Below are 254,639 nucleotides of genomic sequence, written 5' to 3' on the forward strand. Positions count from 1 at the left end.
AGGGGATTGTATGCTAAGGACCTAATGAACCACTGAGCTATGTGTCCAGGCCTTCATTTTGTTTTGAATACATAATAATCTTGTGCATATTTATAGGATAGTGTGATGTTTCAGCACTTGTACACAATCTGTAGAAAGTACTCCTCTTGACTATAATGTTGTACTTCTTAGCCCATCTTTCCCAATTATGCCCTGAGCCTTTATGACACCAGCCTTCGGTAATCACTAGTATATGTACTTCTATGTGATCAGATTTTCTAGATTTGACAAAGGAATGAGATCATGCAGAATCTGTCTGTGTCTGACTTATTTCACTTAATGTCCTCTACGTTCTTCCATGTTGTTGAGGTATGCAGGCAGCCTGAGGGAGTTTGTGCCTGACTTTTTTGTGTGTGGAAGTCCTGATGGTTTCAAGCAGAGAAAAGACATGACATGATCTATTATCCAACATAGTTTCTCCTGACCTCATGTACAGCCCAAGGATGCTTCCAGGATGATCTAATTTTCTCTAAATTTAAAACCAGTCTGGGATGACTTTAAGACCCTCTACAGATGACTCTAACTCTGCCCACATTCATTCCATCAAACTCATTTCCTGCTTCCTTCTCCCTCTGCTGAGCTTCCCTGGAGACATGGACTAGAAGCCTGCAGATACACCGAAAACAAAGAATCCAGCATTTCCAGGCCGCCCTGCCCCTGGCTGGAATCAGAGTCATGCATATACCAGAGTTGCATATACCCCCCTCCCACACACACACACACACACACACACACACACACACACACACACACACACACACACACACTACCACCATTGACAACATTGATACTCCCAGCAGGGTCTCCACCTCTGCTGAGGACAATTGCCTGTCTCAGGGAACTGCCACACAGGGTCTAAGTCCTCAGTCACAGAGACTGGGAAGCTGAGAAAGAAGCTGTGTAACAAGAGGCCAGCAGATTTCCCAGGGCCTGGGCCCCCTTCTTGGCCTGTCCTCAGGAGATGAGTTCCAGCTGCTTCTCTTTCTGAAGACTTCCTCCTCTTCCGTCCCTACTTTCCTGTTGGGCCCCCTTCTCCATCCTCCTCTCACCAACCCCCAGCAGACAAGACATAGGGTGGAAGACATCACTGTCCAAAGGAAACATCCGGAGATCTGACACTGAGCAGGGGTTCTGCAGAGTCTGTAGATCTGCCGCCTCTGGGGTGGGGTGAGGAGTTAACTGTGCATTCCTCCAGCCAGTTACCCCTTGCCTCCTTCTGTTCCCCACCTTCCTTTCCCACACTTGTGTCTCCCCTAGCTTGTGGACAGCAGCCAACCAGATTTCTTTTATTTACTTCATGGTTTCTAAAATAGTCGTTTTCAAAGCCTGGGGTAAAGATACTCTTAGGAATGGGAAAAGATGGGACACAGGCATTGGGAGAGAGAAGAAAGGAGCTGCATAGAAAACATGGATCAGAAATTCATAATGGTTGAGGCAAGGACTCGATTCACATTCAACCTGGTTTGGTGTGTATGTGTGTGCATGTGCTGGTCCTAGGACTTGAACTCGGGGACTGGGCTTTCTGTTCCTTAGACAAGGCTAGCAGTATACCACTTGAACCACAGTTAACTTTCAGTTTTTTGTGGTTATTTGGAGATAAGAGTGCCATGGGCTTTCCTGCCTGGGCTGCCTTTAAACCTCCATTCTCAGATCTCAGCCTCCTGAGTAACCAGGATGCCTAGCTTAAGATTTTTTTTTTTCCCTAAGCCTGTTTGTGCTCAAGGCTAGCACTCTATTACTTGAGCCACAGCTCCACTTCCGGCTTTTTCTGTTTATGTGGTACTGAGGAATAGAAATCCAGGGCTTCATGCATGCTAGGCAAGCATTCTACCACTAAGCCACATTCCCAGCCCTAGCTCAAGATCTTAATGAAGGTGTGAAGTATGAAATGATTAGATGATTAGATGGTGTATTCACATTCCACCCATGAAGGTGCACTTTCATGCACTTGGCATGTTTGCAACATAAACCAGGTGCACATACAAACATGCGCATGAGTTTGTTTCTGGGCTTTGTCATTGTACAAGCTGATGAATGATGGGGCAGTCCTCTAGGACTGCATCTCTCAAGAGACTGTCCCATGTTTAGGCAATGAGAAGAAAGACTAAGTTGGGAACCTTGTGGCTCACAGAGGGAAGCATCACCTCAAGACTAGAGGCTGAGAGCTTCAGGGACAGGCTTTGAAAGATCCAATCCAACGTCCTCTTCCAAATTATGTCTGCAGACTACAGTCATAGGCATAACAGATTTTCTTTTCTTTTTTTTTTCTTTTTTTTGGGGTCTGGTCGTGGGGCCTGAACTCAGGGCCTGGGCGCTGTCCCTCAGCTCTTCAGCTCAAGGCTAGCGCTCTACCACTTGAGCCACAGCACCACTTCCGGCTTTTTTCTTTTTGTTTGTGTGGTGCTGAGGAATGGAACCCAGGGCCTCATGCATGCAAGGCAAGTGCTCTACCACTGAGCCAGCTTCCCAGCCCAGGCATAACAGATTTTAAATGGAAGGCAAACATGATTGAAAAACCAAGCCAATAAACAATGGAAATATCTCCCTAATGATAATTCTTTTCAAGGCAAGTAATGCTTAACAAAAGACCATTCTTAACAACATAAAATTAGGGCTCACATTCTAAAATACCGCATAACTTAAGAGTCCCAGCTTGCTTTTCAAACACTGGAAATGATGGCTTGGGTCCTCCCAGCTTGGAAGCAAGTCTCTTCTCCCAGCGGGGTCTCCTTCTCTGCTGAGGACAGCTGGCTGCCTCAGGGAGCTGCTACTTGGGGTCTAAGTCCTTGGTCACAGAGGCTGGGAAGCTGAGAGAGAAGCCTTGTAACAAGAGGCCAGCAGATTTGCAAATAAGAAGGAAGAGAAGCTAGCTGAGTGTGGGTTACTGGCTAAAAACATGCATCTGACTTGAACAGGAAGATGCTGGAGCAACCCAAGCAGCACATCTGGTGCCTTATTCTCTTTGGAAGGCTTCTGAGCAACACACAAAAAAACACTCACCTCTTTTTTTAGTGAATTCGTCTGAGTTTTCTTTGAATAAAACTAAAGCTGATGTTTCCCTTAGGGCTGCTTAGCTATATGGCAAGCCATTTCACACAGCACATCCAGGAATAGGATTGGAATTAATTTGCCATCTCCTCTAGTCAGCAATGCATTCTCACATCCCACCTCAGTCCCCACACCAGAACCCAACTCCCAGTGCTTTCTCCTCATAGCTCCCTGAGTTCTATCACGGTGCATCCCAAACCTTTCTTGTGCCTACTTTACATCTTTGCTCATCTGGTTTGCTAAGTAGTAGCCCACGAAGGCCTCAAACTTGGGTTGTGAAGCCACAGGTAATGTGCAATGGCCCAGCTAAGGCCTTGGTCACCTGCATTGTTCCTGCAGGTTGCTAAAACCCTGGGCAGTACCCAGCTACTCCAGCAGGAACTGCTCCCGGCCCCTGCCCCCAAGATCACACAGCTCAAAAACAGCACAGGAGTTGGGGAGGAAACAAAGGTCATTCCAATGACCCAATGGGTGAGCAGGCAAAGTTGTCCTGCCTGGGAGACTATTTGGCAGCCTCTCATCTCATTGTAATGTAATTGTGTGTGTGTGTGTGTGTGTGTGTGTGTGTGTGTGTGTGTGTGTAGCAATATGGGGCTTGAATTCAAAGCCTTAGCTTTTTTCACTTAAAGCTGGGACTCTACCACTTGTCACAGCTCCACTTCTGGCTTTTTGTGGTTCTTTGGAGAAAAGATTCTGACATACTTTCCTGTCAATGCTGGCTTCCAACAGAAATCCTCAGATCTCAGGCTCTTGAGTAGCTAGGATTACAGACATGAGCCACCAGCTCTCGCTTGCTTTTACTATTATTGGCAAATATATCCCAGAACATAACGTTAGCTCTTCCTTTGTATGAACTGAACACTTCCTAAAGGCTGAGCTCCATGCTAGGTACCTTAAAGCATTTGGAGATAATTAAGACATAGCTCTCATCCTGGGGCCCACTAGAAGACAAGACAGATCCACAAACAGATGACTTGGTCATAAAGCGGATGGTGATTAAGGATAAAAGGGAGACATAACTGCAGCTTTTTTGTTGACACTATCAACTAGAAGATACATCATTATTCTAAGTATTAAGAGTAAAAAGCTAGGCGTGGTAGCACATGCTTCTAATCCCAGCACTCAGGAGTCAGAGATGGAAGAATTGTAAATTTGAGGCCATCTTGGGCAAGCTTGAGGTCAGTTTGGGAAACAGTGAAAAACTGTCACAAAAATGTAATAAAGAACTGGGTGCTGGAGGCTCATGCTGGTAATCCTAGCTACTCAGTGTAAGGTCTGCACAGGGACACCTCCCTACCCCTTGGCTAAGTTTCTGCCCAGTATCTGTTACCTAGGTAACTGGCAGACCTGGAAGCAGTCACCTTCCCCTCTTGCTAGGTCACATCTTGGGCCACCTCTGGTCACATGCCTCCCATCTGACCTTAGGAGGGTCCCAGACCCTGAAGTCATATCCGGATCCAGTGTGGCCATACCTTTCCCCCACCTGGCCACACCTCTTCCGGTCCCTGGCCTAGATAAGTCCTGGCCCAGGGGTGGGTCGCCCCTTTCCTTTTCAGCCATGCCTCTCCACCACGCGTGGCGAGGGCAGCAGTTCGGTAAATAAACTTCTCCTGCCCGAATAGTGCGTGGTGTTCTCTTCATTGGCTACCTAATGAAACCTACCTATTTAATATGTAAGGTATCTTAAATACCTTATACTCAGGAGAGTAAGATTTGAGGATCACTGTTTGAAATTAGTGTAGGCAAAAAACTAAAAGAGCAGCAGCCTTGAACAAAAAAGCTAAAGTTCAATACACAGGCCTTGAGTTTAAGCTCCAGTACCATCATTAAAAAAAAAAAAAAAAAAGACAGAAAGAGAGTGCTACTAATTAAACTACACTATCACTGATTTGAAGATATATCATTATACAATTTCTACAACATAGATAAATTGGTAACATTCTACTAAGTGAAAAAAGCCAGTTACCACCCAGCACGTACCGTATGATTCTCTTTACTGGAACATCTCAGGTAGGTGAATTAACCTACAGAAATGGAGACTAGATTGGTGGTCACTGAGGGATGGGGAAGATGGAAGGATTCATGAGTGACACCTTATGGGTACAAGCCTTCTTCTTAGGGTAATGAAAATATTCTAGAATTGATTGGAAGGATAGTTTTAGAGCTGTGTCTATCCTAAACACCATTGAACTGTTTAAATGGATAACTTGTATCTCAATATAGCTATTGTAAGGTCCATCCTGGGAAGGCAGGGCAGACTCCTCCCACCTCTTGGCTAAGTCTCCGCCCTGTACCTGTGTCACCTAGGTAACTGGCACACCTGTAGGCAGTCACTCCCTCCCCCAAGGTCACATCTTGGGCCACCCCTGGTCACACCTCCCATGGGGGGGGAAAGCAGGTCCCAGGCCCTGAGGTCACATCTGCATTAGGTGTGGCCACACCTTCCTCACCTTCTCCCCCAACCCCCTTCTCTACTTAAACCCAGGCCAGACATCAGCCTGCCCCTTTCAGCCATGTGGTCTTGCAAGGTGCAGGCCAGATAATTCAGAATAAATAATAAACTTCTCTTCCTATCTGAATACCACGTGGTGTTCTCTTTATCAGCTACCTAATTAAACCTTTAATTTACCTTACAGCTATAACCAAAAAGCTGTGCCTCTGAGACTGATGAATATACAAGAATCCCACAATGGCAATGTAGGGGCTGGAAGAGACTGCATCAGGTAGAGACGGATCTGGGATGCATTCAGAGTAGTCTTTGACACTAGGAATAAGGGCCGGAATTGCATCCTACAGAATCAGGCAAGGGAGTAGAAGAAGGGATCCTCCTGACAGAGGTATAAGCTTAGGAAAGAAAGGTCCAGGAGGTGCAGGTAATGGAGAGGTAGAGAGAAAGTTAAAGGAGCACAGTTTTAGTGTGAGAAAAGTCTGGAGAGACCGGCTGGCCACGCAGAGGAGGGCAACACACGCCAGGCTACTAGATGCTGCATAAACTTGACAGTTTCCCTGGGTGCCAGCCTTACCAACTTTGGCAACTCCATACATAAAGGAAATGCATTATTTAGGCTTCCGGGACAGGGCACTGTGTGTTACTGACCTAACCAGAAGTAAAATCCCCAGTGGAACTTGGAGCCAGATGACAAAAAGGTTAAGAAAGCAAAGGGCATTGCCACCGGAAGTGTGGTGTTTAAACAGATGCTGGGAAGGAGTAGAACTTCTGACTGTGAGCCAAGAAATTCCAAAGGTTGGGTCTGCGGAACCAGGAAGCGGGAAGAAAGAAATCACTAGGCGTCACCCAGCGGGAATTAGGATCGCACTCACACTCCTAAGGAATTGAAAACAGAACAAAATGCCACGGAGGGGAAGGGTACCGAGGAAGTGAGGCAGAGGGAGCCCGCCCATGGAGAAAGAGCTGGGGCACTCACCGCCCTGGCGTTTGTAAGCTGCCCTGTGCCAACCAGCGCGAGCCAGGACACAGAGATCACAAATGGAAGGATTCCACAGGCAGATGTGTGGGCCCAAGCGCCCTGAGCCTGAAGAACCATAAAGGGGGCCCAGCTGGGGTCCCTGGGCAGGCCTGGCCCAGTCCAGAGAAGGAAGCTCTGGGCAGCATAGTTAATTCAGAACAGCTCCCTAGTGGAAAGATGGAATGTCTGCATGGTGGAACCCCCAGAACCCCTGCTTGGTGTGCTAGGTCATCAGGAAAGTTACTATCTACACTAAAACCAAGAGAGAAGGAAAGAAAGAACGAAGGAAGGAAAGAAAGAGAGAAAGAGAGGGAGAGGGAGAAAGAAGGAAGGAAAAAAAGAAAGAAGAATGAATTTAAAAAAGAAAGAAATCTATCATGCACTGGTGTCTCACTTGTAATTCTATCTACTTGGGAGACTAAGATCTGGAGGATCATGTTTCAAGGCCAGCCCAGGCAGAAAAATTTTCTATGCTCTCTCCAAAATAATCAGCAAAAGGCAGGGCTGGGCATGTGACTCAAGGAGTAGAGCACCAGCCTATCAAGTGCAAGGTTCTGAGTTCAAACCCCAGCACCACCCACCTCACCCCCTTAAAAAAAAAAAAAAAAGATGCAGACCTTTTAGGGCTATTGGTCCTTTGCTTACCTCTTCGGTGTCTAGTAGAGCTGTAGAAGTTTCAAATCAGCTGATTGCTCAATTTAAATTATACAAACAGAACAGTCCACTGTTCCTCTTTCCAAAAAAATTCTGGCACCATTTCCTGGATGCACAGATAATGGTGTTGCTCTGGAGGGCCTCGCACATGCTCTGTTCTGGAGTAATACTCCAGGCTCCCTAATGCAGAGCCAGTGGCAGGCAGACAACCTCAGCTGTTGACAGTGTGGCCTACATTACATTGAAGGGTTTATTTACCTGAGTGTAAGGCCACCCACTGCTACAAAGGCCCAGAGGCCACCCAGCAGCAGTGTGTGCCTGCAAGTGCTCACTGACTTTGCAAATTAAGGGCTGTGGGAAGTCGTGCAGTCTAGCTTTTCCCAAACAAATTCTCCTCGTGATCTGTACGGATCTACCCATAGAGAGCAGTTATAGGAAGTACAAGTCTCTGATCCTGGAAATCTGATAAGATCTCCAATCACAGATCAAAGGTCTGTAGCTGTGCCCTCTATCCTTCTATGCTAAACCCCAGGCTTCTCAGCTCACAGGCCACAACACTTGGCTGTGGTTCCTGCTCAGGCTGCCACTTCCTGCCAAATTGTGAGACTGGGCTAAAGTAGGCTTGGCTCAGCCCCAGATAAAAAGCATAACAGACACATTCCTCAGAGATCCCAATCCTGTAAAGTCTGGGATCAAGGCAGAAACCTAAATGTCGTACAGTGTCCTGGACTATGGTTTTGGAAACGCTTAAGTAGAAGCCACACAAGGCACCATCACAACTACCTTTACCCTCTGCAGTGGGTACCAATTCTAGTAGACCTTATTCTCTCTCTCTCTCTCTCTCTCTCTCTCTCTCTCTCTGTCTTGAAGTTTGAACTCAGGGCCTTGGTGCTGTCCCTAAGCTTTTTTGCTCATGGCTAGTTCTCTACCACTTGAGCCATATCTCCATTTCTGACTTTTCTTTCTTTCTTTCTTTCTTTCTCTCTCTCTCTCTTTCTTTCTTCCTTCCTTCCTTCCTTCCTTTCTTTCTTTCTCTTTCTCTCTTTCTTTCTTTCTTCCTTCCTTCCCTCCTTCCTTCCTTCCTTCCTTCCTTTTCTTTCTTTCTTTCTGGTTAATTGGAGATAAGAGTCTCCTGGACTTTCCTGCCCTGGCTGGCTTAAAACCCTGATCCTCAAATCTCAGCCTCCTGAGTAGCTAGGAAGACAAGTGTGAGCCACTGATGCCTGGATATTCTTTTTTTTATTTATTAATTTTTTTTTTTTTTTTTTGTCGGTCGTGGGGCTTGAACTCTGGGCCTAGGCGCTGTCCCTCAGCTCTTCAGCTCAAGGCAAGCGCTCTACCACTTGAGCTACAGCGCCACTTCCGGTTTTCTGGTGGTTTATTGGAGATAGGAGTCTCACGGTCTCTCCTGCCCGGGCTGGCTTTGAACCGCGATCCTCAGATCTCAGCCTCCTGAGTAGCTAGGATTACAGGCGTGAGCCACCAGCGCCCAGCTTTATTTATTAATTTTTATTATCTTTAACATGTCCGTTCATCTCTCTTTAATCATAGTGTTTTTGTTTGTCCAGTTCCCTCCCCCTTTATCTGCCCATCAAACCCTATCCTAGCCTTCCAGGTACCAGTGCCAGCTTTTCTATAGATTCCCTCCCTTCGGCCTTTTCAGGCAATGGTGACTCCTTCTTCCTCTGAACTGTGATAAGTCCCATTTTTCCTCCATACTAGTCATATAATACCTGTGTCTTCACATAGTGTTGTTATTTGCATATATGTCTATTCGTGCTCTCAGGCTGAGTTCTTGGATGACATTATCCATACTGACTGGCTTTGAAGATGTCACACAACAGGGCAATAATACTCTTCTCCAAGAACATACACAAGAGACAGAAATCAGGTAGCCTCTCCAGTTTTTCTACCTGGGCTCCATTCATCTTCTCTGGCAACTGTAGCATTACTTCATACTCCCTCAACAATGCACAAAAGCCCAGATCTCATGAATGGTTATAAAATCAGGCTCTACGTAACCCAGGTATCCCATCTCCCTGGACACCACAATTCATTCAGGATGGGCATATGACTCAAGCCACGCCAATGAGACTTCATTGTAGAAGTTTTGTTTTAATTGAACTATTAACTCTTTTTCAACTGGACTTGAAACTGGGAAGGGCTAGCAGGGACCACTCCCTGGTAGTAAAAACAACATCTACCTGAAAATGAAGCCCACACAATACAATATAGGTCCAAAGGACTTGGCCAAGAACATGGAACCTTGGATCTAACTCTGCCAGAAACTTTACAAACTGAGTTAGGTTTTCCATCCTTCATAATTAAAAGAATACTGACTGGTACCAGTGCCTCACAACTGTAATCCTACTAACTCAGAAGGCTGAGATCTGGAGGAACTCAGTTTGAGAGCAGCCTGGATAGGAAAGTTGGCTAGACTCCATTTCCAAAATAAGCAGCAAAAATCAGGGCTAGAAGCATGGCTCAAGAGGCACAGTGCAAGCCTAACAAACACAAAGCCCTGAATTCAAATCCCAGTACTGTAAATAAATAAATAACACTGCCCAACAAACATCCCTGAAATTTCAACTAGTATAATCTAGACACCCAAAGTGAATGGGATAAGCCAACTCTCTCATCAATGGATTAGACTGCACTCCAAACTTCTATCAAAGAAAAGCGGATATTACTAAGGAGTCAGGACCAGAATAACATGAAAATCTGATTTTTTAAAAAAGTAATAAATGAGCCTGGCACTATTGGTCCACTCTTGTAATTCTGCCTACTCAGTAGGCTAGGATCTGAGAACTGTGGTTCAATGTCAGCCCAGGCAGAAAAGTCCTTGAGACTCTTAGCTTTAATTAACCTGTGAGAAGCCAGAAGTGGGGGTGTGGCTCAAGCAGGAGAAGCAGTAGCAAGAAGTCTGAGTTCAAGCCCCAGTCCTGGCATGTATACACACACACACACACACACACACACACACACACACACACACACACGTGTAATAAATGACAGTGGCCCTGAATAGTGACACATTCTCTGAACAGAGGGCCCCCAGAGCATGGAGTTCTAGGCCAGAAGTTGTCAATGGCCATTTATATTCAGATCAGGAGGAAAACACCCCAGTTTATGAACTCAAATACTTGTAATAGATCTATACCTGCTGCAGTCCAGCCACACAGAACCTTGCTTATTCCTATTTTAATGTTCGTGTCCTATGACATGGTATTTTCCCCTTGGATCAGTGTCAGGGAGAAATGTGCTCATCCTTTCCATGTCAAGACTACTGGGAAGTTTGTTTGCAATTTGCCTTTCTGGTTTTTTTTTTTTTTTTTTTTTTGGGTCCGGTCGTGGGGCCTGAACGCTGGGCCTGGGCGCTATCCCTCAGCTCTTCAGCTCAAGGCTAGCACTCTACCACTTGAGCCACAGCGCCACTTCCGGCTTTTTTCTTATGTGGTGCTGAGGAATCGAACCCAGGGCCTCAGGCATGCAAGGCAAGTGCTCTACCACTGAGCCAACTTCCCAGGCCCTGCCTGTCTGGTTTTACAGACCAACCTCCACATGCTTTGCTTTATTGGAGCTTTTCCCCTATGGTGAGAGGACAGAGACACATAGAGCCATCCCAGGAAATGGATGGTCAGATCCCAGCTGGTGCTGAGCTGATACCTGCCCGCTCTTTATGCACAGGTGTTTTGTATACAATTTAGTTTTTAAGAATTTGGCACTTATTATGTGGTAATAACCACATGCTTCTCAGTGAATCCAAAACCCTGGAATTAATCAAGATTGTGAAGCGAGACATCAGGAGGCTCATATCAAACCTGAGCCAGATGGCATTGCCACACATCAGCCAGCAGTTTACACTGCCAGGGGTGGTACTGGAAACCAGCCAGGTTTTAGTAGCGTAATTGACCTTAAAATTGTTTTTCATGCCTATAGCAAAAGGCTGGGAAGTGGTAAAGTGCCAGCTGAGAACGCAAGCTGAGCCAACTTGAGACCTTGCGATCAAGTCCTGGAAGAAAAAGAAGAAGAAGAAGAAGAAGAAGAAGAAGAAGAAGAAGAAGAAGAGGAGGAGGAGGAGGAGGAGGAGGAGGAGGAGGAGGAGGAGGAGGAGGAGGAGGAGGAGGAGGAGGAGGAGGAGGAGGAGGAGGAGGAAGAAGAGGGGGAGGAGGAGCAAGGAGGAAGAGGAGGGAGGAGGAGGAGGAGGGAGGAGGAGGAGGAAGGAAGAAGAGGAGAAAGGAGGAAGGAGGAGGAAGAAGGGAAAAGTAGGAAGAAGGAGGAAGGAAGAGGAGGAGGGGGAAGGGAGCAGGAGGAAGAAGAGGAAGAGGAGGAAGACTAGAAAGAAGATGAGGAGGAAGAAGGGGAGAAAAGGGGGAGAGGAGGAGGAGGAGAAAGAGGGCTTTCCCTGGTGAAATTAAAGGTGTACAAGGTATGTAGAATGGCAGTGACTGCTGTAAAAATAGTCCCTTCCCTCTGATAATTTTCCCACAGCTTCCAGTTGCCTCAACCTCTCCAAAGTTTCAGGCTGTCACGTTCTGCTTATGACCCGCCCCCTTTCTGTCTGCAGGGAACTGGAGTGTTCATTAAATTTGCCTTCCTTCTTGCAGTAACCCAGTTCTTTATGCCTGTTCTCCAGTGCCTGAAGACAGTCGTTTCAATAGCTTGTCCACTTTTCTAGATATTTCATAGTGGAAACTATTCGAGTATTTTATGTTATGACAACTACAGCAGGCACCAGACTTGGACCTTATTAAAATAATGTTTACTGTCCTTAGATGCCATGTTAAAAGCTTTATGTAGATTACTTTTTTAAAGTCTTCATATAAACTTCACAAAGCAGGAATCATCAGTTCATTTTTCTTCTCTTCTCTTTGCTGGTGTGTGTGTGTGTGTGTGTGTGTGTGTGTGTGTGTGTGTGTGTGTGTGTGTGTGTGTGTGTGTGTGTGTGTGCCAGTCCTTGCTACACTCAGGACCTGGATGCTGTACCTGAGCCTTTTTGGCTCAAGGCTAGCACTCTACCACTTGTACCACAGCTCTACATCTTGCTTTTTTGGTGGTTAATCGGAGATAAGAGTCTCATGGACTTTCCTGCCTGGACTGACTTTGAACTATGTCCTCATCTTAGCCTCCTGAGTTGCTAGGAACAGGTGTGAACCACCAGTGCCCAGTTTGAGTCATTGTTGTGCTTTTTTAAAAATACAAGTACATAAACTGAGGGAGTCTTAGGAAGTTTAAGAAGTTTTCCCCAAACCAGGCACCCATGGCTCACACCTATAATTCTAACTCCTTAGGAGGCTGAGATCTGAAGATCAGTTCAAAGCCAGCCTCAGCAGAAAAGTCTGTGAGACTCTCACTGTCAATTGACTAGCCCAAAGCAGCTGCAAGTAGAAGCATGACTCAAGCGTTAGAGCATCATTCAAGGGTAAAGAAGTCAAGCAGTTGTGAAGCCCCTATTTCAAGTACCAGTACTAGTGTGTGCATGCAAGTGTGCACATACATGCACACACACACATACACACAAATACTTGCCCCAGATCCCACACCTGGTATGTCAGGAGTTAGGACTCAGCCTTGTCAGATTTTTTCCCCTTTATGTAAAAGATTTAAAAGACTATCTTCCCATTTAATATTTCTATTTTTGATGACTATAAAAGTAATGCAGCTTATTAATCTTAAAAAATATGAAGAAATGCAAAAAAGAAAACATAAAATTCCCATATCTGAACCACATAGGGATAGCCACTATCAACATACCCTGTTTAAAAATATGAATAGTCACACACACACACACACACACACACACACACACACGTACACAAACACACACACACATACACACAATTACAGAATGATATATATGAGTAAAGCAGCCAAACAATTGTGAAGCCCTTAGTCCCAATACCACATTTCATTATGGGGACTTTCACCTCCTCTGCAGGGCAGAGACAATAGCAACATGAACCATCATGCATTCTCCACTTAAAAATCATTTTCCAGCCTCTGAATGTAACTTTTGATGGCTGCCTCATATTTTAATGCTAATTTAGCCAATTTATGTCAGTGGGCATTTGCGTTGTTCATTACTGGCAATAACACAGAAGAGTAGAGCTTTCTGAATTATTCTTTGTATAAATGTTAAGATGGTTACCTCAGAATAAATTCCTGGACATATTGTTCCTTGATTGAAGTGGATGAATATTCTAAGACTTTTGATACCTGTTGTTGACTGAAAAGTTCCTATCAGCTCCCCATATCTTCTCCAAATAACAGTTTATGGGAGAGATATTTTCCTACCATCTCAAATAACTAGGTATTATTATTATTACTACTATTATTATTATTATTTTGCCAATCCTTGGGCTTGCACTCAGGTCCTAAGCACTGTCCCTGAGCTTCTTTTGCTCATGGATAGCACTCTACCATTTGAGCCACAGCACCACTTCTGGCCTTTTCTGTTTATATGGTACTGAGGAATGGAACCCAGGGCCTCATGCATGCTAGGCAAGCACTCTACCACTAAGCCACATCCCAGGCACCAGGTCTTATTTCTCAAATAGACATTTGCCTATAGAATGGGTTGGTTGACACTTTGGTGGTCTTCTTCCACCCCTACCCCATACCATTTGTCAAATTAGCTCCAAATAGAGAAAGACAGTCTCTCATATCAATAAGATTTCCTCAGGTCTGAGAATTAAAATAAAAATACAGAATAAATTATTTATTCTTTCCATTTTTTCTATCCTTTTCCCCTATCCTATGTGTCTCATACAGGTAACTTGGTACCTGGCACTTGTCCCAGCTTATAAGAACGAAGTTTTTATTTCCGATGATGAGCCACAGATCATGACTAAGTAGCACCAGCCACAAGATCAAAGCATTGCATCCTAGCTAGTGCTACATCCAGATTCGCATGTGTCATCCAGTATCTCCATCTGCTTCCAGACTGGCAAACCCAGGTAGCCATCATGTTTAAATGTGCAGAGACCAGGACACAGAACCACTTCTAAGGGAACTGCAATATCCCTGATGTACATTTCTCCTTATCCCTTTTCCCCTCCCCTGACTTCCCTTCCCCCTCTCTTACCCATTCACACTTGTAAAAATGTAAAACAACAACACTCCTATCATCAAATGGTTTTGAATGCTATGTTTAAATAAAAGGATAAGTAAAAAGGTTAAACATTTCTCCATCTGGTGGCTAGGGATGTAGCTCAATGACAGAGCATGTGCTCAGCACACATAAAGCCCCTATTTCAATCCCTAGCATATAAAAGAAAATAAAGCTTCTCAGGCTGGGGACATGATTTAGCAGTAGAGCACCTCTGTGACAAGAATGAGGCTCTGACTTCAAACCCCAATCCCATCAAATTTTTTTATTTTAATTTGTAATATAGCAAATTTAAAAAGATACGATTCATATTAAAAAAAACAAAAACAAAACCTGTTTGATCTTGGACTTCCCAACCTCCAAAACTGTGAGAAATAATCTCTTGTTTGTAGCTTATGGTAGAAATGGACTAAGCAACCCAAGTGGACTAAGACAAGACTTTTCAGCAGTTGTAAGCAAGCTTCAATGGTTGTAAAGATCAAAGATTCACTCAAGATAGCTCAATAGGTCCGGGAATGTGGCTTAATGGTAGAGTGCTTGCCTAGTATGCATGAAGCCTTGGGTTCCATTCCTCAGTACCACATACACAGAAACAGCCAGAAGTGCTGCTGTGGCTCAAGTGGTAGAGTTAGCCTAGAAGAGCTAGCCTAGAAGCCCAGGTTCTGAGTTCAATCCCCAGAACTGGCACACACACAAAAAAAGATAGCTCAGTAAAATTATACACAAACTCCCACTAAAAACTCAAGTCATGCAACTATCCTCTATTTTCATCTCACACTCCCCTTATTACACAGCTTTCCTGCTTTACTCATATTCAGATTGTCGATTCCATTTTCAGTGAATTAAAAATCATTCCACTCTGAAGATAGACCACATCTTTTTTACTGCCGTTATTATTATTCAAGACCTGCTGACATGACTTTTTACAGTAAAAATGATTCTATTTTATGCCACATGGTCTTACTGTAACTTTTATAGTAGATCCAACTGGACCACAACATTTATGCCATTGAACTATGTTGTGTGTTTTTAGCCAGTTGAATGATGGCTTGATACCTTGTCTTATTTTTAAAACTTATCCTGCTAGACTTTCAGAGCATTTCACTGACTTCTCTGATGATAAAAGAAAAGCAAAACACAGGCATACACAGAGTGATTATTAAATAGGATCCTAGGCTTCTGTTTTGGAGACTGATGGGCCTATGAACCAGTTTGTTTTACAAGTCAGGTCTATCTTGAAATGGGGGCATCAGGAAGTTAGAAGAGCAGGTGCCTTTTTGATGGAGGCTTTGGGAAATTCCAGGTTTGAAGAGAATAGTGTTTGTTAAACTTCAGTGAGCATACCAGTCATTTGGAGCCTCCCAAAAATTCAAATAGATCTGGCCTGAGGCCCAGGACTCACCATGTTATCCTCCCTACCTCCCAACTGACAATATACTCAACTCTCAGAGAAGCTATGATGAGATGACATGGCTTTATTGGTTTCTTTTGATTCTGAGATTCCCTGCCATGAAATAATGGAATGATGAAAAGTGAGTAGTAGACTGAGGACACATTTGGATTGGACTCAATAAGTTGATTATAGGAAAAGGGAGGGCTTGGTGGAACTCAGGGGCAGCTTTCCGTCTGGCTCCCAGCTCCATCAATAGGATGGGACTAGGCTGATTCTCCCATTGAATGTGTTCCCTGAATGATTAGAATCAGCAGTCTCCTCAACCAGGTGACTCCATGCTCCATGCTTGCCTCAAACTTGGTAAAGATTACAAACTACACCTTCAAGTTCCAGTCCCTGAAAATGCCTTGTTAATGTCATGTCACCTTGAAATCAGGATGGTTAGGTGCTTTCAACAGTAAGACACTTCCCTTTACTGTCAGAATATTGTATTGCTCATTTCAGAAGTCCCAATTACATTTCACTTCTTCTTCCTAGAAAGAATAAGATGAATTTGTGTCAGTTTGATGAAGTGTAATAGATGTTTGTTTGGTCACTTCTCAGAATTCATAACAATACTCTACCCATTGGCCCTCTTAGTCTCTGTCACTGCTTTTGGGTCTGAACCTAAAGGTTCCATAAGATAAGCTTTGTCTTCTTTTTCTTTTTCTTTTTTTTGGGGGGAGGGTCCGGTCTTGGGGCCTGAACTCTGGGCCTGGGTGCTATCCCTCAGCTCTTCAGCTCAAGGCTAGCACTCTACCACTTGAGCCACAGTGCCACTTCCGGCTTTTTTCTTTTTGTTTATGTGGTGCTGAGGAATGGAACCCAGGGCCTCATGCATGCAAGGCAAGCGCTCTACCACTGAGCCACCTTCCCAGCCCCTTCTTTTTCTTTTTAAACAAGAAGTTTATTTAAACAACAAGACGCTTGATTTGAAGGGAAAACTATCTAGGATTTTTTTTTAAGAGTAATTTACCCCTACTTAAAGACAGATTACCCTACATGTAACAGCTACGTACAAAAAAGATATAAAATTGTCCTTGGTTTTACAATGATAAATGAAAAAATTTTAAATTCTTCGATCAAAAAAGGATTTTTGTTTTTGTTTTTGTTTTTTTTTTGTTAAAACAGTGAGAGCAAAATAGCTTACTGAAATATAAAGATAAAAGCTGAATGTGCATGCCACGAATGGAGAAGGGGTATATTTTCATAGGACCAGTATTTTTCCCCATCCCATCTCCATTTGATGTCAATCAAAATATACCATTGGCCATTTAGTTTAAAAGAAATAAAAAAGAAAAAGAAAAAAGAAAAGCAATATGCTTGTGCACATATACCAGTTACGTTAAGTACGATAAAGGAATGGAGAAGGGGAAAATAAAAGAATAGAGAAAACTATACTGTAGTAGTCAGGATGTGGCGGACCCAAATTGCAGTTTTCTAATTAAGAATGTAATCTTGGTTTATAAGAACAAAGTTCTGGAGCAAAGTAGCAGGTTCCCTTTTTTAGTAGACGCCTCCTGTCTGCTGCTGGAACACATCAATTGTATCTCCATCCTCCATTTCCAACTGTGCAGGTGTGTCTGCTTCATTGATTGGCTGCCCATTAAATCGGAATCTGACCTGCCTCATTGACAAACCCTGTCGTTCACAATAGGCTTTCATTAGTTTACTAAGTGGTGTGTGCCTCTTCATCTTAAACTGCACCACAGAACCATCCTGCACCGCCACCTTCAAATGAATATGATCGTTGTTCTCAGTCTTGACTCCTTCCTTGGGCTTTTTGTGGGTCATCGCGAGTGAGCGCCAGAGTCTCCTCAGATGCCGCTTCATACAGGCAGCAGCACCACAGCAGCTGGAGGCGGAGGACGCCCTTTATCTTCTTTTCTTTAATACCATCCTATGATTAGCTATCAAATGGTTCTATTTGCTCTGTTCTGTTTTCTATCTACCTGTGCTTCAAGATAAAGTCTATGCGAAGGTATGGTTTTTGTCTGTGTTGTTCCCAGGGCTTAAAACAGTACCTGGTTCTCCATAAATTTTTAATAAATATTTGAGGGGATAAATAAATTAGGTTATTTCATTTCTGACACACTGAGGGACAGCAAGGTAGAATGTCTTCAAGCCAAGAGCTGGAAAAGTAGTAGTTTATAAGGACCAAGGTTAGACAAGAAGCATCATTTAGAGAAACAAGACCAAGCATGTCAAAGAGATCATCTCAATTGGAGTTTAATAGAGAGGAGTCGAGAGCCCTGACCCTGAGATAAACCCATAACCCTAAGACCAGAAAGGACAATGTCAGAACTGTGGTTAAAATCCTAAAGCCTAGAGACTAGATGAAAGGTCAGAGGTTGAGCAGGGAAAGGGGATGAAAATTCTGTTTCCTTCAGTAGCCTTAAAAATTGGGGCTGGGAAGGTGGCTCAGTGGTAGAGTGCTTGCCTTGCATGCATGAGGCTCTGGATTCTATCCCTCAGTACCACATAAGCAGAAAAAGCCAGAAGTGGTGCTGTGGTCAAGTGGTAGAGTGAGTGGTAGCCTTGAGTTGAAAAGTTGAGGGACAGCGCCCAGGCCCAGAGTTCAGGCCTCACTACCGACAAAAAAAAAAAAAAGTAAAATAAAAATTGTTATATTTACCTAATTCACATTGAGTAGTAGCAAGCTTTGATTGACATGTGATACTCATCAGGAAAACCTTTTTTTTTTTTTTTTTTTGGTCAGTTGTGGGGCTTGAACTCTAGGCCTGGCGCTGTCCTTCAGCTCTTCAGCTCAAGGCTAGAGCTCTACCATTTGAGGCACAGTACCACTTCAGGTTTTCTGGTGATTTATTGGAGATAAAAGTTTCATGGACTTTCCTTCCTGGGCTGGCTTTCAACCGCCATCCACAAATCTCAGCCTCCTGAGTAGCTAGGATTACAGGCGTGAGCTACCAGCACCCAGCTTCATCAGGGAAACTTCTAAGTGATAAGAAAATAAAAATACTGGGTAAACTGGTCAAATGTAGCACCTAAAGCAGACACCAGTGGCTCCTCCTGCAATTCTAGATACTTAAGTGGCTGAAATCTAAGGATCAAGGTTCAAGGCAGGCCAGGCAGACAAATCGAAGAGACTCTTAACTCTGTCACCACCAAAAAGAGTCAGAAGTGGAAATGTGGCTCAAGTGCGTAGAATGCCAGCCGCAGCAAAACACAAAACAAACAAACAAAAAAAACACACAAAAAACAAAAACTAATCAAGAAGGTAAGGCCCTGAGTTCAAGCCTCAGTACTGACATAAAAAACAAAAAGCAAAAAACAAAAAAACCCACAGGACTGGGAAGGTGACTCAGTGGTAGAGTGCTTGCCTGCATGCAAGAGGCCCTGGGTTCAATTCCTCAGCACCACATAAGCAGAAAAAGCCAGAAGTGGCACTGTGGCTCAAGTGGTAGAGCTCTAGCCTTCAGCTGAAGAGCTGAGGGACAGTGCCCAGGCCCAGGGTTCAGGCCCCACGATCAACAACAACAACAAAAAAAAACAAAACAAAAACCCACCATAAATAATCCACATACCACTTTGATTTTGGCATGCTTTTTTTTCACACTATAGAACCTGACACATTCATTAACATTGCTAGGCATAATTTGAATCTCTGCATTTTTTTTTTCATATTTTAAAGAATGTCTTCGTATTCTTCTTATTTTCTTGAAGTAGTTGTACAAGGGAATTGCCATTTAACAAAGCAATTTATGAATACAATGAATCTTAATCAATGCCACCTCTTTCAATATTTCCACTTCTGACTCTTTTGGTGGTTAATTAAAGAGTCTCTCTGATTTGTCTGCCTGGCCTGTCTTTGAACCTTGATCCTTAGATTTCAGCCACCTAAGTATTGCAGGAAGAGCCACTGGTGTCTGCTTTAGGTGCTACATTTGACCAGTTTACCCAGTATTTTTATTTTCTTATCACTTAGAAGTTTCTCTTATAAAGCTGGGTGCTGGTGGCTCACACCTGTAATCCTAGTTACTCAGGAGGCTGAGATCTGAGGATCGCGGTTCAAAGCTTGAACTCGGGGCCTGGGTGTTGTCCATGAGCTTTAGTGCTTATGGCACTCTACCACTCTACCACTTGATTTTTTTTGGTAGTTAATTGGAGATAAGAATCTCATGGGCTTTCCTGCTCAGGCTGGTTTTGAACCACGATCATCAGATCTCAGCTTTCTGAGTAGCTAGGATTATAGGCATGAGCCACCAGCACCCAGCTTCATTATATTTTTTACACATTTCACTTTTTTTAGTTGTTGTATGTTGGTTATAGGGCTTGAATTCAGGACCTGGGCACTGTCCCTGAGCTCTTTTACTCAAGGCTAGCACTCTATCACTTTGAGCCACAGTACCAATTCTGATTTTCTGGTGATTAACTTGAGATAAGACTCTGGCAGACTTAACTGCCCAGGCTGGATTTAAACCATAACCTTTAGGTCTCAGTCTCCTGAGTAGCTAGAATTAGAAGCATGAACCACCAGAGCCCAGCATGTTTAACATTTTATTGCGAAACAATTATAGACTTACAGTAAATTGGCAAAAGAAGAATTTCTATATACCTGATTCTCCAAATGTTGGCATTTGCTGTTTTCCTCACCTGTCTGTTCCATTATGATTTTTCTCCAAATCATTTCTGAGTGAGCTGTAGATGCAAGAACGCTTTGTGCCTAAGCAGCTCTGTGTCCTAAAACAGGACCTTATCTTAATAGGACCACAGTTTATCAAAATCTAGACAAGAATCAATTAGCATCTATTCACTACTCTATTGTAATCTGCAGATCTTATTCAAATTTTAGAGATTGTCTAATGTCTTTTGGAGCATCTGGAGACTAGGCCTGCACTTTAATCCCTGCTGTGTTCAGTCACTGGCCTGGAGAGCATGAATGACATGGTGAGTCCAAACAGCTGGGACTGTCCATCATTTCTCCCCACAGTGAGAGGGCTGAGTGGTAAATTTCCATGGCTGTCACAGGCTGCATTCTTGTGACCCAACAAGACAGGCCAAAAGAGTCCCAGAGGTCTGTCCTGAATAGTTGGACTGTTGAGCCTAGGCTGGCAGCTGTCTGACTCTCAATCTCTTCGTAGGTCAGAAATGGGAAACCCATACCCACTTCAGCCACCATAAATCAGGCCTTCTGTTGGTTGTGGCCATGACCATTTATGATATAATCCTCTAAAAGTTGGAACACCAAATTTTATATCCATGTATGCTTGCATGTTCTTTCTTTCTGTCTCTCTGTCTCTCTGTCTGTCTCTTTCTGTCTCTCTGTTTCTCTCTCTCTCTCTCTCTCCCCCCCCCACACACACACACACCCCTGCTTCCCCTAAGCACATTCAACACATTTTCTCACTTCAATTTTTTGGATGAGTTTTAATAGGCATGGTACCTTTCTTTAGCATCTAATCTCACCAGGTCATAGAATTTTGGAGTTAAAAGAAATCTGAGAGGTGGTGATCTCATCTAACTTTTTCACACTGCATATCTTTTAAGATCCTTGTTTACATAATGAAGTGGCTGTGAAAGGTGAAAGGTGATGTCACAGCAGGGGGCGGGAACCGCTGAGCCCAAGTAGAAGGGGGTAAAGAGTCAGTGGCTCATACCTATAATCCTAGCTACTCTAGAGGCTGAGATCTGAGGATTCCAGTGTGAAGGTAGCTGAGGCAGAAAAGAAGTCTGAGACTTTTATTTGCAACTAACCACTAAAAAGCCAGGAGAAGAGCTGTGGCTTCAGTCGAAGAGCACCAGCCTTGAGTAAAAAAGACAAAGGATAGAGTCCAGGCCTAGTACCAGCATGAAAAAAAAATAAGGAAAAGAAAAGAAGGCAGTAAAGCTGCTCCAGTAATCTCATCATTAAACATTTTTGCTATAATGTTCTCTATAGTCAAAATCTCTCTTTGTGGTTTTGTTGTTGTTACTGTTTGATTGAGGGCATGCGCTCTACCACTGAGTTACATCCCCAGCTCCCAAATGCTTCTCTGTCTCTCTGTCTGTGTCTGTGTCTGTTTGTCTGTGTCTGTTTGTCTCTCTCTCTCTCCAGTCAATACAAAAGCAACATTTACACTGCTAAAATTTTGGATGTTGCTGGGTGGAAAGAAGCCTTGATTAGTTCTACTATAAGTTTACCATTAGTTAAGTGAGAAAACTTAGGCAAAATGTTTGCATTCTATGTGTGAGCATATGTGCATGCACGCGTGTGCGCATGCCTGATTGCTGGTCCTAGGGCTTCAATTTGGGGCCTTGGAACTGTCCAAGGCTAGTGCTCTACCACTTGAGCCATAGCTCTACTTCCAGCTTTTTTGGTGATTAATTGGAGATAAGAGTTTCCTGGATTTTCCTACCCAGCTGGCTTTGAACGATGATCCTCAGATCTCAGTCTCCTGAGGAGCTAGGGTTACAGGTATGAGCCCCAGGCAGCCATCTTGTTTGCGATCTTTCTTCATCTCTGATTTGAGTCTGCTGTCATAGTGACTAGTTCCTGAATATTTGCGATGTCTCACATATGTAAACACTTAGAACCTGTGAGCCAGTGTTGCGGTGATGACAGTGTGAAAAGCTGAGTCTGGTACATTGGCTTCACTGTAGAAATAAACGGACTGTAAGTTACCCTGGTACTTACTGGCCTTGGAGTGTGCACTGCATGAGTTAATAAACGCTGCACTGTATCTTCCACAGAGTCTGACTGGGCGGCCAGGCTGCTTGCCTTTCCATTGTTGGCAGGAGGCTAGGCCTCTGATCTTTGTACTTTGGGGACCTTTGAACCTGAAATTGCAACAAAAGAAGGGCAGTTTATTCAAGAGGCTTTACTGTGTTGCCATGGAAATGGATTTTTCCCCCAACCTTCTGTCTACACCTTTCAGTATAAAGTCACCGTGCTTAGAAGATTTTAACCGATGGAAAATGAGTCAATCTAAAGCACTCACTTCCTCTCTGGGCCTCATCTTAGAACTGTCCTTGTTGCACACCCCACGGAACCATCTCCCCTACCTTCCCCTTGAACAAATGAGACCAAGGCCATACCTGATACTGCCACCCCTAACACAGATGCTGTTGAAACCTTGAAACTCCTCAGTCCAAATAACATTGCTCTTCCACCCCACCTGCATTGCACCTTGCTTCCATCTGCCCCCCACATCACACTTTTTGCCTAATATTTAAAGAAAGCCTAGTTGTACAGGAGGTATGCCATTTTCCCTTCAGCAGGGCTGAAGAAACCTTGGTTGCCCTTCCTAGGCTTCACTTCTTTTTTTTTTTTTTTTTTTTTTTAGGGTTCATTTTCTTTTTTTTTTTTTTTTTATTGTAAAGCTACTATACAGAGGGTCACAGTTACATGAGTGAGGTTATGAGTACACTTCCTCTTGAACATTGTTACCCCCTCCATTGTTTTCCCCCTACCATCCCCTCCCTCCCTCCCTTCCCCGAGGTTCTTTTTTTTTTTTTTTTTTTTTTGATTGTGATTAAATGATTACATAATTTCAAAGTCACAAGTTCATTCTAACTTCCCTGGAGCAAATTGTCTACCACAGTCTGTAATATATAACAGTGTTCTAGGCTTCACTTCTGAATAAACTCTGTTGAACTCACTTTCTGCCCTTTCTTTATCCTGATACTCTCATGACTCAGTTTCCTTACATTAACAGAAACCAGCAACTCCCCTCAAAAGCATCTAAACACCTTACCAGGACTGAGGCTTTCTGGGCTGTTCATTCAATAATTCATACAGATCCTTTCCCAGAATCTTGTGAACTGGTGGAAGTACATCTGTGAGGGATCTGTACAGAGCCCAGAAGGTCCTCAGACTATTCCTGAAAAACAAATCTAGGGTCTGAAGGAGAAGCTTTGCAGAGTATATGCATTCCAGAGGCCCTGGGTTCAATCCAATAAACAAATGTATCCTAGGACTATTCAGCAAAGAACAAATAAACTTAATCTCAGAAAAGCTGTGACATAAAAAGGCCTAGTGGTGTACATTGGAATTACGTCTAAGAAAAATCACATTAGTTGGCAAGGTGGCTGTGGATTAACTTTTTTTCAGAGACTTCTCCAAAAAAGAAATAAGAATGGCCAATAGACACATGAAGAGATAGTCAACATCACTGGCCATAAAAGAAATGCAAAATCAAGACAACATTGAGATTCTACCTAGAATGGCCATTATCAAGAAAATGAGCAATAGCAGATGTTGGCAGGGATGTGGCCAAAAGGGAACACTACTACACAGTTGGTGGGAATGTAAACTTGGTCAGCCACTCTGGAAAGCAGTATGGAGGTTCCTCAAAAGAGTAAACATAGAGCTTCCCTATGACCCAGCAATCCCACTCCTGGGCATTCATCCAATAGAACACAGCCACACTAAAGCTACTAGCACAACCATCTTCATTGCAGTATTGTTTACCACGGCCAAGATATGAAATCAACTCAGATGCCCCACGGTGGATAAATAGATCAAGAAAATGTGGTTATATATACATGATGGAGTTCTATGCTTCCATCAGAAAGAGTAGCATTGCTCCATTTGTAAGGAAATGGAAAGACTTGGAAAAAAATATATTAAGTGAAGTAAGCCATACCCAAAGAAACATAAGTTGCATGGTCTCCCTCATTTGTAATAATTAGAATGTGCCTATAAATCTACAAGTAAACACAATGGATAGTAAAAGGTAAAGAATGTTTAATCTTGTTTACAATCTATAGGAAGCTAATCAAACAGGAATGCTCTTACAATCAAAGAAGTTCCTTTCTTGTGTTTAATAAGTAGGGATTACTGATGCTTTGCCCTTAAGTATTATTTTTAACCTTATTATGGTTTGGGGTCAGATTACCATGTTACTCCACTGTGTCTAAAAATAACATAGGATGGAAAATGAATTGTATCAAAAACACTGTTATTCATACTTCCTGGACATTTGGGCTACCAAATGAAGTAGAGAACTAGTGAGGTAGGTATCACCTCTGAACTTTGGACAAATTACTTCCCTGCTCTTCACTTCAAAGTCCTAATTCACCCTTCATTCCTCAGTAAAGAAAAGGAACTTTCCCAACTCTTTAGAGTTTGACTGTAGGGTAAGAAAAAGAAAGCCCAGGATCAGTTCTTCTGTTTCTAGACAACTGCTAGACAACCAAGAATAATAAGATTATATTTCAATATGTTTCAATGTGTTTAGGAAACTTCTTTTGCAGAGAGTGGTGGAGCATGTCTGTAATCCCAGCACTCAAGAGGCTGAAGCAGGAGAATCACAAGCTTGAACTAGCTGGGCTACAATACAAGATCAGGTCTCAAAAACAAATAAATAAACAAAACTTTTGTTGGTAATTGTTTGTACCTTCTTCCCTAGGAATGCTTCTGAGAAAATAAGAAAAAAATGTTTCTGAAAAAAAAAGAGGAAAGGAAGGAAGAAGGAAGGAAGGAAGGAAGGAAGGAAAGAAGGAAGAAAGGAAGGAAGGAAGGAAGGAAGGAAGGAAGGAAGGAAGGAAGGAAGGAAGGAAGGAAGACAGGCATTAAAAAATCTCCCCACCCATGAACCTTGTCTGGTGTATTCTAAACTCAACTATGGAGAAAAGTTCTTCCCTAATTTGCAAGCATGACATGATTTATTTGTTTATTTTAGGTGGTGATGGTACTTTGATTAGAACTCAGGACTTCATGTTTGTGAGGCAGGTGCCCTAATGCCTGAGCAGGCTTTTTTGCTCCAGGTATTTTTTTTGTCAATCCTGAGGCCTGAACCCTGGGCCTGGGTGCTGTCCCTCAGCTCTTCAGCTCAAGGCTAGCGCTCTACCACTTGAGCCATAGCACCACTTCCGGTTTTTTCTGCTTATGTGGTGCTGAGGAATGGAACCAAGGGCCTCATGCATGCAAGGCAAGCACTCTTACCACTGAGCCACCTTCCAGCCCCCTGCTCTGGGTATTTTTAAAATAGGGTCTCACCTTTTTCTTGGACTGTACTTCTCTTATTTAGACTTCCTGCTGTAATTGAAGTAAAGGTGCCATTATCCTACATAGCTTTCTCTGTTGACATGGGGTCTGGTGAATTTTTTGTCTGATCTGGCCTCAAACTACAGTCCTCCTGATCTCAGTTTACAGAGTACCTAGGATTGCAGATATGAGCTACCATGCCTGGCTACATATGATTATTAATATTAATTTTGGAACACACCTGTATATATGTATAATATATGGTTCACCATTTGTTAAGCACCTGAGACAGGATTAAAACAAAGAAAACAATAACTAATAGATAAAGTTTGTTCCATAACTAAAGACCCACCTATGTTTATAAAAATTCTGTGAGTTGGGTGCCAGTGGCTCATACATGTAATCCTAAGTACTTAGGAGGTTGAGATCTGAGGATGGAGGTTTGAAGCCAGCCCTGCCAAAACCACCCAGGAGGAAAGTCTGTGAGACTCTTATCTCCAATTAATTACCAGAAAACCAGAAGTGACTGTGGTTCAAGTGATAGAGTGCTTGCCTGGAGCTGAAGAGCTCAGGGACAGTGCCCAGGCCCAGAGTTCAAGCCCCACCGACTGACAAAAAACAAACAAACAAACCCAAAATGTGTCAGATTCATTGATGAAAGTGAACTATACAACTCGTGGGTGGAGATGGGGGGGAGGGAATGGGAAAGAATGAGGGAACAGATGACACTGTATGGAAGGAAATTTATTACTTGACTCATGTAAATGTAACCCCTTGGTACATCACCTCTATAATAACAATAAAGTAAATTTTTAAAAAAGAACTTGTCAATGTAGACATAACAGAATATATGACATAACAGAAAGTTACTCTGGGAAAAAACATGAGTATTTGCTTCTCTTACATAACCAAAAAAAAAAATTCTGTGATTCTTTGCATTCTATTGGGGAAAAGAGCAATTCTTTTTTGGGGGGGTCCAGTTGTGGGGCCTGAACTCTGGGCCTGGGCCTTGAGCTCTTCAGCTCAAGGCTAGCACTCTACCACTTGAGCCACAGTGCCACTTACGGCTCTTTTTTTCTGCTTATGTGGTGCTGAGGAATCGAACCCAGGGCCTCTTGCGTGCAAGGCAAGCGCTCTACCACTGAGCCACCTTCCCAGCCCAAAAGAGCAATTCTTATATTGCTGTTTTATTTCAAGTGGCAATATATGAAGATGCTAAACTCAGTATATGTGATGGATGCTGTCTCTGTCCCAGGCGTTATGCTAAGCATGGACAGACATGTATGATATATCACACACTATATGTATATGTGTATATATATATGAATATACCTGCATATATGACAAGAACATATTAACCCCTGGCCCGAGGTCTGATGTCTTCTCAGAGAGGCCTTCCCTGACTATTCCATTATGCATTTAAACCTCCCATCTGTCTTGCTCTCTCAGCCACCAACTACTTCAGTAAAAATCTTAGCCTCTCTGTAAGAGAAGCAAATACTCATGTTTATCCCCAGAGTAATTTTCTGTTATGCCATATATTCTGTTATGTCTACACTGACAAGTTCTTTTTAAAATGTACTTTATTGTTATAGAGGTGATGTACAGAGGGGTTACATTTACATGAGTCAAGTAATAAATATATTTCCTTTCATACAGTGTCATCTGTTCCCTCCTTCTCTCCCATTCCCTCCCTCCTATCTCCACCCACGAGTTGTATAGTTCACTTTCATCAATGAATTTGACACATTTCGGGGTTTTTTTTTTTTTTTTTTGGTCAGTTGTGGGGCTTGAACTCTGGGCCTGGGCACTGTCTCTGAGCTCTTCAGCTCAAAGCGAGCACTCTATCACTTGAGCCACAGTACCACTTGTGGTTTTCTGGTGGTTTCCTAGGTGGTTTTGCCAGGGCTGGCTTCAAACCACTATCCTCAGATCTCAGCCTCTTGAGTAGCTAGGATTTTAGGTGTGAGCCACTGGCACCCAGCTGAGTTTGACAAGTTTTATGTTGATAAAAACTGCCAAGTTATATGGGAATACATTTTATTGGTAGGCTTTATAATGCAACAAGTAATAATGTTATTAAGAATTAAATTCTATGGATTATAAAGGATATCTGATTTTCATAGAAGGTTAACTGTAAAGCACAACTAAAAATAACATTGCAATAATGGCTCTAGCAGGAGAGAGACAAGGTCATCATCTGAACAGCCCACTTCTTGTATTGCCTGAAAATATTTCACATCATAGTTCTATAAGATACCAATATCGAGGAAGAATGAGAAGAAAACTTGGATAGTTCACAGATCAAACTTGATGCATGGTATGTTTGAGTCACCAAAAAACACAAAATTAGGGACCTCAGAGAGTTCACGGGGTAGTGGTATAAATGATACCATGCTTAGCTGCTTGCTAATGGTTTTGTTTTTTTAATGTGAAACAGAAGCCAGACACTAGTGGCTCACATCTATAATACTAGCTACTCAGGAGGCTGAGATCTGAGGATTGTAGTTTGGAGCCAGCTCAGACAAGAAAGTCCATGAGAGAACCTGTGGCTCAAGTGGTAGAGTTCCAGCCTTGAGTGGAACATGCCAAGTTGAATGCATGAGGCCCTGAGTTCAAGTCCTAGTACTACCCCCACAACACACACAAAACATATTCAGAGGCTCATTTTGTTAAGGTTATTTTACCAATGTATAATGTCTTAGTTGGGGGTTAATGGTTAAGAAGCTTCTTCCACCTAATCTTCCTGAGCAGTTACAGTTCTGGTCTATAAAATATCTAAGTGTTGTACATTCCAGGTCAGTTTGTAATTGTCCTGAACTGATAGTCAAGAAGGTCAAATAACCTCCCTGTCTTGGTTCCCTTTCTTTGTAGTAAGACCTGCTCTGCAAAGCGAAGGAGAACATCAATCAACTGGTTCCAGACAGCTTGCCACCCCTTCCCCCACAACTGCTGGTGGCTACCATCAGGGGAGGTCTTTGGTCTTGCCAAAATCCAGGCCAGCCTTCCTACAAGTCACTCACCCATGACTAGTGCCCGGGGGAGGGTCTAGGGTCTTGCCAGAACCCAGGCTAGCCTTCTTACAAACCACCCTGCAGGGAAGTGTCTTGGGTCCTGACATAATTCAGGCCAGCCCTCCTGCAATCCACCATCCTGTGGCTATCATCCAGGGGAGGGTCTTCGTTGTTTCAAAAACAAAACAAAAACCAAATTACCATCTGATACATTGCCAAAAGGGAGGGAAAAAAAAGGTAGGGAGGGACAATACCAAACAGCTAGTCCCTGACCACGGGATGGACAGCTGGTTTCCAGGTCTGGCTGCTCATTCTCCTGAGTGGCCTTTACTTTCTCTTTACTAAATAAACTCTTTGCAACTGTGCTCCTGGTTCCCGGTTTTCTTTCTGTATTACCAGAGAACAAGAACCCACAATGCTTGTGCATCAAAACCACACAGTCTAAGGCCAGGCTGCCAGCAAAGGAGTCTCCTCCGAGGCTTCCCTGTGGCCTCAGATAAAGCCAAGTTCCCTAATACAGTTTGATGACCCTTTGAGATCTGGTGGGTTACCTTCTTAGTTCATCCTGGCCACTCCTCATTCGTTCTCTGTGTTTCAGGGTATTTTCCAGCTCTGAGGCTTAGAGACGTTCACAGTTCTATCTCAAAGGTGCTGAACTCTTGCTCTCTCTTTTTTTATTTAAATTTTAATTTTTTCTTAGGCAAAATTAAAGGAAAGATAGGGGAACTGTTAAGTGGATCGGGATACCAAGTGGTGGACATAACACGTGGCAGGTAACATGTAGTTCATCAGGGAGCTTCTCCTGTTCAAATGCTTCTTCCCATAATGCTGTGGGTTTCTGCTCAAACACTTTTTCCCATAATGCCCTGGATGTCCACTCAACCAATGAAAAGAGCCAGGCAGTGCATGCACAAGCCACTGAGCAATCAGAGCAAAGGAGGAGGTATGAGAGGAGCCTTGTACCATAACAATGGCCTTGAAGAGGACTCCTCTAGACTCATTTTTTGAGGCCCCTCTCTTTGGACTCTTTTCACTGCTTTCTTTTCACTTTCATTTTTACTTAGTTATTGTCAGTTGTGGGGCCTGAACTCTGGGCGCTGCCCCTGAGCTCTTCAGCTCAAGGCTGGTGCTTTACCACTTGAGTCACAGCACCACTTGAGGTTTTCTGAGTGGTTTATTGGAGATAAGAGTTTCATGGACATTGCTGCCCAGGCTGGCTTTGAACCATGATCCTCAGATCTCAGCCTCCTGAGTAGCTAGGATTATAGGCATGAGCCACCAGCACCCGGCTCTTTTCACTTTCATATAAACTTGCTTTGTCTTCTCTAAACACTTTCCTGCCTTTTAATTCTTCAATGGGTGAAGAAAATAAGTGGTGGTAGATGATACCAAAGCAAAAAAATGTTATTATGTTGTTAAGAAACCGTGGGCAGCCTATAACAAGGGAAATGTCACTGTATTAATGGGTTGGGGTGTTGAGATAGAATGGAGTTTACTTGGGGTTTCGCTGGTTGGCTGTTTCTTTGTCATGGACCTTGCCTCTTCCCTGCATCATGATTAGAATTTCATATGTGTAGGATTTTCTTTTCCACTAAAACAAATAGAAGGTGCCTGGCATTGGTGGCTCATATCTACAATCCTAGCTATTCAGGAGGCTGAGATCTGAGGATCATAGTTCAAAGACAGCTCAGATGGGTAAGTTCCCATGAGACTCTTATCTCCAAAAACCAGGGGAAAATGGAAGTGTATCTATGGTTCAAAGTGGTAGAGCACTAGCCTTGAGCTAAAAAAGTTCGGAGACAGTACTCTGGCTCTAAGTTCAAGCCCCACAACTTACAAAATTAAAAAAGTAAAAATAAAACAAGGTAAAATGTATCTAACATAAAACTTACTATTTTAACCATTTAAAAGAGAATGATTCATAATCTTGAATAACTATCAACTCTATTCAAGTCTAGAACACTTCTGTCCATCCTCAAAGGAATCCTATGCTCATTAGCAGTACCCCAGTTCCTCCTTTACTCTGTCTCCCAACAACAACTAAACTATCTGTCTCAGTGTACCTGTTCCATAAAATGGAATTATACAATATTTAACTTCTGTCCCTTAGTGTAATGTTTTGGATATTCGTGTATGTTTTTGCATGTATCAGCATTCCATTCCTTTTTATGGCTTAGTAATATTCCATTGTACAGATATACTACATTTTATTTATCCTCTTTTTGGGTGTTACATGTGTGGGGTTCCCCTTTTGGGGTCTTATAAAAACATTTGTTTTTGTGTGAATGTTTTCAGTGGGTTTTTTTTGGTTCTGTGTTATTATGCACTTTTTATCACAGTGACAAATGCCTCAGAAAACCATTGGGGCAGGATTTATTTGGGTTCACAATTTCTGAGGGCTCAGTCCATAGTTTCCATTGTTTCTGGGCCTGGGCATAGGAACACAGAATATTATGTCAGGAAACAGGAGGTAGGCCAAAGTGGCTCACCTCATAGCAAACAGGAGGCAGAAGGAAGGAATAGGGGCTTCAAAGTATGCCCTAGTGACCCACTTCCTCCAACCAGGCCCCACCCCTAATAGCTCATTCCTTATGAACTGATCAGTGGATTGACTCATAGTAGAACCAGTGCCCTCATGATCCAACCGTGCCTTCGACATATGAGTTTGGGGATACATACATACTCAAACCATTTACAGGCTTTATATCTTGAGTGCAATTGTTGGGCCATATGGTAACTATATTTAACTTTTTGAGAAATTGCCCAACTGTTTTCTCTCCAGGATGTTTTTATTGGCTCCTAAGACAGTCTCAGTTTGCCATTTCTTCTCCTGGAATGTACATTCTTTCAGGCTCTAGTTTAGATGTTAAATCCTCAGAGCAGCCTTCTCCAACCACTTCTGTCTAAACCAGATGTGTGAAAGAACTGGAGTATGCAGTGCTAGCCCATCACATTCCATACTGTGCTATACTTATTTGGCGTGTCCTTTTGCCCTTGGACTGTGAGCTCTGTACATATGTCTCATTCTCCAGCACAGTGCCTGGCATCCGAGGCAAATGCTTTGAGAATGAGCAGTGACCGTATATGTTCTAGTCAAAGCAACAAAAGCTTCTACTAAACCAGACATGGTGGTGTACAACTGTAATCCCAGAATCTAGGAGGCAGAGGCAGAGTCAGGATCATGAGTTCCAGGCCAGCCTGGGATACCTAGCAAGACTATTTCAAAACAAAATCATTGCATTAATGCAATAAAAACAATGTACTGTGATTGCCAATATTTTAAAAGGGGTGGCAGATGTCAGCAAGCTATGGTAAGAAATACATCAAAATGCTAATAATGGTATGTGGTAAGACAATGCATAGATTTTTCTTTTTTCCCATTTTCTAAATTTAAGTATGCTTTTATTACCTTTCAAATTTGAAAAGTACAATATACATTGAAACAACATGAAACTTTGTACCAGATGGGATTTGAACTCAGGGCCTTGCACTTGCTTAGTTTACTTGCTCACAATTTAAGTTACACCTCCAGCCTAGCTGGCTATTTTTGGAGATGGAGTCCCATGGATTCCCTACCCCTACTCCACTCAAACTGGCCTCTAAACAAGATCCTTCAGAGCTCTGCTTCCTAGTAGCTAAGGTTATAGGCATGAGCTGGCTAAATAACCTGGCTAAATAACATGGAACTTTTTAAAGGCCTATGTGACTAAAATGGATGTCTGTCTCTAATGAAGGTTTTGTGTAGAAATTCACATTCAAACCATGAAACAAAGGTTGATAATGCTTTAAGAGATGTCATAGAGCCATCAGTAAATCAGAAAATGTGTAGTCCAAAATTAACTGAAAAAAAACTAAAGTCCCTCTAAAACTTACACTATACTGGCATTATTATCCTCCATTACACAATCCACAGGGGATACAGAGCAGATGCCCCTCCTTAGACTTGTGTGAGCAGAGCCACTGGGTTGATGAGGTTCTCAATTCTGCTGCAGAATCAGACTCTTTAAATTGGGGGTACAATTCAGTCACTTGCCATTTTTGATCTACAAAGCAAACTCCGGCTAAGCCATAGACCACACATGAGAAAATATGTTTTCCATCACCCTCCAATATCAGAGGTGACTATTCTAATGAGCTCTGCTGTGGTATGAAATCCTGCAACATTCACCAAACTTCCTTTACAAAGTACTGTACATTCCTTAGATTGTGCATCCAAAAAATGGAAACTAGAAAGTATGTAGTGAGAAAATGCTTATGTGTTTGGTGTGAATGAGTATTTTATGTCTTGTCACCTGGGACAGTAACACAAGAAGTGAACCATCAGCTTTATCATTTCTAACCTGATGACTTTGGGAAGTCTGCTAATGGAACGCAAGCTGAAAACTATTGCAGATGTTCTAACTTCAAGATAATCTTGGATAATCTGTCGCTGTTTGGATTTGGGCTTTAGATAGGATGTGATAATGTCTCCTTGGCACTTTGATGGTAATTTTTATCATTTTCAAATTTGTAGATTGCCATCAGATGGCAGGGATCCATCTCCCAAAGATACCCTAGGGGCATCATGAACCCTGTGTCTGAGCTTGCTGCCCCATACCTGCCAAACACAGGTCTGACTGCTGCTGAAATCTCCCTGGAAAAATAGGAAATCGAGGGGGCATATCAACAGCAAACTCTAAGGGGATTCACTCATTTCATTTGCAGATAATCCTGAGATCTTACTTGTCTATCAGGCATCTGATTAAAATACAAAGAATTCTCTAGAATCTAAGTTAAAAAAAAAAAGAATTAACCAGATGAAGGTGGCTAAGTGGTAGAGTGCTTGCCTTGCATGCATGAGGCCCTGGGTTTGATTCCTCAGTGCCACATAAGCAGAAAAAGCTGGAAGTGGCACTGTGGCTTGAGTGGTAGAGCACTAATCTTGAGCTGAAGAGCTGAGGAACAGTGCCCAGGCCCAGAGTTCAGGCTCCACGACCAATAAAAAAAAAAAGAGAGAGAAAAATTAACCAGACACTGATCCTAGCTACTCAGGAAGCTGAGACCCGAGAATCGAGCTCTTATTTCCAACTAACCTGCAAAAGTTTTAGAAATGGAGGTGTTTCCATGTGGTAAAGCACCAATTACGAGTTGTGAGTTCAAACCCCAACACACACACACACATAAAATACTTCAAGTGGTCTCCTGAACTTCTGAACTCTGGTTGTTAGACTTTACAATAACTTCCTGCCTTCCCTCCCTCCTTTCCTTTCTCCCTCCCTACCTCCTTTCCCTTTTAAGTTTTTCACTCTATGGGAATTAGTGAGGATCCCTGGACCAGAGGGCACTCTAGGAAATTGATGAGAAGGGCAGGAGAGGTTAAGGAAGGAGGCCATGAGCAAGAGATTCTAGAAAAAGTGAAGCCTACCAGAGGGAACAGGCTCAACGTACCCTTTCAAAATTGCAGTGGCTGCCTGGATATGCCAGTTGGATGGCATTTACACCATTTTTTTAAACTACCCTAGAATAGTCTGATCCCCTGTCCATTTACCAGGAGCCCAGCTTCTGCCTAGTAACAGGCCATGTGACGTTCTCATTAGCTGGGATTAAATCTATTTACTAATACTGTCTTTTTAGATTAAACAAGTATCGACTGTGTGGGTTTTTACGTTTTGTTTTGTTTTGTTCGTTGGTTGTGGGGCTTGAACTCTGGGGCCTGGGCACTGTCCCTGAGCTCTTCAGCTCAACGCTAGGGCTCTACCACTTGAGCCACAGTGCCACTTCTGGTTATCTGGGGGTAAATTGGAGATAAGAGTCTCACAGATTTTCCAGCCAGGCTGGCTTTGAACCTCGATCTTCAAATCTCAACTTCCTGAGTACCTAGTATTACAGGCATGAGCCACCAGCACCTGGCATTTGTTTATTATTATTATTTTTTTTTGGGGGGGGGGTCTGGTCGTGGGGCCTGAACTCTGGGCCTGGGCGCTATCCCTCAGCTCTTCAGCTCAAGGCTAGCGCTCTACCACTTGAGCCACTGCGCCACTTCTGGCTTTTTTCTTTTTGCTTATGTAGTGCTGAGGAATCGAACCCAGGGCCTCATGCATGCAAGGCAAGCGCACTACCACTGAGCCACCTTCCCAGCCCCATTATTATTATTTTTTAATGCCAGCACTAAGGCTTGACATGAAGACCTAGGCACTATCCCTTGGCTTTTTTGCTCAAGGCTACCACTCTACCACATAAACCACAGCTACACTTTGGCTTTTTGATGGTTAACTGGAGATAAGAGCCTCATAGACTTTTCTGCCCAGGCTGGCTTCAAACTGTGATTGTCAAATCTCAGCCTCCTGAGTAGCTAGGATTATAGGTATGAGCCACCAGCGCCCAGGTAAGTGTTGATATTTAGATTAGAAGAAGTTCTAGAAATGGATAATTGATCACTTTTATTTCTAGTCTGAAATAACTTCCATGTTTGCAGACCTGAACAAGTACTTCTGCTTACATTTTACTCTGATACTCAGATGTTAAGACCTACCATCCCAGCTGTGTATTGTCCTTCCTGTCTCCTTTATTAATACCTTTACAGAAGTGTTTTAGATTTACAGGAAAATTGAGCAGATAGCCCATAGCATTCAGATACCAACCCTCTCATATGATTATATCTTATATTACTGTACCCTTTACCTATAACTAATGAACCAATATTGACACCTTCCTGTCAACCAAAGCCATAGCTTACTCTGATTTTCCCCCAAAAAAACTGGGGTTTGAACTCAGGGTCTCAAGTGTGCTAATCTTGCTTGCTCACATTTGATTCTCCATCACCTGAGCCATGCATCCAGGCCAGATTTTTGCTGGTTATTTTGGAGACAGGCTCATGAAATTTCCTGCCTTGGCTGGCTTTGAACTTTGATCCTCCAGATTTTAGCTTCTTGAGTAGCTAAGATTATAGATGTGAGCCAGAATTCCTAATGTCCTTTTCCTCTGTCAAGATCCCACCAGGATATTACCTGTAGCTCTTCTATCACCTAAGGTTCCTCTTGGCTCTGCCTTTCATTTCCTTATTTTCAAACAAAACAAGTTTTGAGCAAGTAGATTGTGGAGTACCTCTGTATTGGAATTTGAGGAATGTTTTCTTCAAGATCACACTCCTGATTATGTGTGTTGGGACAGGAGACTGCAGCAGTAAGTGCCATTCTCATGACATCATGTCTAGATATTGACAACTTGACTCCTGTCTGTTGATACTGACAGGGATGGTATAACTAAGGAAGTGTCATCAAACTTCTCTACTGGAAATTTCCTCTTTCCCACTCTTCATACTGCTTACAAAGGCAGTCCCTCTGTGTTGCTCACACTTTTGGAGAAAGGACTTGAGGAATCATTCTCTACCTTCAGGTGAATTATCTGACAAGGTGCTGGTGGCTCACACCATCTACCTAGGAGGCTGAGACGTGGAGAATCATGGCTTAAAGCCAGCCTGAGCAGAAAAGTCCTTGAGACTATTTCCAATTAGCAAGCAAAAGCTAGTCTAGAGGTGTAGCTCAAGTGGTAAAGCACCAGCCCAGGGAGCAAGCTGAGCTAGATTGTGAGGCCCTGAATATAAGCCCCAGTACTGTCTGTCTACATAGTTTGTAGTGAAGTGTCTGTCTACATAGTTTGTAGTTTATTTGAAATTCTCTAAGATATTTGCCTTTCTGCTTTAAATTTACTCAACTAGCGATTTATAGTGATGAAACAATAGCATATTTGTATCTATTTTATGCTTTGGGTTATAATCCAATACTACTTTGGTGCTCAAACTGTCCTAGCTCTGCCCATTGATTTGACACAATTTTTAGTCCATTAAATTACTCCATTAATCTGGATTCTGAGTCAACAATTATTTTCATGGTTATTATCTTGTACAACGGAGTTACCTTTTTATGAAGCAGTATATGGATACCATGTAACTTGATCAATGTCATCTCTTTCAACATTCTCAACTCATCCCTTCCAACCCATCCATCCCCTCACTTCTGAACCAACAATTCTGAAGTGTCAGCCTTAACACCTCTACTCTACCCTGACCTCCTTTCCTTCTGGTCCACCTGAACTCCTAGATCCTCACTGCCTCTGCATACTCCTTTGATTACCTGCCTCCAAAGATCCAATCCAGTTCAGCCTTTTGCGTTCAGATAATAAAAGAATATTTAGATGAATATGCCAACAATATCTTACTTGTTTCTTTTTAATAATACAAATTTACATGTCTGTCAGTCATGAAAGACAGTTTTGCTAGAAAGAAAAAAAAGTATAATTCAATGTAAATGTTGCTCAATTAAAAAAAAAATTGGGACCAGTACTTGGGGTTCATACCTGTAATCCTAGCTACTCAAAAGTCTAAGATTTGGAGGCTCTATGTTCAAATCTGGCCTGGAAGAAAAGTTTGTGAGACTCCATTTCCAATTAACCAGCAATCACCTCCAGGCTGGAAGTGCGACTCATGTGGTAGAGTACCAATCATGTGCAAAGGAGCTGAGCAAGAGCAAGAAGACCTGAATTCAAGTCCTAAGAAACACAGACACACAGACACACAGATACAGACACATACACAGACACACACACACATACACACACATACACACACACACACATACACACGAGAAAAAGAGACAGAGACAGAGAGAGGAAATTAAAGTTGTAAGACTTACTGTTAGATTGCAGGACTTTCTGGGGACACCTGTGCTAGGGACACTCACATGATCCAATTCATATTGAGAAATAACAACTATATGATTGTACCTGGGGAAAAAACAGCCAAGAATAAAAAGACCTTCATCAATATTTTTACCAAGATATTTATTTATATCAGCATTAATGAGATAAAACCTAAAATTCCAAAAGGATAGGGAATGAGGGAGAGGAATGGTGGGGGTGAAGTTGGTGGGTATGGGAAGGTCACAATGAAATCCCCTTTGTAAAACTAATGTTTCTTAATAAAAATGTTAGTCCCACTGCCAGTGGCTCATGCCTATAATCCTAGTTACTCAGGAAGTTGAGATCTGAGGACCATGTTTTGAAGCCAGCCCAGGCTGAAAAGTCCCTATGAGACTCTTACTCCAGTTAACCACCAGAAAACCAGAAGTGGTACTGTGACATTGTGGTTCAGAGTGGTAGAGTGCTAGCCTTGAGCAAAGGTGCTCTGGGACAGTGCACAAACTCTGACTTCAAACCCCACAACAACAACAAAAAAAAAAAAGAAGGAAAAGAGGTAAGAGACTCACTAGGCAAACTGCTACATACAATATATTATATGGCCGGGCACTGGTAGCTCACGCCTGTAATCCTAGCTACTCAGGAGGCTGAGATCTATAAACAAACAGTTGTGAAGAAGGAAATTTGTTTGAATAAATGAGGTATGAGGTAAAAAATAACACAAAGTAAAATCAAATACAACATGCTAGAACTATGCAACTAAAAGTTAAAAGGGGATTTAGTGGCATGGAATGATTAGGTCCTATTTATTATTAGGATATATCTTTTATATGTTTGAACTGTTCGAATGTACTGAAAAACTCTAGCATCAATCTTGAACTTCAGACTATACTTTTTTTTTTTGGGTCCGGGCGTGGGGCCTGAACTCTGGGCCTGGGCGCTGTCCCTGAGCTCTTCAGCTCAAGGCTAGTGCTCTACCACTTGAGCCACAGTGCCACTTCCGGCTTTTTTCTTTTTGCTTATGTGGTGCTGAGGAATTGAACCCAGGGCCTCATGCATGCAAGGCAAGCACTCTACCACTGAGCCACCTTCCTAGCCCCTTCAGACCATACTTTAAGTTGGCTCTCACCTATAATCCTAGCTACTCAGGAGACTGACATCTGAGAATCACGGTTCAAAGCTAGCCTTGGCAGGAAAGTCCATGAGATCCTTATCTCCAATTAACCGCCAAAAAATTGGAAGTGGAGCTGTGGCTCAAGTGGTAGAGTGCTAGCCTTAAACAGAAACAACCCTTGCCGGGCGCTGGTGGCTCACCCCTGTAATCCTAGCTACTCAGGAGACTGAGATCTGAGGATCGCGGTTCAAAGCCAGCCCGGGGCAGGAAAGACCGTGAGACTCCTATCTCCAATAAACCACCAGAAAACCGGAAGTGGCGCTGTAGCTCAAATGGTAGCCTTGAGCTGAAGAGCTGAGGGACAGCACCCAGGCCCGGAGTTCAAGCCCCACGGCCGACAAAAAAAAAAAAAACAGAAACAACCCAGGGACAGTGCCCAGACACTAAGCCCCAGGATTGGGGCGCGTGCACGCGAGCACACCCCCCTCCCCCCCACAGAGTATATGATCAGGAAATATATATGTGTATACACACTCATTAGATTTCTATATTCCCTTTCATATCCTTAAGTTGAATGATGGAAAGCCTGCCCAGTGATACTGGTAGATCTCACCATTTAGAGTTGAAATCTAGCATAGTGAATGTTTATCAGGCCCATCTGACGCACACCTGTTCAATGATATCATGGCCCCAGAGGCAAACTGAAAGGCTGTAGGGGATGGGTGGGTGGGTGGGTGGCCACCAGAGGGAGTTTCCTTATCTTCCTGTCATGGTGGGAGTAGGTAAATAGTCTTTTAGAGGAAGAGTCTCCTTCTTGTACAGTCACATGCTCATTGGCAAAGAAGCTGTTTAAAACAAAAGAAAGGAGGCAGAACTGGGTGGCTCAGGCCTGTAATCCAGCCCCTTAGGAGAAGGAGATTAGGATGATCAAGGCCAACTCAGGCATTAAACTAGCAAGACCCTACCTCAGTCACTAGCTGGGCATGGTGGTGAGTTCTAGGTCATGGCAGCTAAATGGGAAGCATAAATAAGAGAACTGTGGTCTAGGTCCAACCAGGCATAAATTGGTGACCTTATCTCCAAAATAACTAACACAAGGCATTAGTGGCTCATATCTGGAATCCTGGCTACTCAGGAGTCTGAGATCCGAGGATCATAATTTGGAACAAGACTCCCCACCCCAAATAGAAAAGTCCATTATCTCTAGCTAGCAAAAAGGTCGAAGTAGAGCTGTCTCAAGTAGTAAAACACCAACCTTAGTTGAAAATAGGAAAGGGAGCATGTCCAGGCCTAGTTCAAGCCCTAGTAATGGAGTGCTGCATGTGCAATTGCTCACCCTCTCTACTTGCCATGATCTGAAGACAGAGACTTCTTGTATCTGGCTCAACATATAATATCCAGCTCTTACGGAAGATGAAATTAACATACTAAATAATAAGATGAGTTGGCAATTAACAACATAAAGTATGGTTTTATTTTTGTTATAAATAATGGATAGGTACTCCCCAAAGTTTATCATGACTAGCTTGAGCTAAATTGAGAAATTAGGGGCAGTTACTTTCTGCTCTTTTATATGTTGTAGATCTTTCATTATAATAAGCATGTACTATTCTTTATCACTGTTAAAGTCTTTAAAACCTAAAAACATGTAAAGTTGGTCTTGGTGATATATACTTGTAGTCCAAGTTGAGACTGAAGCCAGCAAAACCACTTTGAGAGCACAAATTCAAGATTAGTCTGGGCAATATGGGAAGGCCATATATCTAAATAAATAATTAAACAAATAAGTAAACAAATGGCTCAAGTGGGACAGGATTTAGCTAGGAAGTGTGAGGCTCCTCCATATATAAAATGCAACATCTGGGCTGGGAAGGTGGCTCAGTGGTAGAGTGCTTGCCTTGCATGCCTGAGGCCCTGGGTTCGATTCCTCAGCACCACATAAGCAAAAAGAAAAAAGCCGGACCTGGCGCTGTGGCTCAAGTGGTAGAGCGCTAGCCTTGAGCTGAAGAGCTGAGGGACAGCGCCCAGGCCCAGAGTTCAGAACCACGACCGGAACCCCCCCCCCAAAAAAAAATAATAAAATAAAAATAAAATACAAAATCTTGTCAACCGACTAGCTTTGTTGTTGTTGTCTTATTTTGATTTTGTGCTGGTTATGGGGCCTGAACTCAGGACATGTCCACTGTCCCTTAGCTTTTTCACTCAAAGCTGACACTCTATATTTTTTTTTTTTGGTCCAGTCATGGGGCCTGAACTCTGGGCCTGGGCACTGTCCCTCAGCTCTTCAGCTCAAGGCTAGTGCTCTACCACTTGAGCCACAGCGCCACTTCAGGCTTTTTTCTTACTCTATATTTTAAGCCACAGTTCCACTTCCTGATTTTTGGTGGTTAATTGGAGATAAGAGTCTCATGGATTTTTCTGTGTGGGCTAGTTTTGAACCTCAGTCCTCAGACCTCAGTTTCTTGAGTAGCTAGGATTACAGGTGTAAGCGCCCAGCTCCCAGTTTACTGACTAATGGGCTGTTTTGTTTTGTTTTGTATTTGTGTGTTCTGGTTCTTCCTTGGGCATGAGCTCAGGGTCTGGGCACTGTCCCTGAGCTTCTTTTGTTCAAGCACTCTACCACTTGAGCTACAGCTCCACTTTCAGATTTTTATTTTTTTTATTGTTGGTAGTTTATTGGAGATAAGAGTTTCACCAACTTTCCTGCCCAGGCTGGCTTTGAACCATGATGAGTAGCTAAGATTACAGACATGAGTCTCCATGCCCAGTTTACTGACTCATTTTATGCCTCTAAATACAATGATAAATGATAAGCACAAAGGGCTTAAGGGTCCTGGGCTTCATTTTGAAACACAAAAATTACCTTCCCTTCCATTTGTCACTCTCTGAGAACATGGTCCATTTCCTTTCAGGAACAGATAGCCTCGAACTTCAAGTCCAATGGATATCACAGCAAAAACCTCATGCTGTGGCTTTAAATTTTAAAGGATACAATTTGCTGTTTTTCAACTCAGAGAATGAATAAAAGACATAAGTGTTCAGCATGTGAGAAAATAGCACATAAAGACCTATAACACCACAGTGTTGGAGAAGGAAGAGTCATCAGACCAAGAGTCAGCCTGCATCCAGAGCTCCAGGAGAACCAGGTGATTTTACACACCTGTACTCTTCCAGGTGGCCAGGGCAAGGCTGTTAGCAGATGATTTCTGGACCCAAGAGACCAGGGATTGTAGATAGCACACATATAAGGCAGTAGGGTCATTCTGAGGTGATACCTCTGCTGTGGATGATCTGTCTTTGTCCTGTGTCCACAGAGTTAACCATATTCCCTCCTCAATCAAACTTGGGCTTTTCCTGAGGAATTTCAGCAGTCGTGGAGCCAGCCACCTACCTGCTCTACAAATCTAGGAGACAGCTGAAATAAATACAATAAAGCTCTGAGGTAAGAATATGAACTCAACCTGTTCAGCTTCCATCATCTATGCAGTAGACATGCAGGTAGAATGACAGAGCCACCCATAATTGAAGCATTAAATAATTTAAAATACTAATAAGTATTAGTATTTATACTAATATAAAATACCAATATAAAATACTAAATAAGTATCAGCCTCTTAATTGCAATTATGGAATAAAAATAAAGATGAGAATTGGGAGCAAGTGGTCACACCTGTAATCCCAGCTACTCAGGAGGCTGTGATCTGAGGACTGTAGTTCAAACCAGCCCAGGTAGGAAAGTCCATGAGATTCTTACCTCCAATTAATTACTAAAAAACAAAACAAAATCCTGAAAGTGGAGCTGTGGTTTAAGTAGGAAAGTACTCATCTTGAGGGAAAAAAAACAAAACAAAACTCAGGGACAGTGCTCAGGCCCTGAGATCAAGCCCCAGGACTGCCACGAGAGAGAGAGAGAGAGAGAGACAGACAGAGACAGAGACAGAGACAGAGACAGAGACAGAGAGACAGAGAGAGATAAGGAAAGAAAATGAGAGAAAAGAAGGAAGGAAGGAAGGAAGGAAGAAAGGAAGGAAGGAAGGAAGGAAGGAAGGAAGGAAGGAAGGAAGGGAGGGAGGGAGGGAGGGAGGGAGGGAGGGAGGAAGGAAGGAAGGAAGGAAGGGAGGAAGGGAGGAAGGGAGGGAGGAAGGAAGGAAGGAAGGAAGGAAGGGAGGGAGGGAGGGAGGGAGGGAGGAAGGGAGGGAGGGAGGAAGGGAGGGAGGAAGGAAAGAAGGAAGGAAGGAAGGAAGGAAGGAGAGAGTCAGGGAGGGAGGAAGGGAAGGAAGGAGGGAGAGAAAGAGCAAGAAAAAAGAATAAAGAGAAGAGAAAATTGGAGCCAGGTGTTGGTGACTCATGCCTATAATCCTAGCTACTAAGGAGGCTGAGATCCGAGTATTGCAGTTTGAAGCCAGTTTAGTCAGGAAAGCCATGACTCTTATTTCCATCAGAGAGCCAGAGATGAAGAGATTCAAATGGTACAGTGATGGTTTTGAGCGAAAAAGTTAAAGGTGTACTCCCTGAGCTTAAGTTCTAGTACCAGCACATGAGAGAGAGAAAGAGGAGGAGGGGAGAGAGAGAGAGAACTTTGTGAACTATAATCCACAGTAGAGACACTGCTTCTGAAGGAAATGTGTGGCCCCTACATGTTGAAAGTATTTTGGGAACTCAGTGCTCCTGAGTTTTTAACAACAGGTGTTAGGGATCTTGTTTACATAATCCAAGGCCTTGTCTTATGATCTTTCTTCAATGCCTAGAAGGTGGCAGGGTAATTAGATGTTATGAAATACTACTTAGGGCAGGTGCCCCTTAGGAACAGAGGTAAAGCTTCTATGAGGAGAATTTATAGCTCCAGGTCAAAGCAAGACGAGTCTACTGTTCTATCTTTGTCCCTATTTGCTTCTACACATTGGTAATAGAGTGTGTGTGTGTGTGTGTGTGTGTGTGTGTGTGTGTTAGCAATGTTTAGTGTCCATGTAGCAATCTGACCTTGACTAGATGGCCTTGGTATAATTTTATACTCCCTTCTCCTTTATCCTGTTTCTGGATATTACATATTTGGCATATAATCATTTAGGGCCAAATGAGGTAGAAAACTAAGAACACTTATACTACATGCAACTACAGGGAGAGAGGGAGGGAAAAATAGAGAGGCAGGCAGACAGACAGACAGACAGAAACAGTCAGATGAGTGGCTCATGCCTATAAATCCCACTTAGGAGGATCTTGGTTCAAGACCAGCTGGGCATAAAAATGTTATTGAGATCCTCATCTCAACAAAGAAGCTGGGCATAGGCCCATGCTTGGAATACTAGCGACATAGGATGCATAAAGCAGCCTGAATCCAGCCCAGGTAAAAAGCACAAGACACTAAATGAAAAATAAGCAAAGAACAAAATGCCTAGAGGTGCCGCCCAAGTGCTAGCCTTGAGCAAAAAAAGCTATGGAAGAGTGGCCTGGCCCTGGGTTCAAGCATCAATACTGGTAGGTACACACACACACACACACACACACACAGAGTAGAAAAACATCAAAGATTTTTTAGGGGAGGAACTTCCATAATCCCTGGCTTTTTAGACAAGGTCTATATATTTGACACATGCAATGTGGTGGTAAATGACCTTTCCATTTCCATCTCTTTCCACACAGCCTTACTGCTACCCCAGGAAGTGACTAAGTACCTTCAGACACTTCTCATAGCTTTTCTCATGGTCCTTCCTCTCCTAAGAGATTCTTTCCAACTCTCCTCTTCACATCCTGTCACATCCTGAATTCCCCAGTCAGAACTCCCTCAGAACAGGATGTTTTGATTTATGTTGTGTTTCCCTCACAAGCCTATAGCTTGGGACACAGAAAACACCTAATATACATGCCACTCTCTTTCTCAAGCCTTGATGCTTGAATTCATCACTGTCAAGTTGCCTGGTTATTATTCAGTCAATGAACTCCTGAAGCAGGAAATTAGGTCTTTATTTCAGATTCGATGCTTGATGACTCTCTAGAAAACTTAGCCAGGAGCAACGGCCTATCTGAGTTCTAATTCAATTGGGAGGCTTACCTGAGCCCAGGAGTTTGGAGTCATAGCAACATAGAGAGATCCTGTCTCTTAAAAAAGAAAGGAAGAAAAGCTGGGCTCATGCCTGTAATCCTAGCTACTTGGGTGGTTGAGACCTGAGGATCACAGTTCTAAGTCAGTCCAGCAGTTATAAATCTGAGAGACGCTTAATCTCCAGTTAATCAGCAACATGCCAGAAGTGGAGGTATGTCCTAAGTGGTAGAGTGCCAACTGTGAGAGGAAGACAAGTTAAAGGGGGAAGCCTAGAGCTCAAGTTTCAACATGCACACGAGCATGTGTGAGTGCATGCATGCATGCGTGTGTGTGCACATACACAGAGGAGAAAAGAAAAAGAATAGAGGAAAATGCTATATTTAGAAGAGTTCAAACTATTATTTTCTAATCTTGAGATGTTCAACATCTTAAGAAAGCTAAAACATGCAATTTGCTTTAATGCAATGTGGAAAATTGAAATGTCAGGTACATACAGAATTCTGGGAATGCAAGTGAAGTAGCTGGCATGAATGGTTTGGTGGTATTCAGCTTGGGATCCTAGTTATAGTTTGCCTTTGATCTGTGCTTTGAAGAATATGAGTAAGTTTACCAGAAAAAAAGAACCAAAAATGGTTTCTAAGTAGAAGAAATTAAGCACCACGTCAGACACTGAGTGTGCGACCAAAGCACCTAAGGAGGCTCCGGTGGCTTCTATGTGGGCCTCATTGGTTATGGAGTAGCCCTAAGATTTCCAGATCCAGATCAGACAGGCAGCCCCACTGGCCTGGCCTTTGCAACAGGAACAACAGGTTCAGATCTATTTTGCTCACTGAACAGTGTCTTCTGCCTTGCCCTGACCCAACACGGCATGCCAACCCTATAAGAAAGTAGATCTGGTCCAGTGTGACATGTAGCCAAAGCCCAAAAGAGATGAGAAATGGATCCTGATGAGAACCAACCTGGGACCTAGAACTGTGTCCCAACTGGGGAGCAATTGGCCAACACCAGGGCTGTGTAAAGCATACTCTGAAGCAGAAAGCAAGAATGTGGTAGAACTAACAAATCTGGTTTCATGGGAAGGCCAGTATCATTCACACATAGATTTCCCAGCCTAAGGGTGCTTGGTCTGGAGCTCTCTCTTTCCTTCCCTCCCTGTTCCTATCCTTCCCTCCCTCCCTCCCTCTCTCTCTTTTGCTATCTCTTTCTCTTACTTGCTTTCTTGCTGTCTCTGTCAATCTTCCATGTCACTTAATGTTATATTATGACACTGAATTTTTTTTCCTTCTATTCTATTATACTGTGTATCCTTATTCCTGGTGCCCTCTTTATTCCTCTTCTCTAGTATTTCAAACTTATATCTCATATAATACGGATTTAAAAGACAATCTGGAAGCAAGACAAGGTATAAAGCAATCAAAAAATTGGAGTGACATTGATCTACAAGCATTGTACTCATAATCTGACTTGTGAAACTGGAACCCCTTTGTACAACTACTTAATAAAAAGAACAAATATTGTTAGATTCTCATAAATCCCACAGCACTTGTGAAGTATTTGTTGGGTAAGTTGATAAGTGAGAAAGCCAGTTTAAGAAAAATACCTTCATTAGCTTTTTAAAAGAAGTTGACATTTACTGAGGTGTTTACAAATGTGCTTATCTTGCAATCTTTGCCCCTGTTAACTATGCTCTCATCTGGAATTCTCTCTCTCTCTTTAATTTGCCAATTGTTCATCCTGTATTTCATTTTTTTTTTGAGTGGGGAAAGCCTACAGACTTAATTGTTTTTTAAATTGTATTTTTGTTATCTTTGAATAGCTGTACAAAGGGGTTACCATTGAACAAATCAGGTTATAAGTACAGAGCATCTTGATTGATCTTTCTTCTCCATCTCTCCCAATCCTGTTGTTTATAAAGAGATAGGGGCTAGGGGTGTAGCTCAGTATTAGAGCATTTGCCTACCAAGACCCTGTGTTGAATTCCTAGAGGGGGAGAGAAGGAGGGAGGGAGAGGAGAAGGAGGTGTGTATGTGTGTGAGAGATTCATTTCAGCAAAATTTTAAAGTAAAAACACAAATTTACAAAATATTTGACACTGGGACATAGTTTGTAAAGAAGCAACACTAATCAGCACAAATAAAATATAATAAACATCTTCTGATCTTTTAATGGAAGGAAATAACCAGAAGGAACACACATAACACACACACACACACACACACACACACACACACACACACACGAGCAATTTCAATTTGAACACTTAATTTTCCAGTCCTGTTTGAATTTACATTCAGAAATCTTGGTGATTTACTGTGGTTTGTGCACTGGTCACTTTTGTTTCAGGCATTCAGAGTGATCGGTCGCTTCCCAAGCAATTGAAAGGAACACTTCCTGTTAAACACACAGTACTTACAGGCTAATTTTTAATCTTAATTGGCAAGAAGTTTAGTGCAAATAAAACTATAGTTAGCAGCTGAGAAGAGTTCTGATGGAGAGACATTCTCCTCTTAATACTACTGCTTCCCCAGAGTGAAATCCTTTATTTTCATGAGTAGCAAGGTTGGCCATTCAAACTTATTGAAAACTACTAGTGAGAATTCTGTTTATTCCTCAGGGAGTGTCCCTGAACGATGGTTTCAGTTACCATGCAAATGAGCCACACTGTTTTTGCACTTGGAAAGTTCCTGTTGGGTTGATAATAAAATACAGGGCCTGAATGCCAATCATTTCTCTAGGGAGTGGAGTTGAGGTCACAACCAGATCTTACCAAACTGCTTTTCTGCTCGTAAGATACCTACGGGAGGCACTAATCAGGTCACCCACTAGTCACCACAGGTGACATTCAGAAGGAGATTCGTACACAAGGCTGAAGAATCTCTTTAAATCAAATTCTGCTCTCCAATAATGGTTCTATTTTAGTGAATGCCAAAAAAAAAGCATATAAAGAGAAAGAAAGCACGCCATCTGATTTCAAACCTGGTGCCTTCCACTCCCAGCCAAGATTTATTCTCCAGATGGAGAGAAGCCAGAGAGCTCTGGGCCAGAGAGGAGCTTGTCTGAGCTTTGTGAATCTCTTGCATTGCTTCTTTTTTTTTTTTTTTTTTTTTTTTTTTTATTTTTTTTTATTATTTTTTTTTTTTTTTTTTTTTTTTTTTATTGTAAAGCTACTATACAGAGGGTCACAGTTACATGAGTGAGGTTATGAGTACACTTCCTCTTGAACATTGTTACCCCCTCCATTGTTTTCCCCCTACCATCCCCTCCCTCCCTCCCTTCCCCGAGGTTCTTTTTTTTTTTTTTTTTTTTTTGATTGTGATTAAATGATTACATAATTTCAAAGTCACAAGTTCATTCTAACTTCCCTGGAGCAAATTGTCTACCACAGTCTGTAATATATAACAGTGTTCACATGTTATATACCATATTTGTGATCAGCAGCATGAGGATATTTAGTAGTGGTTCAACCAGATGAGCGGGAGTTCTTTGTTTCTTAAGTCCTGTTAGTTTTGTCGTATCACTAACCTTTTGGATTTAGCATCCACTTATGAGGGAGACCATGTACCGTTTGTCTCTTCGTTCTTGGCTTACCTCGCTCAACATGATTCCTTCTAGCTCCATCCATTTCCCTGCAAATGCCATTATTTTGTCATTTCTAATGGCTGCATAATATTCCATTGTGTATAGATACCACAATTTTTGGATCCATTCATCTGTGGTGGGGCACCTAGGTTGTTTCCATATCCTAGCTATTGCGAACAGTGCTGCAATAAACATGGAGGTGCACGTGTCCTTGTATATTGGTTCCTGTTGTTCAGGGTAGATGCCTAGAAGTGGTATGACTGGGTCGTAAGGGAGGTCAATCTTTAGCTTTCTAAGGACCCTCCAGACTGCTTTCCAAAGTGGTTGTATAAGTGTACATTCCCACCAGCAGTGTAATAGGGTTCCTCTTTCTCCACATCCCCTCCAGCATTTGTCGTTGGCTGATTTGTGGATGTGGGACATTCTGACTGGGGTAAGGTGGTATCTCAGGGTTGTCTTTATTTGCATTTCCTTCACCACCAGGGATGATGAACATTTCCTCATGTGTTTCTTTGCCATTTTTATTTCTTCATTTGAGAAGTCCCTCTTTAGTTCCCTTGCCCATTTAGTAATTGGTTTGTTAGGTTTGGGAGGGATTAGTTTCTTGAGTTCCCTGTATATACAGGATGTTAACCCCTTGTCTGATATATTGCTGGTAAATATTTTTTCCCAATTAGTTGGTTGTCTTTCTAGCTTAGTTGCGATAGATTTAGCTGTGCAGAAGCTTTTTATTTTAAGGTAGTCCCATTTGTCGAGTCTCTCTCCAACTTGTTGTGACCCTGGGACTCTGTTCAGGAAGTTCCTTCCTGTTGCATTGCTTCTTTAGATTGGACATCTGTTCCCTTTCTAGTAAAGACCTGGAATTGCTGATGTAGAGAAACACAGGGCTTGGCTTTGGCCAGATCTTCACTGTCACTGGAGAGGGATGTGCCACTCCTGGGTTTGAAGTGCTTTGTTCTGTCCCTTGACTAAGTTTTGACCAACCCAAGGACAAGTCCATGGGACTGATTGAAATCCAGGAAGGCTATTTCACCTGACCTATCTCTTTACAACTCCCAGCACCTAGTTCCCAGACTCTCTCACTGGTGATTCAAAGATGGGGTGTAGTTCTTGCATGTTGGAGAGGAAACTCCATCAGTCACTGTACTCTTCTCTTTCCTGGGGAGCATGGAACTTCTCATACTGGCTGGCCAATTTCCATTTACTGTGCTGATTTTTGAGTAGTGCAGCCAGGGAAGTTTTTCGGGTGACATTTCTAGATACATCCCTGCTCTTGGCCTTCCTAGTGGGGGAAGAGCTTCGGACCAGGGGGTATACAGGGAAAATCGGCTTGCCCCGAGGAGCTCCTAGGAGCTGCCATATTTCCCCAGAGGTATTACTGGTTAGATACTGCCATGGCTTCTTCCCACTGCTGTCTCGGATGTTCACCCGAGAAGCTAACTTCTGCACTAGCAATTTGATGACCCCCTGGTGGCCATGAATAGCTGCGAGGTGTAGTGGGGTATACCCACAACCAGACCTCACATTTGCATCAAGTGCAATCCCTGCCTTCTGTGCTCCGGAGACCAAGTCCTGCAGGGCCCTGAGGTTGCCATGTTTAGCTATCCAGTGTAAGGCAGTGTACCCGGTCAAGAAATCTTTGTGCAAAACCAACTGGGGATCCTCCCAGAACAAAGTCAACACCCGAACCCAGGAGCCACTGGCAAGTTTCACAATCCATTCATGCTCCCTAGCATCTAAAGGGACCAGGGATGACTTGTGCTCAGATCTTCGGGGTACCAAGGCCGCATGCCCATCCCTGCTGGAGACCCACGTACTGTGTGACAGACCTCTCTCTGCCACAACAGTCTTAACATCTGACAATCTGTGCGTCAAAGCTGCATCCAACCGTGGGCTAGGCATCAGTCCTGCCTTAGAGGGTTTCCTGGATCTCGGTGGGCGCCGATTCCTTTTCAGCAAGCCATCATCGAGGTACTCCTCATCAGAGGAGGACAATTTGGCTCTGCCTGCCCCATAGCTCCTTCTGAGGGACCTCCTTAACCTGGGAGCTGGCCAGGACAGAGGCCCTTGTGGGTATCCCTTAGCCCCCACAGGGGCCTGCTGAGAAGTGTGGCCATCCTCTCTGATCCTGAGCGTCTGAGGGCTCTGGCTGGAACTGCCTTCCTTTGGAGACACAGATAGTCCTGCAAAGGGATTCCTGAGCTTTCCCCAATCTGGGGTTCCCAGGGCAGCAGGCAGTCCCTCTTCTGAACCCCCAGGGGACTCTTTGGGCCCACTGCTGCTCTCCTCACTGCCATGACTCTCCTGGTCCACAAAGTCATCGAGATCTTGGAGGGACAACTGACAACGTATGCTACGAAAAACTTCCGGTGGATGGTTTCCGGACCACGATTCCGAAGACCCTTCGGGAATCCCAGGATGGAGAGAGTGAGAGGAAAGCGGAGACTTGGACAGCGCGGTGTTAGTAGTCTCCAAGACCCAGAAAGCCGGTCCCGAGGGTAGCTGGAGGAAGTTGTCAGGCAGCACCGACCAGGCCCGGATAGGAACTTGCTCCCGGGCCTCGGGCACTTGCGGATGTCTGGCCACCCACTCTTGAGTGCGAAGCTGCTGCAGATGATGGGTGGAATGGTGCAGCGAGCCCGAAGGCATCAGCTCGGGCGGGTCTCCGGAGGGAGTCGGGCACAGCGGGAAAGCAGGCGGCGACGCCCGGCTCCCAGAAGCCTGGATGGTGGCAGGTTCTGAGCGGGGACTTTCAGGTACTGGTGCGCGCTCGGTGGGTGCGTCTTGCTGCGGCTGCCCCCGGGCAGGTGGAGCCCGCGCCGGCTCCTCCCCGGTGACGGCAGAGTCCGGGAGTGCTCGGGCCGTTGGGTCTCCCTGCAACCGCCCCAGGCCGTTCTGCTGGCATTCCCAGCAGCAGCTGCCCCGCGTCTCGACCGCCGCACACCTGCTGCCCACCTGGGCCGCGATCGCCTGAGCCACGGGTGCGGGTGACCTCTGGCTGGGGCTGCCCTTCCGCCTGCGCTCTTCCCGGGCCGCCTCCCGGGCCCTGCTGGCGGGGAGACCATTGCAACCCGCGTCCGGAGCCGGGGCTGCGGCACCTGCTGGCTCCTCCTCTCGCTTCCTCTCGCGGCGCCGCCGGCGGGACTGCGGCGGTGGCGGCTCCCCGCGGCGCGCGCCGGGCGAGGAGCAGGACGCCGCTCCCCCGGCAGGGACGGCGGCCTCCCGAGGCTCACGGGGTCTCTGCAGTCCCTCCTCCCCCAAAAGGTCCCGGTACCTCCTCTTGAGCACCACGTACTTGGTGCCGTCGGGGTCCTGGCGCACTGCGGCGACCGAGTTCACGAAGCCCTTGAAGAGCTCGCGGCGGTGCTGGTGTTGGCTGGGGTCCGCATTGGGGTCTCGGAGAAAGCTCTTGAAGTGGCTCAGCAACGTGGCGTTGGTCACCCGACCCCCAGCCTGGCACAGGAAGTCCAGCAGTGCCTCCTGGCTCAGCTCTCGGGCCATCGCTGCCTGATCCCTGGCCCCCGAGGTGCCTGCGTCGGGTCCTCGGAGCGCTTTCCGCCTCCAGCAGAAACCTGGATCCCGCGGGTGTCACCTGCACCCAGCGCGGCACCCCGCGTCTCCATCAGCCGCCCAGGCGCCGGGAGGGCCGAGGGTCCCCAGAGGGCGGCCCCGGGGCTGAGCCCCCTCGCGCGCAGCCTGGGTGGGAGAGGGCGGGTCCCAGGCCGCCCCGGTGCGACGCTGGCCTCTCGCAGCGAGTCCCCACGGCGAAAGTTCCCAGGATAGGTCGGAGTCGGTTTCACCTGCGCCCTGGCAACGCCTCCTCCCGGGCTCCGCGGGGGAAGGGCCTGGCCCGCCTCCTCCGGTCCCTCCGCCCTCGGAGGTGTCCCCAACCTCCCGCCACCCATCCTAGATGAGTCAGGCAGGTCACAGCCATGGGGCGGGGGGAGCGCGCTAGGTGAGGTCACGGCTGAACCCGGGCCCGCCACGCACCGCTCCGCAGGACGCGCAGCCGCTCGAGCCCGGGAAGCGCCAGGCAGGTAAGGCGACCCGCCGATCCTCGGCGTCCCCGCCAGGCCGTGCAGGAAACAAAAGCAATCGAAGGTCGGTTTCTGTCCTCTCCCGGCGGTCGCGCGCGCGAGGGACGCTCAAGTCAATGCGTGGGGGCGGACAGACTAGCAGGAACTCTGTGGTCTCCCCGAAACGTGCCTTTTTCTTTCTTTCTTCGTGTGTGTGTGTGTGTGTGTGTGTGTGTGTGTGTTGGGGGGGGGGGTGGAGGCGGGAGTTAGTGATACTAGAGGTTGAACTCAGAGCTTTGGCCTGGTTAGGCAAGGTGCTCTACCACTTGAGCCACGCCCCCCGCCTTTTTTGTTGTTGTTTTTGAGATACATTTCCCTTATCTTTGCCTAGGCTGGCGTCAAACTTCTGATCCTCCTTCTGCCTCCAGACGTGTTAGAATCACAGATGTGTTCCACCGCCGTGGCCCAAAAGTTGCCCTCCCTTATCAACACTTGGAGCCATTTCAGGTTTTCCAGCATCAGTACTGAGAACCAGGAGACTCATCTTGGATCCATCCAAATCCTTCTAGATGTGGAGATCCTGAGCAGCCTGTTCCTTGGGCCCTAATTTCCAGGAGTCCGGAGACACTAGTCCAAATTTGAGAGACCCCCCCCCCCCGGAAGTTGGTGTGGGTTTCTCACTTTCTTTTTCCTCCATAATTGTGACTGGAAAAAAACATCACTGTTGGGTAGTTCATTGTCTTGTAAGTCAAAATCGATAGGAATTATGTTTTTACCAGTCAAGGTATTTGATACTCATGTTACTTTGTTTTTATTTAGTCTAAATTTCATGAGTGGAATAGATTTGTACAGAATGTTCTATGTTGGCTTATTGATGTAATTTCTGCATACGGAATGGTTTTCTTCACCGATTAAAAATGTTGAGCCTGCCACCGGTGCCTGTAATCCTAGCTACTCAGGAGGTGAGATCTAAGGACCTGGGTTGGAAGCCAGCCCAGGCAGAAAAGTCTGTGAGACTCTTATCCCAGGAAAACAACTTAGAAAAAGCTACAAGTGGCACTGTGGCTCAAGTAGTAGAGCACAAAGAGGCTCAGGGACAGTGTGCAGGCCCTGAGTTCAAGCCCCAGGACTTGTTTTTTGTTGTTTTTTTTTTTTAAGGAATATGACAGGCTAGCCTAATTTTCTCATTTTCCACTGAAGTGCTATGGACTTCACCCTAATTTATTTACCATTTGTAGAGCAGAGTTGTATTCTTCATTAACCTCGTGAAGAGGTAGAATCACAGCACTGCCACCACCCCCTCCTCACAGCTGCTAACTCCTTTTATTTTCTCTGTCCACATGTTGATCCTTCTAGTCTGAGATCTTAAGAGCCTCTCAGTGTTCTTTACCAGTCCTGCTGATACAACTAAATTACTTGAGTGTTTTTATCTATGCATCTTAGCATCATTCTCTCTCTCTCTCTCTCTCTCTCTCTCTTTCTCTCTCTTATGCTAGTACTGGGTCTTGAACTCAGAACCTGAGCATTGCCCTTAGCTTTTTTGCTGAAGGCTAGCTCTTTATCACTGAGTCACACCTCCGCTTTTGGCTTTGTTTTTTTTGGTGGTTAATTAGATATGAGTTGCATGGACTTTCTTACCCAGGCTGGTTTCAAATCACAATCCTCAGATCTTAGCCTCCTGAGTACTTAGGATTATAGGTGATAACACCTAGCTAGATCATTCTTTAGCTTTGCTTTCCAATTCTTTCTGTTGTAAGACATTCTTGTGTTCCCTCCACACCACCTGCCCCTCTGCCACTTTCCCACCATCTTCTCATCATTCCCCATGACAAATTTGCTATTTTCTCCTCCCCTGTCCTCTGACCCTCTTCTCTCCGGTGCTCATTTCATTGTCCCACATTTTCTGACTTTGTTTCACAATGTCTGAGTTGACATCAGCACCTGTTCTCTATCTTTTTTATTTTTATTTTTTAACCAAGAGAAGGCATTGTAAGTTTGTTGGTGGTACAGCAATACCTATTAGCAGGGACCAATCTTAGAGACTATGTTAGAGGCCACATTTGCTGAGCTTGATTTAAAATCTCCAGCATTACTCTGGTACTTTTCCATGAATGGACTGGAATCCTTGGCTTTAATTTTTCTAGGTCAGAAAAAAAAAAAAGAACTGGAAACATATATACTGGTCTATTTTGATATAGGATACAGAGGGAGATAGGATACAGGATTGAGAGGGAGAAAATGGTTCTATAACATAAAGCCTTTGCTGTAGTTATTTAAAGAAAGTTTTCACAACAAACTCTAGCTTCTCTTTGTGTCTCTTTCCTTGTGTCTCTTGGTGTGATTGTCAGGAAGCTTGGGTGGACATTTCAGTCTGTAAGTGGACAGAATTCCTCTTTGGCACTTTTCAAAATACCTGCTATCAAAAGAAAGGATTTAGTTAAAAAGGGGCCAAAGTATCGAAGGAAGCTTGGATTTAGAACAGTTAAGAAGACAAGAAACAAAGGAAAGAGGTATAATTAGAAGTGTCGTTGCTGTAATCAGGTTATCTTTAATTGAAAGGGGAATTAGTAAGTGTACAGGAGTAGAAAGCAGAGAATATAAGGAAAATAATCAATTGCTTTAGATGTCTGGGTGTCCCGGTAGTTTAGTGGCCAGACCTCTCTTTCTCTTTCATAGCCTCAGAGCAAGGGGATGATTAGCTAGAATATACTACTCCTATATCAGGCAGAATTTCCCCAATTCCTTTGTAGATACTTCATTATTAAAACTGTTTCTGGAGTAATTATGTTGTCCTGGCACTGCTGGAAATGGATATAAAGAAGATAGAACCTAGGTAACAGTGGCTCATACCTACCCAGGAGACTGAGATCTGAGGATCACCACTCAAAACCAGCCCAGATAAGTCTAAGAGACTCTTATCTCCAATTAGCCATCAAAAAGTTGAAAGTGGAAGTGTTGCTTATGTGGCAGCTATGAGTGAAAAAGCTAAGGGACAGTGCCTACGCTCTAGAGCCTAGAAGCTATCCACATAATTAAGCAAGGACAACCACAGAATACAGGAGGTATAAAGAGGTCAGGACAGGGGTCAGGACAATTTTCCCACAGTGGACATACTAAGTTTCAGGTGCCTATGGGCCATAATGACAGAAATATCTAAAGAGCAACTGGCGATATAAATTTGAGGCACTAAGGATACATGGCATTAAAATCAATAGTGATCATTTAAGTCACAGGAGGAGTTTGGTTAGAAAGAGATAGCTGGGCAGTGGAAAAGGAAGAGATGGAGACTAAATCCACATTACCAAAGACAAAGGGTAAAAAGAAGCTGTGAAGGAGACTTAGAAGGGGAGAGAGGGAGCCACAGTGACTAAGTACCATATTGCAGAAATGGAAGGAGAGACAGCCTTCTAGAGTCTCTGTCAAGGTAGATAAGAAGTCAGACAGGACCAGAGCCAGTCAGGTCACTGGAGCAATATGAAACAATGTCAGAATAGAGTGGTGACAGAGGCCAGGTCACAGAGGAGTGAGGGGTGAGTAGAGGTAGAAAGTGGGGTGAGAAAGACTTCACAGTGAAGGGAAGAAGAAAAGGCAGGTCCAGATAAAGACACTATCAAATCATGTAACTTAAGATATTTTTCAAACAGATCCGATCATGTCTATGTGCTGAGGGAAAAGAGCCAAGAACGGATAAGTTGAAGATCTAGGGGAGAGAGTAAATAATTAATGAAATAGAGATTGGGGATGGGGTGGGAGTCTAGAGTTCAGGTAGAAAGCTTCCCTGGGCCAGAGTAGGAGAAAGCTACTTTCTCTACTTTCTCTACAGAGAAGAGAGGGTTGGGGACATAGCTCAGTGGTAGTGCACTTAACCTTAGCACAAATAAGGACCTGGCTTCAATCCCCAGCACCCTGCCAAAAAATATAGATAAATAGAATAAACAAAAGAAAAGTAGATATTGCACTAGTTAGACTATACTGTTGTAAAAAATAGACCCTAACTTGTAGTGGTATTTGGGTCCAAATACCGAAGTTTATTTCTTGTGTCATACTTAGTGCAGTTTTGGCAAGCAGATCACAATGTTCTCTGTAGTTACTCAAGGATTAAGGTAACACACTGGTTTCCATGGCACCCAACAGGTGACATGGAGGAGAAAGACAATGATGATGAGAATGTGGGACATTTTTGTAGACCAGATACAGAAGTAATATAAGCCAATAATACTGAAATTCTACTGGCAAAGAAAATTAGTCACAGGATGATGTGGAACTGCAAGGCAAGGTGTGAGGTAGGACTGTATGTCTAGGAGGAACGAGGGAGGACAGGAAGTCTCTGCCTCAGCTGTGGGGGTATTTCATTTTTATATACAATCATCTCCATTTCCCATGGTATAGAAGAGGCTGCTCTCTGCTAAGCACAAGTACTTAGGAGAGAGAAAGAAGCATTGATAAGGTCTGTGTATCATTTACAGGTATTGGAAAAGGCTAACAGGATTTCCAACCAGACAAGATTACAAGGTGTTTTGTTTTTCTTTTCCACTAGGACACAGAATCATGGCGGGCAGGAGGGTAGACACAGAGAAAGCAGGCACTGGACAGTCCCACGATGGTGGGCTGCTAGCTAGAACATGGACAAACTTGGAAGGAAGGTAATGGGGTGGTTGGATAGTGAGGAAGTCATCCAGATGAAGGGTAAGAGATTTGAGAGTAATGGTTAAAGGAGTCCTGGGATTGAAAACCAAGTATACTGGGAGTGCATGTGAGAGTCAGAAGGTTAACATAATGTAAACAAACATCATATTTTCTTAAGTCATTTTTCCTGAGTACAATAGGTAGAGACGGTGACAAATTGGAGGTAAGCCATTGGAGAGAATAGTACCTACCATGGAGCTGTGTGTGTGTGTGTGTTGGGGTATTAAGTGATGAGTTTTACACAAGGACACTGAAGTCTTCTAACAGGGAGGAATGCCAAGATCTATCTGTGTAAGTCCTTAGTATTGTGACATGAGTAACACAGGTGTCATTCAGCAAACAGTGTAAGGCTGGGGTCACTTGTTCCTGTGTGTCCACACCTTAGAACACTCTTCTTTATTGATCTTCAGAACAAGTGTTGGGGAGTATGGCAAACAGAAATCAATACTATAATGGACTAAGTGTGCTCCCCCATTCATATACTGAAATCTTAACCCCCAATATGATGATCCCAGGAGGGGGGGGTCCTTGGTAAGTGTTACGATTGGGATTTTAAGTGTCCCCCAAAGGCCAGATATTAAAGACTTGGTTACCTTCTGTAGTACTATTGGAGGTGGTAGAACTTTTAGGAAGTGGAGCCTAATGGAAGGAAGCTAAGTTCTTGACATGCCCTTGCAGGGATATTGGACCTCAGTCCTTTCCTCCCACCCATGACAGACTTCATTGATTTCAAAGGAGGGTGCAGTTCACCCACATTCCTTTTTACATGTAGCTATGGTGTGCTTATTAGTAATCTGCTCAATGTGTTATTAAAATTGGATGTTTATATCTGCAATTGGCACATATCTAAAGAGTGCTGAGGAACCAAATTTAGTACTCTATTAAAAAGTCTGGCAGCCAGAAAAATCCTTGGCAAATGCATACATACAGATAGTTGGAATTTCCCCAAATTTCAAAATGTGCTTTCTTATCCTGAATCTCTACTATACCGGGGTAACTGAGATTCAGAGTGTAGTTCTTCTTGTTTTTTAATTGTAAATGACTGGCAATTTAGCTTTTTAGTTTTGAGACAGGGTTTCACTATGTAGCCCAGGTTGGCCTGGAATTCACAATCCTCTTGCTGCAGCCTCTGAAGTTCTGAGACTACAGATGTATGCCACTTGGCCTGGCCAGTTTAGAAGATCATTATCCATTTGTTCTCATTTTCATTAGTTTATTATCTTTGCCAGCAGGGTTACAGACAGACTTTGAAGTTAGTGTCTCCCGACTACAACATGTGTGAACTCAAGCAAGTCATCTAAATTTTCTGAGCTTCAGTTTTTGCATGAGGTAAGGGCTAGGGCTGTAGTTTAGTGTTAGAATGCTAACACATGCATGTTGTCTTACATGCATGGAGCCCTGGGACCTATCCCCAGCATCCTGAAATGACAGAGAAATGGAAAAAGAAGGGAAAGAGAAGGGGAGGGGAAGGAAAGAGAAAGAAAGGGAAGGAAAGGGAAAGGAAGGAAAAAGTTGTACATAACTCTAGCTTAGATTCTAATGGTAGTGTCCTAGTCACATCTTATTTTATTTTATTTTTTTGGTCGGCTGTGGGGCTTGAACTCTGGGCCTGGGCGCTGTCCCTCAGCTCTTCAGCTCAAGGCGAGAGCTCTACCACTTGAGCTACAGCGCCACTTCCGGCTTTCTGGTGGTTTTATTGGAGATAGGAGTCTCACGGTCTCTCCTGCCCGGGCTGGCTTTGAACCTCGATCCTCAGATCTCAGCCTCCTGAGTAGCTAGGATTACAGGCGTGAGCCACCAGCACCCGGCTCACATCTTATTTTAAAAGCTTGGAAATAGAGACTTTGTTTTGAATAGTCATGTTCTCAGTTTAAAAATGGGAGTTTATTATTATAGAAATAAGTTTATTAAGCCAGCACTGATGGCTCACATCTGTAATCCTAGCTACTCAGGAGGCTGAGATCTGAGGATTGCAGTTCAAAGCCAGCCCAGGCAGGAAAGTCTTTGAGACTTTTATCTCCAATTAATCACCAGAAAACTAGAAGTGGCACTCTGGCTCAAGTAGTAGATTGCTTACCTTGAGATGAAGAGCTCAGGGATAGTGCCTAGGCCCACAGTTCAAGCCCCACGACTGATTAAAAAAATAAATAAATAAATGGTTTATCCATGGAAGCACTTTTGGCCTTTGGTTAGGACAAGTCCATTGATGGGATCATCTTGAGCATTTCAGGACATTTATACCTTGAGACTCCTGACAGTGCCTAAAATCTTATAGCATCCTTCCACTCATTGTACCAACCTAGCTGTTCCTGTGTATTTATAATTATCCTTAGGAATTGTACTATCCTAAAAGTTTTGGCTTTGGCAGGCATCATTGTGTGCCTAGATTGTCACTTTTTCTGGAAAATTCTCCTTCTATAGCCATGTATCGGATGGCCACCTTTTTCTTTGTTTCTTCTTTCTTTTTTCCTTCCTTGCTCTCTTTCTTTTAAATTATCTCTAAGTAGTTGTCCAAAGAGTTTCAATTCAGCATATTAGTCTATGAGTACAATGTATCTTGATCAATGTCACCCCTTCCCTCTATTCCAATCTCACCTGGATGGCCATCTTCTTAGTTGACTTGACTTCCATGGCTACACAGATAACAAAACAGATAGCATCTGACTCTTTTCTCCTAAAACTAAATAGGATATGTACCAGTGAATATGTGTGTATATATTATATATGATGTATGAGATATATCATATATATCTCATACATATATATCTTGCTTACTTTCACATATATCATATATATGAAGTGCCATAATTTGACAGCCTAATATTAATGTTGATTTAATGTTAAAGCAAATGTTTCATACATATATATCTCACATATGTCATATATATGATATGCCATAATTTGACGGTTTAATGTTAATTAAATGTTGATTTAGTGTTTAAAGCAAATGTGTATGTTTCTGCCCCATGCACACCTCTCTACCAACCATCACTAATCTTGCATACACAGTGGATCGTCATTGTCATTGCTGGCTATTCTGCTATCCCACAGGAAACCTCAGTCTTTATTATAAGTATTTTATTCTTCATAATGAGCCCTTTCAAACATATTTGAACTTAAGCTACTGACATGGCTTAGGGTAGCCTTTAAGTAGTTTTGCAAGAGGGGCCAGCAAGAGCAAGCCCAGAGCTAGAGGTTAGAGTTAATGCATTAATCAGTTTGCCTATGTAATGAAGCTTGAATGAAAGCTAATGAGGTCCAGCAAAGTCCCTGGTTGATGAATATACAGTATGGGGCAACAGTGGCAGTTTCCTATTGGCACACAGGGAAGGTAGCTGCCATCTCTCATGATTTCATCTAATGCCTCCTTTCCAGGTGGCCATTTCTAAGTTGTATACTTCTTAAAGAAATCTGCAAGGATGGCACTTTCTTGGATGCCTTGAATCCTAGCAAGTACCCAGATCTTCAGGGGTGATGGGGAGCCCTGACTTTGTAGCCATGTTGCCTAGTAAAAAATGTGGGAGATACCTGAGAGTGTAGTTGGTGTCTGAAGTGGAGCAGTCTTCTAGGACGAAGCTGCCAATCATGGGGTTGGCTCCAACTTAGGCAGTGTCAAACTGAATGGAATTGTTGGACATAGACTGGTTTCAGAGAGCCTTGGAATGTGCAGAAGAAGGTTGCATTTGCTGAGTGGACAGTATCTACAAAGTCATAGTACAATAGCTCTACATCTGGAATCTAATACAGAAAGCAGCTTCCTCAATGAGATGCAAGTATTACAGTTTTAAGACCAGTCATTCTTTGAGCACACAAATGTGTATACATACTTTAAAAACAAAGTAAAGTAACTACTTTCTTCCCTTACTATTCTTTATTGATATCAAAAAATGAGTCTTGTTTACCCAACATTATTTGGGCGTGGATCTGTCCAAAGGTTCTCTGTTCTACATGACAATATTTATTTCCATCAAGACAAAGTCTCTGGATATTGGCAAGAATATTTAGGAAACAAAGTAACTACTGCTCTCTAAGCAAGAATGAATGGTATAACAAGTTGTTTCCTTTAATGGATATTTTTGTTACATTGATTGTTTTACAAGAGCTAATCATTTTCATTGTTGCTAGGCTCCCTGGTCTCCTCTATGGCCTCCTTCTTTAAAAACTGCTAAAGAAAAATACACTTCGTCTGGCTCCTATTGTAACATCCAACAGACTGGACTACAAAGCAGAATGGAATTGCTTTTCTTAAAATTGTGTGTCATTAAATTGTTATCAAACCTTTCAAGGACATCAGTAGAGAAAAATTGCAGCCAAATTTCTCAAATAGACCAATTTTAATCGGCCTCCTACTAAAGTTCCCTCTCTTTTTCATTCTCCTTCCTCCCCTAAAAAAAGTTATCTGAAATAACTATATGTTAACAGATCTATTTGTTCTATTCTGTTTTCCTGTTTCTGGTTGAGAGGAAAACAAGTTTAAAATAATCAATCCATATATTTTTTCTTTTTTTCTGCTTTCTCTAGAACTCTGTCTATAAAAACCAAACTCCTTATTCAACTTGTTGGAACACTTGGTTTATTCTTGTTTTTTTTTTTTTGGGGGGGGGGGTCTGGTCATGGGGGCTGAACTCTGGGCCTGGGCACCACTTCCGGCTTTTTTCTTTTTGCTTATGTGGTGCTGAGGAATCGAACCCAGGGCCTCTGGCATGCAAGGCATGCGCTCTACCACTGAGCCACCTTCCCAGCCCCTGGTTTATTCTATAGAATGAGATTTCCTAGAATTTCTGGATTCTAAGATCACAAATAAAACAGTTAAGTTCTTTAAACTAAATTATGTTATTAATAATGTAAACTAAATATTTCCTAAATAATATAAAGATGTTATAGTGTTTTTTTAAAAGAAACAGCTGCATAAATAATGAAGAAAAGAGCTAGTCCAATGTGTGTGAGCTGAAGTCTTCATTTTTTTTTAAGTAAAATAGCTATTTATTCAGCCTCTTGTCATGCCAAAATGCTCTGTGCATATACCACTGTAATTAGCAAACCTTTTGAAACAGGTAAAATTGTACATCAAATTACATTTCTTATTACCTGATTATATAAAAATGTAAAATGAAACAATTTATCAATTCCTTTTAACATTCCTAATAATTCAGCAGAATATCTGAGGCACAAAATCTTAGTAAAATGACACAGAAAGAGAAGTAATGTAATTCTCACTTAAAGTTAACTTACTATATTTTGTTACTAACATACAAAGACAACAAACTTTTTTTTTTTTTTTTTTTTTTGCACACACACACACACACACACACACACACACACACACACACACACACAATGGATTTCTTTCTTAAAAATTTTTAAAAAATTAAGTAGTTGTACAAAGAAGTTTCCATTCTATAAAAAGACAACAAACTTTTAAAATGTATTTACTAAGATTCTGGCAACAGCTTTATGTAACAAGATATAGCATATCAAGCCTGCACTCAACTTGTGTATGGTCTCAGCTTCAATATGAAGCTGTTAAAAAAAGAAATGAAATCCCTGCTTTTTACATGCTAAATATCGTGGCAAATATGCCATTAAACATAGTAATGAATGTAAGACAGCAAGAGTAAGGAGTTAACTAAAGCTAAACATTTCAGCCTAAACAAAATTTATACAAAAAATAAAGGTAACAATCACTGGTTACATAAAATTTTCTTGACTGGTTAAAACTTAACAGTATAAAACATGCATTTTAGAATCTTCAACTATCCATTTCAAAAAGTACCAGTGTCGATCTGAAACTATTCCTCTCCAAAGTCAAAGTGTAGTCAAAATTCAAACAACATAACACATTCTAATGTGAAGTCTTCATTTTAAGGAATAATGTCAAGATTGGACTGAGACTAGATCTTGCTAAACAAGGATCCCCATAAGAGGCACTGATTTGCAAATTAGATTATAATAAAGACTTGTTTCTCCCTCTAGATGCAAGCAGTGGGTTTAGGGTTATTTCAGATGAGGATGTTTAGCTGTATTTTGCTGAATTATTTCAGCACATCATTGAAGTGGGCCCTGAGAGGAGACTTGAGCTGATACAGCTTCTTTCCAGGCTTTGCCTCTGTTTTAGGGATTTTAGGGGGAAAAAAACAAAAACAAAAAAAACCTCTAAACAAGGTTAACTCGACCTTGGCTCCAACCAGCCCAGTTCTTGGAATGGAAAGAATGCCTCTAGGTCCCCCTCCCCTTAACAACCTAACCCACCTTGATTGTTCAATTAAGGACTGACCCATTAAACAGATGGTTCCAACTGGTGAGTCCACCTATTGGCTACTTGTGTGTGGTCTGGTAAGACCATACAATCCTTTGTGTGTGTTATGGGTTACGATCCCATTGGTCACCTGTGTGTGACCAGGCTCAACCTTGTGAATTTTACCTTTAAAAACCTAAGTATGTAGGCTGCTTGCGGTCGCAGTATCAGCTCCCGAGCCTGTGCTGCGGCCCTGGCCGGTCAGTGTAGGAACCTTCTCAATAAAGTTGCTTCTTTATTAACAACTTTGTTGCGGTGGGCTCTGTCACTCCAGATGACTAGGTGGGCTTGCCTGCCTGAGTAGGGGTCTTCCTACTACAATCATAATTGACAGGATATAATATTTTTTTTCTCATTTTAAATGATTAAAGTTATTGTCTTTTTGGAATTATTTTTGCACTAGAGAAAACATCTTATATTACTTTTCTAATATTTTAAAACTATCCCAGTCTCTTCATAACACCATCATGAAATTGCAAACATGAATATTATGCTGCCAATTTCTAGTTTGCTAATTGAATAACACTTTCATTTGCCCAAAGTAGTTTCTAGAGACTGTAACAAGCAGTTCATTTATTTTTAATTGTTAATTTAATTTCAGCAGTAACACTCTTATTTAAGAAATGACTTCATAGAAGACAGCATCAGGCAACAAGAACAGAAAAAAAAATCAACTACATAATCTTAAGGATGATTAAAATTCCATCAGGCTCAGAGTTTTTGATACTATTTAGAAGAAATAAGACCCTTCTGTAACTTTAACTCTCCAATGTAATGTGTGTTAAATTGGCAATAAAAATAAATATGCATCTTTGTTGTTGTTATTCTATTTCTTAATGGGATAAATGTAATTATGTGAAGGAGTTTCTGATTGTGTGGAAATCTGGAGTGTTGGCTCCAGGTTCTGTTCTGCCACTATCCATTTCTGAGATCTGAGACTCAAATTAGTGTAGCATTTCTGGACTTCAGTTCCTTGTCTGAGAGAATTTACTCAGAAAACTCTAAAGTACTTCCTAACTTCTGTGATTGATTCTATGACCTTCAGGGAGTGTCTGCTTATTCATCTGCTTTAGTAGTAATCACTCACAACGCAGCTCAGTTCTACAGCTTATTTGCAAGGTGACCTTGGGCTGGTAACCTTTCCCAGTTCCAGTTTCTTAAACTAAAGCAGGGTTAAAGCACAAGAGACCCTGTTGCTGTGTTGCTCCATAGCGTCTTGGAGCTGCTGGGACAGTTCCCATGGCCTGTCACCTGCAACTTCTGGACCTGCCTTTGTTTCCTGTTATGCCCATGGAGCCATAGGAGCTTGTGTAGCACAGAAGTACCAGTAATTTAATGCACCCAGGTAAAATCCTCCACCAGTCAGTGAGACACAAGTCTTTTAGAGCTTCTATTGGGCAATTTGGAGGCACAATGGGTACAGTTCTTTTCAGTGGGTCCCTAAATGCTGGAGCCCCAGTTGCCTACTATAGCAATCTGTTCATTTACCCAACTATTACTTCTTCATCTTACTTCTCTATGTTCACATCTGTGCTTCCAGAAAACACTTCCCCAATAAACAACTGTATAAAATTCCTTGTCTTATGTTTTGCTTTTGGGAAACCCCTTTTCACTAGGTTAGCTAGAAAACAACTGTATAAGGTATCTACTAGACCTTATCCATAGCAAATGCTATCACTTTATCTGCCAATTGAAACAGTTCTAGGTAGTACTTAAGTTTATGTTTCTACAGTTCAGGAATGTTTAAGTCCCACTAAAGCATATTCACATAACTCTAAGGTATATCAAAGGCAAAGAAAATTTATAAGTAGGGAAAATCAAGGTATGATTAAAACGCTGATATGCAAAAATATTCATAAAGCAATTTTTTTGAGGTACTGAGGATTGAATTCAGGCTTCATGACTGCTAGACAAGTGCTTTACCACTCAAGCCATATACGCCTAGCCCTATCTGCTTTATTTTCATACTTATATCTAGGTCTGTCTGGATCATTCTTCTTCTTTCTTTTTATACCGGTCTTGAAGCTTGAACTCTGGCCCTGGGCACTGTCCCTGAGCTTTTTTGCACAAGGCTAGTGCTCTTCCATTTGCGCCACAGCTCTATTTCCAGCTTTTCTGGTTGTAAATTGGAAATAAGAGCCTCAGGGCCTTTTCTGCCTGGGCTGGCTTCAAACCACAATCCTAAGATCACAGGTGAGCCACTGACGCCCAGCCATGATTCTTTTATTAAGCTTCCCACATAGCCCAGATGACAGGCACAGACAACCACAGCCAGCAATTGGTTTACAGGTACTTTTTTGTTGTTGTTGTTGTTGTTTTTAATTTTTGTCCTATCTACCGTTGAGCCAAGATGCCCTCCTCCTGATCTCTGTCCCTTGGGTAGCTAGGATTATAGATGTGAACACCTCATCTAGCTAAAGAATTTTGGCATTGGGGCTGGGAAGGTGGCTCAGTGGTACAGCGCTTGCCTTGCATGCTCAAGGCCCTGGGTTCGATTCCTCAGCACCACATAAACAAAAAGAAAAAAGCCGGAAGTGGCGCTGTGGCTCAAGTGGTAGAGTGCTAGCCTTGAGCTGAAGAGCTGAGGGACAGTGCCCAGGCCCAGAGTTCAGGCCCCACGACCAGACCCCCCCTCCCCCCCAAAAAAAAGAATTTTGGCATTTTCTCATTTTGCCTTTTTTTTGTTTGTTTCATACTGAAGACCTAATTCTACACAAAATACCATGAATTAAGAACTTTTCTCTTGAAGAAATAATTACAACATTAATAATGTAAAAGATACCCTCAATAAAATATAACTTTTTTGACTATAATTCTGTTTCACAGGAACAGAATTATACACCAGTTCTATAGGAAATGTTAGCTACCCTGAGTTTCCTTCAGTATTTGGATTGAATCCTTTAATCAGTTCTTATGTATACATTTCCTTGGCAAATATATATATATATTTTTGGGTCCGGTCGTGGGGCCTGAACTCTGGGCCTGGGCACTGTCCCTCAGCTCTTCAGCTCAAGGCTAGCACTCTACCACTTGAGCCACAGCGCTACTTCCGGCTTTTTTCTTTTTGCTTATGTGGTGCTGAGGAATCGAACTCAGGGCCTCATGCATGCAAGGCAAGCACTCTACCCACTGAGCCACTTTCCCAGCCCCTGGCAAATATATTTTTTAAATACATTAGCTTGGCATGCTGGCAGGTGAAGAAAAGAAAACACATTCACCATACCAACCCATCAGTATCAGTATCTGTTCATCTACATAGGACTTAGTGAAACAGACAAAATCAACTTGGACTATGATGCTAATGACCTTAGATATCTTAGGAAGAATTAATGGCAAAAGAGAGAATTTGAGGGGGAAATCAACAAGTTATATACATAACCTAATAGATATTGGGGAAAGGAACTTAGGACTGAAATAGTAAAGGAAATATTGTTTTGTTGAGAAGGACCATATCTACAATAAGAAAGATGAGGGCATAGCATAACCCTGTTCATTAGTAGATAATGAATAGGATGAAGCAGAAATGACAGAAGTGATACTGCTGTTAAAATACACAGTTATGTATGGCCCCATTCTTTTGGGGGGGGTAGGTACTAGATTTGAACTCAGGACCTATTCCTTGCCAGGCAGGGGCTTTACCACTTGAGCCCAGTACAGACTTAAGAATTTAATGGCAATAGCTAGTATTCTGAGGGACTTCAACTACATGAATTTTCTAGGCTCATCAAAAGAAATAGTGATGGGTCTGGGAAGGTGGCTCAGTGGTAGAGTGCTTGCCTTGCATGCATGAGGCCCTGGGTTCGATTCCTCAGAACCACATATGCAAAAAGAAAAAAAGCCGGAAGTGGCGCTGTGGCTCAAGTGGTAGAGCGCTAGCCTTGAGCTGAAGAGCTGAGGGACAGCGCCCAGGCTCAGAGTGCAGGCCCCACTACAGGACCCCCCCCCCCCCCAGAAAAAATAGTGATGGTCCCACGATGATGGCTACATAGTTAGAAAAGAACTATGTGAAAATGAGCACTATTAGTTCAGGGAAACTGAGGCAGCCTCTGGACTGGCTGCTACATTGTCAAATTCCAGGGAGTATGCGGGTGCTCAGAAGACAGGACTTTCTGAGACTGGACTTTAAGGAGCATGCATTATCTCTATTTGTCTGTGCTGATACTGGGGCTTAAATTTATGGTCTGGGTGCTGTTCCTGACCTTTTTCACTCAAGGTTGGTTCTCTACTACTGAGCCACAGCTCCCCTTCTGGCTTCTTGGTAGTTACTTGGAGATAAGAGTCTCACAGACGTTTTTGCCCAGGCTGGCTTTGAACTGTGATTCTCAGATCCCAGCCTCCTGAGTAACTAAGGTTACAGGCGTGCATCACTGGTGCCTGGCTAACAGCATGCAAGAAAGAGGAGTACAAACCTTGTAGAAGTGATTCTTTCTTACAGGCTTAGATAATTTCTGCTTTTAAAGAGAATGACAAGAAGTTCATAAATCACTTTTTGTTTTTCAAGATGAGCATGAACAAGAAATGAGGAAAGCCATGAGGACACAATGCCAACAGGTGACAAAAAAGGCAAACTGTTTTTGCACAACTACTTATTGATAATAAAAACAAGAAAAAAACTACTCAACTTCCATTCCTTTATTCTTCCAGAGAATGTTTTAATGAGAAAAAGGCACAGTAGAGGCTGGGAATGTGGCTTAGTGGTAGAGTGCTCAGGGTTCGATTACTCAGCACCACATAAACAGAAAAAGCCAGAAGTGGCACTGTGGTTCAAGTGGTAGAGTGCTAGTCTTGAGCAAAAAGAAGCTCAGGGGCAGCACTCAGGCCCTGAGTTCAAGCCCTATGACCAGAAAAAGAAAAGAAAAGGCAAAGAGCTGGGAATGGGGCTCAGTGGCAGAGCACTTGCCTAGCATGCAAAGCCCTGAGCTCTATCCCTAGCACCAGAAGGAAGAAAACAGGAAATGTTAAAGGCATAATAAACATTATTAAAAGACTTCTGAAGTTCAATATAGGAAACAAGCAACCAAATGTTTGAAATGAATTAAGCTTTCCAGATCTAAATGAATTCTCCATGAAAATCTCTAAGTGATTAGAGAATCAATATTAGTTAACTTTGGAAAGGCAGAAACAATAAGAAATGCCAAAAGACTGCAGAAGGATTAGAGCAGACCCTGAGAATTCTGGTAAATTTAACCTTGCCTAGTAAATTTATATATTGAATTTTAAACTTATTTTTTAACATCAGGGAGCTAATCACTAGTTATACATGACTTCATGAATCACTATTTTCTTTTTCCCTACTGTATCAGTAGAAAAAAAGAAATTACTAGAAAGTTTTAAAAATGAAGCAACTTAAAGATTACTGATAGAACTTTGTAGACCAGCAGCTGCAGCAGCATAGGCAAGGGTTTGATGGGTATGGAAGCATTCTGTACTCTACACCAGACCTGCTGAATCAGAATCAATCAGAATCTGCCTTTGATCACGCCCCCCAAGTGATTCATCACTACTAAAATATCAGAAGCACCCAATGAGGCAAAGTTAGAGGAATAAGGGGTGGTAATGATTCCAAGCAATATTCAACAAGAAATGTACTCATTACTTATGTCACCGTAACACTTCTGTACAGCACCTTTAAAATAAAATAATAAAAATAAAAAGAAGTTAATATCATTCCCATGACTGAAGAAATTGTGACGCTGGAAGTGGTGAACCAATGTATATTTTTTCAATGGGTGAATTATATAGCATGTAAATTGCAGCTCAACAAAGTTCATAAAGAATAAAACAACCACTGTACTCATAGACTAATGATTCAAGGCTGTTAAGATGTTATTCTAATTACTCTAATAATCCTATAGATTTAATACAATTTCAAATAAAATCTCAGCATGAGTTGGTGGTAGAATTTCATAAGCTTAATATAAAATTCATGTGGAGCGGGCTGGGAATGTGGCTTAGTGGTAGAGTGCTTGCCTAGCATGCATACAGCCCTGGGTTTGATTCCTCAGCAGCACATAAAAACAGAAAAAGCTGGAAGTGGCACTGTGGCTCAAGTGGTAGAGTGCTAACCTTGAGTAAAAGAAGCTCAGGGACAGGGCTCAGGCCTGAGTTCAAGTCCTAGGACTGGCAAAAAAAAAAAAAAAAAATTCATGTGGAAGGGAAAAAGAACAAAACGTTGAAAGAGAAGAATGAGTATGAACGAAGGATTCTTTTTTCCTTATTTTAATACTTAACAGAAAGCTATCATAATCAAGGTAGTGGAGTATTGGTAAAATGGTACATATATAAATCAATGAAGTAGAACTGAGAGTTCAGACAAGCACACAAATGATCTATTTGTGTGTGTATGCTGGTATTGGGCTTTGAACTCAGGGGTTGGTTGCTGTCACTGAGCTTTTGGGCTCAAGGCTAGCATTCTACCACTTGAGCTGTACTCTACTCTGGTGTTTTTAGTGTTTATTTGGAGATGAGTCTCACAAACTTTCCTGCTCAGGCTAACTTTAAAACCGAGATCCTCAGCCCTCAGGCTTCTGAGTAGCAAGAATTACAGATGTGAGCCATCTGTGCTCAGCTCATTTTTTTTTCTTTTTTCTTTTTTGTTGGTTCTGGGACTTGAACTTGGGGCCTGGGCTCTGTCCCTGAGCCTGTTTGTGCTTAAGGCTAGCACTCTTACCACTTGAGCCACAGAGCCACTTCTGGCTTTTTCTAAGTGGTTTGTTGGAGGTAGAGTCTCACAAACTTTCCTGCCTAGGCTGGCTTTGAACCATGATCCTCTGATCTCAGCCTCCTGAGTAGGTAGGATTACAGGCCTGAGCTACTCATGCCTGGCTCTCAATTTATTTTTGATAAACATATAAAGAGAATTCAGTCCATAGTGATGTTGGAAAATTGAAAAAGGCCCCAAAATGAACCTCAATCTTTACCTCGCACAATATGCAACAACTAAAGCCAGATGCTGATGGTTCATGCCTATAATATTAGTTACTCAGGTAGCTGAGATCAGAGGATCTTGGTTTGGCACCAGACTGGAAGAAAGTCACTCTTATCTCCAATTAAGTATCAAAAAAGCCAGAACTAGAGCTATGGATTAAGTGGTAGAGTACTAGCCTTGAACAAAAAAGTTTAAGGACAACACCCAAGCCCTGAGTCCCAGTCCTAGGATTTGCAAACTCCCCCTCCCCACACACACCCATTTGGGCACTGGTGGCTAATGTCTATAATCCTAGCTATTCTGGAGGCTGAAATCTGAGAATCACAGTTTGAAGCCAGACCAGGCAGGAAAGTTCATGATACTCTTATCTCTATTTAACCACCATCCAGAAGTAGAGCTGTGGCTCAAAGTGGTAGAGCACTAGCCTTGAGTACAAAAGCTCAGGGACAGTTCCCAAGCTCAGAGTTCAAGCTCCAGGCCCAGCAACAAAACAAAACAAGACAAGAAAACCCAAAGAACAATACCAACAACACAAAAATTCAAATAAATAAAAGTTAATGGTAGACCTACATTCAGAAATCAAAACCAGCCGGGCGCTGGTGGCTCACGCCTGTAATCCTAGCTACTCAGGAGGCTGAGATCTGAGGATCGCGGTTCAAAGCCAGCCCGGGCAGGAGAGACTGTGAGACTCCTATCTCCAATAAACCACCAGAAAACTGAAAGTGGCGCTGTAGCTCAAGTGGTAGAGCGCTCGCCTTGAGCTAAAGTGCTGAGGGACAGCGCCCAGGCCCAGAGTTCAAGCCCCACGACCGACAAAAAAAAAAAGAAATCAAAACCATAGAGAGGCATGATGGCACATTTCTGTAATCTATATGGGAAGCTGATGACAGGAGGACTGAGTTCTAGGCTAGCCTGTGCTACATATCAAGAACTTCTCTCAAAACAGCCAGCCAACAAACAAAAACAAAGCACAAACAACAAAAAACTAAAGAATATGAAACTAGAAGACCATAGATTTAGCATCAACTCCTTATATAGACACCACATTCATATAAGGAAAAACAGTGAATCATATTACATAAAAAACTCTGGTCTTTTAACGACTCTATTAATAAAAAGAGGGAGTGTTTCAAGTGGTAGATTGCTTGCCTAGCAAGTGTAAGGCCCTGAGTTCAAACCTAGTATGAAAAATACCACAAAAGTAACAAACAAAAAGTTACAACTCTTCCTCCTCAATTCTGAGTAGCAATTTACTTTCTGTCTCTAGTAAATACTGGTCACAAAAGTGATATTATAGTGTTAATGTTCTCTTATGATGTTTCCCTTCACAAAGCATGTTTAAAGGGCCCATTCATGCATCAGGCATCAGTACTTAACTCTTTAATAAATGAATAAGTTGTACATGTATTTTATTTATTCGTCAATTGGTAGACATTTCCACACATGGGCTATTATGAGTGTTCTAAGTATTATTAGTAAGGTTTTATGTGAACCTGTTTTCATTTCCCAAAGTGGCTGTACTGTTGTACATTCTTAGGTAGGAGGTTTGATTTCTTTATATCACCAACACTGGTTATTATCTGACTTTTAAAATTATGGCCATTCTCATGAATGTAGTGTTACCTCATTGTGGTTTGGGTTTGCATTTCCATCCAACATTGTGAAGTGCCTTTTTACATATTTATGGTCACTTGCAGTAGCTTCAAGAAATGTTTCTTCAAACCTTTTGACTTTTAATTGGAGTATCTTTTCATTATTAAATTCGTAAGAATTCTTCCTATATTTCAAGTACAAGTCCTTTATCAAATATGATTGAGAAATATTTTCTCCTACCAGGTTGGTTATCATTTTACTGCCTTTTTTTTTCTTTTTTTGTCAGTTGTAGGGTTTGAACTCTGGGCCTGGGTGCTGCCCTTGAGCTCTTCAGCTTAAGGCTAATGCTCTACCACTAAGAGCCAGAGCACCACTTCCAGTTGTCTGGTGGTTAATTGGAGTTAAGAGTCTCAAGAGTTTCCTGTCTGGGCTGGCTTTGAACAGCAACCCTCAGATCTCAGCTTCCTGAGGAGCTAGGCTTACAGATGTGAGCCACCGGTGCCAGGCTATTTTTCTTATTTTATTTTCTTGACAGTGTCTACTGAAGGAAGCAAAGTTTCAAATATTGCGGCTAGATGATACGTTTTTTTTTTTTTCTGTTCTCATTGTGCTTTTGATGTCATATTCATTGACAAATCCTAGGTCATATATATTAACTTTTACTGGCTCGGGTGATGTATGCCTAAAATCCAGCACATAACTTGAGATCCTCCTGCTTCAGCCTCCTGAGCCCTGTGCTGGGATTAAAGGCATATGCCACCTGGCCCAGGCTCCTAGAATGATGTTAAACAACTTCATAATGAGAGCTGACATACTGAAATAGCCACCTTTGGCCAATACTAATTACACTGTATTTTAATTAAATGTTTATGCTTTCTATCTCCGGCCTCCTCAGGAAAAAAAAAGGGGGGGCTGGGGGTGAGGGATTTAAGGCATTTCTCCTAGTCAGTGATAAGATTCAAGTTTGGGTGAAAGTTCAGTGATTGCATCCTAATGGGTTTCTTCAAACAAATGAGATGTTGGAATATGTGTATGGCTTTGTGATTAGAATAAACTGACCTCCTCACCAAGGCCGGAGTTCATGTTCTTATAATTAGTATGCTTTAAAACACAAACACTCACTAACAAGTTCTGCAGCCTAGCTAATGTTACACAAAGTGGAGAGCCCCGTGTGGTTGCCCTTACACTTAGTTGGCAGTGTGTGGAGCCCTCTTTCCATCTGGCTTACCTGTGACCTCCATAGCATCCAGAACATTCTCATCTGGGAAGTAATTCCCTACTTGGAGAAAGAATGAAATACCCATCTAGCAGAGAGGCTGATGAAAGTATTTGTCTTCCGCCTCTCTTTACATAGTACCCATCCCCGTGTAAACTTCATCCAACACTTACTGAGCAACTGTTGTATGTGTGGCATAAAATGGCAGTCCCTAATTTTAAAAGACTTGGTGTCTATAGGACAGAAATTGATCCAAATTGATTAGATTAGTGTTGTGCAGGTCTAAATGGGCCGTATTAGGGTCTATGTCAGTGTCCCTCATCTTTCTTTCTCTCCCCCAGTCTCGTCTGGGGTTGTCCTCACAGCTGAATTCAGTGTAGGAGGCCTCCGCGCCCACCAACCAGAGTAACTTTCACATCAGCCGAGAACCAGCGACCTCTGACTACTCACCTTTAGCTAAAGGCTTCAGGTGTGTGCGGCTCTTGCGGCCTGCAGGAGGCAGGGACGGAAGAAGGGGTAAACTCAAGACCCCTAGAAACCTGGGGTTTGAAAGTCTCAGATCAGACTGAGTCCTCCCAGTCCAAACACTAATTTCCTGGGCCTGGTTTTCTCAGGGCGCAATCCCTGGGCAGGTCCCAGCTTGTCAGTGCCCCTCCACTTTCCCAGATTTTCATACAGCTGGATCCCATCCTACCGCGCCCCCCCCCCCCCAGTTGTCAGGTAGCATCTTCAGTCGTGGGTCCCCCTCTCCTGCCCGAGGAGATCCACAGAACCTGATACACAAAACTGTCCAAATGGTGTCCAGGCGACGCACAACCCTGCACGCCCCAGGAACCGAGACCTTCCGTCCGCCACCCAGACACGCACCAGCGCCCCAACATCTGCTAGGAAATCCTCCCCCGCGGCGCTGGGGTGACCGGAGTCACACCCACTCCCGCCACCCGCCGTCGCCGCTCCCGCCTCCGGGTCTGTCTCCAGCGAAACCGACATTGGCTGAGCCCCCACGCGTGACCTCTCCAGATACACCCGGGGGGGCGGGAGACCCGGTTCCGACGCCCCAGAACCGCCGCCAGCGGGCAGCTCTTTCCTGGTGGGGACCCGCCCAACCCCTCCTCAGTCGCCCACCGCCGTTCCCAGAGTCCGCATCCGTTTCCAAGCCGGTTCCTCCGGGTGGGGCATGCACAGCCAGGGCTGACTTTCCGCGACAAGACACAGCGGCCACATGTCTTCCCCCGGCCTCCCTTCCCCCGCCCCGCAGCTGACCCAGCTGCCCACGGCTCCGAGCGCGCGCGGCGGGACTCGGGGCTGAGACCTCCGCGCCCAGGCTTTTACTTGGACTCCAGCACTTGGTAGCGCAGGGGGTGACAGCAGGGTACAGGCTTAGGGGCATGCAAGAAGCATGGGAGAGGTGACCTTAGAATAGAGGTAATCAATTTAGGAAAGGTGATCAGACCTAGCTGACCCAGGTTTGGAGACCACCCACTGGATTTTCTCAATCGGCCAGGGTCTCGGAGCCGGCTTACACCCCTTCCTCGCGGAAGCAAATGGTTCAGTCCAGGCCGGTGGCCATGTTGCTGGAATAAATCGGGAGGGGCGGCGGCGTGGGGGAAGCAGATGCCGCTGGCCGCGAGCGGGAACCGGGCGCGGGCGCAAGCAGAGCGCAGCCGCGGGGAAGGCGCGGGGGAGGCGAGCCGGAGCCTGGGCGCTAGCAGCAGCCAGTGTCGCCGGAGAGCACCGGGGCGCAGCCAGAGCCGCAGCCGCGATGGCCGTGGCGGTGGGGAGACCGTCTGTGAGTGCAGGGGCCTCGCTTCCTTGGCGCGCTGCTCCGGGGGGGCGCTGGCTGGTCTCTGTTTTGGGGGGCGTTGGCGGGTGGAGATCCGGGGGATCCGGGCGGGGGTTCTGGACCAAGGCTCTTGGAGCTCTGTGTGTGTGTGTGTGTGTGTGTGTGTGTGTGCGTGCGTGAATTTGGGCGCGAGTCCGAGGCGGAGGGCAGGTCGGGGAGCCGGGAGGCTCGGATCCTACCTGATGCAACCGTGGATCGTCTCGTCCCGCCCCGATTCTCGGGGTGTGGACGAAAAAAAAAAAGCCCCCTCTCCATCCTAGCTTTAGCTGGGGTTCTTGTAGCCGCGGCGTTTCTCAATTGCCTCCGTCTGCCCGCGCGCACCGTGTCCCTCGTGACACCCGGGAAAGGCGCGGGGTGCGGGAGGTTTCCTCCCAGCTCTCTCCCGCACCCAGGGGCGATCGGGCTCGGGGGGCCGGGAGCCGTAGCGCTGTCTCGTAGGGTTGGCGAAAGCGGGTCAGAGGTGGGGGTGGGGTGGGTGGGATTTCAGGGGTGGCTTTCCCCGGGCATTGTGAGATTCCGGACACCCGCAGGCTCCCACCCGGGTGTCCCAGCCCTGCCCAGGATGTGGACAAAGCCCTAGATCGACACACAAAAGTTTTCAAAAGGCTCCCTTGTCGGGGTGGGTGGAAGTACTGAAATGCTCGGTGCCTGGAGGGCCAGAGGCGGCGGGCGGAGGAGGCGGGCGCGCGCGCGGGCGGGCGGGCGGGAGGGGTGGGCGCCGGGAGAATCCGGAGCCCCCGGGCCTGGATCGGGAGGGAGGGAAAGAAGGAAGGGAGAGGGAGGGAGGGGACGTGACGGCCCGGAGTTGGTGGACCGCGCCTCTTGGAGTGCTAGACTCAGTTGCCTGCTCTGGAGCCGGCCCGGGGGCCATGGGACTTGGAGGATGTGGTTCCGCGGCGGCTGGACATCCCCTGTGAAAGGCAGACGGGAAGGGTGGTGCAGCCTTTGCTTTTTTTTTCTTTAATTGAAAGAAGCCAAGCCGATTGGCCAGGCGGAGTCCTTTTTCTTTCCCCCTTTCTTTGTGATGTTTAAAGTTGCCTCTCGGGCTCTGGGGGGTGCCTCGGGGTGAGGTCTTTGGCTGGTACCCTATCTACCCCCACCCCACACCTCTTTTTCCTTTTTTGCTGCAGGTGGTGGTGGCCTGAGAGATTTTGTGGGGGGTAGACAAAGGTTTTAGAGAGATCCTGGAACCTCTGAAACTCCAGATTACAAAAAGCTGTGCCCTCAGACCCACGGCCTCTTCGCGCCTCACCGCTGCCCAGGCTCGCTCACCTTTTGCACTTTGCAGGCGCAGCCCGGCTGGAAGTTCGGAAGTTCTGGGGACCCTTGTCTGCAAGGGCTTACCTGGCTTTTGTGCTTGGCTTCCTGAGTGTTTGAAAGACTTTTTTCCACGGCCAGAAAATGGACAATGGTCATAGCGAAGTGCAGCTGTGCTTCTCTTAAACCACTGTTTAATGAGAGAATTCTGGTTTTGTGGGGGTGAAGGGTGGGGTATGGGGGCTGAGGCTCATTCCTATAAGCCTAACTAATTCAAAGCTAGTCTCCCCGTGAGACTCTTGTTACCAGTTAACTTGCAAAATGCCAAAAGCAGAGCTGTGGCTCAAGTGGTAGGAATACCATCCTTGAGCAGAAAAACTTAAAAGCACGACTGTAAGGTCCATTCCTGGGCGGCGAACAGACCTCGCCCAGTATCTGCGTTACCTAGGCAACTGGGACACCTGGAAGAGGTCACATCCGCTTCTGCTGAGGTCACATCTTAACCTGATGTGGCCACACCTTTCTCCCACCTGATCCCACTTCCCTTTACCTGGACACACCCTTCCCCGCCCCCTACCCTATATAAGGCCTAAACCGCGGCCAGACCGCCCTTTTCTTTTGCCAGCCGCGTGGAGTGCCAACCTTGCCTGGTCCCAGCAGGTCTACTGAATAAACCTACCCCTTACCTGAATACCACGTGCGTGGTGCAGTTCTTCTTTTTAAAAACCTAACAACGACCACGCCCCGAATTCAAGACCCCCCCCCAAACCCTCTCCTTCACAGAATTCTGGTTTCCTCTTGCACACAAATTGTGCTCTTGTTAATTATTGAACCTTGACTCTTCTTACCGAGGGAATTTGCGTAGTTTCTGAGAGAATCTTTTAATTTTTCTAGTGAGGAAACTGACACGTATAGAGATCAAGCGTATCTGGTTAAATCTCTCCCTTCCCTCCGTAATTATCAGGGCAAAGAGTCAGAGAACTAGAATAGTAATGTATGCTTTAGATAAACTGTCTGGGAATGCAAATGTTCTGTGTAGGGGTGCCTTTTTCTGTAACACCTATTGTGGGTGCGTTCTTGAGGGCTGGGGGAGGTGGAAGAAATAATTTGCTGCACATTCTCTATAAATTAGTAAGTTAATATGTGTCAGTTAAATAGGAACAATATGTGGATTTAAGATTTAGTTGTGTGATCATAATCGTATCCAACTCCAGGTCTGCTGTCCATATGTGAGCTTAGCTCCCTCAGAATAGTGTAAGACTTCTCTCATTAAGATAATAGAGATTTTTCGAAGTATGTGTCCGAAAGAGGTTTTTTTTTTCCCCTTCATGTTCACTGTTGTCACTAGAATTAAGATCAAATGACTTAAAATTTAAAACCATTAGATTCTTCCTGAGTTGTATAGTGATCAGGAGCTGACTATAAAGTTGAGAAGTCTTTTCATATACTACAGAAAATGTGATCACTTATCCAAGGACTTGTTGAACCACCACTGAGCTTTACTGGTTGGATTCCTCTCTTAAATTACTTCTGCAAAACAACCCCAGTCAGTGCCAAAATGGCTCCAGTCTACAACTGTGGCCTTAAAGCTTGAACTCTGCCTCTCCAATTCCCCTGAGAATGTAATTTGAACACAGGAAAGAAAAGGTTTGGGAGGGAAAGAAGCACTCCCTTGATTTGTATGTGAATGGAAGTGCCCTAGTGATGCTTTAGACTTAATTGATTTTTTTTAAAAGATGGTATAGGAAAGATGGTATAGGAAAGATGGTATATCTCCTTTTCCTACAGACTACCTTTTCTATCAACATGGAAGAAAAATACAATCAGAATAATTTGCCCTCAGCTGGGAAATGGTAGCTCATGCCTGTAATCCTAGCTCCTAGCTACTGAGGAGGCTGAGATATTGAAGATCATGGTTCAAAGCTAGCCCAGCAGAAAAGTCTCTGGGAGCCTCTTAGCTCCAATAAACTACTGTGAAAAAAGCCACATGTGGCGCTGTGGCTCAAGTGGTAGAGTCCATTCCTTGAGCTCAGGCTTGGAGTTCAAGACCTAGGAACAGCAAAAAGAAAAAAGAAAAAAAGAAAGAATAACTTGCCCTCAACTTTACATATCTTAGTGTGGTACTGTATTTGAAGTAAACAAACGACATTTGAAGGGCAGAAATGCTTCTATGTCAGTGCTATTTATTTATTTATCTTGGTGGTGGTATCCCTTTAATCTTGTCTTTTCCCATGAGCTGTTGTCCATTCCCCCTGCTCTCCCACATTGAACCCTCTACCACTGAGCTGCATCCCAGCCAGCCAAATGCTGTATTTTCTATCTTCTGAAGTGGTTACATTCAGCTACAACCATTTAAATCTGAAGGCTAAATTCAAATATATTTCATAGAGGTTTTCTCGTTTGGGAAACAAAAGCTTCAGCTCAATGTGATACTGTTTTTTCCAGTTTTAATCTCCATCCCCAGCTGGTTGTTTCCCCTCCCCACAGAAGACCTGAAGTACACATACCTGATGATTAGCAAGGACTTTTCTCTCCTAGGCCTGTGTCTATATTGTGAATGAGTTAGTACTTTTGCATTCGTGTTCCAAAGAAGCTATTATCTTTGTTTTAAACAGCATACCATCTTTGATCTGCCTGGGTCTTGGGAATCAAATCCACCTTTATGTAGCTAACCCAATCTCCAATTATAGCATCCATCAAGTTACAGATTCCAGGAGCTCAATAGAATGTTATAAGTTATTTGACTCAGTCTCCTTCCCTGTGAAGAAGTAGTTCTTACTTTATTCCTTACAAAGTATATGTTTCAACTCTTCCATTGGTAGACATTTGCCTGTGACATCCTTCAAGACATTTGTTAATTGCTCTTTAAAGCAAAAGAAATGGAAAACCATTTGCTCACTTACATCAACCATTCTCAAGAATCTGTTTGTTAGCCAGCTACTGTTTGTGTGTTGAGTATACAGTGGACAAGAAAGAAATTCTTTCCTTATCTGGAGCTTTTTTTTTTTTTTTTTTTTAGTTTAGGGTCACTATGTTAAAGTGACAAACTGCAGTGGAGTTTGTAAATTAGGGAAGAAAACAGTTACGCATCTAGTGCTGAGTCAACAGTTAAGATTCAGATACAGGATTTTATCTGCCCGGGGACCAATGTAGACAGTTCCTAAAGATAAGTGCCAACTGAGAAATGTTCTTAGTTAGGAAATTAACATTTCTATGACTTGAGGACATGACTTTAGATCTACCTGGAGAAAGATGAACAGAGCTGGCCAAGGCCTGGGGAAGGGCTTTCTAAAAATTAAAGGGACTGACTTATGTGGCTCATGCCTATAACCCTAGCTACTCAGGAGGCTGATTTCTGAGAATCATGGTTTGGAACTGTCCAGGGCAGATAAATCCAAGAGACTTTTATCTTCAGTTTACCAATAAAAAAAAGCTGGTCGGGAGATGTGGTTCCAGTATTAGAGTTCCACTTATGAGTGGAAAAGTTTGAGCTAGAGACCTGTTTTCAAGCCCACGTACTAGAACACACACACACACACACACACACACACACACACACACACACACACAAATTAGAATTAGAACTCTGGTTAATTATGGAAATTATACATATTGAAGACATATAATTATTAAAGAAAGAAGTAGTTGAAGCTCAGTAGTCTTCCATTTAAAAGATTTTAAAACTGTAGATTAATCATTTTATCTTTTAAATGATCATCTTTAAAAATGATGTGTCTAGGGCTGGGAAGTTGACTCAGTGGTAAAGCACTTGCCTTGCATGCCTGAGGCCCTGGGTTCGATTCCTCAGCACCACATAAGCAGAAAAAGCTAGAAGTGGTGCTGTGGCTCAAGTGGTAGAGTGCTAGCCTTGAGCTGAAGAGCTGAGGGACAGCGCCCAGGCCCAGAGTTCAGGCCCCACCACTGAACCCCCCCCCCCCCCAAAAAAAAAAAAAAAAAAGATGTGTCTACACTACAATGAAAATAGACTTAAGGAATTGGTTCAAAGCACTAAAACGATTGCCTGAGCTAAAACTTGGTTAAAAGCACTAAAACTATTGCACATGCCTGTAATCCTAGTTATTCTCAAGGCTGAGTTCTTTGGGATCTGAGGTTGAAAGCCAGCTTGGTCAGAAAAGTTTCTGAGACTCCATTTCCACTGAGGGAAGCTGTATGCATTGGCTGCCACCTATGATCCCAACAAATACCTGGAAGTCTAAAGTAGGCACATCAGGACTCATGTAAAGCCAGACCATATCTCAAAAATAAAGGTGGAAAGTAGGGCTAGACTTGTGGCTTAAGTGGTCGAGCATCAGCCTACGAAATGTGGGGCCCCGAGTTCAAACCTTAGTACCACATCCAGAAGAAAAAAAAAGAAAAAACACAACAATCCATTTCCCACCATTCAGATACAAGATTTTGCTACTGCTTTTTTTGTCAGCTTTTTAAGGTCTACTTGGGTGAGCATAACTCAACTTGTTTAAACTGCTTTTGTGTGCCGGGATGGATGCTGAGTCTTGGGCATTGGCCTTCCACTGTCTGTGCAGATGAAAGGATGAGTCAGGCTCTGGAGCCAGCTTCCGAGGTTTTTCAGCCTGTGTTTTTCTCTGTATAGGACCTGAAAGTGGATTAGGGGTAGTGGCTGCTTCTGGATTTTATCATTTTATTGGGCTATGTCTATCCTGGTTTAGGCTTGACCTGTCTCTACTGGGGTCCGCTGAGCTTAAACAAAGACCAGCAGTCCTGCAGCTTCCCCAAGGAGCTTTCCCCAAGGAGTTCTACTTTACAATATAATTGATACCCCCTTTGTTTGGTTTGCTTTTTGTTTTTAAAATCTAGATTGGCAGAAAACTCCCTTCCAACTAAACAGTCCCTCCCCTGACCCACTCAGTTCTACTGGTAGTCCATCTCTGCAGCTCCTGATGGGAACAGAGAAACAATATTTGGGGTAAGGTGATACTGGCAGGCTCCTGAAAGGAATTTGCTGGGTGCTTTTTATCTGAAATGAAATGTGCATCATCTCAGTCCTGGCCTGAGTTTTATCAGAAGTCTGTTCTCAGAAGTGACTAAAGCCAGGGTACTGCAGTCACCTTGCATTTTTGGGTCAGCACCAGGGCATGTGAATACACTGCATATTGACCGACACAGAAGTCCAGTTGTGCAGACATGTTTCCTCTCTCCACCTGCTGAGCAGTGGGATGACTTGTGATTCCTTGGGAGAGAGAGGGACGGGCTGAATAAAGAAAAGGAGAGACATTCTGCTTCAGGAAGGACAGCTGTGGCACTCAGCAAGTGGACTTCAGCTCTTACATTTTCTCACTGTGTAAAAGGAAATAAAAGTCAACACAACTTAAAGTTTACCTTCTTGTTTTTTGGTAAGTAGCATTCCTTGGGAAGAATTCATAGGATTTGTTGTTGTTGTTGCTGTTTTTTCGATACTGGAACTTGAAGTCAGAGTCTGGGTGCTGCACCTTATTTTTATTGTCGTGGATCCACTTCCTGCTTTTTTTTTTTTTTAAATGTGTGTGTGTGTGTATGTATGTATGTGTGTATGTATGTGCATGTGCACACCCTGGGGCTTAACTCAGGGCCTAGGCTCTGTCCCCGAGCTTTTTTGCTCCAGACTAGCTCTCTATCACTTGAGCCATAGCTCCACTTCCCACTTCCTGCTTTTTGGTGGTTAATTGGAGAGAAGAGTTTCATGGACTTTTCTGCACCGACTGCCTTTGAAATATGATCCTCATATCTCAACCTCCCCAATGGATTATAGATGGGAGACCTCAGCACCAAGCACTGATTTTGGACTAGAGTCACAATGATATATATAGGTTAGAAATTGAGAAACATGAATCATTCTTGACTTTCTAGTGCATCTGACTATGTTATGTGGCGATAGTGATGTGAGGTTGGGATACATAGCTCCTGCTGCTCCCATGAAGTCTCTCTGAAAGATGGATAAACAGCTGGGCTGAGCGAGAAAAGTGAACTAGAAGTGACTGTAGAAAATCAAAGTGGAGAAGGAACATAGGAGGAGGAGTCTAGTTACAATACAACAGTGTGTCTTTCTCTGTCTAGCCTTAGCATTGAGTCCTTCAAGATTGAAAACTGCAAGTTTTTTTTTTTTTTTTAAATTTTATTTTATTTTATTTGAGAACATACTGTACAGAGGGGTTACAATTACATGGGCAGGATAATGCATACATTTCTTACCAAGCATTGCAGCCTCCTCCTTTGTTTACCCTTCACCTCCCTTCCCAGCCTCCCCCCTCCCTCCCAACCAATCATACCCCCCCTCCCCCCCCCCCCCCACCAACATTGTAAAGCTGGTTTTGACATGACATTTTGTACTTCTCATTGTTGCAACAGGTCCACCTGAATCCTTAAACGACTTGTTTGTCCCCATCTCCTCCACATGTTATACTGACATCAAATATAGTGAAAGCGGGGGTTACACTGTGGGGGAGGGACATACAAAGCAACAAAGAAATAATCTTATAAATGCGTTAGAAACACATGCATGAAAGAAACAAAAACATTAAAATACATATTTGAGGTTTTGTTTTCCAACATCACATTATCTGACTTTTTCCGCTTGACTCATACCTATACTAGATATTGCAAATAAGGGAAACCATGGGACCTATGTTTCTTTGGGCCTGGCTTACTTCACTTAATATAATTTTTTCCAAGCCTTTCCATTTCCTAACAAATGGGGCAATGTCATTCTTTCTGATGGAGGCATAGAATTCCATTGTGTATATATACCACATCTTCTTGATCCATTCATCTACTGAGGGGCATCTGGGTTGGTTCCATGTCTTAGCTATGGTAAATAATGCTGCAATAAACATAGTTGTGCTGCTAGCTTTAGTGTGGCCTTGTTTGTGATCATTTGGGTAAATGCCCAAAAGTGGGATTGCTGGGTCGTTGGGGAGCTCTATGTGGAGTCTTTTGAGGAACCTCCATACTGCTTTCCAAAGTGGTTGAACAAGTTTACATTCCCACCAACAATGAAGTAAGGTTCCTTTCTGTCCACATCCCCTCCAGCATCTGTTGTTGTTAGAGTTCTTGATTTTTGCTGTTCTAACTGGAGTGAGGTGATATCTCAATGTTGTTTTGATTTGCATTTCTTTTATGGCTAGGGATGTTGAACATTTCTTCATGTGTCTATTGGCCATCCTTCTTTCTTCTTCAGAGAAGCTTCTCTTTAAGTCTTTCGCCCACTTACTTATTGGGCAGTTGTTTCTTTGAGGATTTGTTGTTGGGTGGTTTAATTTTTTGAGTTCCAAGTATATTTTAGATATGAGACCCTTGTCCGTTGTATGGCTAGTAAAGATCTTCTCCCAGTCCGTGGGCTTTCTATTGATCTTGCTAGCTATGTCATTTGCCCTGCAGAAGCTCTGCAACCTTATACAATCCCATTTGTCCAGCCTTTCTTTGATTTGTTGTGTTTCCGGGTCTCTATTCAGAAAATTTCGGCCTGAGCCAAGGAGACCCAGGGTTTCTCCTATTCCATCCTGTAATGTTTTCAGAGTGTCTGCTTTGAGTTCAAGGTCTTTGATCCATTTGGAGTTGATTCTGGTGCAGGGTGATATATAAGGATCTAGCTTTAGTTTTCTACATGTAGTTAACCAGGAAAACTGCAAGTTTTTATTCTCTGTTCTTCATAACCGAGTCCTGGGAGATGAGGCATGAGGAAGATGGCAGGAATTGGTAGCACCTTGGACCTGAGCTGGCAGTCAGTGTTGTCTAAAATGAAAATTAAAAACCCACCAGATCTTTTGAGCTTAAGAGAAAAATTGGCAGTTTTCTTAAGACTTAAGACCTTTTGTTGATCTCATATCTTTGTGTACTTCTTTCATACTAATATGAACACACACACACAAACACATACACATAGACAAACTGAGAAAGTGTTCTAATAGGGTACCCACTAAATTATTCAGACCTGTTTTTGAAATTATAAAAAGTTTGACCAGCACCTTTGGGTACAGATTGCCTGTTTAACATCATGGTCCCCCATTTTTTGTGATGCTTAGATTTGAATTCAGGGTCTCATACTTGCTAAGCAGCTTCTCTATCACTTGGGCCACAGTCACCCCTTCCTGCTTTATTTACTTTTCAGCTAGGGGAGTATCTTGTTTTTCTTGCCCAAACAGCCTGGACTACAATCCTCCTTCCTGAATAGCTAGGATATCAGATGCTTAGCTTTTTATTGGTTGAAATGATATCTTTTTTTTTTTTTTTTTGCCTGGGTTGGCCTCAAACTGTGACTGATTCTCTCAATCTCTACCTCCTAGACTTACAAGCATGAGCGATCATACCAAGCCCCTTCTTGGCTTTGTTTTTTATTTTTTTATTTTTGGTGGTACTGGGGTTTAACTCAGGATACTTTACCACCCGAGTCATACGTATAGCTCCATCCTTTTAGGTTTCTGAGATAGGGTCTTATTGTGTATCTCAGACTGGCCTTGAACTTGTTTTGTAGCCCAGGCTGGCCTCAAATGCATCTTCTTTCCTTTGACTCCCTCCCAAGTGCTGGGATTACAGGTAGCATCTGGACTTTTAAGTTTATTCTACTTAAATTAGTGTGAAGACAATTCTATCTCAGTCCTTCCATAGTACCTAAGAAGTAATATGGACAAGAAAGTAAGACACAAAGTAGTTGTAACTCAACTAGTCTGATTCAGCTGGTAGTGGAAAAGCCCAGGTTTGGAACTATCTGTATCAGTCAGTTACTCTAAATTATATTGAGGAAACAAACTGGCCCGGAAAGTCTTTTCTATTCCATCCTATGCCACACTCCAGGCTGTATTGACTCCAGCTTGCAAGCCAAGCTTCCCTTTCTGGGAATGGCCATTGAGACTGCAGAAGGGAAAAAGACGTGAGGACCCTGAGCTGACTTCCATGGGTCCCTTCCACATGGATTTCACAGACCAAAGTAAATGATCTTCCTCAATTCAGCAGAATAGAGCTTTGTATGTTACCTGGCAAATGTGAGCCTGGGGACAGGCTGAGGAGGGACAGTCAGTGTTCTCAGTGATAAGCTGATCACCACATTCTATAGCATAAAGCCTGGGTTGGGTGGGGGCAGGTCTTCATTATTAATTACTAATTTTTGTTGTTGTTACAATGCCAGGAATTGAACCTAAGGTCTCAAGAATGCTGGGCATACTGAAATACATCATCAGTCCTATGAATTTAGATATTTATTTTGGGGTTTTAACCCAGGGACTTGTTTACCACCCCCCCCCCCCCTTTTTTTTTTCTTTAGTTTGTCAAGTAGAGTCTTAAACTTTTTACTGGTCCAGCCTTGGGCCACAATCCTTTTACCTCTATCTAGAATAGCTGAGAATACAGATGTGAACTACTGTCCCTGAATTGTGATTGGCTTTAAGCACAATTCTAACTCTGCCATGCATAAATCCAATCTTTTTATTTTCTTTAAATGGTAGAGTACTCGCCTTGAGCTGAAGAGCTGAGGGACAGTACCTAGGCCCAGAGTTCAAGCCCCACGACCGATTGAAAAAAAAAAAAAAAAGTCTGTCTGCAATTTTTTTTCACTTTTTCTTGCCCTATTTCTAATTCCAGCTGAACATGGTAGTTTGATGGTGGTGAGTGTGTGTTTGGGGGGGACTCAGGAGTGTGATTGCTCACATTGTTCATCCCATAATGAGCTTCTGGTGGTATTGTCACTGAGTATGTGATGGGTGACCTTCTGAAAGACCTGCGCTTCTCCATGGTGGCTTAACTTTGGGATTGGACTCTGGGAAATGGTCGTGAGGCCATTAAAACTTCCAGCTGCTTGACAGAACTATTTCTCTTCCTCCCTTGGGATGCTTCCAGATCAGATGGTTCCCAGCATGTCTGTTCTAGTGCACAGATGTCTCAGAGGCTCCCCCCCCCCCCCTTTGCTTTCTCTGCTGGAGGCTGCAATGTGGAGCACCTTGGTGGATAACTCACACTCTGGGCCCTGGCTGCTTGCCTTCCAACGTTTCATCTTTGGGTTTTGGCAAGCTCTTTGGACACAGGCAAGTTACTTCAGCATAGTCTAATTGGACCTCCACAAAGAAGTTATGTGAATTAGTATACTAGTTGCTTATCTTGAGGAAGAAAGGCAAAATGCCAGGTGTAAGGTGGCTTACGCCTGTAAACCTAGCTACTCAGGAGGCTGAGATCTGAGGATCGCAATTCGAAGTCAGCCAGCCCGGGCAGGAAAGTCTGAGACTCTTTTTTTTTTTTTTGGGTCCGGTCGTGGGGCCTGAACTCTGGGCCTGTGCACTGTCCCTCAGCTCTTCAGCTCAAGGCTAGCCCTCTACTACTTGAGCCACAGCGCCACTTCCGGCTTTTTTTCTTTTTGCTTATGTGGTGCTGAGGAATCGAACCCAGGGCCTCATGCATGCAAGGCAAGCACTCTACCACTGAGCCACCTTCCCAGCCTGAGACTCTTATCTCTAATTAACCACCAGAAAATCAGAAGTGGTGTTGTGGCTCAAGTGCTAGAGCGCTAGCCTTGAGCTGAAGAGCTCAGGGACAGTGCCCAGGCCCAGCGTTCAAGCCTCATAACCGACCAAAACAAGAAAGGAAAGAAGGCAGAAGTGTTAACAGTGTCATCCATAAGGAACAGCATTATGCTTCTGTTCCAACTCAGCATGTCGTTGAGTAGCCAGCCTTCTGCCCAGGCTTTACTCTGCCTCCAAGCTTTGGTACTTTTCCTCTTTCAGCAGTAGTGGTTGCCCACCACAGTTCTATGACATACACAGTGTTCTAGAGTTTCACTGTCATTTTAAGTAACTTTTTTTAAATAATGAGGAATTTTAAATAATGCATTGAGAAGTTTGAAAAGCATAGAAACCCTTATTACCCAAAGCATAGGTTCTAGCAGCCCTTAGCCATGTCATGATTCTTAGAGTTTATTTCCAGACTTAAGAGGAGGGGATCTGTTGTACAATTCCTCCAGACATTTGACTGAAAAAGGAAGACTCATTTGGCTAGTTGGCTAAGACTACACTAGAGATCATAAGTTTGGCCTCCACAACCTCACCCTTCACCCTCTGTTCCCCCCCCCCCCCACCCCAGTGCTGGTACTAGGACTAGAACTCAAGGTCTGGCATTCTTCACTTTTTTGCTCAAGGCTGGTACTCTACCACTTGAGCAACACCTCCACTTCTAGCAATACTGCCAATCAGCTTTTTGCTGATTGTCTAGGAGGGCTGGCTTGGAACCATGGTCCTCAGATCTCAGCCTCTGATCAGCCAGGATTACAGGCATGAGCCAACAGTACCAGTCCTTTTACCTTTTATTTCACTGTCTGTTGCTGGGTGAACCTCAGGAAGATGTAGATGGTATGGGTTCCCCAAACTTCCTGCTTCATCTTGTTCATGTCCCTATCCCACAGGGCAAACCTTGACTGATGTTCTGTCATGGAAGCTGGTGGGTAAAGACTTACCCCCTTTTGTCAGAAAGTTGGTTTTGATAGGTTAGTCCATGTTTCCTGCTCCCCTTTTCCCCCCCACCCCCCCATCCCCCGCCCGGTTGTGGGGCTTGAACTCTGGGCCTGGGCCCTGTCCCTCAGCTCTTCAGCTCAAGACTAGCACTCTATCACTTGAGCCACAAGCCATTTCCAGTTTTCTAGTGGTTTATTGGAGATAAGAGTCTCATGGACTTTTCCTCCCAGGCTGGCTTTGAACTGCTGGCCTCAGATCTCAGCCTCCTGAGTAACTAGGATTGGAGTGGGGGAGCCACCAGCACCCAGCTGGTAGATTAGTTTTGATAGGATAGTTTTGATAGTTTTAGATAAGTCCAGGGTCCCTGACTTCTGAGGATCCCACTTGAGCCTCAGCCTACAGTGGTGATTAGCTGTATAATCCTCCTGTCGGTATTTTTTCTTCTTCCTTATTTCACACTCTGGTTCCTACTCCATTTCCCCTGGATTGTTTCACAAAACAATTGCATGCATGCAGGTCCTTGTCTCAAGTCTGCACTTTGGGAAAATCTGGGTGAAGGTATTTATCTCTTGGTTTGGGGCTGTGCTTTTATTTTATACTAATATGGCTCTTTTGTAACATACAAGCTACTTTTGATGTTAAAAATTGCTCAAAAGAAATTGACCATCTAAGCCTTTATTGATATGGGACATCATCAGACTTTTGTAAACATGAGATGCAGAAAAAAAGAAAAAAAGATACATTACCTAAACTTTTCTAGAATTTTTACTTCTAGTTCTTCTGAGTGAAACTCTGACTCTTAGGAGTGTGTAATGTGTACTTTATGATTTGTTTAATTTACTTATTTCTAGTCATATATATATATATATTTTTTTATTTTTTTTATTTTTTATTTTTTGTCAGTCATGGGGCTTGAACTCTGGGCCTGGGCCCTGTCCCTCAGCTCTTCAGCTCAAGGCGAGCACTCTACCACTTGAGCCACAGCACCACTTCTAGTTTTCTGGTGGTTTATTGGAGATAAGAGTCTCATGGACTTTCCTTCCCCGGGCTGGCTTTGAACAGGGATCCTCAGATCTCAGCCTCCTGAGTAGCTAGGATTACAGGCGTGAGCCACCAGCACCTGGCCATATTTTTATATTTGAGGGAACTAGACACTGAATGAATGTGGAAAATCCAATTAGGAACTTGAGCCAAAGCTTAAAAGTGTTGTGGAAAACCTAAGAGAAAAATTTGGGCCTTATGCTGACTGGATAGATTGGAAAAATTAGAGTATGTTAGTTTTTTCTGGCTGTGACAAAATACTTAGGCAAAACAACGTTAGGGAAGAAGGATTTATTTTGGCTCACACTTTGGGAGATTTCAGTTCAAGGTCGTTGGCTGTGTTGATTCTATGATGTTGGTGAGGCCCAGCATTATGGTCTTGGGAGCTCACCTGATAGCAGCCTGAAGAAGAGGCAGACAGGGTCAGAGGACAATGTATAACTTCCAAAGCCAGCCCTGCTCCCTCCTCCCTACCTCCTTCAGCAACTATCCTTCCCCGAGAGGCAATCCTAATGAACTACTCTTCAGCAATTTTAAGGCTCTGGATTAATTGTCTGCCAAGAGCAGGTAGGATAATTGTTCCAGTGATCTCTTTCTTTGCTTTGTATGAGCTTAGCCAAGTTTCTGGAATTACAGCAGAGATTTTAGAAGATGACACAGACCAAACGGATTCATTCTTAGAATCCCCCCAAATTTCACCTTTGCTTCTATCTTTGATATATTCAGTTTGATTTCCTTGTGTGGCCAGTCCAAGATTAGTGCCTTAGACTGTTGCAACAATCTGTTGCACAGTTTATCTGTTACATACTTTGTTTTCAAAGTCTTTCCTCATTCTGAGTCAGCCTCTTAATCATCTCCCCTAGGCAGTTGTTGAAGGGAATGTTGGATAGTCTGAGTTGAAGTAGTTTTTTTATCTCTGAATCCGCTAAAGAATCCTAACTTAGTAGTCATTAGATTTGCTCCATTCTAAAACTAAAGTTCTAGAGTATTTTATGATCTTAAGGTAGGGAATTAAAGTAAGATCTCAGCCTTGGAAATTGAGATTTTAGAGCCCAGGCTCCAAATCCATGAATTCCATACCAGGCCTGGCCATATAACCCTATCTGCCAAATAAAGAGAGATGATAAAGGACAGAGAAAGGAGATTTATTACATGGCCCTGGTATATCATGAGAAAATAGCACTTTTGCCATCATCTTGGATATGTACATGAGCCATTTTCTCAGTGATTGTTTCTGGAAGGTTTTACAGAAGTTATCAGCTGTCATCATTGGTCAGGATGACAAGTCATCATTCCAGAGGAGTGATCTGTCCTGAGGAATCTCTGTTGTTCCTGAGGGATAAATTTGGCTTTTGTCATACAGATGTTATAGATCAGTCTTGGCCTTCCTGGAGCTTGAGGTGATGGCAAAGCAACTATACCAAGATGATGGCTTGGAGCAGAGAGACATGAAAAACAGAGCTGGGGATGCCAAGCTTTCCTTCTGTTTTAATTCATGAGCCCTCTAAAAGCCAAAGTTTAGCTCTTGCCTTTTTCCTAGGTGGTAAATATGGGGAATTTGGGTCAGCATTCAGAAAGGAAGCCCCATTTTTTCTCCTCCTTTCCCCCTTTGTGGTGCTTTGAGGAGCATTTGAAAATGACCTCCAGCTGTCTTTGACTACCATTAGAAATTTATTCTTGGCCAGTACCAATGGCTTACCCCTTTAATCCTAGCTACTCTAGAATCTTAGTTCTGAGGATCATGGCCCTAAGCCAGGCTGAGCAAGGAAGTCCATGAGACTCTTATCTCCAGTTAACCAGGTAAAAGCTAGAAGTCAAGATGTGGGTCAAGTGGTTGAGTGTGAGCCTTGAGTGAAAAAGAGATAGTGCCCAAACCCAGAGTGAGTTCAAGCCTCAGTACCAGCACAAAAAGACAAAAACAAAACCTCAGTCCTTATAGACTTTTAAAAATAACTTTCCTAACTCCAGGTCCTAATAGCTTTGGCTAACGAGATTTGTATTTCCAGAACAACTAGCCCTTTCAGCTTCTGCCCTGTCCTAGCACACATATATGTTCCTGCTTGGGGGTTCCGTGTGTGAGTGTGTATGTGTGTGTATGCACATGCATATGTGTGTTTGTACATGTGTATAGAACTGTTCCCACATGGCTCAGTGGCCATTGTGATTTGTCCTGGTTTGAGATGTAAACTTTCCTGTGTGGCTTATTAAACTTTTTAAGCCCTCCTTCCCCATTCTGATATAAGTGATTGAGTTTTTGTGTTTTTTTTTTTTTTTGCAGTTGTTATTTGTTTGATTCTTTGTATTCTGGCACCAGATCTGAAGATAGAAATGTGATATTTTTAATCCATTTCTGGTTTAATTAACCAGAACGAGGGGAAATAATTCTAGATTCAAATAATGTTCATGTTATTCTCATGATGATCTTTGTAATTCTTTCTGAGGTTCTCTGTTCTCAGAAGGGAAAACTGTCTCATCTGTAGATGAAACTGAGAACGTGAAACTGAGAACGTGGTCTTTGTTATCTTCCTGGGTTTTACATTCACTCAGTTGCATTGAGTGTTTGGCCCATATGAAAAAATCTTCTGTCTTCCATTATTTAATTTTTAATCGTTACTATGAGAGAAATCAAGTACTAAAAATCAAGTAACAAGTTATTTTCTATCCCAAAATAGAGTGTAGGAGGAGAAATCTTAACAAACTTGAAGCTGGAATAGGTGATTTTTCCACTTCTTAAACTAGAACTGGACTCATTTTCAGATACCTGTCTAAATGTTCTGTGGAATGTAATAACCATGGTACTCCTTGGTTTAGCCAATATATTCACTGTACTCAGTAAACTGTTGTCCCAATACTGATTGTGCTATTGCACATGCTTTCCTTGTGAGCAGATTTCAATGGGTAAATGTTGATCTGTACAACATGGTGAGCTATTTTTCTTGGTCTAACACCTTTAGCCTCTGTGTGAAAGATCAGTACTCAGAGGTACTTCAGGTATACAGTTATGATCTTTTAAAATGATTTTTATTGTAAAAATAGTGTCCAGAGGGGTTGCAGTTACAAGAGTAAGATGAGTAAGTTTCCTATCAAGCATTGTTACCTCCTCCTTTGTTTTTCCCCTACCATCCCTTCCCTCCTCACCTCCCCAACTGCTCCCCACCCATCCACCCCCAAGTTGTAAAGTTCGTTTTCAACATAGTGTCTTGTACATCTCATTGTTACAACGGGTAAACCTGTGTCCTTATTTCAGCATTTTGTTATTTCCCCTCCCCTCCCCAAATTAGAAAAATGTATATACAAGATGTAGGGTACCAGCATCAAATACAGTGAAAACAGGGGTTATACCGTGTGGAAAGCACATACAAAGGAAGCAAAAAAATCCCATAGTACATTTTAAATATGTTAAAAACAATAGCAAGAAAGAAAAAAACCAGTTGTGTCCGTATATTGGGATTTATTTCACTTATCATCATTGTATATGGTCATATGTACATAGCTTTTGAACTTTTCTGCTTGTCCTTGACTTATACTAGTTATTGCAAATAAGGGAAACCATGGGACCTATGTTTCTTTGGGTCTGGCTTACTTCACTTAATAAAATTTTTTTCCGAGTCTTTCCATTTCCTAACAACAGTTATGATCTTAAGGTCATGTCTCCTGACTGTTGGTTTCACCCTATTCTTACCATAATGCAGGTGCCAGACTAAGCTCAGAAGAGTGCTCACTGCCAGGTAGAATTTTCTACAGTGATGGAGACTGTTTTTACTGATTGTCCAGTTATTTTTTTTTTTTTGGGTCCGGTCATGGGGCCTGAACTCTGGGCCTGGGCGCTGTCCCTCAGCTCTTCAGCTCAAGGCTAGCGCTCTACCATTTGAGCCACAGCGCCACTTCCAGCTTTTTTCTTTTTGCTTATGTGGTGCTGAGGAATCAAACCCAGGGCCTCATGCATGCAAGGCAAGCACTCTACCACTGAGCCACCTTCCCAGCCCCTGATTGTCCAGTTATATATGGCCATTGCTACTGGTGGAGAGCTGAAATTTTAGTTTAATTTATGCTTAAAACAACCATAGGGAGCTGATGGCTATACCATAGTATATAATAACTTTAGGAATACAGTAGATAATTACTTTTCTTTTTTCAATATTGGGGTTTGAACTCAGGGCTTCATGCTTGCTAAGCAGGAGCTATGCCACTTGAGTCATGTCTCTGACCTAGCAGTTTGTTCCTATGTAATTCAGGAGGGCCTAGAACTCAGCCCAGGCCCAGCCTGTTTTGGCTGGCCTGGAGCTTAGTGATCCTGTTGCTGTTGCCTCCTATGGTGGGATTACAGATGTGTCCTACCATCCTAGGTAGAAAAAAATTCCTTTTATGTGTATGGTTCTGGGTATTGAATTCAGAGTCTTTACCCTTTTAGCTACCTCCCTGTTTTTCTTAACAAAAATTTCAAACATCTACAAGAGTAGAGAGAATGGTATCAATTCTTTTATCATTCAGGCCAAAACAGACTAAGGTGTTTAGATAATGGAAGCTGTGGCTTGACAAAAAGTGGGTACTGAGTATGGATAATGGTCTGTATGGGTGAACTATTTCACTACCATGGAAAGGCAAGCTTGACCGGCATAGCTCAAGTACTAGAGTACTTGCCTTCCAAGAATGAGTTTAAATCTAGAATGACCCTAAAAGAACAAACCAAAAGTCAAAAGTAAAGTTTGAACTTAGATGAAACAGTTACTGGGCCAAGCCTCTTTTACCTGTGCTTATATTGAACTTTGGGCTTATGCATAATTTAAAACACTGAAACATTATTCATATGCAATATTTATCATTGAGCTTATTGAATGCCAGCAGGGAAGCATTATGGAAACTTTACAAGGTAGGGAAAAGCTGAGGATCATTTTTAGTCCACTCTCCTCAGAACATTTAGACCCATCTCTTTTTTTCTTTTTTTGGTCCAGATTTGGGGCCTGAACTCTGGGCCTGGGCACTGTCCCTCAGCTCTTCAGCTCAAGGCTAGCGCTATACCACTTGAGCCACAGTGCCACTTCCGGCTTTTTTCTTATGTGGTGCTGAGGAATCGAACCCAGGGCCTCATGCATGCAAGGCAAGCACTCTACCACTGAGCCACCTTCCCAGCCCTTAGACGCATCTCGATCTGAGTTTCCATCATGTGGTCTAGTGCTTTCTGACACATCACAAGTGCCATGCCCACTGATTCTCTGTGTTAAAGCCTGCAGTGCTAAGTTTCTCCTACCCATATCTCCAAAGATAGAGACACCTCTTAAGCACGTGTTTTGCAATGTTATAGAGACTTGTGCTGGGGAGAAATGTTTTGCTCATTGACAGCATAAGGGATTGGTTTATGACACGTGGGACTGAAATTTAATACCTACTACTGGTTGAGGTTATTATAGGAAATTCTTTTGTTTTCTTTCTGTTTCTAAAAGAAACCCTTGTGGCAAGGACATTTCAGTCATGTGGACACATCGAAGGAAATAATGTTTGCATCAGTGATTCCCCTTAGAGCATAAAGCAGGAATTGTAGTCATGAATTTGTTGTTGAATTTAAGAGCTAATCATGATTTTCTCTTTAGGATGGAATGCCGAATATGGACATTCCTAATTTGGAACCCTATACTTAGAATCTGAGGATGTAAGGGGAATGAACTTGTAATGCTTCAGCATCTGTATCATCAGCAATGCTCCAGGCTTTGGCTAAGCTCTCTTATTGATAAAGATAATATGCTTTAGAAAAAGAGAAATATTGAAAAATTCAGCATATTCTGGACTGCTGCAAGCCTTCAGCTGCAACATGACCCCATTAAAAAAAATTTTTTTTTACACATTTCAAGCAGAGACTGACCTTTGGGTTTTCTTAGCTTTTTACAAACTGTTTCAGAAAGATAGGGAAAATCTCTGTCTATATTATCTATATTGTTGTTTAGTCCAGTGTTTTTAAGTATTTGCTTAGTGGAGATAGTGAATAACTGGGTAGTACCTTATGTGAATCAGCTTTCTGTTACTGTAACAAATATGAGACCATCAAGCTGCTGAAAAGAACAGGCTTACTTTGGCTCACAGGTGAGGCAGGCACTTCATAGTGGAGAGTCTTGTGGTGTAGAGCTACTGACCGCATGGCTCTGGCAAAAGAGAGTCAAGGGAAGGGACTTGGATTCAAATGTCCCCTTCAAGGTCATGCATCCAGTGACTTAAGATTTCCAATGAGGGTATGCCTTTTAAAATTTCACCATGTCCTAATGGTATCAAGTTGGGACTTTCAACAAGGGGACTTTTGGGGAATATTCAGCATTCAAAACTATAGTCAGTCATCTACTACCTCCATTCTGGAGGTACAGGCAGAATAGTCATGAGTTTGAAGCTAGGTATCATAGTGACAGCTTGCTTCATTTCATAGTTCTGGGGTTTGAACTCAGGGTCTTATACTTGCTAAGCAAGTTATCTACCACCAAACTACACCTCTAGCCCTGTTTTCCACTGGTTATTTTTGCGGTAGGGACTTGCTTCTTGACCAGACATGTGCCAGGGAGGTGATCACCTATTTTAAACTTCCCATCTTTCCCCATCATTGCTAGGGTAACAGGAGTTCAGCACTATGCTCAGGTCTAGGTTGTGAAGAGGTCTTATAAACTTTTCTGTCTAAGCTAATCTCAAACTATGATCTTCCTCAATCTCAAGTCTCCCAAGTTGCTAGGATTATAGGTATGAGACACTGGCACCCAGCTTCAAAAAAATTAATTAAAAGATAAAAAGATTCAGCTGGGTGCCGGTGGCTCACACCTGTAATCCTAGCTACCCAGGAGGCTGAGATTTGAGGATCATGGTTCAAAGCCAGCCGAGGCAGGAAAGTCTGTGAGACTCTTATCTCCAATTAACCACTAGAAAACAAGAAGTGGTGTTGTTACTCAGGTGGTACCGCCTTGAGTTGAAGAGCTCAGGGACAGTGTCCAAGCCCAGAGTTCAAGACCCACAACCAACCAAAAAAAAAAAAAAATGATTCAAACCACAGCTTACCCTGTATATTAATACTACCACATTCATCAAGGTCTATACCATTTTTGCAAATAATAATTTCATGAAATGAGTCTTATCTCTAGTTTCATCTGTAATAGAGCTAAGAACAAGATTTATGAAGACATTTCAGCAAATCAGTCACACTGTCCTTTTAAATAGAGTCAAGTAACTGTTAAAGCCTTTCAAATGACAAATGTAGCAATGATTTTCAGCAAAGATGGCTACTGTACATGTCACCTCTTGGCTCTGGCTAGAGAAAAGAGGGCCCTTGGTGTCAGTTTCGGTTTTTTTCGAGAGGAGGCGGACATTTAGAATTCAAAGTAAAATTTTCCCATCTGAAAAATTTGGCAATCTTAGGTAAAATATTTGAAAAATACTGTGTGGGTCACATAAACATGTTTGTGAGTGGAGTCTGCCAATTTGCAATCTGATTTCCATTCGGGAAAATTTTTTGCTGTATTTGAATGAAAAAAAAAACCAATAAATTTTTGGTATGCTGTTTAGAATGCTTTAAAATTTGAACAATTTAAAGCTTTTTTGCATAAAAATATGCTTGTTTTAAATATAGAAGTAAAACAAATTCTTTTATATATATATTTATATATATATTTTTGTCAGTCATGGGGCTTGAACTCTGGGCCTGGGCACTGTCCTTGTGCTCTTCAGCTCAAGGCAAGCGCTCTACTACTTGAGCTACAGTGCCACTTCTGGTTTTCTAGTGGTTTATTGGAGATAGGAGTCTCACAGCCTTTCCTGCCCGGGCTGGCTTTGAACCTTGATCCTCAGCTCTCAGCCTCCTGAGTAGCTAGGATTACAGGCGTGAGCCACCGGCACCTGGCTTTTTTTAAATTTTTGACTTGAACTTTATTTGTGAGTAACTTGTTGGAGGCCTACACTCAAGCCTTGCACGTGTTTCCTTAACAGGAACTTGGAGCAACTCTGGGCTGTTAGACTTGAAATTGGGAGAAAAGACTGAGGTAGGGCAGGGCTGAGCAGAGATGGAGTCTAGAATGTGCTCAAGGCAATCAAATATGCCCAGTAAAATGTGGCATGTGTAGTGAAGGGGTCTCATGTTTTCTTTTTAACTGAGTCCACTAACAGTTAATGACTATTCCCAACAGGCTACTTTATTGAATTTGTCAACAGGAGAATATAAAATGCAAGAAGATATAGGTAGATAGGAGAAGGCTTTTTACTAGATTCGAATAAATTGTTGGCCATAGAGCCAGGAGGGACTTGAAAGGATACCAAATTCAGGGCCTTTCCTTTAAGATGAGGAAAATGGCTGGGTGTGGTAGTACATGCTTGCAATCCCAGATATTTGAGAATTGGAGGTTGGAGGATCTAGAGTTCAAAGGCCAGTCCTAGCAGAGTTAGTGAGACTCTATCTTAAAAACTAAACTAAAAAGGGCTAAAGGGCTTAAGTGGTAGAGCACTGGCCTTGTAAGAGCAAAGGCCTTATGTTTGATCCTCAGCACTGGAAAAATAAAAGACCTGGGAATAAGGCTAAAGTTTACATTTCTCATTGTTGTCCAGCAGGATTCAGAACTGTCCCTTCTTTGCCCCTTTCCTGCCTATAGAAAAATATATCTTCTAGGAATTTGTGGTGACATCTCTGAAATCTTGGGAAAACCTCCAAGACAGATGTTTAGTAAGTAGATGATTTAGAAAACACTCTTAGAATGTTGACTTAGTCCATCATTCTAATTATTATTAGGATATTTCTGATAACATTTGTTGCTTTGTTTGGGTATTAATATTCCCTCTCCAAAGCCTACCTTTTCCTAATTAATGATTCTATCAAGCAAACAACCAGACAGATCACCAGCAGTAAAATATATAGCCACAGCAGGCATGATGTGTCATACCTGTAATCCTAGCACTCAGGAGACTGAAGTAGGAGGATCAACATTTTGAAACCAGCTGAGACTATACAGTGAAACCCTGTTTTAAAAATTAGAACAGAACAAAAACAGTGGCAAAATTGCTCTGAATTCTGTAGCATTTCCCAGTAGTGGGTTGAACCACATGAATAGTTGATACTTTGCCAGTTCTCTCCACTACAAAAATGGTAATTTCATAGGATTCAAGGCGGTAGCCTGAGCAAAACAGCACTGAGGCGTTTTGGGGTATCCATCTTTTCTTAGAGACATCTGGAATATTTTGTGTGTTATTGAGCTCACAGGTCAGGGTTTGTCCTGTGTAAGAGCATGTGCTGGGACCTTTTTTTTTTTTTAATTGAGAAACATGACATGGGGAGTTATGGGTTCTGTGTGCACATGTGGATGTCTCTTCTTTTCACGTGTTATGTTTGGCTGTGGACTCCTCCCTTGCCTCCAAGAAAAGACTGCAACTAGAGCCAGATGCTAGGTTTGTCTCAAAAATTTCAGGCCAACAGAAGTTAAGTTGGAACTGGAAGTGCATCTTGTGTTGGATCTTGCTGTGACTTCTGAAACACTTCCTTGTTCTTGTATCTGTCTTGTGTGTTCTGATTTTTTTTTTTTTTTTTTTTGAGGGTCCGATCTTGGGGCCTGAACTCTGGGCCTGGGCGCTGTTCCTCAGCTCTTCAGCTCAAGGCTAGCGCTCTACCACTTGAGCCACAGTGCCACTTCTGGCTTTTTTCTGCTTATATGGTGCTGAGGAATTGAACCCAGGGCCTCATGCCTGCAAAGCAAGCGCTCTACCACTGAGCCACCTTCTCAGTCCTGTGGTTCTGATTTTGAGGAGGAGATGAATGGGCCCATGGAAAGCAAGAGAATAGACTGGAAATCTATTCTGCAGGTTTTCTCAATTGAGTTCATTGACTATTTGCTTTATAAAAACAATTTTTTCTAGAAGTAACATTTTAGCATTTTGGATCTTAGAAAAATAAAGCGTAAGAATTACAGAAAAATTTAAAATGTTATGACCTCTAGATTGCATTTCAGAACCTTGACCAAATAAAATAAATCTTTGACTTTAGGCATCAAGGGAATTAATAAATCTATGCATGTTCATTTTTCTCAAGAAATTAAAAAAAAGAGAAACCCACTCACATCCAATTAATAGAAGCAAAGCCAAATTCTCTCAGCTTCGTAGTTCATAAAGACCAGAGTGTCCCACAGCTGAATAAACATAACCAAAGAGCCATCACAAACAGCAACTTGGAAATGGGATCTTTCTCTACAGCTTTAAGCCAGAGCATTAGTTAGAAATTCACTGCTGATATTTCCAGGCACTTTCTGAACATTAGTTAAAAATTCAGCATCAGGCACTGGTGGCTCACTCCAGTAATCCTAACTACCCTGGAGGCTGAGATTTGAGTATCCTGGTTCTAAACAAGTCTATTTGCTTTGGTAGTTAATTGGAGACTTTTTTTTTTTTTTGGGTCCAGTTGTGGGGCTTGAACTCTGGGCCTGGGTGCTGTCCCTCAGCTCTTCAGCTCGAAGCTAGCACTTTACCACTTGAGCCACAGTGCCACTTTTGGCTTTTTTCTTTTTGCTTATGTGGTGCTGAGGAATCGAACCCAGGGCCTCATGCATGCAAGGCAAGCGCTCTACCACTGAGCCACCTTCCCAGCCCCTAATTGGAGACTCTTATCTCCAATTAAAGTTGGAAATAGAGGTGTGGCTCCAGTGGTGGAGAACAAGCCTTGAGCAAAATAGTTCAGGTACAGGGCCCAGGCCCAGAGTTCAAGCTACAGTGGTATCACACACACACACACACACACACACACACACACACGCACGCACACACGCACGCATGCACGCACGCACACACGCACGCATGTAGGCACACAGGCACGCACGACTTTCCCCCACTCTTCAGAAAGCTTATCCTGTTTCCTCCTCCCTTCCCCCCCTCACCATAGATAGAAGGGCTAGTCACTGAATTCCCACTCTTAGACTTCTGTAATAAGCAATGCTTTATTATTCTGTAAGTCTTCATTTCTGTATTTTAAACATCATAGAGAGACTGGTACAAAGGAGTTTATCAATAAATGCTTAGGAAGCAATAGACCTTCTTCCTATGTAGAGAAATTTTAGTTGGGAGAGTTCCTGTGTGGTATCATCCTTGGAGAACAAAGCATTTAACAATCTGCAATAATTTCCCCAGGAATTCTCACAGTTATCAGTGTTTGCTTAGTAGCTGAGCATCTGACTGCAGGGGGCTTTGGAGGGCTGAGAAATGAACACATGCACTGGGCTCAAGATTTTCATTTTTCATTCCAGCTGTTTCTGAAAGCTCAGCCTCGTTCTTTTCAGCTCAGGGCTGTGCTTCCTTATCAGTTGGAGATGACATGTGACTTCTGCCTATTAATTAGAAAGTGCTGCAGGGACTAGGGAAGGCATCCTGGCAAAGAGCAGTTAGTTCCTTTGATACCATGCTTAGAGCCTTCCCCTCACTTTATTTTTCCTAATACTTGAAATTATATGTATTGCAGTGTGCCCTGAAGATATTTTCTACAGAAATTAAAAGGTGCTCTTCAGCATTTTCATTTTCATTGTTTAATTGCCTTCCAGAGAACTGGCAACATGCTTGGTGAAAGTTCTAGAAATAGTGTGATAAGAGGTTATTCATACCAGTCTCTACCTTCTGGACCTGAAGATAAGAGGGCACCTGAGAAGAATAAGGATTCACATTTTAAAAGTTCATATGTAATATCTCTTATGTAATATTTCTTAGATAAACATGCTTAGATGTGTAGCAGAGTTGAAGTTGAGTTGATGGAGAAGAATATTTTAAATATTATTTGTTATAGATTTAATATTGGGAAGATTTCTTAGTTTGACATTGTAGCCAGATCTATGATATATGTAGATATTCTCTCCATTTACATTTAAAGAGGCTTAAAATTAACTTGCCCCAAAGTCACCAAGTAAACCATGGGAGAGCTGGAGAATTCACATCTGACTCCCACCCATTGCTACCCTAGGATTCCCTGCTGTCTTCTTTTTTATATTAATCACAGATATTTTTCACGCTTGACTATCACTTATATTTGAATACTGAATTTATGAACTGCATGCAGACTTATTATTTTTATATTTTTAAATTTTTTTTCTTTTTCTTTTTTGTTGGTTGTGGGGCTAGAACTCTGGGCTTGAGCGCTATCCCTCAGGTCTTCAGCTCAAGGCAAGTGCTCTACTGCTTGAGCCACAGTGCCACTTCCAGTTTTCTAGTGGTATTATTGGAGATAAGAGTCTCACAGACTTTCCTGTCCGGGCTGGCTTTGAACCGTGATCCTCAGATATCATCCCCCTGAGTAGCTAGGATTAGAGGCATGAGCCACTGGCACCCAGCTTAATTTTTTGTTGGTCGTGAGGGCTGAACTCTGGGACTGAGCTCTGTCCCTCAGCTCTTCAGTTCAAGGCTAGCACCCTACCTCTTGAGTCATAGCGTCACTTGCGGCTTTTTTTTTTTCTACTTATGTGCTACTGAGGAATCAAACCCAGGGCCTCATGCATGCAAGGCAACCACTCTACCACTAAGCCAACTTCCCAGTCTGCATGCAGGCTTTTTGAAGACTTGTCTGAATGGATATTGGAGGAAAAGGAAACATGGATTATTTTTGAAGTTCACATTTTTTTTTTTTTTTGCATTGTTTTGGGACTGAATGTTGAGGTGGCTGGTTTAGCTAAATATTTCTTAATTATGATCTTTGAGTGTGTGTGTGCGTGTGTGTGTGTGTGTGTGTGTGTGTGTGTGTGTGTGTGTGTGTGTGTGTGTGTGTATGCCAGTATTAGGGCTTGAAGTGAGGGCCTCATGTTCTTCGTTAGTTTTTTAACTTAAGACTGGTCTCTACTTCTTGAGTTGTACCTCCGTTTTTGGCTTTTTATTGGTGAATTGGAGATTAGAATCTGGACAGTTTGTCTGCCTGGGCTGTCTTCAAATCATGGTCTGAGTTCAGTTTTCTGCATAGCTAGTATTACAGACATGAACTACTGACACCCAGCTAATCTTTGAATCTTGTCTGTGTATATGCCACTTAGGCATATGACAGTACTTTTGTGATTTTCTTTGAAGGGTGGTATTTTTTTGGGAAAGAAGAAAGAGAAAAGCATTTTAAAATAAATCCAATTTGGAGTTGTTGAGTGCCACATTGCTAAATGGATGAAGACTAAATGGATGAAAGTCTAGGAATGAGAGACCAAGTTCAGCTGCTCTACAACCCTAGCATGAAGTTACACTTAGAAAGCCCCACTGGAAGGGGTTTTACATGAGGAAATCCTTAAAACACACTTAATACAGGGAACCTACTGAACAGCCTAGTTTAGCAGCACTGTAGGATCGAGTTATCAGTTTCCCTTTGTGATTGCATGGCCCATGGGCACTGAGGCTGCTGTTGCCACCGCTGGAGTCCCAAAGGAGCATCCTACAACTAGCTTGGGAAAAGAAGAATTCAGCATGAGCAGTACAACTTCTCCTGAATGCCCATCACTTTCCCACTGATGGGGGTGGAACCATTGTTGTATTATCATGGTGCCTGTGTCCTCCCTACTCTGCAATATTTTAACATACATACATGCCTTTTATGAGTTGGAAATGAAAATTACTTGTCTAGAGTACTTTATGGAGATGATTACTCTACAATGGCTCCATACACGGGCCACATGATCCTACATGCTCTAGGTGGTTAGGATGCCTACTGCCATGATTTAGTATAGCCGAACTTCTTTTCATATGGACATTTATATTTATTTCTTTGTGCATACCTATTCACATCGCCTTTGTCCCATTCTTTTCCCTTTTCTGGGCTGTTTATTTTGACCATTTTATTGAATGTGCCAATGTCTTCTGGCAGCCCATGTGTCTTTACTTGTTAACACAGAAGCTTTAAATGCGCCATTATTTCTCTCTGGTTTGAACTTTTGGTGTCTTTTAGAAATCTAGATCACTTTTCACTGAAGTTAATTTAGTTCCACTTAACCAGTTGTTCATTGTTTGCTTAGTGGTTTAGAAAGGCAGAGTTCATTTATCTGTGAGATATCCTGAACTAATAAATTAGAAACAACTCAAAAGAAGTGACACACAGGGAAGGCCTGGAATCCAGGCCAGGAAAAGGAAGAGACTCAAGAATCCAGCCTTTTGGGAGGAGGCAGGCATTCATGGTCTGTGATGTGAATGGGCTTTTACAGAGCCCTGTAAGTTAGCTATAGGGTCTTGAAGATCATTTGAAGTTTGCTCTTTGGAGATAAAGATCCATCTGTGTGTGTGTGTGGGTGTGGGTGTGTGTGCGCGCGTGTGCACGAGTGTGCACACACATGTACTCTAGCCCTGAGGGTCGAACTCAAAGCCTGGGCACTGTCTCTGAACTCTTGCTCAAGGCTAGCAGCCAATCACTTGAGCCACAGCTCTTCTTTTGCCTTTTTTGGTAGTTGGAAGCAGTGTCTCACAGACTTTCCTGCTTGGACTGTCTTATCATGATTCTCACATCTCAGCTTCCTGAGTAAACTCAGTTACTCATTACTAGTGTGAGCCACTGGTGCTTGGTAAGAAATCCCATTTTTTTTTTTTTTTTGGGAGGGTCCAGTCATGGGCCTGAACTCTGGGCCTGGGCGCTGTCCCTCAGCTGTTCAGCTCAAGGCTAGCGCTCTACCACTTGAGCTACAGCACCACTTCCGGCTTTTTGCTTATGTGGTGATGAGGAATCAAACCCAGGGCCTCAAGCATGCAAGGCAAGCCCTCTACCACTGAGCCACCTTCCCAGCCCAAGAGATCCCATTTTAATAATTCTCTCAATTGCTTTATTTCTGGTTGTAGTTCAAAGTAAAGTTTTCCTATGAGTAAAAAATAATAAATAATACTGAATGCTTTGTAGCAAGCACCACGTCTAAACATTTCGAGAGAATGATGTAGCTGACATACTTAGGCTTAGATGCCATTTTGCCATTTTACAAATGAGCAAGGCTTAACAATTTGTCGAGTCCATAGCTGTCAAGTGCTATGGTTTGAATTCATTTTTTTTTCTGATATTAGAGCTGCCAAATTTGTTACACATTTTAAAAATAAAAAATGTAGTCATCCTTTGGAACTCTTAGGAAAGATGTGGCGCTAAAATATGCTCAAGTCCCTTTATAAAATAGTATTTATGCATAATCTATAAATATTGTTTTGTTGTTGATGGTAGTGGTCATGGGTCTTGAACTCAGGGCCTGGGTACTGGCTCAGCCTTTTGCTCTCAAGAGTAGTGCTCTACCACTTTGAACCACAGCCCCATTTCCAGTTTTCTGGTGGTTTATTGGAGATAAGAGTCTCACTGACTGGCTTTGAACTATGATCCTCAGATCTCATCCTACTGAGTTATTAAGATTACAGGCATGAGCCACCGACACCTGGCCCTATACATATTCTTCTATACTTATATTTAAATCATGTCTAGATCATATCATCTACTACAGTGTAAATGCGGTGTAGTAATTATATAGTGTGTTCTAGGAATGCCATGTATAGAAAGTCTATACATGTTCAATCTGACACATTCTTTTCCCTCCTTTTTTTTTTTGGTGCCAGTTTCTGGAGTATGTACTCAGGATCCCAAGCTTTTATTTTACTTACTTACTTGCTTGGCTTACATTCTACCATACCTCTGTCCAGGCTCTGTGCTAGCTATTTTGGAGGTGGAATCTCATGGAATTTTCTGCCTGGGTTGGCCTTGAGGCCATGATCCTCTGGATCTCAGCTCCCTGAATACCTCGGGCTACAGGTGTAAGCCACCAGCTTATATAGAGATTCTCTGAAGTGAATCACTGTTAATGTTGACATGGGTTAAAGTCTGGACCTCATTCTGATAACTTGGGCAAATTTCTTTATCTCTGTTACTTAGTTTCCACATCTGTTAAAAATATCTATCTTACAGGTTGTGAGAATGCAAATGAATGTACATCAAATTATAGACCAGTGACTGGCAGATAAATAGGACTTTCTGTTTTATAGATTCAGAGCAATAAGCCACTAAGTCTACACATATTATTATTCTAATCTTTGATCCTTTGGTGAATTGATACCACTTTTACTTCCTTATTATCCATCAAAATGTCTCTGTGGTCTTTTGAGAAGTGGGGTCCACTTTAGCCAGAGAACCCCCTTCTGGGTCTAGTCTGGGTAATCACAGCAATCTTGATCACTCAGATATTGTTGTCTCCTCCTGATTGCTTAAAGGATGGGGACTCTTGCCTCTGGTACTGGTGTTCATAAGTTCTGCTTCCAGCAGCTGAAACCTTGATGCACACATCCTGGATGTCCTGTGTTGACTCTCCCTATTTCCTCTTCCTGTTGTTCTCCTCCTCAACATTACAGTTCAGCTGTGGCCCTTGGTGACTGTGTAAAGGTCAGTTGCTTATGTGACATTGGTGTGCTCAGCATCAGTCACTGCACCTTGGGCTATGGAGGCACAGTGAATGCCCTGCAGGTTTTGTTGCTAGGGGTTTCATAGCGTGGCAGTTCACCCAGTTCTTTTTTGTTTTACAGAGAAGGAAGGTAAGACTCCGGAGAATAGATGACCTGCTTAAGATCCACAGATCCAACCTGTAGCCAGATCCCTTAACTTTTGCTTATACTACAAATACAAGGACACCAGAGTGAAAGCTTCTATATTATAAGATACAGCAGGTTCTCCACTAGTTTCCCAGTGCCCAGTGGAGAATAGTCAGTGTCACTGGCCATGTATTAGGACTCTGGTTATTATTATCTTATTTATGGTGAAAAGAATGTGTCAGTTTTAGGGGAACGGCTGCATATGGGCTCAGTTGAGTGTAGTTGAGTATTAATGGTGAGGCACTCTTTGTTTAAAACAAAAGTGGGACTTGGCAAAAGACTCATGTAAAGACAGCTCAGTGACTGTTGGCGCTGTGTGTGAGTGTGTGTTTGCACCTCCAGCTCAGGGACTGAGTAACATAATGACTTACCAACAACACAAAACACTGAGAATGGAGCCACCCAGGAGTTTACTATGATAGCGTCAGTTAGTAACATTTCTCTTAGTTGCTGTACTTTATGCTGAAACAAAGTACTTCTTTCCCTAGGCACTTTATTACAATTGAAGTTTAAAATGATTAGCTTATGAATTAAAGCAACAGGTTCTAAACACTACATAAGTAACATTGTTTTATGAAAAATAACTTTTTCAAAGGGGAAACTGAATGAAAGGAGCTGTTTCATATGATGTTGCATTTTTGCAAATCTCTTTACTGTCTGACTTAATGGAAGACAGCTGGGTCTCAGGGCCTGCTTTCCATTGGCGGGGATACAGAACATGTATTGTCTTGGCTAAAGTCCATGAAGAAGATGAAGCCTCACGTGACAATGTGGTTGGAAAAGATGGAACTTGGACACCCCTCAAAGTTTCCCCAGGGATCCTCTGCCCACATGTGGAGAGCTTCTAAAAATTAACTCTTGTAGCTTCTCTGCTTCCATTCAGTCCCTTCTAGGTGGGTTCTGGCATTTCTTCCTGGGTGACTTAGAAGGAATTGGGCTGTTTTGTGATTTTGAAGTTAAAGACTTCTAGTGACTTCCAGTGTGCTAAGGTAACAAAACAGAACACAATTTAAGTAAATTCAGGGTAGTGTTTTTCTCTGGTCAGGGCCATGAAGAAGGATGCCAATGATACAGGATACTTGAGGTTCAAAGCTTTCAGTAGTGTTGTGATTTGGGGGCTGGGTATTCTGTATGTAGGTGCTTGTTCTATGTTCCTTACATGGTAAAGAGATATTATAAAAGGTTTTAAATAAAGCTGGATACTGGTGGTTTACATCATAATTTGGGCTACTCAGAAAGATGAGATGTGAGGATCATAGTTGGAAGCAAGTCTGGGCTTCCTTCTTGTGAGACTCTTCAATTCTTCCCCCCTCCCCGCCCCCAACTCAGAAGTGGAAGTGTGACTCAAGTGGTAGAACACTATTGCCTTGAACATAAAAGCTAAGGGATAGTGCCTAGACCCAGTATGGGCACATACACACACACACAAACATTAAAAATATGTGAGAACATATTCATCATATTTGAAGAAAACTTTGTGTTTTAGTACTTGGAGAAACAATGAATATGTTATTTGCTTTTTAAAAATTCCCATTTTAATGTGTTCCACAGTCACAGTGATTTTTTTCACTTCTAGTATTGTGTTTTAATAAGATCTGAGGTTTGAGACTCAAGTTCAAATCTGGTGCTAGAATCATGAGATCTCTTGGATGGTAGGTAATGTCAGGTGTCAGTGGATTCTCACTGCTCTACGCTTTCCATGTCACATTGATCTTGGCTGGTTGTTTTGCTTGCTGCAAGGTTGTAGGCTAGTTTTTTTTTTTCTTCCTTATTTTTATGTCAGGGTTATATTAAAATTGTACTGCTTGGAAAGGGCAAGCCACTGTTTGACTTTTACTTGGATCTACCCTGCTGTCTTGTTTTCTCATTTAGCTTCAGTATTGTGTCTTTTTGGTTTGATCACTGACAGCCACTGGCAATCTTTCATCATTATCTCATAGCCAGTGATAGGATACCATAGTTTAAGAGGTACATAACATGGTAGTGATCAAAATGATAATGGTGGTGGTAGTAATAATGATTTTTGGTGGTGTAGAGGTTTGAATTCAGGGCCTTTGCTTGCTAGGCACATGATTTACCACTTGAGCCATGTCCCTAGCAAAGACCTAGAGATTATTTACCCTTCCTCAGCAACTCTTCTTCCATCCATTTATGTATTTGTATGTGTGCTTATTTGTTTTAAGGTAAGTCTTCCAGCTACGCAATGCAATATTGAATGAGAGAGAGAGACAGAGACAGAGAGAGAAGAGAGAAGAGTACAGTGCTCTAAACAAAGTGTATATTGTAGGAGAGAAATTTAGATTACAGGAAAAGGCTGAAGAAAGCTGACTTGATTTTTATCAGAGAGGGAATGTGGTATTAAATCTTATGTGATTTGAAATTTATGCAAATTTTGATTTTTTTGAATGTTACATTTTGTTAAACTTAGAGAAATATTATTTCCTAACAGGATTCCTGAATTTTTTTTTTTCATATTCATGAGCAACTAGTTGTAATTATGGACTTCTACAAATCAGTGCCTGGGCATTTTGTTGGTGCTGCAGTGGTTGTGGTTTAAATATTTGTTCTAGATCTCAAGGTTTCAGAGAAGTGCATGTTAAGGAATGTGACTATAATTAAAATGCCATCAGAAATGGAAGTTTTAGTAAATATTATTTATTAAGGGAAACAACATTAAGTGTAATTGTGTTAGTGCTCAGCTCAGAGCAGGCTGTGGGATCATAAATGTTTGTATCATGAGGGTAAAAATATGATTAACTTTTAAAGGCTATTTCTTTTAACAAACTCCTCAGTAAACTCAGTTTTTTGTTTTTTGTTTTTTTTTAGTATAATTTAAAAATACTAGAAAAGGTCAGGCTCATGACGGTAATTCTGTACTTAGGAGGCTGAGATCAAAGAATGGCAGTTTGAAGCCAGCCTAGGCAGGAAAGTCTGTGAGACTCTTATCTCCAATTAAATACCTAAAAGCTGGAAGTGGAAGTGTGGCTCAAGTGGTAGAGTGATAGCCTTGAGCAAAAAAGCTTAGGGACAGTGCCCAGGATCTGAGTTCAAGCTCCAGGATTGGCCTCCCCCCCCCCCCCCCCCCCAAATAAAACCCCACAGAATCCCACAAAAAAAAAAAAAAAAACACCTAAATAATCAATTGTTTTTGGCTTCCCCTCTAGACTGGATGAGGGAATGATTCCCCATGGGAGTATCTTCTCATTCCACAAGGTGCATCTTTTAGGATAATTAAGTTTCTTGTGCATCATGGTAGGGGTACAGAGAATATTTCTTCTCCAGCCTTACTATCAAAGGTCTGGTTGTGGTACAACCTCATGCATGTTTGCTTGTCAGTGGTCCCAAGAAGCTGAAGAGGAAGTTATGTGAATTTCTGTTAGGCATGTGGTTTTAATCAGTCTGGATGGCTAACTGCATGCTGTCTGTCTTTTATTTTCTTTGCTTCATCTGTGTATGCTTTTCTGTCCCTAGTTCCTACAGCTTTGTTAGAGAAAAGTAAGAAGGAACCTTGCTCTTCCTGGCCCTTAGATGAGTAAGAGAGTACTAGTGAGTGGTTACTGTAGACTGTTTACCTTTGATCTATGATCTTTAGGTCAGACTTCCTGCTTGTTTTCTGTGAGAAATACATGACATGGATTCCAGCAGTTGTGGTGGATTGTCTCTTTTCTTCCTTCCTGCTCCCATTGCATTTCATATAAATGTGTTTCCACATGGTGGAATAGGGCTTCCATGCTATGACGTGGTACCTTCTGCTGCTCATCTCAGAAGGGCTGCAGCATCCCATGGTGACTAGCACTCATGTATCACTCTGCTACAAGTAGCTTTTCTAGGTTCCCAGACCTTACATGTAAGGGGCCAGGGCCTCAGAGTTGCCTACTTGTCTCTGAATCCTCTTCCTACCACTTAGGCGCTGTACGATGGGCATAGTAATGGATACGTAGCTGTACCTACCTTGTAGGTAGTTAAGTGAGACCCATATAAAGTACCTGGGATGGTACTTGGCACATATATGTGAGCTGAGAGGTTTGTAATGTTAATTTTAATTGTAGCAGAATAATTATCTCCTGAGAACAGGCACCTTACAGAGCATGTGCTCTACAATGTTTAGCCTCTTGTTTTTGAGCAGGAGCAGATAGTACTAGGGTTTAAGTTCAGGACCTTGTGCAAGCGCTTACCACTTGAGCCACTTTACCCTTTTGCTTCGGCTTGTTTATTTGTTTATTTCTGATAGGGTCTAAAGCTTTTGCCCAGGCTGACTTTGGCTTCTACCTATACTTCCCACATAGCTGATCACAAAGGTTTACTCCCATAAGTAGATTGTTTTTTGAGATGGGATCTGGCTTGGGATGGCTTCAGACTATGTTTTCTCCCAGTCTCTATTGCTCAGATAGCTGAGACTACAGCTGTGAACCACTGTACTTGGCTTTCCTGTTCTCCCACAGCTGATTGGGGCTGAGTGTTGAAAGGTTACAGTTGCAGCATTGACATCTCTGCTCGCCATTTTAGCAGGGCCTTCGAACTTCATCACTTTTATCAAACATACCCACTAGGCATGTCGGCCCAGACTGAATGCTTCTGTGTCTTTACTCTCCCACTTAGTGGCTTGTGATTGCCAAAGGCAAGTCACTGACTGTAACAGCTGGGGCACTGTATATATTCATCCCAAACACATAACCCCAGATATGCTGACATCGTAGAGAGTGACGTGCAAAGTTAAATGAGAGACAGAGTTCTTAGCCTTGAGAAGCATTCGTCTGGGGCCCTGACAAGTGAAAAATAACAACAGTGTACCGTGAAGCATGAGACATGAATGACCCAAATGTAATGGACATTTGTAAACCAGAGAACACAGGGGTTTAATTCAAGGAGTCAGAGGAAGCTCATGAAGAAGGTGGCATTTGCCTGCAATTTCAAAGATGGGTCTGTAGGATTTGACATGTCGGATTATGCAGAGGTGGGTGTTTTGCAAGGCTTCAGCTGTCCAGTTTAAAGTGTGGGTGGCAGTAGAATTGGAATCTGGCAAAACTGGTTTTGAACTCTGGTTCTGCTGTTTAATTGAGCTTTGGTTTCTTCATCCGTAAAATGGAGCCAAGAATATCTACTTCACAAGTTTATGAGGGGTAAGTGGGAAGGTTTTTCTTTTAAAGGGCCAGCAATGGTGCTTGGCAAATAAGTACCCATTAAATGCTTTTTCTTCTACTGGTTGTGTTGGTAAAAGACAGAATATGTTGAGAAAATTGGCAGCCTTGGAATGGTATGATAACCCATGCTTCGTTCTGTGCATAGCACACCAATGTCTTTGCTTAATTGATTAAAGGAAATGTTAGACCCTCTCTCTTTGTTTCTCTGGGTAAAAAAGTGGTAGCATTCATTCTTTTTTCCCCTTCTCTGAGTATTCAACCTTCATCCATCTTTTAGGTAGCATCCATCCTTTAGGTAACTTTAACATCATTCTACTTTTATCTACTTTTCTCTCCTGGTGCCAGAATATTAGGTGGAGTGTGAGGCACCTTTATTAGGGCTCAGCTTTCCCACGGAAGGATTATCAATTTTGTTTTTGTCAATATGTCTGGATTTACAATTTCTTTTTCCACCAGGTGTTCATGCATCTGGCTGGAGCCATCACGTATCTCCTGAGTTACTAGAATCTAGCTAAAGAGTGGGTGGGAAGCTGGACTGAGAAGACAGCTTGGGGGATAGCCTTACATTCGTGGTTGCAGCTGCCACACTGAACTAAGCCCACTCCTGGTAGTAACTAACCAATTGTATATATTTGGGGGATTTGTGGCAAAAGGGGGTTTAAGTATGTAGTCATGATTACAATAAGATAATATGGTCTGACCTTTTCTATGTGTGTGGGGATTTGAGGCTTGGATTTTTCTCAAATTCAGATAGCCAGAGTACTTCTTGTTTTTACCAAGGTTGTTAATTATCACTGCTCTTTGCCGGCCTTTCATTTTTTTGCTCCTTGAATAGTAATTATTCTAATGAACCATTTGCCTTTGGAAGAATTTAATGGCAGCACTTGGATCATTGCCTCAGATGTTGGCTGATTCTGGTCTTTCTTTAACCCTGGGTCTCATTTATACTTTGCCAGTTTCTCCTCTCTATAGAATGTATGAATTTCAGCAAGTATCTCCTGCCAAGCTATAATCTTTCAAGGTTTTATTTCAGCTTAATACCTTCCTGTAATCATGCTATCAGAGACACTCAAATTTACATATCTCCTTGCCCCTAATGAATTATTCTAGATGTGGAACTGGACTGGAAATCAGTGAGAGTCTAGTCTACTGAACCAACTCCTAGTATTTTGTGGGAACAATGTGGCTGGAAACAAAACCTCTGCTGTCTTACATATTTAAGCATCTGTTTTTGAGAGAGACAGGATTTTTTTGACTAGTCCTGGGGCTTGAACTCAGGGCCTGGGTACTGTCCCTGAGCTTTATGTGTTTGAGGCTAGTGCTCTGTCACTTGAGCCACAACTTCTGGCTTTTTGGTAGTTAATTTGAGTTGAATCTCATGGATTTTCCTGCCCAGGCTTCCGTTGAACTGCAATCCTCAGATCTCAACACGATGGGACTTCTTTAAAATAAAAGTTTTCCCAGTATACTGCTTAGGCCCCTACTTGATTATTCAGGCATATTACCCAGACAATAATGACAATGAAAAGGCTTTTTTAAGAGACATTTTCAGTGGACAATGGAGGGGTTGGAGGGGACTGTGGGAAAATTCTTATGAGCTACCAGACTGTGAAAAGAAGGTTTGTTTTGTATTAGCTGATCAAGACAAGAAAGCCAACATCTAAAATCACCCATCAATAGGACACTTGAGAGAAGAGGAGAATTGTAATATAACCTCAAAGATCTGCTTTCCTAACTAGTCACCAATATGTATGAGCAAAGCTAAATCAGTACCCAGCTTTCTCTTAGGGCCAGATGTATGCTTCTACCATGTGCAGTTAACCTCTTAAGCAGAAAGTCGTCCTTGTTCTGTAGAGTTAATTGGTCCCAGTTTTTTTTTTTAATCCTTCGGAGAACAGAGCAAGGAAGAAATAATAAAGCATTAGCTTGATTAGTTAGAAAATGGCAGGAATTGTAGCTGTAACTTGTGGAGTTTGACCTATTAGTGTCTCTGCAAGATGGGCATTTTTGTGTGTGTGTGCTCTGAAGAAAGTTTGTATCAAATTGCTTACTATTTGGATGGTTTCCCAGCCTAGTAATCTGGGTAAGAACCTGAGATAGAGGGTGATTCTATACTCAAGTTCCTTTGTTCTTTCAGGAAGTGGGAAGAATGTTCATAAGTACATTGGTGACGGGAAACAGATGTGTCTGCTCAAATTGTTCCTAGACCACTCATACACTCAGCACTTGAATATGTAGCCACAGATCCTGGGCCTGTAAATGTTTATTGTTGGTGTGTGTCTTTATAGTGCTTTACCTGAAGAAATATTTCCAGTTAACTGAAATATGAATTCGAAGTCATATCCTCTTGATTATTCTTTTGTTTTTTATTTTTCAGTTCATTGGTTTCCATGTCCTTCAGACTTCTTTCTTTTCCTGGTATCTTCTTCTATGGACTCAACTTTTTTCTTGCCTTCAGTCTTCAGTTCTTGTGCAACTATCCAGTATATATTTCACCTCCTCATGGTGCAGATCACATCTGACCTCCTTTGAGGAAGACTTACTTTTTGCTGCTGGCCCCTGTGAGCCTTTTGCATATAACCCTGTCACCTTTGAATTATATTTCATCATGAAAGATTTTGAAGGCATTTGTGTTTTATCTCTATGATTTATCTTCCTAATAAGACTAAAATTCCTTTAGGATCTATGCATTTCCTAGAATTCTTATCACATATTAATATGTGATATGTGTGTATGCATGTGTGTATGTGTGCATATGTGCCAGTATTGGGATTTGAATGTACACTTTACACTGATACCCCCATTTCTGTTTTTTTGTTTTTGTTTTTTGCTGGTTTTCTGGAGATTATAGAGTCACCAGGTGTATCTGCTTCAGGAGCCTCAACCTCTTGAGTAGCTAGGATTACAGGCAAGAGCCACTGACTTCCTATAAAGGCAGGCCTTCAGCCAGTCAGTGCCCTTGTCAAGTTCAGATGATGTTTAGATGAACATCATCTGCTTAGACAGAGGAAATGCTCTGATAAGTCTAGAGAGATCCAATTTGCTGTGCCTTTACTAATTTCTCTTTCTCCTCCCCCTGCAAACTTCCTTGAGCTCTGGTTTGACCTATATTAAATTTACACAGAAGAAATTACCTTATACACTCTGGTTGACAGAATTCCAAGATGACCTCAAGATCCCACCTACCTGGAGTATGTATTCTGTATGTCCCAGAATTTGGGACCATCATAAGCTAACCACTCCTGCAATTAGGATGCATCACTGTTAGGAGATTATTCTAGGTATTCATCACCAGATCAGATGATCCCAGAGATCATAGATGAGGGTCACAGGGAAAGTTTCTGTTGCTGGCTTTAGAGATAGAGGTAGCCATGTAACTAGGAGCTGTTGGTGTCCTTTTGGAGCTCAGCACAGTATCTTCTGACTGCCAGTGAGGAGAGGAGGTTCTTAGTTTTGCAGCTGCATGAACTAAGATCTGCCAAGAGAGTCTATTCTTGCTATACTTAGCCTCCTGACCTGTGGAACTGAGACCTAGTAACATGTATGTCTCAAGCCACCAAGTGTGTGATAATATTTTACATAGTAATTGATGTGACTAGTCTTTTGTCTGTCCTAATGGTATTGTATCTAGAACTGAGATTATGACAGAATAAAGCTCTTAGAAAAGCTTAAGAGAGTTTGGGCTATAATTATTCAGTACTATATTTAGAACAAAGTTAAATGTTAATTTGTATGCCTATTTCCTAAGAGCACATTTCCTATGGCTTTGGTTAATTTGGATGTAGCCTCAATTTTTAGTAACTGGAAGTCTTGTGTGAGCTCATGTGTTGTAGGTAGCTGGCTTAGGAGCTAAACATGCATTGAATGTGGAGGTAAAGTGGCCAGGTTGTGACAGGGACAGAGTCCTGGTATTTTGTTTATGACTACTTTAGAACTGACTCGAGTTGTTTGTTTGATTTGAAAAGAAAAACCAAATATATATATATAAGCAAATATAACCCCCCCCAAAAAAAACCACCCCTCAAACAAAAACCCTAGTCATTTTAGAAAGGGACAGAAATAAATACACAGTACCTTTCAGAAAGGAAGTGGCTAATTTATATCCGGTGATTGAAATGGTAGCACATGGAAGGAAGTGCTTCGTCCATCTTTTATTCTTTACTGATTAATATAGTTGATAAATAGAAGTATGTGAATTAAGTCACATTAATTCTCAAGTGGGAAGCACTGAGGACTGAATGCATGTCTGAGAGAGAGAACAGGATATAGAAAGGTGAGGAAAACTTTTTCAGCTGATTTTCTTTAAAAGCTTGTCTGAAAAACAGCCTTGGTAAAGGCAGGGCAGGAAGGATAAAAATGATCCAATGGCCAGGCATGATGATATACACCTAGAATCCCAGTACTCAGGAAGCTAAGTCAGGAAGATGGTGAATTCCAGGCCAGTTTGGAGCTTCATAGTGAGACCCAGGGCTCAAATGAAAACAATGTGATTTTCTCCTTCACAGGAGACTGGATATATCTTAAATGGAGTTATTTGAGATCCTATTGAAAAGCCAGGGGCTGGGGGTTGACATAATTGATTGACCACCATGTTTTATTCATCAACTTTCCTAGGTGACTGTGGGCATGGGGCTTCTCATCATCTCTGTGATGGGGTATGTGGAAACAGTTGCCTTTATAAATACTTCTGGCCAGTTCGTTGGATTGCTTCCCTCCTACCCTGTCTTCCTCTGAGTACTGTGAAATTTGTGAGCAGCCCTGGAATGCACACGTGGACTTTGTCATTCCCAAGCATAAGAGTTTCTGCTGGTCAGCACTCTGTAGGTCTGTGAGGCTCTTAGAGGCATTAGTCACTCAGCTTCCAATAGAAAGACTGGTCTTTTCTTGGAAACCAGAAAATGTCTTTTTTGTTGCTGTTAATTCTTGGCATTCAGTTAGATCGAGCCTCTTGAGTGTAAATGGACTTTTTGAAAAACATTCTGTCCATAGGAAAAATATGTTCCTACTTCATTCAAGTTTTGGATGATCACACTTAGTGGGTATTTTATTAATGACCCTTCCCTCTGTCCTGAATCCAGGGCCATAAAAAGGAACCGGGGCTCAGTTCAGTTTCAGTAATATTGTTATACTTTTCAATACTATCTGGTACTATTTTATTTTTCAATAGTATTTTTCCTAATTGGTCTATGAGAAATGTCACCTGTAATGCAATGAAAATGAAACTGAAGGCATAGTCAGACCAGCCAGATACCTGAGTTCCACAGACAGACATTGCTTGGAGCTGCCTGACCTTGGATGAAGATGGATGGATGATGAGCTCTAGATGATGAAGGAAGCCCAGGAGCCAGGACTGCTCTGTGGGTGTGTGTCATGATTAGGGAACTGGACAAGGATGAGAGCATCCAAGGAAATGGTGTAAAAATGAGCTTAGGATAGAGAATTATGTTCATTAATTCTTTTTTTTTTTTTTTTTGTCGGTCGTGGGGCTTGAACTCTGGGCCTGGGCGCTGTCCTTCAGCTCTTCAGCTCAAGGCAAGCACTCTACCACTTGGGCTACAGCACCACTTCCGGTTTTCTGGTGGTTTATTGGAGATAGGAGTCTCACAGTCTTTCCTCCCTGGGCTGGCTTTGAACCGTGATCCTCAGATCTCAGCCTCCTGAGTAGCTAGGATTACAGGCGTGAGCCACCAGCGCCCGGCATGTTCATTAATTCTTGCAACATGCCTGTAAGATAGTTAAAGTTCACAAAACTGAGTTAAATGACTTCTAGATCACACAGCTAGAAGATAGCAGAAGTGCCCTTGTGAAGGCTTTACTTGTCAAATACTCTCTACTTTCTCCACAGCCTTTGGGCTCTGGCTTGTGTCATTTTCAATTTGTCTTGGCTTTAGAAAAATTATATATTCCTATTTATCCTGTCACCTATTAGCTGTAATAAAAATTGTAGATTTACTTCAAAATAGATCTTTTATTAGCATTTATTATTGCTATTAAAATTCCCTGAATATGAAAACTTTTATTTTCTAGTATAAAAGTAGAAGGGGGCCAGATGCTAGTGTCTCACACCTGTAATCCTAGTTACTCAGGAGGCTGAGATCTGAGGATCACTGTTCAAAACCAGCACAGGCAGGAAAGTCTGTGAGACTCTTATTTCCAATAAACCACTAGAAAACCAGAAGTGACACTGTGGTTCAAGTAGTAGAGAGAGGCGAGCTGAAGAGCTCAGGAGCAATGCCCAAGCCCAGAGTTCAAGCCCCACAACTGATCAAAAAAAAAAAAAAAAAAAAAAAACAACCAGTAGATGGGATTTTTTTTTTCCTTCTGTAATAATTCAAATGTGCAGAAGCATAGTTAGGAAGTAAAATTCCTCTACAATCCTATCATACCCAAAGAAAAGCTTTACATTTCTCTGCTTTTTCATAGGAAGCTGTTGGAGAAAGTTACTTTGAAATAGTGCTTGAAATTAGGACAGTTACCCAGTAATAATCAAGTGATCTACCTGGCTTTGTGACCTGAAGACTGATCTTTGGCCACACCTTCTCTCTGTCCAAGCTTCTGGCTGGACTGCATTGACACTAACATACAGTTTGCTAACTGTTCTTTCCCCTCTGTTTTGCTGCTAGAGTGAGACAATTCCCTTGAGGGTTTTCTTGGCTCCAGCCTTGAGATTTCATGGTATAGATGACAAGCAGAGTAGCAAATGTTGTCTAAATCATCCGTTAGGAATGTGACCCTCACTGGTAATGAGATGCTTTAGACATTTTATATTATGAAAGTTAACCCAGCTGTACTAGCTAGCCTTGAAAGCCTTTCGATTAAGTTCTTGTGATTGTGGTTTGGGTCCATGCTTTGCATTCCACTGTTTTCCCTTTTGCATGGGAGCTAAGGGCCTTTCCCATTTTTCCACCAAGCTTCTTTTCTTTAAACGAAAACGTGAAAGCCATTCAATACTCCTTAGATTGCAGTAGGTTCACAGTATTTGCAGATAGGATCCATCAGGGAATTTGGGTAAAACTTACTTCTTGGTATTTGTTTCCAAATACCAGAAATTCACTTGTGGTTAGTTAAGGGTGCCATGTGAGAGTCAGCACACTCTTCTGTTTGCTGCTCTGTCTCAGTGGCATATGTACCATGGAAAGAGGATCTCAAAGTAATCACTGACCAAGACAAAGAAGGGCTAAGCAACTCTCTCCATGTGAGTATCTTTATGGGAGCAAACAGAGAAGAGTGTGGTCTACACCTCCCCTCTTTTTATCTGCTTCCTCATCCTGTCATCTCAGCCCCATTTAAAGTTAGACATCTGTCCCTTAGTACTTGACTCTTAATCATTCTGCCTCCTTCCATCAGGCAGGGCTGCTAGATAGCTTGTTTCATCTGAGTACATAAATCCTTACATTGACTGTACGTAAGTGCTGTCTACTATACCAGTATCTAACAATGCCTGGACCAGTAAATGCTATATATCCCGTAGGCTGGTGAAGGCCCATGAACACTGAGTTATTACAGGAGTTCCTAGGTTGCATAGTGCCCTGTGCTTTGTGCGGTTTGTGATGGTTTGATGAGTGTGAAGAAGTGCAACCTATGCTAACACTCTATGAGTTTAGGGATGCTGTTTCCTCACCATCAAATAAATAATTTATGCATTTGTGACTTTGCTAACACCTTCTAACACTAGACTAAGTAATCTCCATGCGTCAGGAATGCCTTGTCTTTTTACCAGCCCATTCTTAGCATTTGCCAGGGTACCTAGTACACATTGGTACTCAATAAATAGTTGCTGAAGGAATGAAAGCCCTGAATAAAGATTTACTTTTCTTTTTGAGAATGTGACAAACTTATACAGATGAGCTATTTCTTAGGTTTTGTTCTGGGAACGTAAATCTACCTTTTAAAAAGTCTTTTGAAAGTCTGAGGATTCACCTGAAAGAAGAAAAAAATCAGGAGATTAAAGAATGGGTACTTAACTCTTCCTGTCCCCCCATACCCCAGTGCTGGGGCTCAAACTAAGGACTTCCTGCATGCTATGCAGGCATTCTGCCCACTGGGCTACCCACCTTAGCTCCCTAATCTAAAACAACAGCCACCAAAATACCTAATTCATAATTATTGTAATTGAACAAGCAGAAAGGAAATGTTCAGGTGAATTTTTTTCACCATGTATTGACTTTCTTTAAGCAAAAGAACAGATTTGTATTTATGCATCTCTCATTTCCAGTCTCAAGAAACATGAGAATTGGCATTAGAACCACATACTTTGTTTAGAGGATCATTTGGTTATGTCGCCTTACTTTATAGATGAAGAGACATAAGGCCTGTATTGTCTTGGATCAATATAACATATTATCTATAAACTGGAGCTGTAAGAAAATGCAATCACCATGTCCTTGTAAACAAAAATATCTGTCTATAATGGAATGCCTGAATTAGCTCAAAGTATATATTTTAAATTTGAGTTAAATTGTAATTTCTGACTTCAAAGGCAAAAATTAGGTCTTGTTTTGGAATCTTAAGCATTATTTTTATTTTTGCAGTTCTGGGGCTTGAACTCAAGTCCTTATTCTTGCCTGGTTTGTGTTGTACCACTTGAGCAGTGCCTGGAGCTCTTAATTTGTTTTAATGAAGCAATTAAAACATCACCTTGTGCTCTCTTACCTTAGATAGGCAAAGGCTGTCAGCTATCTACCACATCTAATATCGAAACCCTTTAGTTTTAAAAAAGCAATGGGAGATCACTTTGAGTATAAGGAATAGAATCCATCTTGGCACTTGAAGCTTATTGATTTCAAGAGTCTGGGCTGGATTAAAATAGAAGCAAAAGTGAAGATGGAGAATCCAGCATGGTTTCCAGCCCTGGAGGATGTTGATGCTGTTAAACTGCTGATTTTGCAAACAGGAATGTGATTCTGTAGTTTTTCTTCCAGCTTGGTAAAAGAGTTTCCTGTCTGAAGGTGGATTTTCTTCATGCCCTCCTTTTTTTTTTTTTTAAAATTTATTTTTTTCTCAGTTCTTCCCTTTGTGATTTTTAGTTTCTTGTTTAGTCTAAAGTGCCCAAAGACAATACTGAAACTCCTAATTTATTTCACATTTTGAAGTCATGGTTGTCTTCTGCTTAGTTTAGGGGAAGGCATTAGTAAATGCAACCCTGTCAAGAGCTACTTTTTTTTTTCTTTTTTTAAACTGGTGGCAGAACAAGGAGAAAAAAGCAAGTAGGGAACCAAACCCATAGGCCTGTCAAACGCCAAGATTTTTGCCCTCCTTCTCTAGTTAAAAGTAAGACTGAAGCCAGCGCCGGTGACTCACACCTGTAATCCTAGCTACTCACGAGGCTGAGATCTGAGGATCCAGGTTCAAAGCTAGTCTGGGCAGGAAAGTCTGTGAGACTCTTATTTCCAATTAACCACCAGAAAACCAGAAGTGTCACAGTGGCCCAAGTAGTGGAGTGCTAGCCTTGAGCTGAAGAGCTCAGGGACAGCGCCCAAGCCCAGAGTTCAAGCCCCACAACTGACCAAAAAAAAAAAACAAAAACAAAAAACGAAGACTGTGGGTTGTGGAAGGTATTTTACAAATAGTACTCAGAATGTAGCTGTTGCCATACATTCTTAGATAATTTGGGTTATAATCTTCTCAGTAGCCAAGTCCTCTGGACATTCTGTGACCATAAATTTCAGGTGTCCATTCATAGTGAGGGGACCATTTGAGCATAGATAACTTTTAGCTAGAAGGCTTCTGAGAGATGCGGTCTTGTGCACTGGTAAATTTGAGAGCTCAGCTTACCTACAGGTGCTCCTGCTTTTCTGTAGCCAGGGGCTACTTCTCCTTATGTCTTCTCATAAGTCATGGCATTTATTACTTTTATTTCTATAGTAGTATTACATTTAGTATATCCTGTCTCTCTGTGACGTTGTAAAATGTACTAGGGAGGGGGGCATAGTGTTTAACAAAAACAACATTTTAAATCCCTCAGTGTTTTTGGTAGTATGTTTGTTTTTGTGCCAATACTGGGGCTTAAAGGCAGGGCCTTAATGTTCTTGCTTGGTTTTATCTGCTCAAGGCTGGCGCTCTATCATTTGAGTCTCAGATCCACTTCTGGCTTTTTCCTGGGTTAATTGGAGAAAAGAGTCTCTTGGATTTGTCTTCCTGGGCTGGCTTCAAAACTTGATCCTCAGATCTTTCCCTCCTGAGTACATAGGATTACAAGTATAAGCAACCAGGACCCAGTTTTTCCAGTCCTGGGGCTTGAACTCAGGGCCTGGGCACTGTCCCTAAGCTTCATTGCTCGTGGCTAGCCCTCTACCACTTGAGCCACAGAGCCACTTCTGGCTTTTTTCTGTTTATGTGGTACTGAGAAATCAAACCCAGAGCTTCATGCACTCAGGCCTTAGTAGTATTTTTGAATTAAAAAATAATTATTATATCCATAATGAGAAGTTCTAAAAAGAGAAAAATGAAATGGTCAAATTAAAAATCTTATATCTGAGTTTAGTCATAACTCTTTTGAGATGGAAGTGGGCTATAGCAATCATCTAATAACAAATCCTTACCAGATAGATTAGCATACAGACTGCATTATCAATTATGGTCTTATGCTTACTGACTATGGCTTTGTATTGGCACTTTTGTTTTTAAAGTGGTTAGAACTAAACCTGCTATTACAGGCTTCATGTGCCATCGCTGCAGAAATCAAAGTCTGGTGTCAGTATTACCAGGACTAGTGCATATATCCTTGGATTTCTAATTCTAATTCCTAATTTCCACCTTTTAGTATTGCCCAAGAATTAGGTTTAGAGAATAGTTTCTCCTTCTGTTAACATTGGACTTTTGACTTTTTTTTTTTCTGGTAGTGAGGCTTGAACTCTGGGCCTGGGTGCTGCCACTGAGCTCTTTAGGTCAAGACTAGCACTCTACCACTTGAGCTACAGCACCACTTCTGGTTTTCTGGTAGCTAATTGGAGATAAGAGTCTCACAGACTTTCCTGCTCAGGCTGGCTTTGAACCTCAATCCTCAGATCTCAGCCTCCTGAGTAGCTAGGATTACAGGTATGAGCCACCATTGGACTTTTGTAGCAGCCCAAAGCATTGTTGCTTGTCCTGGACTACCTGATAGCCGCTTAGATCACTGTTTGATAGCAGTGACTAAGAAGACTGGCCTCTGGGTGCTGACTACCTGTATTCACATTTCCCTTCAGCTGAGCAAGTTATTAAACTTCTGTGCCTCTACTTTGCAAGTTGAGTTTGGGTAATAGTAACTACTGCATACAATTGTTAAGTGAGGTAAATTAGTTAATTTATGTTTAATTAATTTAGTATTCTGGGTTATTGGAAATGATCAGTAGCTCTTAGCTATTATTACCATAGAAGACCAAATAGTTTGAGACACTTTTAATCAATCAGGATTTTTTTTTTTCTATTGGCAAGGAGAACGTTCACTGATTTCTTAATAAAGATAAGTTGGGAGGTAAAAATATCAATGGGAACTGGAAGGTTGGGATATAAGGCATTTCCAGTAAGAAAAAATTGTGTGTCATTATTCTGTGATGGGAAGTCACCTGGCTTGTCCCCGGCACAGGAAGTGATTCAATTTAGCTGCGTTGTCAGGTATCAGATGTTCCTTCTGAAGAAGCAGGAAATTTCAAAAGAAATGGAGACATGGATGGTTTCAGAGACCTGAGGTTTCAGGCCAGTGAATTTGGACTGTGTGCAGGGAGGAAGGAATGGAGGCTGTTATGATTAAGGAAGGGAGACTGTTAGAGGAAAGAGGTTAAAGACTGGAGTTGGTGGTGGCAGGAGGGTGATCTCAAGCTTAGGTAAGCATAAACTCCATCCACAGAATAGGGAACTCTAGAGAAGAATGAGTCTGGCATAGAAAGATGTTGATATTAGCTTGCAGTATAGATAAGACAGCCCAGGAAGTCTATGTTCATGGTAGAAATAAAACACTGGAACTCAAACAAAGAATTCAGTATTGGAGGTAAAACTGGGGAGTCATTTCCAGGTGTGTGATGAGTTAGTGATGTAAAATAGTCAGTTCTTTGAATTGGGGCTTTAAATCTAAAAGAGACCCTGCATTCTTTTGGATAGTGACAGCTAAGGCAAGTGTCATAAAATGCTGGGTGTAGAAATTCAGTTCAATTGATGTGTGTGAGTCACCAGGTAAGTTGCTCAGAGCTGCCTTCATTTCCTCCAGTACCGTCTGGTCTTTCAGCTTGCCAATGCACCAGAGGAAACTGCCTATTTCTTTTTTGCCTTCCACGCACTGATGAACAGAGACTCTCATGCATACATCTGGGGCTTGAACTTAGGGCCTCCTGCTAGTGACTCTCCTTTAATCTTGCATAGAAAATTAGGTTCAAATTATGAAATCTAAAAACTGCATTATAAAAAATATTTTATAAGACAGGGACTTCAAAGGCATAACTTTAAATTTCCAAAAATTTCAAGACCGAAATGTTTTATAACCCTTCATTTTGTGTGTGGTTTTCAATGGGTATAAAAATACTCCATGGGTATGTGGGTGGTTTCTCGTGTTTTGGAAAACGGTGAGAATTTGAGATGCTGAGCTGTGGATTCTGGGATGAGAACTATAATTACTTACTGATTCTTTCCTAGGATTGGCTCATGGGTGGATATCTGGTATCTAGAGATCCAGCGATCCAGAATCCACAGCAATAGCCTCGCCTGTTACACCGGAAACTAAAGGAATTATGTGATAGGGAGGGGATGTAGTCAGTAGTATATGGTCCTCCTATGCCTGTTCTCCTTGCCCGTGGCTCTCTAGACTATACTGTGATGCGGCCTAAGTGAAGGTTGGTGCAATGGCTTCTGCTAGCCTGAGACACTGCAGCCACTGTGCAGCTGCGATGGAAACCGTTCTAAATATAACCTAGGGCTCGCTTCAGATCCTCCGCCCCCAAGCTTAGTGATGTGGTATAAACACCCTAAAAATACCTGTTGTCTGAACCTTTGAGGTATCTGAAGAGGAAGGGGGCAGGTGTGAGGGTCTGGACCAGAAGAAATTGGAGGTATTTAGAGGCTTGTCTTCCCACCAGGACTGCTGCTCATTATGCAGCTTCCTGAAGCTGCTCAGTTAGCTGCCCGCCATGCTGTCCTGCTCAAGGAGTCATAGTCACTGTTGGCAGATTTCAAGCAAACTATTCATAGACTTGACATCTGTTGTCTGTCCCATTGACCTCAAACCTACAGCTGTCACCATGGTATTTGGACAGTTGGGTTAGTTTGATTCCACATAAATCGGAATTTTTAGAGTTGGTATAGGCTTTAGGCAATCTATTGTATATAAATTCATTAAAGCCACAACATTTATTATGAGCCTCCTTCCCTCCCTCCCACCTTTTTGTGGACTTGAAGTCCAGGGCCTTGCATTTTTGCTTAGCATTTTTGCTCAAAGCTAGTGCTCTACTACTCTACTACTTGGAGTAGTGGAGCTACACCTCCATGTCTAGCATTTTGCTGGTTAAATGAGGATAAGAATCTTATGGAGTTTTCTGCCTGGGATGGCTTTGAACTATGATCCTTAGATCTCAAGGCCTTCTGAATACTGCAGGCATCAGCCATTAGTGCCTGGCTTAAAGTCAGATTTTTATAGCTATTGTAGCCATCAGAATTTGAAAATGGAGTCTCTTTCATTGATTATTAATCATTCTTAATTTCACAGTATAAAAATAGGATAACAAAAACGCAACCTGTAAAATTATTAACATAAGTGATCTTGTGCAAAATTTTTCTTTTCCATTAAAAAAAAACGGAATTGTGAAGCTTATTTCCACACTAAAAACTTGAGTGTTTTTAATTTCATTGAAATTAGTTGACCACATAGCCGCAGCACCAGGAATCTTCCTGGAGAAGGCATTCAGTGTGTTCTCTGGAACTGCAAACCATCCATGGTATTGTAATATGAGGAGCACAAGTGAGCTCTGTTTTCCCAGGAGAGAAAGGCTTCAGGGAAGAATTCTAACACCAATAAGATATGCTCACAGTTGTTGTGAGCTCAAGCAGTCAGTGCCATTGGATAAAGTGGCAAAGGCCCCAAGTATAAAGTAACTACCTAAGCCCCGCCTCCATGGCTGTTCTGAGAGGGTTCTGTGCATGCAGAGCCTATGCTAGGAGCTGTGCAGATGAAGGCAAAGAAGCCTCACTATCTTCACAGTAAATGGATGAGATGGAGCCAGTTTGTGTGCTGAGAAAGTTTAAATATGTTGCATTATGGTGGTGGCAACATTGCATTAATTGTAAGGAGTATATATGCTCCACTGTGAGCTTCTCAAAGCTCTTTTATGTATCTGGAAGAGTGTTTGCTTGTTTATGTGTTTAAAAAAAACAGTTTTTCCTGAATAATGCAAACTATCAAATTGGTTAGTGTGTGTGTGTGTGTGTGTGTGTGTGTGTGTGTGTGTGTGTGTGTGTGCGCGCGCACGCGCGTGTGTGTTGCTGAATGCATATATGAAGTAGTCACTTCTCAAGTTCATATTTCCTGGGATCAGTATACTTAAGACATGAAATAGAACTGTGGGAGGGAGAGGTGATTTTGTAGGAAGGGTGTGGCTTTGGAGTTGGGAGTACCCTGAGTTGTGAAGAATCTAAGGAGGTATGTGTGGGCACTTAGAGAGTCCATGTCCAGAGGAGAGGAAGAAGCCAAGTGCTAGTGGTACATGCCAACCTGGGCAGGAAAGTCCTTGACTCTTTATCTCCAATTAGTGAGCAAAAGCTGGAAATGGAACTGTGGCTCCAGTGATAAGGCACAGCCTTGAGCAATAAGGCTAAGGGACAACACATATGCCCTGAGTTCAAGACCCATACTGGTACCAACCTCTGCCCCCACAAAAAAGTAAAAAGGAGAGGAAGGGAAAGGTTTCATCTGTAATGTGGTATGACACTGAGCATTCAGACTTCTCACCTCTCAAATGTTTCTCTAAAATTCCAGAATGAAGAGCTTCGAAACTTGTCCCTTTCTGGCCATGTTGGATTTGATAGTCTCCCTGACCAGCTGGTCAACAAGTCCACTTCTCAAGGATTCTGTTTCAACATCCTATGTGTAGGTAAGTGATCTATCTCTGGTTGTCTAGCCTTAGATCAGTGTCTAAGGTAAGTGTCAGATGTGCATATGCAGGGAAATATGGAAATGACATTGTTCCTCTTCAGTGAAGCAAGACAGTAATACTGGCTTTACATATGTGACGGTTTTGTAAAGCATGAGATGGGAGGGTTTTGGTATTATTCAAATTACTACTTTTATTTAGGTTGCCTGGTCAATCAACTGGCCAGTTTAATATTCGTTTTTGGCAAGGAGAAGAACTTGGACCTTACCTAGCCGACAGGAAGTTGAAAGAATCACTGAGATGCCTGTAGCAAGCACTGAAAAGCCTCTTAAGAATTCATTTGTAGGGTCTCTGATTATATAGAACAATAGAAATCTACTAAAACCTTTTCTGAAGGTATATGTCTCCAGTGAGTAAAATCAAAAAAGACTTTGACTACTTAAAAAAAACAACTTATGATATTTAAAACCTTTGTTCTTCTAGGCTGGTGGTGTGGCTTCAGTGGTAGAAGAGTTGCCTAGCAAGTGTGAAGCCTTGAGTTCAATCCTTAGTCCTAGAAGCAAACCCAAAATCAACATTTATGCTTATAGGGCACAAGACAATCTAAAGTTCTTTTTTATGTCTGAAATAAATTGGCCTCCTTACATCAGAACCTGTAGCTGGTAGACAGCAGAATCTGAAGGGATAGGGCTGATTTGATTTACCAGTGTCATATTTATGCCCTTTAAATGTACCACTGTAGTCTGAGCCTCTGACCTATAGGTTAACTTTCCTGTTACTCTGAAGAAATGTCCCTGGATTACAGAGATGGTTTAGGTCTGGGCAAAGTGGCTCAGATCTCTAATACTAGTTCCTCAAGAGGCTGAGATTGAGGATCATGGTTTGAAATCAGCCCAGGCAAACAAATCTGAGAAACTCTTACCTCTCATTAACCAACCAAAAGCCAAAAGTGGAGTTAGAGCTTAAGTGGTAGAGTGTCAGACTTGAATGAAAATCAAGAGCACAGGACCTTGAGTTCCAACCCCAGTATATGAGAGAGAGGGACAGGGAGGGAGGGAGAGAGAGAGAATACTAGAGTGAACTTAATTTGTTGCCATAGTCCTCTTTGCATATCCTTTGAGATATACCACAGCAATTCTCTATCTGGCCAAGTGGACCACCTTGCTTCTACACTCAACAAGATGTGTTAGATTTCCTTCCAAATAAGATAAAGTGAATTTAGACAGGGTGTTTCAATGTAAGAAGCACCATTGGCTTACTTTTTAGTAATAGCAGTTGGGGGAGCAGATGTTTTCCTTTTTTCACAAACTTAAGAAATTGAATGCATTGTAGCCTGTGTGCTAGGCTTAGGAAAGCCTGTGAAGTAGAAAGTCACAGTTGGCTGGCACACTGGATGGACCAGCCTGCTCTCTGGCACTATGTTTCCAGCACTGGATAAGAGAACGACTTCAGAGACACAGCCTGAGCAGCCAACTCTCCCCTTTTCTCACATGAAAGCCTTTTAAAATTCAGCAGGACATCTCTGGAGTAGGCAGCTCGTTCCACAGAGTGGCATAAATGAGTTTCCTTTGGTACATGCTCATTGCAGAGCTGGGCAGTTTTTCATTAGCATAGCAATTTGTTGGCTTTTTATTGAAAAGGATGCTGAATTGTAATCATAGGCCAATTACTGTTCTGGCTGGTCTTCTAAAGCTTCCTCAACTCTGTCTTCAAATTTGGCTTCCCAACCATATCTGGTTTTTATGTCTTGGCTACTGAACAGTAGTGGAATTGGGCTTGCTGGGTAGGCTGGGTCTAGCCAAAGCATGGTGTGCAGTGACTGAGTAGCTGGTCCTCATATTGAATAGCACAGTTCTGATGCTGATTGGAATTCCTCATCAGTCCATCTGTACTGCCCTTTGAGATTTCTAAAGCAGACACTACTATGATTCTTAGGTAATAATACCATAATTCTTAAATGCTTATTCTGCTTTCATTCTTAAATACATTTAAGATTAGTTTATTGATTAATTAATCTAATACATGCTGGCTTTTAAAAGTGTCAAGGTCTCCTCCTTTTACTTCCCAGTCCTGTTTCTATTTCTGAGAGAACACAGGATCCTTTTAGAAGCTTTTGACATCTTTGTCCAGAAAAGAATTCTGTCTGGTAGCTTATAACAATAGTAGTGTTTTATCTTCTGCTTGTGATGTCAGCATGGTCTTCAGGGTCATATCTCTTTCAGGAACTTTGGGGCAGGGAAGAGAAACAGTCCTTGCTTTTGTAGCTTTTAGAGGCCTGTGGTCTTTGGCTCCTGGGTCCTTCCCTCTGTCTTCAAAGCCAGTAATGTGGCATCTCTGACTGTTCTTATATTAGGAAAAATTTCACAGACAATTGCAAAACTCAAGTTTAAACTCAAGATTATATCTATCTCCAACATGCACTGACAAGGAAATACATTGAACTGTGGAGGCCAACTGGCTCCATGGGGACAGAGAGTGTTCTCAGGGTGCTGTCTCTGGCTCTTGATCCCACTTGCTTCTGTCAAGCCTCACCTTTGGGCTTTTGCCTATTAGCAGCAGTTTCCTAGCAGTTAACAGCTTATTGACCCTCAGGGAAGGAAAAAGACATTCCTCATACACCAAACTGAACGTCATAGGATTCCTGAGACTGACCAGGACTAGGTCACATGCCTAGCATTATTATTTGAGAGATGGGGTCAGGCCACTCCAAAATACTCAGGGCTCCCTGTAGAGAAAGATGTCACAATGAGACAAAAAGCTCTCTCATTCTTTTTTTAAAATTTGTTTTTTACACAGATGAGACCATTTTTTTTCTTGTGTGTTTCTTTTCTTTTCTTTTTCTTTTTCTTTTTCTTTTTTTTTTCTTCTAACTCCATACAAAGTCCTGAATATCTTGCTGTGCAAGTATCTTCAACCCTCTAGGTTTTCTGTAATTTTGGAGATTGCTGTGGTTTCCACATGCTGTAACTCCTGAGTTTACTTCTTGGGAGATTACTCACTGATGGGATTGAGAGATTGGGGCCTTAGAGTTGGCAGGAGGTTCCTAGATCACTTTCTTCAGGGGTCATGGTAATTCTCATAAGCTCCTGAGTCTGTTCTTTTGAGAAAATTATTATAAAAGAACAAGCCTGGGCCTGGTGCCAGTGGCTCATGCCTGTAATCCTAGCTACTCAGGAGGCTGACAGCTGAGGATTGCAGTTCAAAGTCAGCCCAGGGAAGAAAGTCAGTGAGACTCTTCTCTCCAACTAACCACCAGAAAACCAGAAGTGGAAGCTATGGCTCAAAGTGGTAGAGCAGTAACCTTGAGCAAAAAGAGCTCAGGGACAATGCCCAGGCTCTGAGTTTAACCCCCACAACTGACAAAAAAAAAGGGGGGGGGGCCTTGGATGAGGAGAACAAGCTTGGTTATTCCTAGCCTCTTTGACTCCCTGTCTGGCCATATGGTCTCTCACTCTCACATCATTTCTGCTATGTGAGCACTAAAGTTGAGCTGATCTCTAGCTGGTACCATGCCTTTGAGCCTCCCGAATTATGAACTTCTTTATACACATTTTTTTTGTTGTTGTTGTTGGTTGTGGGGCTTGAACTCTGGGCCTGGGCTCTGTCCCTGAGCTCTTCAGCTAAAGGCTACCGCTTTACCACTTGAGCCACAGTACCACTTCAGGTTTTCTTAGTTGTTTATTGGAGATAAGAGTCTCAGGACTTTTCCTACCCAGCTGGCTTTGAACCGTGATCCTCAGATCTCAGCCTCCTGAGTAGCTAGGATTACAGGCGTGAGCCACCAGCTTCTTTATACACTTCTTTATAAAGTTACCCAGCCTCAGGCCTTTCAGTAGAGAAAATGGATTAATACAGAGCTCTTTCTTTGGTTAAGAGCAGAATTAGTTCTTTGGAAGACGGGAATCTCAGCATTAAATACTAATTTGTCTTCAGAGGGTAGGACATATCATATTCCTTACCACAGGTATTTTATGGCAAAATATCTATATAAGAAACAAATTCTTACAGACAATGCAGAAAAGTATTCCAACAAATAAAAATATGTGGACCGTCTATTAGAGGAGTAGCATCACATTTAAACTGAATGTCTATGCTAATTTTTTCCCTAGCTCTCACCCTACTGTCTATTTATGTTTTTACACAGTGCACACATGTGTGATGTGGTAACATTCTTCTCTTTTTCATCTTGGTAATTCACACATGCATAAATTAAGATTAACCTCATTCATTTTGTTTTCATTTATTTTTCTATTAGTTTTATGTTATGAATATGACAGAGGAGTGAGTGATTTATGGGCACTGTTGGCTCACATCAGTAATGCTAGCCACTCAGGAAGCTGACTTTTGAAGATCACAGTTTAAAGTCAGGCTGGGCAGAAAAATCTGAAATTCTTATCTCCAATTAACCACTAACAAGCTGGAATTAGAGCTATGGCTTCAGTAGTAGAGCACAAGCCTTGAGGGAAAAAGCTAAGGGACAGTGTTCAAACTCTGAGTTCAAGCTCCAGTATCAGCCCCTCTCCCCCCACAAAAAGTTATAGTCACATTAAGGAAAATGTTTTTATCAAAAAGCTATGGAATCATAATTTTATTTTGTGGCAAAAGCTTGTAGTAAAAAGCAGAGGAAATAAACCAGGGCATAAATGGATCCTGGTGTGAATTTAGGCTACTTTCAGAGGTACTAAATTAAATGTCTGCTATTAGAAGCCCCATCAGTGGAGTCCTGGGAATAAATGTAATCAAGAGTGGGAGAATGGATTTTGCTTCTCCAAGAAGAGAATCCTGACAATAAATCGAAAAACAGAACATGGTGGGGTTAACAGCTCCCTTACTCTCCGCCTTATAGCACATTTAATCACCCCCCAAACTACACTTTAGTTTGAACACAGCCTTTTATGTTATCCATGCTGTATTTCTCTAAGGGATCAAAATTAGAGTAAAGGTAGTATTTAGCTTCTTTAGAGCTTTATTTTTTCTTTCATAATGCAAAACATATTTGGAATAATACACACATGCACACGCTTGATTGCTTTGAGGGGATGAAAGGAGAGAAATAAAATATCGACCAGGTTAAGGTTTTCACCCACACTGTAAATGAAAAAGTTCACAATTACAGCTTAAACATTTAGTCCCCTCTTCTTTGTTCCAGGCTAGAAGTAGCTTACAGAAGAAATGACTAAAGATGAGACTGACGCGGGCAAATAGGGCCAAGCCTCAGGGCGGGAGGCCTGCTATCAGGCTTGCCGATAGCAATTAATTTATGAGGCAGTAATTTGCCAGTAGTATTTGTTGGGTACCTATTATGTGTCAAATGTGAACTAAAAGTTGAACATCAGAGATTTATAGTATCTATAATGGAAAACATAAATAGTGGGTCCAGACAAAGCACACCTGAAAAGCCTCTCCTGGATTGTCAAAAAGAAAGATGGTAGAGGTCTAGGTGTGAAGATGTCAGAGTGCCAGCAATGGGTGCAATCCTATGTCAAGTGCTATTGTTTAAGTCCCTCCTGTGGGCCACAGTGGTATGCCAAAGCATATTTCATCAAAGATGTGTAAGGAATGCTAATAGCACGGCTCATTGCGCTCTCTCTCTCTCTCTCTCTCTCTCTCTCTCTCTCTCTCTCCCTCTCTCTCTCTCTCCCCCTCCCCCTCTCTCCCTCTCTCTCCCTCCCTCCCTGCCTCTCCGCCTCTCTGCTTACCTCCTCTAAGAATATGATCTCGATTCTAGAGGCTGCAGAAAACCCACTAAACACAGCTGAATACTTTTCTTGGTAGCCAGGCTTGGCTGACACAGGTGAGCAATTTGATCCATCTCAAGTGCCTTCTGGTTAGTCAGACAATCCTGCTGATGTTTTTCATGTCCACCTTAGAGTCTGGAAGGAACCAGCCTGGTAGAATGGAGGAGGTAGGACTGCTTTCCCCTGTGATGTGGGCGTCTTGTTCACCAGCATTGGCAGGAGGATCAAAAACAGAAGCCATAGATAGTGCTTCACGATAGACTCTAATTACTCTAACAACTGTGTGTTTAAGCACATGACTGACAATAGAATCAACAACAGACTGAAAAGTCTAACCAAGTGGCAAATCTCAGTATAAATGATAACCACTATCATTTTTATTTCCAATTAGCTTTTTAATACATACCTTATCTGTGCCTAGTACTCTGCTAGGTAGGTTGGAAATACTGCCAGGTTGGTGTTAGTCATATTGCTCTGGTTGTTTGATTTGACCTGGAACCTGGAACCTACAGGCTCTCAGTTGTTACTCAGAAAGGAACTTTGTTGCTCTTTTTTGGTGTGTTTACTGATACTAGGCTTGAACTCAATAGCCTAGGTGCTGTCCTTTAGGTTTTTTAGCTCAGGGCTGAGTCTACTACTTGAGCCATACCTCCTCTTCCAGTTTTTTGCTGTTAATTGGAGGTAAGAGTCCAGTAGAATTTTCCTGCCCTGACTGGCTTCAAACCTCAATCCTCAGATCTTACCCTCCTGAGTAGCTATAATTATCATCATGAATTTTCAGTGCTGACTTACTTTGTTGCTCTTGTGGATCCTCAAAAGTATAGACAAAGCCGGGTGCTAGTGGCTCATGCCTGTAATCCTAGCTACTCAGGAGCCTGAGATCTGAGGATCACGGTTCAAAGCCAACCACGGCAGGAAACTCCATGAGACTCTTATCTCCAATTAAGCACCAGAAAACCCGAAGTGGTGCCATAGCTCAAGTGGTAGAGCGCTCACCTTGAGCTAAAGAGCTGAGGGACAGCGCCCAGGCCCAGAGTTCAAGCCCCATGACCAAAAAAAAAAAAGTATACACAAGACCTTTCTTCCAAGTTCAGTGAGAAGTCTCAAAAGCTAATGCACTGAAAAAATTCCTTTAGTTCTATAGTTTCTTTTATTCTCAGACTGTCATTTCCCACTGACATGCTTTTGGTGAATCACACTGGCACTAGCAGTACCATGTCTAATTACAGCTCTCACAAGCAAAGAACAGAGAAAAGGAAAACAAAACACTTTGAAATTTAGAGTACCAGTGTTTCCTTCAACCCACTGATTAACCCTTGCTATAAGTAGGGTCTGAATGCTAATTGTTCATAATTTCCACCTTACTGTAAGTAATCATTAAAATTAGTAGGCCTTTGGGGAAAAAAAAGTATAGTGTTCCAGATTTACATATGCTTTAGTAACTCTCAATCTAGTATAGGAGATGGTAATTTCAGTCTTGTCCAGGTAACCTAGAATTCTTGTCTTATAAATTGAAGTTTTTATTGCTGTGCTGAGGGAGACAGATGAAAGTTAAGTAGGTCACTTTCTACTGACAGGTCCTTTGACAGCATGGAGAGACTGCAAGTAAGCTCTGCTGCTCTTCCATTGTCAATGTCTTTGAAAATAGGTAAATCTTGAAAAGAAGCTGGCTGCACTGGAGATAGTTGCAGTTCAGTCTCACAGATTTCAATACTTTGAGTACTGAGGGGTCCACCACATTCCTCTGTCTCTGTTTGTCTGTCTCTCTCTGGTGCTTGATCTCAGAACTAGAGTGTGCTTCCTTAGCTTTTTCTGTCAAGGCTGGTGCTTTACCACTTGAACTACAACATCACTTCTAGCTTTTGGTTGTTAATGGATAAGAGTCTCACAGACTTTCCTGCCCATCTGGTTTTGAACTGTGATTCTCAAATCTCAGCTTCCTCAACAGCGAGGATTACAGGTATAATCCATTGGTGCCTAGCTGGCCTACCACATTCTAAGTCTTAAAGGTGAGGATCACACTTCATTTTTTTTAATCCATCGTAGTAACAAAATGGCTCAAAGTTCAGACAGGAATCATGGTTGTGAGCTGGGTCAGTTTCATCACATTAGGGAATAAAGACTAGTTACAGAATTTTTGTGGATGGGTTTTGTTGTATAAATACTCAGAAAAGTAAGGAAGACAAAATATATCTTTGGCTGCTACTCAGCCAGACCTCAGAGCTATCTAGAATGACATTCAGGATGTTATAGAAGTTCAAAGAAGCTGGGTGCCAGTGGCTCATTCTTATAATCCAAGCTACTCACAAGACAGATCTGAAGATCACAGTTCAAAGCCAGCCCAGGAAGGAAAGTCTGTGAGACTCTTATCGCCAGTTAATTACCAATGAGCCAGAAGTGGAGCTGTGGATCAAGTGGTAGAGTACCAGCCCTGAGTGATAAAAAGCTAAGGAACAATGAGTGTCTAGGCCCTGAGTTCAAGCCCTAGTACTGGCACAGTATCCTTTGTTGTATTATACCTAATATGTATTCTTATCACATAGTAGATACTCAAGTGTTCCTTTAATAAATGAATTTCTAATACTTCACTCTGTATTGACCTACTCTGTTGTATACTCCCAAGGAATGATGTATATACAGCATGCCTTCCATGTACCTACAGTCTCTGCTGCTTCATGGCTCCTGCTAATTTCCTTCTCTCAGCCTCTTCCCCTTTTCATGCCATGGCATTGTGTGCAGATTGTATATCTCATTCAGATAGAGACATTCTGGTTGGATGGGTCCACCATTATATTGCAATACAACAGGCCCTCATAGTTGTACTGAGCCCTGGTGAAATTATCTGTGATCAACTTGCAAGGTCACAAGAGTATAAGGTATGATGCTTATAGAGGAATGTGGTTAGGCAGACACTTAGAATGTTGTTCCCATAATAATAAGTTAGAGTCTGCTTGGTATTCGGTTTTGTTCTAGACCAGATTCTAAGATATGGGGAAGCACCATATCAGGCTAGTTCATTGTCGCATTCCCAGAACTTGGCACAGAGTTTGGTACATAATAGGCACTGGAAAAATACTGGCTGAATACAAGCTGAAGTCTCCAGTCTACGATTTAGATGTAGGATGGACATAGTGGGAAAAGTTAAGGAATAAGTAGACTGTACTTAGACACCTTTTGTCATATAAACAATTTTTTTAAGTGGCAGGCTACATAAGGCTTCTAATCAGAAAAACTCAGACCTAGAGACTCTATCTTGTTTTACTTTTGCGTTGGTTTGGAAAGCAGTGAGTACAACACAGAGCTTCTCATTAATGGATGGGTCCTTGTAGAGGAACTTTACTTTTTCCCAGGGGATGCTACTCTCCTAAAATTCATTACAGCAAGGCTTCTGAAGCAAAAATGCTTCCAGGAACATTATCAGGGTTACAATTTGTTGAAGAGGCTGCTACATATTGGCCTATTTAAATTAAGCTGGATTTGTTTGTTTGTTTCTTTTTCTAGTACTGAGGGTTAAACTCCGGACCTTGAACTTGTTAGGCAAAGCACCCTATCAGTTAAGCTATGCTGCTAGCCTTTTTGGTGTTAGTTATTTTTTTGAGATGGGCCTGGCTGGGTGATACTGTGGTCCTATTTAGGCTTCTTCAGGTCAGTTAGATGACAGATGTGCACTTAGTGGGTCCAGTCATTGACTTAGATGAAGTCTGAAGATTTTTTTTTTTTTTGGCCTGAACTGGCCTGGAACCATGATCCTCTTATCTCTGACTCCTAAGTAGCTAAAGGCTAATCCACATGCATGGCTTCAGCTGGAAGTAGTGTTTTAAAAAATTACTGTTGTTTTGGAGGCTGGGAAGGTGGCTCAGTGGTAGAGTGTTTGCCTTGCTTACATGAAGTCCTTGGTTTGATTCCTCAGCACCACATAAGCAGAAAAAGCCAGAAGTAGTGCTGTGGCTTAAGTGGTAAATCCCTAACCTTGAGCTGAAGAGCTGAGGAACAGTGCCCAGGCCTAGAGTTCAGGCCCCATGACCCACTAAAAATAGATAGATAGATAGATATTGTTGTTTCAGAGGTAATATACAGTGGGCTTACCTTTATGTCAGGTAATAAGTACATTTCCTTCCTTTTGCATAGTGTCATCTGTTCCCTCATTCCCTCCCATCTCCTCCCACAAGTTGCGTAGTTCACTTCCATAAATGTCCAGTGCAGCCAGTGAGCTCTGCTGCTGCATTTTTTTCACCCATTTCCCACTGATTCTGTGTCCTCCCCCACCTTCCCTCAGATGTGCCCGTGTATATACTGTACACGAGGTAAAGAACACAGTCATCAGAAAACATAAAGACAAATTAAGAAATGGTCCTTTGTTACCTTATCTTTGGAGTTCATTTCAGTATGTATATAATTCTATATCCATACGAAGAGGAGCTTGGGTTTTACAACTTGGTATGGGAGCATCTAGACTCCTATATGGTTTGTCATGTCCCATTGCGTTTTAAGTCTATAACTTCTGCATATCAGGGAGAACATCCACCATTTGCCTCGCTGATTTGACTTACCTGACTTAACATGATTTGTTCTAGTTCCATCCATTTTCCCAAGAATGCCATTATTTTATCCTTTCTAGTGGCGGTGTAAAATTCTATTGTATATAAGCACCACATGTTTTGAGTCCATTCATCTATTGAGGGGCATCTGGGTTGTTTCCATATCTTGGTTGAGATGGAAGTCTTCATAGATTTTTTTTTAAAGCTGTCTTTAGGGCTAATGTTTCTTGATTTCTACCTCCCTCTCTCCACCATTATATGCTCAACCACCATTACCAACTTGGTTCATTGTCTACTATCTTTGACTCAACAGAAGAATTAGGACTATTTTGAAAGTTGAGTTTAGTTTCACTATGGCTCCCCATTTGGATCTCCCTTAACTTTTTATTTTTGCGTGTGTGTGTGTGTGTGTGTGTGTGTGTGTGTGTGTGTGTGTGTGTGTGTGTGTGTGTGTCCATATGGGGATTAAACTCAGTACCTGGGAGCTGTCCTTTAGCTTTTTTGTTTGTTTCTTTTTCTCTCAAGTTTAGTACTCTATCACTTGAGCCTCACCTCCACTTCCAGCTTTTTGGTGGTTAATTGGAAAGTTGAGTCTCACAGACTTTCCTGCCTAGGCTGGCTTCAAACCATGGTCCTCCAGTCTCAGCATCCTCAGTAGCTAGGATTATAGGCATGAACTACCAGCACCTGGCTTCACTCACATTTTGACTGGTATAGTATTAGGTATCTATCACTCTGCTTTGCACAGAGGGGCCTAATCAACACTTGAGTTAGTATAATTTAATTAGGGCATCATTTCAACTTAACAGCATTTTAATTTTGTCATAAATGTTATCATGAACATATTTGCCATCTTGACTCTAGTTGAATGGAGAAATAAAAATAAAGGCAATGTGGAGGCATTATATAGCCCTACAGCCAGTAAGTGGCCAGAGTGGCTCTGCCCCTTTATAATATGGCTTTAGGCAAGGTATTTAAACCTTATCTGACCCTACTTCTCTGTCTGCCAGGTAGGAGGAACTATATAGTACTTATGTAATGGGGGGAATAGTAGTAGAATTTAGAGGGAATGTATTAGAAACCCTTGCCTGACAAAAGCACTCAGAAAGCACTCAATACCATTAGGAATTACTGTTGTCAAGAGATTAAGAGAGTGGTTTTGAAATACACACACACACACACACACACACACACATACACACACACATATGATTATTATTTGTAGTACTGGAGTTTAACCTTTAGCTTTCTTTGTACTTGCTAAGCAGACATTGTACCACTTAAGCTACTTTCTCTTGTTCCCCCTCTCTGCCCAACTGGTAATGGGGCTTGAACTCAGGGCCCAGATGCTTTCCATTAGATTTTTTGCTCAAGGCTGATGTTCTACTACTTGAGCCACAGCTCCACTTCCTGCTTTTTGGTAGTTAACTGGAGATAAGAATCTCCTCTTGATTTTCACATCTTAGCCTGAGTCGCTAAAATTATAGGTGTGAGCACTGGTGCTAGGCTCTGAGTTGTATGTATATATGTATGTATTTATTGGGGGGCATGGTGGTCCTAGGGCTTGAACTCAGGGCTTGGGCACTGTCCCTTAGTTGTTTTTTGTTTTTTTTTCCTCAAGGATAGTGATCTACCTATTGAGCCACAGCTCCTGTTCTGGCTCTTTGGTGGTTAATTGGAGATAAGAATCTCACAAACTTTCCTGCTTGGGCTGTCCTCAGATTTCAGCCTCTCCTGAGTAGCTGGGATTATAGGTATGAGCCATTGGCACTTGGCAGGTTTGTTGTTTTTAAGCTAGGGTCTCACTATATGCCTAAGCCTGTCTGGACTGCCATTTGTGCTCCCTTTGCTAATGCAATGGCAGGAATATGCTATTTACCCAACCATTCTGCTTCCCCATAGCTTGGGGTGACAAACGTGCACCAGTGCTCCCAGATGCTGGTTGAGATGAAATCTCATGAACTTCTATGCTTGAGCTGGCCTGGCTTCCAACCATGATACCCCATTTCCATCCCCAAGATAGCTAGGATTATAGGCTTGAGCCTCTGTACCTGGTGGAAACATATGTCTTCTTGATAACATGAGATAATAGGAATTCAGCAATATAGGTTCCCTGCCCACTATTTCTGTAGTTTTGTGTATCAAGCTTTAGGAGAAAACAAGATATAGTTTTTGTCTTTGTAATATGCAAACTAACCATAAACAAAGCACAAATACTGTTTTTTTTCTATTCAGAGGTAAATAACATCTAGACCTGTAAGTTCAAGCTCTTCTACTGAATAGTTTTTGAAATCCATTGAGGCATTTCTAGGGAAGTGTATCATAGAGCATCCATAGGAAGAACTGACTGTCTTTTCATAGTGTGATTTCTGGTGATACCGTCCTAAAGAAAAACTTTACAAATGTGAGTAATGAAAAAATTGGACTGCTATCTGAAAGACATTGACCTATTAATCTGATTTTTCCTTTGTGTTTGTCTAGGGGAGACAGGCATTGGCAAATCAACGTTAATGGACACTTTGTTCAACACCAAATTTGAAAGTGACCCAGCTACTCACAACGAACCAGGTGTCCGGTTAAAAGCCAGAAGTTATGAGCTTCAGGAAAGCAACGTTAGGCTGAAGCTAACCATTGTTGACACCGTAGGATTTGGAGACCAGATAAATAAAGATGACAGGTACATGTTGGGATTTTGTGGGGATAAAAATGGATAAGGAGGGCTGGGAAGGTGGCTCAATGGTAGAGCACTTGCCTTGCATGCCTGAGGCCCTGGGTTCGATTCCTCAGCACCACATAAGCAAAAAGAAAAAGCCAGAAGTGGCGCTATGGCTCAAGTGGTAGAGCGCTAGCCTTGAGCTAAAGAGCTGAGGGACAGTGCCCAGGCCCAGAGTTCAGGCCCCACGACCAGACCAAAAAAAAAAAAATATGGATGAGGAGCTATAAAAATCCATCCTATGGGCTGGGAAGGTGGCTCAGTGGTAGAGCGCTTGCCTTGCATGCCATGAGGCCCTGGGTTCGATTCCTCAGCACCACATAAGCAAAAAGAAAAAAAAAAAAGCCAAAAATCCATCCTAGGTGAATTCAAAGGAGTTAAGTGATCTGGATGTTCTTCAAGTTGTGGATCTTGGTCCTCTTATTATGTGAAAAACATGACATCTTCATTCTCAGAGAAAATTTCTAACAATATTCTTCCTTGAGGTCAGAATCAGAAAACAAAATTGATTCTTGCTGGTATAAAGACCCTTTCTGAGTGAGTTATTTATTTATTTATTTATTTTTATGCCTGTCCTGGAGCTTGAATTCAAGGACTGGGCACTCTCCCTGAGCTTCTAGCTAGAGGTTAATACTCTACCACTTGAGCCATAGCTCCACTTCTGGCTTTTTGATGGTTAATTGGAGATAAGAGTCTCACAGACTTTGCTGCCCAGGCTAGCTTCAAGCCATGGTCCTCAGATCTCAGCCTCCTGAATAGCTAGAATTACAAGTGTAAGCCACTGGCACCTGCTCTCTTTCTGAGTTTTTTTTTTTTTTTTTTTTTTTTTTATTGTAAAGCTACTATACAGAGGGTCACAGTTACATGAGTGAGGTTATGAGTACACTTCCTCTTGAACATTGTTACCCCCCTCCATTGTTTTCCCCCTACCATCCCCTCCCTCCCTCCCTTCCCCGAGGTTCTTTTTTTTTTTTTTTTTTTGATTGTGATTAAATGATTACATAATTTCAAAGTCACAAGTTCATTCTAACTTCCCTGGAGCAAATTGTCTACCACAGTCTGTAATATATAACAGTGTTCACATGTTATATACCATATTTGTGATCAGCAGCATGAGGATATTTAGTAGTGGTTCAACCAGATGAGCGGGAGTTCTTTGTTTCTTAAGTCCTGTTAGTTTTGTCGTATCACTAACCTTTTGGATTTAGCATCCACTTATGAGGGAGACCATGTACCGTTTGTCTCTTCGTTCTTGGCTTACCTCGCTCAACATGATTCCTTCTAGCTCCATCCATTTCCCTGCAAATGCCATTATTTTGTCATTTCTAATGGCTGCATAATATTCCATTGTGTATAGATACCACAATTTTTGGATCCATTCATCTGTGGTGGGGCACCTAGGTTGTTTCCATATCCTAGCTATTGCGAACAGTGCTGCAATAAACATGGAGGTGCACGTGTCCTTGTATATTGGTTCCTGTTGTTCAGGGTAGATGCCTAGAAGTGGTATGACTGGGTCGTAAGGGAGGTCAATCTTTAGCTTTCTAAGGACCCTCCAGACTGCTTTCCAAAGTGGTTGTATAAGTGTACATTCCCACCAGCAGTGTAATAGGGTTCCTCTTTCTCCACATCCCCTCCAGCATTTGTCGTTGGCTGATTTGTGGATGTGGGACATTCTGACTGGGGTAAGGTGGTATCTCAGGGTTGTCTTTATTTGCATTTCCTTCACCACCAGGGATGATGAACATTTCCTCATGTGTTTCTTTGCCATTTTTATTTCTTCATTTGAGAAGTCCCTCTTTAGTTCCCTTGCCCATTTAGTAATTGGTTTGTTAGGTTTGGGAGGGATTAGTTTCTTGAGTTCCCTGTATATACAGGATGTTAACCCCTTGTCTGATATATTGCTGGTAAATATTTTTTCCCAATTAGTTGGTTGTCTTTCTAGCTTAGTTGCGATAGATTTAGCTGTGCAGAAGCTTTTTATTTTAAGGTAGTCCCATTTGTCGAGTCTCTCTCCAACTTGTTGTGACCCTGGGACTCTGTTCAGGAAGTTCCTTCCTGTGCCTATTAGTTCAAGTGTCTCTCCTACTCTGTCCTGCAGTAGTTTCAGAGATTCAGGTTTAATGTTAAGGTCTTTAATCCATTTTGAGTTGATGTTGGTGCATGGTGATAGGCTGGGGTCCACTTTTAGTTTTCTGCATGTGGCTGCCCAGTTTTCCCAGCACCAGCGGTTGAAGAGGCTGTGTTTCTTCCATTGTATGTCTTTGGCTCCTTTGTCGAATATCAGCTGGCTGTAGGCCTGTGGATTTATATCTGGATCTTCTATTCTGTTCCATTGGTCTTCGGGTCTGTTTTTGTGCCAGTACCATGCTGTCTTTGTGATTATAGCTCTGTAGTAGAGTTTGAAGTTCGGCATGGATAGCCCTCCCATATTGTCTTTATCCCCTAGAATTGTTTTGGCTATTCTAGGTCTTTTGTTGTTCCATATAAATTTTTGGACTGTTTTCTGTATTTCAGTGATGTACGTCATTGGGATTTTAATAGGAATTGCACTGAATTTGTATATTAATTTTGGAAGTATCACCATCTTTACTATATTAAGTCGGCCTATCCAGGAGCATGGGAGGTCTTTCCATTTCCTAGTGTCTTCTGCAATTTCTTTCTTTAACTTTTTATAGTTCTCATTAAATAGTTCTTTTACATCTTTGGTTAGGTTAATTCCTAAATATTTTATTTTTTGGGAGGTTATTGTGAATGGGGTTGCTCCCTTTATTTCCCTCTCTTCCTGTGCGTTATCAGTGTATAGGAAGGCAACTGATTTTTGTGGGTTTATTTTGTATCCTGCTATTTTGCCGAAGTGACTTATGATTTCTAAAAGTTTGGGGATGGAGTTTTTGGGATCGTGGAGGTATAGTATCATGTCGTCTGCAAAAAGGGATAGTTTCACTTCTTCTTTCCCTATGCGGATCCCTTTAATGTCTTTTTCTTGCCTTATTGCCCTGGCTAAGGGTTCTAGGACTATGTTGAAGAGGAGTGGAGACAGTGGACATCCTTGCCTTGTTCCTGTTTTTAGGAGGATTGGTTGTAGCTTTTCCCCATTAAGTATAATATTGGCTATTGGTCTGTCATAAATGGCTTTTATTGTTTTTAGAAATGTTCCTTCTATTCCTATTTTCTCCAGAGCTTTTAGCATGAATGAATGTTGAATTTTATCAAAGGCCTTTTCTGCATCTGTGGCGATAATCATGTGATTCTTGACCTTGGCTCTGTTGATATGCTGGATTACATTTATTGACTTACGTATGTTAAACCATCCCTGTGTCTCTGGGATGAAGCCTACCTGATCATAGTGTATTATTTTTTTTATGTGTTTCTGGATTCTGTTAGCTAGAATCTTGTTAAGGATCTTTGCATCTGTGTTCATCAAGGAGATTGGCCTGTAATTCTCCTTTTTGGTTGGGTCTTTGCCTGGTTTGGGGATGAGTGTGATATTGGCTTCGTAGAATGAGTTTGGGATAGCTCCCTCCTTCTCTGTTTCTCTGAAGAGCTTGAGGAGTATGGGTATTAGTTCTTCTTTAAAGGTCTTATAGAATTCTGCTGTGAATCCATCTGGTCCTGGGCTTTTTTTTGTTGGAAGACTTTTGATAGCTTCCTGTATCTCATTATAGGATATTGGCTTATTTAATTGGTTAACTTCTTCTTTGCTCAGTTTGGGTAACTTGTATTTCTCTAAAAATGCATCCATTTCCGCCAGATTTTCTTCCTTTAGAGAGTATAGCTTTTGAAAGTAGTCTGTTAGAATTGTTTGGATATCTTGGGTACGTGTTGTGATGTTTCCCGTGGCATCCCTAATCCTATTAATATGGGTTTCCTCTCTTCTTTTTTTAATTAATCTTGCCAACGGGCCATCAATTTTGTTTATTTTTTCAAAGAACCAGCTTTTTGTTTGGTTTATTTTGGTTATGGTTTTCTGATTTTCTAATTGGTTAATCTCTGCTCTCAATTTGGTTATCTGGCTTCGTCTAGTAGCTTTAGGTCCCATTTTTTCTTGTTTTTCTAGCTGTTTTAGTTGCAACATGAGATTATTTACTTGGTCTGTCTCCATTCTCTTGATGTGGGCACTGAGGGCAATAAATTTGCCCCTCAGGACTGCTTTTGCTGTGTCCCACAAGTTTCTTTGTGAGGTGTTTTCATTTTCATTGAGTTCTAGGAAATGCTTTATTTCTTCTCTGATCTCTTCTGTTACCCAGGCCTTGTTAAGGAGTGTGCTGTTCAATTTCCATGTATTAGAGAAATTTCTGCGGTATGCTTTGTTATTGAGAGCTAGCTTGATTCCACTGTGGTCAGATAGGATACAGGGGATTATGTCGATCCCTTTGTATTTGCTTAAGTTCCTTGAATGAACTATGATATGGTCTATTTTGGAGAAAGTTCCATGAGCTGCTGAGAAGAATGTGTACTGTGTTGTTTTAGGGTGAAATACTCGGTAGATGTCAGTTAATTCCGCTTGAAGTATGGCCTCACTTAATTCGGTAGCTTCTTTGCCAATCCTCTGGTTGGTAGACCTGTCCTTTGGTGAGAGTGGCGTGTTAAAGTCTCCTAGTATTATCGTATTGGGATCTATTTTATTCTGTAAGTTTGAGAGCATTTGTTTAACATATCTGGGTGCACCGATATTTGGGGCATATAAGTTGATGATGGTTATATCCTCCTCTTGGATTGTTCCCTTTATTAATATGTAATGTCCGTCCTTGTCTTTCTGTACTGATTTTAATGAAAAGTTTATTTTGTCAGATATCAGGATAGCTACACCTGCTTTCTTATTGGGGGAATTTGATTGGTAGATCCTTTTCCACCCCTTCACTCTGAGTTTGTTTGTATGTTTGGCTGAGAGGTGGGTCTCCTGAAGGCAACAGATGGATGGGTCTTGTTTTCTGATCCAGTCCTCAGTTCGTTTTCTTTTAATTGGCGAATTCAGCCCATTTATATTAAGAGAAAGTATAGAGAGATGCATTGTTGTCCCTGCCATTCCGTTTTCCTAAGTTTTTCTTCTTTCCTTTCCTCCTGTGCTTGCTCAGTTAGACTTTGAGTAATGCCTGTTTGGGGCAGGTCCCAGTTCCTGGTTGCTTTCTTCAGGTTGTGTCCCCCCTCTTAGAATTCTTTGTAATGCTGGCTTAATGTTTATGTATTCATTTAGTTTTTCTTTGCTATTAAAAGTTTTCAGTTCTCCATCGAATGTGAATGCTAGCTTTGCCGGGTATATCAGTCTGGGTTGGCAGTTATTGGCTCTCAGGGCTCGTATGGTGCTTTCCCAGGCTTTTCTTGCATTCATTGTTTGTGTGGAGAGATCTGCAGTGATTCTAATTTTTTTCCCGTTGTAGTATAGCTCCTTCTTCATTTTTGCTGCATGCAGGATTGTTTCCTTATTATTCAGATCCATCATTGTTACTATTATGTGCCTAGAAGTGTTTCTCCTGGGATCTTGCTTGTTGGGTGTTCGATAAGCTTTTGTGATGTAGTTAAGATGGTCGTTTTTGAGGTGGGGAAAATTTTCATTGACTATCTTGTTAAATAGGTGTTGCATTCCCTTGCTCTGGAATTCCTCACCTTCGTCCACTCCGATTATGCGAAGGTTAAATTTTTTAGCATTATCTGCTTGCTCTTGAATTTCCCTTTGGTTTAATTTGAGTGATTTTTCCATATCTGTCACTTTTTGGTCCAGTTGGTGTATTCTGTCTTCTGTATCTGACACTCTACCTTCCATTTCATTCACTCTGTTGACCGTGGCTTCTATTGTGGTTTGCATGATGGAAATGGATCCCTTTATGGATTCAATGTTGGTTCTCAGAGTACTGATCTCACCTCTCAATGAGGTGATATCAGTATGCATTACCTCTAATTTGGCGTTTATCTCACTTCTTACTGAGGTTTGTGCAGCTTCTATTTTTGCATCCAATTTTTGTTTGATATCCTGTATATCTTTTGATAGTTCATCCTTGTGCTCTTTCAATTTCTGATCCATTTCTCGCTTTATTTCTTGAGTCATTGCCTCCAGCAACCCTTGGATGTAGTTTTTGTCTTCCATTCCTGCTTTGCTCCCACTGGGGCTCTCCCCTGCGTGGCTGCTGGCTTTTGAGGTGAGCTTGCTGTCCTGGGTAGTGGTAAACCTTGTGATTTTTCTCTGTGATTTTCGCATGGGGGTTCAGGAGACTGCTCTTCAATCTTGTTTTGGTGTGTCTGTCTTTGCTTGGTTGCTGATTCTCCTGTAGGTCGTCAGTTGTTGTTGCAGTCCGTCAGTTGTTGTTGCAGTCCCTCTTTCTGAGTTTTTATAAGAAGGAATAAATTAGCTTATGTAATTTTTTTCCAGAAAGGTCTTGGAGCCAGGTTTTAGGCTTTTTCCACCAAGAAAGGCAATTTAGTGAAATATGTAATCACTCTGTAAAAGTGTTAGCAGAAAGGCCTCTTTAAACTTCATCATCTTTTTTTTTTTTTTAATTTAATTTAATTTTATTTTATTTGTGAACATACTGTACAGAGGGGTTACAATTACATGGGCAGGATAATGCGTACATTTCTTACCAAGCATTGCAGCCTCCTCCTTTGTTTACCCTTCACATCCCTTCCCAGCCTCCCCCCTCCCCCTCAATCCCAATCCTTCTCCTCCCCCCCGCCCCCCCCCCCCCCCAAACTTCATCCTCTTTAAACTTCTCAATATCTGTGATTACAGGGATGGCCCTAGAACCTCTACCTGACCTGTCTAAGTGTCTTCTCTGTTATTTCTTGCATGAAGCTGCTGCCTGTGTTACTCTCTCTTACAGGTTATGTATGGTTACATCTGCTTGGGAGACATGAAGCCACATGCAGAAAACTAACTGGAAGATTTGAGTATTCACTTATTTTTAGCTGTGCAAAATATGAAGGCATTAAAGAGCAGAAGGAATTTGGAAAGAACAACGGTCATGTTTCCCTAGACTTTGTCTAGGACAGAACGAAATACTTGATTTAATCACCAAATTTTTACTGATTTGGATGAGAACTGAGAGTCACTATGCTTTGTATGCTTTTTTATTTTTTTTGGAGAAGCCACAGCTTAGGATTTAGGAGAACACATTACAGTCTGGGTTTGCTAGTGACAAGCCATGGACCTTAGGAATATATCTCTGGCTACATCTCCTTAAGAATGTTCTGAGGGAATTGCACTAGGTATTCTCTTAAGTGTAGTCCAGTATGATACTTCATGTAGTGCTGTACTTATGTGGAGGCCTAAGGAAGGTCACTGTGTAGATTACACCTTAAAGAAGGATATAGTATTTAAAAGGGGTTAGCCTGTAGTTTCATGGCATTTGACAAAATAATAATCCCTAAAAAACACATTTTAATGGATGACCTTAATGAATTTCCAGTTGGCACATAACTGTAATATTGATGGCATGAGGCACTCGGGAATCTTTCTGTAAAGGATCTAAGTCTTCCTCTAGGCTGCTCAAAGCTGGGCAGCACCTAAGCTGAGTACTGGTAATCCTAGCTACTCAGGAGGCTGAGACCTTAATTAATTGGAGATTATTTAATAATCTCCAGTTAATCAGTCAGAAAAATGTTGGATTGGAGGCATAGCTCAAGCTGTAGATCCCTGAACAAGAAAGCTGAGAGCATGAGGTCCTGAGTTCAAGCCCCAGTCATGTTACCTTAACATTCTCCCCTCCCCCCACAAAAAAGAGGGCAGCACTTTGGATATAGTATCATCACATTGGTTCTAACAATAATAGCTGGAGTGTTAGTCAAGCTTAATGAATTCAGGTCACTTGATGAGTTAGGTCCAGCTCTAAGCAGAAAAGATTTGTTAAGCTAATTAGGTATCTTATACAATAGAAGTCTTGTTTAACTTAAGACATAGGGTATTTTTTTTTTTTTTTTTGGTCCGGTTGTGGAGCCTGAACTCTGGGCCTGGGCGCTGTCCCTCAGCTCTTCAGCTCAAGGCTAGCGCTCTACCACTTGAGCCACAACGCCACTTCCGGTTTTTTTTTCTTTTCTGCTTACGTGGTGCTGAGGAATTGAACCCAGGGCCTCAGGCATGCAAGGCAAGCGCTCTACCACTGAGCCACCTTCCCAGCCCAAGACATAAGGTATTTTTAAGGCCTTTTGGGCTAGTAGTTTGTGTGTAAAGACTCCCAGCTACCAGTGATTCCATGCATGTGTATTTATTGGTACTGACTATGGCTCATCACATCAACTGTAAAATACAGTTAAAAATACTATAGTGAGTTTTATTTTCATACAACACATGTTCCATTTGTAAAGTCACATAAGTTTGGGTTGTCATTGTGAGCTGGCTTTTTCTCTTATCTGTGGGAAGCTGTACAGCACATGACCTATATGCTAATACCAAGATTTTCTCATATTCTTTGTTTGTTTGTTTGTTTTTTGGGTCCGGTCGTGGGGCCTGAACTCTGGGCCTGGGCGCTGTCCCTTAGCTCTTCAGCTCAAGGCTAGCGCTCTACCACTTGAGCCACAGCGCCACTTCTGGCTTTTTTCTTTTTGCTTATGTAGTGCTGAGGAATCGAACCCAGGGCCTCTGGCATGCAAGGCATGCACTCTACCACTGAGCCACCTTCCCAGCCCCTCATATTCTTTCTTAAATTACCAACCCTATTCTTTAATCTCTACTTCAAACATCCTGACTATTTAAAATATTACATTCATTTTCCAGAGAAAGTTAAAATTGTCCCAGGACCAAAGATGATTCTAGAGTGAGGCTTCCAGAGATGTTTTGAGGCACTGACAGCATTATGGGAATGTCTTGCCCTTAGAGTGACCAGTATGTAGAAATGCTTATGACCCAGAAACTGCACTGATTTCATGGTTTTCCCTCCAAATTTGTGTGTGTGTTACAAAGAGGAATTTTAACTACATTTATGTAGAAATGTATAATATCTAGATAAACTTTAATTGCCTCTGATATCAATATTAGCCCTACAGTAATAACAGAGAAATAATTTATTCCTTAGCTGAGCTCCAGGCTCTGTTTTAATCTAGGGAGCACTTTAACTGCTCTTCAGTCAACGTTGTCCTATGATAACCACAGCAATTGTTACATATAGTAAGAGATGATTTTGCATCTGGCTCAAATGGACTATCTGTACATTATATTGGGACAGGGACAGCTGAGCTCTGATCCTGTAGCCAAACACTTGTTTTGACCTCAATGCCAAGGAATGATGAAGATGTTACAGCCTGAAGGCTCTTGTACTGCCATGTGAAGGGAGAGAAAACCCCAGTAAAAAAAAAAAAAAAGGACACAAGGTACACTGTGGTAGCTGGGGAGAGAGCCAGGGACTTCTGTTGTTTGCAGGATTACAGCGCATACTCAGAGCAGGACCTGTTCTCCAGTTCTTAGACGAAGAGAGATATCTCCCTGGGGTTAAGGAATGCAATGATTGCATGTTTCCTGACTGGGCTTTTTCAGGATTCCCACAGGAATGAGAACTATCTTGCATGCAGCACATAGCTACAGGAATTTTAAATTCCATGGGCTTCTCCAGCTCAGAGTCATTGCCACTCCCCTAACCAGGGACTTTTCCTGAGGCTGGGGGGGGTTTCAATCCTCAGTACTAAGCATCAAATAGCTAGGCTAGTACAATGCAGAGCCTCACACTTGTAGCTAGAGTCCTCTTTAAGAAATGATCTGACTCATTTGGGTCAACTAATAGTTTCCAAGGAGATTCAGAAGAGAGGAAGTGTGATATTAACCTAACCTAGATACCAAATATTTTTTTTCCTCTGAAATTTCTTGACAGCTGATTGCATAACCTCTTTGAATGGCATTTGAAAGTCTGTTGCCCTGTATCTCAGAAGGAATTGTTATTGCTGTTGGCTATAAACCCAAATGACTTGTTGAATACAGATATTCCATCAAAAGATTTGAAGTGGCATATTCATTTTTGCATCAGCATGTAACTATTACCCGAACCCATGATTTTTTTTAAAAAACATACTTCTCTGACATAGATGCAAGACTTTAAGAATGTCCCAGTTTGTTTATGTAGGTTTGAGGCATACGAGCATTCCTGCATTATTATCTGCCTCTAGCCAGGCTAGCTAGAAGGAGACTGGAAAGGAGATCTGGTGAGGTTTCCTGTTAGGCTTAAGTCTTTGTTGCTTAAGAGTTTATTTGATTTGGATGACCACACTCTGGAGAAAAGAAGGAAAAGGGTCTAGAGAAGAAGGCCTCCAGTTTGATGGTCTAGCTGGAAATAATATAATTCAAGATGGGAGTAGGCAGCCAGTAGTGTATCAGACTAGCAGGATAATCAGCTCTGAATTCATAGATAATCAACATTGAAAGAATCTCAGCCTTAACAAATCTTTAGCAGAGTTACAAAACAGTAATGGAATGGACTGTTTAACTTTTGGGGGGTGGGGAAAGTTGAATTTAGGGTGTGGTGCTCTCCCTGAGTTTAATGCTCAAGGCTAACGCTCTATCACTTGAGCCACAGCTCCACAAGGGCTTTTGGTGGTTACTTAGATATCAGAGTCTCATAGACATTTCCTACCCAGACTAGCTTCGAACCACAGTCCTCAGATCTCAGCCTCTAGAGTAGCTAGGATTTTAGATTTAAACCACTGATGCGTAGCTGTTTGACTTTTAAATTCTGTTTTGCCACACTTTCTTGCAGAGGTAGTCTAGAAATAAAGACAACTCTTTCTGGATACTAGATTGCAAGATAAGAAGAGAAACATGCTCACCCATTTAGTCATCTGGAAAATAGAGAGTGAGGGCTGGGAATTGGCTGAGTGGTAGAGTGCTTGCCTTGTATGCATGAAGCCCTGGGTTCAGTTCCTTAGTACAACATAAACAGAAAAGTCCAGAAGTGGTGCTGTGGCTCAAGTGGTAGAGTGTTATCCTGAGCAAAAGCTCAGGGACAATGCCTGACTTCAAGCCAGGACTGACCAAGAGAGAAGGGTGGGGGAGGGGGAAGGGGAGGGGAAGGGGCACAGGAGGGGAGAGGGGGAGAGAGAGAGAGAGAGAGAGAGAGACTGAACAGTGGCATAGTCCCCTTCACAAGAGTGACCAGTGAGTAGGTGGATGGAAAGAACTTGGTGTGAAACAACTTTTTTCAGTCATTTGAGGGTAAACCTGTTGTTTTACTGCAAGTTTTATGGCTGCAGGTGAATGAATGAAGTGGGTAGTGGATAACAAGGACTACTCCCTCAAAAAGAAATTATAGGAAAATGTAAAGATTAATTTGATCCGTCCCACTTTGCTTCGGTAGGGCTACAATCCAGAGAGGTCTGAACTGACCACACAATTAAAATAACTATCTTTCTATACAAATGGAGAGAAACAGAATGAATGCATGGAATTCAGCTTCTTTATCTTTCTGCTCATGAGTACAGATAACGAGACATAGAAAGCACTGAGCATGTTGAGGAATGCAGGGATGCATGAATCTGAGAGCAGGAGGAAGATTCGGATTTGGACATATTAATTACAAGAGCAACTGGAAATACCTGATAAGTGCAGTTGGGTCTGAAGCTCAGGAAAAGATCTGAGCTTAGGTAGAGATTTGTGGACTTCTCAGTAGAGAGGTGGTAAGAGAAACACGTGGCTTTGTAGATAGACCCCAGAGAATGGGAAGAAGGGAGACAGAAAATGGCTATGAGTCTCCAGCAGGAGCAAAGGAAGCCTACCATATGCTGAGAAAGGAGATATTATGTCTCTCCTGAGTTTTGAAGGAGCAGAATTAAAACCACAGGGGAGAAGGAACATTTATAGAAAGCAAAAATATCTGGGCAGAGGACACGTGGATAGCTCAGACTAAGAAACTAGGAGGCAGGAAAGAAGTACGGTGAGCTGCTTTGGTTTTTCATCCTCTTGGGCTAAGAATGGAGGAAGGAAAGAACCCTAATCCCAGAACCTGCCTCCTTGTCAGGAAATGGCTGGGTCAGCCCCCAGATGTGGGTGGACCTCCCTGGAGGGGCCTGGTCTACTTCCTGACAGGGTGTGAGTGAGCTCAGTAGCCAAATAGTCACTTGGGAACTGGGTGGGGGTAAAGTTCCATTTTTTAATTTTTCTTTTCTTTTTTGTTTTGTTGGGAGGTGGGGGGAGAAGGACTAACAACACAGATCGCTTTCCTCTTATTGTGTTATTTTGTGTATGATACTATTATTATAAAATAGTTATATTTTTATTTGCAGTCCTTTGCAGATGTTAACTACCTCTTTTGATAAGAGGCACCACTTTTGTCCCTGATGAAAGCAAGTGGAATTGACAGAGGATAGCGATGTTCAATGCTATACCTTGAACTGTGACTAAGGTTAGATTTTTGGCCTTAGGCAGTTTGGCTTGAGTTCTTCTGCCACCCTATGTAACTATCCCATAATATTAACAATAATAAAATTATGACTATTTTTTTTGGGGGGGGGTGGGGGTCTGGTCGTGGGGCCTGAACTCTAGGTCTGGGCACTGTCCCTCAGCTCTTCAGTTCAAGGCTCACTCAACCACTTGAGCCACAGCGCCACTTCCGGCTTTTTTCTTTTTTCTTATGTGGTGCTGAGGATTCGAACCCAGGGCCTCAGGCATGCAAGGCAAGCACTCTACCACTGAACCACCTTCCCAGCCCAAATTATGACTATTGTTAATGTAATACATACCTACATTTTAAAATTGGAAGATACAGAAGAAAGTTAGCCATTACTTGCCAGAATGCTGAAATGGTGCTTTTTATGCTGAAGCATATCAGCTTCTCCAAAAACCTTTGGAGAGTCGAGAGTCTATGTGCTTCTAGTAAACCATCAGGAAGCGCTTACCTGCCTTAGTCAGACATTTGTTGTTTACTTTTGAAAGATGTTTTACTTTTTTTTTTAACAGATAAACTGTTCATACGAAAGGCAATGGAAAATTAGCCCTGTCTATATGCTATAGATTTGTCTCTGCTGCTAATCCCTAGAGCACTACCTTTGGAGAAATGAAGGGGTTAATGGGTTTCCCATAGAGACTGTATACACTACTTACTTCCTGGAGAACGCGATTTATTGAATGTATTCCCAATGTGCTATTAGTGGTTGTGTCTATGGTCAGTTAATAGAATCATATGTAATTATTCCTAACGGAGTTGAACTATGGTTTGGGAAGGGAAAGAGGGTTATAAAGTTTATCACTGAATCATAATATTTTTGTGTCAGAAAGAATCTTTAGGATCATAATAGTCCAGACTTTTCAGTTTCCAGATGACATTATGGAATGTGCACAGTGCTGTAGAATCCAGAAAACCCTTTGTTTTACCAGTTGGTAAAGGCTATCAGACTTACTCTACTGGGATGGAGCTTGGGACCCAGTTTTGGCTCGGAAGTAAGGAATGCTATAGTCTCTTAGCAGAATCTTCTATGGTTACCCTGGGAGAAGGGAAGAGGCAGCAGACTTGTATATTTATAGTCTCTGTTTTAGAGGCTGAGGACTTGAGAGAAGGAAAATAGGAAGAAGACTTTAAGCTAGAGGGCCAGGATGAGCAGAGGAAAAATAGGGCTGATGTATGTGGCGATGCAAGTATATGTATATGTGTGTGCGTGTGGGTATGACAAATGCGCCCAGCTTATGTACTTGAAGGGGTGGAGCTAGGAAAGGGGAGAGGTGAAGGACCTGGAGAATTATTCAAAGATTACATGACAGAAGGCCTGAGGTTCCAAAGTCAAACACTTTGGTTCTAGCCAGGTATGGCTAGATTATAGCTCATACCTACAGTCCTAGTTACTCTGCAGACCGATACCTGGAGAATCCCAAGTTAAAGCCAGCTCAGGCAGAAAAGTCCACAAGATTCTATCTCCAAGATTAACAAGCAAAAAGCTTGGCTAGGAGGCACAGCTTAAGTGCTAGTGTACTAATTGAGCAAGCAGTCCCAGCAAGTACAAAGTTCTTGAGTTCAAACTTTGGCGCTGGCAAAATAAAACAAGCAAACAAAAAAAGCAGCTTTCTCTCTCCAGTTCTTAGAGGGGAGAATGGCTGTTTAGTTGAGGACTGTTTATGCCCAGCTGCAAAAGAAGTTGAGACTGAAAACATGCTCAGTTGAAAATGTGTTTTTACAACCTTCTTGTGCTTTCTAGCTATAAGCCAATAGTGGAATATATTGATGCCCAGTTTGAGGCCTACTTGCAAGAGGAATTGAAAATCAAGCGTTCTCTCTTCAACTACCACGACACGCGGATTCATGCCTGCCTTTACTTCATTGCCCCTACTGGACATTCACTGAAGTCCTTGGACTTGGTTACCATGAAGAAGCTGGACAGCAAGGTATCAGCTGACACTCTGATTTTTGTCCACTCTCCTTTCAGATCATCTTTATTCTAAGGACCCTGTTTGTTCTCCATTTCTGGTGTATTTTTTTTTTTTTCTCCTGGATTGTAGAACCTTGCAGCTCAGCCATGCTAAGTGCCTAACAACCTCTTCCTTTCAAAATGAAGGAAACCAGCCCAGAAAATGAGTACTTAGTTCTTAATGGAAGACTGAAAAGTCAATCTGAGGTTTCTTTATTTTCTTTAAAACCTCTCCCTTAATCTCTGAAAATGTTGTAAAGTTCGGCCTTCATTTGAGGTTTAGAATGGAATACAGCTGTTAGCTTTTGCCTATGTGAGAACACTCTAGCTTGTTAGATTTTAAAACTATACCAATGCATTCACAAGAAGTAAACAGGCCCCTGACCTGAATATATCTATAGCTTCAAACATTTTTTCAAAGCAGTTGAAAGAAGGTACTGTTAAATTTGAAAATAGTTGACACTCAGTCCAGGGACATTGGCTCATCCTTGCAATCCTAATTACTCAGGAGAGCAGGGTTCGAGGCCAGCCTGGGTAAAAAGTTAGTGAGAATGTGTCTCCATCACTAAATTGTGCCAGTGCCTGTCACCTTAGCTACATGGGACACATAAATAGTAGGCTCATGGTTCAGGCTGGCCTGAACAAATAGTGTGGGAACTTATTTGACATATGAAGCCGAAATGGCTTCATATGAAATATGAAAACAAAATGGTGGTGGAGTACCTCCTGAGTAGCTATGTTGACCAAGCCAGGATCATATCTGGATAATGGTTTTGTATAACAGGAAATTTGAAAAGGAAAGGGAAAAACAGACACAAACCCAAAAACCCAACCACAAAGCTTTCAAGGAAATGAGCGGTAGGACCAGACAGCTAGGTAGCATCTGAAGTGGTATTATCAGTGGGCTTATTTATTCAAGTTAAAGAAGCACAATTATTTCAGGAAAGAGTTTTTAAGTTCCTGCCCAAAAGAAAATTTAAAGTTGAAAGAGCTTCATGTCTCCAGCTATTCTGATCAACTTGGCCAAGAAAATATGAGCCACATGGAAAGAAAAATGACATCTTGTGTCCATGTGGGTGTTAATTTAGCACTAGCTGAATTTTGTGCACTAGCACAAAATAGCCAGTCAGCACAATTGGAGCATTTCTTTGTTCTTCAAATCCTGATCTAAACTTGTCCCCCCCAGTCAGTGGTGTTTTCCTTATTCTTCAGTTGGCTAGAGTTAGCCAAGCCTTTGAGGGCTCAAGAATCAGTGGAGGAAGACTTTGAAGGGAAGGCTTCCCATCGGCCTTTAGCTCTGTCTGGTTTATCAGGGATTTCAGACTTGGCTCTTGGAGTTGGAGGAGAAGCAAGGAATGCAGACTGAGCTGAAAACCTTCTCTGCACACTCCATGTTCTGTGCCCCTGGGCTGAGTAGAGAGCATTGCTCCAAGTCTCACTAAATTTTTCTTAATGTCTTACTGAAACCTCTGTACCTGAATGGAAGAAGAAAATTAATCTTAAAACACATTTTAGCAGGGCAGTAGCTCATGCCTGTAATTCTAGCTACTCAGGAGCCTGAGATCTAAACATTGAAGTTTAAAACCAGGTGCTAAAACTCTTGTCTCCAACTAACTAGCAAGAAGCTGGAATTAGAGCTGTGGCTCAAGTGGTAGAGCACCACCCTTAACTGGAAAAAAGCCAAATGAGAACACAAGGCCTGGTACAGCCACATGAAAAAACTACTTTTTTTTTTTTTAAAAAAAGATTTTAAAACTATGTCCTGTGGACAGGGCTGAGGGAATTGGGAAAGCCTGTCCCATCTTGGAGTTTGGGCTTTCTGCCATAAATGTTGCATTCTGAGGCTTAGAATCTGAGCTTTGCTTTTGCCACTGGTCCTGGGGCTTGCTTGATCTCAGGGCCTGGGTGCTGTCCCTGACTTTTTATGCTCAAGGCTAGTCCTCTACTACTTGAGCCACAGCTCTACTTCTAGTTTTGTGTGTGTGTATGTGTGTGTGTGTGTGTATGTGTTTAATTGGAGATAAGGGTGTTGTTGACTTTCCTGCCTGGGCTGATTTTGAACCATGAGCCTCAGGTATGAGCCTCCCGAGTAGTTAGGATTACAGGCATGAGTCACTGGTGTCTGGTGAGTTTTATTTTTGACAGTGGGTCTCATTATGGCATGAGTAATTGTGTGTGTGTGTGTGTGTGTGTGTGTGTGTATGTGTGTGTGTGTGTGTGTGTGTGTGCGCGCACGCGCGCGTGCGTGCACACATGCACGTGTGCATGTATGTGCCCATCTTCTCACATGCACATCTTTGTACTGGCACTTGAACTCAGGATTTGTGGGCTCTCCATTCAAGGCTAGTGTTTCACTAGTTGAGCTACAGCTTCACTTCCTGCTCTTTGCTGGTTAATTGGAGATTCTGCACAGGCTGATTTTGAACTCAGCTTTCTGAATAGCTAGGATTACAAGCATGAGTCACCAGTATCTAGCCTGAAGGAATAATTTAATATTTCCTACTTTTTGAAGATTTAGCAGACGTGAGTTTGAAAATTGTCAAGTAGGTGAAAAAAATGATTTTTGTTTATCAATACTTAAGATTTTTTTCTTCCAGTAATTCTCAGCTCATCAGAACAAAGGATGTAATTTTGAATATAGTTAGCATTCTGCTGTTTTAATTAGTGAAAACTTTGTTATTCCACTGAGAGAGCATGCAAAAACCAAGCCCCTGGAGAAGCTGGGAGGGTCTCCAAGGAGTGGTTAGTTCAAAGAATAGGCTCCTTTATTATTGCAATTTGTCACAAAAGTACTTCCTTTTACTGGGTAGTAAAGTAGAATGAGGCAGCTAACGCAGGGAGGAAATAACAAGTACCTCCTGTGTAGGATGGGAGGAAGTCAGTGTGCAGAGATGAAGCTAAAAGATTATTTTGCATCTTCATTTTGCATCTAAATAGGAAGTCTGATATGTAGTTATCTATAGTTTTTACAGTGAGGTAGTTACTATTTTTATCCCTTCACTATATTTTATTTAGCTGTATATACATTGGAACTGTATAAAAATGGACATGCTTGTTTTACAGGTGAACATCATTCCAATAATTGCAAAGGCTGACACCATTGCCAAGAATGAATTGCACAAGTTCAAGAGTAAGATCATGAGTGAACTAGTCAGCAATGGGGTTCAGATATATCAGTTCCCCACAGATGAAGAAACCGTGGCAGAGATTAATGCAACAATGAGTGTAAGTCCTCAAGTTACATGGGAACAAGTGGCTTTCTTAGAAGCATTTCTTAGTACCAGCATTGCAGAGTGGATGCAGAAGCCTGCACCGGAAACCTGAGGTTTTCACTGTGGGGCTGACTGCTACTACTGCAAGCCAACAAGTATGTGCCTCTGTTTCCCTAGCTGTCAAGCCGGAGAGTTAGGCAGGATGATCTCTGTTTGTTTGTTTTTTCCTACTCTAACAATTATGGTTTCTCTTGTAAAACCTCATACAAAGCAGCTCACAGGAAAGTGCTCTCTGCTTGCTTCTGTCTTGACAATTCTGTTTGATAGTTGTTTTCTGCCTTTCCCTTCTTTCATCAAATAGTAAACCGACAGCTGATGGTAGGTACAGTGTCCGAGCACAGAGAAGAGCCAGTCAAGAGATAAATGACTATGTGTGCTTTGACATAGTCCCTCCTGAGAAACCTCTGCCCTGCCCAATTAACTGTATTGTTTCCATGGTGGATCTGTGAGCCAATTCATACCTTTTTCCTTGGGAATGTGTAATTCTCAACCACAGCATCATGCACACAGTTGATGCCATGTGCACTTGTTAGAATTTAGGTAGGTAAAAGTCTGGAATTCCTCGGAGAAGCTGGGGAGCGGAGCAGTCACACAAGAGGGGTACAATGGAGGAGGCTCACTACTTTTCCTCAAAAGAACCAAAACTAGTGGAAGAAGAGCTGTGAAGGGTTTGGTCCAGTGTGAAGTCTGACATTGGAGCTAGTGTGATGGAAGAAATGCCTGATTGAATGCTTTTCCATCCCATGTGGCTAGTAGACAATAGATGCTGATTGAATCCATCTAGGAGAGATGCCATAGAGAGCATTCATATGGGTTGAAATGGGTAATTGTAAAACATGTCTGCTACCTCGGACCTTCTCTGGATGTGGATTTTGAGAGCCTCTTGATAACAGTAGCCTGTGACATTTATAAAGTGGATAGGGTATTTACTGTGCACTAGGCATTTACACTTAGTGCTCCCAGCAGTGCTGTGGTTATTGCTGCCTCACTTAAGGAGGGTGAGTCCAGTACATTTATTGCCTTGTAGAATTTGAACCAGGCAGTTTACTTTCGAGCTGACACTCTCTTTATATTCAGCGCCACTGAGGAGAGCAGTGTCCTTTTTCATCATGGGTCAGAAGTCCAGACCGAGGTGCGTTCTGCTGTGGAACTGTGGGTAGGCTTCAGGAAACAGCACGAGTGAGTGCTGTCTACTTTCTTTATAGCTCTTCCTGGCCTCCTAAATTCTGTTTCATGGTCAAGAACTAAATTTGTGTTCAACTTCTTGGGAAGAAAATACCCATGAACTTTTGCTCTCTGTCTTTATCAAGCTAACTGAATCTGAAGACTTGTGACATCCCAAATGAATTGGGCTCTTTATCAAGAGGTTTTCTTTTAGGCTCTCCATGGCAAACAATTCCTGCTGATGGGGGTGCCATAAGATGGCAAGGTCACCTTGGGACATTAGGCTTTGAGTCTGAGAAAGAGAACATGTCAGATGAACTAGGTAATTTAAGTACTTCGTGCATCATTCAAAACACTGCTTGGGAAATCAGATCCTAGGATTTTGCTAGGCTATCTGTGGGAGGGAATTTGGCTTGAAAACATTCCCTTGTCAATTTAATCTCTAGGGGAAGGGCACTAGACTGAGGACCCTGAAAAATAATTTTCTGAGCAGCTGTTTAGAGTTTCCTTCTTCTTGTATGCTAACGAAAACCAAATAGATTTGTTCTACCTCACTCCCAGCAGGTAGCCATAACTATCAAATTAACTGGTGTGAAAAGTCCATTGTCTTGTACATCATATCTATTTGAGATAAATGGGGGTGAGGAGTAAGCCAAGATTTTTGAATAAATTGTGTTTCCTACTTAATCTGTGTACTAACTTCCTAACAGTTCTGTTCACTAGAAATTCAATGGGACCTACATAAGTTATTTAAAACTTTCTAGTAGCTACATAAAAAAGGCTGAAAGGTATAAATTCCAAGGATCTACTTAATTTAATATATCCAAAATATTATTTCAACATGTAATCAATTTAAAAACTACCTGTGTGATATGTTAATAATGGGTCTTTGAACTCCAGTATACATTTTGTAATTTTCAGATTTTAAATTTTTATCAGAAATGCATAATATCAGAGCCAGCTACAGTGATGATAGCCAAATACCTGGAAATCTCAGCCACTTGGGAGGTAGAAATTAAAGGATTGAGTTCAAGGCCAGCCCAGGCAAAAAGTGTGATACTGTCAAAGAGCAAGCAGGTATGGTAGCACATGCCAGCTACATAAGGAGCAGAAGTAGGAGGATTATGGTTTGAGGTTAACCCCTTGGATAAATAAGTGTGAGACCCTAACCGAAGAATAACTAGCAAAAATGGCCGAAGTGATAGAGCACCTGTCTAGCGAGAGCAAAGAAGGCCCTGAGTTCACACACACACACAAAAGAACAAAATACTTGATCTATATTTAGAGTTCATACAATTGACAGTTTAAAAGCAGATTCACATAAGTTATTCTTCACATATTTTAAAGCTTTTCAGTATAAAATGACTAGCAAAATGATTCTTCCCTTTAGAATTTCCATCTACCTTGAAAACCAATCTAGTCTTTTTTTTTTTTAATAGCGTTGATTTGACTTTGAGTCTAAGTAAAATTCATAAAATTTTATGTACAGGGAAACTATTTTCTACTGCTCCCACTTTCAATTCAAATGTAAATTACTTAAAAGTAAGTACAATTTAAAAAGTGAGTTTCTTGGACCTGCCAGGATATCCCAAGTTCCCAGATAGCAGAAGGCTCCTGTGTTGGCTGGGACACAGAGCTAAGGCTCACAATAGTGTTCCTCTGACTTCGTTCCTCCTGCATCTCACTCATATCAAGCATGCAGTATTTGGCTGTAGGGGGGTAGGTTGCAGGAAGTGCCTCCATCACACCAGACAGTGATCTACTCCCTGTTTTAAGGGCACCACCTTTTCTCTTGCTCCCAAGCAGAGGTCCCTGTGTACCTGGAAGAGTGCAGGGGTGTACGGAGCAACCATGTTTGTGGTAGCTGTAGAAGATGTCTTCTCTTGACTTGGCAGGTCCATCTCCCATTCGCAGTGGTTGGCAGCACTGAAGAGGTGAAGATCGGCAACAAGATGGCCAAGGCCAGGCAGTATCCCTGGGGCGTGGTGCAGGGTATGTCTGGTGTGGGGAAATGCCTGTGGTGAATGGCCCCGTTTCTTCCCTCCTAGTCTTGTGTAGGAAAGTGATGTTTCACAAGGATCATCAGGAGGAGAATGAGGCCATTTTAGCCCTGGCCATCCTGGGGAAGAGGAGGAAAACAGTCATCAGGCAGGTGGACCACAAGAGAAGGAACTGCCAAGCCTTACTTCCATAAGGCTGTCCTTTCAGAGGATGAGTGGTACTTGGTCATGGTGCTCACACCTGTCATTCCACCAACTACTTGGAAGGCAGAGACAGGAGGATCATGAGTTAGAGGTCAGCCCAGGCAAAGTTGATGAGACCTGTCTCAAAAACAGAAAGACAAAGGGGGCTGGAGACCTGGCTCATATGGTAGAGCACTTACTGAGGCTTGTACTGGTTTAATGCCATGAAAAAAATGTTTAGTTATATATGAAATTTATATTAGAAATTTTCTTTTCCTAAAAAAGGAAAAAAGAGGCCTTCCCTAGGAGTTTATATCAGTCGTGCTAGCAAAATATCAGCTACACTAACAACTTTTTTTTTTTTTTTGGTTGGTTGTGGGGGCTGAACTCTGGGCCTGGGCACTGTCCCTCAGCTCTTCAGCTCAAGGCTAGCACCCTACCACTTGAGCCACAGCCTCTTCTGGCTTTTTTCTGCTTATGTGGTGCTGAGGAGTCGAACCCAGGGCCTCATGCATGCGAGGCAAGCACTCTACCACTGAGCCACCTTCCCAGCCCCTACACTAATTTCTTGCAAACCATAGAGTACTTGTTTTTCTATCATCTGAGGGAAAGTTGTTTGCCAAGGAAATGTTACTTCATAGATAGCTGGTAATTAGGAATAATGGTGGTACCTATTACAGGCCTATAGCATGGGGGGCGGGGGATAGTCATTGGCCTGGCTTTGGATCCACATAATATGGTGTTTGGTTCTGTTTAGAAGGTCAGTTTGCTCACCAAAGCCAGGTTTCTGCATCTGCAGAACAAGAGTCTCAGTATCCGCCTGGCAGAATGATTAAGATCGGTAAAGCTTCCTCAAACCCAGTGAGCAGCATTGAGAGGCACCTGGCCTGTATAGGTCAGGATTGCTGCCATCAGCGGGCTGGTCAGCCTTGACTTCTGCCTTGCTTAGGAACTGGAGGTGAAGGCAGTGGAACATCTTCACATGGCCTCTCATTTCAAGAGAGGTAGGAACAATGTGTTAGATTTTGTGACTGAAATGCCCCACTTCCTCCTCCCTTGCAGTGGAGAATGAAAACCACTGTGATTTTGTGAAGCTGAGGGAGATGCTGATCCGCGTGAACATGGAGGACTTACGGGAGCAGACGCACACCCGCCATTACGAATTGTATCGGCGCTGCAAGCTTGAGGAGATGGGCTTCAAGGACACTGACCCTGACAGCAAGCCCTTCAGGTATAGGGGTACCCAGCACTCAGGAACCTCTCAGACAGTGATGGCAGAATCGCACAAAGGCTTGTTAGATAGAAGCATTGGCATGGTGACAGTTAATGACACTTGTCATCAGGCATTGGAGGCTATATCTCAACTAACTGATACAGTGGAGGTCCCGTATGATCATCTGTTTTACACATAATGAGACACAAGGCCCTAGAAGTTGCTTGCCTAAGGTCTTGTGATAGTAAGTGTAGGGTGGACTTGGGGGAAAATAAAAGCCTTAAGGGTCTCAAAGCAGAAGATTCCTGAATGGGTGTGCAGTGACTTTTGTTCTTCCCTGTAAGCATGCTGTCTCCCTATGGTTTTATCAGGTGTTTATAAGCAGAGACAGCCATCACCTACCTACATTTATGTAATGAGAATAAGATGAGGAACAGGGCTGGGTGTGTGCAAGTCCTCCAAGCATCCACAGGCAGTGAAGCTAACAAAGGGCAGTCCTGCTGTCTTCCTTGAATCTACTAAGCTCAGAGTTCATCACTCTTCTTGTCCTCAGGCCATCATCCTGCTCTTCCACTTGGTCCCATGCTGCTCCATGGCAGGGGAACAAGCTTCTACCTGCCAGAACATCATTCCTTCCCTTGACCTCCCTCCCGCCCCCGGTGTCTCTGGCTGGTATTTTAGGAGAGGGCTCCTACATCACAGTGGAGACTGATGGTGTCTCCCTGAGCTTCTTTTCTCTTGAGACCCCACTGTACTTTTTACAGTTGTCCCTGCCCAAAACTGCCTTTTTCCTCCTGTCAAAATACCAGTCTCCTAGACTGGTGCTAACCAGTCAGCTCACAGAGAGTGCTTAGTAACCACCATTCTCTCGGAGTTTAGAAAGTTCTGAGGCCTGCCTGTTTATTGGCTTTTTGATTCACCAAGCCATATAGATAGGGTAGGGCTGAGCTCTCCCATCTGAGTGAGGTGGCTGAGGTCCAGTCCCAGCCTTAGCTCATGCTCATATTTCTACAACCATAAAATGGAGGGGTGGATGCCTCCTGCCAAGTGCAAATTGCTCTGTAAGAATCCTGGTGGTGATATAAGTTGCTGGTGGCTCATGCCTATAGTCTTAGCTACTCAGGAGGTGGAGATAGGAGAATCATGGTTTGAAGGATAGAAAAGTCCATGAGACACTTGTCTCTAATTAACTACCAAAAAGCCAGAAGTGTATGTGTGGTTCAAGTGGTAGAGCAAACAAGAGCAAGAGCACAAAGCTGAGTTCAAGCCCCAGAACTGGTTCCCACATGTGCATGCACCTGTGACACACACACACACACACACACACACACACACACACACACACACACACTCTACTTCACAACTTAGGATACATGATATAACTAAGAAATTGATTTGGTTTATATCATTAATGATGATATAGATCATTGTGATTTTTAATATAGTGTTGTAAACCAAGAAGCCCATTTTCCTATTCTGGCCCAGAATGTCAAAACTACTACCAAGATTCATGTCAAGGCCAATAGCGAAGCTGCTCCTTAGACCTGTTCTCGACTGTGCACTGCAGCTGTGGAAGAAGCATAGAATATGAAAATTTCTTCCTTCATGGTCCAATGTATTCATTCCATGTTCTTTACCAACTCTTGTTGTACTGTACTCTAGTTTTTTAAGTATTTTTTTTCTTTTAACATATTAGTTAAGACCCATGTTTGGGTTGTATTGCATAGGTTAAAGATGGTTCTCTAGAAAGTGGCACATTAGTTAGGCTGTGATTGGGACTGGGTAAGGCAGTCATCTTGAAATTCTCACTATTGGGGTAGCATTATTCAAAGCACAGTCTGTCTAGGAGTTTGTTCAGAGTATTTCCATGATGAGCAAATCTGAGGAGCTCCAAGTTAGTCTAGTCCAGTTCTTTTACTAATGGGTAGTCAGCAGTGGGTAGCAAATGAGTTCCATGGAATCACCTAAGAAGAGACAGACTATTTGACCTTGACCAGATGTCCTGCATGAGTTTAGGGACGTGTATTTAGAAGAGTTATCCTGAGGTGCTACCAGGGTGGTGGAGCATGATGCACTGTGGGGGGTCCCTGAAGGAGAGTGCATGAGCAGAGTCTGACTCTGGAACCTTCAATTGGAAGGAAATGGTAGTTTCTGGAACTTGTATGGGTGGTGCTTCTTATAGAAGGTGCTCCATTGAGGGGGAAGAAATTTTATAGCAAGAACAAGCTATCCTTGCCTTTGGCAATTCGGACACAACAGGATTCTCAGTAGCTACAGGCCCTAAAATTGAAGTCCAAATACTACTTTTACTATTAGTCAATATTTTTTTATCTCATCAGATAATATGAAAGAAAACTCCAAACACATAAGTGTTCATATGTTGAGGGCAGAATTTCTCATAAGCCAATGTAGATATTAATTATGGAACTATAATCATCCCAAGTAACGCACTTGTTCAGTCTGTTTTAGATTTGTGTCTACATGCATGTGTGTTCTTCCACTTGCATTTCCTTTTCTCTCTCAATAGTGGGCAGGCGTGACTAGTGACTCTGCAGGGTGCCTGGGAGCAGCCCCAGTTACTATCCAATTTGTGGTCTGCCCTTAGGATGAACTTGATCATGAGAAATGATAAATGCTTACTCCAATAGTGTGTCTGTACAACAGAAGTGAGAGACAGCACTTTAACAAATATCAGCTGATTTTTCTTTTTTTTGGGGGGGGAGGGATCCAGTTGTGGGGCCTGAACTCTGGGCCTGGACCTGGACGCTGTCCCTCAGCTCTTCAGCTCAAGGCTAGCGCTCTACCACTTGAGCCATAGCGCCACTTCCGGCTTTTTTCATTTTGCTTATGTGATGCTGAGGAATCGCACCCAGGGCCTCAGGCATGCAAGGCAAGCGCTCTACCACTGAGCCACCTTCCCAGCCCCTGATTTTTCTTTGTAATGAGTATGTATGTGATGGGAAATGGAGGTGGGCTGTACCTTTTTGGCTATGTCACCAAAGGCAGTTTTTCTGCAAGTCTTGAGATAAAGCTGAGATCATGGCATTTAATGGAAAACATTAGGGTCTCAGGTCAGTAGACAGAAAGAGGATAGGATTTTAAATGAAAATAATATTCTTCTCCATACTGTTTCTTGAAGCCTGTTCACTAAGTCTGCTTTTCATATTAGAGGCTGGAAGAATATGAGTAGAGGAGGGGGACATTTATTAAGCACTGATTCTATGTCAAATGCTTACTTTTCCTACATATAATTTACATATAATAACGTCCTTGGACAGTAAGTGTCATTATATCCGCATTTCATGTATCATATGTCAGAGGCTGTAATCAGGAAGCAACACTGAATTTTATCAAAGGCTTTAATTCATCTATTGGCATTCTCATATAATTTTTGTTCTGGACTCTATATGTGGTTTTAAGTTGTATTCTACAATGAAACTGACTTGATAGTAGTGTATGCTCATTTTAGCTTGTTATTTGATACAATTTACAATTTTTTTTTCTTTTATGGTCGGTCGTGGGGCTTGAACTCTGGGCTTGGGCGCTGTCCCTGCGCTCTTCAGCTCAACGCCAAGCGTTCTATCGCTTGAGCCACAGCACCACTTCTGTTTTTCTGGTGGTTTATTGGAGATAAGAGTCTCACGGGCTTTCCTGCCTGGGATGGCTTTGAACCGCGATCCTCAATCTTAGCCTCCTGAGTAGCTAGGATTATGGGCGTGAGCCACCGGCACCACCTAAGATTGGTCAGCTGGAAGGGCCAGGATGGGATCCTTTGCCCTGCCCCCAGCACACACTGGGCCATCTCTATCCCCTCGACCTGTATTTTCCCTGTGGATTGTATGGAGGATAGAACTTGGCTAGTTAGTAGATATTGCTGTGTTGTGCTGGTTGACTAATCTCTGGTTCTTGCTTGTCTGCTCAAGCATACATAAAAACAAAGCAGTGCATTGCATTTAAGTTTTAACATGGCAAGCAGTAGCTTCATTGTTTCAAAGCAGAGGGGGTAGAAATTTCTTACTGTATAATTTCTTACTGTATAACTGTATAACCTGTTCTTGGTTTGTGGTTTTGAATAGTCTTCAGGAGACATATGAAGCCAAAAGGAATGAATTTCTGGGAGAGCTGCAGAAGAAAGAAGAAGAGATGAGACAAATGTTTGTCATGAGAGTAAAGGAAAAAGAGGCAGAACTTAAAGAGGCCGAGAAAGAGGTAAGCCAGAGAAACCTAGGATAATGATCTCATCAATACTTCACATTCTGCAGGTACCCTGAGCTATAGGGATCCTGATAGCCAGGTGTTGTCTACATTTTACCACAAGAGTGGTATACCAGCCCAGCAAGAAAAATGGGCCAGAGGGGCTGGGAAGGTGGCTCAGCGGTAGAGCACTTGCCTTGCATGCATGAGGCCCTGGGTTCGATTCCTCAGCACCACATAAACAAAAAGAAAAAAGCTGGAAGTGGCACTGTGGCTCAAGTGGTAGAGTGCTAGCCTTGAGCTGAAGAGCTGAGGGACAGCGCCCAGGCCCAGAGTTCAGGCCCTACGACTGGACCCCCCCCCCAAAAAAAAAAAAAAAAAAAAGAAAGAAAAATGGGCCAGTTATAATTGTTCCCCATTTTACAAATGATAAATTGAGAGTCATAAAGATACAGTGAATTTTTCAGTTGGATACAAAACCAAGACAGTAGCAGATCTTAGATTTCGGACCTTGTCATATGGTGCTTGCAGCTCCATACTTGCTCAGTTTATGGCTCTTGAAATCTACATTGTACAGACATTACCTTAGCTTTAAATAGACAAGGAACTAGAGGCAAGGCAGAGAAAGGTATGTCACAGGTGTAGACAGGTTGAGCATTTCCTCAGTCTGTCTCTTGAAGAAGTTATTGTATCTTTACCATTTAAGAGGAACAGGAACAAGTGGGTTATTGTTGGCTATCAGGTGTTCTGTCCTGAACTTTTTGGCTGTTTTCTTGGGACAATTTCACTTATTGCCACAAGATGATAAGAAGACATTTCTTACTTAAGGGACAGTTTGCCTTTTGTCACAAGATGCTTATCAGTGGTAAATCCTGTCCTTCTTGGAGAATTATAGCAGTCGTTTCCTCCTTCCTTCCTGGTGGTGTTTTTGGTTATTTATTTATTTGGTGCTGGAGATCAACCCAGGGCCTCACACATGCTAGGAGGCCTTCTACCCATCAGCTACACTCGACACATCTTATCATTCACGTAGCTAATATAGAGAGAGCTAATATATATGTATATAGAGAGATGTTCTCCCATCCCCACACACTTATAAACATTATGTATGTGTATCAGTAATGGTATTTTATACATGTTGAAAAAGGACCAGAAATAAAGAACCACTTCTATCACTAAAGTGGATTTGTCATTAGGTCACAGATAAGTTTTACCTTCTTTATGTTAAAAAAAAAAAAAAAGAGTATGTACCTTATCAGAAAGAATGTCTGTGGAGTTTTCAGCCCTAAAGAGTTTGTGACAAAGGCTTAAGCTCAGAGGGCAGAGGGTGAGGATCTTCAGCGTCTTAGCTTGCTTTTCTCAGCATCTTAGCACTTCACCTTTTGGCTTAAATCAAATGCAATGCAGCCACTGTTTTTGAACTAGTACACATAACATGTATCGTATGTGGGCAACAGCTTCACTCCCTCCACCAAGCCTGTCTTTCCCCTTTTCTCTCCAGCTTCATGAGAAGTTTGACCTTCTAAAGCGGACACACCAAGAAGAGAAGAAGAAGGTGGAAGACAAGAAGAAGGAGCTGGAGGAGGAGGTGAACAACTTTCAGAAGAAGAAAGCAGCGGCCCAGTTACTACAGTCACAGGCCCAGCAGTCCGGGGCCCAGCAAACCAAGAAAGACAAGGATAAGAAAAAGTAAGCAGCTGTCACTCTTCCTCTTGGGGACCTCTTAATGATTCATTCCTCTTGCATGTCTACTTGCCCATTTTTCCCCCATTGACAGACTGGAAACTAGTCTGTTAGCAGAAAAATAAAAGCACGCATTTTCTGTATAGTGCAGGAAAGATGACAAAGGTTTTAAAAGTATTTTTAAAGGATCCCCAAGGATTAATTTATAAAAACTTGGCTGTGTGGATAACGCAATGAGGACTGAAGTCATCTACCGTAGCATCTCTGCACCAACCCTAGGGCTCTCAGAGAAGATGAGTATATTTCTCTGAAGACAATTCTCATGACACTTGGTAAAGAGGATCCTAAAATCATGATTGTTAAAATGGTTTTTTCTGTCTTGTAAGGCGTGGCAAGCCAGTCATTAGCAATCTTGTTCCCAAACTTCAACATGCACAAGAGCTGTGAGTGGCCACCCGTTTCCTCTGAATTCATCAAGATGGTGGATTGTCTTATTGTGAAATGTGCTCAAAGCCCATCCAATTGACTCACTTTTGCTAACCCTCCAGACACACCTGTACCCACACACAACATGTTAAACTGCGGCCTTGATTTAATGTGCCAAAGGGTCAGATTGTGCTCTTGAGTGGGTTACTTCAGTAGCAGCTGTCTGATCCCAGAGGGAGATTTGAGCTTCCTTGAGATCCTCCTGTAATCTGAAACCCTCTGAATTACTAAAGACCAGAGGGTAGTTTTATGACAGTAGCTGATGGATGACAATAAATCCCATGAGAAGGAGATGGGTGGAGAACACTTTGTGGTGGTCTCATAATGAACCTCTGGATACTCTCTTGTGTCTGGGGAAGTTGCTGTGCTTCAGGGCAGCCCCTGGAGTTTGTTTCAGGAATCTTGCTCTTCATCCTTTAATGCCAAGGTGCTCAGCAAAAAGTGAACAGCTAAGTATACAACAAAAATGTTGGTACTCAGCAGGCAGAATTACATTCTTTGGAAAGGTGGCAGATAACATGGAGTTTCTGCAAAATGCTAATTGAGACTTGGTGGGAAAAGCAAGCTCAGTGCTGACACACCTTCAACTTTGTCAGGTTCGCTCCTATGGAATCAAGAGATGTCGCCTGGTGGAAAGATCAAAATGCACCAACCACAGCACAATTAGATCATGCTTTACACACTGTGACTTTCTAAGCACTGAGTGGGCAGTGTGTCAGGACAGTAAAGAAGCAGGCAACTTTTCTAAGCAATCACAAGTAGTTTACATGAGAAGGGATTTTAATTGGGATTGGTACGGACCCAAGTGTCCAAAGGCGTCCCAGAGCTCAGAATCTAGTAATACTGAATTAATTCTCACAGAAACAATTGCCTAGATTATAACCTACATCAAGAAAACACTAATAGCTGTGTACTGGGAGGGCTTTGGACACTGATACCAGTATTCCCCACATAGAGTCTGAGATTACAGCCACTCTTTCAGAGAAGACAAATAAAAGCCATTTGTCATTGAACCCTTGATCCAAACCAAACCAGGGGAAAAATAGGGGTAGGTGTGTGCATGTGTGCATACATAAGTGTCAGTGTGCACATATGTTCACATAAGGTGTGAATGAAAGAGAAAGCTGCCGGCTCACAGCTTAGGAAACCCAAAGTCTAGGTTTTCATACCTTAACATACGTAAAAGGTACAAATTTTAAAATTAAAATGTTTATAAAAGACCAGCAATGTTGAGAGAATGTTCCATGTGAACTAGATGTGCCTTTTGGCAACACAAATTTCAAGAGGTGATTAGCATTGTGCTGCATTAAAAAAAAAAATCCATCTAGTAAGAAACTGCCCAGTGCGGGGAACTTCTTCCATGCATTTCTTGACAGGTTAGATTGTTTTCTTCCCATCCTGGGCCTTATCACTGTATAATGCTTTACATAAAGCATTATATAAAGTCTGTGGGAGTTCTATTTTAGCATATTGATATATTTTCTTGTGTTTTTAATGGCCTTAGACTTAGTTCACAGTATTTTTTGTGTGTGTCACACTTCCCTATGTATAGTGAAGGGAAAAGCTGATTGGAAGCCTGAAGTTACCTCTCTTAATTACCAGTGAGAATGGACAGTTTCCATTAGAGAGGACCTCTGGGCAGTAATCAGGGCAACCAGAGCAGCACCTTGAACAGCAGTGGAAGGTTCTTCCTCTTAGTTGTAGCTGGAACAGGTTCCAGAGTTACCACCTATGCATTTTGGGAGCTGGCTTTGTTGGAGAGAGAACATTTTACAAACGATGCTTATTGGTTTACCTGCGATGCTTCCACCTCCAAGCTTAACTCTAATCATCTTAAACTCTCTTTTTCTATTATAATGATGCACTCCTTTTTTAAAACATAGGTAAGGCTTTATACTTCTCCTTGACTTGCAGTGGCATGAAAGTAATTAACATTTCCTAAAATTACAAAGTAGAACTAACCCTGGCATTGCCATTAGGTGGATCCCATTAGCTACCATGCCACTTTCCCTATTTGTGGCCTCCCCACTGGTGGGACTGGCTGAGGGTAAGTTATACAATGGACACAGGTGATGCTCCCTGAAGATGTTTGTACACTTTCAGCAGGCATTTGCTGGTGAAGGTCCATCAGTCTCAAAAGAACGCTCTAAATTTCATCATTTTAAAACTGGCACATAGTGACTACAGATTATGCAACCGTCTACTCACCTTTTTTAAAATTCTTTTTTATTTATTTATTTTTGCTAAGCATAAAGTTGCATGTTTTGGACTTGCTTAAAATGAGCTGTGTATGTTTGGCGTTGCTTAGTACCAAAAAAAAAAAGGGAAACACTCTTGACATTGCTGTAAATGTAGCCATACAATGACTCTTCTTTTCCTTTCCTTCCCAACTAGATCAGTAGCATGTCTTCATCCACTATATTCTAGTTCCCAAGCAACTTTCAACCTCTCCAAACCATAAGGTGGTTGTTGTTTTTTAAACATATTTATTCTTTGACTCCTTTGGCAGCTCAGAAGTGGAAGAATGAAGTCCTTATTGAGTGCCAGTGTGATATCTAATAGATAATGGTTTGTGTAATTACAAAAAAAACCAAAAAAGACATTTTTCCATTGGAAATGGGGTGGTTTCAAGAAGTCACTTGTGAATTCTAAATTTGTGCAAATGGAAACTAACCGTGTGTTCTTTTATTCAGTATGAAGTGTTCGCTTTCGCTGTTGTGTGGAATAGCTTACTCAAGTTTTTGGTTTTGGTTTCTGTCAGTTTCATAATCATTGCATGAGCAGTCACCATCACTGAATGCTGGTGCTGGCGCTCCTAATTTTCCTTTCTTTTTTAATTTATTATTATTTCTAACTTTTTTGTTTTGTTTTTTAACTTGCAGTGCAAGCTTCACATAAAGCCTGGCCAGCCAAGGATGTTCCCGCATTCACCCGCTTTTGCAGTAACCGTGTATCTCTGCCATCTTTGTCCTTTTGTTTTATTTGATTGTTTTGCCCTTCCCCAAACACAAATAACTCTTAACTCATTTTGCTGAATGTTGTCGGGTGGTGGAAAACCCTAGAACAAGGGAATAGCAAACAGCAACTGCTCTGTGCAGCTGGACTCTATTTCTGGCAAGTCAATGATTTGCTTTGTATGCCTATTCCGAATGGCAGTGGAAAGCATGCCTGTTACTTGTATGTCGCTTTGGACGGAGGAAAGTGGGGTAAAAAGCTACCTGTACGTCTGACGTGAAAACTTCTCACCGCCTCAGCAGCTCAACTAAAACCCTGAGTAGCCATGGCAACAACTGATCGCACAGTCCCTGAGCTCACTGTCTCTTCTCCACACCTGCCGCAAACCAAGGCAGATTTGTATGTAGGCAGAACAGTGGGTAAGCATTTGCAGATACCTTTTACCTTTGCATGAATGTTTCATTTTAATTGCTTGCATTACTTGGCCTCAGCTTGTGGTCTGTTCAGACTGTCTCCTGTTAGGGACTGAGACTGCGTCTGAACACTGCCTCTCCAAGCCTGGCCCAGTTGGTCTGGACTGGCATAAGAAATTGATGATTAAGTTCATGTTCACCAGTGCATCCTTAACCCTCTCACAGATCATCAGTCTCGAAGGTCAGGTTATAAAACCTCAATAGAAGAATCTACCACTGAGCACAGTAGGCTTCCCATATCTCCTTTCATAAACTTAAACCCACCTTTGCTCTCTGGATTGAGGGATAGAACCTTCTGATTTAGTGGAGGGGTACCTCCACTAAAAAGTTTTCCCTCATGAGAAAACTGCCACAAACACTTCCAGTGGAAATTTCTCTGTGAACCATGTGTCATCAGCATATATTTGTAAAGATCTTGTGAATTTAAGGTAGAATGGGAAGGAATGTAACAATAACCCATGCATCCAGAAAGTTGTTGTTTTGCTTTTTTAAAGAAAGAGTAGCAATGAGACCTTACTTGCAGCTTCCTTGCTGGAATCTGGTTGTCTTAAGGGCATTTCCTCCCTTATGCGCCCCACCCACCTCACCCAGGTGGCCTCAACCATACACCAGGACATGTACTACCTGCCTGATTTGTGTGGAGAAGGATATATTTTGTCTCTCCATTGCTTCCTTTCATCTACACAGTGCCCATTCCACTCCTAACTGTCGTCTCCCATTTCTTCCTTGAAAGGATAACCTTTTCATGAACCCCGTACTTCCCCTCAGACAGCAGGCAGAGAAACAGGATAGATTGTGCTGCACTTCCCTTCCTCTCCCAACATGAAACACTTTTCTCTCCAAACAAACAAAAAGAATAAATCTGACTCAAGCAAAGATGATTCCCCCCTCCCCCCCCCCCCCCCCCCCCCCCCCCCCCCCGGGTTTTCATCCCATTTTCATGAGGGGAAAGAAAAGGTCTTTCCTGGGCCAATTTAGGTTTGCTTAAGCAACTGGGGAAATCACTTTCACTGAGGCAAACTTAAGCTGGGTTAGAAACTAGACTTAGAAGCAGCGGTGGAGATTCTCACTGGCCAAGGAGCCACTACACCAGCATTTTTGTCTTTCCATATGTTTTTAAAGTACTTCTGAAGTGTCGATGGCATGCTGACTCTAACCACGGGCTGCATTTGCTCCTGTGCTGGGCGCTTGCACAAAAGCTTGAAAAGTTGTGTTGTATGTTCCAACCCCTGCCTGTGTGAGTATTTTTTTGTGCCTGGTAATAGAAAGTGCATTTTTCCATTCTATTTCTTGCATCCCTGCAAGGTTTGAAAAGTGAGCTTCGCAACATAAACCATCCAGCTGACTTTTTGATGCCAAGATTTATTGATTTTTTTTTTTTTGCATTAAATTTTTCACAGCAAAATGGAGAGTCAGGGAATAAAAAGTCTAAAGAAACATGGACATTTTTTTTTAAAAATGTGTTGCTTCTGAAACTTTTTTTTCCACACTGCTCCCCAGCCCTGTTTAGTTTGTTATTGCTGCTCTTTTCTTTCTGTATCTATGCCTTTTTTCACAGTAGTCCTTGGCTCTGCACGGAATAAATGATACCCTCAAATCTAATTGGATGTGCTTTCGCCTTTGCATGTAAGTACAGCAGGAAGAAACTTTGGAGATCTTTCTGACTTTAAACTTAGAGGAACATTGGGATAGATGAAATTTTTTTTCTTTTGGAATAGGATAAGGAAATAATGGTCTGAGTAGATTGTTTTGTTTTTAGCTAAATATACCTATGAAATGGTCCCATTTCTATTTTTTTGTATCATTGGTATGTTTTTCAACTTCTTGATGTCAAATGTGGATGTCAGGAATCATTGCTCCCAGCCTGTGGGCCTCCCTAGTCACCAGAGAATCCTTGATTCTGATGATGAATACTAAGCTAAAATGAGAAAGTCTTACCTTCTATTGGGAACAAACAAAAACAAAACAAAACAAGGAACACATTTATGCCAGGCTGCCTTTATGGCCACCTCCCTACATTTTGGATCTTAGTTTAGTGGCCTCTTTGTGGTGCTAGCTGCACAGTGGCCACCTCTTTTGTGCCAGCTAGCTCTGGCTAGCCTCCCTCCCTCCACATCTTTTTGCTACTTCTGGACTGCAGATACCCATAGCAGTTGGGTGTGCTGTAGCATATGACAGAAAAGCATATATGAGATTTAATGGCAGTTTAGAGACTCTGTTTTCCAAGCTTCAGGTCTATATTAAGCAGTCAAGGTTTTGTCCAGAAGGGCATCTCGATACCATGGGAGTTGTTTCATGTGATGTTAGCTGTGAGTTTATCTTCCTTCCTTGCTTCACAAATCACCAGCAATAACACTTAACTCTCCGTATCTTGTGCACCTCAGATAAATAGGCTTGGTTGCCTCATTTTCTTGACAAAGCCGAAAGTGTTTCACAGATGAACCTGTTTTGAGTTGGGTTTTGAGCTGTCCCCGACACATGTCATACTGTCTGTGTGGTCTTCTCAGAACTGTCCAATCAGATCCCTTGGTTTTGCCATGTACCAGTGTCTGGATTGTCACGTCTCACCTTCCACAAGCCCTGCTTCGACTGGCAGGACACATCTGTGATGCTGATCACTTCTTAGCATTATGACCTATGAAGTTTAGTTTGTATGTAGGTATGAAGGGGAATTTTTAAAAATAAATCGAAAATTAAGCTGTGAACAGCATTAGAACTTTGTCTATTTCTTGATTTTAAAATATGCTGATATGCCTTAAACTGTAGCTGTAGATTCTTGTCATTTTTGCTGTTTGAAAATAACCGATGTGTTTTTTCTAAAATTGTTGTGTAATCTACTTCCAGTGTTAAATGCAGAGTTGTCATAAATGTAAGCGGCATGTTAGACACTTGTCTTTTTTTAAGAACTAAAATAATTGTATTGATGTGAAGCATCATTATTTCTTCAAGTGTGAAAGTACTCATCTGGCCCCCTGCCAGGTTTGTGTCTGTTAGAGTGGCAAACAGGTAATCTATGCATATATCATCACTAGTGCCAACACTTAAAGTGGGGGAAATATATTTTTACCCAAATGTTGTTTTGTGTGCCCTTTTGTGAGTTCTTTTTGGTCACTGCTTGGTATGCATATGTACGCACACACATGCTTGTCATATTGGGTCAAAGAAATAGGGGTGGCAATGTCTCCTGCTTTCTTGCCTTCTATGGGGAACTTAAGTGTGCTGCTATCTGGATGACCCCAGCTTCTCCAAGACACTTCCCTGTGGTGTCCTATAGCTCACATGGTCTTTGCCACCCTCCCCCACCCCAGCCCCCACCTGACCTGTGGACCCAGCCCTGGTGCCCAGTGGAGGCACTGTCCCTGCCACTGCACCCCTCTGTCCATGCTTGGGGACAGCATCCCCTTAACTGATACACTGCTACTCTCTTTCTCCACTTATGGTCGATAAGCACTTTTTTTTAAAAAGACTTTAAGAACTAAATTTGAGTCTGAATCTTTCTCTTTTCTCTTCTGTAGCTTCTTCTTTATGTAGCCATCCTGTTGACAAGCCCCAGTCTCTCCTAATGGACACAGAGCATTAGAAGAGCAGGAGCTGTGTGTCCACACGTGTTGGGGAAGAGTTACCTCCTTTCCACCATCGCCTCCCGTTCTTTTAAAGTCTGGGTCATATATTGCATTGCTGTTTGTATTCGTCAATGTCCTTATAAACCACTGCCCAGAGCCACTACGGAAGTGATGTCATCACCAAAGCTAGTCATACTAAATGATATTCCTTAAAAGGAAAAGAGAAATTGAGTGAGAAAGAGAACTTGGGCCCAAATCCAAGTCTGGTGCTGGAACCCTCGTGTTTAGCTGTCATATTCTTGAAGCTGCTGATCCAGAACTTGTGGGTGTAAGAGAGCATGTGCCCCACCTGAGGTGGATGTTATGTACCTATCCCACCAGAAGTGGCCACCCTCCTTCTCTGGGGTCAGTGTGACTCACGGTACTTGTGACCGCTTTGTCCTGTGAGCAGCATTCTGAATGGTCCCACATCAGGACCTCCCTGCCACAAGGCTTAAGACCTGGATAGTTCTGTGGGTTGTTTTGGTGTTTGGGTTTTTTTTTTTCTTTCTATTTTAACCTTTGATACTGCATGAACAGAGATGGCTGCAATTTATTTTTCCTTTGGAGTGTCCTATTGATACAATGTTTTTATTTTTCAGCTGACCATCTGACTCTTGAGAGAGAGAAGAGGGCATCCTTCCCTAAAATTCAGAAGCCATTGTTGTTTTATTTGACTCCTTGTTTCCTGCATCCCTCATACAAATGGTTTGGGATTATATTGGATGTTGAGGAGTTCCAGCAAATCACTCTTTTTCCATTGGTTACTCAAACTTATTTTTGTTATCAAAGTATGCCAGTCGTTAGCTCCCTTTAAGAGGAAATATATATGAATTTTACATCACAAAACTGTTTAAGAATGTTCTCCTCCTCTCAGGTACAGTTTTTAATCCCCTTTTTGTTACTAGGGTTTTGGTCTACAAGTCTTGATTGTGTTTCGAATGTGCCACTATTGGGTAGATAGATGACTTTTCTACCTTTGGGGCTCAATTTATATTTAAAGATACATTCAAATAACTTCCTGTCCTATCCCTGCCTTTTTCTTCGTGGAGTTCTGCCTTACTTTGTGTCCAAGGTTATTATTTTTTTAAACAGGATCTGTATATCCCAGACATGGGGAATCCCAAACAAGAACCTATATCCTCCCTGGTATCTGTCATTCCCAGTGGCTCTGATTTGCATCTTCTTCCAGAGTGACCAAGGTGGCTTTCTCCACAATGTCTGCCAACTTTCGGAGAATCAAAACGTTTAGACGAGATCACTTAAAGTACATCCATACATACACTTCTACCAGTTGAGTGAGTCTGTGATTTCTAATGCTGACCTGTTGGTGATGAGTCAGATTCTACCTGCATTACTGAAATAAATAATAGTCCCTCCCCAGCAGTTTTCATAACCAATTCAGTTTGCAAATTCATATCTATTGTAGAGTAAGTCTGTGCATTTTAGTTACCTTGCAAATTCATTACTTTTTTGAGAGCTTTGCTTATTTGCAACTTCATTTTTCAGCTTCATAGTCGGTAGATCATAAATGTGATATTGGTGGTGGCATGACTTGCAATTAGTTGAAGACCCATAGGATTGGTCCAAACCATAAGAAAGGTAGCCCTAGGCTTTGTTGGAGCAGTGAAATGAAACCATAGTCCCTATCACTTTGATTTCTAGAAAAGTTACAACTAGATGAGCATGTTGGCAAGTAGCTTTCTTAGAACAAAGCTATTACTAAATGTAAATCATTAAATAATCAAAACATGAGTTAAGAGCCACCTCCTCGTACCATACTACAGTATAGTATCTTGAAGGATAGAATCTGGTCCATTCTCAGTCTTAGAAGTTAAACATACAGATCTTATCGAAACCCCTCAAATTCACTAAATTTAATTAGTTTTATTCTTTTTTAATGAATCATTCAAATATATATTATTTTATTTTGGTCCATTGTGAGGCCTGAACTCTGGGCCTCGGCGCTGTCTCTCAGCTCTTCAGCTCAAGGCTAGTGCTCATCACTTGAGCCACAGCGCCACTTCTGGCTTTTTCTGCTTATGTGGTGCTGAGGAATCGAACCCAGGGCCTCATGCATGCAAGGCAAGGACTCTACCACTGAGCCACCTTCCCAGCCCCCCCCCCCCAGTTTTATTCTTAAACTCCTGATTTTCAATATTTTAATAATCAACTTGATACTATCACTCAATTTTAAGACGATGCATCTGGTTGTAAAGATGGTTTGTGCAATATTTAAAAGTCAAATAGCTTTTTTTTTTCCCCTAAGTAGAGAAACATAGTCTAATGTTACAGTTCCTCCTTTCACTGCCCCCAGAATAGAGGGCATCTCCATGGGACAGAGGCTGCCTAGCGCTACTTAGCCCCTGTTCAATGCCACCCACAAGTGCCTTGTCACGTCTAAAATAGGCTGCCATTGATCAATTCAGCATTTTACTTTGGGTGCTTCTTTTTCTCAAGTGTTCACAAAGTTATAGTTCTTTGGCTGACCAACTAAATGGTATGAAGCCATCTGGGTATAATTATTGGCAATAAAAAAATTGTTGGCTTATCTGAAGCTGGACTATAGAAAAGAAATGCAGGGAAATTTTTTTTTTGGGGGGGGGGGGTCCGGTCGTGGGGCCTGAACACGGCCTGGGCGCTGTCCCTCAGCTCTTCAGCTCAAGGCTAGTGCTCTACCACTTGAGCCACAGCACCACTTCCGGCTTTTTTTTCTGCTTATGTGGTGCTGAGGAATCGAACCCAGGGCCTCAGGCATGCAAGGCAAGCACTCTACCACTGAGCCACCTTCCCAACCCAAGCAGGGAATTTTTAGCCATCAGAAAACAGTATAACTTAATTTCAGGTGTGGACTCTGTATTAGACCAGTGTAAGTCTAGGGATCTACAGGTGAGGTCCCTCAGCTCTTCAGCTCAAGGCTAGCGCTCTATCACTTGAGCCACAGCACCACTTCCAGCTTTTTTCGTTTTGCTTATGTGGTGCTGAGGAATTGAACCCAGGGCCTCAGGCATGCAAGGCAAGCACTCTACCACTGAGCCACCTTCTCAGCCCAAGCCTTACCATCTTTCACCGTGGAGACAGAAGTGAAGGTACAGGGGCTTCTTTCAAAGATCCTTGGATTAGAATATTAGGATCATGGCTAGTCCTGTGACTGTCTTAGATTACCTGGTGTAGCCAACCCAGGACTGTGAGACTAATTGTGACTTTCGATTTCCATTTCCCCTCACTTTCCTCTCCAGCCTTGCTATTTCTGAGAGTAGCATGTATATAGATGTGATCTAGTTGTTAATAGATCACCAAATGATGTACAAAGATTCCACACCTGCCTCAAATCATTTGCAGCACCATAAGCTGGATAGCCCTTCAGTCCATGTGGAAACTCAAAATTGTGGCACTAAGAGGAAACAGCGGCTACTATAATAAAGTTGTTCACTGTACACACTAAAGAACAAATGAGTGTAAAGGGAAAAGGAATAAATACTGCATTCAAAAGCTGAGCTTATACAATGCATTTTCTGCCCAATGTTATTAGAGCAGCAGGTTCCTTCCAATACCTTTCCAATGACTTTTTTTTTTTTTTTTTTTGGTTGTGGGGCTTGAACTCTGGGCCTGGGCCCTGTCCTTAAGCTCAAGGCTAGGCTCTACCACTTGAGCAACAGCACCACTTCCGGTTTTTTCCTGCTTATGGTGCTGAGGAATCGAACCCAGGGCCTCATGCATGCAAGGCAAGCACTCTACCACTGAGCCACCTTCCCAGCCCTCCAATGACTTATTCTTATAATGCAAGTCTATACTAAGTATGGGGTTATCACCACACACTATTAATTGCACTGGTAGAGTTCAGTTTACCACCTATGCACAGCAGATTTTTGGAGTAAAGGGAAAGGTAAGTCCAGTCAATTCATCTGTTGAAGATAGGCCATTTGAAAAGCAAGAATAACATTCCCTACCAATCATGGTTCTGTTTGCCTTAAGTTGCTGCCCTTTCTCATGTGTCCTATTGCCTATCTGCTTCCTCTACCAAAAAAAGGGCTGTTTTCAGAGTGAGAAACCAGTTCACAGTGCCTGAGGCTATTAAAGTTTTGGTGTTTTTGTTTTTACATCCCCCTCCCTTCTACTGCTTTAACTATTATGTAACACAATTCTGGCATTGATACATAATGGAGTAAGGAGTAAAAGGTAAAAGAGTAAAGGAGAGTTTGCATTTCACCCTTAACTCAAGTTCCTAGGAAGCAAAAACTAGTAGTGAGCTTATATTTCTATAGTTGATAAAAGTCTTGGTCTTACAACATCTTTTCAAGTCATTGATATACCCACATTGATATACCCAGAAACGACTAAACTCATCTATGTGGGAAGAGAAAGCTAACTATCCCTTGAAGCTAAATGAGTACACTTGGTCAGTTGGTCAAATTCAGCATGGCCTGAAAGCTGCATGGCTTGGGGCTGCCTGTGGTCCTGCCTTCTCAGTTCTTTTAAGCTACTTTGTAGGACTGCACACAAATAACTAGTTAGGATGTTAATTATTTTTGACTTGAGACACCACCTGCCCCCTTCTCATGACCAGTTTCACAGGCGTTAAGTGATGCGAATTTGTGACCACAAAAGATGCTGTGCCCAGATGTCATAATGAGTGTTTGCTTGGTACCAAACAAGGCAATTTCTCCCTAAAGTGGTGCTTTACTATTTTCCTAGGAGCACCATCTAGTGGCCAAAGCTCAAAGCATGACTTACAATTTTTTTTTTTTTTTTGAGGGGGTGGGGGGTCCTGTAGTGGGGCCTGAACTCTGGGCCTGGGCACTGCCCCTCAGCTCTTCAGCTCAAGGGTAACACTCTACCACTTGAGCCACAGCGCCACTTATGTGGTGCTGAGGAATTGAACCCAGGGCCTCATGCATGCAAGGCAAGCACTCTACCACTGAGCCACCTTCCCAGCCCCATAGTACTAGCCTTGAGCAAGAAAGCCAAGTGTGTGAGACCTTGAGATTCAAGCCCCAGTACTGGCACCAAAGTTAAAAGATTTGAATTAGTTGAAATTTGTTCAAAATTGTTAGAAATATAGTATTAAACAAATTAATCCTCATTGCTCATCTGAACTGCACTTCCCAGGATGGTGGGAACATTTGGCCCCTATCTTTCCTGTGGAATTGAGAATGTAAGAACTCCCTTAAAGATGCCCAATGTTGGGCTGGGAAGGTGGCTCAGTAGTAGAGTGAGTGGCTGGCTGTAACAAGAGTACTACACAGGTAGGCACCTAGGATGACTTACCAGCTTGGCTGCTAGCTTCCCTTGGCAACAAAAGCAGTGTCAGGACCACTTCTTTTATCTAATAAAAATATTTTTTAAAAGGTTTGTTAGCATATTTAGTTGTACAAGTGGGAATTAGCAGAGCCAAAAGTAATGCCAGAAACATTGATCTAAGAGAATTTTTAAAATATTTATAGTAGCATATATTAGCTGTATGGGGGAGGGGGGGTGGAGAGGTGGGGGTATGGGGAGAGAGTCATTGTGACATTCCCATGTATGCCTATAATGTATGCCAAACTCACCCCATAGTGCTAAGAACATTTCATTGGAGTTGGGAGCACTCATTCCCAGCTTTCCTGCCTCCACACTAATTAAGACAGTCATTTGTAGAAAGAACTGGTTTTCCACAGATAATCAGAGAATAGGAATAACTTCTAAGTCTCATCTTGAGCTAGAGCATGTACTCTTTCAGTTAGATTAGTACTATGTCCATTAAGTTTGGACCCATCATGAAGAAGACAGGTCCCAGACCATCATACACATAGCTCAAATTTCCAAATCTCAGAAATATGTCTCAGGATATTTGGAACAGGTGAAAAATACAGGAAAAAAGAATAGTCTCAACCAAAGTTCTGGAAGAGCCCACTGTTAGTCATAGGAAAAGAGAGCTGATGTCTCAAATGTGGCGGGAAGAACTGAATGGATACCAAGGTGGGGTATGTCTTGAGCAGACTTGGACCATAAATTAAATGAGTTTTGGGGCACAGGATCTTGAAACCCAACTGTCCCCCAGATTCCCTGTGACATGAAAATGTGTCCCAGAATGATTTACTATCTTCCTATTTGTGTGTGTATGTGTGCGTCCGTGTGCGCACGTGCTACTACTGGGGCTGAAATTCACCTCAGAGCCAGGGCTCTCACTTGGCTTTTTTACTCTAGGGTAGCACTATACCACTTAAGCCACACTTTTTTCCAGCTTTCACTGGAGAATAAGTATCAGGCTTGCCATCTAAAATTAGTTTGTCTAATGTTAAGATAACTTAGGATCAAGCAATGATCTGACTTCTCTATTTGAAATGGATTAACCACAAAATATGCTGACCCTATCCCTAGCTTTCAAGCATAGTATCTGTTGGAGAGGGAAAATATAGGACTCAGTACCAATCTCTACATACAGTACGAACATAGGCAGTTGTAAACTTCCCAGAGTTCCCATAATTCTCTTGAATTCTCTCTCAATTCTCTTGAATGGAGAAATAAAATGAAAGGTTTAAATTTTTTTATGAGTTAATCCTTTGCTATCTTTACAACTGTTCTTTCATTCTTTTATCTCCTTGTGCTTTCACTTCCCTCTTCAGTTGGACTATAAAGTCCTAAAGCAGTAAGAAACTCATCCACAAGTATTTTCAAAATGTTAGATGCTGACCTACAAGCAAAATCAGTGAGCTAAAAAGTAACCTTATCTAGATACACAAATCTGAGCCTGCCCTAGAAAAACCATGATAGCCAAGCAACAGTGGCTCACACCTGTAATCCTAGCTATTCAGGCTGAGAGCTGAGGATCAAGGTTTAAGGCCAGCCCACGCAAGGAAGTCCGTGACTCACCAGAAAATGAAGTGGCATGGTGGCTCAAGTGGCAGAGTGCTGCCCTTGAGCTGAAGAGCTGAGGAATAGCACTTCGGCCCACAGTTCAAGACCCACGACCGATGACAAAAAAAAAAAAAGCCCAAACCCAGTGAGAAAATGCTAGAAAAGGGAGAAATTCTTATATCTAAAACACCTCTCAGTCACATCCGAATTATTTTGTTTTACTTTTCAGTAAACATTCTTAGACTTTTTATTTTCCTTACTTGACAAGGCAATGCCCAAGCAATCAGGAAACATACCTCTCACAAGCAGTAAGGAAGTTACAGACACAAAGGTTAAGGACAACTTTTTATTGCTACCAGAGGCTTTTATCATCAGCACATGGTCTGACTGCAATACCTTCTTCAGACTGCACAAGGAGCTCAGGATCCAGAAGTCATGAAGAGAAATTTGGGTAGGTGGGAGGCAAGGGATTAACTTTGTTATCAAGAAAATCTTAATAGTTAACATAAAACTAAGGTACTGAATTCAGTTATTACGTGTTACAGACTCAAAATATAGAGCTGCCCAACAGACAGTCTCTCCTACTGATTACAAATGAGTGAAAACATCAGTTACAAAAAATCTAATTATACGTTACATACATGTTTCTTTGGTGTGCATCTGGATATATTAACTTTATCAGGAATTCTTCTATACAAATGTCAAAAATGATTTAAACAAACCTAAATGTCCTAATTATATACTCTTTTAAAGCTTTAAAATAAAAATGAAAACAGTAATTTTGTTTGTAACAAAAAATTCAATTGAAACAAGAAAATCAATTTTGTAATATGAGAACTTTTCTGTTATCACCTTTGATTCAAATGGGCCAATACTAAAGTATCCTTTTCAGACAAATTGGAACTTGAATCGGATTAAACATGGTTGCCACACTAAATTTATTAAATTGCTAAAAAAAAAAATTTCAGGGGTTACCTATTCAATGGAAAACAGTATATAGAGCAACATGCATAAAGTTCATTCAGTATTCATTGGGGAAACAAGCAAAAGCAACAGAAAATTAAATCAAGGCTGTGAGAGCAAAGGTTAGTAACTATAAATTTTGGAGCCTTTTAAGCATTAACTATGGAATTTTTTGACATGGGGCAAGGTGGAAATGATAGACTACAAAGTTTTCTACTTCTTAAAAATATTTGAATCTTTTGAGGTTATAAATTAATCAATTATAATTAGCCGCCAAATGAACAAGGGCTTTTGTTTTGCTGTATTTTTGTTTGTTTTTTGTTTTTGGCTCACTTCAAAACAGCCTGAGCTATAGCCTTTCCTGGTTATATGCTTTCATTCCAGAGTAGTCAACCTTAGTTTGCCCTGGCAGGTTAACTAACACTTGGGTGAAAACTACATGACAGAAACAGGCTGCAAAGGAGGACAAGGGGAAGTATGTCCCTCTTGTCTTGACAAATCAGTGCCACACACAGAACCCACATTTTCTGGAGCATTCTCTTCATTATAGAGCCTTTTAATTCCATCATAGAAGTCATCCACTTCCATTTCCTCTACTTTGCGTTTAGCAGAGGTGTGCTTGCACCCATTGGCTGCTGGGACATGATGACAGAAGGCTGCTGTACCTCTGACTGGCACTTCTGGCTTGCTGTTGTCCTTGGAGAAGTCTGGGCCTGAGACAGAGGAAGGATGTAATCTGAACATTCCTTTGTCAGAGGTCACCAGGGTGTGCTTGAGGGGACGGTAGACATAAACGGAATTTAGAGGCAGGGAAGACTGCAGAGTAGAAAGATGATGTGCCACTAGCTCCCGACAGTGGATCAACTGGGAGCTATCCATCTAGACCAAGGGAGAAAAACACAACAGCGACCTAAGTAACATAAACCATTGAACATAGGCTATTACCTTCATCAGTTACCGTTCCATTTTGTGCCCTCTATCCCTCACCTGCCTTTCTCTCCCCACATTCTCCCTCACACTAGTTCCTCTAGCCTACCTATCTTAAATTATGCCTACCTGTCTTAAATTAGCCTACCTATTTTAAATTATGTTCAAATCTATAGTTTTATGGAGAACTCTATTTGATTATACATTTGCAATGGTATCCTGGACATTTATATGAGAGCAGAAACTTTTTTCTTCATTGCTATGTAAATTATGTGTTCATATCTTTGAGTCTCTTCCTGTTTCTAAGACCTTTTAATACCCTATCCTCTTGACCTCTTAACTTCAATTAAAAAAGTAAAAGACAGGGGCTGGGAAGGTGGCTCAGTGGTAGAGTGTTTGCCTTGCATGCATGAGGCCATGGGTTCAATTCCTCAGCACCACATAAGCAGAAAAAAAAAAGTCGGAAGTGGTTCTGTGGCTCAAGTGGTAGAGCGCTAGCCTTGAGCTGAATTGCTGAGGGACAGCGCCCAGGCCCAGAGTTCTGGCCCCACGACTGGAACCCACCCCCCTCCGGAAAAAAAAAAGTAAAAGACAAACACAAGATTCATTAAGAATCTATGCCAGGGAAGTCTAGTTAAGAATTTATTTAAAAACAATAAATGAAAACTTTAAACAAGTTTTATTTTTGTAGAAAACAGTAAACTTTATGTTAAAAACACTAGGAATAAATGTTTTGTTTTGAGTTTTGCTATTATGTCCTTATCCTTCAGGACAGTTCAGACAGCAATCTTTTTTGGAGCCACACTTGTCTTTCCTTACTCCCTAAACAACCCAACTACTTACATGACCATGTTTCTCTATCAACCCATCACCATACTTAACCACATTATATTAGAATAATAATCTACTTAATCCTTTGGCCTTTCATTATAGACTACAAGATTTTTAAGTCACAGGCATGTGTATCATAGACATCTTTTTATACCCCAGTTCTAACACAATGATACCACATGAAGGGCCTTCAAAATCTTACCTAAAGTCTGAATTTCAAGCTGGGGCTCAAGAGGCAGAGTGCTTGCTTAGCAAGCCTGAAACCCTGAATTTAATCCTCAGTACTACAATAACATTGTGTCTTACTTTCCCTGTAATGACAGCACTGTCAAAACAATCTACAGCATCTTATGTTTCTCTCTTTATCAACTATCTTTAGTAGCATATCACAATGCCTGCCAGAAAAAAAAAAAGTTTAAAACTTTTAGCCTGATGACATTCTATAATGTGATCCCTACTTTCTTTTCCAGTCTATTTCCTAGCATACCCTCAAACTTATGCTCTATATACTGGACATACAGGTCTGCTCTATTTATACACAAATCTACTACGTTGCCCTTGCTCATTCTTTTTTTTTTTTCCTCCAGTCTTGGGGCTTGAACTCAGGGCCTGGGCACTGCCCCTGAGCTTCTTTTGCTCAAAGCTAGCACTCTACCACTTGAGTCACAGTACCACTTCCAGCTTTTTATGTTTATGTGGTACTGAAGAATCAAACCCAGGGCTTCATGCATGCTATGCAAGCACTCTACCACTAAGCCATATTCCTAGCCCCTGCTCATTCTATTTCTACCTGTTGAAACGATATTATCCATTTCCTCCACGGCCAGCTAAATGCTATTACCTTTAGAAAGTTTATCATGGCAATCACTTTTTCTAGTTTTGTACATATTATAGCTGTTTTAGCCTTTTTTGTATGGTTTTTGAGATAGAGTCTTCCAATAGCCCAGGCTGGCCTTGAACTTAAGTTCTTCCTGTCTCTGTCTCCCAAGTGCTGGGATCACAGGGCATATTACCACCATACTTGGCTTACTCTGGACATTTCTTAACCAAGTCTGGTTCATCCCTATATAAACTACCACATAGCACAACTGTTTACAAAGGAAAATATCAAACTCTACAAGAACATATTTGGTAACAAAATTAATTTATGTATAAATATATTCATTTTAGGTTATTCAGGAAAGAATTGGTGGAAAAAAGGATAAAAGGCATTTGGTATTATGTAAATACAAATGTCAAACTGTCAAAAATATACTACATGCTGTAGATTTTAGTACATACCATTTTGTCCACTGACTTTCTCAACCTCTTTCAAAAAAATGTATTATTCTAAAAAGACATTAACTAGTATTGGAACTTTCTTCCTTAAAAAAAAGTTACACAATACTTAAAGATAGCCATTAACTTCAAACTTACAACTACAGCATAGGTTTCATTATTACCTGGGTTGTAGAAGCTGATCTCTGTTAAATACTGGAAGAGAAGCAAAGGGGTGGGGTTCCTGCCAATATTTTAAACAATCTCCAAAAGAACTAATACAAGACAGATACTGGGTAGCGAAAAGGCTATAGTGTTGGAATTACTTCTTCAATTTGAAAGAATTTTGAATTCTTCAAATACCAAAAATATTCTAATGCCTTTATCACTAAACATAGTAAACATAGTAGACTCAAAAATCTATGAATTATAAGCCGGTCGCTGGTGGCTCATGCCTGTAATCCTAGCTATTCAGGAGGCTAAGATCTGAAGATCAGGGTTCAAAGCCAACCTGGGCAGAAAAGTCCCATGAGACTCTTATCTCCAATTAACCACTCAAGAAACTTGGAAGTGCTGCCATGACTCAACTTGGTAGAGCACTAGCCTTGAGTAAAAAAGCTCCGGGACAGCACTCAGGCCCTGAGTTTAAGCCCTCTGACAAAAATTTTTTTTTTTAATTAAAAGGAAAACTATATTTGTATGACAAAGGAAAATGAATATTTTATAGATAAGGACAGGCAGAAAAGGAGTTAGAAAGCCTATTAAAAATCATCCAAACTGGGCTGGGAAAGTGGCTTGGTGGTAGAGTGCTTGCCTTGCATGTATGAAGCACCACATGAGCAGAAAAAGCAGAAGTGGCACTATGGCTCAAGTGGTAGAATGCTAGACTTGAACTGAAGAGCTGATGGATAGCATCCAGGCCTGGAGTTCAGGCCCCATGGCTGACAAAAAATACAAAACAAAACAAAACTCATCCAAACTTAGCTGAGCTCTGGTACCTCACGCCTGTAATCCTAGCTACCAAGAAGGCTGAAGATCACAGTTGAAAGCCACCTCAGGCAGAAAAGTCCAGGAGACTCATATCTCCAATTAACCACTAGAAAACCAGAAGTGGTGCTATAGCTCAAAGTAGTAGGGCGCTAGCCTTGAGCTAAAGAACTCAGGGACAGCGTGCAGGCCCAGGAGTTCAAGGCCCATGATGGACAAATAAATAAATCATTCAAGTGAATACTTCATATGAGGGCTGGGAAGGTGGCTCAGTGGTAGAGCGCTTGCCTTGCATGCATGAGGCCGTGGGTTCGATTCCTCAGCACCACATAAGCAAAAAAAAGAAAAAACTAGATGTGGCGCTGTGGCTCAAGTGGTAGAGTGCTAGCCTTGAGCTGAAGAGCTGAGGGACAGCGCCCAGGTCCAGAGTTCAGGCCCCACGACCGGACCCAAAAAAAAAAAAAAAAAAAAGAAAATGCTTGCTGGAATAACCTGACCTTAGGCACCTTCAGACTATCTACTTTGACTACTGCTTGACTTAAGTAGGGAGACCACCACACTAATATTAGTAGGTAAGATTCTGGGTGAACTGCATCAATCAGAAAGAGGAGGACTACATGGTGCATGTCATACAAGCAGAACAAGGGTAAAGTAAGGAATAAGAAGAGGAAGAGGTTTAGTCATCCTAGAGTACAACGAATAGCTCAAGAACTTACAAAGGGGGCTGGGTAGAGGGAGAGACTAGGAAGATGGAGGTAGGTTACCTTTCAAACCAGTGAACAACCACAGTCTGGCCAAAAAAACCCCACAAAATACACAGCACAAAATACCTGTGAATAGACCCTCTCTCCAACTGCAACACTGAGAATTATGTACATAAATAAGCACTGGGCTAGGGCTATAACTCAGTGGTAGAATACTTGCCTAGCATGTGCAAGGCCCTGGGTTTGACTGCCTCCACCATGGGGTGGAGGAGAATATCTGAGCACCAGCAGCTCAGCCTGTAAACTACTTAAGAGACTGGGATCCAGAGGATCTCAGTTGAAGTCTGTCTCAGATATCCACCTCCAAATATTATCAGCAAAATACTGGGTTTCAAAACACCAAAGAATTTCAAACACCAAAGAAATCCAAACTTTGTCACAGATCTAATCATCAATAATCTGAACACATGAATTTTAACATTTAACAATGCCAGCAATGAGCCCAGAAAACCAGGAGCTGTTCATGTGTGTGGGTAGGTCATCAGCCCAAACTGGTTTAAGAATGAAAGAACTGCTAAATCAAGTTCCAATGTTTCTACCAAGGTTTATGAGCTTACCTGGTTCTGTTCACTGTCTGACTGTAATTTGAATACTACATGGATCAGAGTCCATGAAATCAGATTCATCAATTGAGACTGCATCCTCTCCCCTGTACATACTTTACAATGGAGAACTTCACTTTGTATTTAGGATTGCATAAAGATAAATTTTGTAGGGTAGAGAAAAGAAAATTTTGGAAGCCAATAGACTTCAATCTTTAAACTTTGTATGAAATTAACACATACACAATTCTTTTTATCATTACTGATTAGTTCTATGTGATTCTAAGAAAATCTCAAATTCTCTGAAGTAGAATGTAAGAGTTCAACAAAATGTTTTCTAAAAAGATCCATTAAATCTCAAGTATGTAGTATTCTATTAATTAAGGAGAAACAATTTCAGGGAGCACATCCTTCTTCTAGAGCCAGAAAACATACTAAAGAGAATCAAATGATTCTCTAGTGATCTTCAAAAGATATGAAACTCCAAAAACCACAGAACACTGCAACTTATAACAATCTATTTATGCTTCAAAATTTGTCCTTTCCTCACAACACCAATACTTTATACAGCATTTGGGTTTTTTTTTTCCCTGTATTAATTTGAGAGCAGATACAGAGGTCAAGTCAGAATTCACAGAGGTTATTTTTTCTAATAAATAAGCCTTTCTATTAATGTTTATTTTCCTCACTTTCTAGTATAATGTGAATGATTGATATTCAACTTTATTTTCTAATACTTTAGGTAGGCCAAAATGAGCAAATATCTTCTAGGATTTATTTCTACTACAGTATTTAACTCAATGGAAATAAACATTAAATTACTTTAATCTAAGACAAGCTGTTTAATAAAGAATAACCTGTGTCACAACATAGGCAGAATGCTGTTTCTTAACATCACTTTTTTTTTTTTTTTCTGCCTAGTCCTGGGACTTAAACAGGGACTGGGCACTGTCCCTGAACTTTTTGTTCAAGACTAGCAACCCTACCAGTTGAGCCACAGTGCAAGTTCTGGCTTTTTCTGTTTATGTGGTACTGAGGAATTGAATCCAGGGCTTCATGCATGCAAGGTGAGCACTCTACCACTAAGCCACATTCCCAGCTCCATCTTCACTCTTTTTATAAAAACTCTCTTAGCTCTTCTCTATTCACAAATGAGAATCTAAGTTTCTCAGAAGCTGAGAGGTATGACATACTTAGGTTCTGGTAACTTTGACAGCTCACGTTTGTAACCTCACCAAATAGCTCACCAGACAATAAAGCCAAGTATTTTTTCTCTTTATTGTATTTTCACTAACGAGTAAAATAGTATGCAGATCTTTGCTATGTTTAGTTCTTATATTCCAATTTTTTTAAAGCTCAGAATTCAAGTCATTTGAACAGAACCCAATAAAAGAAACCAATTTCAACTGCATTAAATGTAAATAAACACAATCATATGAAGGCAACATGGTTCATGAGTTTCTTACAAGTATAGAACAGGGGTATTGCCTACAAATTAAAACTGATTAATTCTATTAGGTGACATAACAGAGTAAGGCTTCTCTACAAATAGTTGATAATATATAGCACATTTATTATAACCACATTTGAGTAAGAATTTTCTCCACCAAATCATTATATTTTACTTAGGGGGTAGATATTTTATCAACCAATAGCATTTTACACCAACTAGGAAGTGTAAGTTACAAGCTAATTTTAGGTAATAATAATAGCAGGATAAGACCTTTCAGAAACAGCTTTTACCTGCTGTAGTTTACTACAAATAACCTCACTTTCTAATCATCAATAAATTTATTTGTATAAAAAGTAACTTTTTATGGTTGGTATTTTTAACCTCTTGGTAAGATGAGTAGAATAGAAAAGCACTATATGAACCTACTGCTATGGTTAGGTAGTTCTTTATATAAAACTAAAAGAGAAATATTAACAATCAGACATCCAATCTACAAATTTGAAGTGGATAATGGCCTTTTTTTTTTTGGTCAGTTGTGGGGCTTAAACTCTGGATCTGGGCCTGGGTGATGTCCTTCAGCTCTTCAGCTCAAGGCTAGTGCTCTACCACTTGAACCACAGCACTACTTCCGGTTTTCTGGTGGTTTTTATTGGAGATAAGAGTCTCCTGGACTTTCCTGCCCAGGCTGGCTTTGAACCATGATCTTTAGATCTGAGCCTCGTGAGTAGCTAGGATTACAGGCATGAGCCACCGGCACCTGGGCTAGCTTATTTTTTAAGAGTAGTTTGCCATTACTAGATTAAAAATATCCGTTAGTTTTATAACTGCTATGTATTCCAGTTAAAAGGAAGACTTAAAATAAAACTATTTAATTACACTGACACCTACCTGTGCTTTCTGAAGCAGTTCAATTGTAAGAGGAAGCCAATCAGGAATGAGTTTCTCCATTTCCAAACTAACCATAGCCAGTGCAAGCATGGATCCTTTGAACTGCAGAAGTGGGTTGCAGGCCATACAATAAAGTAGTTGTTTGGTAAGTACTGCCAAATGTTGAGATGGGCTCAATTTGGGCAAACTGAAAAGTAACTGAGGCCTAGTTGACACTGCAATGGCATGAAACTTATAAAAAAGAAAGAAAAGAAAACCACAAAAACATCATGTTAGTTTTACTTAAGTGTCTAAGGAAATTATGTATAGAAATGAATTGTGATTCAATCTGTAAGTTAGAAATTTTAGCTTCTATTTCTATCTTTTCTTGATTTAGTTTTCCTTTTCCTAAGTAAAATAAATGAGTGGCCTATCTCTTCTTCAAATTATAAAAACAACTAAACACTCAAATAAGCAACTAAAAGTCAGGTACCAAGAAACCATGCTATCCTAGCGGTTTAGAAAGTGAGACCTGGAGAATCACAGTTCAAAGCTAAGCTGGGGAAAGAAAAGTCTGAAAGACTCCATCTTCAATTAACCAGCAAAAAGTTTGGCTGGAGGCATGATTCAAGTAGTAGAATGCCAGTTTGGAACAAGCAATCGGAGTGAGTACAAGTCTTTGAGTTCAAACTCTGGTACTCACAAACAGAAGTCGGAGAAGGAAGAGAGGAATGAAAAAGGAAGGAAAGGTAAGAGGATGAGAAGAGGACAAAGAGGAGAACAAGAAGAACTTAAGCCTTTGGGTATACTTACAATGTGAAGAAAATCCAATGGTGTAGCTGTATGAAGATCCCAATTCAATTTATCCAGAATAATTCTTTCCATTCTCAAAATTTCAGATGAGGAACAGCCACAGAAACTATCTCTTGCCAGTACCTTCAGCACTGGAATTTTCTATCCAAAGCAAAGGGGAAGGGGGACAAAGTGGAAAGGACAGGAATATATTTTCAGTTTTTGTCTGGCAAGCAAAAATAAATTTCAAAAAAGAAACATAACTAATCTTAGAAAGATGTATTACCTCATCCTCTTCAACAGTCTTGGCAGCTAGGAAAAAACAACTGATTGCAATACAACTCAAATATTTTGGATGGGCCTAAAATTTTGAAAAGGAAAAAAGCAACTTTAATTAGTTGAAAAATATGAAGATGTAACAAGTATGTACACAATTCTGTGGAATTCCTTAACTGATTACAACCACTTCATTTTATATTGTGCTTTTTACACTGTAATTAACCCTATTCATTTATAAGGTAATCTACTGAAAAATTAAAATTATTCTAATGCTGAAAGTTTAGCCAAAGTTACTTAGCTGAAATTTAATTTCTATCTAATAAAGGGAAGCTTAATTGTCTTTTTGTGCTGATCCTGGGGCTTGAACCGAGGGCCTGGGTGCTATCCTTGAGCTTTTATTCTTCAGGCTAATGCTTTATCACCACTTGAGCCACAGTTCCACTCTCTTTGGTGGTTAGCTAGCAATAAGTCTCATGTACTTCCTGCCTAGGCTGGCTTTGAACTGTGATCCTCAGATCTCTATCCTGAGTAGTTAAGTTTACAAGTGTGGACCACTGGTACCTTACAGCATGAAAATCTCGATTTTAAAAGGCAAGTTTTTCATATAATAAAGAATGTTCCCTAATTTTTAAATCATGTATATGCATGTTTATTTTTTTATTTTATTTTGTTTTTGTTTTTGTTTTTTTGGGTCCGGTTGTGGGGCCTGAACTCTGGGCCTGGGCGCTGTCCCTTAACTCAAGGCTAGTGCTCTACCGCTTGACCCACAGCGCCACTTCCGGCTTTTTTCTTTTTGCTTATGTGGTACTGAAGAATCGAATCCAGGGGGGGAGGCTGGGAAGGGATGTGAAGGGTAAACAAAGGAGGAGGCTGCAATGCTTGATAAGAAATGTACTCATTATCTTGCCCATGTAATTGTAACCCCTCTGTACAGTATGTTCAGAATTAAAAAAAAAAAAAAAAAGAATCGAACCCAGGGCCTCAGGCATGCAAGGCAAGCGCTCTACCACTGAGCCACCTTCCCAGCCCCTGCATGTTTATTTTTAAAACTAAGAATACCACTAACAAACTAAGTGGCAGTAAAATTAAAGAGCATGAAAAAAATGTAAGTGAAACTACTAGTATATTTCAAATGCTTTAAATAAATATAATACTAGTAGAAAGTAGAAATTTTACATACACACACAGACACCTCTACATTCAAGTCTCATAAGAACAAAAAGGTCCTAAACTCATACAAGGTCAATTAATGGTAAAAATATGTACTTCTTGTTGGGAGCCAGTGGTTCACATCTATAATCCTAGCTACTCAGGAGACTATAAGATCTGAGGCATGCAATCAACCTGAGCAGACACATACAAAAACTCTTCATCTCTAACTAGCAAAAAGCTGTAAGTGGAGCTGTGGCTCAAGTTGACAGAACACCAGTCATGACTGAAAAGGATGAGCCAGAGCTCAAGGCCCTGAGTACTTGTTCATGAGTACATGCAGACACATGCACAAACACACACAAATTATGTATTTCTTGGGTCTGATGTGCTTAAAGGTGACTTAACTTTGCCTGTGTTCCTATCTATAAGGTAAGATCATTTTCAAAGTGTCTGTTAGTGCAAGTATGAGATGAGGAACAGATGAAGAATAGCACCAAAATCTAATTTTCAGTAACAATTTTGCACAAATTCATTAATATAGGTAAGTTGGAACCCTTATGTATATCTAAGGTAAGATAAGAAGAGAGACTATGCAGGAGGGCTTCACAGTGATGCTTGTCTGCTAGGATTAAGGCTTCATCCACTATGCAGCCTTTTATGGTTCAAATGCCTGTACTTAAGCTACAGGCTACATTATCTTTTTAAATAAAGATCAGCTATCTGTAGGTAAGATTTTTGGATATTAATAAATACGACAGAATCCAATTAGTAAAGAAGATGAAAAATAAGATTGTATTTGGCAAAATTCTGCAACTACTTGGGCAAACATGTTTAAAATGTTCAATAAACATAGGAAGAATTTTATAATAAATTCACAACAATAATAATCATTGAAAAATATACAACTCAAAATAGACACGTAAATATCTGTGAAAGGGAAGATGGCTATATATTTAGTATACAGTATACATTATAGAAAGAAGGAAGGTTTGGGGCTGGTAAGGTGGCTCAGTGGTAGAGCGCTTGCCTTGCATGCCTGAGGCCCTGGGTTCGATTCCTCAGCACCACATAAGCAAAAAAGAAAAAAACTGGAAGTGGCGCTGTGGCTCAAGTGGTAGAGCACTAGCCTTGAGCTGAAGAGCTGAGGGACAGCGTCCAAGTCCAGAGTTCAGGCCCCACAACCGGACCAAAAAAACAAAAACAAAACAAAAGGAAGGTTTGTTGCTAAAAGTAGGTATTTCAGGCAAGGCTCAGGTTGTACAGTGCCAGACAAGCGAGAGCAAGCATTAGAAACCAAGTTTAGTCCTGGTTTCAGACAAAAACAGAAAGAAAAAAGAAAGGTAGGCATTTCATAGAAGCCATATTTCAGGCACTATAAATTAAGGGCTCTTTTTAAAAGTCTCTTAAGATTAAAAGTTTGAAAGTACGTACTTTTCTATCTGATTCACTGGGCAGCACTCATACATGAAATTATTAAATACTATCAATGCTATATGGTTTGTATTGCAATCAAGAGAGGAAAAATGTCCTAGGGTCTGAGTACTTGCAACAATAAGAAAGTTAAAGAAGACTGCCGGGCAGCAGTGGCTCATGCCTGTAATTCTAGCTACTCAGTAGGCTGAGATATGAGGATCGTGATTTTAAAGCCAACCTGAGCAGGAAGGTCCGTGAGCCTCTTATCTCCAATAAACCACCAGCAAACTGGAAGTGGTGCTGTAGCTCAAGTGGTAGAGCTGAAGAGCTCAAGGACAGCGTTCAGGCCCTAAGTTCAAGCCCCACGACCAATAAAAAAGCAAAAACACAAAAAACAAAAACAAAAGATAACAAGAAATGCTTCAAAATTTTAAAACAACAAAAGACACTATGTCTTCATATAGATGCATACATGTTTACTATGAACCTTAATTCAACATATAAATCCTTAAATAACAGGTTATTTATGTTCAAGTCTCTTAAATACTTACCTTTACAGTAGCTAAAAATCTGTCCAAAAGACTGCTAGCCAGAGCAAATGTTTCTGGGTAAAGGTTGAACTGGTATTTGAGCTTAGCCAGCCACTGAATTACTTCATCTCTCTGGGATGGAGAAACATTCTGTAAAAGGAGTAATTAAAAATTGAACGTTACCATCAAGAGTTTATTTAGATTTTGCTTACTAAATAGAACATACACTGGATGCTGGTGGCTCATGCCTATAATCCTAGCTACTCAGGAGGATGAGATCTGGGGATTGGGGTTCGAAGCCAGCCCAAGTGGGAAAGACTATGAGACTTTTATCTCTAATTAACCACCAAAAAGCAGGAAGTAGAGCTGTAGCTCAAGTGGTAGAGTGCTAGTAGTCTTGGGCACAAAGATTCAAGACAATGCCCAGGCTCTGAGTTCAAGACTCAGGATCAGCACGAAATTAAAACAAAACAAAAACAAAATGACATAACACCTTAAAATTTAAGTAAAACTTTTACCAACTGACAATTTCACAATTAATTTCTCTTGAAAATAAAATATACTACATTTTCTTTTTTTTTTTTGGGGGGGGGGGGGGGGGTCCGGTCATGGGACCTGAACTCTGGGCCTGGGCGCTGTCCCTCAGCTCTTCAGCTCAAGGCTAGTGCTCTACCACTTGAGCCACAGCGCCACTTCTGGCTTTTTTCTTATGTGGTGCTGAGGAATAGAACCCAGGGCCTCATTGCATGCAAGGCAAGTGCTCTACCACTGAGCCACCTTCCCAGCCCACTAAATTTCCTTTTAATATAGGAAATAGCCACTAATTTAGCTCAGAAAACATAAATGATAACAAAGTATGAGTATGATAACAGAATGATAGCTATAGTAACAAAAAATGCCAGGGACAACATATCATTCAGGTAAAGATAATGAAAAAGATACTGCAGGAGAAATTAACCTTAACTAATTACTTGGAAAAATTGCCAGAAACACAAAATATGATTATTAGTTTAATTTTCCTACACTATGTTAAGCTGCTTAATTTTTAGAAGGTATACCAAATACAATGACTTATGCATCTTTACCCCTGAATTTCATCATTAGTAAACAACTAGTAATAATCTAAATGACTATGGCTTTATGTTTAGATTCAAAGAGTATTTTTTTTTAATTTAATTTTATTTTATTTGTGAACATACTGTACAGAGGGGTTACAATTACATGGGCAGGATAATGCGTACATTTCTTACCAAGCATTGCAGCCTCCTCCTTTGGTTTACCCTTCACATCCCTTCCCAGCCTCCCCCCTCCCCCCCAATCCCAATCCTTCCCCCCCCCCCACCCCCCCCACACCAACGTTGTAAAGCTCGTTTTGGACATGACAACTTGTACTTCTCATTGTTGCAACAGGTCCACCTGTATCCTTAAACAACTGGTTTTTCCCCATCTCCTCCACAAGTTATACTGACATCAAATATAGTGAAAGCAGGGGTTATACTGTGGGGGAGGGACATACAAAGCAACAAAGAGATAATCTTATAAATGCATTAGAAACACATGCATGAAAGAAAAAAACATTAAAATACATATCTAAGGGTTCATTTTCCTGACATCACATTATCTGACCTTTTCCGCTTGACTCATACATATACTAGATATTGCAAATAAGGGAAACCATGGGACCTATGTTTCTTTGGGCCTGGCTTACTTCATTTAATATAATTTTTTCCAAGTTTTTCCATTTCCTAACAAATGGGCAATGTCATTCTTTCTGATGGAGGCATAGAATTCCATTGTGTATATATACCACATTTTCTTGATCCATTCATCTACTGAGGGGCATCTGGGTTGGTTCCATATCTTAGCTATGGTAAATAATGCTGCAATAAACATTGTTGTGCTGGTAGCTTTAGTGTGGTCTTGTTTGTAAACATTTGGGTAAATGCCCAAAAGTGGGATCGCTGGGTCATAGGGGAGTTCTATGTGAAGTCTTTTGAGGAACCTCCATACTGCTTTCCAAAGTGGTTGAACAAGTTTACATTCCCACCAACAATGAAGTAAGGTTCCTTTCTGTCCACATCCCCTCCAGCATCTGTTGTTGTTAGAGTTCTTGATTTTTGCCGTTTTTACAGGGAATTCTTTTTTTTTTTTTTTGGGGGGGGGGGGGGGTTCCGGTCGTGGGGCCTGAACTCTGGACCTGGGCGCTGTCCCTCAGCTCTTCAGCTCAAGGCTAGCGCTCTACCACTTGAGCCTCAGTCCCACTTCCGGCTTTTTCTGCTTATGTGGTGCTGAGGAATCAAACCCAGGGCCTCATGCATGCAAGGCAAGCTCTCTACCACTGAGCCACCTTCCCAGCCCTCAAAGAGTATTTTCAATAAGGTAAAGCTCAAACTAATCAAAGCATTGCAATCTTTATCATATCATTACATTAACCATGTCTGATGAAAATCATATTAAAATATATTACTTGTTCTTTAGATAGTAACCATAGCTCAAGCCTTCTTCCTAATCATTAGCAACTTAATGAAATTAATTCCTCTACCAAGATGTATTAACAAACCAGGCACATGTGGTTCACACTTGTAATCCTAGCTATTCAGGAGGCTAAAATCTAAGGATGGGGTTCAAAAGCAGCCTGGGCAGACAAATCTGAAAGCCTCTTATCTATACTTATCTAGCAAAGAGCTGGAAGTGGCTCACGTGGCAGAGCACCAGCCTTGAGCAAAAAGCTAAGTGAGAAGAGGCTCTGAGGTTCAAGCTCTAGTATTAGTGTGCATACATGCACACATGTGCACACATACACACAGCATTAACAGTTATTAACACACTAAAGATTATATTTGACAAATGTTTTTCTAGTTACTCAAATCAACTTATCAAAGCTTACAACTTTTACATCTAGCTCTAAACTCTTAATGGGATTTTTAAAGGTTAACTGCCATACATCTACCTCTTAGCCAATTCCCTTAAGCATGACCCTATAAAAAAAGAAAAGAAATACTAACAAGAAAATATAATAAAGGTAGTTTGTAGTATCCTCTCTAGCTGGGCGCCGATGGCTCATCCCTGTAATCCTAGCTACTCAGGAGACTGAGATCTGAGGATCGTGGTTCAAAGCCAGCCAGGGCAGGAAAGTCTGTGAGACTCTTATCTCCAATAAACCACCAGAAAACCGTAAGTGGTGCTGTGCCTCAAGCAGTAGAGTGCTTGCCCAAGAGCGCAGGGACAGCGCCCAAGCCCAGAGTTCAAGCCCCATGACCGACCAAAAAATCATTTGGCTAGGCATTGGTGACTCCAGTTTATAATCCTAGCTACCGTAGGAGGCTGAGATCTGGGGACTGTGTATGAAGTCAGTCCAGCAGAGAAATTTGAGAATTTTATCTCCAATTAACCAGCAAAAAAAGCCAGAAGTAGACCTGTGGCTCAAGTGGTAGGGTGCCAGTCTTGAGTGAAAACACTAAGGGACAGGACCCCAGCCCTGAGTTAGATCATAGTACTATTGCAGAAAAAAAAAATCCTATTATTTCATGTTTGACAATTAACACAAACATAATACGTTAAGAAGTATTACTGGACACTCACTGGTGGCGCACATCTGTAATCCTAGCTTTTGAGAAGGATGAACATCATGATTCAAACCCAGCCTAGGCAGGAAATGTCCATGAAACTGATCTCCAATTTATCACCAAAAAGCTAAAAGTAGAGCTGTGGCCCAAATGGTAGAGAACTAGTCTTGGGCACATTAGTGCCCAGGCCTGAGTTCAAGCCCCAGAACTGACACACCGACACACACAAACTTTAAGGAGTATCACCAATGACAAAAAGAATATAGCTGTGGAGATTATCATATTATAGTTGTGACAATTAAGTGATGTAACTTACAAAAGTATATACAGAATGAACAGGCACTCAAATATTAGATTCTCTAATGAGAGGAAAGAAATTACAAAATGTTATTTTTGAATAATTATTTTAAAATAATATAATCATATGATAAATCAGACCAAGAAAGCATTATCTCTAGCCCAAACCAGCAATAACAATGGAAAAAACTCCACAGAATAGTTTCAGAAGACACATTTTTATTCTTACTGAAGTAATACAGATCTATAAGATCACTTTTTCAAATCAATTCAAATATAGTAAATATTATAGTGTTATGTTATCTTTTCAAAATTAAGTTCTATGCCTAAGTAAAGGTAAAGAGACTGGAAGTTGAGGCCAGACTAGGCAAAAAGTTAGCAAGATCTCATCACAACAAATTGGAGCACAGGTATACTACCAGCTACATGGATTGCAATTTAAGGCCTATACAGAGAAAAAGCAGGAAATTGTGTGGTACATAAACACAAAGGAATTTTACTATAATTATAAAGAATAAGATTATGTCATTTGTAGAGAAATGGATGAACTTAGAACAAATCATGTTAAGTGAGTAAGCCAAGGTCAGAGAGAGACACAACACTTGTTTACTGTCTTATGTGAAAACTAGATCTGGACATGACTACAACTGGACATGATAATTTATGGGACTCTAGGCATTCACACACAGACTAAAGGTGGATACTCTCAGGGGAGGAACCCAAAGGCTTAACTCATTTAAAATATTATTTATCAAAACTATTTAATCAAAAATATCAAATACTATTACTGAAACATTCCAGGAAATGGAAACATGATTGGTGGTGGTGGTACTGTTTTGTTTTTGCTTTTAGTAATTTGTCTTTTTTTGGGGGGGGGGGGGCCCCCACATAAATGGAGGGAAGGTGAACAAATGCAGTCACAGTATTCAGTATAAACTATGTAGAAAATGAACTATGCAACTTGTGGACAGGAATGGGAGGGGGAAACTGAGGGAAAGTGAAAGAGGGGGTGACACTGTCTAAAAAGAATTGTAGGGGCTGGGAAGGTGGCTCAGTGGTAGAGCGTTTGCCTTGCATGCATGAGGCCCTGGGTTCGATTCCTCAGCACCACATAAGCAAAAAAAAAAAAGAAAAAATCTGGAAGTGGTGCTCTGGCTCAAGTGGTAGAGTGCTAGCCTTGAGCTGAAGAGCTGAGGGACAGCGCCCAGGCCCAGAGTTCAGGCCCCACGACCGGACCCAAAAAAAAAAAAAAAAAGAATTGTAGTCATCACTTAAGAAATAGTAATCCCATGCCGGGCGCTGGTGGCTCACGCCTGTAATCCTAGCTACTTAGGAGGCTGAGATCTGAGGATCTCGGTTCAAAGCCAGCCCGGGCAGGAGAGACTGTGAGACTCCTATCTCCAATAAACCACCAGAAAACCGGAAGTGGCGCTGTAGCTCAAGTGGTAGAGCGCTCGCCTTGAGCTGAAGAGCTGAGGGACAGCGCCCAGGCCCAGAGTTCAAGCCCCACGACCACCAAAAAAAAAAAAAAAAGAAATAGTAATCCCTCTGTACAACACCTTAATATACAATATATTTATACACACACACACACATGCAGAAAGCTATCTAAAAAATAACTAAAGCATGAGGGCACCAGTGGCTTAGTCATGCAATCCTAGCTACTCAAGAGGTTGAGATTTAAAAGATCCTGGTTCTAGTCTAGGCAGAAAATTTCACTATATTCCATGTCCAAAATAACCAGCAAAAAGCAGGGCTGGAGATATGGCTCAAGTGGTAGAAGCTAGGCTAAAAAACACAAGGTCTTGAGTTCAAACTGCAATATTGCCAAAAAATGAAGATAAATAAAAGCAGTTCAAAAAGGCTGGGGCATAACTCAAATAGTACAGCACCAGCCTAGTAAAGAATTTAGTTTAAACCCTAGTAACTCTCTCAAAAGGAGAAACAATGTTCTTCATTTACATTTCTATTCCTATGTGTGTCAAATGCACACACACCAGCACACACACCAGCCCACACACACACACACACACACCAGCACACACCAGCACACATTATGTTATTTCCTTCATGGAGTTAGTCTCTTCATTAAAACAGTAATAGCCTAAGCTTACCCATGTTACCTATTTTTTAATTTTATGATATGGTTTTATCTTTGTAAATCAAAAGCACTTTCACAAAAAAAATTTAGACTATCTAAAAGTGTTATTGACTAGTTTTAATTTTTACCCACTCATATAACAAGTTAAGCATAAATTTCAAAATACTATTATACAAAAGAATTCCTCTACATTGCAAGTACCAAAAACATAATAGGATACCTGGATCAATTATAAAGAAATGATCATCACTATTCATTTATCAAGTATTTACTTGGAGTGTGTGCCAATACACAAAAACTATATTACCTCAAGAAAAGTCAGTTGAAATTGCAATATTGTATGTTTTCATAAGGTCAGTACAGAGTTTTCTGTGTGGGAGCACAAAGGAATGATAGGTGTATTAATATTCTTGCCTAACCACACACACTGTGCTTAACTTGGACATAATGGATACAATAGAGAACTGTGAGAATCACAGAAGTCTGATTCTGAGATTCTCAAAGTTTGGCTAGGGAAAAGAATGGAAGAGAAAACTAATGAAGCTTCACAATATCTAAAGAAGCTTCACACAAAACTAAGGAAGCTTCACAGTACCTAATTTTTCCATATTTATGAGCATCTAAAAAATAGAAATATAGAATAATAGAAAGGGAAGACCAATCCCTACCTGATCAATAAAAAATTAAACTACTCTGGGTATCACTCTAGCAAGGAGCTCAAAAGTTTCCTAGCTTTTTTTTTTTTTTTTTGGTCGGTCGTGGGGCCTGAACTCGGCCTGGGCACTGTCCCTGAGCTCTTCAGCTGTAGACTAGCACTCTACCACTTGAGCCTCAGCCCCACTTCCGGCTTTTTCTGCTTATGTGGTGCTGAGGAATCGAACCCAGGGCCTCATGCATGCAAGGCAAGCACTCTACCACTAAGCCACCTTCCCAGCCAGTTCCCTAGCTTTTTATAGGGAGCTTTTTCTCCTGTTCTGACCAGACTGAGCCACTCAACTTTTACAGGTATTAAGCAAAGCTTCCACTTGCATTACTAAAGGTTAAGTTCTTAAGAAGTGAAATGCTCTTAGAAATTTTGATACTGTTCTCTTCTCTGTTATTTACTCCTCTTCTCTGTTATTTACTAATATTCTTAAACCACCTAGAGAAATAGGCTAGGTTAAAAATATCACCTTCAAAGACATACTGTAAATGTTTATTATTGTTGGTTATATGCTGATTCAAGGAAATAGAAGTTTCTAAAAACAGCTACTAAAGGGATAAAAAAAATAACGGGGTAAATTTGATCAGGTACATTATATGCATGTATGGAAATATCACATGAAGTCCCTTTGTACAATATGTACTAATTAAAAAAGTAAAAAATTGGACATAAAAAAATAGAAGCAGATGTTGAAAGGCTTTGAGGCTCACTAGACATAAAGGCAAATTTGGAATTCTTTCTACTGTTGTCTGCCAATATGTACAGTAGTACAGTAGTGCCTAGAGTATGTTAAAATATGCAACCAACACTTAAATGTTAGAGGAAAAAAGCCCTCACAAGCTCATGAAAATATAAACACGAAATGCAAGGTATGAGAAGAGATTATCCTAGGTAAAGATTCAAATTATAAATATTACTCATTAGCTTAGGTTGTAAGCAAATTAAGACTACATATTTTAGATCATTAAAGGACAAAGTAAAAGTATACAGAAATGTTCTTATTATAGAAGGTATTCATTCAAGTCAACTAATCTTCAGTTTTCAAAATGACAAATTAGTAATAGTAACTTAGTTCTCCAGCTTGTGACAAAGAATAGGAGTAGGCAGAATTAAAATAATACAGAAGGAACTTAAATATGTCTTTCATTCACTCATATATATTAAAAGTTTCTTGGCCATCATTCTATATTAAGCAAACACCGTGTTAGGTACGAGGAATGAAAAGCTGTCTCATATAATAAAATTGTGGAATAGATAAAGTGAAGTTATTTTTTTTTAATTGTAATATTGCCAGGCGCTGGTGGCTCACACCTATAATCCTAGCTACTCAGGAAGATGAGATCTGAGGATTGCAGTTCAAAACCAGCCCACGCAGGAAAAATCCATGAGACTCTTATCTCCAATAAACCACCAGAGTAGAGTGCTCACCCTGAGCTGAAGAGTTCAGGACAGCGCTCAGGCTGAGTTCAAGACCCATGACCAACCAAAAAAAACCTGTAATATTATGAGAAGTATTAAAATGTTTTCGTTTTTTGGGGGGGGCGGGTTGGTCGTGGGACTTGAACTGCTGTCCCTCAGCTCTTCAGCTCAAGGCTAGTGCTCTACACTTTAGCCACAGCACCACCTCCGGTTTCCTGGTGGTTTATTGGAGATGAAGAATCTCATGGACTTTTCTGCCCAGGCTGGCTTTGAACAGTGATACTCAGATCTCAGCCTCCCGAGTATCTAAGATTACAGATGTGAGCCACCAGCGCCTGGCAAAGAAGTATTCAAAGAAGTATTAAAATGTTTAAAAGGCACGCAGTTACCTGAGTTATGTAACTGTAACCTCTCTGAACATCAACTTTATAATAACAATAAAAAAATTAAACAAGAGCATACAGCCAGTGGTAATTTGAGTTCAATTGACTACATTCCAAGAGGCTTCAACATTGGTATTACCTTAGTAGTGTGCTTCAATTTCTTGTAAATACTGAGAAAATGAAGATTAATTTTGGGTTCAATGGAAATAATGGCATAAGGATGTTCTACCTCCATGGCTAACCATGTATTCTGGAAATAAAGGCAGCTTACTACTGTTGTATTAGTTGATAAGAAGAACAATGACTGGTCGTAACTCTCTTATAGCTGTAAATTAGACAACAAAAAAGCAAAACAAACAAGCAAGCAGGTGAACAAAGTTAATTGTTCTTTTTCAGAAAAAATAAAATAAAAAAAGTTTCTCAAAGAGCATGCCTTTAATGGGTTCTATTTTCCATGTACTCAGCAGTATATTTCTAATAAAACTCAACTATCTGAAGAGAGAAATCATTACCTGATTTGTAGGCATTTTAGGCACGTTCACTTTCCACATCTGGGCTTCCCTAGAAATTGCCTTTTCCAATAGGAAAGACAATCTCTGATTTTCCAAAGGACCTGGAAACTTCATGATATCCTATAGAGCTGTCTGCCACCCAGCTTGATGTAGCTACCTATAAAATCAAATACAAATAATGCCCATTAATTACAGAATAAGTGTATTATTATACACACATTGGTATTAAGTAATTCATATAATAAAAGAATGTTATGAGGCAATATAGAATTTTATAGTACTTTAAAATACAATAATCAGTTATTCAAAACATTCTCACTTTAAATATGAAATTCAGTTATGAAGAGAATTAAAACAATGCCATGGAATAGAACCTTATCGAAATGGTAATATTGACAAAAAATTTTAAAATCACTGGCTTTTATGTTAGAAAGTCTTAGTTACCACAAATATTACTCGAAAAAAAGCTAAAATGGACTGCTCATTTTTTCTTCATTGAGTTTATATTTACATAAATAATAATTCAACAAGGACTGTGATAAAACTTGGCTGAGAGGATAAGGGGATGTAAGTATTGCTTTAGAGGAAGGTAAAATGAGAACCTATTTCTGCATTTCATAGTGAGTAATCAAGGAAATAAAAACTAAAGAGAAAATAATAAAGTAGAGAACATAAAAAGAAAAAAATCCATGAACAAAAGCTGGTTTTTAGAAAGATCAAAACTAGCAAACTCAGCCTAAGGAAAATAAAAACAGAAAAGGTAAATCATTATTATTATTATTTTTTTGGTCGGTTGTGGGGCTTGAACTCTGGGCTTGGGCGCTGTCCCTCAGCTCTTCAGCTCGAGGTTAGCGCTCTATGGCTTGAGCCACAGCGCCATTTCCAGTTTTCTAGTGGTTTTTGGGAGATAAGAGTCTCCCGGACTTTCCTGCCCAGGCTGGCTTTAAAACTCGATACTCAGATCTCATCCTCCTAAGTAGCTAGGATTACAGGTGTAAGCCACCGGCACCCGGCAGAAAAGGTAAATTATTAAAGTCAGAAATAAATTAAAATTTAAAAAATTACAAATATGTTATGAACAATTATAAACAAATCACAGAGTTTAGATAAAAATGAACAAATTCCTAAAACCACAACCTACAAAAACTGACTTAAAAGCTGTAGGCAAAAGCCAGACAACAGTGGCTCACACCTGTAATCCTAGCTTCTCAGAAGGCTGAGATCTGAGGATCTCAGTTGGAAACCTGCTAGGGCAGTCAAGTTTGAAACATCTCCAATTAAGTACAAAAAGCTGGAAATGGAGCTGTGGCTCAAATGAGTTTGTTACAAAAATATAAAGGTTGTTTTACTAATCAGAAACCAATTAATGTAATACACCATACTGATAGGAAAAAATTCTTTGTTCATAGTAGAAAATCTAACAAAGGGAAAAAGTTCAAATTCCCTTAAATAATAAACAGAGCTATGAGTAGTAGCATATGTCTAATTCTGCACATAGGAGGCAGAAGCAAGAATTTCAGTTGGTAGGCTGGGTGGCTGGTGGCTCATGCCTATAATCCTAGCTATTCAGGAAGCTGAGATCTAAGGATACCCGTTTGAAGCTGGCCATGGCAGGAAAGTCCATCAAACTCTTAGCTCCAATAAACTATTGAAGAAAAGGCTAGAAGTGGAGCTTTGGTCACTGGTACAGTATTAGCCTTGAGCCAAAGAAGCTCAGGGACAGCATCCAAGTCCTGAATTCAAGCCCCAGGACCAACACACACAAAAAGAATTCCAATTGGAGGCGAACATGGGCTGTACAGCAAGATCACTTGAAAGAACAAAAGAAAAAAGAACAAAACAATTAACTGGAGATATTTTACATTAAATGAGGATGTTTAAAATAAAAGTGCAACACCAACTCTGCATGGGATCCTATACAGGAGGGAAATACATTTGTCAGGATCACAGATTAAATGATATAAAAGAATGGACAGTAGCTTACATTAAACTAAATGTATCAATGCAAATTTTACTAAAATAGAAAAATTTCTGTGATTCTTTCAGAAAATATTCCTGTTGTCTAGAACTATGCTCTGGTAGTTTTAGGAATACTCGTAATGTATGAGATAGATCTAAACAGAAATGTTAATGCCAATGTATGTAAATGTTTTAGTTTTGGGTTTTTTTTTTTTTTTGCCAGTCCTAGGCTTGAACTCAGGGCATGGGCACTGTCCCTAATTTTTTTTTTTTTGCTCAAGGCTACCGCTCTACTACTTGAGCCACTGGCCTCTTCCAGCCTTTTCTATTTATGTGGTACTGAGGAATCAAACCCAGGGCTTCATGCATGCTAGGTAAGCACTCTACCATTAAGCCACATTCCCAGCCCTGTTTTAGTATTTTTAATACTCCTTTATAAGGAAACTATGACATGGAGATGACAATAGCTTCCGTTTTTACTTCCTTAACTAACAATGTACAGGTCTATTTCTTAACACTGTAATTCAATTTTTAGTTTAGATGAATAATGTATTTTGCTAAGAAATAAAATACAAAATCTTAAAATTTTACTTTTCTTCTTGCTACAGGTCTCTGTAAGCCGAGGTTGGCCTCAAACTTGTGAGCCTCCTGCAACAACCTTTGAACATAGCTATCTTTTGTTAATGTACACTCAAACACATGCAGCAGAATTCTGAATGCTTTTTAATTTCTAAAAACAAAAGGACTATACAGGTTGGATAGTGATTATCCAAAATGCTTGGGACCAGAAATATTTCATATCTTTCTGGATTTTCGAATATTTGCATATACATAATGAGGTGGATGTGATCCTAATCTGAAGAAATTCATTTCTATCCATCTTATACACACAGCTTAAAGGTAGTTTCATACAACTTTTCAATGATTTTGAATATGAAATAATGTTTCAGGGTGTAGAATCTTCCACTGTAGCTAGATACCACTGTTCAAAAATCTTTGGCTCTTGGAACATCTCATAATTTCAGATTAGGGATGAGTAATTTGAGTTTTGGTTGGCATACTTCACAATACTAACTTCAAAATGGTTTCATGTTTCTCCTCCCATTGTCACAACTATTATTTCTGCTACATTACTTTCCATGATTATCAAAAACTTAATTTCTGAATAGTTTTAAAATGTTAATTTTTGTATAGCATTAATTTTATTACCAGTATACATACAGGGCTTCCTGCTCTTCTGAAAAAAGAAAAAAAAAAGGCTGGTACACAACAACTTCATTACCACATTATTTATGATGATTAAAACACCAACCCTATTAACAATCCTGTGCTGATGCTGACTTCTGGATCTTAGTTCTTCCTCTGAAGGATTAATGTGGACCTATAAGAACCTCCTTGATTTTATTTAACAACAATAATCAAATACTGGTAATTTGTCCAAAACAATCAAATACTTTCCCACACACTGGTCTTTTAACTTGAAATGTCTGTACATTTCTTCCCAAACCTGCTGTCTGTGTGAATAGAACTGTCTTCTGAAATTGTGCCCTGACTTCTTGCATCTGTATTTGGGCATAATTTTACTTTTGCATTTGATTGTTTTGTGATGACCACACTTGTAAACCTGTCTCATACTTGAGGTGTCTTGATGACTAACACTCAATTTGCAAAGTTTAGCACCATGCCAAACCCCTAAATCTATTTTTAAAGATGAATAAGCCTGCATGCGATGAATATTAATTACACAATCAATACAAACCATGAGCATTCTCAGCTTCCAATCTTGACTAAGATGAGTTCCACTCTAACTTACTAAGATGTTACACTACCACATAAACTCATTATCTGTTAACTGCAGATCATGGTGTCTACTACACCTTCCAAGTCAGTACATGGTGATTCTATTAGACGATCAGTATTAAAAAATGTCTCCTAGTCCAACAGATCAGAATCTTCTCCCTCTGGTTTCTGATCAGTCTACTTAAAAATCTCTTTTCTTTCCTAATTTGTTTGCCCACTTCTTTCTGTTCATCTGACACAAATGACCTGCAAATAACATGATTGTTAATACAAATTCAAACTCAGGACAAAAACCACATGACAATAAGAGCCAGACTACTATCTGAAGGGATACTTGGTTAAGGTTGTAGAGGCTAAGCTCCTCTCCTATGAGGCAGGTACCATCTGCATCCAAGAGTCCTCCTGAGGAGGAAATGAGTAGTAAACAACTAAGGACGGTTGTGTGGCAAATTATAAGCTTCATCAAGTATGCTGCCCAAATGCCAAGTAGATTGTTCCTTCACTGTCAGAATAAAATCGAAACGTTTTGCCTTGACATTCAAAGATCTCCCATCCATCCATCCTTCCTACCTACAAGATACCTGTCATTATTTTGCCACAATCCTCAACTTCTGTCAAGATGGTCGGCAACGGAAACCCCTAAGACTCTAGAGAGATTGGTGAACGCTCCCCTTTCAAAGTTTAGTATTTTAATCTTGTCCTTTGGGATGCAACTCAATTCTCACCTCCTCCGGTTTCACCCACCTACCTACCTACCCAGGCCCCGGATGATAATCTTCCCCTCCAATTTCCTAAGCTCTAGCGGCTCGCCCCACTGGCTTGGCATTCACATCGCTGCAAGTTATCTTCCAGCAGGACCGGTGGGGGGGGTCAGAGGGTAGCGATGGGACCCTTCCTTTGTGCAATACAGGTTCAAGGAGCCTAGAACACGCACCTGAGTAGGCTGCTGCTGCTACCAAAACAAAAACAAAAACAAAAAAGTTACTCGCGGAGACCGAAAAAGCCGCCCGGATTTCAAACCAGACAGGTGCGAGGTGGCTCCACCAAAGACAGAAGGGGGCGCCGCTGAAGTCGCACCCCCCCCCCCGGGGGGCGGGTCTCGGCGAGAAGCGCGCGCCGCCGGCACTTCCCTCTCGGGCGGTGTGTGCGCGCGCGCACGCGCGCGCCCGGAGCCGGGACGCAAGTCACCCCCTCGCCCCCACTCCCACCCCCAGCTCCGTCCCTCACCTTCTCCTCCTCTTCCTCCTCCTCCTCCTCCCCGGCAGAGCTGTAGGCTTCGCAGTGGTGACGCGGGGTCATCCGGGGGCCCGTTACCACTTCATCCCCCGGGGCGCGCGGCGGCAGGGCGCACGGGACGACGGCCGGGCTGCTGAGGAGGGAGAAGAGGGGGAGCCGGGCCGGGGGAATGGGGGCGCAGGCGTTCGGGCGGGACGCACACGGCCTCGGCCGTAGGTCAGTCAGCGAATTAGTTCCATGATGACCCCGGGCCCGAGGCCGCCGCCGCCGTCACCGCCGGTCCCGCTCCTCCGACCGCCGCCGCTGGTGCCCGGGTGAGGAGGGGGCTCCCACTCGCCATAGGGCGGCGGGGGCCGGGGAGAGGCGGGGGATGAGACCGGCTCTGCCCCTGCCCGGGGGAAGCGGCTTCGAGGGGAAATGGTGAAAGGGGGAAGGGAGGAAAAAAAAAAGAAAAGAAAAGGAAGGGAAAGGGGGGGGGGGGGAAATAAGAAAAAGCGAGACAGAGGCGCTGCCGCGTCCGCTCGCGGGGAAGGCAGGGGAGGGAGGGGAGGGGCGAGAAGTGCCGGCTCCCAAGCTCCGCCCCCGCGGAGGGATCCGCTGGCTTCTGCGGCTCTTGTAAACAACGCCGCGCCAGCCTCCCGCCCCCTCTTCTTTCCCCTTCTCCGCCGCTCTCTCCTCCAACGAACGAATAGAGAAGGCTAGCAAAAAAAAAAAAAAAGCTTTGGCAGCTGAAGTAATTGGTATAGGGAGGGGTGGGTGGAAGGAGGCAGGACGTTTTCTCTGGGATAAATCGAGATGCGCGGACTCGTTTTCCTCGGGAGCGGAAGAGCCTCTTGCCATCTGCACGGTGACGTAAGCGCCTTCTATGCTCGCTGAAGAGGCGTGCAGTGGCCGGAGAGTGCGCTGCGCATGCGCCCCTGAGAAGAAAGAAGCCGCTGGCTGAGCGTTTGCTTTAGGGGGCCGGGCGGGGAGGGGGCGGTGTAAGGGTTGAACTTGCTCCTTGACCCAACCTGGAGCCTTCGGGTGTTTTCCGCTCTGACTTGTCTTCCTAGCTTCTATGCAAGTTTTATTGAGAAAAGGCAGGTGATCTGTTGTATAAAAGATGTGCTGTTTGGTGACCTCGCCAAAAAAGGCGGCGGGGGGGGGGCGGGAGGGAGGAGGTTATGGTTTTCCCTCCCTCCCCTCTGTAACGTGGTGTGGGTGGAGAGAGATTCTAGAGCGCTCTGGAAATCAGAAAATTGAGGAGATCCTATCCTCCCGGGTGCTAGGTGCATTAAAACGGAATTGTACTGGTGATGGCTGGGAGCCTGGCTTGGTAGGGCGCCCAGAGAACTCTATCCACTGAACCAACACGCATGGAGTATTTTAGAGTAGGTTTAATTACTAAATAGATCCTGAACGAATATGTGGTGACATCAATACGTTTCACTTAGAATTCTTCCCCAAATGGTAATGGTTGATAACTTTTAATTGCTGTAATGGTTAAAAAGGATAAGTAGCCTTAATAGAGAAAAATGTAGTAAAAAGGATTGTGAACAGGATATGTAGTCCTAATAGAAAGCTTTAGTAAAGGGGAAGCCTCAAACTCAACCATTTATAGAAGTGGTCTCATTTGTGTTTTCCTTTTCAGCTTGTTATGTTTTAATAGTGAAAGAGAGGGTGGGGGGGTGGGGGGAAACACCACAGCTGAACTTATTCAAGCCACCAGACTAACAAACCTGGAAGTAACCAAGTTCCTGCCTTCAGAGAGTTTACCATCGAACCACAGAGGGGCTAGCCACTGAGTTAGTACTAATTAGCACTATCTGGAATTACCCAATGAGATCATTTGTTTACTTGTATCCCCTTCTTAGAATTTGCAGTCACAGATGGCAGGAATCTTGAATGCTTTGTTTCAGCCTTTATCTCTGCATGTAAAAGCCTGGTAATATTGATTATTGACTGAATAAACAATTACCAGTATCACAAGAATTAAAATGGGAAATTGCAGGCTCCTATAAGAAACACTTGTAGCCTAGGTTACTATAGCAAAGAAACTTTCTCTGAAGTGTCATCTAAGATGAAATTGACTGGGCCCAAAAAATTATAAAGGGCAGAAGCAACTACATGTGTGCAAAGGCGCTGAAGCTGACATTTGAAGTCTCTGGAAGCTAGTGCGGATGTTCCTCAGAGAATTGGGGTAGGGGAGGAGAGCTGAGGCCAGATTGGAAGGCAGGGGACTAATTCTGAGACAGAGCGGGATAGAGGGGGACAGGGAAATTGAGAAAACCCATGGGAAGATCTGGAAAGATTTCAAGTAGGTTATATGTGTACCCTGCATTATTGTTGTTTTAAATATAGTTTTTTTAACAAGGTCAACATTTTTCTGCATGATGACCTGAGTGTAGCATTTCTGCATAATATTTTAATATAGCATTCACAAACGTGTCAGATCATGAAAATGCTTCTCATTTTCATTCTTGAAAGAATGACAGGGCTAAGAGAGTATCTCAGTGGTGGAACATTTGCCTAGCATGCACAAGGGCTTATATTCAACCTTCCCAGCACAATGATGTATCCACATAAGAATGTATGCAAGAATGTTGTGAACATTGTGAACATTATTCACAATAGGCAAAAGGTGAAATAATTTCAATGTTCTTTGCCATGGTTTGAATACAGTTTGTGCCCACAAAACTCCCATTGAAACTAGAAGGCCACCAATATAATAGTCCTGAGAAGTGTGGCACCTATAAAAGGGATTGTCTTTCTGAAGACATTAGATTCTTTCTCATGGGAATAGATTCATTCTTCAAAGACTGAGTTGTTACAAACAGCTCTATTTCCTTGGCTCACTCCTTGCTTCCTTTCTCTTGTTTCTTTTCCACTTTTGATCTCCTCTGCCCTTCTACATGCATCTGCAGCCTCATCCACCATGAAACCCTGAGAGGCCAACCAGATGCCAGCACCATGCTTCTAGGTTTCCAGACTACAGCAAAAGTAAACATATCTTTCTCTTTTTTCCTAAACTATCCATTCTCCTGTGTTGTTATAACAAAAATGTCCTTCAACCAATAAATGCTTAATTGAAATGTGTAGCTCCATAGTTGCATATTACCTCCCTATTAAAAGGAAGTACTGATAATGTGCTATCACATGAGAGACCTTTGAAAACATGCTAAAGGGAAGAAGCCAGTCACAAAAGATCATGTTGTAATTCCATTCCTATGAATGTGAAGAATAGGCAAATATATGGAAAACACTTTAGTGTTGCTTAGCGTAGGGGCAAGGCATGGGACTGGCAGATGATAGTTAAAATGTGGTGATAAAAGTGTTAAAATTGTGATGATAGTTGCTCTGAATATATTAAAAGCCAGTGAATTACACACTTTTAATGAATAAATTGTAGGGTCTGTGGGTTATGTGTCAATAAGATGAAATGCAAAAAGTGAAATTAACACCTTTTTGAATAACTTCTTTGGGTTCATGAATCTAAGGGCATACATATTCTTATGGTTTTAAAATAAGTACTGAATTGCCAGATTGCATAGGAATTGAATCAATTAAAATGTAGGCGTATTTAAGAGCTCCTACTTACGTATTTATCCTTTTGGAAGTTCAGGTTCATTAAAAACTGTCTTGCAGTTTGTGAGGTTGCCAGTATCAATTTGGTCCACAATCCTATAAATATAATTAAAACAATTGATATGTGGAAGGAACTGGTTCCAGTTGTCCGGAGAGTATGGATATCCTGTTTCCTCATTATCTATCAGACTTTAATTCAGCATCTTTTTCCTTGATAATTTTTTTCAAAGAATTATAGTTATAAAATGGAGAATAATAACTAGTATATATTGATGTACCGTGCACTGTCTCCCACTCTTCCTGTGGTATTACTAAGGCTTGCACCCTTAATGCTTATTGGGCTGTTGTTCTACCACTTAGCCATGTTATCTTGTCCTCTTGGTGCTAGTCCTAGCTAAATCTTCTGCCCTATACAGCCTCTAAGCTTGATGCTATAGAGCTTACTCATCTGAGTCAGTCACTAGACATTAGTCATGAACCATTAGTTCATTATATAACTAACGTGTCTATATGTAAAATATGTACATATGTATGTGCTGAATCTTTGTCATTATGTTAAATATTAAATAATTTTATTTGTAACTATAAAACACATTTCACTTGTTTATATTCTTTTTTTTTTCTTTTGCCAGTCCTAGGGTTTGAACTCAAAGTCTGGGCTAGCACTCTACCAATTGAGCCACAACTCAACTTCCAGCTTATTTGGTGCGTAATTGGAGATAAATGTCTCACAAACTTTCCTGCCCAGAATGGCTTTGAACTGTGATCCTCAGATCTCAGCCTCCTAAATAGCTAGGATTACAGGTGTGAACCACTGTCACCCAGCCAATAGTCATTTTTAGTTGATACTTTTTACCAGTGCATTTATTACATTCCAATTAAATTTAGATTTTTTGTTGTTGTTGTGGGGCTTGAACTCTAGGCCTGGGCACGGTCCCTGAGCTCTTCAGTTCAAGGTGAGTGCTCTACCACTTTAGCCACAGAGCAACTTTTCTGCTGGTTAATTGGAGATGAGAATCTCATGGACTTTCTTGCCTGGGCTGGCTTTGAACACGATCCTCAGATCTCAGCCTCCTGAGTAGCTAGGATTACAGGCATGAGCTACCAGTGCCCAGCTTTATATTTAGATTTTTAATATCTCATTCAACTGAGCAACAGAGCTAACTATAAGATTTTGTTCAGTTTGTTTACAAGTTTTCATTTATTCATTCAGTTGGTCAATTTACTTATTCAATATATTAATAAAAGACCTTCTGAAAACATAGAACTCAGTTTATGGTACTGAATTGGCCAAAAAATCAGAGATTTCTTTTGATCAAGCATTATTTGGTCAAAACCTATTGTGGCTTTTTTTTTTTTTTTTGCTGGTCATGGGGCCTGACCTCTGGGGCCTGGGCGCTGTCCCTCAGCTCTTCAGCTTAAGGCTAGCACTCTACCAGTTGAGCCACAGCACCACTTCTAGCTTTTTCTGCTTATGTGGTGCTGAGGAATCGAACCCAGGGCCTCATACATGCAAGGCGAGCGCTCTACCACTGAGCCACCTTCCCAGCCCCTATTGTAGCTTTTTCAGTGTTGTGCTGGGTGGCTGAAAGCCTTTGTGGGAAAGTGGGTTGGACATCTGTTCCCTGTTCCTCTGCGCCTTCACCCCTTCTCACCTATTCCCTAGTACTTGCCTCATTCTCCCCATGTACTTCAGCCAGGACTATAATCTTATTTTTGGCCTTCTGAGCTTATTTGTTGGGCTTCAAAATTCTTGACTAAATAAGTAGTATTTTAACGAATAGCCTACCTATAAGAATTATAAAAGTATCTGCTAATTCTTAACACCAAAAATAGGGATCAAGTTTATACAGGCATAATGAGCTCATCTTCTTGATTAAAAACAAGCATTTTGGAGAAATATACACATCTGAATTGTGAAATGGTAACCCCTCTGTACAACACCTTAATAATAACAATAAAATAATATTTTAAGAATAGCAGGAAAAAAATTTGGACCAATTTGGAATAAGCAAGTAGTAAGTGCTCATTGTGGGAAAAAAATGGTACATGTGTGAATATAGAACTAGGAAACTTAAAGTGACGGGCAGGTGTGGGGTAGCTGTGGGGGAGAATGATGGAAGGGGTGAACTGATGCATTGTACCCAAACTGACAAGGTAAATTAAATCCCATTGTACAACTAAAGATTTTTTTTAAGTGTATAGTGAAAGCAATGTCTTTTTAATGCAAATACCATATGATTCCACTTCTCTGAGTTATCTAGATTAGTCAGATTTATAAAGGGGAAAGTAGAATAGTAGCTGCCAGGGCTTTGAGGAAAGGGATGGGGTGAGAGGTTGTTTTAAAGGGTGATGGTTTCCATATTGCTGGAGGAACAGGTTCTGGCGATCCACTGCACATCAGTGTGAATATAGTTAATGCTATCAACTGTACATTGAAAAAATGGTTAAGATAGCACATTTATGTTCATTTTTTTTTTTACTATATTTGAACATTAAAAATAGATGGCCCAGGCAGGGGCATAGCACACCAAGATTGTAATTGCTCTAGAAAATTCCTTGTGATTGAAGGTAAATGCCAAATGCTTCAGTACAAGGCCTGTGCCAATAGCTTGGGATGTGCCTTAACTGCTACTGTGTGATGTGGCCTGCATTGGGGTTTCTAGTGGAAGGCTGCATACTCATTAATTGTTCATTGAAGGGTACTATGGCATCCCCTCCTGGAAGCTCAAGATTCTGCATTGTAGGCCTTTGCAATCAGAACTACAGAAGCACTGTACCAATGTTCCTCAGGTCCTGGAAGCCCTGCTTAATGCCTATCTTCATGCCCCATCCTGTGATACCTGGATGGAAGCATTGCTCACTGAACTTGCAGAGGATGAAGGTTTTGATAGCTCAGCCACGATGTCTAGGTGTGCTTAGTTAGGTAGCCACTACCCACAGGCTATTGTCACAGGAATTCTTAGGGTGCCAGCTCCTCAGGGGATATCTGCTCATGGATGTGGAAAGACCCATCTAGATAGTCCCAAACCAGGCTATTATCATAGCTTTTCCTGCCCTTCCATCTGTCCCTGCATCCAAAGCCAATCCCTGGCCTTGTTCACTATGCTTCATGTGCCCTGGTAGATCAGCCCAACTCTCCTTGACTTCCTGAGCTACCACTGCTGACTTCCATCCTGACCTTAGCTTCAGACTTTCTCCATGGGATGGTCTGCACTCAGTTTGTCCCCAGACACAGCATTTGCCTACCTCCTCCTCCCATGCTTAAGTTGATGGCCCCTTCACCCATCCAGGTCTCAAAACAGGAGCTGGAGATTTGTCACCCCTTGTCTCTGCTACTTATACACCTGTTTAGTTTCCAAAAGAGTGACACTCTCCCTCTTTGTACTGCTCTACCAAACTGCCATTGGCACTTCAAGGGAGTTCTTCTGATCCAATTGGATGTCCCAAATCAATGCTAGAATGACCTTTGGGAGTCACAACTCTGATCATTCCTTTCAAAGTGTCTCTCAAAGCCAGGATCTGGTGGCTCATGCCTGTAATCCTAGCTACTCAGGAGGCTGAGATCTGAGGATCGCAATTCAAAAGCAACCCAGGCAGAGAAGTCCCTGTGAGACTCTTACCTCCCATTAACCACATAAAAACTGCATGTGGTGCTGTGGCTCAAGTGGTAGAACAAACCTTAAGCACAAAGAGGCTCAGGGACGGCACCCAGGCCCTGAGCTCAAGCCCTACAACCAACAAAAAACAAAACAAAACAAAGGCGCCTCTCAAAATTCAACAAAGCTTCAAAGGCCTCCGTTAAATTATCTGGACTTCTGACACCCTGTCTGCATTCTGAGGAGCCTGTGTGGCACTTACATATACCAGTCCTGGGGCTTGAGCTCTTTGCCTGCACTTTTTTTGCTGAAAGCTAACACTACCACTTGAGCCACAGCTCCACTTCTGGCTTTTCTTCTTTTTTGTAGTTTATTGGAGATAAAAATCTTGCAGATTTTTCTGCCTGGGCTGGCTTTGAACTGCTCTCCTCAGGTCTCAGCCTTCTGAGTAGCTAGGATTACAGGCATGAGCCACTGATACCTGGCCCTATATACAACTTTTCATTCAGTAAATTTACTGTAATCCACACATGTTCCCCCTCTTTCATAGACGATCAAAGGTTATATCTCAGGGATCTCACAATACTAATAGTTTCTGGTGGTGAATCCTTACCCTTGTGGATGCTGCTATTCCAGTCCTCCAAACCTCCCAGGAATCAAGTTCCTCCTTTTCTTGGTAGGTCTCAGAAGAGTTAATGTTACCTTTTTGATCATCATTAAAAAGAATTCCAACGAGCATGGGTCCATGCCTATAATTGCAGAACTTGAGAGGCAGAGGCAGGAGAATTGTGACATCAAGCCAGCCTGGGCTACACAGCAAAATCCTACCTCAGAAAGAAAAATACAGAAGGAAGAAAAGAAGCCAAGTTCCATCTCTTTGTTCTGTGCTTGGTTGCTTTGGTACAGCTTTCCTGCTGGCACACAGCAGACACATTCTGACTTTGACATGGCCCTTGGAGGTCACTACCTCATAGTTTGTACTTAGCAAAATCATAGTGCCCTGTTGTTGATGCAGAATTAAGGCTCTTGAGATCAATGTCTATGTACTAGGTAGGGAAAGAGGGAAAGAAGTGAGGTAGGTTCCTCTCTCTGCCTGTGTCAAAATTCCATCAATGAATTTCTAAACAAGACTGTTTGGATTAAGTCTTAGGTTAATGCATTTCCTTGGGTTTCTTAGCTCTCATGCAGTCATCATCTTTCATGATGCTAGATCAGATAGAATTTAACCCATGTATCTGTTAAAAACTCTCAGAATGAATTATCTGCATACTTTAGGTCATTCCAAAGAAATTAGGGGGCAGCTCTGTCCCCTGTCTCTTCCCTTATCCTTTCAGTGGAGTCTATTGTAAGTTCTAAAATATTCTCTTGTTCTCTCTCTCTCTCTCCCCCCTCCCTCTTTCCCTACTCTCCTTCTTTCCTCCCCTTCTCTATTAGAGCCTCTCATAGCTTGCTCCAATTTGCTATACTTTCTCGTATACAAGTAAACAGGCCCATGTTGAATTTAACTTTTGTAAAGAGAAAAATCCACTTTCTGTCAAAGAAGACAGAGAAACAAAATTTGATTTAATAAATAATAGATTCATCATTTAATAAGATTAGTTAAGAGGCAAGGACAAAGGAAAACAAAATTTGATTTAATAAATAATAGATTCATCATTTAATAAGATTAGTTAAGAAAGAGGCAAGGACAAAGCATTACAAGCCAATGATTATGTTTGATATCAATCTTCATTATTCAGTTCTTTAATTAATGTTACTTTTCTTATGAAAAACATCTTTTGTGGTGAGAGGGGTGGGCCTGGGGCTTGAGGCCTAGGTGCTGTCCCTTAGCTTTTCTGTTCAAAGCTAGTGCTCTATTACTTGAGTCACAGTTCTCCTGGCCTTTTGATCGTTAATTGGAAACCAGTCCCATGGACTTTCCTGCTCAGGCTGCCTTCTGAGTAGCAAAGATTACAGGTGTGAGCCACCAGTGCCTGGCTTCAGAAATATCTTTTTTATTAGATATAATAATTTGTTCCTTCAGAGTAAACTGGATTTTTAAATTTTTTTAACCTTTTTTTTTTCTTGACAATACTAGGTTTGGAACTCCGGCTCTCATGCTTGCTAGGCATGCTTGCTAGGTAAGCTACTGCTTAAGCCATGCCCCTAGTCATTTTTGAATGAGTTGTTTTTTTAAATAGTGTCTCATGCTCTTGCCTGGGGCCACCTCATTCTACTTCTGCTTTCCACGTCACTGGGATTACAAGCATGCACCACCACACCCAGTCTGAGTGAACTGGATTTTTATGATCTGCTACTTGCATTTCTTTTCTTGATCCAGAGACAAGAAGAGCAATAGTACTTTGTGTTCTATTTGCCAATAAGTTGGTAGAATGATACCTTCTCAACAGAGGCCTCATGTTTTTGGCTTTCAGGATCAGGTACCTTTTCAAAGTAAAATTTAAGTACATTTTATATCTTGGAGACCTATAGTATAAGCATTTCTTTCAAGGATTTCTTCATTTAAACACAGCATGCTACAGTATATGGCTCAGACTAATGCTAATATTAATTTTCCAAGTCATGTTTCATAGTAAAAGTTAGAGTTGTTAAGCCTTAAATGATTCAATAGAAAAGATTTGAATGTTTATTGAAAATCAACTGTATGCAAGGTCTTGGCTGAATTAAAATATCAAAGGTCCTGACTAGGACTTTTAAGAGAGAAATCCACTTTCAAGAAGACATAGAAACAAAATTTGATTTAAGAAATAATAGATTCATCATTTAATATCATTAGTTAAGAAAGAGGCAAAGACAAAGCATTGCAAGCTAGGAGATACTATCATAAACACTTGCCTATTGGGAAATAGGCAAGGGATCATACATTTAAGAGAAGATTGGTAACTGTAAAAACATTTTTCCAAAAACTAAGAAATATATACATATATGCATACATCTGGAATGAAATTACCCGTGAAGTCATAAAGGACTTTATTTAGAAGACTTTCTGTGCGTGTGTATGTGTATACATATATAATGTTGGATTGGATATGTACTGAATATTTTCTAGGGTTCAGCCAGAACAGAGGGAAGGGAAGCCAATGTTCCCAAACTTTTAGGCCAGTCTACCATTACTCAAGGCTTGGCATGAAATATTTCCAACAGAAGTAGAATCAAATGCTTCCAACTTTTTTCCTAGTCACTTTGCTATTTATTGAAAGTGTGTCCTCCCCTAAATTCATACATTGAAGTCTGATCCCCACCCTAAGTGATATGTGGAAGTAGGGCCTTTGGGACGTGATTACATCAAGAGGGCAGAGCCCTCATGGATGAAATTAATGACTTCTGATGAGAGCCATGAGAGAGATCATCTCAATATGAGATGGAGCCAGAAAACAGCTGAATACAGGCCAGGAAGAAACTCACACCAGACATTGGCCCTGCTAGCATGTGGTTCTCAGGTTTACCAGCCTCCAGAACTATGAGAAACAAAAACCTGTTGTTTAAGATGCCCATTCCACAGCAGTTTTATTTTATTTATTTATTTATTTTTATTTATTTTTTTGGGGGGGGGGGGGGAGGTCCGGTCGTGGGGCCTGAACTCTGGGCCTGGGTGCTGTCCCTCAGCTCTTCAGCTCAAGGCTAGCGCTCTACCACTTGAGCCACAGCGCCACTTCCGGCTTTTTTTTTCTTTTTGCTTATGTGGTGTTGAGGAATCGAACCCAGGGCCTCAGGCATGCAAGGCAAGCACTCTACCACTGAGCCACCTTCCCAGCCACCACAGCAGTTTTATTATAGCAGCCTGAACTTACTAAGGAAACACTAGGGATTGAAATACTAGGATTTTAGCCTTTAGATTTTACAGTTATTGGAGGACCCCTTCTGGATTACTTCCCAAAGGGAAAATCAATACCCATCATCACCAAGAAATGGTCTCTTATCAACTGTTTTGTGTATGTATTCTCCTTATTTTCTTCACAATGAATTCCTGTTTCCACAAGTAATCTCCAGTTTTTCTAAGATCTATTCTAAGATCTTATTCTTTATTCTAAGATCTTATTAGGATATAATCTTGGAGGTCTCTTGTCTCCAAGGCCTGTTTATTACCACTGGTTGGGGTTCACTGGATAATGGTATATCTGTCATCTTTCTAAAGTTGTTCTATATTCCTCTCATAGCTTTTTATCAGGTTCAGAATATGTGTAGAGAGAATCATCTGCACCATGAAAGCCTCGGAATAGAAGATATTAATTAGGATACTGACTAGGTGGTTGGGACCAGAGAGTCAAAAATACAGATTTCCCTAAATGGTGGCTCTATAAGGAGAGATTCTCTTCCTTCCTTCCTTCCTTCCTTCCTTTTTTCTTTTTCTTTTTGTCAGTTCTGGGGCTTGAACTCAGGGCCTGAGCTCTGAGCTCTGTTCCTGAACTTTTTTTTTTGTTCAACAATGATGCTGTTATCATTTGAGCTGCAGCTCCACTTCCAGTTTTTTGGTATTTAATTGGAGATAAGAATCCACAGACTTCTTTCCTTCCTTCCTTCCTTCTTTCCTTCCTTCCTTCCTTCCTTCTTTTCTTTCTTTTTCTTTTTGTCAGTCCTAGGACTTGAACTCAAGGCCTGAGCTCTGTTCCTGAGCTTTTTTTTTGGTTCAACAATGGTGCTCTACCATTTGATTTACAGCTCCACTTCCAGTTTTTTGATACTTAATTGGATATAAGAGTCTCACAGATTTCCTGCTCTGGCTGGATTTGAACTATGATTCTCAGATCCTACTCTATTAAGTTGCTAGGATTATAGGCATGAGCCACTGGTGCCTGGCTTTACATTCCCATTCTTAGGGAACTGGCTCTATTTTTATGGCTGAAAATAGTTCTTCCACCGCACTTAAAGGGAAAATAATAAAGGACCTCATTAAAAAGTTGTACACATCACACACTCCAGGCACTCTTTAGCTAGACCTGAATCCTGCTTTATTAGTAGTACAGAAAGATCTATAAGAGATGCAAGGATTCTACCATATATTAACATGATTCATTTCCTTCTGTTTATTTAATTTTAAAAATAATCTTTAAGTAGTTGCACAAAGGGATTTCAATTTGACCCATATCTCTTAAAATAAAATTTAAAAAACAATAAGAAGTTGTGTTTTGGCTGTAGCACTTCCATTCTAGTACCCTTGAAATTCCTGCTACTGAGAAGAGCAGGGAATAGAGGTTGTAAGAAAAACAGAAGATAATTGATCTCATGTCAATCCACTAGGCAATGGTATCTCCAGGCTGACTGTCCTTGCAGACAAGTCTAACCAATACAGTGTTGAATGCATATTAACGTTATAATATGTTGAAGAGGTAATTAATGCCAGTACAAATGGGAAGCTAAATATATTCCTTTCCTGTATACTTAAAAAAAACAATAATTTTGAATGTCCTTCACTTTATCCTGCCAAGTAGAGTTTTCCCATTTGGAAGTCTCTTGCCCTCAGCCCCTCCTATTTTTTTTTTTTTTGGTCCAGTTGTGGGGCCTGAACTCTGGGCCTGAGTGCTGTCCCTCAGCTCTTCAGCTCAAGGCTAGCACGCTACCACTTGAGCCACAGCGCCACTTCCAGCTTTTTTTTTTCTTTTTGCTTATATGGTGCTGAGGAATCGAACCCAGGGCCTCATGCATGCAAGGCAATTGCTCTACCACTGAGCCACCTTCCCAGCCCATCCCCCCTCCTATTTTTATGCTCATCAGCCTGATGATCAACATTGAGCTTGCATTGGACAGGAAGTCCAGCAGATTCGACCACATTCCACTGGATGTGCCACTCTGAAACCTATGCCTAGTACATATACTGTTGTCTGAATTAGGAATCTCTGCTGATGGGAACCAAAACTTCCTAAATTCAACTCCATGGATGTATTTATGAATGTGGAAAGGGTATATATTGAAGGAATTCTGGGGCATATCAGAAAACCTAATTTCAGAATATAGAATCCTATCTTGTAGAAAGTAGTACCTTTTCTAAGATCAAATGATTTCTCATTTTTGCCACTTTGGATATGTCTACTTGTCCTTCCTCTTTTATTTCATTCTTTCTGACTTGTCTAAGGCTTTTGAAACTTGTTTGCTAACATTTTTTACCCAAGGTTTTGATTTGCTGTGATAATGAGACATGTTTGTCTCAAGGCACCCACTCCTCAAGAGTTCTCCATGTAGTATAGCCTTGACCTCCATGTTTTGTCCATATTCTCACAGAAAATATACACTGGGTTCATCCTAAGTCTGTGTCTTTCTTTCACTCAATTATGGCCAGGATGGTGAGGTCACCTGAGACAAGCATTACCAATGGACTGTACATAGAGGGCAGATTCTTTTAGAATCTGGGAAGGAAGATGATTGATACTTTGGATAGTGACATACTTCTTTTCATAATTTTTTTTGGGGGCCTGAACTCTGGGCCTGGGCGCTGTCCCTCAGCTTTTCAGCTCGAGGCTAGCGCTCTACCACTTGAGCCACAGCACCACTTCTGGCTTTTTTCTTTTTGCTTATGTGGTGCTGAGGAATCGCACCCAGGGCCTCATGCATGCAAGGCAAGCGCTCTACCACTGAGCCACCTTCCCAGCCCCTTCTTTTCATATTTTTTAACTCAGTTCATATTTTGGATGAACAGTATCGGTGCTGGAATAGTGTGAATTAAACATCTAATAGTTACAAAATAGTATCTGATCAAAACCTTTGTTAGTACCTCAGTGATCCTCAAAAAAATATTAAAGGTCAGCTGCTCCCATAACCACTGACTGAGAATTGTTTGATGCATTTTCTGCCCTGGTATCAGCCCCTGGAAATATGATGCATCTAAACCTCAGGATTCCTTCTTATTTGGAACACAACTTCCTTATCCCTTTTTGAAATCTTCCATGCATCCCATCATGGGTTTATGTATTTATTTATTTACTTATTTATTTATTATGTCAGTTCTGTGGCTTGAACTCAGGGCCTGGGCATTGTCCCTGAGCTCTTCAGCTCAAGGCAAGCACTACCATTTGAGCCACAGTGCCATTTCCAGTTTTCTAGTGATTAATTGGAGATAAGAGTCTCATGGACTTTCCTGCCCCAGCTGGCTTTGAATCATGATCCTCAGATCTCAGCCTTCTGAGTAGATAGGATTACAGACGTGAACCACCAGAGCCCAGCTTATTTGGTGTTTAATAGGAGATGAGAGTCTCATGTACTTTTTGCTTAGGCCTGCTTTGAACTGCAACCCTCATATCTCAGCCTCCTGAGTCACTAGGATTACAGGTAGGTGTGAACCACCAGTGCTTGCCCATTTTTTAAAAAAATTACATGATTTCTGGCTACCATTTAAAAATAGAAAAAAAAAACTTTATAAACACCCATATAGCAGGAGTAAATTGAGTTTTTTGTAGTCTTGAAGCTTACACAATTTGTGAGACTTTTTTAAAAAAATGAATATAAAGTTATCACTGTGAAATTAAGTATAAAACTGATTCATGAGAAAAGCAACATAACAGATATCTATTAAATAAGTGATTATTCCATTTCATAAGCATAAAGAAAAGTAACAGCATTGTTATTTGTTATTAAAATACAGATTTCTGGGTCTAATCTGGACCTGCTCAAGCAGAATTTATGAGGCAGTCTTGCAAATCTACATTTTAGCTGTAGCACCAAGGCAGTCTGAACACCACATTTTGATAAAAACTAAAGTCACTATAATGAACTAATAGATTTTAGTGATATATTTTATCTTTCAGGAGGGTATGTTTTACTATGAATTATAATTATTGCTATATGAAAGAAACAATACAAATTGTGTATACAAAGCTTAAGTAGCATTTGTCATAGTTATATTTTCACTTAATTCATAAATAGAAAGAATAAACCAATAAGGCCAACTGACATCTCAAAAGATAGGACAATAGGGGCTGGGAAGGTGGCTCAGTGGTAGAGCACTTGCCTTGAATGCCTGAGGCCCTGGGTTCGATTCCTCAGCACCATATAAGCAAAAAGCAAAAAGCCAGAAGTGGCGCTGTGGCTCAAGTGGTAGAGTGCTAGCCTTGAGCTGAAGAGCTGAGGGACAGTGCCCAGGCCCAGAGTTCAGGCCCCACAACCGAACCCTCCCACCTCCCCCCAAAAAAGATAGGACCATAATTCACAATAATTCACAGGGTATTTTCATTAGTTGGGGAATGAAACTACGTTTAGCTACTATTTTTCCATACCATAAAATAAGAAACATATTGATACTAAATGCGGCATAAAAAGATAATGACATTAATTCTTTAAAAATTACTCTAAAATGCTATGTACCATTGGCCCACACCTGTAATCCTAGGTACTCAGCAGGCTAAGATCTGAGGATCACAGTTCAAAGCCAGCTGGGGCAGGAAAGTCTATGAGATTTATCTCCAATTAACCACCAGAAAACCAGAAGTGGCACTGTGGCTCAAGTGGTAGCACTTGCCTTGTGCTGAAGAGCTCAGGGACAGTGCCCAGGCTCAGAGTTCAAGCCCCACGAGTGATAAAAACCAACCAAACAAACAAAACTCTAAATCCTTTAATTATATTTTATTGTTCATAATGTGTTTATGGTACTTGAATAATTCAAGTATGTGTCAAAAATGAAATTTTAAAAGATTAATTTTAACAATCTAGTTGCCTTTATAATGAGGAAGGAGGAAGGGAAAAAGAATAATAGAGGGTGAAAAACTTTGAAATACATTTTTTATGATTTTTTATTGTGAAAATACTATATAGAGGAGTTAAATTACATGGGCAAGATAATGAGTTGAGATACATTTTGAAGAGGTTGAATATGGTCAGAGTACATTGTTTGAAACTACGGTATTGAACCTTTAAAGAATACTGCTGAAAATATTTGGAGAAGAAGGGGAGAGAAATAGAGGGAGTGAGATTGTTTACAAAATATTGTAAACATGTGTGGGGATGTAATAATGAAATCTCCCTCTGTATAACTAATGTAAACTAATTTAAAAGAAAAGAAAAAGGTATAAGGAAGAAGAAAGGGGAACAAAAACCAGAGTACAGAGTGGTTATTCCAAAGTAATTATAATAATCCTATTATTTCCTAAGAGTGTTTAAAACAGAGGAGATTTCCTCTCATAGTTCTGACTCAAGTAATCTGGGCCCTTTCTGATTGGTTATTAAGCAAAAGGTATTTTTGTTTGTTTTTCCATTACTGGGGTGGTGAGGATTGAACTCAGAGATTAGCACTTGGTAGGGAAGTGCTCTACTACTTGAACTATACCCCTTTAGTTTACTCTTAGTTTGTTTTTCAGATAGGGTCTCATGCTAACTTTTTCTGGACTGGCCTCAGACGTTCTCCTACTAGGATTATAAGCATTTACCACAATGCCAGGCAAACCTGGCATGTTTTTTGAAGACTAGTCTGGTTTAAAGTTTGGTTTGCTGATGTGACTTCTAAAGTCACATAAAGTTCTGATGTGGTCTGTTGGACTCTGTTGCAGCCCAAAACAATGACCTCCCATAAATTTTATTTAACAATAATAAAATGGGCACTGGTGGCTCACGCCTGTAATCCTAATACTCAGGAGGCTGAGATCTGAGAATCCTGGTTCAAAGTCAGCCTGGGCAGGAAAGTCCATAAGACTCTTATCTCCAATTAACCACCAGAAAACTGGAAGTGGCGCAGTGGCTCAAAGTGGTAGAGTGCTAGCCTTGAGCAAAAAAGTTCAGAGACAGTGCTCAGACCTAGTTCAATCCCCCACAACTGACAAAAAACAAACAATACACACACACACTTTTTCAAGCCCCACACTGACAAAAACAACACACACACACACACACACACACACACACACACACGCGTGCATATACAAACAGGTATACATAAAGTATAAATTTTGGCCAATCATATGAGGTAAGGGTGTTGGTTTTTTTAGTAGATTAACAGATTTAATACACTAACATTACTTATATGTATACAGAGATGGCACACATATTTATTGGCAATAGAATTAAAACACTTGATAGAGTTTAATAAATTAGGTCACTGAGCTACTTGGACAGCCTAATGTGTAATATTCAAGACAACCTCTGTGTAATTCATATTTACAGATTAGTTATTTCCCTTAGTTAAGGGGAAATAAGTAGCCTGACTTTATAGCTTCAGGAAGATCTCTGAGGTATTTAAATTTTCAGAGGTAGCATAATGAGGTGGCAAGACTGGAAGGTTATCATACTTCCTTGATACTTAGAGCTCAAACCCTTTGGACATAAACTGCATAATTTGTATCCCAGAGATGAGTTCCTTGTGAGCAATTTCCTGAGGGTCCAGGTCTTCCTGACACTGAAAATGAAGGGCCGAGTTTTCATCTCAAGTTTGCAAGAAAAGAAAGCAGATTCCAAGACCAGAGTCAGTATAAATCAGCCAAGGATAGAGTTCTCTAGACCCAAGCTTTCTTGGGATATAAATCATGTTTATTTTAGACATAAAACTCTCTAGCTCCAAGTGTAAAAAAAAAGCAAGAAAATCTTTCTTACTTTACAAAGAATGTTACACTCTGCCAGAGCATTAGGAAACAACTAAACAGTCCAAACCTTGAGGCTCTGTGACTCATTTGCCAAAGTTCCCTTCTTCCAGAACTGTATCAATGCCTGCCTGGCCTAAGCCAAGCCCTCCTTCTCAGTTCTGATGTTGCCTTAAGAACAAAAGCGGGGACTGGGAAGGTGGTTCAGTGGTAGAGTGCTTGCCTAACATGCATGAGGCCTTGGGTTCGATTCCTCAGCACCACATAAACAGAAAAAGCTGGAAGTGGCACTGTGGCTCAAGTGGTAGAGTGCTAGCCTTGTGCAAAAGAAGCTCAGGTACAGCGCCCAGGCCCTGAGTTTGAGCCCCAAGACTGGCAAAAAAATGAAGGAAGGAGGGAGAGAGAGAGAGAGAGAGAGAGAGAGAGAGAGCACAAGTGCAAGCGCAAACAAGCAAGCAAGCAAGCAAGCAGGAGTAGAATGCAGAACTCTCCCTGAGTCTGTCCACCTGCTCTAGGTAAGTCAGAGTGTATCCCAAGAGAATCCTCAGGACACAAAGTGCATTGTTCCCAGTGAATGTAGCCCCATTGTAAACCTGCTGCAGAATCCGTCCATAGACAAAATCATAGCTCTCTACTTTTTGGAAAGTTTCCTGTAAAAGTTTGAAAAAGCTGTAACATTATTTACAACCTTATTCATTTTTGTTGCAGGCTTGTACAATACAGATTTTTTTTAAAAAAACCACGAATTAACATGCTGTATTGAGCAGGGTTGTATTCATTTGCAAAGTTGCAGTTTACCACAGTATTATGAAGTTAAATTCTAGGCTCTCAAAACAAAATTTTCCAAATGTGGTGGAAATTCCTGCTGGATCTCTTTTGGACAATAACGATGCATTTGGCACTAATGTTTTAAAACTCAGTTTCTGAGGCCCTGAATCTAGAATAATCTGATTTGTTTTCTGAGACATAGAAACTGAAGCATGTGGTAGCCCTCATATACAGTAGGGTTTCCAACTCTGTCACTTTATTGTTTAGAACTGAATAATTCTTTGTTGCAAGGGTTGTCTTGTGCTTGAGAGAATGATTGGGGGAATGGCTGGTTTCTTTGAGGCCTGAAGCTGACTAAGTCCTATAGTACAGACAGCTGATCTCTGGGCCCCATCCCCTGAGTAGACTGTTTGAAGCCTGTTCTCCCTTAGGCAACTTTGGTCATCATTTCCAGTGTCTAAGCGTGGCGCTCATAGCAGACCAGAAGTTTTACCCTCCTCACCTAACATTTCTGCTTGTCATTCTACTCTGTAGAAGGAGATAAGGTAGCTCATGAAATAATGAATTTATTTGGGACTAGTTTCTCTCTGAAGCATCCATAAATTCAGGAACTGGCAACTCCATTCTACTAGTTGCTCAGATCAGGTCACTTGGAGTCCCCTTTGACTCCTTGGTTTTCGAATATCCTTTGTCATTCAGGGGTATCCCTAGGAAAACTCAATGAGTTATTCATATGTTCTCAGGTTAAGGGAAAGTGATAAGAAATAGTGATGCACCTGAGACAATGTAGCATTGCCAAACAATATTTGGGTAGCCAAGGAGATAAGAGAAGAAATAACCCATTCTCCTTCAGCCCTCCTACCATCTTCCAGTTAAATTTGTTGTTTGAATCCAACCAAAGGAGGCCAGGGGATCCAGTATTTTAGCCTGTGGAGGCTTTCAGGCAATGGGAGGGGTATGTGGAGTAGTACAGTATAAAGGGATATCTAAAATATTACTTAGAACTCAAAAAACTAAATGCCCTAGCAACAAATCCTCAAAGAAACAACTGTCTGATAAGTGGGCTAAAGACTAAAATAGAGATTTCTCTGAAGAGGAAATAAGAATGGCAAATAGACACATGAAGAAATGCTCAAGTTCTCTAGCCATAAAAGAAATGCAAATCAAGACAACATTGAGATTACACCTCACTCCAGTTAGAATGGCTATAATCAAGAAATCTAGTAACAACAGATGCTGGAGGGGATGTGGCCAAAAGGGAATCCTACTGCATTGTTGGTGCAAGTGTGAACTTGTTCAATCACTTTGGAAAGCAGTATAGAGGTTCCTCAAAAGACTCCACATAGTGCTCCCTTATGACCCAGCAATCCCACTTTTGGGCATTTACCCAATGATCACAAACAAGGTCATACCAAAGCTACCAGCACAATCATATTTATCACAGCGTTATTTATCATAGCTAAGATATGGAACCAACCCCGATGCCCCTCAGTAGATGAATGGATCAAGAAAATGTTACACACACACACACACACACACACACACACACACACACACACACACACACACACACACACACACACACACACACACACACACACTGGAATTCTATGCCTCCATCAGAAAGAATGACATTGCCCCATTTGTTAGGAAATGGAAAGACTTAGAAAAAATTATATTAAGTGAAGTAAGCCAGGCACAAAGAAACATAGGTCCCATGGTTTCCCTTGTTTGCTATGATTAGTACATGTCTAGGACAATCAGAGAAGGTCAAAAGACATGTACGTATGACCACATGAGACAATGTTAAGCAAAATGTCCCTAAGACAGGGACACAAGTGGTTTTTTTCTTTCTTGCTATTGTTTTTAATGTACTTATAATGCACTATATGATTCTCTTGTTTCTTTTGTATGTTCTTCCCCGACGGTATAACCCCTGTTTTCACTGTATTTGATTCTTGTGTTCTGCATCTTGTATATACATTTTTGTAATTTGGGGAGGGGAACGGGTATAGCAGAATACTTAAATGGGGATGCAGGTTGATCCATTGTGATGATGAGATGTACAGGACCACTATGTTGAAAATGAACTTTACAATGTCGGAGTGGAGGGGGGCGGAGTTGGGGAGGTGGGGAGAGAAGTGATGGTAGGGGGAAAACAAAGGAGGAGGTTACAATGCTCGCTATGAAATGTACTCATTACCCTACTCATATAACTGTAACCCCTCTGTACAGTATTTTTACAATAAAACTATAAAAAGGGGGTAATCAGAGAATTCTCCATATGCCCTCATCAGTAAATCTGTTGTTTCTACCTTGAAATATATTTAGAATCTAGCTATCATTCAATATCTCCTCATTGCCTACATGGTCCAAGCCACTAATTCTCATCCAGACAGCTGCAGGTTCTCCCACCTCTATTCATTCATTTTTTGTAGCAATTTCTAAAATATATTATTTATTTACTTCTTTTCTTTCTTTTTTTTGGGGGGGGTCCAGTCGTGGGGCCTGAACTCTGGGCCTGGGCACTGTTCCTCAGCTCTTCAGCTCAAGACTAGCACTCTACCACTTGAGCCACAGCGCCACTTCCGGCTTTTTTTTTTCTGCTTATGTGGTGCTGAGGAATCGAACTCAGGGCCTCATGCATGCAAGGCAAGCGCTCTACCACTGAGCCACCTTTCCAGCCCCTATTTACTTCTTTCCTGTCTCCACTTGAATGTAAATTCTATAAAATCACAAACTATTTTCATTTTTGTGTTACAGAATTCCTTGTGCATAGTAGGCAATAATAAATATCAAATGCATTGATTGTTAAGGTAATATAATTAGATTAAAGTTGCTTATATTCAAAGAACCTTTGATGATTCAGATTTGTACAATGTAATCTCATTCTGTTTGTAAAAAATTTATTTGTGCACATAAAAAAAAAAGAGGCTGGAAGTATCTTTAAAAGCATTCAAAGTGATTATCCCTGAAAATTGAATTATTGGTGATTTGGTTTTCCCTGAGTTATAACACTTCAGAGTTTTTCTGCAAGAAGTATGTATGATTCTTGTATTCATGTAAAAATAAATGTCTTTATTTTGAAGTGCTGACTAATATCAACCAGCTCTTCTAATTAAGTTTGACAATCCTTTTTCATCTCTTGGCTCCCTTACCTTCTTCTCACAATTGCCAGTTCTTTCCGTTCTTCCTAAGCACTTATGCTGGAAGCTTCTGTAACCTCCCTGCTTTGCTCTATCTCTAGCAATTTGATCCATACAGATTGCAATGATCTGGGCTCCCTGGCCTTGTGGCTTCAAGATGGGTCTCCTAATAGCACAGCTGAAATCTAGAGGTTAAAAGGAGAGTGAATGATGTGAGATTACTCCCTTAGCCTCTTCCTGCTGTTTCCTGCAAATGAGCATCTTCAATCTGTAGGCCACAGCTTCTGTCTTCTCCAAAGAACTATCTCTGGGTCCCAGTAACTGTTTTCTTCCTTTTTCTCCTTCAGCTCTAGAATAAGAATTTCTTAGATGTTCCTGCCAGGCTGGCTTTGAACTTTATCTCTCAGATCTCTGCCTACTGAGTTGCTACGATATATAGGCTTGAGCCACCAGTGCACAACCAATGCCTTTTTAGACTAGATTATTTCAACACTAACTTCAGATTTGAGACTTCCTCATCTTTCTAGAATAGTGCTAATATGCAGTTTTAGAATGTAGCTGTAATTAATATATAATTACAATATTAATGACTAATATCTACTGAGTACTTGGTTTATGCAGTACTTGCTGTATGTATATAAAATTCTTTTCACATGTATTAATTAGCTAATATGGATTGATTATTTCAACAGAATAATATTACTAAATAATTCTACACATGGGAGACTCCTAGAACAGATAGAAGCTCCCAGGATCATCCAGAGGATGCAAAGTTCATTTGAAGCCGGAAGTCCTGACCTTAATCTTTTTTGTCTGCAATAAGATATCTCAGACCACTCTGCTGTACCAGCTGCCTTCACTCTTCAAATCCAATCTCAGCTTTCATTTCTCTCTATGTTTATAATGAGAGTGAGTTCCCTAATGCACCATAAACACGCCCTGTTCATTCTAGTTTTTAACACTTGTAACTTTTCCTCTCATCATCAGATCAAATTCTCCTCTTAAGTTAAGGTCTGGCTCCAGACCACAATAAAACTGTCATAAGATGTTACAGTATGCATGGATTTTTCTTATTTCTGAGGCCTCTGTAAGACCATTTACTGTCTGTACCACTCGTGTTCACATTCTATCATAAAGTACTTTGAATTGTTATTTAACTGTTATTTGTACAATAGCCATATCTTCCTCCTAGAAGAAAAATATGGAGTGCTTTTGCTTTACCAGGAACTATGTCAGTACTGAGAATACAAAAAAACTAAGCTTTGTTCTTTGAACTTAGAGTCAATTTGGGGGCGGGGAACAACATATATATATATATATATGTATATATGTGTATATATACACATATATACATGAAACTATTACAATAATAGTAACTGCTAATATTGGAAGGTTGCATTATATAATATTTAGCACATGAGTTTTGGAGCAGCCCATATCTCTGTATATTTTCCAGGCATGCTCCTTCATTGCTGAAATGGGCAAAGCTCCTCTAGGCCTCTGTTCCCTCATTTGCAAAGTAGAGATCAATACTGTCTACTTATTGAAGTTATTAACAAACCTGGAGTTTGAAGTCATTAGAACAGATCCCAGTATTCCACATGTAAGAAGCCCTTCTGCATTATAAAGGAATTCACACATACTCTGATTATAGTCTTCAGTGAAGTGAAGAACATAGAATCAATAACCTATGACTGAGTGTTCAAGGATAACTTAGGACAATTTGAACTTGGATTCCTGGGGAAAGTTGAATTTGAACAGTCTTAAAAGATGAGAAGTTTGCTGTTTTGTGACTTGGTTAGAAGACAGGAAAGACAGGGAGAAATAATTCTACACATGGGAGAAATTCTAATGAAATAAGCTGGAAATATAGTGCAGGCAGATTGTAAAAGGCACTGCATCTACGCAGTAGAAGTATAATTCCCAAAAGGCTTTGCTCTTGTGCCAGAGATTTCTAAAACTATTGGTTCACCAAACAACATTTGTGTATTTTTGTTGTTGCTGTTGGTAGTCGTGGGGCTTGAACTCTGGGCCTGTGCGCTGTCCGTGCACTTTTCAGCTCAAGGCTATCGCTCTACCACTTGAGCCACAGCGCCACTTCTGTTTTTTTCTGTTTATGGGGTGCTGAGGAATCGAACCCAGGGCCTCATGCATGTGAGGCGAGCACTCTACCACTGAGCCACCTTCCCAGCCCCACCTGGGTTTTCTTTTTAAAGTATATTAGCAATACCAGGACCCTAAAACATGTTTTATTGGAGAGGGGGCAGATGAATAGAGAGAGGAAGAGCAGGCAAATACAATAAAATATGATCTATTTTATTTTATTTATGCCTGTCCTGGGGCTTGAATGTAGAGCTGTCCCTGAGCTTTTATGCTCAAGGCTAATAAATGTTCTACCACTTGAGCCACAGCTCCACTTCCAGATTTTTGTTGGTTAATTGGAGATAAGAGTCTCATGGCCTTTCCTGCCCCGGCTCACTTTGGACTGTGATCCTCAGATCTCAGCCACCTGAGTAGCTAGGATTCTAGGTGTGAGCCACCAGTGCTTAGCCAATATTAAGCTTTTTGGGATTGATAGAAGCAGTAGTTTAGGAAAAAGCAGCCTGAGTCACTCTAGCTATTCCATTGAGAATTTTGTATTCTAAGTACTGACACTGATTGGGAGTGGCAAGGGGAGTATGTATTTTTGTAGGGAGAAAAGTTCATTTGTTCACTTCTTGTTTATAACTTTTTTGTTGTCCTTTTACATTTTAGAATTTTAGCATTTTTCTTATGTTGATACATTAATGGTACTAACACTTAGTCACATTTACCATAAGAAAAATTCATTTTTTAAAGCATATTTGGCTTCCTCTGGTAATTGTCTACATTTCTTCTTGGCTTTCTCTGCTGACAACAAATAACTTCTCAGGTAAACGAAAGCCAAGGGTGAGCTATTACTGTAAGAAAAGAGAAAATTAGGAAAACAAACGACCATTATAAAGCCATTCAAATATATAGGGTGCCATAAAAAAAACAAATGAGTTGTTTGAAGATCATTACTATCATTTTTCCTTTCCATTAGTTTGATAGATTCATCTAATTCTCTCAATTCTTGTCAGTTTAAATAATTTGAGACCTTAACAATAATGTTATAATGCCAGTGAAGTAAATTTTTCATAATTTTATGGTTTCTTTTATCTCCAATGTAGTTTCTTAATCTTACAGTCTGCTTTACTATAGTACTTAAGTTTTATTTTGGTTAAAATTTGCATGATATGCCAGGTGCCAATGGCTCACGCCTATAATCCTAGCTACTGAGGAGGCTGAGCTATGAGCATTAAGGTTCAAAGCCAGCCTGCCCAAACAAATTTAAGATACTTATCTCCAATTAACCAGCAGAATGCTGGAAGTAGCACACGTAGTAAAGTGACAGCCTTGAACAAAAACTAAGCAAGCTTAGTTGGAAACTCATCCTTTAATCCTAGTTACTTAGGAGGCTGAGATCTGAGGATTAAGGTTTAAAGCCAGCTACAGTAGGAAAGATTCTGTGACTCATATTTCCAATTAACCAACAAAAATCTGGAAGTGGAGCTGTGACTCAAATAATAGAGCATTAGCCTTGAGCAAAAAAGCTCATGGACAGTGCCCGGGCCCAAAGTTCAAGACCCAGGAGACTAGTACACACACACACACACACACACACACACACACACACACACACACACACACACACACACGCACACACACACACACACACACACACACAAGGTAATCAAGAGGATGAGATCCTATAAAGCCCTGATTTCAAGTTCAAGTCCCAGTATAAGCAGACACCCCAATTTGCATAATATGACATTCTTCAATCTTTTATGTTCAATCTTTCAGTATCTTTATACTTTATGTATAAGGATTCAGGACCATAGTATATAAACAGGGAATGTTAATCAAGATGTTAATTGAGAAGAGTTTAATGAAAGAGTTGCTATCAAGAGCCAACAATAAAAGATGGTGACATAACTTAGCATTAGTGGCCAGGAAAAGTCTCTATGCCCCCAGCCACAAAGGGTGAATGAGGAGAGTAACAATGACAATGGAATGCAGAAATAGTAACATTCCTACCCCTAATCTTCTGCCATGATTACTATTGGCTAAATCCAGTCAGCAGTCAAAAAGCAAAAGGTGGAATTTAGGTATGCACAAAGCCACCAGAGATGGATGAAGGGGAGTCAGCACACCGTGAGCAGCTCACAGCCGGATTTTATTGTGATGGGGACCATTTTAACTTAAACGGATCATATGTCCACGTACTACATTTATTGAGATTAGTATATTTCTACCATCTAATGTTGGGTCTCATCTGTTTTTTCTCGGTCATGACTGCTTTGTGGTTATTCATGCAATTTTCTCATTCTGTTTATCCCATCTGTACTCCATTTCTATTATGTTAGTAGTTACTTAAGAAATGTATAACTTACTATATCTTTAACTCCTGGCTGAACTGAGGAGGATCTTTGGAATAGTTTTCTCTCTTCTGACTTATATGCAAAAATTACTACTGTGTATAGTAACCCATTACAATATTAATAATTGTTGTTTTATAAGTCAGTATCTTTTTTAGATTTGTTTACCTTTCTTTGCTCCTCGTTCATCTTTGCATCTTTCGTTGGCAGATTATTTATCCATTCTCCATCTTTTGGAATGTCCTCTGTTAAGAAGATCCTTCTGTTTGTGACAAACTCTGCATTTTCTTATTTCTGAAAAATTCCTATATTTTACTCTCATTATTGAGTAACATTTTTGCCAGGTATACCTTCACACACACACATACACACACACACACACACACACACACACACACACACACTCCTTGTAGTCTCAGGGTTTTCATATATTTCTTGAGAAGTATGCTGTCTGGTGAATTGTCACTCCTTAGAATGATAGATTTTTTTTCTTTCTTTTTGTGTGTGTGTGTGTGTGTGTGTGTGTGTGTGTGTGTCTGTCTGTCTGTCTGTCTGTGTCTGTGTCTTTGTGTGTGTTGGTACTGGGGCTTGGCCTCAGGGCCTGGTCATTGTCTTTGAGCATTTTTTGCTCAAGGCTAGCACTCTACCACTTGAGCCAAAGCTCCACTTCTGGTTGTCTGGTGGTTAATTGGAGATAAAAGTCTTACAGACTTTCCTGCCCAAGCTGGCTTTGAATTGTGATCTCAGCCTCCTGAGTAGCTATGATTATAGATATGAGCCACAAGAGCCCGGCTTCAGAGGAGATTTTGCATTATTGCCCAGAACCAGCCTCAGATTACAATTTTCCTACCTATGCTTCCTAGTAACTGGAATTTCAGACATGCACCACTGTTCTGCTTGTTGATTAAGATGAGGGTCTCACTGACTTTTTCCCAAGGCTGATCTCAAACTACAATCCTCTCAATCTATGTTTCCCAGGCAGCCAGAATTATAGGTGTATGTCACCATTATTGGCTGCCAAATTCATATTTTTATACCTTTAAAAATTCCTTTACATTGTTATGGAGTAAATGTTTGTGTCCCATATATATGAATATACACATGAATATATATTTTCAAATTCTTAATAGAAGAGTCAGTCTATTTTCAACTCAAGCTTCAAAGATACAGATAGATAGATAGACAGATAGATAGATAGATATAGATAGGTATCTCCTATTGTATTTGTACTAAAAGGTGGGTGTTTTGTAAGTTAATTAGATCATGAGAGGAGCTCTTATGCTCCTAAAATCTCTCTTTTCCCACTATTTGAAGACACAGTAAGGCATCAATCAGCAGGCCAGGGGAAGCCCCCACTCGAATAATCTTGACCTAGTCTTGCTTTATTTTCTGGGTTTCATAGTCCCATCATATGAAGGTTTATGGATCTGATCCTTCTGTAGGTTGCTTCTGTTGCTTCTTGCTTTCCTTCTTGATGACATTCACGTGTTTTGGGATTCTTACGTCAACTTTCTTTGGGGCTTTGGGGAGAAATTTTGAGGGCCTGAGCTGAAAGTGGACTGACTCTTCCAGGAAAATTTTTTTCTGCATGGCAGATTGTAAGTTCCAAACATAGTGCTCACCCTCTCTGCCATCACACATAACTCTTCTCACAATGTCACGTTGACAATCCACCCTGGGGAAGCCGTATCTCTATCCCTGTTCCTCGTAACTGGAAAGGCTTCTAACCAGGGCAGAAATGATTTCACGTGACTTCCCAAGCTAGGAGGGAAGATGGCCAGGGAAGATGGCAATGCAGTTTCTCCTTGGTTCTCTTGGGGTGCTTTGATCTTAGAAGCAGCTACTATTCAGTGAGAAAGCCCAGGCAGCTTTATGGAAAAGACCACATGTTCTGGTCTAGCCATGGCTTCAGTGAAAGTTCAAGCCAACAGTCAGCCTCAACTACTGGACATGTGGGTATGTCAGCTTGTAGATAATCCCAACTTCCACCAATACACACAGGACATGCAGATGTCCTCCCAGATGGGCACAAACACCAACAGCAACAGATTGTTCCTGCTGTATACTCCTAAAGTACAAGGACTTGAACTCAGAGCTTTGTGAACTTGCTTGGCTTTCTTTCTCATAGCAGGCACTTTACCACTTGAGCCACACTTCTAGTCCAACATTTTGTTAATTAGTTAAAGAAGGAGTCTCTCAGACTTTTCTTCTAGCCGAAAACCACCATCCCCCAGGTCTCAGCCTCTTGAATAACTAAGATTACAGGCATGAAACTAGTACCTGGTGAGTTCCCTTATTAGTTAATTGATTAATCTGATGGCACTAGAGTTTGAACTCAGCATCTCCTGTTAGCTAGGAAAGTGTTCTACCATTTGAGTCCTGACCCTAGTACTTTTTTCTTTGGTTATCTTCAGATAGGGGCTTCCACTTTTGCCTGGGGTAGCCTTAAACTCATATGTCATCATGCCCAGTTATTCCCCAATATTCTTGTCTGGCTGTATGATTGTTTGGATTTAGGGCCTTAAGCTTTCCAGACAGGTGCTCTACCACTTGAGTCATGATCCAGGTCCTTTTTACTTTTGTTATTTGTAGTAGAATTTTACATTTTTCCCTGAGCCAGCCTGGGCCTAAATCCTCTTATTTATACTTTAACCATAGCTAGGATGACAGACACACACTATCACACCTGGCTTTTATGGGTTGAAATGTTGTCTTGCTAACATTTTGCCTGAATTGTTTGTAATTCTCCTGATCTCTGCCTCCCAGGTAGCTAAGCTTATAGGATGATTCACCGCATTTTGCTCTTCTCAAATATTTTACCCACAGAATCTACGAATATAATAACATATCCATTGTTTTGCTGAATTTGGAGAAACAGCTTTTTTACTGAGCAGTCAATAACCAGGGCACCTCTGTCAGATCCCTGGAGGCAAAGCAAATGTAGGACTACTTTAAGTTCTAGCTTTGAAGCTTAGGGGCAGAAAAAAATGACATAAATTCAGACAATAAGTCAGCCTGATGCTGGTTTATAACTATAAATTCTTAGATTTATTTTTCCCTCACCTGATACCGTGGTTTATGGTATCAACACTATGCTGTGTGGTCCCAAGGTTTGGTAGTGTGAGGAGTTTATTTCTGTTTTTTTACTAAATACTTATCTCTTCAGTTTGGCAGAGCTTCTAATAGAATCCTTACCATAGTCAGGTTTTGAGATTTATCTCCCATTCTCTGCTTCCTGAAAATTAAAAAAAAAACAGCAAAGAAACAAAACCTGATTGTTAAATTTATTGGGGTTTGACAAGGGCCCTTGAAGTGAATCTTTCCCTATTACCTTATTATTCTAAGTTTCCACGTTAACTTAGCTTTCAGTTTGTGCATTTAAAAGGAAGCCTATCATATGAGAAATGAATTTTTGGTAGCTTTATGCAGGTGGTTTGGGCAGGATGTATAATCCATTACCTTCCTGGAAGCAAAGAACATGGTATGAGCTAAACTGTGTCCTCCTGAGTTCTATAACAAAGTTCTAGTCCCCACTACTCCAGAATGTTACTGTATTTAGTGATGGAGTCTTTAAATGGATACTTAAGATAAAGTGAGGTAATTTGAGGGCACCTGATCCAATACAACTGATGTCTTCACAAGAAAACCAGGACACAGACAGGACCAGAGGGAAAATCATTCAACAGATGAGAAGATGACCACTGCAAGACAGGGAAAGTGGCCTCCAAGAAACCTTTACCTGAGACTTAAAACCTGCAGAATTATGCAAAATAAATTGTTGCAGAAGATCTCCTGTCTGTGCAACTTTGTTCTGTCAATCCTATGTACCACCTACTCCTTCATTTGTTTACTTAATCAATTGATCATTACTGCTACTAATTTAGTAAGGGACTGGATATTCAATATGTATTTGCTTTTATAATTTGTGGTTTTTTTCTGATTCCTCCTTGTCATTTGTTGACCATTTTATTGTTCTTCAGCAGGTACACATGATACAAGAGATGGAAACCAAGCCAGAAAGCCCTAGTTCTGATATACAACTTGGTTAAAATTAATATGATTTTAGAGAGAATGAAACTCAGGCTGAACCAAGTTTTTTTCAAAACTGAATGTATTACTACCTATATCTCTAAAAGTTTTAAGAATACAGCCTTATGTTATATTGGTTCTAAATGATGCTATATAGGTCAATGTCTGATCTATTATATAGCATATGTTGTCAAGATTCATGATGGTTGTAAGCTACTCAAATAATGTAGTCACTTAAAGATGTACTAGAGAAACCATAAGGATGGTGACATTTGGTGGACACATCATTAGAATAATTCAAATAGTAAACTCCCTCCATCAACTATTAAAACTATTACTAATTTTTGGAGATTTAGTTTATAAGAGTAAGTGCTTAGAAAACTTGAAAGAGTCATTCGTTTGTAATTTGAATTGGTTCAAAATTTAAAACAAAATCAATGTATCAATTTTCCTCTGTGGAAATCTTATACAGATTTTCAAAATGTTTCAGATTATTTTTGGAGAAAATAAGATGTAATACAGAAACATATGGAGAATCAAAAACATCTTTGATCAAACCCAATTGAAGTTGAGCTTGAGAACTGAATGAGTCATTGTTTCTATTCTTTCAGACTAATTTAATTTTCATATAATTATTCGGGCTTACTGAAATAATTTTTACTTGTGAGAAAAGTGTGATGACACCTGGGTAGATTTGTTTGGGAAATGGGGGATTCTGAGAACCTCTAATAATGAATGAATGCTAAACCGAAGCACTTGAAAAAGAATTAACAGCTTCATTTTCTTAAATTCTGAACAACTTAAGGCATTTTCCTATTAAATCATAACATTACAATTTTTCAGAGGAGTGTTACAAAATATATTTACATAATGAAAGTGAAATTGTGTTCCTAAAAAGGAAAATAGGTATCTCAGTTCTTAAGAGGAGTAGGAAATGTTAGAATTTGGAAATAGGAAGGGGAAGTTAAATCCTTCTTATTGAGATGGGAAACGATCAGGGGTTAGAAGAAATGTTCTAGAGATTTCTTTCTTTCTTTCTTTCTTTTTTGCCTGTCCTGGGGCTTGAACTCAAGGCCTTGGCACTGTCCTTGAGCTTCTTTTGCTTAAGGCTAGCACTCTGCCACTTGAGCCATAGTGCCACTTCTGGCTTTTTCTGTTTATGTGGTACTGAGGAGTCAAAACCAGGGCTCTATGCATGCTAGGCAATCACTCTACCAATAAGCGACATTCCCAGCCCTCTAGAGAGTTCTTATGTGGCAGAAAGGGAGTATTCAGGCCTGGGGTAAAGTTTGGCCATCACCGAAGGCTGCTGAGCATAGACCTTCTGGAAGTCATCATAGCTTCCATATCCTATCTGGACTAGCAAGGTGCCCTTGGAAGAAGAGATTGAGAATGCTATATTTTCTCAATCTTTACCATCAGTAACATGAAATGGTCTTGATGAACCATAATCTGTCAACTTCAGATTTGGGGCCAACCTGCTAATAGTCCTTGTGTGATTTAATGGGTGCTCCATCTCCCAAAAACAACCCGAGTGTTAATGTGTGAAGTCAATGTAATATGTCAATGCTAGTTGGAGATAAAAAAATTTACCAGGGAAAGTCATCCCTACCTAAGTGTAGACAGTGAATCAAATGACAGAATAAGTTACTGATAAGATAGCATGTAGAGTGTGGACACCAGGCAAAGTAGACTGGGGAGAGTGGAGGAGAGAAGCTCCAGGCTCTCTTGTCCATCTGGGCCTCTTTATCTCCAACATCTGGTGATGCAAGAAATGTCTGAGGAGATATTTTTATGCAGGAGACATGATTGACACATTGCCTCTAAACCCATGGTACTGCCAAGGCAGAATTTATGTGTGGAGCTTTCTGTTTGTCTTATTCACTAAAAGCATTTGAAAAAAAAAGTCATTTCCACAGAGTACAGTGAATTGATGTCTCATGAATGTATGCAAACTAACTTCTTTATGTGCTTTTTAAAAAATGTATGAGTGCTCTCACCATATCTTTTACAAGTCAGTAGCTCTTACTTCTCAGCTCCTTTATTTTCCATTATATCGTCCCTCCTTCCACAAGGCATCTTAGGCTTTTTGTAGGAAATATACCTTATCAATGTTCCCCATCTCATGTTGCTGAAGGAATCTGGGGGCTCATCACTGTAAGGGATCAAAAAGCCAGAGTTGAGCAGCTGGACCAGGTTGGTAGTCTGTGTCACCCCGCCAGATGAAGCAGACCAATGTCAAGTGTCTTTAGATGACAGCGCCAGCACTTGAGTGAAGCCAATCACTATTAGTTCACTCGGGCCAAGAAATTCACTTGGGTTTATTTCAAGTGAAATTGTAATGGCAGTTTTGAACTCAGGGCTTCATGCTTACTAGACAAATGCTCTACTACTTGAACCCCACCCCCCAAATCTTTTGGCTTTTGCTATTTTTCTCTCTCTCTCTCTGCTTCTCTCTCACACACACATACATACACACACAAATTAATTTGTACAAAGGGATTTTATTGTTATATTTCCACATATGCATATAATATATACTTGGATCAAATGCTTTAGCTATTTTTGAGATAAGGGCTTGCACTGTTAGCTGGGCTGGCCTAGGCCATGATCCTTCTACTTAGACTTCCTGCATAGTGGGATGACATGTGTACACCACCATACCCAGCTCATAGATCAAGATACAGTCGTGCTAACTTTTTGCTTAGGCTGGCCTCAAACTCTAATCCTACCCGGTAGCTGCATTTATAGGTGTGAGTCATAATCCTTCACCAAAAAAATCATTTTTTAAAGAGACATTTGCTAATCTAAATTAATCTTTTAATAAATGGACTTAGAGACTTTTTTCTCAAATTTGTCATTATACAACCTTTTCAAAGTTGCCTGAAGGGTTTATAACTTAAATTTTTTATTACATGGAAAGTAAATTGTAAGAGATACTTGCAAAACATGCAGTTATTAAAGTCTACTTGGGTGAAGATTTTTTTTTAGGTCTTCATTTCCAAGCAGAAAGGCCCTTTCTTTGTTCTAGAAAGTGTTGGTAAGAGCAGGACCATCTAAAGGCTCCTCATTAACTCTTTTTCTGCATCCTTCCCTCTATCAGGAGAGGTTCTACTATGCTGCTGCCATGAACCAACCTTAAAACCTCGCTTTACTGGCTAATGTAAAGTCCACTGTCGGTCTCCCTACTTCTTAGGACAACTGTCTTCCAAGAGGTGACTTGGGAATGCAGGTTATTTCATCTTAACAGCTACTGTCTGTGGAACACAAGGCTTCTGGGGGCAAAGGAGCAAAGGAAAAGTACTCACACATGCCACCAACTTGAACGTGACAGATGGCCTCTGCTGCTGGCCCACTGCTGGAGCTCATACATGCCTATAGCCTAATTCTAGGGAAGGCTCCAGGGAGTTCCCATGTGTGCTCCAGAAAGAGAATAATAGTTGTCAATTTCAACACTATTGAGTACCTACCATATTCCCTCTGGTCCCAATGCCCCCAGGCACTCAGCAATGAAGACCTCCATATGTGTTCTGCTTGTCATTTGTTGGGAATACTATGGCCATTCCTGGGGACCATCCCAGCAGTAAGCTCTCAAGTGAAGGACTGAGAAAGGGGAGGGTTTGCATAGCAGGGGTTGATATATTAAGAATAGGTAAGATTCCTAAGCTCAAGAAGGGATGGACCAACCTAAATCAACTTGTTTTCCCCTCATCCTATTTACCATCTGGCTTTGCCATGGTATGGCAGGTGGTGCAGTGGAGAGCCATCTGGCCCTGCTTCTGACTATTGAAGGAAGGGGGATTGTGCAGTTCTCTCTCATGAATGCCAATTGCTTTTTATCCTCTCCCACCTTAATTGAAAAATGAAAGATAATCATATATATATAAATATATATAAAATTTCATTTCCTTTGGATATATACCCAGAAGTGGGATTGCCAGGTCTCATGTGATAATAATACTTCTTATCTTGTGAGGAACCTATTTGATATTTTCTATAATGCAATACTAACTTACATTGTCGTCAGCAGTGTGCCAATGTGCCCTTTTCTCCACATCTTTGACGACACATCTTATCTTTTTTTTTTTTTGGTTGGTCGTGGGCCTGAACTCTGGGCCTGGGCACTGTCCCTCAGCTCTTCAGCTCAAGTCTAGCACTCTACCACTTGAGCCACAGCCCCATTTCCAGCTTTTTCCTGCTTATGTGGTGCTAACGAATCAAACCCAAGGCCTCATGCATGCAAGGCAAGCACTCTACCACTGAGCCACCTTCACAGTCCCACATCTTATCGTTTGAGCCTCAATTTACAAAAAGGAGAATCTGTTTCCATGTAGTTACCAAGGGAAGAATAAACAAAAACATGTTTTAGAATAGGTAAAATCTGTAGGGAGGAGCACAGAAATGGAGGAACAAAGGGTGAAAAAATGTGGCAATGGTACTCAGTAAACACTATGTTGAAAATGAGCTATACAACTTGTGGGTAGGGATCGGAGGGAAAAACTGGGAGAGAGCAAGGGAAGAGATGACATTGTCCAAAAAGAACTGTACTCATTACCTGACTGTTGTAACTGTAACTCCTCTGTACATCACCATTATAATAACAAGTAAAAATTTAGAAAAGAATAGGTAAAATCCCACAACATCCCTTAAATAAACTTCCAGAACATCTTTACTCCTGTCTACCTCAACTCCAGCTTTCAGTCCCAATTCATGTTTTCAGTTATTCACAGTGTGCTAACACCCCAACAGGCCTTCTTACACACACACACACACACACACACACACACACACACACACACACACAGAGCAAAGTAAAACTTCTGAAATTCTCTCTCTAAATCAGTTTACATAGCTCCACCAACTGATTGTCTGTAAGGTGTTTATCTGCCATAATTCATGGTTATAAAAGCAGTTATTAATTGATTTCTTAAAGCCTAGATGTCACATCTGAGCAAAGTTTTAATTAGGCTATTAATTCCATCAGAGTGTTGGGGTGTGTGTATCCTAAGCAAGAAGATCTTTGCACTTTCCCATGATTTAACATCCTCAGAAACATAGTTTTTTGTTTTTGTTTTTGTTTTTTTTTTGGTCGTGGGGCTTGAACTCTGGGCCTGGGCGCTGTCCCTCAGCTCTTCAGCTCAAGGCGAATGCTCTACCACTTGAGCTACAGCGCCACTTCCGGTTTTCTGGTGGTTTATTGGAGATAGGAGTCTCACGGTCTCTCCTGCCCGGGCTGGCTTTGAACTGCGATCCTCAGATCTCAGCCTCCTGAGTAGCTAGGATTACAGGCGTGAGCCACCAGCGCCCGGCTCTCAGAAACATAGTTTTAATACCATGGTATTTGATGAAGCCAACCTTCACCTAGGCTCCCCCCCCCCCAAAAAAAATAGGTCCTCTACATCCAGCCCCATTTATCTCAGTTCCCTGCAGACATGCATGATTTGATGATTGCCAACAGGAGAAATGGTCACTATACAGTTTTTCTAAGCCCAGGAGAAAGTTTGATGAAGCTTGAAAGAGGATTAAAAATAATCAGATCCCGGAAATGTATTCTCTTAACACTGGAACTCTGGACTCATCTCTAACAGAAAGGTGCCTTCGATAATCCTCATACACAATGCTTAGTATAAAAAGGCTTACTAGAAAAAGAAATGCACAAAATGTATAGTTAATTTGAAGAAAAATGGATTGATTTGCAACACTGTAGCCTCAGAGACGTTAAAAGACTTGCCTGTATCCCCATAAGATAGATGTCTGGGATCATTGGGCTCAAGACCAAAACGGAACTTCCTTCCTTTCTCACAACCGATGTGCAGGCAAGAATCTAAAATGTATTCAGCAGCCATCTGGTCACAGGGTGTAAGGAAAAACACCACAATGTTACTCTCCAAGGGTACAAATCTGAAATTTAGATGGTATAATTTGAATGAATGAAACTATTTATTTAAAATATATCATATATCTGTATATATACTGAGATACAAAATTGTACAGAATAAAGATAAAAAAGTTATCACTGAACAATGAAAAGCAGCGTGGTAGAAATGGTTGCTGTCAGACCCCAATCCCTTTGAGGTTTGGTGGCCATCCCTCAGCTGTCTTATTTTTGTCAGTTGTGAGGCCTGAACCCTGGGCCTGGGCACTGTCCCTCAGATTTTCAGCTCAAGGCTAGCGCTCTACCACTTGAGCCACAGCGCCATTTCCAGCTTTTTCTGCTTATGTGGTGCTGAGGAATTGAACCCAGGGCCTCATGCATGCAAGGCAAGCGCTCTACCACTGAGCCACCTTCCCAGCTCTCTTGACTAATAGCTGTGACTTTCTCCTGCGATAGGTACAACCATCTCTTTTTTCCTTCTTCTCTCCAAGGCTGATCAAGATGGACTCATATCCACTCTCCACCGCAGACTTTACCTAGAACTTTTGCTCGGATCTTTCTTATCCTCATCCCCTTCCTTAACTTTTTTTTTTCATAAACAGCATTTTCTCCATAAAGCACACCTATTAGAATCCCTTCCTCAGGCTTTTCTATAAAACCCAACCTAAGATGAATAAGGCAGGAGTATCAGAAGTTAGAGGCCAGCCTGGTTGATAAAGTGAATTAGAGGCCAGCCTTGGATACATAGTTTGTCTTAAACAAAAAATGCATACACACAGAGCAAGGAAGTTGTAATCATGGGTAACCTGTTTCTGTTCTAAGAGCTTTGCAATTTTTTCCCATGTTCATGACAATCATATGAGTAGAAAACATTGTCACTATTTGAACTTTCCAGATGAGCAGGCTGGGGTATAGAACATGTACCAACTCTTGATTAAAGGAATTAGAACAGAGTCTTAGTCTAACCACCAATACATATCTCCATTTTTGTGGGGGAAATAGAAATCTAAAGCTCTGGAATTTTCCATGCCTAGTTTTCACAGCCGATAGAAAGAACTGCAGAGTTGGACAGAATAATTTATAATCTCATCTTGGTTTCTGTGCCATCATTAAAGACAGCATTTTAGATTAAGTAGGTCAGTTTCTAGGATGATTTGCAATGCTTTAAATAAAAAGGAAGTTGAAAGTATGGGTGATACTTATTAATGTGTATGTAAATACCAATGTCTTTTTTTGGGGGGGGTGCAGTGATGCCATTTCTAGGGCTTGAACTCAGGATCTGGGTGCTATCCTTGAGCCTTTAAAGCTCAAGGACACTTGAGCCACACCACTGTTTCTGGCTTTTTGACGTTTAATTGGACATAAGAGTCTCAAGGACTTGCCTTCCTGGGTTGGCTTGGAATTTTGACTCTTAGGTCTCAGCCTCTTGAGAAGCTAAGATTACATGTGTGCAACACTGGTGCCTGGCTCCACTGTCTCCTTTTCAAGAAACAGTTGTTGTTGTTGTTTTTACATTTGTATTTTTCTTTTTGTCGGTCGTGGGACTTGAACCCTGGTCTGAACCCTGTCCCTCAGCTCTTCAGCTCAAGGTGAGCACTCTACTACTGGAGCCACAGCACCACTTCTGGTTTTCTGAGTGGTTTATTGGAGATAAGAGCTTCATGGACTTTCCTGCCAGGCCTGACTTTGAACCTCGATCCTCAAATCTCAGACTCCTGAGTAGCTAGGATTACAGGTGTGAGCCACCGGTGCCTGGCTACATTTGTATTTTAAGAGGGTAGAGACTACAAACTTCAGAGAACTTTCATCTTTGAAAACTCCCTTAAAGCTAACTAAATAATGAATGTGTTCATTCATTAGGGTATTAGAACACCCAGACATGGGTATAGGCACCGCTGAGAACAGGTGCCATGCCATGAGTGTGCCTCAATTTCACCTTAGAATAAATGCTGCCCTTTGTTCTGACACTTGGTTCATTTCATCACTGTTGCTATTACATTGTTTTAGTAATTGGGTCCACTGACCTCAAGGTTGGCCTGCTAAACTTTGGTCACTGATGTAGTCAGGATTTTCCTCCAAACTTAAGTCTAGATTTTTTTTTCTGGACAAAGGATGAATTCTGCCACACACTCAAGGTGTCTGTCCTTGAGATTAATATTTTTTTTTCTGAACACTTCATACAGAAAGGAGTCACTTTCACAGAATAAGTGTCTCTTCTCTGAGCTCAGTCTTAGAGCATGCTAATCAGCCAGGCATGTGGCAAGGTCAGCTGGAAGAGAGCTGTTCTGTTCTAAATGTTGCAGCTTCTGAGAGAATGTAAGGCTAAAGACAAAAATAGTGCTTCTGTGCACAATGTTTGCCTCTGAATTCCTGGCTATTGTTTCCCATGCCTCTTTTTCCCTGATCTAGCCTGCCTTACAGTGATCTGTGAACTTGGCAGCTATGGCTATTCTTATTCTGCTAGGAGGAAAGGAAAACAGAGTGTATTGGGGTTATCAACAGAAGAAATCAGACTTATCTTTAAAAAAGGGGAAAAGCTGGTAGGAGAACTGTGACTCAAGTGTTATAAGTATTAGCCTTGATCATAAAAGCTCAGGGACAGTGCCCAGGTTCTGAGTTCAAGCCCCAGGACTGGCATCAAAAAAGCCCCAAACATAGCTGGGTGCCCGTGGCTCACGCCTGTAATCCTAGCTATTCAGGAAGCTGAGATCTGAGGATCATGGTTCAAAGCCAGCCCAGGCAGGAAAGTCCGTGAGACTCTTATCTCCAATAAACCACCAGAAAACCAGAAGTAGCACTGTGGCTCAAGTAGTAGAGCGCTAGCCTTGAGCTGAAGAGCTGAGGTAGTGCTCAGGCCCAGAGTTCAAGCCCCACGACTGACAAAAAAAAAGCCCCAAACAAACATTGGAGGGTAAACATTAAAAGGAGAAATTGTGCGTGTGTGTATGTACGTGCACGCGTGCACTTGTGCATGTGCTAGTCCTGGAACTTGAACTCAAGGTCTGAATACTGTTTCTGAACTTTTTTGCTAAAAGCTAACACTGTATTACTTGAGCCATAGCTCTGCTTCTGTTTTTGTTATTGTTGTTTGGGGTTTTTTTTTGAGTACTTTATTGGCGATGTCTTATGGGCTTTCCTGCCGGGGCTGGCTTTGAACTACAATGCTCAGATCTCAGCCTCCTAAGGCACTGGGATTACAATGTGAGCCCCTGGTGCCAAGCTAGGAGAAATATTTTTTTAAAAAATCACCCAGGATTAAATGACATAAGAACTGGAAGGAGAGAAAAAAACTACAAACAAAACAACAGAAAACACCCAGAGAAGAAATATTACATTGAGAAAACCCCAGATAGAAAGATAGCAAGTTGGTGGTTTTTTCTTATGCCCAGCCAAACCTTGAATGCTTCTAAAGCTGCTTCTGCAATTGTATCCATAAATTCTCCTGTTTAACTTAATTTAGCTGAATTTATTTTTCTATAACTAAAAGACTCCCAACTGGATATACCCTTTTTACTTATCATGCTCGTGGCATGTAGTTCAATTGTTTTCTCTTTTTGAATGAGCAGTAAAATAGCAACAAATGTGTCAAATAACACAATTCCCTTGGATTTGTGGCCTATGTAAGGCTCATTGAATGTTCAAAATCATGTCGACTGTATTTTCTCCAACTGCACCTGATATTTGGATTTCCAGCATTCTTGGTACATGTGTTTAAACTGAGAAATAACAGTACAAAATTGAGAGGATGTAAAAGTACCTAGCTGGAAGCCTTCCCCAGTATGAGTTAATTTGGTTCCATTGGATACTGGGAACAGAGGCTCACTCAAAGAAGAAAGACCTAAAGAAGAAAAATGTTGGGCACAGTGGTACGTATCTATGAGGGAAGCATAGATAGGAGGATTGTGGTCCAAGGTCAGTCCTGGACAAAACTCTGAAACTATCTGTAAAATAAGTAAAAGAGAAAGGGCTTGGGGGTTTGGCTCAAGTGGCAGAGTACCTGTCTAGTGGGTGTAAGGCTCTGAGTTCAAATTCCAATATTGCAATCAATAAGTAAATAAAGGGTAAAGATATATTGGGGAATATATTTGTCATTGCTCTATTCTTTATTTAGTAGGGCTTTGTGATCATTGTTTTGCTAGGGGTGTTCATTATTCATCAATATTATGGAGATCTGTCTCTAACATAGAGCAGGACAAGGGGACAGATAAGGAAATCCTAGAAATAGGTTTTATCAGTCAATATCCAGCAGCAGACAGAAACTATACTAAGAGGCTGTAATCGGAGGAATTGTTTTAACAGATACAAAGGACACACGTGTCACCAAAAAAAAAAAAAGACAAGAAGTAGTATTTGCAGGAGGCAGCTGCCACTTTGAGATCTTTGAATAAAAAGAAGAAATTGGATTGACTGAAATACAGAAGCTTTAGTAGAGTGATGGAACTTGATCAAAGCTGAGAACTGGTACTGTTGTCTCCCAGGTAGAGGAAACAATGCTGGTTCTCAAGTAGAGTGGAAACTGCCAACAGTTATTTTCTCCCTTGCTCTGGAGGAAACAAATGAGGCTGCAAGTGTGAAGAAATCATGCCAGGGTAATGCGCTCTCTCTCTCTCTTTCACACACACACACACACACACACACACACACACACACACACACACACATACAGAAAAAAAATATGTGGAGAGATCCTTCATCTTCCTCCACCTTTGTAGTCTCCTTCTAGAATATTCTATTAGTAGTGCTTAATAGGAAGTCAGCTGGCAAAGCTGAACTGTGGTTTAGAACACAGATGTGGTTAACATTTGCAGCTGTGAAATAATAGCTATGTAACAGATGCAGTCTACCTCTTGGCTATATAGCATCCTTACTTCTCCTACTATGGCTATTCCACCTTTCAACTACCAACAAAAATACGGTTCTGCTCAAGCGGACTTCATTATTCTTTGTATAAATGAAGTCAGTTTTATCTTTTCCTGAAATAAGAACTAAAAATCATTGAACCACTGTCTGGGAGACATTCATTCTAGTCTTCTCAGGACCATGCCAATTACCCTTTAAAGTCAATCATAGTCTCATCTGAGTATTCATTCTATTCAGCAAAAATTGTGCAAAGTAATAAAGAGAGTAGAAAATAGTGTCTGTTTCTGTATACACAAATACATAGTAAGCTAGGAAGAAAATATACAAAACTGAGATTTTCATTTTTATTAGCGGTCAGTCACAAGACCATCATTAGTATTTATAATTTAACCCTCCCTCCCTCCCTTCCTTCCTTCCTTCCTTCTTTCTTTCCTTCCTTCCTTTCTTCTTTCCTTCCTTCTTTCTTTCCTTCCTTCCTTCCCTCCTTCCTTCCTTTTCCTCCTGTTTCATTCATCCTCAGGTGACTAGGGGTTGCTTGCAGTAGGAACCATTCTTTCATACTGGGCACCTGAATATTCACTTGTCCTGACCTTTTTTTCTTGCTAAAGTGTTCCATTAAATTTCATTATTGTACACAGAAGCACTAAAAGACTCCTCAGAGAATCCTCCACTTTTCAGACATGGCCCTTCCTGACGCCAGTGGGTAGCAGCCACTCAATTTTTTTCTGGGTAATTTGGAACACTCATCCCAGCCTGTAGTATAAACAGCCAGAAAAGGGTCAGATGTCAGTCTCAACTTCCAATTCAATGGAGCCATTGTTTGTCTCCTGGCAAAAACATCCTGTCCTGGGAACCATGACCTCCCAGTCAACAGAACTGAAACTTTAAAGTAGGAAAGATGAAACTCTTCTGTATCTGAGCAGCAGGTATAATATTGAGGGGCTCATTCCTATTCCTCCCTTGATTTCTAGACCCAGTTTTTCTGATGAAGAAGAATGTTGTATTTCATCCTGTATATTAGAATCCCATTCTTCTAGCATTATAAATGAGGTCATATGGGGGGGGGTTTATCCAACTAGTCTACTAAGCCAACTGCTCCTGGGTGAGGGGGTATGTGTTACGACCAGTGGTTTCTGTGGGATATGACCGCTGCTTTCCTTCTCTAGCCTGGGTACTTGGCACTGTCTCTGCTGATGACTCCGTAGGCACTCAGTAGGAGCAGTAGTTGGGTCAGCCAATGTTTTAAATAATAACTTCCATTGTCACCGTGGCCACTTCATATACAGACCCATAAGCCCTATGGTGGTGTGGGAAGAAACTGATTCAAATGTACAGAAGAGGTAATTTTTTTTTCCCTGCCTGATTATTGAGACTCTGCCTGCTTGGTAGTGAATGCTCTTTGGAGAAGCATGGGTTTTTTATTCACAAGGAAAAAAAAAATGTCTTCACACTATATGCCCACAGGGAGAGAGCCATCCCCAGACCTCATCCATTTCTGTTCTCGCCAGGTCCCTAAACATCCACCAAATTCTGAGCAACCAGCCATGAAGCAAAGCCCATGCGTAAAACCATCATTCAGCATGGGCAAATGGCTATTTATTTATTATGGAAGTTCTTCTCAGATGTACACGATGCTCTCATCACTGTCCAAAATACTCCTGCATGGAATTGCAGTACTACAAATGTCCATCCAGCTGTTGCAGCATCCTATGTGGTTCATCATCTGTAAATCAGGCCCAAGTTTCCTTTTCATTCAAATAGCAGGAAGACAATCCTCCATGAGGTAACAGGTATGGAGAGGAAAAGAGCCAAAGTGATACCAAAGCAGAGCTATGTGCTTAAGTAATTTCCGGGTCTTTAGAACCTGCCTTAGGTCAACATCTTATATTCCATTTCTATTTCGTGATAGATTGCTTCTGTGCACCCAACCTTAAGGTTAAGAAGGCTTTTCTCATCACTGTGACAAAATACCTGGCAGAGAATCTTAAAAAGAGGAAAAAGTTATTTTGGCTCATAGTTTTAGAAACATTAGTCTATACTCCTTGGCTGTATTGATTATGGGTTTATGGTGAGCTAGAACATCATGACAGCAGAATAGATGGAAGTGGAGGCTGTTTACCTCATGGCAGAAAGGAAGCAGAGAAAGAGACAGACATACAGACAGACAGACAAAGGAAGTAGACAAGGTCAAAATACCCCTAAAGACCTTCCCTTAATGGTGTACTTCCTTCAGCCAGTTTCTATCTCCTAAAGTTTAGACCTCTCCAAAGAGTGGCACCAACTGGGTACCAAGGCTTCTATATAAGTCCTCAAGGTCATTTCATGTTCAAACTAAAACAGTCATAATGGGGAACTCATATTGTATGTAGGGCATTTTGCTAACAAAATCAAGACAGAACTTTTTGGAAAGGAGAATGGTTATCTGCAGAAGAGTCAAAGCTGTGCTTCAGAAACACAAGTTCTGCACTATGATTCTACACTTGCTGCTTGTCAGAAACTTCATGTGGCATTCTATTTATCTTTGGTATTACTAAGGTATATTTATCTTGGGTATATTTATTTTAGGTATTACTAGATTTCCCGGGTGACAAAAAGCAGCTTGTGCTGGGCACCAGTGGCTCACATCTGTAATCCTAACTACTTAGGAGGCTGAGATCTGAGGATCAAGGCTCAAAGCCAGCCCAAGCAGGAAAGTCCTTGAAATTATTATCTCCAATACACTATAAAAATAAAAGTTTGAAATAGAGCTATGGCTCAAGTGGTAAGAGTGCTAGCCTTGAGCAAAAGAAGCTCAGGGACAATGCCCAGACTCTGGGTTCAAGTGCCAGGACCAGCATACACTTCTAATTGCACTTGGTCTGCTTCCCCTCACAAGTTTATAGATAACTTGCAAGTGGAATCTAAGCAGCACACTCAAGGGTAGCATACATTGCCACTAAAATGCCAACAGGAGGCTAGCAAGTACTTGGAGTCTGAGTGCCTGCTCAGCATGCATGAGGCCCTAGGTTATATCCCTTGCAGCAATAAATAAAAAGAACTGCAAACAAATATCATCTAAGGCCTTTTCTTAGATAAATGCAAGTTAAGCATTTATCTTTTGTCTTGGAAAGAAGTTTCTTCAGCTATCCCTTACTATGTCACTTTTAGAAACTTCCTAGTAAATGGGGTCCCCTGAATTTTCATCAGGTTTATCTCCTCTGATTCTCACCAGTCATACTAAGTCATCTGAAATACTGCTGTTCCCTGTCCAGGTTCTGATGGATCCAACAAATTTAATGGACCAATGTGATTGTATGACAACTGTCAAGATTCTCACACTCTTTCTGCACTGCATTATGGCAGAAAGCAGGAGGTACTGTAATCTGAGGCCACATCAGGTAGCAGCAAATTATTTCTGGTCGTCTTTGCAAGTTGGGATGGAAATAAAGAAGCTTTTTGGAGATCAATAGCAGAGTATCACATTGCCAGGGCTCTTGATATGTTCCAGAAATGAGACCCTCAAATAAAGAGCTACTACAATTGGAGTTACCTGTTCATGTTTATAATAATATGATTATCCTCCAAGATCCATCCAGCTTCTCTATAGGTCAAAAAGGCAAATGGAATGGGGAATGTGACAGCTAGCCCTAGTTCTTCTTTTTGTTGAGTCTTTGATGCCAGAACAAATTTCAGAAGCTCCATCTAGTATAGGGTATTGTTTATACTTTATAATCATGGTAATACTAGACATTTCCAAAGGTTTTCCCTTGCCTTATTTTTACCATAATGGTACTCAGTGGGCAAAGACTCAATAGAACAATTGGGGAATGTATAACAGAATTATCTGACCTATGTGTTATCTCATGTGGATTAGCACAGAGCTCACCCACAGCCATCCAGTCATACTGTTCTAAGGCTATTCTCACAGACAGGCAGAACAGACTCTGGAGGAAAGAGAAAATGAATATCAGCTGCTACAGTTATTGGAATGCAGTGTTTTTTTCAATTTTTGTCTTGAATATATTGAAAAGCTAATGACAACCAGAAGGCTGTTGGATTAGCAATTCTGAATTCAGAAAAGAAGATTTTAACTCCTCCTCCCTACTTCTGGGGCTCTGTGCATAGCTCTAGCATACCATTTGTTGTTTTATTTGAATGACATATTTATGGGCTTGCTTTTTGACCAGACTCTGAAAGGCAGTGTGCTTTTTTCCTAAAGTGGCCATTGTGGTACCTGTCCCATAGTAGATGCTCATTAAGAATTTAACTGAAGTAAACATTTTTCTCCTCATCAGTGTTCTTGTGCAGTTTTAGAAAATGCTTCCAGAAGCATTTTCATCAGCTGATGACAGCTGATAAATAATCAAGAGAATTTTAACCGTATTTTGGACATTGGCCCTGTACCTAGCAAATCTTACTAAAGCTATCTTTAGGTAGTGGGTAAAACATTCTTCCCAGGGAACACTGGGGTGATTAGACTATAATTAATTTATAAGCTACATGCTAATATTATATTTTTCTTTTCTTTGTGTTTTTATTTTCTTGGAGTCCTAGGGATAGAATCCAGTGCTTTGTACATGGTAAGTAAGCACTGTACCACTGAATTCCACTCAGCCCTAATATGATATTTCTTATATTAAAATATGATATGATAGGGCTGGGAAGGTGGCTCAGTGGTAGAGTGCTTGCCTTGCATGCATGAGGCCCTGGGTTCGATTCCTTGGGACCACATAAGCAGAAAAAGCCAGGAGTGGTGCTGTGGCTCAAGTGATAGAGCACTAGCCTTGAGCTGAAGAGCTAAGGGACAGCGCCCAGGCCCAGAGTTCAGGCCCAGGACCGACAAAAAAAAAAAAAAAAAAAGAATATGATATAATATAAACGCATGTAATTGTCTCACAGAGGAATGCATTCATTCATTGACACCATGTACAGTTCTTGAAACTTAGAAATTGATGAATTGTTCTCACATTGTGTTTATGTTGTATTCTGAGAACAAAAAAAATTACCAACAGTTCAACGGTAATGCAAAAAGTATGAATCACCTGGTTTTTTTTCAACAAAGTTGATTCTCACAATAAATCTGTATATGAAAGGAAATGCATTGTTTGTTCTGAAATAGAATATGAGTGGGTATTTTAGAGTCATTAAGACTTAATGATCAAGTTCTCTCAGTTGCCTTAACAAATAAAGAGGTGTTTGGTTCCCAGTACTTGTGTAACTGTTGGGATAAGATCAGAAGTTAGTTATGATCCAGTGGCTTCTGAAAAGGCATCATACTATACACTTGTAGAGAAATAAAACAATGAGTACTTGGTTTACACCACTGTCATTCTGTATGTGATACACCACAATCTACCAAAAATTCTGAACTTACTAATTGAATGTCAATTTTGTTTTCTTTTTACAATGGAATCTCATGAAGAGTTCATTAACATCATTCATAGCCAGAATTGTCCCACACAGCTGTCTGGTTTTCCTGGCATTTTCTGGTTTTCCAGCAGATCCTAATTTGGGGCATAAAACAGCTTGGAGATGTCTGATTTTAGGGGCTGTAGGCAAAAGTGAATTAAGCCTGTGAGAGATAACACATGGCTTTTCTCCACGGTGACCCACTTTGTCCACCTCGAAGAGCAACATGGAAAAGAAGACAGATGGGTGGTGATGACCAAAGACATTTGGTTATACAAGTAGTGATAAGGAAATGCAGAGTGCAGATTTGCCAGGACAGGGCACTGCAAAAACAAAGCAAAGAGAGAGAAGTAATTCGGTCATTACTCAAGTGTCCTTGTAAGATATAAACAAACATTTTATCAGTGATTTATACTGATCTTCGTGCTTTGCATCAATCTTATTTGCATGTGAAATTTGTTTATGTGGTTGGTGTTGGTGTTGGTTCACCCAGCTACTTAAGAAGGGTAAGATTTAGTTTTTGTCTTGGCCAGGTAGCTCTGTACAGAGGAAGCTCAGTTCCTTTGCTCTAGCTTCATATGCTATCCAATTTAAAGCTCTCCCAAATGCAAATACCTTGGTAAAATTGATTATAATTATTTCTCTCCTGATAAAGGTAATAAGTGACACAAAATGCTAGTTATGGATAGGGAAAGAGAAGGTAATAGAGCAGTTTGTTTTGAGCAAAATGAAATACATGCATGTATGAAGTACCATGGCAACTCCCCTTGATATATATTAATATATATTGTAAAACAAGATAAAATGAACCAAACAATGAGGAAAAATGATAAAAGGTAACATTGACCAAGATGCATTGTATTTATAAACTGACTTGTCGAGTTGCAACTCCTTTGTACAACTACTTGAAGATAAAAAGGAACCATGAAGAAGGAAGGACAGAGAAGTAAAATAAACCCTGTTGGATGATGGTTCTAGCAGGAGAGGGTTGGATTAACATGGGAGGGTGACAGGAGGAAATGATTAGTTTGCTTGCTTATATGAAACTAGAACAATGAAACCTGTTCAAATTATTTTAAGGGGGAATGGAAAAGGGAGAATGCTGGGGGAAAACGGTTTGTGACTTACAATATACATGTGTAGAAACATTACAACACCGCCCCCTTTGTAAACTAATGTGTGTTAATAAAACAAAATAAAAAGAATGTAGTAAGGAGGTGGAGGCAGGAAACT

The 254,639-nt window shown here is 41.5% G+C and overlaps 4 protein-coding genes across 7 annotated transcripts; 1 reads left to right on the plus strand and 3 right to left on the minus strand.

The window, feature by feature from the left end:
• Positions 1–17,220: 17,220 nt before the first annotated feature.
• Positions 17,221–17,542, minus strand: LOC122106793 (small ubiquitin-related modifier 2-like). Its single transcript, XM_042678334.1, has 2 exons — positions 17,389–17,542; positions 17,221–17,331 (listed from the first exon to the last, which is right to left on the minus strand). The coding sequence occupies exons 1-2, from the start codon at positions 17,540–17,542 to the stop codon at positions 17,255–17,257; spliced, it is 231 nt and encodes a 76-aa protein (XP_042534268.1). The 3' UTR covers positions 17,221–17,254.
• Positions 17,543–40,654: 23,112 nt separating this feature from the next.
• On the minus strand, positions 40,655–51,844 carry Sowahb (sosondowah ankyrin repeat domain family member B). The gene is made up of 2 exons (XM_042678480.1): positions 49,102–51,844; positions 40,655–40,665 (listed from the first exon to the last, which is right to left on the minus strand). Exon 1 carries the CDS (start codon positions 51,595–51,597, stop codon positions 49,231–49,233), a length of 2,367 nt encoding a protein of 788 aa, XP_042534414.1. The 5' UTR covers positions 51,598–51,844; the 3' UTR covers positions 40,655–40,665; positions 49,102–49,230.
• A 22,581-nt stretch (positions 51,845–74,425) lies between these two features.
• Septin11 (septin 11) lies at positions 74,426–174,689 on the plus strand. 2 transcript variants are annotated; one of them, XM_042678049.1, is made up of 10 exons: positions 74,426–74,619; positions 125,037–125,151; positions 137,909–138,104; positions 152,238–152,424; positions 155,511–155,672; positions 158,779–158,875; positions 160,129–160,297; positions 164,356–164,488; positions 165,975–166,162; positions 169,525–170,948. In XM_042678049.1, the coding sequence occupies exons 1-10, from the start codon at positions 74,593–74,595 to the stop codon at positions 169,538–169,540; spliced, it is 1,290 nt and encodes a 429-aa protein (XP_042533983.1). In that variant the 5' UTR covers positions 74,426–74,592; the 3' UTR covers positions 169,541–170,948. The 2 variants fall into 2 exon arrangements, with proteins under 2 accessions (XP_042533983.1, XP_042533984.1); XM_042678050.1 differs by lacking the exon at positions 169,525–170,948 and adding an exon at positions 174,275–174,689 and having other exon boundaries at positions 74,432–74,619.
• A 6,152-nt stretch (positions 174,690–180,841) lies between these two features.
• Positions 180,842–207,796, minus strand: Ccni (cyclin I). Of its 3 annotated transcripts, none has more exons than XM_042678053.1 (7): positions 207,237–207,796; positions 202,248–202,406; positions 193,288–193,416; positions 190,179–190,253; positions 189,914–190,054; positions 189,122–189,352; positions 180,842–182,351 (listed from the first exon to the last, which is right to left on the minus strand). In XM_042678053.1, the coding sequence occupies exons 2-7, from the start codon at positions 202,359–202,361 to the stop codon at positions 181,908–181,910; spliced, it is 1,134 nt and encodes a 377-aa protein (XP_042533987.1). In that variant the 5' UTR covers positions 202,362–202,406; positions 207,237–207,796; the 3' UTR covers positions 180,842–181,907. The 3 variants fall into 3 exon arrangements, with proteins under 3 accessions (XP_042533987.1, XP_042533986.1, XP_042533988.1); XM_042678052.1 differs by having other exon boundaries at positions 202,248–202,404; positions 207,234–207,796; XM_042678054.1 differs by lacking the exon at positions 207,237–207,796 and adding an exon at positions 206,941–206,958 and having other exon boundaries at positions 202,248–202,404.
• Positions 207,797–254,639: the final 46,843 nt, after the last annotated feature.

The sequence above is a fragment of the Dipodomys spectabilis genome, unplaced genomic scaffold (assembly GCF_019054845.1).
Source record: "Dipodomys spectabilis isolate Male_0828 unplaced genomic scaffold, ASM1905484v1 ptg000043l, whole genome shotgun sequence".
Taxonomy (NCBI): domain Eukaryota; kingdom Metazoa; phylum Chordata; class Mammalia; order Rodentia; family Heteromyidae; genus Dipodomys; species Dipodomys spectabilis.

What these genes read in the sequence shown, in the direction of transcription:
- LOC122106793 (XM_042678334.1), bottom strand. Translation starts at nt 17,542, where the DNA reads ATGACCCACAAAAAGCCCAAGGAAGGAGTCAAGACTGAGAACAACGAT. An exon ending in AGCCTATTGTGAACGACAGG is followed by an intron (nt 17,332 to 17,388) that starts GTTTGTCAATGA and finishes TCAATGAAGCAG; the next exon opens with ACACACCTGCACAGTTGGAA.
- Sowahb (XM_042678480.1), bottom strand. Translation starts at nt 51,597, where the DNA reads ATGGCCCGAGAGCTGAGCCAGGAGGCACTGCTGGACTTCCTGTGCCAG.
- Septin11 (XM_042678049.1), top strand. Translation starts at nt 74,593, where the DNA reads ATGGCCGTGGCGGTGGGGAGACCGTCT. An exon ending in TGAAGAAGCTGGACAGCAAG is followed by an intron (nt 152,425 to 155,510) that starts GTATCAGCTGAC and finishes CTTGTTTTACAG; the next exon opens with GTGAACATCATTCCAATAAT. An exon ending in TTAAAGAGGCCGAGAAAGAG is followed by an intron (nt 164,489 to 165,974) that starts GTAAGCCAGAGA and finishes TTTTCTCTCCAG; the next exon opens with CTTCATGAGAAGTTTGACCT.
- Ccni (XM_042678053.1), bottom strand. Translation starts at nt 202,361, where the DNA reads ATGAAGTTTCCAGGTCCTTTGGAAAATCAGAGATTGTCTTTCCTATTG. An exon ending in CTAAAATGCCTACAAATCAG is followed by an intron (nt 193,417 to 202,247) that starts GTAATGATTTCT and finishes CTCCTTTTACAG; the next exon opens with AATGTTTCTCCATCCCAGAG. An exon ending in GATTTTTAGCTACTGTAAAG is followed by an intron (nt 190,254 to 193,287) that starts GTAAGTATTTAA and finishes TCAAAATTTTAG; the next exon opens with GCCCATCCAAAATATTTGAG.